General features: G+C 47.2%; 1 long non-coding RNA gene across 2 annotated transcripts; it reads left to right on the plus strand.

The window, feature by feature from the left end:
* The first annotated feature begins 231,834 nt into the window (after window positions 1-231,834).
* Window positions 231,835-236,515, plus strand: LOC120966560 (uncharacterized). Of its 2 annotated transcripts, XR_005760473.3 has the most exons (3): window positions 231,858-234,879; window positions 235,207-235,305; window positions 236,059-236,515. It is a non-coding gene; the product is annotated as an uncharacterized lncRNA (long non-coding RNA). The 2 variants fall into 2 exon arrangements; XR_005760472.3 differs by lacking the exon at window positions 236,059-236,515 and having other exon boundaries at window positions 231,835-234,879; window positions 235,207-235,861.
* Window positions 236,516-288,358: the final 51,843 nt, after the last annotated feature.

A 288,358-nucleotide genomic window follows, 5' to 3' on the forward strand; every position in this document is an offset into this window, starting at 1 on the left:
TGAGGCGCCCAAGCGGATCAAGGATGTGCGTCGGCTTACTGGCTGCGTTGCCGCCATGAGCAGATTCATCTCCAAGTCTGCCGAGCGCGCCCTCCCCTTTTTCAAGATCTTGAAAAAGGCGGGACCAATGGAATGGACCCCAAAGGCTGAAGCAGCACTGCAGGATTTGAAGAGGTACCTCTCCTCTACACCAATACTAGTTGTGCCCAAACCACAAGAGCCATTGCTGCTGTATCTAGCGGCAACAAATCAAGTGGTCAGCGCCGCGCTAGTGGCACAGAGGGAGGTCGATGAAGAGGCAGTGGCAACGGCAGGAGCGGCGGATGGAATGTCAGAATTCCCCTGGAAGGGCCTGGTGCCGGCAAGGCAAGGCCCCCGGCAGAGTCTGATGCCATCGGGACGGGGCCCGCGCAGCCAAGTGAAGTGGTGTAGAAGAAGAAGATGATGATGCACCCGGTCTACTTTGTCAGCTCCCTCTTGCAGGGGGCTAGGTCAAGGTACTTCGGTGTGCAGAAATTGCTCTTCGGCCTCCTTATGGCCTCGAGGAAACTGCGTCATTACTTCCAAGCCCACGAGATCACTGTCGTCACCCGCCTCCCGTTGCAACGGATATTGCATAATCCAGATGCGACCTGGAGGATTGTGGAGTGGGCCCTGGAGCTGTCGAGCTTTGTTCTGAAGTTTGAAAGTACTTCGATGATCCAGAGCAGAGTCCTGGCGGAGTTCATTGCGGAGTGGACCTCAAGGCTGACGAAGAAATCCAGGAGACCGCCCTCCCCGGCAAGGAGGCAAGTTGCAACTGGATCATGTACTTTGATGGGGCTTTCTCGCTGCAAGGTGCCGGTGTCGATGTGCTGCTTGTTGCACCCACCGGAGAGCGCCTCAAGTATGTAATCCAGATGCACTTTCCCAGGGAGATGTCCACAAACAACACTGCTGAGTATGAGGGGCTGCTTGCCGGTCTCAGGATCGCGGCCGACCTCGGAGTCAAGAAGCTCATCGTTAGGGGTGATTCGCAGCTTGTCGTCAGACAAGTCAACAAGGATTATCAGAGCCCATTGATGGAGGCCTATGTAGATGAGGTGAGGAAGCTGGAAGAGCGCTTTGACGGTATACAAGCAGAGCACGTTCCCCGAGCGGAGAACGACATCGCCGATTACCTGACGAAGTGCGCTGCCTTCAAACTGCCTGTGGAACCAGGTACTTTCGTGCTTCGGCTAACCCAACCATCCGTCGAACCATCAACGGGGCAGAACAAGTGGAGGAAGTCAGGTCCCAGCAAGTACTTTCCCGCCGAGCCCCCTGGGGCCACCGGCAGGGGTAATGCCGTGGGTACTGAGCCTACCGAGGGGAAGCTGGCTCCGGCAGGGCGCCAGGCCCTGGTCGTAGAGACGACCGCCCCCATGGCAGAAGAGATGCCTTTGGTCCTTGCCGTCGAGCCCCAGGCTCCGGCATGGGCACAACATACCATCCGTTTCCTCCAGACAGGGGAACTTCCTGAGGAGCAGGAAGAAGCGGAAAAAGTAGCCCGTCGGTCTGCCTCGTACTAGTTCGTCGACGATGTCCTGTACAGAAAAAGATCGAACGGTGTGAAATTAAAGTGCAGCCCCCGGGAGGAAGGACTAGAGCTGTTGGTAGAGTTACACGGAGGCATATGTGGCTCCCACATAGGGTCGAGGGCCCTTGCCGGCAAGGCATTCCGGCAAGGCTTATTTTGGCCCACCGCCCTCCAGGATGCAACGGCACTAGTAACCAGGTGTGAAGCATGCCAGTTCCATTCGAAGAAGCTTCATCAACCAGCTGAAGCCCTTCAAACAATCCCTCTCTCCTGGACATTTTCGGTCTAGGGGCTCGACATATTGGGCCCCTTCCCCCATGCTGTCGGGGGCTTTGAGTACTTGTACGTCGACAAGTTCACAAAGTGGCCGGAGGTGGAAGCAGTGAGGAAGGTGACAGCGCAGTCGGCCGTCAAGTTCTTCAAGGGATTAGTGTGCCGCTTTGGTGTGCCAAACAGAGTTATCACCGACAACGGCACGCAGTTCACAAGCCACACCTTCATGCAATACATCCAAGGCCTCGGCAGCAAGGTCTGTTTCGCTTCCGTGGCACATCCGCGGAGCAACGGCCAGGCGGAGAGGGCAAATGCTGAAGTGTTGCGAGGCCTGAGGAGAAAGACTTTCGACAGGCTGCACAAGAGTGGAAGGTGCTGGATTGATGAGCAACGCCAATTTAGCCACCGGACAGACACCCTTTGCCCTAGTATATGGGGCAGAAGCAGTTCTCCCCACGAAACTCATATACGGGTCACCTCGAGTGCTCGCTTATGACGAGCTTGAGCAAGAGCAATTGCGGCAAGATGATGCAACGTCCTTGAGGAAGATCGTCTTCGGGCGGCTGTGAGAGCAGCACGCTACCAGCAAGCCTTGCACCGCTATCATAGCCGCAAGGTTCATGCCCGAAGCTTTGAGGAAGGCGACCTTGTTCTTCGGCGCGTTCAGTCGGCCAAGAATTCCAACAAGTTGATGCCGAAGTGGGAAGGCCCTTATCGGGTAATACGAGTCACCAGGCCCGGCGCAGTCCGCCTGGAGACCGAAGATGCTGTCCCAGTGAGCAACTCCTGGAACATCGAACATCTTCGCAAGTTTTACCCATAAGGCGCGGTTGCCGGGCCTCCCGGCAAACCACCTTTTGTACAAGCCTTGCCAGCAAGGCATGTGACCCACTGTACAAAGCTAGGCGCAGACCCTGAGCATAAATAAATGAAGCATTGGCGCCCTAAGTTTTAGCATGCATGCTAGGTTGAGTCTCTCCCTCGGTTAAGGTTGATAGTGCCTAGCGGCGACTAACCCCTAGCCTAGAGGTCGAGTGTGCGTCTTTCTGTTCTCTTTGGTTTGCAGGGCACATGGGCACTTCTGTCGAGCCGCTTGGGAGAAAGAGAACGGACCGGCGCTCCGGCCCCGGCAAGCCAAGACTGCCGGGGGCTGAAGACACAAGGATCCAACCACGGCAAGCCAAGGTTGCCGGGGGCTGCGGATTCAGATAAGTCTTTCATCCCCCTATTATGCGTTTCCGTATAGAACTGGGACATGTGAAACCTCGTTTATATTCTTAAACCACCATGCTCCCCTTTTCCTGTACCCAAGAGCTATCTCCTGGGTCAGAACTTGGTCGTAGTCGCGGTGGCGAGGAAATGAACGAGGGGCCTAACTCTACTTCGCCCCTGCCTCCGCCAAGAGCGCGAGAATGGTCGACTGAAGTGGGGAGATGGCAAGGCCTGTTGCCGGGCGGCAATGTTTATCTTAAGAATAACAAGGATTCGTCCTTGGCGTGGGCCTCGCTCACACACAAAGAACCCGACAAGCACCCTTTTTCATTAAAAACATCCCATACATGTACAGTTCATATGAAATTAAAAACATGAGCAAGGGGATTACAAGTCTTAAAATTGACAAGTGCCCACAGGCTTACAAACTAAAAAGAGATAAGGTGCCCGTAATTATTTTCTTGTCCCTCTCCTCAGAAGGTGGAACAAGGCAGCAGGAGGGCAAAAAGAGCGCCTAGGCAAGGTACGAGGAGCAGAAGGCACCAAGAGAACATCTTGGTGGCGGGAAAGGAGCTGGAAGATGAGGCAGCGGGCCATCAATACGCGACGAAGGCGTCGGTGCCCGCGTACTCTGACTTGATGGCCGCCACCCGCCTTCTTCGCCTTCTCTGGCCCTCCTACACCAGCCACCCAAGGAGACGACGGGGAGCACCCCGATGGAGAGCTTGGCGAGGATGGCCCTCGGCAGGGCGCGTGGCCGAGGGACGAGCGGCGCGGTCAGTCGGAGTCGGGGTCGGCATCCCGCCGCTCAAGTCCCTCGTCGTCGCTGTCGCTGTCCTCCTCGTCACTCCCGCTCGAGGGGGAATCTTCATCGTCGGAGGAGCTCTCCACACAGCACTTCAGGCGAGTTCCAAGATCTCCCAAGACCTTGACGGAGAGCAGGCCACCCTCCATTAACTTGAAGTAGAGGACGAGCCCCGCCGTCAGGCTGTGGATACGAGCAAACGTCTTCCATCCGCGACGGAGGTACATGATGTGAGGAGCGGGGAAATCGACGTCGACCCACGTGCCGCCGTTCCCGCAGCCCCTCATGTGTAGCCTGAGGGTCTGGGGTGGATCGGGCTCCATCTCCAGGGCAAACGGGGTGGGGAGGCGGAGACGACGCCGCAGCGGCCGGCGCAGCCTGATGAAGAACTCCCGAGGCTGGTCCCCGACGTGGCTCTCCATCACAGGCGGCATCACTGGCGGAGGCACAACCATCGCGTCGCCTCGTCCTCCTCTCCCCCAACTGCCACGGCGACCTCGGCCTCACCCCTCCCCTTCCTCTCGTGGCCGGCTCCGCCGCCACGGGCTCGTGGGAAGGAGGAACGCGTTGTCGAGCGGCGACCCTCGCCGCCACCGTCGAAGGCCCAGCACCTCCTCTCGCCATGGCAGGTGGAAGAAAGGAACAAAGGTGGAAGAGGACTGATACTAAAGGAATGTGGGATGACGTCCCCCTCCCCCTCCTTATAAAGGGGCGGGGTCGAGGCTCGGCCGCCCCACTCAGCCAATCCGGCTATCAGAGGCGCAGGGATTCAGGACCGACCCGCTGCCCCAATCAGCGACGGCCCAGATTCCCGCCTCCTCCGCCTGCCACCGTTCCCCGCCCCGTGATCGTGGCGTGTTTGCGCCTTGGAGACCGCGACCCGAGTCCACTTAGTAAATGAGCCGCGCCTCCGCGCCTTCCTCTTTTTATGGGGAAGGCGCGATCTGCCTCTTTACTGCAATGTGACACATGCGTGCGGAAACCGCCCCACGCATGACCCCCACGTCACACATGACTCTCCACGTCGCGCGTTCAACACGCGTCGTGGGGAAGCGCAGCGGACGAAAAATTACTGCGGTAAAATCCCGCCCCGACTGCCCGCGCACCGTTTTGGGCCTGGCCCAACAGCGTGTCGCGGTTATGTGTGGCCCAGGCCCGGGGGCTCCTGTCGGTGTACGAAAGTAGGGGCGCTCCTTTTTACCCCTTTACTTGTGCACGGACAGTCAGAGCCGCGCCCACGGCCACACGAACCAGGGCAGAGGAGAGGAGCCGAAGGCACAAGGCGATCAGGGGCAACGCCAAGGCCAGAGACACAGAGAGCGAAGGGGCGAGATGGATCCCCCCGGCAAGACCCTTGCCGGGGCGGCCTCCACAGCCCCGGCAAGAGCCTTGCCGGGGCAACTTGCCCAACACCAATAGAGCGAGCCACCCTTGAGCCCATGGGTTCCAACCCAACCAACTACATTGGGACCAGGGCTCGGGAAGCACCTCCATGGTGGCATGCAGATCTTTGTCAAGACCATAAACATGTGAGGTCAGATGAGGACCAGAAGACGGCGACCCTCGGTGGGATCCCAGCCGAGGGAATCCATAAGACCCCCGGCAAGGGCCTTGCCGGGGAAAACTACGACGCCGCGGCTAGACCCTTGTCGGGCCCCCGGCAAGACCCTTGCCAAAGGGATCAGCAGGGCCACTGCCGGGCCCATGCCATCCAAGGCTCCGCCGCCGTTCGCATGCAGCTGCCAGCCCAACCAGCTGGGCAGGCACCTGCGTGGCAACATGCAGCTTCCAGGCCAACTCAGCAAGTACCTGCGTGGTGGCATGCAGATCTTCATGAAGGCCCTACCACCGCGCCACCTTAGCAGCCTACCTGCCTACATGGCGTTGCACGCATCGCTGGCCTGGGCGCGTGTCGAAGCGAGGCAGAGCGGCGATGGACGGGACGGGCCTCGTTCCCGCCCCCGATAAAGCTAATGGACACCTAAGTAGCGCATTTAATGCACTTTGTCCCGTAATGCCCTGCGATAAGCTCGCGCACTGTAGGCCTCTCCACCTCTTGCGTGCCACTGTGGCAACCCCTTTTTCCTATAAAAGGAGGCCCGAGGCGACCAGGAGAGGGATTCGGCTTTTTGGAACTACGCAGCCACCATAGCTAGTTCGAGAGCTCAAGAACACTCAATACATCCACCAAAGCAGGACTAGGGTTTTACGCATCCTCGGCGCCCGAACCTGGGTAAACGACTCGTGTCCTTCCTGCCAGACCTTCTCTTCGCACAACTTCGCGCCCGCCGACCATAGAAGGGATCCCAGTGACCCCATAGGTGTCGTTCTCACCGACACGCTGGAGCCCATACCATCAGCACGTAATGCAGCTGACAAACCAGACCGGCACTGCGTGGCCGGGACAGAATGGCTACTCAAGCCGAACACCATCCTGCACCACCCCGCCGTAAAGGTAGGGAGACAGCAGCCCCAGATTACACGTACGACCTACGGCAGGACCTGGATAATAGAGCAGGCCAATCTAGATCAATATATGGGTCAAGGGGATGTGCCCCAATGCGAGAAGACGGCCATCAGGCCCGGTGCAATCAACACAACCTCATCGGGGTGAAAACCGCATACGGACGTCCACCAAAATCCATTGTGACGTTGGCCGTTATAGAGGCGCCGCACACCTCCTATGCTTCACTGATGAAGTAATGGAGCACGAATTCCCAGAAGGGTTTAAACCCGTGAATATTGAATCATACGATGGAACAACAGATCCTGCAGTATGGATTGAGGACTTTCTTCTCCATATTCATATGGCCCACGGTGACGATCTTCATGCTATCAAATACCTCCCACTAAAGTTAAAAGGACCAGCTCGGCGTTGGCTAAACAGCATGCCAGAAAACTCCATTGGCAACTGGGAGGACTTGGAAGACGCCTTTCGTGACAACTTCCAAGGCACATATGTCTGGCCTCCGGACGCCGATGACCTCAGTCACATTGTCCAGCAGCCCGGAGAGTCAGCCCCGAAGCTCTGGACCAGGTTCTTAATTAAAAAGAACCAAATTGTTGACTGTCCGGACGCCGAAGCCCTCGCGGCCTTCAAACATAGCGTCCGAGATGAGTGGCTCGCCCGTCACCTCGGCCAAGAAAAGCCGAAGTCCATGGCATCCCTTACCGCACTCATGACCCGCTTTTGCGCGGGAGAAGATAGCTGGCTCGCTCGTAGAAGAAATAGCACCAGCGATCCTGGAACCTCCGAAGCCAGGGACGGCAACGGCAAGCCATGACGCAACAAACACAAGCGTCGAAATAATAATGAAGGAACCCAAGACACGGCGGTCAACGCCGGATTCAGTGGTTCCAAATCTGGTCAATGGAAGAAGCCATTCAAGGCAAACAAAGATGGTCCATCCAGTCTAGACAAGATACTGGACCGGCCCTGCCAGATCCATGGCACCCCCGACAAGCCTGCCAATCATACCAACAAAAATTGTTGGGTTTTTAAACAGGCCGGAAAACTCAACGCCGAACACAAGGGGAAAGGGCCTCCCAGTGACAGCGACGGCGAAGAGCCTCGCCAACCGAACTCCGGGGGACAGAAGCAATTTCCCCCCGAAGTAAAAACAGTAAATATGATATATGTCACAAATATCCCTAAGAGGGAGCACAAGCGCGCACTACGGGACGTCTACGCCATAGAGCCGGTCGCCCCAAAATTCAACCCATGGTCGGCTTGCCCGATCACCTTTGATCGAAAGGACCACTCAACCAGTATATGTCATGGAGGTTCGGCTGCTCTGGTCCTCGATCCAATGCTCGATGGATTCCATCTCACGCGAGTCCTTATGGACGGCGGCAGCAGTCTCAATCTACTCTATCAAGACACTCTCCGCAAAATGGGCATTGATCCTTCAAGAATCAAGCCCACCACAACTACCTTCAAGGGAGTAATACCCGGTGTAGAGGCACGCTGCATGGGCTCAATTACATTGGAAGTCGTCTTCAGTTCGCCGGACATCATCCGAAGCGAAGACTTGATCTTCGATATCGTCCCATTCTGCAGTGGCTATCATGCACTGCTCGGGCGGACCGCTTTTGCCCGTTTCAATGCGGTCCCACACTACGCCTACCTAAAACTCAAGATGCCCAGTCCATGCTGTGTCATTACAATCAACGGAAACACGGAACGCTCTCTCCGTACTGACGAGCATACCGCGGCCATCACAGCTGAAGTACAAAGCGGCCCCGTTAAGCCGCATACCTCATCGGCTATTAAGCCGCCGGACTTTACCACACACGGCCGGTCAATTCTACATGCGGACAGCCCAACAATCTAAGAGCTGGATTAGCAGTTCCGCCTCCGTCGATCGCCATGTATATCCGCAAAGTTCGTACCGCGCGTGCATAATTATGCACTTAAAATACCTTGGGCGCCGGCGGAGGCACAAAATGGATAGGCCTACAATATGGTTCGACCCTCTACGGCCTTACCTTCTGTTTAATTATTTCTTATCTTTTAACACAGGTGAATCAAAACTTGTTCATCTTACGGACTTACAAGGACTCTCTCTGAGCCCGGTTTCGTACAAGTAACCGAAGACCACTCCTCTTGAGGAATCTCTTTCACTGAGGCAAAGGCAGCGCAAATGTGCAGCAGGAGGTCCAAAAGATTTTTTGTAGACCAACAACTCTATTTAAAAAAAACTGTACAGAGCTCGTTTCCTTGGATTTCGACCCCCGGCATGTAAAATGGCCTTGGTGATGGTGTTATAATCTGTAAGACTGCGTTCGACATATCAGTCAGATTCTCGTGAACATAATCCTTATTCAGTAAAGCTGTATTTTGTTTCTTGGGTTGTCTCACGCACACACACCTCGGCACAAATTGCCTGGGGCTCTATACGGCAACATATGGGTTGCCGAACAAAAAGTCCGAACAGCTTTACAACATACTTCGGCGTCTCGAGCTTGGCATTATATGCATCAACTCCGAATCATGTCTTTGGTCAATAGTTGGGTTGCCTGGCTCTTGTGTTTGCTACCTTACGTTCCGTCTTATCGGCTAGGGTAGTAAAGGGAGAACTACTGCGATTGTGTTTCCGGTTCGCCTGGTTAAACACCTTAGTAGAGAAAGCCGAAAACTGATTGTCATGATGCAGCGAGAGCTGGTCAGCCACTCGGTGACTTATTAGAATCTTTCGCGATTTTTTCGTATTACACGAATGTCTATTTCCCGGTCACATCTGTAACGCAACCGTATTCGGGTAACCGCGTACATACCAGGGGCTACATCATAGACCCATCGTCAAACTCCTATGGTTAAGTGAAGGTGTTAAAGGCTCATAGTCTGATTGCCTAATTCGCCGCTCTGACACCTCCTTTACGGACCAAGACGTTGGGTCAAGTGTGATCATGTGCTATTCCGAGCACCCCCGTATTATTTACGAGGGGGCCGAAGCCGACGACTGGCAAACTTTCAGAATATAAAAACGTCCGCACAGGAGGAAATAACTTTTAGACAAAGGCACAAATATCACAAAGCCTTAATATATCATAATATTGTTCTCGCAATTCAGGTACATTTATTCAAACATAATGTCCTTCGAGCACTGACCCTCTATCAAGCGGGCGCCCTCTAGGACGTTCTCCAAGCAGCGCTCCGGCGTGCGATGGTCCTCGCCTCCGGGCGGGCCCTTAGCTGCAACATCGATGGCCTTCATCTTTGCCTTGTACATCTTGACGCGGGCGAAGGCCATCCGTGCACCTTCTATGCACACTGACCGCTTGACTGCGTCGATTTGCGGCACTACATCGACAAGTTTCTGCACCAAACTGAAATAGCTGTTCGGAATGGGTTCAGCTGGCCATAGCCGGACTACGACATCCTTCATGGCAGCTCCGGGCATCTTGTGAAGCTTGGCCCATTGGGCCATCTGGTCGTCCAGCAACGCCGGACGCCCTTGCGCAGTGAATTGTGTCCAGAACAGCTTCTCCGTAGCATGTCCTTCCAGAGCTTGGAAGAACTGCGCCGTGTCGGAGACACTCTTTGGAAGGTCCAATAACGCGTCTGGAGAACTCCACAGTCGATTAAGCAGGGCATATTTCAGATCACCGAACTTAGTATGTAAAAGAAAGGGCTTACCAGCCGCTATCGGCCCTGCTTGCTGGATCTCCTCCCGAGCTGCTCTAGAATTGGACCGCGCTTCTTTGGCCTCTTGTAAGGCCTTGTCGAGTTCGGATGCCTTGGCTTTGTTATCCTCCTCGAGTGATTTGCATCTGCCAATGGCATCCTTGAGCTCTTGCTCTATGGCAGATATCCTCTCCTCGCACTAGCGCCGGGTGGCCTGTTCGGCCTTCAAATCGGCAGCCGCCTTCTCGGTGGCCGCATTGCTCACCTTGGCCTGCTCCTTGGCCCAGGAAAGTTCAGCCCGAAGGGTCTCGACCGCGGCAGCACCATCTACAATCTAAAATCACAGTGTATAATTTTCAACTTCGTGTTCACACTGTTATATATGCACAAGCTGGCTGTCCGAAAATATACCTTGCGCCTCGTCGAGCCGCTTGTTAACAAGATCAATGTCCTCATCAGCCAGCTTCAGTTTCTGCTTTAGATCAGCAAATTCCGCAACTTGGGCGATCGTCGCTAATAGTGAAGCCTGTTTTCCAATCAGATAAATATGTTACTTCCTGAGAATATCTCTTTGATCGTCTGGCCGCCTCTCTTTAGGAGCCGACCAGAGTCTTAGGGGCTACTATCTATACATAGGCGTATTTCGCATACGAAAAGCAGTGAAAGACATTACATTGCATACCTCGAAGCTGTCAGCAGGTTCGTGAAGGCATCATTCAACCCGCTTTTCGCGGACTGAATCTTATCAACTACCGTACCCATTAAGGTACGGTGCTCCTCCAAAACAGACGCACTTTGCAGTGCGCCCATCAGAGTATTCGGCGCCTCCAGATTCATGGAGGCTGCCGTGGGAGTAGGCACTCCCTTTTCCTCCGAAGGGGGCTGTCGGTGTCAAAACCGGCAGATCTCGGGTAGGGGGTCCTGAACTGTGCGTCTAAGGTCGATGGTAACAGGAGACAGGGGACACAATGTGTACCTAGGTTCGGTCCCTCTCTATGGAGGTAATACCCTACTTCCTGCTTGATTGATCTTGATGAATATGAGTACAACAAGAGTTGATCTACCATGAGATCGTAATGCCTAAACCCTAGAAGTCTATCCTGTATGACTATGATAATGGATCTCCCCTCTCCGGACTAAGTCCTTCGGTTTATGTAGACACCGGGAGGATCTAGGGTTACACAAGGTCGGTTAGAAAGAAAGGTATCTACATATTTGGTAGTCAAGCTTGCCTTCCACGCCAAGGAGAGAACCATAGGGACACGGGTGCAGTCTTCGGTCTTCGTATCTTCACAGCCCATCAGTCCGGCCCATGGCTAATAGGCCGGACGCCCGAGGACCCCTTAGTCCAGGACTCCCTCAGTAGCCCCCGAACCAGTCTTCAATGATGAGGTGTTCGGCGCATAGATTGTCTTCGGCATTGCAAGGCAGGTTCCTCCACCGATGACTCCCAAGTAGTATGTTCGGCCTTCCATTTAATGTTGCTCTCCTCAGCTTCCATGTATCAAAAACTTCAGTTTCCATGAGTCGAGCGAATGCGAGAGGTCAGGATATTTTTTCACATAACACCTCAGCCACGCGAGGGACAGCGTCTACTTAACGAGATTAGATCCCAGATCCATTCAACATCTCGCGGAGAAAATCCTCAAAGGTTGCTAGGAAAGAACACTCTAGCATGTCTAGCATTCCCAGCACCTCCTCCCGTCCCTCCGGCCCAGAGAGAGGCGAGTGGGAGAAGTGCTCTGTATCCCATGGCCAGCTGGAGAAGCTGCAAACGCAGGGGTTTCTCCCCCCTGCGGATCTGGTCCCTGTTCGAGTAGTGTTGGCTTCCTTCAATGGCAAAACCTAGGCGGAGGATTTCCCCAATCCATCTGCGGGGGAACGAGTTTGCTTCGTCCCCTATCTGCTAATGGGCATGGGATTTCCAATTCACCCATTCCTCCGGGGGCTTCTAGAGTATTATGGCCTCCAGCTGCACAATTTTACCCCAGCCTCCATCCTGCACATTGCGGGTTATGTCGCTTTATGCGAACTGTTCCTGGGTTGTGAGGCCCATTTTGATCTGTGGAGAAGGTTATTTTGTCTTGTCCCGCGCAACCACGAGGGATTGATATTTGACGTGGGCGGGGCCGAAATATGGCGCATCGCTAAGACCGGATACCTATCCGGCACACCAAAGAAAGCTTCCGAAGAGTGGACCTCTAAGTGGTTTTACATCGAGGACGTAGTACTTCCAGATCTAGTCCGGAGGGGTCTCCCCGAGTTTACAAGTGTTCCTCTGAAGAAACGCCACAGCTGGCGCCCTTGGAGCCTCGAGGAGGAAGATAGCGCGGAAGTTTACCAACTCCTGAGCAAGATCAGGACGCTTGCCCAGTCCGGATATACGATAGTCGAAGTGATGGCGACCTCCATAGTGCGGGGGGTCCAGCCACTCCAATACAGAGGACTTACCATGTGGAACTATAATAGGGAAGATGACACCTCCTGCTACGGCAGGAAAGGTCAGGACACCCCTGCCGCCCTAGCCAAAATATTGGCCGAACTGTTCAAGGGTGAGGAAGAGGAGTTCCTGTGCATCATGCACAGAGAAGGATATTCCATGTACAGTACTCCTAGCTGGGTAAGCCCCCAGCTCTTCTGCTCTACTCATTCCACTCCCTGAGCTTCGTTCAATGAATATTAACCCGTCCATTTATAACAACCCTGGCGAAAGATTTCCGAGGGGCTTCACAGCCCCGCCCCGCTGCCCGAGGGCCACAATCGGGACGTTGACCCCGGATTCGAAGAGGATCCGGATATATTTGTGGTGCTTGAGAACGGGACGTTTTACCAAACGAGCTATGACGGCACAGAGGTGGCCATCATCGCCGACTATCCCAGTCTTCTCCCCGCTTCACATGTAAGTAATCAGGAGACACTTTGTCCAAGAGGGTTTTTCTCATTCTTCCTCACCCACCGCACAATCCTGTGCTCAGAAGGGGAGGCGTTCGGCGCGTCGTGCTGCCCCAGGTGCATCTCCAAAGAGAGCGGCTCCCGCGCCGGGCAGGCCTTCGAAGAGGAAGGAAAACAAAGATACCGTCGGGCCTTCCTTGAAGAGGTATGGGTTCGCAACTATGCTCTTTTTAGCAGTCGCGTCCAACTGTGACTCCTATGTTCATTTTGTATCAGGAAAAAGGTTCGACGGACTGTGTCTGGGGACCTGGCCAGTCATACTCCTAATAGCTAGGATTCGGTCCTAGTTGAGGAGACGGGGCCCGATATGGGAGCGGTGCCGGACTGTCCTTCTGCCGAGGGTTCGGAAAATATGTCCGTCACCAATTCGGAAGTGGAGAGTGCCATGAATCACCGGCGCCGGAGGGCTGTTTTACGAAATCCCCGCTTCTCAAAAGAGGCGTTCGGTACCTTCAGCTCAGCTGATGCATACATTCGGGCTGCTCGAGATGGGCTTAACAGAGCCACAGAGCAGCATTTGAAAGATGTGCAGGCAAGTTTACCTTGTCCGAATTTGATAACCATGTGCCAGTAGCCCCGAGAGTTGAAGCAGTTGGGAAAAATGTTTTAAGGATCGTTGTATAACCAGGTTCTTACGGAGAAGAACGACCTGCTAGCCCAAGAGCTAGAGCAGTGCCGGACACAGCTAACTGCTACTACCACCGAACTGGAAAAGTTCAAGAAGGCGTCCTCTGGTAATATTTCCCTCCATCGAGAAACAAAAAATGATATGCCACTGTATTGAAATTGCTGCTTGTCTGATAACAGGGTCATCGGACCAACTGGAAGAGAAACTGAAGGCCGCTGAAACGAGCAAAAAAAGAGGCGAAGAGACAACATGCCGCAGGCGAGCGTGTTCTGACCTGAGTCAGAGAGGAGAAAAACAAAATCCTGGATTCAAACACCAAACTGGGCGAAGAACTGAAAGATGTGTGAGCCTAGCTAGCCGACTCCGTGAAGGAGAACAAAAAGCTGCGAGGTGGCATATTCAGTATGTGGACGAATTTACCTTATAACAGTTTGGATGTAAAAGTAGCATATATAGCTATGATTGCAGGTATGTTGACGGGCCGTCCCGAAGAGGAGGTGTCCGGATCATCAAGTGATCTTCTGCAAGGGCTGTCGCGATTGCACGAGCAAGCTCAGCAGGCAATGCGGAGTGTAGCCAAGGCCTTATGTCCATCCGCCTCCCCTCCAGGGAGTATGGAGGAGCTTGTAGAGCTGTTCAAGGGAGCGCAGCGGCGTATCCGACTATGGAAGATATCGGCCTGCCGAGAGGGTGCGCGAGAGGCCTGGGCTAGGGTGAAAACACGGTATACCAAGCTGGATCCAAATCACATGGCCCGGGTCGGACCGCTAGGGTCAAATGGGGAAGAAATTCCTGTTAGTTTTGTATATGACCAAGTAGAGGTGGCCGCTAGATATTCCCAACAGGATTGTAAGTTAGACCGCCTGTTGGACAGTATAGAGGAGGAAGTTTTAAGTCTTAAGTGACTATGTACTTTCCTTCTAGCTGGATTGTAAAACGATTGTCATGGCCGACCTTTTCGCTTCGACCTCTCGAGAGTGTTTTCCGAATACCTAAGCGGCAAAATAAACCGGGGTATGGGTGAAAACCAGGCGTAGGGGTCATAGTTGCTTAAACAGACAAGTTGTATCCGGCTAGTTATGTTATATTACATTAAAATTGTAAGAAACATCTTGCAGAGAGAATAGTTCCATTAAGGGTTCATTTCCCTGGGTGTGCATGCACCGATGTGCATGTCCGGACTATGATGAAGAAATCACAATGTGTATAGCTTCTAGGGGTTCATGATGGAACGAATGCAAAAACACCTTTAGTTCACCGACCAAATATTCCCTTAAGAACGCTAGCTTTCGGCTTCACCTAGTCTGAGGTACACATCCGGATGACTTGGCAGTAACAATCGCAGAGGTGCTCCCTTTATGCCCTATCCGAACTAACGGGAACGTAGGGCATAAGCACAGGAGCCAGGCAACCCATCTTGGCCAAAACTTAAGTCATATCAATGCATATAATGGCGAAGAAAAGGTACATATGGGAGAAAATGCATATGTGATGAGCTTGACGCTCGGAAAATAATAATAGCAAGCTTCTGTCCAAGAAGCCCCCAGGTATAATAGACGTACATACTTGAAGATGTATGCGTCGGGTGCACGGTCTAACCGCACGAAAGCTTTTAAGGCTAAAGAGAAAAAACAAAAAGAGAGAAAAGACGACGGAAGCAATAGGGGAAAGGAAACAAACAAATAGTTCGGTGCTAGGCATAGAATCTTCGGAGTCTGGCCGCGTTCCAGGGGTTCGGCTCTAGCCGATTGTCGGACGCATCACGCAAGCGGTACGCCCCTCCGATGAGAACTTCGTCGATGATGAAGGGACCCTCCCACTTGGTCTTGAGTTAGTACTTTTTCTTCTCCGGCAGGCGTAGAACGTTCGCCGATGTTATATGTTTTGGCCCGCACTTCTCTGCTTTGGTACCTGGGAGCCTGCTGTTGATAAAATGCGGAACAGGCTTTTGCGACGTCGCACTCCTCCTCCAGGGCATCTAGGTTGTCCTGCTGATCGAGCTCGGCCTCTCTCTCTTCGTACATGCGCACTCGAGGTGAGTCATGAATAATGTCGCTGGGTAGCACTGCCTCTGCACCGTACACCATGAAGAAATGTGTGTATCCGGTAGTGCGATTGGGCGTGGTCTGCAGCCCCCAGAGTACGGAGTCGAGCTCCTCAACCCAGTGCTTGTCTGATTCTTTCAAAGACCGCACTAGTCTAGGCTTAATGCCGCTCATAATAAGACCATTGTCTCTTTCGACTTGACCATTTGTCTGTGGATGATAGACAGAGGCGTAATCGAGCTTAATGCCCAGATTAGCGCACTAGGTTTTCACTTCATTGGCTATGAAGTTGGAGCCGTTATTGGTGATGTTACTGTGTGGAACACCATAACGGTGTACGACGCCGGATATGAATTCTATCACTGGCCTGGACTCGGCGGTTTTAACTGATTTGGCCTGTATCCACTTAGTGAATTTATCCACCATGACCAGCAGATATTTTTTCTTATTGCTTCCTCCTTTTAGGGGTCCAACCATATCCAATCCCCGGACCGCAAAAGGCCAAGTGATGGGGATTGTTTGTAGGGCAGTGGGGGGCATGTGGCTTCGGTTGGCGAAGAGTTGGCATCTGACGCAACGTTGGACAAGGTCCTGTGCATCTGCTCGGGCCGTCGGCTAATAGAATCCTCTACGGAAGGCCTTGCTAACAAGGGCCCGAGCTGCGGCGTGGTGCCCGCCGAGACCGGCATGAATCTCAGCCAGGAGTTGCCGCCCCGCCTCCTCGGAGATACACCTTTGAAGGACTCCGGTAGCGCTTTTCTTATAGAGCTCTCCGTCGTGAACCTGGTAAGCCGTCGAACGCCGGACAATGCGGCGGGCCTCATTCTGATCCTCAGGAAGTGCTTTCCTATTAAGGTAGGCCAGGAAAGGTTCGGTCCATGGGGCAATGACTGCCACAATGAGATGGGCCGATGGTGTTACTTCGGTGGCTGAGCCGCCGATGATATCTGTGTGTTCGACCTCTGGGGTTGTGCTCGGATCCGGACTAGTGTTGCAGCTTTCCCCTTGCCACACCATGGATGGCTTAAAAAGCCTTTCCAGAAATATATTAGGTGGGAAATGGTCGCGCTTGGCGCCAATACGAGCGAGAACGTCCGCCGCTTGATTACTTTCACGGGCCACATGATGGAACTCGAGCCCCTCGAACCGAGCCAACATTTTTAGGACGGCCTTATGATAATCCGCCATCTTTGGGTCTTTGGCATCGAAATCTCCATTTATTTGAGATATTGCAAGGTTTGAGTCCCCGCGCACCTCTAGGCGTTGTATGCCCATGGAGACAGCCATCCGGAGACCATGCAATAAGGCCTCGTATTCAGCTGCGTTGTTGGAGTCTGTGTACAGTATTTGGAGTACGTACTGAACGACGTCTCTAGTAGGAGACGTTAAAATGACGCCCGCTCCTAGTCCTGCTAGCGTTTTGGAGCCATTGAAAGACATAACCCAATTGGAATATGTGCCGTACTCTTTAGGGAGTTCGGCCTCTGTCCATTCGGCGACAAAGTCAGCCAGTACTTGGGATTTAATAGCTCGACGTGGTTTGTATGTTATATCAAATGGAAGGAGCTCAATGGCCCATTTGGCAATCCGGCCCGTGGCATCGCGGTTGTTTATTATGTCGTTGAGTGGTACTTTGGAAGCCACCGTGATCGAACACTCCTGGAAGTAGTGACGTAGCTTTCGGGATGCCATGAATACCGCGTATGCTATCTTTTGATAATGGGGGTACCGGGATTTGCATGGTGTAAGGACAGTGGATACGTAGTATACTGGCTTGTGAAGCGCGAATTTGTATCCGTCCTGTTCTCGTTCAACTACGAGCACGGCGCTCAGCACCTGATGTGTTGCCGATATGTATAGTAACATGGGTTCGCCGACCTTTGGCGCTACCAGGATTGGGTTGCTCGCTAAAAGGGTTTTTATTTCTTCCAGTCCGGCTGTTGCTGCGTCCGTCCACTCGAAGTGATCGGTTCGCCGTAGAAGGCGATAGAGTGGCAGTGCCTTTTCTCCCAATCTGGAGATAAAGCGGCTGAGAGCTGCCACGCAACCCACGTGTTTTTGGACTTGTTTAAGGTCTGTTGGCGTAGCCAATTGTGACAGAGCTCAGATTTTGGCTGGATTTGCTTCAATTCCTCTATTGGAAACGATAAAGCCCAGCAGTTTTCCAGCGGGGTCACCGAAAACGCATTTTTCCGGATTGAGCTTAATGTCATACGCGCGGAGGTTGTTGAATGTGAGACGTAAATTGTCTATTAGTGTGTCGACGTGCCTAGTTTTGATGACGATTTGTCCACATAAGCTTCCACTGTCTTGCCGATCTGCTTCTCCAGGGATGTTTGAATCATGCGTTGGTATGTGGCGCCGGCGTTCTTGAGCCCGAAGGGCATGGTGTTGAAGCAGAATGGCCCATATGGGGTAATGAATGCTGTTGCAGCTTGATCGGACTCCTTCATTTTGATTTGATGTATCCGCAATATTATCCGCAATATGCATCAAGGAAACACAATGAGTCGTGTCCCGTGGTAGCATTAATGATTTGATCAATGCGGGGGAGGGGGAAGGGATCCTTAGGGCAAGCCTTATTGAGGTCTTTAAAATCGACGCACAGGCGCCAGGATTTGTCCTTCTTTGGTACCATCACCAGGTTTGCCAGCCAATCCGAATGTTTTATTTCTCTAATGAATCCGGCCTCAATTAGCTTGGCTAGCTCCTCCCCCATAGCTTAGCGTTTGGGTTCGGAAAAGCGCCGCAGTTCTTGTTTGACTGGTTTGTATCCCTTTAATATATTGAGGCTATGTTCGGCCAGCTTGCTTGGGATTCCAGGCATATCAGAAGGGTGCCAGGCGAATATATCCCGGTTTTCGCGAAGGAAATCCCGTAGCGCGGCATCGACCGTTGGGTCTAGTTGTGCTCCAATAGATGCTGTCTTCTTGGGGTCCGTTGGATGGACCTAGAATTTGACTATTTCTTCTGCCGGTTTGAAGGAGGTGGATTTGGGTCGTTTGTCTAAGATCACATCGTCCCTATCCACCGTGGAGCGCAGTGCGGTTAATTCTTCGGCCGCGTGGACTTCAGATAGTGCCTCAAGGTCCAGGGATGCGGTTTTGTTTTCGGCGCGGAGTGCTATGTCCGGATCACTGACAAGAGTGATTATGCCATTTGGTCCGGGCATTTTGAGCTTCATGTACCCGTAATGAGGTATAGCTTGGAAGCGTGTAAAAGCATCTCGCCCCAACAGGGCGTGGTATCCACTGCTGAAAGGAGCCACTTGGAAGGTTATTTCTTCGGACCGATAATTCTCTAGCGTGCCGAATACCACGTCAAGTGTGATTTTTCCCGCACACCACGCCTCCCGACTGGGAATGATTCCTCGGAAGGTCGTGCTGCTTTGCTCGATGCGGCTCCTGCCTATTTCCATTTTGTGGAGTGTATCCTCATGGATGGGGTTTAGTCCGCTGCCGCCGTCCATGAGGACCTTGGTGAGTCGAAAGCCGTCCACGATGGGACTGAGGACTAATGCGGCTGGCGCTCGGACTGTCCTGTATTTTGGTTCGCCACCAGCGTTAAAGGTTATAGCCGTGTCGTTCCAAGGGTTTATCGTGGCGATTTGACAGACTTCGACGAGGTCACGGAGTGCCCTTTTGTGCTTATTGTTTGAAGCGAATGTCTCGAAGACCGTCAATACTCTGGGGTCGTCGTCTTCTGGAGGGTGTTGCTCTGGGGCATTTTTGGTAAGGATGTCCTCGCCGCTCCTGGCTACCTGCCAGAGTATCCAACATGCTCTAAGGCTATGGGTTGATATGGTATCCGGTGTTGTGTGTATTTTTCATGGGCCATCGAGCCATCCCTCCAAAACGGTTCCGTGCCGCGTAATGGGTCTATATTTATTGGCTATTGGACTGGGCGTGTCACGGGGATGCGCCCTTTTTGCCTGGACGAGCGGTTGAGTTGGGACCGATGGCTCCCAACAAGCTGCCTGATCTTTCCAGGCGCTTTCCATTGCGCTGTACTTCTGTACGATAGTTGCCAAGTCTGCGAAGTGTAGTATGCGGCGGCGATTAATGGCGTTGAGGATTCCTTCGTCCGTGCAATTGTTGCAGAGCGCTGATATCGCGTCCTCGTCGCGGCAATCTTTAACCTTGTCCTTGACAAGGAGGAATCTGGCCCAGAAGTGGTGGACCGTTTCCTGAGACTTCTGTTGTATGCTCATGAGAGCGCTTATGTCTGGGTGGGTGGGTGGAATTGAATCCGGACCCTGACCCAATCGATCATCCGGAGTCTGAAGATTTTCCAAACCTAACAGTCCGGGCTCCGAAGTATCTTCTGATTGCTTATGCCCGCCGTCCGATTCTATGTTTGGAAGGCCGGTCACATCCTTTCGTTGGTGGGTATCCGGCTCCGCAGGGTCGGCGATCCGAACATAGACTGTCTTCAATATAGGGGAAGAGTCGCCATCTTGCTCCTCGAGTACCGCTATCTCGTGGGTGACCGGTGGAGATTTGATTTCTCTTTGGTCGGGTTTAAGCCCGATCCGATCGTAATCTGTGGCGATTCCCAGGGTGGCGATGCGATCAAGGAGCTCGTTTAAAGACGAAAACTCCGCCGGATCCATCTGCTTGGAGTGTTTGGAGTCGATACGAAGGGGATTTTCGATGGCCCGAGTGGTCATCGTCGGCTTAACGGCCGAACGAGCGGTCATGGTAAAGCCTCCCAGCCGAAGGGTTTGGCCTGGGGCCAGTTCTCCTCCGGCGGTGATATTGTCTTTAAGGACGAGATGAGTCATCGACCCTATCATTGACGTCACAGTGGAACTCTCAATGAAAGCACCAATGTCGGTGTCAAAACCGGCGGATCTCGGGTAGGGGGTCCCGAACTGTGCGTCTAAGGTCGATGGTAACAGGAGACAGGGGACACAATGTTTACCCAGGTTCGGGCCCTCTCTATGGAGGTAATACCCTACTTCCTGCTTGATTGATCTTCATGAATATGAGTATTACAAGAGTTGATCTACCACGAGATCGTAATGGCTAAACCCTAGAAGTCTATCCTGTATGACTATGATAATGGATCTCCCCTCTCCGGACTAAGTCCTCCGGTTTATATAGACACCGGGAGGATCTAGGGTTACACAAGGTCGGTTACAAAGAAAGGAATCTACATATTTGGTAGCCAAGCTTGCCTTCCACGCCAAGGAGAGTCACATCGGGACACGGGTGCAGTCTTCGGTCTTCGTATCTTCACAACCCATCAGTCCGGCCCATGGCTAACAGGCCGGACGCCCGAGGACCCCTTAGTCCAGGACTCCCTCAAGGGCCGCTTACTCAATTCCAGATTCACATTCTGCTGGAAACCAGACAGATCAGGGCCCCCATCATTGGTTCCCATGGGGGTTGTGCTCCCTGGACCCTTTATGGCCGAGGTCTCACCACCGGATGCCATCTTAATCGTCCCCCGCGCCTCTTGCCGGTCAGGAGAGATCCTCCGGGATGACACCTCAAAGTCGTCCGCCCTAGGGGGCGAGGAAGCTTGTGGAGGCGTCTGGCTTTCCATCATCTCCGGCGGCAAATCCCCCGATGAGGAGGATTGTTGAGGAAGATAAGGGGCCGGACTGCGAACATATGATTTAATGTTATTCTTGTAACCCGAAAGGAACTGAATGTGTCTAGAGCATCCTTATTTACTTACGATTCGGCGAGGGGCTTGTCCCAGGGGAGGTGCTTTGGGACAGCATCGGCTTTTGAACCCGAGCCATCCGACAGGGATATCTTTCCCCTCTTGGGTGCCTCCACCTCCAAGTCTTTGGAGGCAGCCCTTTTCCTCCTTTGGGGAGAAGGGATATCACCTTCTTCCTCCTCTTCGTCTTCGTCTTCGTAGGAGGGAGCCTCGGTCTCCCCGGACGCAATGCTAAGTGTACCTTTAGGGTGGAGGCCATCTTCGGCCTTCTTGCTCTTCTTCTTGTCCTTCTTCACCGACGCTTGGTACGGCGCTGGGACCAACATCTTCATTAACAGAGGATCAGCTGGGTTTTCGGGAAGTGGAGCCAGACACCTAATCCGTCCTGTCTTCTTTATCCAGCCCTAGTCAAAGCATGGATTCCTTAGTGCGTCGCCATAGATTGATGAACTAGGTTGCATTCAGAAATTGAGTGCTTACTGCGGTATCCGGATGGTTGCAGTCAAGGCCGATGTCCTCAGAGGTGTTCAGCCATGGCTTTTGAGCCTTGAAGAGTAATTTCCACGTCCCTTTGTGCATTGTGCCAAAGAATTGCTGCAGGATCTGCGGCCCTTCTGGATTAAATTCCCACAAGCAGAGAGACTATCGCTGGCACGGAAGGATTCGGTGGACGAGCATCACCTGGATCACGTTAGTAAGGCCGGTGTCCTTTTCAATGACGGTCTTGATATGATTTTGCAGCGTCAGCACTTCGTCAGTTGATCCCTAGTCTAACCCCTTATTAATCCACGACGCAAGCCGCAATTGGGGACCGGTTCTGAATGCAGGAGCGGCCGCCCATTTGGTGTCGCCGGGTTCAGTGATGTAGAACCACTCCTGCTGCCAGGGCTTGACAGTTTCCATGGAGACGCCTTTTGGCCAAATAATATTAGCCAGCTTGCTGACCATAGCACCGCCGCACTCCGCGTGCTCCCAGTCGACCACTTTCGGCTTGTTGAAAGTCTTGAGCCATAGGCTGAAGTGTGGGTGGATGCGGAGAAAAGCCTCGCACATGACGATAAACGACGAGATATGAAGGAAAGAGTTCGGGGCTAGATCATGAAAATCTAGCCCGTAATAGAACATGATACCACAAACAAAGGGGTGGAGAGTGAACCCTAACCCGTGAAGGAAGTGAGGGATAATTACAATCCTCTTGCCGGGTTGTGGTGTGGGGATAACCTGCCCTTTAGCAGAAAGCCTGTGTGGGATTTCCGTAGTCAGGTACCTCGCCTCCCGGAGCTTCGCGATATCCTCCTCGGTGACAGAGGAGGCCACCCACTTGCCTTGGTGGCAATGGAAGAAATCGAGGCTTGGGCGCTGGAGCTTGAGGTTGGAAGGGCTGAGGAAGAAAGAGGCGTGGGGAAGAAGGATGGGTCTGTATCCCTTTATAAAGGCAATGAATATTAAGCGCCTCCTCACGAGCCTTAAAACTCGCCTATTCCCAAGGGGTCATGCGAACGGCATGGTTGGATTATCCAAACCCATATCGATGAGGATCCTGTGATAAAGGGACAAGATCTCTGCTTGGATGAGACGTGTCAATATGGGCCGTGCCTCGGAATGCGAAGCGAGAGGCTAAAAACAGTTCGAAATAATAATGAGGCCAAATGTAACGTCTCGCCGAAAAAAGCTGTCGATAGACATCGCTCATTTTTTAAGTATTTTATGCTTATGGTTCGGGGTTGTAGCTGATAAACAGAGCCGGATATAGCTCTCATGAGGGAAGACTGTTTTGGAGTATTCGGTGGAGGAACCGCCTTGCAATGCCGAAGACATTCTGCGCGCCGAACACAGCATCATTGAAGCCTAGTTTAGGGGCTACTGAGGGAGTCCTGGTTTAAGGGGTCCTCGAGCATCCGGGCTATGTGACATGGGCCGGACTAATGGGCCGTGTAGATACAAGACAGAAGACTTTCTCCCGTGTCCGGATGGGACTCTTCTTTGCGTGGACGGCAAGCTTGGCGTTCGGATATGAAGATTCCCTTCTCTGTAAACCAGCTCTATATAACCCTAGGCCCCTCCGGTGTCTATATAAACCGGAGGGTTTAGTCTGTAGAGGCGATCATAATCATACATGCTAGACATCTAGGGTTTAGCCATTACGATCTCGAGGTAGATCAACTCTTGTAACCCCCATATTCATCAAAGCCAATCAAGCAGGAAGTAGGGTATTACCTCCATAAAGAGGGCCCGAACCTGGGTAAACATCATGTCCCTATCTCCTGTTACCTTCGATCCTTAGACGCACAGTTCGGGACCCCCTACCCGAGATCCGCCGGTTTTGACACCGATAGTCACCACTGCCTCCCTCGGTCCCCACCCGCTCGACTTTGTCGGACCGCGGCGGGGTGTCGTCCGCGATGACCACGACCTCCTGGTCGAGGTCCATCACGTCTGCACGGCCGCCTCGGCCGCGCTCCCCCTCTGACGACGGTACAAAGACCGTCGCCGCCGGCTCCAGCCCTGCCGGCTTCTCGGGCCACGCCGGCTCCTCGCCGGCTCGCACCCACGTCGCCGCGGCTTGGCCCATGCCTGGGCCGACGCCGCCACCAGCTCCTCCACGGCCCTGTTCCGGTCCCGCCAGGCTAGGCCTTCGGTGTCGGCCGGGTCCAGGCCGAGATCCGGGTCGGCCACCTACTCGTCCTGATAAATGACGCTGGGCCGGGTCCGCCAGAACATGGCACCCTCGGTGGACGCGGCATCCGCCACCGCCAGCGCCTGTGAGATCGGCGACCTGAAAATCAATGAAGTAAAAAAACGAGAACCAAGCAGAGCCGCTCAGCCATTCAAATTGAAACAAAAAGGGAGCTTTCCCAGGCACCACCGGAACGGCGGGCCTCGCCGGCTTCGCTTGCGAGACCCCGCGCATCCTCCTGGCGGGCGGTTTTGTGCCGGCGGCCGGGTTTGAAGGAAATATGCCCTAGAGGCAATAATAAAGTTATTATTATTTCCTTATATCATGATAAATGTTTATTATTCATGCTAGAATTGTATTAACCGGAAACTTGATACATCTGTGAATACATAGACAAACAGAGTGTCACTAGTATGCCTCAACTTGACTAGCTCGTTGATCAAAGATGGTTATGTTTCCTAGCCATAGACATGAGTTGTCATTTGATTAACGGGATCACATCATTAGGAGAATGATGTGATTGACTTGACCCATTCCGTTAGCTTAGCACTCGATCGTTTAGTATGTTGCTATTGCTTTCTTCATGACTTATACATGTTCCTATGACTATGACATTATGCAACTCCCGTTTACCGGAGGAACACTTTGTGTGCTACCAAACATCACAACATAACTGGGTGATTATAACGGTGCTCTACAGGTGTCTCCAAAGGTACTTGTTGGGTTGGCGTATTTCGAGATTAGGATTTGTCACTCCGATTGTCGGAGAGGTATCTCTGGGCCCACTCAGTAATACACATCACTATAAGCCTTACAAGCATTGTGACTAATAAGTTAGTTGCGGATGATGTATTACGGAACGAGTAAAGAGACTTGCCGGTAACGAGATTGAACTAGGTATCGAGATACCGACGATCGAATCTCGGGCAAGTAACATACCGATGACAAAGGGAACAACGTATGTTGTTATGCGGTCTGACCGATAAAGATCTTCGTAGAATATGTGGGAATCAATATGAGCATCCAGGTTCCGCTATTGGTTATTGACCGGAGAGGTGTCTCGGTCATGTCTACATAGTTCTCGAACCCGTAGGGTCCGCACGCTTAACGTTACGATGACGGTTATATTATGAGTTTATGTGTTTTGATGTACCGAAGGAGTTCGGATTCCCGGATGAGATTGGGGACATGACGAGGGGTCTCGAAATGTCCGAGACGTAAAGATCGATATATTGGACGACTATATTCGGACTTCGGAAAGGTTCCGAGTGATTCGGGTATTTTTCGGAGTACTGGAGAGTTACGGGAATTCGTATTGGGCCTTAATGGGCCATACGGGAATGGAGAGAAAGGCCCCAAAGGGTGGCCGCACCCCTCCCCATGGACTAGTCCGAATTGGACTAGGGAGGGGGGGGGCGCCCCTTCCTTCTTTCTCCTTCTCCCTTCCCTTCTCCTATTCCAACAAGGAAAGGAGGAGTCCTACTCCCGGTGGGAGTAGGACTCCCCCCTTGGCACGCCCTCCTCCTTGGCCGGCGGCCTCCCCCTTGCTCCTTTATATACGGGGGCAGGGGGGCACCCCATAGACACAACAATTGATCATTGATCTCTTATCCGTGTGCGGTGCCCCCCTCCACCACATTACACCTCGATAATATCGTAGCGGTGCTTAGGCGAAGCCCTGCGTGGGTAGAACATCATCATCGTCACCACGCCGTCGTGCTGATGAAACTCTCCCTCAACACTCGGCTGGATCGGAGTTCGAGGGACGTCATCGAGCTGAACGTGTGCTGAACTCGGAGGTGCCATGCGTTCGGTACTTGATCAGTCGGATCGTGAAGACGTACGACTACATCAACCGCGTTGTGTTAACGCTTCCGCTTACGGTCTACGAGGGTACGTGGACAACACTCTCCCCTCTCGTTGCTATGCATCACCATGATCTTGCGTGTGCGTAGGAATTTTTTTGAAATTACTACGTTACCCAACAGTGGCATCCGAGCCTGGTTTTATGCGTTGATGTTATGCACGAGTAGAACACAAGTGAGTTGTGGGCAATATAAGTCATACTGCTTACCAGCATGTCATACTTTGGTTCAGACTTATTGTGAGATGAAGCGGCCCGGACCGACATTACGCGTACGCTTACGCGAGACTGGTTTCACCGTTGCGAGCACTCATTGCTTAAAGGTGACTGGCGGGTGTCTATCTCTCTCACTTTAGTTGAACCGAGTGTGGCTACGCCAGGTCCTTGCGAAGGTTAAAACAGCACCAACTTGACAAACTATCGTTGTGGTTTTGATGCGTAGGTAAGAACGGTTCTTGCTAAGCCCGTAGCAGCCACGTAAAACCTGCAACAACAAAGTAGAGGACGTCTAACTTGTTTTTGCAGGGCATGTTGTGATGTGATATGGTCAAGACATGATGTTATATTTTATTGTATGAGATGATCATGTTTTGTAACCGAGTTATCGGCAACTGGCAGGAGCCATATGGTTGTCGCTTTATTGTATGCAATGCAATCGCCATGTAATTGTTTTACTTTATCACTAAGCGGTAGCGATAGTCGTAAAAGCAATAGTTGGCGAGACGACAACAATGCTACGATGGAGATCAAGGTGTCGCGCCGGTGACGATGGTGATCATGACGGTGCTTCGTAGATGGAGATCACAAGCACAAGATGATGATGGCCATATCATATCACTTATATTGATTGCATGTGATGTTTATCTTTTATGCATCTTATCTTGCTTTGATTGACGGTAGCATTATAAGATGATCTCTCACTAAAATTTCAAGAAAAAAAGTGTTCTCCCTGAGTATGCACCGTTGCGAAGGTTCTTCGTGCTGAGACACCACGTGATGATCGGGTGTGATAGGCTCTACGTTCAAATACAACGGGTGCAAAACAGTTTCACACGCGGAATACTCAGGTTAAACTTGATGAGCCTAGCATATGCAGATATGGCCTCGGAACACGGAGACCGAAAGGTCGAGCGTGAATCATATAGTAGATATGATCAACATAGTGATGTTCACCATTGAAACTACTCCATCTCATGTGATGATCGGACATGGTTTAGTTGATTTGGATCACGTAATCACTTAGATGATTAGAGGGATGTCTATCTAAGTGGGAGTTCTTAAGTAATATGATTAATTGAACTTAAATTTATCATGAACTTAGTCCTGATAGTATTTTGCAAATTATGTTGTAGATCAATAGCTCGCGTTGTTGCTTCCCTGTGTTTATTTTTGATATGTTCCTAGAGAAAAATTATGTTGAAAGATGTTAGTAGCAAAGATGCGGATTGGATCCGTTATCTGAGGATTATCCTCATTGCTGCGCAGAAAAATTATGTCCTTGATGCACCGCTAGGTGATAGACCTATTGCAGGAGCAGATGCAGACGTTATGAACGTTTGGCTAGCTCAATATGATGACTACTTGATAGTTTAGTGCACCATGCTTAACGGCTTAGAATCGGGACTTCAAAGACGTTTTGAACGTCATGGACCATATAAGATGTTCCAGGAGTTGAAGTTAATATTTCAAGCAAATACCTGAGTTGAGAGATATGAAGTCTCCAACAAGTTCTATAGCTAAAAGATGGAGGAGAATAGCTCAAGCAGTGAGCATGTGCTCAGATTGTCTGGGTACTACAATCGCTTGAATCAAGTGGGAGTTAATCTTCCAGATAAAATAGTGATTGACAGAATCTAGTCACCATCACCAAGTTAGTAGAACTTCGTGATGAACTATAGTATGCAAGGGATGACGAAAGTAATTCCCGAGCTCTTCGTGATGCTGAAATCGACGAAGGTAGAAATCAAGAAAAACATCAAGTGTTGATGGTTGACAAGACCACTAGTTTCAAGAAAAGGGCAAAGGGAAGAAGGGGACCTTCAAGAAGAACGGCAAGCAAGTTGCTGCTCGAGTGAAGAAGCCTAAGTCTGGTCCTAAGCCTGAGACTAAGTGCTTCTACTGCAAAGGGACTGGTCACTGGAAGCGGAACTACCCCAAGTATTTGGTGGATAAGAAGGATGGCAAAGTGAACAAAGGTATATTGGATATACATCTTATTGATGTGTACTTTACTAGTGTTTATACCAACCCCTCGGCATTTGATACTGGTTCAGTTGCTAAGAGTAGTAACTCGAAACGGGAGTTGCAGAATAAACAGAGACTAGTAAAAGGCGAGGTGACGATGTGTGTTGGAAGTAGTTCCAAGATTGATATGATTATCATCGCACACTCCATATACTTTCGGGATTAGTGTTGAAACTAAATAAGTGTTATTTGGTGTTTGCGTTGAGCATGAATATGATTTGATCATGTTTGTTGCAATACGGTTATTCATTTAAATTAGAGAATAATTGTTGTTCTGTTTACATGAATAAAACCTTCTATGGTCATACACCCAATAAAATGGTTTGTTGGATCTCGATCGTAATGATACACATATTCATAATAATGAAGCCAAAAGATGCAAAGTTAATAATGATAGTGCAACTTATTTGTGGCACTGCCGTTTAGGTCATATTGGTGTAAAGCGCATGAAAAAACTCCATACTGATGGGATTTTGGAATCACTTGATTATGAATCACTTGATGCTTGCGAACCATGCCTCATGGGCAAGATGACTAAAATGTCGTTCTCCGAAACTATGGAGAGAGCTACAGATTTGTTGGAAATCATACATACAGATGTATGTGGTCCGATGAATATTGACGCTCGTAGCAGGTATCATTATTTTCTGACCTTCACAGATGATTTGAGCAGATATGGGTATATCTACTTAATGAAACAGAAGTCTGAAACATTTGAAAAGTTCATATAATTTCAGAGTGAAGTGGAAAATCATCGTAACAAGAAAATAAAGTTTCTACGGTCTGATTGTGGAGAAGAGTATTTGAGTTACGAGTTTGGCCTTCAGTTAAAATAATGTGAAATAGTTTCACTACTCACGCCACCTGGAACACCACGGTGTAATGGTGTGTCCAAACATCGTAACCGTACTTTATTAGATATGGTGCGATATATGATGTCTCTTACCGATCTACCACTATCGTTTTGGGGTTGTGCATTAGAGACAGCTACATTCACGTTAAATAGGGTACCATCTAAATCCGTTGAGACGACATCTTATGAACTGTGGTTTGGCAAGAAACCAAAGTTGTCGTTTCTTAAAGTTTGGGGTTGCGATGCTTATGTGAAAAGGTTTCATCCTAATAAGCTCAAACCCAAATCGTAGAAATGTGTCTTCATAGGATACCCAAAGGAGACAGTTGGGTACACCTTCTATCACAGATCCGAAGGCAAGACATTCGTTGCTAAGAATGGATCCTTTCTAGAGAAGGAGTTTCTCTCGAAAGAAGTGAGTGGGAAGAAAGTAGAACTTGATACGTCACCTACACCAATTAGTGAGGAAGTTAATGATAATGATCATGAAACTTCACATCAAGTTATTACTGAACCTCATAGGTCAACCAGATTAAGATCCGCACCAGAGTGGTACGGTAATCCTGTTCTGGAGGTTATGTTACTAGACCATGACGAACCTACGAACTATGAAGAAGCAATGGTGAGCCCAAATTCCGGAAAATGGCTTGAGGCCATGAAATCCGAGATGGGATCCATGTATGAGAACAAAGTATGGACTTTGGTTGACTTGCCCGATGATCGGCAAGCCATTGAAAATAAATGGATCTTCAAGAAGAAGACTGACGCTGACGGTAATGTTACTGTCTATAAAGCTCAACTTGTTGCGAAAGGTTTTCGACAAGTTCAAGGGATTGACTACGATGAGACCTTCTCACCCGTAGCGATGCTTAAGTCTGTCCGAATCATGTTAGCAATTGCCGCATTTTATGAAATCTGGAAAATGGTTAAACAAAACTGCATTCCTTAATGGATTTATTAAAGAAGAGTTGTATATGATGCAACCAGAAGGTTTTGTCAATCCTAAAGGTGCTAACAAAATATGCAAGCTCCAGCGATCCATCTATGGACTGGTGCAAGCATCTCGGAGTTGGAATATACACTTTGATAAGTTGATCAAAGGATATAGTTCTATACAGACTTGCGGTGAAGCATGTATTTACAAGAAAGTGAGTGGGAGCACTACAACATTTCTGATAAGTATATGTGAATGACATATTGTTGATCGGAAATAATGTAGAATTATTCTGCAAAGCATAATGGATTGTTTGAAAGGAGTTTTTCAAAGAAAGACCTCGGTGAAGCTGCTTACATATTGAGCATCAAGATCTATAGAGATAGATCAAGACACTTGATAAGTTTTTTTCAATGAGTACATACCTTAACAAGATTTTGAAGTGGTTCAAAATGGAACAGTCAAAGAAAGAGTTTCTTACCTGTGTTACATGGTGTGAAATTGAGTAAGACTCAAAGCCCGACCACGGCAGAAGATAGAAAAAGAATGAAAGTCATTCCCTATGCCTCGGCCATAGGTTCTATAAAGTATGCCATGCTGTGTACCAGATGTATTGTATACCCTACACTGATTTTGGCAAGGGAGTACAATAGTGATCTAGGAGTAGATCACTGGACAGCGGTCAAAATTATCCTTAGTGGAATAAGGATATGTTTCTCGATTATGGAAGTGACAAAAGGTTCGTCGTAAAGGGTTACGTCGATGCAAGTTTTCACACTAATCTAGATGACTCTAAGTCTCGGTCTAGATACATATTGAAAGTGGGAACAATTAGCTAGAGTAGCTCCGTGCAGAGCATTGTAGACATAGAAATTTGCAAAATACTTACGGATCTGAATGTGACATACCCGTTGACTAAAATTATCTCACAAGCAAAACATGATCACACCTTAGTACTCTTTGGGTGTTAATCACATAGCGATGTGAACTAGATTACTGACTCTAGTAAACCCTTTGGGTGTTGGTGACATGACGATGTGAACTATGGGTGTTAATCACATGGTGATGTGAACTATTGATGTTAAATCACATGGCGATGTGAACTAGATTATTGACTCTAGTGCAAGTGGGAGACTGAAGTAAATATGCCCTAGAGGCAATAATAAAGTTATTATTTATTTCCTTATATCATGATAAATGTTTATTATTCATGCTAGAATTGTATTAATCGGAAACTTGATACATGTGTGAATACATAGACAAACAGAGTGTCACTAGTATGCCTCTACTTGACTAGCTCGTTGATCAAAGATGGTTATGTTTCCTAGCCATAGACATGAGTTGTCATTTGATTAACGGGATCACATCATTAGGAGAATGATGTGATTGACTTGACCCATTCCGTTAGCTTAGCACTCGATCGTTTAGTATGTTGCTATTGCTTTCTTCATGACTTATACATGTTCCTATGACTATGAGATTATGCAACTCCCGTTTTCCGGAGGAACACTTTGTGTGCTACCAAACGTCACAAGTAACTGGGTGATTATAAAGGTGCTCTACAGGTGTCTCCAAAGGTACTTGTTGGGTTGGCGTATTTCGAGATTAGGATTTGTCACTCCGATTGTCGGAGAGGTATCTCTGGGCCCACTCAGTAATACACATCACTATAAGCCTTGCAAGCATTGTGACTAATGAGTTAGTTGCGGGATGATGTATTACAGAACGAGTAAAGAGACTTGCCGGTAACGAGATTGAACTAGGTATCGAGATACCGACGATCGAATCTCGGGCAAGTAACATACCGATGACAAAGGGAACAACGCATGTTGTTATGCGGTCTGACCGATAAAGATCTTCGTAGAATATGTGGGAACCAATATGAGCATCCAGGTTCCGCTATTGGTTATTAACTGGAGAGGTGTCTCGGTCATGTCTACATAGTTCTCGAACCCGTAGGGTCCGCACGCTTAACGTTACGATGACGGTTATATTATGAGTTTATGTGTTTTGATGTACCGAAGGTGTTCGGAGTCCCGGATGAGATCGGGGACATGACGAGGAGTCTCGAAATGGCCGTGACGTAAAGATCGATATATTGTACGACTATATTCGGACTTCGGAAAGGTTCCGAGTGATTCGGGTATTTTTCGGAGTACCGGAGAGTTACGGGAATTCGTATTGGGCCTTAATGGGTCATACGGGAAAGGAGAGAAAGGCCCCAAAGGGTGGCCGCACCCCTCCCCATGGACTAGTCCGAATTGAACTAGGGAGGGGGGCGCCCCCTTCCTTCTTTCTCCTTCTCCCTTCCCTTCTCCTATTCCAACAAGGAACGGAGGAGTCCTACTCCCGGTGGGAGTAGGACTCCCCCCTAGGCATGCCCTCCTCCTTGGCCGGCGGCCTCCCCCTTGCTCCTTTATATACGGGGGCAGGGGGCACCCCATAGACACAACAATTGATCATTGATCTCTTAGCCGTGTGCGGTGCCCCCCTCCACCACATTACACCTCGATAATATCGTAGCGGTGCTTAGGCGAAGCCCTGCGTCAGAAGAACATCATCATCGTCACCACGCCGTCGTGCTGACGAAACTCTCCCTCAACACTCGGCTGGATCGGAGTTCGAGGGACGTCATCGAGCTGAACGTGTGCTGAACACGGAGGTGCCGTGCGTTCGGTACTTGATCGGTCGGATCGTGAAGACGTACGACTACATCAACCGCGTTGTGTTAACGCTTCCGCTTACGGTCTACGAGGGTACATGGACAACACTCTCCCCTCTCGTTGCTATGCATCACCATGATCTTGCGTGTGCGTAGGAATTTTTTTGAAATTACTACGTTACCCAACAGGGTTCGCCGCGCGCTTCACGGCTGGGGCTCGGGGCACGACCGCGCCCTTCCCATGCGGTCGGCCCGCCGCCGTCGCCCCCCAAGACGACCCGGCTCCGGCCGCGTGAAAGGATCGAGAAGAGGTGTCTCGAGGGGGGTGATTAGACCCTCAACAAAGAAAAGTAGCAGTTTTTAATTCCTTCAAGTTAAGGTGGAGTTTTGGCACAAGTTTAAACATTCACAATACATATCAAGCAAGCATGACAAGAGTATATGAGCAGCGGAAAGTAAAGCATGCAATTTGCAGGAATGTATAGGGATGGGATTAGAGTGTGCAAACGCAATTGGAGACACGGAGATTTTTGGCGTGGTTCCGATAGGTAGTGCTATCGTACATCCACGTTGATGGAGACTTCAAACCACGAAGGGTATCGGTTGCGCAAGTCCACGGAGGGCTCCACCCACGAAGGGTCCACAAAGAAGCAACCTTGCCTATCTCACCATGGCCATCGCCCATGAAGGACTTGCCTCACTCGGGTAAATCTTCACGAAGTAGGCGATCTCCTTGCCGTTACAAACTCCTTGGTTCAACTCCACAATCTTGACGGAGGCTCCCAAGTGACACCTAACCAATCTAGGAGACACCACTCTCCCAAAGGTAATAGATGGTGTGTTGATGATGAACTCCTTGCTCTTGTGCATCAAATGATAGTCTCCCCAACACTCAAATCTTTCTCATGGATTTGGATTTGGTGGAAAGAAGATTTGAGTGGAAAGCAACTTGGGAAGGCTAGAGATCAAGATTTATGTGGTTGGAATGGAATATCTTGGTCCCAACACATGAGTGGGTGGTTCTCTCTCAGAAAATGTACGCTGGAAGTGTAGGCACGTTCTGATGGCTCTCTCCACGAATGAAGAGTGGGTGGAGGGGTATATATAGCCTCCACACAAAATCTAACCGTTACACACAATTTACCAAACTCGGTGGGACCGAATGAGAAAACTCGGTCAGACCAATTTAGTTCAAAATGTGACCGTTAGGTGTTCGTCCACAAGCGTGGGCACGCGCTGGCGTTGACGCTGCACTTTGTCCCCCTCCGTTGGCGCCTCTCGTCGACGTTCGCCGCGAACGCTCCAGCGGCGACACGTTCCCCCCTCTGCCCGGCTATTTAAGGCCACCCCCTCCTCGCTCACTAGCCACACACCTCCACGAGCACGTAGGCAAGCTGCAGCCTGGTCGGGTAAGCCTCTGGCCGTCGCCCCGACCCGAGGACTCCAGCGATCCCCGCGGTCCAGACGCCGCACTCCGGTGCCCCTCGAGCTCAAGCAGCTGCTTGGGCAGGGCATTGGGAGTCTGCTGGTGCTGCCTGGATCCCGTGGAGCCCTCGGAACCGCCTCCCGCCGCCGTCTCCTTCCTCTCCGGCGAACCCCGTCCGCCACAGAAGCTTGCGAGCTCGAGCACGACCAACTCCGGCCACCTCTCGCCAAGCCACGGGTACGGGCAGGTGCGCCACGACCCCAGATCCATTTCTATCCCTCTAGTTTAGCCCCTAGACCCCTCGTCGCCGGCGTAAACTCCGGCAAGGCTCCGCCTTCCCTCTGGTTTTGATCCCCTCCCCTCTCTCCTGCCTGGTGGGGCCCAGTGTTAGCCTCACCACTCGTGCCTGAAGCGGTACAAGTGGAGGCGCACTCCCACTTTACGCCTTCGACGTCACCCCCCTGGAATTTCTGTTAATTCAAATTATTTCAGAAATTTGACCAAACTTTGACCAGCTATAACTCCTTAACCACATGTCCAAATGAATTGATTCTTTTTGCATTGTCTTTTTACAGAAAACTCTAGCAGCACACCAAAGGGTGGATTTTTCCTTGCTGTCTAGAATTTCTGGTGATTTTCAGAATGTGTTTTGACATTTATTTTTGTGGTTTTAAAATATTTTCAGAAGGAGGATCTTGCCTTGAAGCTAACCAGGAGGAGTGTGACCCTCCTCTGCACTAAGGCAAGCCACAACATCATTTGGATGGTGTTATTTCAGTATCTATGATTTTCTACTTGAATATGAGCTTTTATTTCCATTTAAAATTTGATAAATTAATATGGTGCATTTCTAGTTGTTTCATAATGCTTGATATGCTTGTTTTAGCTTCTGGTTGAGTGCATTGAATTGTTTGGCTAAGTAGAGTAAGATTTTGCACTAGGTATTTTGTTATGAAAAATTATGGTAGTTCTTTTGCCAGTAATATTTTCAACTAAATAATGAGCTCATAAAAATATTGTGGTAGATGCAAATGAGTTACAACCTTAGAAGTTTCTGAACTTAGTAGTGTAATATAGTTATATTGCTTGTTTGGATCCATGCTTAAGAGTTGCTTGCTCTGTGTGACGATTAGTTGCATGATTCCCGGTATATTGCTATGCTAGTAATAAAATGTTTTTCTGAAAACTAAAACTTGATTAAGTTCAACCTAAATATGATGTTGATCACATCATGGTGCCACTGAATCGGGTTTCAGTTCAGTGCGACCACATTTACCTAATGGGAAGGTCTTGATTCGGTCCTTTGTCATGGCTCTCACCGGTGCCTCCCGCGAGGGAAGGTTATGGGCGTGCATACCCTGGCCCGGTAGGCAGACATAACCTTGTGTGCTCGTTTTTGTTTTTATGGTACCTTGTCCCCGTTTGGGACCGTTTTTCCACGACGGTGGCCGTTGCATTGGTGTCTTTGGTAGACACGGGGCCACCCAAGACCTAGCCCGGTGAGGGAGATGGTCGGAGTTGCCGGGGAGAGTGCATTGCAAAGGAAGGGTTTCGTCGGAATAGTTTGGTCCACCCGAATGGGAGTGCGAGGCCAGGTATTCTATGGTGTGGGTAAAGTGCGCTACCTCTGCAGAGTGTATTTAATCTATCGATAGCCGCGCCCTCGGTTATGGGCAAGACTCGGGAGTAAGTCACACCATGGATCAACCTTTTTACAAATAATTTTGCGGACTAGTAATGGTTGTGATGCATTGTTTCGTGGTGAACCGTGAACACTCGAGGTGTTCATGAGTGATTGGTTTCAGTTGTGACCCCGGTTCGGTCACCATTTGGTTACGAGGTAACCGTCTGGTAAGCGAGTCCGTGTGACTCAGTGTGCTGTTTTGTTGCTTTCCATAGCTTTGCATTCGTAGTAATTTCTTGCATAAAATTAACTGGATTAATTATCATGATATTGTCTGTCATCCTGCTGATGTTTGTTGTGAGCTTGCAAGTACATTCAATGTACTAACCTGGCGTGTCATGCCAGCTTTCAGGCAAGTCGATTCGCACCAGAGCGCATCTCGGGTCTAGGCCGTGTCCACGTCGGTGTCCCTGTGCCATGGCATTCCGCTACGTCGTTCTTCCACTGCCGCGTAGTTTCGTGTGATCGAGGCCCCAACCATGTTCATTAAATAATGTACATACTGTCCAGCAGCACCGTGTGTGCCCCTTGGCCTCGAACCCTGAAGTAATATCAGACTCTTGTACCACGCTAGTATCGATAAAGCGGTTATTTCTGTACCATGTTGTTGTGTATTGCCAGAAGACTCAATCTCTGGGCTGGCAATGCAGGGTAAACCGGTTGCTCTGAGCCGGGGTGCCACAGCTCATTTCGTTGAGACCGAAACATTACGAAGGGGAAACAGAGAGTTCGCATTGCGAACTCGGTGGGACCGATCACTCATCTCGGTGGGACCGATCGCTCATCTCGGTTGGACCGAAACGTTACGAAGGGAAACAGAGAGTTTGCAATCCAATCTCAGTGAGACCGAGATCCCTATCGGTGAGACCGAAGTGACTAGGGTTTCTGGCAGTGGCTATGTCAAATGAACTCAGTGGCGCCGGATAGATCATATCGGTGGGGCCGAGTTTGACTTTTGGTTTGGGACATATGTGGATATGAGAAAGTGGTTGAGGGCTTTTGGAGCATATCACTAAGCATTTTGAGCAAGCAAGCTATTAAGCAACACCTCATCCCCTTTTAATAGTTTTGTCTTTTCCTATGGACTCAATGTGATCTTGGATCACTCAAAATAAAATGTAGAGTCTAGAGCTTTGGAGCTTGAGCCAATCCTTTGTCCTTAGCATCTTGAAGGGGTTCCACATCCTCTTGTGCACGCCACTCCACTATTGAACTCATCTGAAATATACTAGATAAAAGTATTAGTCCAACAAGAGATATGTTGACATTAATTACCAAAATCACCCAGGGAGCACTTGTGCTTTCAATCTCCTCCTTTTTAGTAATTGATGACAACATACACCAAAGCTTTAGATAAAGATATAGAGAAAAGCAAGTAAAGCTTTGGAAAGACATGTAACATGCATAGGCTCCCCCTACATGTATGCAATCATGTACGTATAGAATATAAGAGCATGTGAATGCATAAGCATGACAGAGCAAGCAATGAGTTACATGTATCTTGGCTATATGCATCAGAGCAAAAGAAGTGAATATAGGAAATTATACCTTCATGTTCATGAGTCCTTCTTGCAAACAATATGTACATTAGCAAGATATCTTCATGGACATGAGTGTGATGCATATACTTACCTTGTGGTCTTGAGCTGGCTTAGGAAGAGATGAACCTGAGTAAACAAGGTTAGACAACACAGGAATATCTACTAAGCAGAGCAAACTGCAACCCACAAGAGTACAAAGATTGGGATGACATGTAGAGAGTGAGTACTAAGTACTCTATTTGATATAGACATGTCCCCGAAGGTAAAAGATATGCAATGAATTCGAGAATTTCCTTCCCTTAGTAGTCTTCTTCCCCCTGAATCTTATATGGAATAATGGGAGAATATAGGGAAGAGAAAATCAGAGCAAAACAAATCAGTGCACAATAATCATAACACGATAACATGTGTTTCCCCTCTTAAAGACATGTGACTTCTCTCCTCTTAAATACCAAGCATCTGGGGTCTCTCTCCCTTTGATGTGATTATCTCTCTTTCCCCCGTTAAATGAGTACACTTTTATGTAAGCTCTCTCCCCCCCCATTGACATCAATTTCCAAGAAGGGATCTTCTAGAGTGTGAGTCGAAATGGGTTTGGTCCTTGAGCCACAGAGCAAAGCAGCTTGTAGGATGTGATGTAGGTAGAGGACAAGAATCATCGAGTTGGAGCTGGAACAAAAGTGTAGAATGCAAATGGCAAATTGTCTTTTCTGCAGTGAAATCGGTAACACCGAGTTGTTTTCTTCGGTGGCACCGAGATAATTCAGTTTGACCGAAAGTGGCAATCCGGTGTGTCCGAGTTCAACATAGAGAAGGAGCATTTTTCATCTCAGCTCACTAGGCAAATAAGATCTCACAAAGATTTGCAATGAATTAACTGAAGAATTTGCAATGAATTGGATGCAGGGAATGCAAAAGAAAAAACAGAGAAAAGAAATCTAGATGAAGTATGCAACGAACAAATGCAAGAACACAGAGTAACACTAAGGGATTTCATCTAGAATTGGGCGGTGACAAAGTCACCTATGTTAGAGTATATTGACTGAGGAGTCAAGTGACAACACTTGATCGTAGGTCATACTCATCGTTTAAACTCAAAATGGGGTTACCATTTTTCGGTTAAGCATTTTGATGTACTCGCATCTTGTTGAGCTGATTTGACCATGGCTTGGGTTAAAGCTTCTCTAAGATGGAATATCATACCTTGGGTGGTGGTGTTGATCTTGATCATGTAGTTGAACTTATGTGGGATGCTCAAGGTTGATGTAGCTCATCAATGGTTGGGAGCACCTCTTGTAATTGAAGTCCATCTTCCTACATGGGTTAGTCTTGCAAGGAGGAGCACTTGTGTATCCAAAATGACAATCATGAAACTTGATTCCAAATGAAATTTGATATATAGAATTTGTCAAATGATATGTTGAAGGGTTTCATGCTTCCTTGACTTCAACCACCACATTGTAGAGACTTGGTGATGTAGAAATTGCTTGTGATGTGAGTGATTTGCAATCTCATTGATTTAGGTTCATCCAAGTACCTACAAGGGTTAGATAGCATGCAAGGGTGCAAATATTCCAAGACAAATGAATATCATCATAAGAGAAATATTAAGGATTAGTCATGGGCTCATGCCTTGCATGTATCCAAATGGAGTATCTACTCCAAGTTTGAAGCATCAATGATGTTCAATTCTCCTCTCAAACGGCAAAATACTTTCTCATCAAGAGGTTTGGTGAATATATCTGCCAATTGCTTATCGGTACGAACATGCTTAAGATCAATATCACCTTTAGCAACATGATATCGAATGAAATGATGACGAACTTCAATATGCTTGGTTCGAGAATGTTGCACGGGATTGTGAGCAATCTTAATAGCACTCTCATTGTCATAAAGCAATGGAACATGTTTCACATAGATCCCATAATCTTTAAGAGTTTGGGTCATCCAAAGTAATTGAGCATAACATGAACCGGTGGCAATGTATTCCGCTTCGGCGGTGGATAAGGATACCGAGTTTTGTTTCTTGGAGGACCAAGACACAAGAGATCTACCAAGAAATTGACAAGTACCCGAAGTTGACTTTCTATCAACCTTGTCACCGGCATAGTCCGAGTCGGAGTAGCCAACAAGATCAAAAGAGGACCTCTTAGGATACCAAATGCCAAAATTTGGTGTATGAATTAAGTATCTCACTATCCTTTTCACAGCCTTAAGATGAGATTCTTTGGGGGCCGCTTGATATCGTGCACACATGCACACACTTAGCATAATATCGGGACGGGAGGCACATAGATATAACAATGAACCAATCATAGAACAGTAAAACTTTTGGTCAACCGATTTCCCATCCTTGGTCAAATCAAGATGTCCACTAGTAGGCATGGGTGTTTTCATACCTTTGCTTTCTTGCATGTTGAACTTCTTGAATAAGTCCTTGGTGTACTTTGTTTGAGAAACAAAGGTGCCTTCCTTAGTTTGCTTGATTTGCAAACCAAGAAAGAACTTGAGTTCACTCATCATAGACATCTCAAACTTCTTCGACATTAGCTTGCCAAACTTTTCACTAAAATGAGGGTTAGTCGAACCAAATATGATATCATCAACATAAATTTGGCACACAAATAATTCACCATTAACCCTTTTAGTAAAAAGAGTAGAATCAATCTTTCCAATCTCAAAGCCTTTTTCAATAAGAAACTTAGTCAAGCATTTATACCACGCTCTAGGAGCTTGTTTAAGACCATAAAGAGCTTTGTGAAGTTTGTAGACATGGTCGGGTTTCTTAGGATTGACAAAGCCGGGAGGTTGTTTAACATAAACTTCCTCCGCAATTTCACCATTTAGAAAAGCACTTTTAATGTCCATTTGGTACAAAGTAATATCATGGTGATTAGCATAGGCAAGTAAGATGCGGATGGACTCAAGTCTAGCGACGAGGGCATATGTCTCACCATAGTCCATACCTTCGACTTGAGTGTAGCCTTGGGCGACGAGGCGTGCTTTGTTGCGAACGACTTGTCCATCTTCGTCTTACTTCCTGCGAAACACCCATTTGGTACAGATGATGTTGTGGTTGTTGTCGGGCTTCTCGACCAATGTACACACTTGGTTTCTCTCAAAGTTGTGTAGCTCTTCTTGCGTGGCATTTATCCAATCCGGATCTTCCAAAGCTTGTTCAACCTTCATAGGTTCAATGCTAGAGATGAATGAATAATGTTCACAAAAATTAGCCAAACGAGTTTTTGAGCGAGCGATTCTCCCGGTTTGTATATCATTGTAGATTTGTTCGACGGGATGGTCTCTTGCGACTCTTCCTCGAACTCGTGAGAGTTTTTGCTTGGATCGGGGTGGAACATCTTCTTCATCATCTTGTTGTTCTTCTTGGCCTTCTTCATTGTTGACGTTGTCGTTCTCTTATCGTGGTGGAGAAGGAGGTTGATGAGGTTCATCTTGGTGGACATCCTTGTTTTCTCCATCTTGGTGTGTCCCACTTGTGGATACTTCCGTGTCAATTCTTGGTTCACCTTGTCATGAGGTAGAAGCTTCCACTTGGAGGGACGAGGTACTCTCCTTCACCTCCGTTGGACGAATCTTGCCAATAGAAAAGTCTTGGATTGCTTCCGAACGTTCTTTGTATCCTATATCAATTGGCAATTGATCTACTTGCAAGCCTTTAGATTCATCAAACTTTAGATCTACCGTCTCTTGAACCTTTCGGGTGAAATTGTTGTAGACACGGTAAGTGTGAGAGTTTGAGCCATAACCAAGTAGGAAACCTTCATGATATTTAGGAGCAATTTTAGAACGACAATTCTTATCAAGAATGTAACACTTTGAGCCGAATACTCGAAAGTATCCAACTTGGGGTTTGTTACCGGTGAGAAGCTCGTATGCCGTCTTGTCGAGTAGCTTGTGAAGATACAAGCGATTTGTTGCATGACAAGCCGTCTCAACCGCTTCCGCCCAAAAGTGTTTTGGCGTCTTGTACTCATCAAGCATCATTCTTGCCATCTCAATAAGAGTCCGGTTCTTCCTCTCAACAACTCCATTTTGTTGACGTGTGTACGTAGCTGAGAACTCGTGTGAAATCCCTTATTCGTCAAGAAAGGTATCCACATTTGCGTTCTTGAACTCCGTTCCGTTGTCGCTGCGAACCTTCTTGATCTTCACTTCAAATTGATTTTGGGCCTTCCTTGCGAAGTTTTTGAAGATCTTTTGGACCTGTGATTTATCATCAAGAAAGAACATCCACGTAAATCTTGAAAAATCATTGACTATAACTAGACCAAATGAGTTTCCACCGAGGCTTTTATAGGTATTGGGACCAAAGAGATCCATATGAAGTAGCTCGAGCGGTCTTCTCGTGGTCATGATGTTCTTCACGGGGTGGCTTCCTCCAAGTTGTTTTCCTTCTTTACAAGCACTGCACAATCTATCCTTGTCAAATATAACATATTTTACTCCAAGGATATGATTACCTTTAATAAGCTTATCAAGATTTCGCATGCCCACATGACCTAACCTTCTATGCCACGACTAACCTTTAGAGGATTTAGCAATCAAGCAAGTTCTAGGTTGAGCCTTTTTAGTGAAATCAACAATGTATAGGTCACCTCTACGTACACCGGTAAAGACCATATTATGATTATCTCTACGAAACACTTGGCAATCTACTTCAGTAAATAGGACATTGAATCCAAAGTCAGCAAGTCTAGATACGGAAAGTAAATTATAGCCAAGAGATTCAACAAGCATAACATTTTGTATGGAGCTATCATGTGAGATGGCCACCTTACATAGGCCAACCACCTTACCCTTTGAGTTGTCACCAAAAGTGACATACTTTCGAGGGTCGTCGTTTTCAGCTAGCTCACGAAACATATCCTTATCTCCGGTCATGTGATAGGTACATCCACTATCAAGGACCCATTCCTTTCCTCTAGCCATGTAGCCGTGAAGATTGGCCATAAGACCAAAGTGTCTCATAGAATCATCGAGATCGAACTCACTATCATCATCCTCATCATAGTATCCATGTTCAACATCGTCTTGTGATGGATCAATTCCTAGAGAAGGTGATTCATTAGATTTATGACCATGACAATGTGCATCTTTATGGATTCTAATGACTTCGGAAATGATATTGCTAATGATTCCAACATCACCTTTGGCATGCCTAAGGTCACAAAGCTCAAACAAACAATCACCATACTTAGGATCATTAGGACTCATCTTAGTCAAAGCAATTGACTTATGAAGAATCTCATCTAAGTTTTTCAAGGAATAGTTTGGAAATCGTTCCTCAAGAAATATCCATATGGTGTAGGCACAATCAAGAGTAGGCAAGCAAACAATCAAGTTTCTAGGCAAACCTCAAGTGATAAGATTAACAGTTCTAAGGTTGTGAATCATGTCAATAGACTCATCAAGGGTAGGATGCAAAGGATCAACATGGGGTGCACAAGGGCTAGTAATGTACTTGTTTAAATGATACTGATTGAAAATCACAAGCATCTCATTTTTCCACTCATGAAAGTATTCTCCATCAAGTATAGGCACTGTATGTCTAAGACTCCCCAACGTAGACTCATCCATCTTCCTCCAACGGTGATTAAACCAAAGCAATGGAGACCAATGCTCTGATACCAATTGAAAGGATCGAGAAGAGGTGTCTAGAGGGGGGTGATTAGACCCTCAACAAAGAAAAGTAGCAGTTTTTAATTTCTTCAAGTTAAGGTGGAGTTTTGGCACAAGTTTAAACATTCACAATACATATCAAGCAAGCATGAAAAGAGTATATGAGCAGAGGAAAGTAAAGCATGCAATTTGCAGGAATGTATAGGGATGGTATTGGAGTGTGCAAACGCAATTGGAGACACGGAGATTTTTGGCGTGGTTCCGATAGGTGGTGCTATTGTACATCCACGTTGATGGAGACTTCAACCCACGAAGGGTAACGGTTGCGCGAGTCCATGGAGGGCTCCACCCACGAAGGGTCCATGAAGAAGCAACCTTGTCTATCCCACCATGACCATCGCCCACGAAGGACTTGCCTCACTCAGGTAGATCTTCACGAAGTGGGCGATGTCCTTGCCCTTACAAACTCCTTGGTTCAACTCCACAATCTTGACGGAGGCTCCCAAGTGACACCTAACCAATCTAGGAGACACCACTCTCCCAAAGGTAATAGATGGTGTGTTGATGATGAACTCCTTGCTCTTGTGCTTCAAATGATAGTCTCCCCAACACTCAAATCTTTCTCATGGATTTGGATTTGGTGGAAAGAAGATTTGAGTGGAAAGCAACTTGGGAAGGCTAGAGATCAAGATTTATGTGGTTGGAATGGAATATCTTGGTCCCAACACATGAGTGGGTGGTTCTCTCTCAGAAAATGTATGCTGGAAGTGTAGGCACGTTCTGATGGCTCTCTCCACGAATGAAGAGTGGGTGGAGGGGTATATATCGCCTCCACACAAAATCTAACCGTTACACACAATTTACCAAACTCGGTGGGACCGAATCAGAAAACTCGGTCAGACCGATTTAGTCCAAAATGTGACCGTTAGGTGTTTTGGTGGGACCGATATGACCAACTCGGTGGGACCAATTTCATTAGGGTTAGGGCATAACGTAATCTCGGTGGGACCGATTACATAAACTCGGTGAGACCGATTTCTGTAATAGGCAAACAAAGAGTTGGTCAGGCAAACTCGGTGGGACCGAATCGCTCATTTCGGTGAGACCGAAACATTATGAAGGGCAAAAAGAGAGTTTGCACTGCGAACTCGGTGGGACCGATCGCTCATCTCGGTTGGACAGAAACGTCACGAAGGGAAACAGAGAGTTTGAAATCCCATCTCGGTGAGACCGAGATCCCTATTGGTGAGACCGAAGTGACTAGGGTTTCTGGCAGTAGCTATGTCAAATGAACTCGGTGGCGCCGGATAGATCAAATCGGTGGGGCCGAGTTTGACGTTTGGTTTGGGACATATGTGGATATGAGAAAGTGGTTGAGGGCTTTGGGAGCATATCACTAAGCATTTTGAGCAAGCAAGCCATTAAGCAACACCTCATCCCCTTTTAATAGTATTGGCTTTTCCTATGGACTCAATGTGATCTTGGATCACTCAAAATAAAATGTAGAGTCTAGAGCTTTTGGAGCTTGAGCCAATCCTTTGTCCTTAGCATCTTGAAGGGGTTCCACATCCTCTTGTACACGCCACTCCACTGTTGAACTCATCTAAAATATACTAGATAAAAGTATTAGTCCAACAAGAGATATGTTGACATTAATTACCAAAATCACCCAGGGAGCCCTTGTGCTTTCACCGTGCTGCCGCCTCCTCCGCCCAGCGCCACTACACTGACAACTCGCGTCAGCACCCCCCCCCCCATGCCACTTCGCACCCAGCAAATCAAGAGATACAGAGGACAAACTTACCCGCACGACGTCCAACGCCGACGTCGGCGGCCACCTCCTCCTCCTCCTCGCCGTGAGCCGGAGGCTCCTCCGAGCTGGCCCGCACCAAGGGAGTCCTGGACTAAGGGGTCCTCAGGCGTCCGGCATGTTAGTCGTGGGCCGGACTGATGGGCTGTGAAGATACAAAGACCGAAGACTCTTACCCGTATCCGGATGGGACTCTCCTTGGCGTGGAAGGCAAGCTTGGCGACTAAATATGAATATTCCTTTTTTCTGTAACCGACCTGATGTAACCCTAGATCCCTCTGGTGTCTATATAAACCGGAGGGCTAGGTCCGTGGAGGCCAATATTCATCATCATAGTCAGATAGGCTAGACTTCTAGGGTTTCAGCCATTATGATGTCGTGGTAGATCAACTCTTGTAATACTCATATTCATCAAGATCAATTAAGCAGGAAGTAGGGTATTACCTCCATAGAGAGGGCCCGAACTTGGGTAAACATTGTGTCCCCTGTCTCCTGTTACCATCGACCTTAGACGCACAGTTCGGGACCCCCTACCCGAGATCCGCCGGTTTTGACACCGACATTGGTGCTTTCATTGAGAGTTCCACTGTGACGTCGAGCATAAGATCAATGGCTCGCCTTGTTCTCAAGGACAATATCACCTCTAGAGGAGCATTGGCCCCAGGCCAAACCTCCAGCTGGGCGGCTTTATCATGACCGCCCGTTCGGCCGTCAAGCCGACGATGACTTCTCGGGTCATCAAAAATTTCCTCCATGTTGACCCCGAATACTCCAAGCAGATGGATCCGGCGGAGTTATCGTCTTGAAACGAGCTCCTAGATCGCATCGCCGCCTTGGGGGTCGCCATAGACTATGATCGGGTTGGGCTTAAACCCGACCAGAGAGAAATTAAAACTCCACCGATCACCCATCAGATAGCGGTAGTAGAAGAGCAAGACGACAACTCTTCCTCCATACTAAAGACGAACTATGTTCGGATCTCCAAGCTTGAAGAGCCGGACACTGGCCTGCAGGAAGACATATCCTGCCCTCCGAACATAGAATCGGACGGCGAGCCTGAAAAATTAATTGATATCCGGGAGCCTGAACTATTAAGTTCGGAAGTTCTTTTGACTCCAGATCCCAAATCGGGTCAGGGTTCAGATTTAAATCCACCAACCCACCTAGACATAAGCGCTCTCATGGGCATACGACAACAGTCGCAGGAAGTGGTCCATCACTTCTGGGCCAGATTCCTCCTTGTCAAAGATAAGATCAAAGATTGCCGTGCTGAAGAGGCGATCTCAATATTCTGCAACAATTGCACGGACAAAGGAATCCTCAACGCCATCAACCGCCGTCGCATATTACACTTTCCTGACTTGGCAACCATAGTACAGAATTACTGCGTAATGGAAAGTGCCTGGAAAACTCAGGCAACTCGCTGGGAACCATCGGTTCCCACCCAACCCCTCGTTGAGGCGAAAAGGACGCACCCTTGTGGCATGCCCGGCCCAATAGTAAATAAATATAAGCCCATTACGGGGCACAGAACCATTCTGGAGGGATGGCTCGATGGGCCATGCAAAATACACACAACACCGGATGCCATACCAACCCACAACCTTAGAGCATGTTGGATACTCCAGCAAGTGGCCAAGAGCGGCAAGGATATCCTCACCAAAAACATCCCAAAGCAACAACCCCCAGAAGACGACGACCTCAGAGTATTGACGGTCTTCGAGACATTCGCTTCAAACAATAAACGCAAAAGGGCACTCCGCGACCTCGCCGAAGTCTGCCAAATTGCAGCAATAAACCCCAGGAATGACACGGCTATAAGTTTTAATGCCGGTGACAAACCAAAATTCAGGGCAGTCCAGGCACTGATACGTCTCCGTCGTATCTATAATTTTTGATTGTTCCATGCCAATATTATTCAACTTTCATATACTTTTGGCAACTTTTTATATTATTTTTGGGACTAACATATTGATCCAGTGCCCAGTGCCAGTTCCTGTTTGTTGCATGTTTTATGTTTCGCAGAAACCTAATATCAAACGGAGTCCAAACGGGATAAAAATGGACGGAGAATTATTTTGGAATATTTATGATTTTTGGGAAGTAAAATCAACGCGATACGGTGCCCGAGGGGGCCACGAGGCAGGGGGCGCGCCCTAGGGGGGCAGGCGTGCCCTGGACCCTCGTGGGCACCCCTTAAGGCAGTTGACGCTCTTCTTCTGCCGCAAGAAAGCTAATTTTATGAGCAAAATCTGGGCGAAAGATTCAACCCAATCGGAGTAACGGATCTCCAGATATAAAAGAAACGGTGCCAGGGCATAAAAACAGAAGGCAGAAACAGAGAGAGACGGAGAGATAGATCCAATCTCGGAGGGGCTCTCGCCCCTCCCACGACATGGAGACCATGGACCAGAGGGGAAACCCTTCTCCCATCTAGGGAGAAGGTCAAGGAAGAAGAAGTAGGGGGGCTCTCTCCCCCTCGCTTCTGGTGGCGCCGGAACGCCGCCGGGGGCCATCATCATCACCGCGATCTACACCAACACCTCCGCCATCTTCACCAACATCTCCATCACCTTCTCCCCTTCTATCTACAGCGGTCCACTCTCCCGCAACCTGCTGTACCCTCTACTTGAACATGGTGCTTTATGCTTCATATTATTATCCAATGATGTGTTGCCATCCTATGATGTCTGAGTAGATTTTCGTTGTCCTATCGGTGGTTGATGAATTGCTATGATTGATTTAATTTGCTTGTGGTTATGTTGCTGTCCTTTGGTGCCCATCATATGAGCGTGCGCATGGATCACACCATAGGGTTAGTTGTATGTTGATAGGACTATGTATTGGAGGGCAAGGGTGATAGAAGCTTCAACCTAGCATAGAAATTGATGCATACGGGATTGAAGGGGGACCAATATATCTTAATGCTTGGTTGGGTTTTACCTTAATGAACGTTAGTAGTTGCGGACGCTTGCTAATAGTTCCAATCATAAGTGCATAGAATTCCAAGTCAGGGATGACATGCTAGCAGTGGCCTCTCCCACATAAAACTTGCTATTGGTCTAGTAGAGTAGTCAATTGCTTAAGGGACAATTTCGCAACTCCTACCACCACTTTTCCACACTCTCTATATTTACTTTATTGCTTCTTTACCTTAACAGCCCCTACTTTTTATTTACGCGCTCTTTATATTCTTGCAAACCTATCCAACAACACCTACAAAGTACTTCTAGTTTCATACTAGTTTCCGGTAAAGCGAACGTCAAGTGTGCGTAGAGTTGTATCGGTGGTCGATAGAACTTGAGGGAATATTTGTTCTACCTTTAGCTCCTCGTTGGGTTCGACACTCTTACTTATAGAAAGAGGCTACAATTGATCCCCTATACTTGTGGGTTATCAAGACCTTTTTCTGGTGCCGTTGCCGGGGAGTCATAGCGTGTGGTGAATATTCTCGTGTGTGCTTGTTTGCTTTATCACTAAGTAATTTTTATTTGCTGTTCTAAGTTCTTTTCTATCTTTAGTTATGGGTAGGAAAGGCAAAATACCAAAAAAATTAGTTGTACCTACTGAACCAATGGTTGAAGAACCACTCAAAATCTATCACACTGCTGAAGCTTATTACTTGGATCATCTTCGATCCCTATGTGCTCGTGCTGAAACCCCAACTAGCTTAGTTGAGGGCAACTCTTTAGATGAGCATGCTTGTTATGTGCAACACCGCATATCTGAAAGAGGGAAACTTTTACTGGGTCAAATTCATCGTTTGCAATGTTATGCTTGGAATTTATGTGAAATATATGATGTTACTTGTTGTTCTGAAAACCCTAAGAAACACCTTCCCTACCAATGTGAGTTTAGTGATAATGGAATCTTATCTTTATATGCTAAGGGTGTTTATAATTACTATGATGTTCAGCAAATTGAAGAATTTGTTGCTTTTAAGGGTGCTTATGAAATTGCTTCTTTGATTGAAAAGTATGATGCTACTCTTTACAAATCTGAAAATTTTGCCATACTTGAATATTGTTATAAGAATTATGCTTCTAATGCCTATGTTAAACCATATATCGAGGTCTCCTCCGCTGTCCAAGAAGAGACTAATATTTTGCAGGAGTCTATGGAAGAAGAAATTGATGAAACTGTGAGCTCATTGGATGAAAAAGATGAGGAGGAGAGCGAAGAACAAAAGTAGGAAGAGCGGATTAGCTACCCGTGCCCACCTTCTAATGAGAGTAACTCTTCAACTCATACATTGTTTAATTTCCCTTCGTGCTTACCGAAGGATGATTGCTATGATGATTGTTATGATCCCGTTGATTCTTTTGAAATATCCCTTTTTGATGATGCTTGTTATGCTTGTGGCCATGATGCCAATATGAATGATGCTTATGGAGATGAACTTGCTATAGTTCCTTATGTCAAACATGAAATTGTTGCTATTGCGCCCACACATGATAGTCCTATTATCTTTTTGAATTCTCCCGACTACACTATATCGGAGAAGTTTGCTTTTATTAAGGATTATATTGATGGGTTGCCTTTTACCGTTGCACATGATGATTTTGATGAATATAATATGCATGTGCTTGCTGCTCCTACCTGCAATTATTATGAGAGAGGAACTTTATCTCCACCTCTCTATGTTTCCAACACGATAAAATTGCAAGAAACTCTTTATACTATGCATTGACCTTTACTTGGTGTGCATGAATTGTTCTTTTATGACATGCCGATGCATAGGAAGAGAGTTAGACTTCGTCATTGCTTGATATATGTTGCCTTGTGCTCACTACTAAATGCCAAATCATTGCTAATTAAAATTGGTTTTGATATACCTTGGGATCCGGGTGGATTCACTACTTGAGCACTATATGCCTAGCTTAATGGCTTTAAAGAAAGCGCTGCCAGGGAGACAACCCGGAAGTTTTAGAGAGTCATTTATTTCTGTTGTGTGCTTTTATAAAGTTTAGAAATAAAAATAATGTGCCAAGATTTGTCTTTAGGATGTTTACAATGCTTGTTGGTTTGTATGGTGCAGGACAGAAACTTTGGCTGTAGTTCGCGATTTTTAATTTTTTACTGGAACGTCAAATGGTTTTGATTCTTTTTGCAATGTCTTGATGCACAAATTCTTTAGTTTTCCTAATTTTGGTAGAATTTTTCAAGTATCAGAAGTATGGTGAATGTTCAGATTATTACAGACTGTTCTGTTTTAGACAGATTCTGTTTTTGATGCATAGTTTGCTTGTTTTGATGAAACTATCGACTTATATCAATGGATTAAGCCATGAAAAAGTTATATTACAGTAGACACAATGCAAAAACAAAATATGAATTGGTTTGCAACAGTACTTAGAGTAGTGATTTGCTTTATTATACTAACGGATCTTACCGAGCTTTCTGTTGAAGTTTTGTGTGGATGAAGTGTTCGAGGTTCGAGGAGGTCTCGATATGATAAGAAGGAAGAGAGGCAAGAGCTCAAGCTTGGGGATGCCCAAGGCACCCCAAGTAAATATTCAAGGATACTCAAGTGTCTAAGCTTGGGGATGCCCCGGAAGGCATCCCCTCTTTCTTCAACAAGTATCGGTATGTTTTTGGATTCATTTCGTTCATGCGATATGTGCAATCTTGGAGCGTCTTTTGCATTTAGTTTTAAATTTTATTTTATGCACCATGCTGGTATGAGATAGTCCTTGGTTGACTTATAGAATGCTCATTGCACTTCACTTATATCTTTTGATTATGGCTTTATAGACTGCTTCATGTGCTTCATTTATATCATTTGAAGTTTGGATTGCCTGTTTCTCTTTACATAGACAACCGCCATTTGTAGAATGCTCTTTTGCTTCACTTATATTTGTTAGAGCATGGGCATATCTTTTGTAGAAAGAATTAAACTCTCTTGCTTCACTTATATCTATTTAGAGAGATGACAGGAACTGGTCATTCACATGGTTAGTCATAAAATCCTACATAAAACTTGTAGATCACTGAATCTGATATGTTTGATTCCTTGCAATAGTTTTGCGATATAAAGATGGTGATATTAGAGTCATGCTAGTGGGTAGTTGTGGATTGTAGAATACTTGTGTTGAGGTTTGTGATTCCCGTAGCATGCACGTATGGTGAACCGTTATGTAACGAAGTCGGAGCATGAGGTATTTATTGATTGTCTTCCTTATGAGTGGCGGTCGGGGACGAGCGATGGTCTTTTCCTACCAATCTATCCCCTAGGGGCATGCATAGTAGTACTTTGCTTTGAGGGCTAATAAACTTTTGCAATAAGTATATGAGTTCTTTATGACTAATGTGAGTCCATGGATTATACGCACTCTCACCCTTCCATCATTGCTAGCCTCTTCGGTACCGTGCATTGCCCTTTCTCACCTCGAGAGTTGGCGCAAACTTCTCCGGTGCATCCAAACCACGTGATATGATACGCTCTGTCACACATAAGCCTCATTATATCTTCCTCAAAACAGCCACCATACCTACCTATCATGGCATTTCCATAGCCATTCCGAGATATATTGCCATGCAACTTCCATCATCATCACATACATGACTTGAGCATTTATTGTCATATTGCTTTCCTTGATCGTAAGATAGCTAGCATGATGTTTGCATGGCTTGTCTGTTTTTTGATGTCATTGCTACGCTAGATCATTGCACATCCCGGTACACCGCCGGAGGCATTCATATAGAGTCATATCTTTGTTCTAGTATCGAGTTGTAATATTGAGTTGTAAGTAAATAAAAGTGTGATGATCATCATTATTAGAGCATTACCCCAGTGAGGAAAGGATGATGGAGACTATGATTCCCCCACAAGTCGGGATGAGACTCCGGACTTTAAAAATAAATAAAAGAGGCCAAAGAAGCCCAAATGAAAAAAGAGGCCAAAGAAGCCTACCAAAAAATAAAAATAAAATAAAAAAATGAGAGAAAAAGAGAGAAGGGGCAATGTTACTATCCTTTTTACCACACTTGTGCTTCAGAGTAGCACCATGTTCTTCATATAGAGAGTCTCTTGAGTTATCACTTTCATATACTAGTGGGAATTTTCATTATAGAACTTGGCTTGTATATTCCGATGATGGGCTTCCTCAAATGCCCGAGGTCTTCATGAGCAAGAAAGTTGGATGCACACCCACTTAGTTTCAGTTTGAGATTTCATACACTTATAGCTCTACTGCATTCGTTGCATGGCAATCCCTACTCCTCACATTGACATCAATTGATGGGCATCTCCATAGCCCGTTGATTAGCCGCGTCGATGTGAGACTTTCTCCTTTTTGTCTTCTCCACACAACCTCCATCATCATATGCTATTCCACCTATAGTGCTATATCCATGGCTTGCGCTCATGTATTGCGTGAGGGTTGAAAAGGCTGAAGCGCGTTAAAAAGTATGAACCAATTGCTCGGCTTGTCATCGGGGTTGTGCAAGATTTGAATGCTTTGTGTGGTGAAGATGGAGCATAGCCAGACTATATGATTTTGTAGGGATGAGCTTTCTTTGGCTATGTTATTTTGATAAGACATAATTGCTTGGTTGGTATGCTTGATGTATTATTGTTTTTATGTCAAATGATAGACTATTGCTTTGAATCACTCATGTCTTAATATTCATGCCATGATTAGATACATGATCAAGATTATGCTAGGTAGCATTCCACATCAAAAATTATCTTTTTTATCATTTACCTACTCGAGGACGAGCAGGAATTAAGCTTGGGGATGCTGATACATCTCCGTCGTATCTACAATTTTTGATTGTTCCATGCCAATATCATTCAACTTTCATATACTTTTGGCAACTTTTTATATTACTTTTGGGACTAACATATTGATCCAGTGCCCAGTGCCAGTTCCTGTTTGTTGCATGTTTTATGTTTCGCAGAAACCTAATATCAAACGGAGTCCAAACGGGATAAAAACGGACAGAGAATTATTTTGGAATATTTATGATTTTTTGGAAGTAAAATCAACACGAGACAGTGCCCGAGGGGGCCACGAGGAAGGGGGCGCGCCCTGGACCCTCGTGGGCACCCCGTAAGGTGGTTGACGCTCTTCTTTTGCCGCAAGAAAGCTAATTTTATGAGAAAAATCTGGGCGAAAGACTCAATCCAATCAGAGTTATGGATCTCCGGATATAAAAGAAACGGTGCCAGGGCATAAAAATAGAAGGCAGAAACAGAGAGAGACAGAGAGACAGATTCAATCTCGGAGGGGCTCTCGCCCCTCCCACGCCATGGAGACCATGGACCAGAGGGGAAACCCTTCTCCCATCTAGGGAGAAGGTCAAGGAAGAAGAAGGAGGGGGGCTCTCTCCCCCTCGCTTCCGGTGGCGCCGGAACGCCGTCGGGGGCCATCATCATCACCACGATCTACACCAACACCTCCGCCATCTTCACCAACATCTCCATCACCTTCTCCCCTTCTATCTACAGCGGTCCACTCTCCCGCAACCCGCTGTACCCTCTACTTGAACATGGTGTTTTATGCTTCATATTATTATCCAATGATGTGTTGCCATCCTATGATGTCTGAGTAGATTTTCGTTGTCCTATCGGTGGTTGATGAATTGCTATGATTGATTTAATTTGCTTGTGGTTATGTTGCTGTCCTTTGGTGCCCATCATATGAGCGCGCGCGTGGATCACACCATAGGGTTAGTTGTATGTTGATAGGACTATGTATTGGAGGGCAAGGGTGATAGAAGCTTCAACCTAGCATAGAAATTGATGCATACGGGATTGAAGGGGGACCAATATATCTTAATGCTTGGTTGGGTTTTACCTTAATGAACGTTAGTAGTTGCAGACGCTTGCTAATAGTTCCAATCATAAGTGCATAGAATTCCAAGTCAGGGATGACATGCTAGCAGTGGCCTCTCCGACATAAAACTTGCTATCGGTCTAGTAAAGTAGTCAATTGCTTAAGGGACAATTTCGCAACTCCTACCACCACTTTTCCACACTCTCTATATTTACTTTATTGCTTCTTTACCTTAACAGCCCCTACTTTTTATTTACGCGCTCTTTATATTCTTGCAAACCTATCCAACAACACCTACAAAGTACTTCTAGTTTCATACTAGTTTCCGGTAAAGCGAACGTCAAGTGTGCGTAGAGTTGTATCGGTGGTCGATAGAACTTGAGGGAATATTTGTTCTACCTTTAGCTCCTCGTTGGGTTCGACACTCTTACTTATCGAAAGAGGCTACAATTGATCCCCTATACTTGTGGGTTATCAAGACCTTTTTCTGGTGCCGTTGCCGGGGAGTCATAGCGTGTGGTGAATATTCTCGTGTGTGCTTGTTTGCTTTATCACTAAGTAATTTTTATTTGCTGTTCTAAGTTCTTTTCTATCTTTAGTTATGGGTAGGAAACGCAAAATACCAAAAAAATTAGTTGTACCTACTGAGCCAATGGTTGAAGAACCACTCAAAATCTATCACACTCCTGAAGCTTATTACTTGGATCATCTTCGATCCCTATGTGCTCGTGCTGAAACCCCAACTAGCTTAGTTGAGGGCAAATCTTTAGATGAGCATGCTTGTTATGTGCGACACCGCATATCTGAAAGAGGGAAACTTTTACTGGGTCAAATTCATCGTTTGCAATGTTATGCTTGGAATTTATGTGAAATATATGATGTTACTTGTTGTTCTGAAAACCCTAAGAAACACCTTCCCTACCAATGTGAGTTTAGTGATAATGGAATCGTATCTTTATATGCTAAGGGTGTTTATAATTACTATGATGTTCAGCAAATTGAAGAATTTGTTGCTTTTAAGGGTGCTTATGAAATTGCTTCTTTGATTGAAAAGTATGATGCTACTCTTTACAAATCTGAAAATTTTGCCATACTTGAATATTGTTATAAGAATTATGCTTCTAATGCCTATGTTAAACCATATATCGAGGTCTCCTCCGCTGTCCAAGAAGAGACTAATATTTTGCAGGAGTCTATGGAAGAAGAAATTGATGAAACTGTGAGCTCATTGGATGAAAAAGATGAGGAGGAGAGCGAAGAACAAAAGTAGGAAGAGCGGATTAGCTACCCGTGCCCACCTTCTAATGAGAGTAACTCTTCAACTCATACATTGTTTAATTTCCCTTCGTGCTTACCGAAGGATGATTGCTATGATGATTGTTATGATCCCGTTGATTCTTTTGAAATATCCCTTTTTGATGATGCTTGTTATGCTTGTGGCCATGATGCCAATATGAATGATGCTTATGGAGATGAACTTGCTATAGTTCCTTATGTCAAACATGAAATTGTTGCTATTGCGCCCACACATGATAGTCCTATTATCTTTTTGAATTCTCCCGACTACACTATATCGGAGAAGTTTGCTTTTATTAAGGATTATATTGATGGGTTGCCTTTTACCGTTGCACATGATGATTTTGATGAATATAATATGCATGTGCTTGCTGCTCCTACCTGCAATTATTATGAGAGAGGAACTTTATCTCCACCTCTCTATGTTTCCAACACGATAAAATTGCAAGAAACTCTTTATACTATGCATTGGCCTTTACTTTGTGTGCATGAATTGTTCTTTTATGACATGCCGATGCATAGGAAGAGAGTTAGACTTTGTCATTGCTTGATATATGTTGCCTTGTGCTCACTACTAAATGCCAAATCATTGCTAATTAAAATTGGCTTTGATATACCTTGGGATCCGGGTGGATTCACTACTTGAGCACTATATGCCTAGCTTAATGGCTTTAAAGAAAGCGCTGCCAGGGAGACAACCCGGAAGTTTTAGAGAGTCATTTATTTCTGTTGTGTGCTTTTATAAAGTTTAGAAATAAAAATAATGTGCCAAGATTGGCCTTTAGGATGTTTACAATGCTTGTTGGTTTGTATGGTGCAGGACAGAAACTTTGGCTGTAGTGCGCGATTTATAATTTTTTACTGGAACGTCAAATGGTTTTGATTATTTTTGCATTGTCTTTCTGCACAAAGTTTTTAGTTTTACTAATTTTGGTAGAATTTTTCAAGTATCAGAAGTATGGTGAATGTTCAGATTATTACAGACTGTTCTGTTCTAGACAGATTCTGTTTTTGATCCATAGTTTGCTTGTTTTGATGAAACTATCGACTTATATCAATGGATTAAGCCATGAAAAAGTTATATTACAGTAGACACAATGCAAAAACAAAATATGAATTGGTTTGCAACAGTACTTAGAGTAGTGATTTGCTTTATTATACTAACGGATCTTACCGAGCTTTCTGTTGAAGTTTTGTGTGGATGAAGTGTTCGAGGATCGAGGAGGTCTCGATATGATAAGAAGGAAGAGAGGCAAGAGCTAAAGCTTGGGGATGCCCAAGGCACCCCAAGTAAATATTCAAGGATACTCAAGCGTCTAAGCTTGGGGATGCCCCGGAAGGCATCCCCTCTTTCTTCAACAAGTATCGGTATGTTTTTGGATTCATTTCGTTCATGCGATATGTGCAATCTTGGAGCGTCTTTTGCATTTCGTTTTCAATTTTATTTTATGCACCATGCTGGTATGAGATAGTCCTTGGTTGACTTATAGAATTCTCATTGCACTTCACTTATATCTTTTGAGTATGGCTTTATAGAATGCTTCATGTGCTTCATTTATATCATTTGAAGTTTGGATTGCCTGTTTCTCTTTACATAGACAACCGCCATTTGTAGAATGCTCTTTTGCTTCACTTATATTTGTTAGAGCATGGGCACATCTTTTGTAGAAAGAATTAAACTCTCTTGCTTCACTTATCTCTATTTAGAGAGATGACAGGAACTGTTCATTCACATGGTTAGTCATAAAATCCTACATAAAACTTGTAGATCACTGAATCTGATATGTTTGATTCCTTGCAATAATTTTGCGATATAAAGATGGTGATATTAGAGTCATGCTAGTGGGTATTTGTGGATTGTAGAATACTTGTGTTGAGGTTTGTGATTCCCGTAGCATGCACGTATGGTGAACCGTTATGTAACGAAGTCGGAGCATGAGGTATTTATTGATTGTCTTCCTTATGAGTGGCGGTCGGGGACGAGCGATGGTCTTTTCCTACCAATCTATCCCCTAGGGGCATGCGTAGTAGTACTTTGCTTTGAGGGCTAATAAACTTTTGCAATAAGTATATGAGTTCTCTATGACTAATGTGAGTCCATGGATTATACGCACTCTCACCCTTCCATCATTGCTAGCCTCTTCGGTACCGTGCATTGCCCTTTCTCTCCTCGAGAGTTGGCGCAAACTTCGCCGGTGCATCCAAACCACGTGATATGATACGCTCTGTCACACATAAGCCTCATTATATCTTCCTCAAAACAGCCACCATACCTACCTATCATGGCATTTCCATAGCCATTCCGAGATATATTGCCATGCAACTTCCATCATCATCACATACATGACTTGAGCATTTATTGTCATATTGCTTTGCTTGATCGTAAGATAGCTAGCATGATGTTTGCATGGCTTGTCTGTTTTTTGATGTCATTGCTACGCTAGATCGTTGCACATCCCGGTACACTGCCGGAGGCATTCATATAGAGTCATATCTTTGTTCTAGTATCGAGTTGTAATATTGAGTTGTAAGTAAATAAAAGTGTGATGATCATCATTATTAGAGCATTACCCCAGTGAGGAAAGGATGATGGAGACTATGATTCCCCCACAAGTCGGGATGAGACTCCGGACTTTAAAAATAAATAAAAGAGGCCAAAGAAGCCCAAATGAAAAAAGAGGCCAAAGAAGCCTACCAAAAAATAAAAATAAAATAAAAAAATGAGAGAAAAAGAGAGAAGGGGCAATGTTACTATCCTTTTTACCACCCTTGTGCTTCAGAGTAGCACCATGTTCTTCATATAGAGAGTCTCTTGAGTTATCACTTTCATATACTAGTGGGAATTTTCATTATAGAACTTGGCTTGTATATTCCGATGATGGGCTTCCTCAAATGCCCGAGGTCTTCATGAGCAAGAAAGTTGGATGCACACCCACTTAGTTTCAGTTTGAGATTTCATACACTTATAGCTCTACTGCATCCGTTGCATGGCAATCCCTACTCCTCACATTGACATCAATTGATGGGCATCTCCATAGCCCGTTGATTAGCCGCGTCGATGTGAGACTTTCTCCTTTTTGTCTTCTCCACACAACCTCCATCATCATATGCTATTCCACCTATAGTGCTATATCCATGGCTTGCGCTCATGTATTGCGTGAGGGTTGAAAAGGCTGAAGCACGTCAAAAAGTATGAACCAATTGCTCGGCTTGTCATCGGGGTTGTGCAAGATTTGAATGCTTTGTGTGGTGAAGATGGAGCATAGCCAGACTATATGATTTTGTAGGGATGAGCTTTCTTTGGCTATGTTATTTTGATAAGACATAATTGCTTGGTTGGTATGCTTGAAGTATTATTGTTTTTATGTCAAATGATAGACTATTGCTTTGAATCACTCATGTCTTAATATTCATGCCATGATTAGGTACATGATCAAGATTATGCTAGGTAGCATTCCACATCAAAAATTATCTTTTTTATCATTTACCTACTCGAGGACGAGCAGGAATTAAGCTTGGGGATGCTGATACATCTCCATCGTATCTACAATTTTTGATTGTTCCATGCCAATATTATTTAACTTTCATATACTTTTGGCAACTTTTTATATTACTTTTGGGACTAACATATTGATCCAGTGCCCAGTGCCAGTTCCTGTTTGTTGCATGTTTTATGTTTCGCAGAAACCTAATATCAAACGGAGTCCAAACGGGATAAAAACGGACGGAGAATTATTTTGGAATATTTATGATTTTTGGGAAGTAAAATCAACACGAGACGGTGCCCGAGGGGGCCACGAGGAAGGGGGCGCGCCCTGGACCCTCGTGGGCACCCCGTAAGGTGGTTGACGCTCTTCTTTTGCCGCAAGAAAGCTAATTTTATGAGAAAAATCTGGGCGAAAGACTCAACCCAATCGGAGTTATGGATCTCCGGATATAAAAGAAACGGTGCCAGGGCATAAAAACAGAATGCAGAAACAGAGAGAGACAGAGAGACAGATCCAATCTCGAAGGGGCTCTCGCCCCTCCCACGCCATGGAGACCATGGACCAGAGGGGAAACCCTTCTCCCAGCTAGGGAGAAGGTCAAGGAAGAAGAAGGAGGGGGGCTCTCTCCCCCTCGCTTCCGGTGGCGCCGGAACGCTGTCGGGGGCCATCATCATCACCACGATCTACACCAACACCTCCGCCATCTTCACCAACATCTCCATCACCTTCTCCCCTTCTATCTACAGCGGTCCACTCTCCCGCAACCTGCTGTACCCTCTACTTGAACATGGTGTTTTATGCTTCATATTATTATCCAATGATGTGTTGCCATCATATGATGTCTGAGTAGATTTTCGTTGTCCTATCGGTGGTTGATGAATTGCTATGATTGATTTAATTTGCTTGTGGTTATGTTGCTGTCCTTTGGTGCCCATCATATGAGCGCGCGCGTGGATCACACCATAGGGTTAGTTGTATGTTGATAGGACTATGTATTGGAGGGCAAGGGTGATAGAAGCTTCAACCTAGCATAGAAATTGATGCATACGGGATTGAAGGGGGACCAATATATCTTAATGCTTGGTTGGGTTTTACCTTAATGAACGTTAGTAGTTGCGGACGCTTGCTAATAGTTCCAATCATAAGTGCATAGAATTCCAAGTCAGGGATGACATGCTAGCAGTGGCCTCTCCGACATAAAACTTGCTATCGGTCTAGTAAAGTAGTCAATTGCTTAAGGGACAATTTCGCAACTCCTACCACCACTTTTCCACACTCTCTATATTTACTTTATTGCTTCTTTACCTTAACAGCCCCTACTTTTTATTTACGCGCTCTTTATATTCTTGCAAACCTATCCAACAACACCTACAAAGTACTTCTAGTTTCATACTAGTTTCCGGTAAAGCGAACGTCAAGTGTGCGTAGAGTTGTATCGGTGGTCGATAGAACTTGAGGGAATATTTGTTCTACCTTTAGCTCCTCGTTGGGTTCGACACTCTTACTTATCGAAAGAGGCTACAATTGATCCCCTATACTTGTGGGTTATCAAGACCTTTTTCTGGTGCCGTTGCCGGGGAGTCATAGCGTGTGGTGAATATTCTCGTGTGTGCTTGTTTGCTTTATCACTAAGTAATTTTTATTTGCTGTTCTAAGTTCTTTTCTATCTTTAGTTATGGGTAGGAAACGCAAAATACCAAAAAAATTAGTTGTACCTACTGAGCCAATGGTTGAAGAACCACTCAAAATCTATCACACTCCTGAAGCTTATTACTTGGATCATCTTCGATCCCTATGTGCTCGTGCTGAAACCCCAACTAGCTTAGTTGAGGGCAAATCTTTAGATGAGCATGCTTGTTATGTGCGACACCGCATATCTGAAAGAGGGAAACTTTTACTGGGTCAAATTCATCGTTTGCAATGTTATGCTTGGAATTTATGTGAAATATATGATGTTACTTGTAGTTCTGAAAACCCTAAGAAATACCTTCCCTACCAATGTGAGTTTAGTGATAATGGAATCGTATCTTTATATGCTAAGGGTGTTTATAATTACTATGATGTTCAGCAAATTGAAGAATTTGTTGCTTTTAAGGGTGCTTATGAAATTGCTTCTTTGATTGAAAAGTATGATGCTACTCTTTACAAATCTGAAAATTTTGCCATACTTGAATATTGTTATAAGAATTATGCTTCTAATGCCTATGTTAAACCATATATCGAGGTCTCCTCCGCTGTCCAAGAAGAGACTAATATTTTGCAGGAGTCTATGGAAGAAGAAATTGATGAAACTGTGAGCTCATTGGATGAAAAAGATGAGGAGGAGAGCGAAGAACAAAAGTAGGAAGAGCGGATTAGCTACCCGTGCCCACCTTCTAATGAGAGTAACTCTTCAACTCATACATTGTTTAATTTCCCTTCGTGCTTACCGAAGGATGATTGCTATGATGATTGTTATGATCCCGTTGATTCTTTTGAAATATCCCTTTTTGATGATGCTTGTTATGCTTGTGGCCATGATGCCAATGTGAATGATGCTTATGGAGATGAACTTGCTATAGTTCCTTATGTGAAACATGAAATTGTTGCTATTGCGCCCACACATGATAGTCCTATTATCTTTTTGAATTCTCCCGACTACACTATATCGGAGAAGTTTGCTTTTATTAAGGATTATATTGATGGGTTGCCTTTTACCTTTGCACATGATGATTTTGATGAATATAATATGCATGTGCTTGCTGCTCCTACCTGCAATTATTATGAGAGAGGAACTTTATCTCCACCTCTCTATGTTTCCAACACGATAAAATTGCAAGAAACTGTTTATACTATGCATTGACCTTTACTTTGTGTGCATGAATTGTTCTTTTATGACATGCCGATGCATAGGAAGAGAGTTAGACTTCGTCATTGCTTGATATATGTTGCCTTGTGCTCACTACTAAATGCCAAATCATTGCTAATTAAAATTGGCTTTGATATACCTTGGGATCCGGGTGGATTCACTACTTGAGCACTATATGCCTAGCTTAATGGCTTTAAAGAAAGCGCTGCCAGGGAGACAACCCGGAAGTTTTAGAGAGTCATTTATTTCTGTTGTGTGCTTTTATAAAGTTTAGAAATAAAAATAATGTGCCAAGATTTGCCTTTAGGATGTTTACAATGCTTGTTGGTTTGTATGGTGCAGGACAGAAACTTTGGCTGTAGTGCGCGATTTTTAATTTTTTACTGGAAGGTCAAATGGTTTTGATTCTTTTTGCACTGTCTTTCTGCACAATTTTTGTAGTTTTCATAATTTTGGTAGAATGTTTCAAGTATTAGAAGTATGGTGAATGTTCAGATTATTACAGACTGTTCTGTTTTTGATGCATAGTTTGCTTGTTTTGATGAAACTATCGACTTATATCAATGGATTAAGCCATGAAAAAGTTATATTACAGTAGACACAATGCAAAAACAAAATATGAATTGGTTTGCAACAGTACTTAGAGTAGTGATTTGCTTTATTATACTAACGGATCTTACCGAGCTTTCTGTTGAAGTTTTGTGTGGATGAAGTGTTCGAGGATCGAGGAGGTCTCGATATGATAAGAAGGAAGAGAGGCAAGAGCTCAAGCTTGGGGATGCCCAAGGCACCCCAAGTAAATATTCAAGGATACTCAAGCGTCTAAGCTTGGGGATGCCTCGGAAGGCATCCCCTCTTTCTTCAACAAGTATCGGTATGTTTTTGGATTCATTTCGTTCATGCGATATGTGCAATCTTGGAGCGTCTTTTGCATTTAGTTTTCAATTTTCTTTTATGCACCATGCTGGTATGAGATAGTCCTTGGTTGACTTACAGAATTCTCATTGCACTTCACTTATATCTTTTGAGTATGGCTTTATAGAATGCTTCATGTGCTTCATTTATATCATTTGAAGTTTGGATTGCCCGTTTCTCTTTACATCGACAACTGCCATTTGTAGAATGCTCTTTTGCTTCACTTATATTTGTTAGAGCATGGGCATATATTTTGTAGAAAGAATTAAACTCTCTTGCTTCACTTATATCTATTTAGAGAGATGACAGGAACTGGTCATTCACATGGTTAGTCATAAAATCCTACATAAAACTTGTAGATCACTGAATCTGATATGTTTGATTCCTTGCAATAGTTTTGCGATATAAAGATGGTGATATTAGAGTCATGCTAGTGGGTAGTTGTGGATTGTAGAATACTTGTGTTGAGGTTTGTGATTCCCGTAGCATGCACGTATGGTGAACCGTTATGTAACGAAGTCGGAGCATGAGGTATTTATTGATTGTCTTCCTTATGAGTGGCGGTCGGGGACGAGCGATGGTCTTTTCCTACCAATCTATCCCCTAGGGGCATGCGTAGTAGTACTTTGCTTTGAGGGCTAATAAACTTTTGCAATAAGTATATGAGTTCTTTATGACTAATGTGAGTCCATGGATTATATGCACTCTCACCCTTCCATCATTGCTAGCCTCTTCGGTACCGTGCATTGCCCTTTCTCACCTCGAGAGTTGGCGCAAACTTCGCCGGTGCATCCAAACCACGTGATATGATACGCTCTGTCACACATAAGCCTCATTATATCTTCCTCAAAACAGCCACCATACCTACCTATCATGGCATTTCCATAGCCATTCCGAGATATATTGCCATGCAACTTCCATCATCATCACATACATGACTTGAGCATTTATTGTCATATTGCTTTGCTTGATCGTAAGATAGCTAGCATGATGTTTTCACGGCTTGTCTATTTTTTGATGTCATTGCTACGTTAGATCATTACACATCCCGGTACACCGCCGGAGGCATTCATATAGAGTCATATCTTTGTTTTTGTATCGAGTTGTAGTATTGAGTTGTAAGTAAATAAAAGTGTGATGATCATCATTATTAGAGCATTACCCCAGTGAGGAAAGGATGATGGAGACTATGATTCCCCCACAAGTCGGGATGAGACTCCGGACTTTAAAAATAAATAAAAGAGGCCAAAGAAGCCCAAATAAAAAAAAGAGGCCAAAGAAGCCTACCAAAAAAATGAGAGAAAAAGAGAGAAGGGGCAATGTTACTATCCTTTTTACCACACTTGTGCTTCAGAGTAGCACCATGTTCTTCATATAGAGAGTCTCTTGAGTTATCACTTTCATAAACTAGTGGGAATTTTCATTATAGAACTTGGCTTGTATATTCCGATGATGGGCTTCCTCAAATGCCCGAGGTCTTCATGAGCAAGAAAGTTGGATGCACACCCACTTAGTTTCAGTTTGAGATTTCATACACTTATAGCTCTACTGCATCCGTTGCATGGCAATCCCTACTCCTCACATTGACATCAATTGATGGGCATCTCCATAGCCCGTTGATTAGCCGCGTCGATGTGAGACTTTCTCCTTTTTGTCTTCTCCACACAACCTCCATCATCGTATGCTATTCCACCTATAGTGCTATATCCATGGCTTGCGCTCATGTATTGCGTGAGGGTTGAAAAGGCTGAAGCGCGTTAAAAAGTATGAACCAATTGCTCGGCTTGTCATCGGGGTTGTGCAAGATTTGAATGCTTTGTGTGGTGAAGATGGAGCATAGCCAGACTATATGATTTTGTAGGGATGAGCTTTCTTTGGCTATGTTATTTTGATAAGACATAATTGCTTGGTTGGTATGCTTGAAGTATTATTGTTTTTATGTCAAATGATAGACTATTGCTTTGAATCACTCATGTCTTAATATTCATGCCATGATTAGATACATGATCAAGATTATGCTAGGTAGCATTCCACATCAAAAATTATTTTTTTTATCATTTACCTACTCGAGGTCGAGCAGGAATTAAGCTTGGGGATGTTGATACATCTCCGTCGTATCTACAATTTTTGATTGTTCCATGCCAATATTATTCAACTTTCATATACTTTTGGCAACTTTTTATATTACTTTTGGGACTAACATATTGATCTAGTGCCCAGTGCCAGTTCCTGTTTGTTGCATGTTTTATGTTTCGCAGAAACCTAATATCAAACGGAGTCCAAACGGGATAAAAACGGACGGCGAATTATTTTGGAATATTTATGATTTTTGGGAAGTAAAATCAACACGAGACGGTGCCCGAGGGGGCCACGAGGAAGGGGGCGCGCCCTGGACCCTCGTGGGCACCCCGTAAGGTGGTTGACGCTCTTCTTTTGCCGCAAGAAAGCTAATTTTATGAGAAAAATCTGGGCGAAAGACTCAACCCAATCGGAGTTACGGATCTCCGGATATAAAAGAAACGGTGCCAGGGCATAAAAATAGAAGGCAGAAACAGAGAGAGATAGAGAGACAGATCTAATCTCGGAGGGGCTCTCGCCCCTCCCACGCCATGGAGACCATGGACCAGAGGGGAAACCCTTCTCCCATCTAGGGAGAAGGTCAAGGAAGAAGAAGGAGGGGGGCTCTCTCCCCCTCGCTTCCGGTGGCGCCGGAACGTCGTCGGGGGCCATCATCATCACCACGATCGATCTACACCAACACCTCCGCCATCTTCACCAACATCTCCATCACCTTCTCCCCTTCTATCTACAGCGGTCCACTCTCCCGCAACCCGCTGTACCCTCTACTTGAACATGGTGTTTTATGCTTCATATTATTATCCAATGATGTGTTGCCATCCTATGATGTCTGAGTAGATTTTCGTTGTCCTATTGGTGGTTGATGAATTGCTATGATTGATTTAATTTGCTTGTGGTTATGTTGCTGTCCTTTGGTGCCCATCATATGAGCGCGCGCGTGGATCACACCATAGGGTTAGTTGTATGTTGATAGGACTATGTATTGGAGGGCAAGGGTGACAGAAGCTTCAACCTAGCATAGAAATTGATGCATACGGGATTGAAGGGGGACCAATATATCTTAATGCTATGATTGGGTTTTACCTTAATGAACATTAGTAGTTGCGGACGCTTGCTAATAGTTCCAATCATAAGTGCATAGAATTCCAAGTCAGGGATGACATGCTAGCAGTGGCCTCTCCCACATAAAACTTGCTATCGGTCTAGTAAAGTAGTCAATTGCTTAAGGGACAATTTCGCAACTCCTACCACCACTTTTCCACACTCGCTATATTTACTTTATTTCTTCTTGACCTTAACAGCCCGTAATTTTTATTTACGCACTCTTTATATTCTTGCAAACCTATCCAACAACACCTACAAAGTACTTCTAGTTTCATACTTGTGTCCGGTAAACGAACGTCAAGTGTGCGTAGAGTTGTATCGGTGGTCGATAGAACTTGAGGGAATATTTGTTCTACCTTTAGCTCCTCGTTGGGTTTGACACTCTTACTTATCAAAAGAGGCTACAATTGATCCCCTATACTTGTGGGTTATCAGGCACCAGCCACCTTGGTCCTTAATCCGATCGTGGATGTTTTTCGGCTCACCAAAATGCTCATGGACGACGGCAGCGGATTAAACCTCATCTACGAGGACACACTCAACAAAATGGAAATAGACAGGAGTCGCATCGAGCAAAGCAGCATGACCTTCCGAGGAATTTTTACCAGTCGGGAGGTGCGATGCACGGGCAAAATCACGCTTGACGTGGTATTCGGCACACCGGAGAACTATCGGTCCGAAGAAATAACCTTCCAAGTTGCCCCTTTCAACAGTGGATGTCACGCCCTATTGGGGCGAGATGCATTTACACGCTTCCAAGCTATACCTCAGTACGGGTATATGAAGCTCAAGATGCCCGGGCCGAATGGCATAATCACTCTCGTTAGTGATCCTTACATAGCACTCCGTGCCGAAAACAAAACTTCTTCCCTGGCTCTCGAGGCATTGTTTGAAGCACTCGCAGCCGAAGAATTAACCGCACTGCGCTCCACGGTGGATAGGGACGATGTAATCTTGGAAAAATGACCCAAATCCACCTCCTTCAAACCAGCAAAAGAAATAGTCAAATTCCAAGTCCATCCAACGGACCCCAAGAAGACAGCATCTATCGGAGCACAACTAGACCCAACGGTTGACGCCGCGCTACGAGAGTTCCTGCGCGAGAACTGGGATATATTCGCTTGGCACCCTTCTGATATGCCAGGAATCCCACGCAAGTTGGCCGAACATAGCCTCAATATATTGAAGGGATACAAACCGGTCAAGCAAACACTGCGGCGCTTCTCCGAACCCAAACGTGTAGCTATGGGGGAAGAGCTAGCCAAGCTAATCGAGGCCGGATTCATTAGAGAAATAAAACACCCAGACTGGCTAGCAACCCTGGTGATGGTGCCAAAGAAGGATAAATCCTGGCGCCTGTGCGTCGATTTCAAAGACCTCAATAAGGCCTTCCCTAAGGATCCCTTCCCCCTCCCCCGCATTGACCAGATCATTGATGCTACCGCAGGACACGACTCACTGTGCTTCCTCGACGCATATTCTAGATACCATCAAATCAAAATGAAGGAGTCCGACCAAGCCGCAATGGCATTCATTACCCCATATGGGCCATTCTGCTTCAACACCATGCCCTTCGGGCTCAAAAACGCCGGGGCCACCTACCAACGCATGATTCAAACATGCCTGGAGAAACAGATCGGCAAGACAGTTGAAGCATATGTGAACGACGTCGTCATCAAAAGTAGGCATGTCGAGTCACTAATAGACGATTTGCGTCTCACATTCAACAATCTGCGTGCATACGACATCAAGCTCAATCCAGAAAAGTGTGTTTTCGGTGTACCCGCTGGAAAACTGCTGGGCTTCATTGTTTCCAATAGAGGAATTGAAGCTAATCCAGCCAACATCCGGGCTCTGTCACAATTGGCTACGCCAAAGGACCTTAAACAGGTCCAAAAACTCGCCGGCTGCGTGGCAGCTTTAAGCCGCTTTATCTCCAAATTGGGGGAAAAGGCATTGCCACTCTATCGCCTTCTCCGGCGCACCGATCACTTCGAGTGGACGGATGCGGCAACGGCCGGACTGGGAGAAATAAAAACCCTTCTAGCAAGCAACCCAATCCTGGCTGCGCCGAACGTCGGTGAACCCATGTTATTATACATATTGGCAACACACCAGGTGGTGAGCGCCGTACTCATCGTGGAGCGAGAGCAAGAGGGACGCAAATTCCCGCTTCAGAAGCCGGTATACTATGTATCCACTGTCCTCACACCATGCAAATCCTGGTACCCTCATTATCAAAAGATAGCATACGCGGTCTTCAAGGCATCCCGGAAGCTACGACACTATTTTCAGGAGTGTTCGATCACGGTGGCTTCCGAAGTACCACTTAATGACATAATAAACAACCGCGATGCTACGGGCCGGATTGCCAAATGGGCCATTGAGCTCCTTCCATTCGACATAACATACAAACCGCGTCGCACCATTAAATCACAAGTACTGGCTGACTTCGTCGCCGAATGGACAGAGGCCGGACTCCCTAAAGAGTACGGCACATATTCCAACTGGGTTATGTATTTCGATGGTTCAAAAATGTTGGCAGGGTTGGGAGCATGTGTCGTTTTAACGTCCCCCACTGGAGACGTAGTCCAGTACGTACTCCAAATATTATACACAGACTCCAATAACGCAGCCGAATATTAGGCCTTATTGCATGGTCTTCGGATGGCTGTCTCCATGGGCATACAACGCCTGGAAGTGCGCTGGGACTCAAAACTTGCAATATCTCAAATAAATGGAGATTTCGATGCCAAAGATCCAAAGATGGTAGCTTACCAAAATGTTGTCCTCAAAATGTCAGCTCGGTTCGAGGGGCTCGAGTTTCATCATGTGGCTCAAGAAAGCAATCAAGCAGCGGATGTCCTTGCTCGCATCGGTGCCAAGCGCGACCCCGTCCCACCTAACATCTTTCTGGAAAGGCTTTTTAAGCCATCCGTGGTGTGGCAAGGGGAGAGCGGCAACACCAGTCCGGATCCGCCCACAACCTCAGATTCCGAACACACTAACACCATCGGCAGCTCAGCCACCAAAATAACATCGTCGGCCCATCTCATCATGGCAGTCATCGCCCCATGGACCGAACCCTTCTTGGCCTACCTTAATAGGCGAGAACTCCCCGAGGACCAAAACAAGGCACGCCGCATTGTCCAGCGTTCGAAAGCCTACAAGGTTCACGACGGAGAACTGTACAAGAAAAGCGCTACCGGAGTACTTCAAAGATGTATCTCCGAGGAAGAAGGGCGGCAGCTCTTGGCTGAAATTCACGCCAGTTTCGGTGGTCACCACGCGACGGCCCGGGCCCTTGTAAGCAAGGCCTTCCGTACAGGTTTTTATTGGCCGACGGCCCGAGCAGATGCACAGGACCTTGTCCAACGTTGCGTCGGATGTTAGCTTCTCGCCAACCAGAGCCATATGGCACCCACTGCCCTACAAACGATCCCCATCACTTGGCCTTTCGCGGTCTGGGGGCTCGATATGGTCGGACCCCTTAAAGGAGGAAGCCACAAGAAAAAATATCTGCTGGTCATGGTGGATAAATTCACTAAGTGGATAGAGGCCAAACTAGTTAAAACGGCCAAAGCCGGGCCAGTGATAGAATTCATATCCAGTGTTGTGCACCGTTATGGTGTTCCACATAGCATCATCACCGATAACGGCTCCAATTTCACAGCCGATGAGGTGAAAACTTGGTGTGCTAATCTGGGCATCAAGCTCGATTACGCCTCTGTCTATCACCCACAAACAAACGGTCAAGTCGAACGGGCCAATGGTCTCATTATGAGCGGCATTAAACCCAGGCTAGTGCGGTCTTTGAGAGAATCAGACAAGCACTGGGTGGAGGAGCTCGACTCCATACTTTGGGGGCTGCGGACTACGCCCAACCGCACTACTGGATATACACCTTTCTTTATGGTGTACGGCGTAGAGGCTGTGTTGCCCTGCGATATTATTCATGACTCACCTCGAGTGCGCATGTACAAAGAGAGAGAAGCCGAGCTTGATCGGCAGGACAGCCTAGATGCCCTGGAGAAGGAGCGCGATGTTGCAAAAGCTCGTTCCGTATTTTATCAACAACAGGCCCGCAGATATCAAAGCAGAGAAGTACGGGCCAAGACTTATAATGTTGGCGAACTCGTTCTATGCTTGCCGGAGAAGAAAAAGGACAAACTCAAGCCCAAATGGGAGGGTCCCTTCATCATTGACGAAGTTCTCACCGGAGGAGCGTACCGCCTGCGTGATGCATCAAACAATCGCCTAGAGCCAAACCCCTGGAACACGGCCAGACTCCAAAGATTCTATGCCTAGTGCCGAACTCTTTGTTCGTCCCCTTCTCCCTATTGTTTTCATTATTTTTTCCCTCTTTTCGTTTTTCCTTTTCTTTTAGCCTGAAAGCTTTAGTGCGGCTAAACCGTGCGCCTCTGACATACACATCTTTAAATATGTACGTCCATTATACCTGGGGGCTTCTTGGACAGAAGCTTGTTATTATTATTTCCCAAGCATCAAGCTCATTACATATGCGTTTTCTCCATATGTACCCTTTCTTCGCCATTATATGCATCGATATGACTTAAGTTTTGGCCAAGCTGGGTTGCCTGGCTCCTGTGCTTATGCCCTACATTCCCGTTAGTTCGGCTAGGGCATAAAGGGAGCACCTCTGCGATTGTTACTGCCGGGTCATCCGGATGTGTACCTCAGACTGGCTGAAGCCGAAAGCTAGCGTTCTTAAGGGAATATTCAGTCGGCGGACTAAAGATGTTCTTCGCATTCACCACATTGTGAACCCCCAGATGATACGTATGCTGCGATTTTCTCAATCACAGTTCGGACATGCACATTAACGCATGTACACCCAGGGAAAGGAACCCTTAACGGAACTATTCTCTCTGGAAGATGTTTCTTACAATCATAATGTAATATAACATAACTACCCGGATACAACTTGTCTGTTAAAGCAACTATGACCCCTACGCCTGGTTTCCACGCATACCACGGTCTGTTTAGCCGCTCAGGTATTCGGAAACACTCCGCACCTTCGGGTCCAGAGGTCGAAGCGAAAAGGTCTACCATGAAAATCATTTTACAATTCAGCTAGAGTTACACATGTGAAGGAAAGTACATAGTCACTTGGGCTCAAAAATTTCCTCCTCTATATCGTCTAGCAGGCCGTCTAACTTACAATCCTGTTGGGAATATTTGGCGGCTATTTCTACTTGGTCATATACCAAATTTACGGGGACTTCTTTCTCATCTGACCCTAGAGGTCCGACCCGGGCCATACGATTCGGATCAAGCTTGGTATACCGTGTTTTCACCATGGCGGAGGCCTCTCGTGCGCCTTCCCGGCAGGCCGGTATCTTCCATAATCAGAAACGCCGCCGCGCTCCCTTGAATAGCTCTACAAGCTCCTCCATACTTCCTGGAGGGGAGACGGATGGCCATAAAGCCTTGGCAACACTTCGCATCGCCTGCCGAGCTTGCTCGTGCATTTGTGACAGCTCTTGCAGCAAATCGGCCGACGATCCGGACATCTCCTCTTCAGGACGGCCAGTTAGCATAGCTACAGACATAACTCTGTTAGTTCCTTTTATCTCCGAATTGCTCGGAGGAAAGTTTGACCTTGACCACATACCGAATATGCCGCCACGCAGCCTTTTATTCTCCTTCACAGAGTCGGCCAACTGGGCCCACACATCCTTTAGATCTTCACCCAGCTGGGTGATGGAATCCTGGAGCTTGTTTTTCTCATCCCTGACTTGTGTTAGCACACGTTCGCCTGCGGCATGTAGTCTTTTGGCTTCTTTTTCTCCCGCTTTCGCGGCTCTCAGTTGCTCCTCCAGTTGATCTAACGATCCTGTCATAAGATAAGCAACAGTGTTAGCATGGTGGGCATACAATCCTATTTTCTTGGGGGAAGGGAATATTACCAGGTGACGCCTTCTTGGATTTCTCCAGTTCGGCGGTAATAGCAGTTAGCTGTGTCCGACACTCTTCTAGCTCTTGATATAGTAGGTTGTTCTTCTCCGTAAGAACCTGGTTATACAACGATCCTTAAATCAGTTGTACCAACTGCTTCAAGTCTCGGGGGCCATTCGCGTATGATTATCATATTTGGACAATATAAACTTACCTGCATATCTTTTAAATGCTGAACCGTGGCTCTGTTAAGCCCATCTCGAGCAGCTCGGATGTATGCATCAGCCGAGCTGAAGGCATTGAACGCCTCTTCTGTAAAGCTGGGGTCTCATAAAATGGCCCTTCGGCGCCGATGATTCATGGCGCTCTCCACTTCCGAGTTTGTGACGGATACATCATCTGAATCCTCTGCCGAAGGACAATCCGGCCTCGCTCCCGTATCAGCCCCTGTCTTTGTGGCAGGATTTGGATCCCGACTATTGGGAGTATGACCGGCCGGATCCCCGAACATAGTCCGACGAACTCTTTTCCTAATACAAGACAAATGAAAAAGTCATAGTTGGATGCGACTGCTAAGGAGCATATTTACAAATCCATACCTCTTCGATGAAGGCTCGGCCGTGCCTTCGTTTTCCTTCCTCTTCAAAGGCTTGCCCGGTGCGGGAGCCGCTCTCTTCGGAGTCGCCCTTGGGGTTGCATGGCACGCCGAATGCCTCCCCTTTGGAGCACGAGACAGTGCGGTGGGTGAGGCAGAGCGACAGAACTCTTTCGGGGGAGATGTCTCCTGATTACTTACATGTGAGGCAGGGAGAAGACCGAGATAGTCGGCGGTGATGGCCACTTCCATGTCGTCATAGCTCGCCTGGTAAAACACCCCATCCTCGAGCACCACGAATATATCCGGATCCTCTTCGAATCCGCGGTCAAGGTCCCGGTTGTGGTCCTCTGGCTGTGGGGCGGGGTTGTGAAACCCCTCAAAAATCTTTCGCCATTTCTGTTATAAATGGACGGATTAATATTCCTTAAAAGTGACTCAGGGAGTAGAGTGAGTAGAGCAGAGGGGTTGGATCTTACCCAGCTAGGAGGATTGTACGTAGTAAATCCATCTCTGCGCTTAATACGAAGAAATTCCTCTTCCTCCCCTTTGAACAGTTCGGCCAATATTTTGGCCAATGCGGCGGGGTTGTCCGGACCCTTCCGACCGCAGCTGGAAGCGTCATCCTCCCTGTTATAGTGCCACATGGGAAGCCCTCTGTATTGGAGTGGCTGAACCCCTCGCACTATTGAGGTTGCCATTACCTCGACTATCGATAATCCGGACTGAGCAGGCGTCTTTATCTTGCTCATGAGTTGACGGACTTCCACACTGTCTTCCTCCTCAAGACTCCGAGGGCGCCAGCTGTGGCGTTTCTTCAACGGAATGCTTGCGAACTCGGGAAGACCCCTTCGGATTGGGTCGGGAAGGGCGACGTCCTCAATATAGAACCTTTCGGAAGGCCACTCTTCGGATGCCTTCTTGGCGGTGCCGGATAGGTATCCGGTCTCGGTGATGCGCCATATCTCGGCTCCGCCCACTTCAAATATCGATCCCTCATGGTTGCGCGGGACGAGGCAAAATAGCTTTCTCCACAATTCGAAATGGGCCTCACAACCCAAGAATAGCTCGCAAAGAGTGACATAACCCGCGATGTGCAGGATAGAGGCTGGGGTGAAGTTGTGCAATTGAAGGCCATAATACTCCAAAAGCCCTCGGAGGAACGGATGAATTGGAAATCCGACGCCCCTTAAGAGGTACGGAACAAAGCACACTCGTTCCCCCCAGATGGATTGGGGAAATTCTTCGCCTGGGCCCCGCCATTGAAGGAGGTCAACCCTGCCCGAACAGGGACTAGATCCGCGGGAGGAAGAAATCCCTGTGTTTGCAGCTTCACCAGCTCACTGTGGGATATGGAGCACCTCTCCCAATCACCTTTTTTTGGGCCACAGGGATGAGAGGAGGAGCTGGGAGCGTTAGCCATGTTGTAGTGGTTTTTCCTATCAAGCTCTGAGGATTCTTCTGCGTGGTGCTGAATGGATCTGAGATCCAATCTCTTTAAATAGACACTCTTCCTTGCTTAGCCGGGGTGTTATGTGCAAAAATACCCTGACCTCTCGCATTCACCTGACACGTGGAAGCTGAAGTTGTTGATACACAGAAGCCGAGGGGTATGACATTAAATGGAAGGCCGAATACATCAATTTGAAGTCATCGGAGGAGGAACCCGCCTTGCAATGCCGAAGACAATCTGCACGCCGGACACATCATCATTGAAGCCTAGTTCGGGGGCTACTAAGGGAGTCCTGGACTAAGGGGTCCTCGGGCGTCCGGCCTGTTAGCTGTGGGCCGGACTAATGGGCTGTGAAGATACAAAGACCAAAGACTCTTATCCGTATCTGAATGGGACTCTCCTTGGCGTGGAAGGCAAGCTTGGCGACTAAATATGAAGATTCCTTTTTCTATAACCGACCTTATGTAACCCTAGATCCCTCCGGTGTCTATATAAACCAGAGGGCTAGGTCCGTAGAGGCCAATATTCATCATCATAGTCAGATAGGCTAGACTTCTAGGGTTTCAGCCATTACGATCTCGTGGTAGATCAAATCTTGTAATACTCATATTCATCAAGATCAAAGCAGGAAGTAGGGTATTACCTCCATAGAGAGGGCCCGAACCTGGGTAAACATTGTGTCCCCTGTCTCCTGTTACCATCGACCTTACACGCATAGTTCGGGACCCCCTACACGAGATCCGCCGGTTTTGACACCGACACGCACCACCTGCGTCGCCGCCCGGTCATATGGATGTCGGATGGCATTCAGAAGCACCTCCCGCGTCGCGTCGGGACGAACAAGAAGATAGGAAGTGACAAAGCACGGAGACCAGGGACTCACCACGGGTGTCGGGTTCGCCTGGCTGTACGGAGCCTTCCCGAACTCCCAGTCGTCCCGCAGCCCGGCCTTGGAGATGTCGTTGACCCGACGGTCGACCTGATCCTCCCCCAGTTGCAAGTTCGACATGCGGTTGGGGTCCTGGAGTCCGGTCATCTGACCGATGATGTGGGTGCGCTGCTACAGTGGCAGTACCCGACGCCGGATGAAGGCAGTGATGAGGTCGGTGCCGGTGCGCCCTTCCCGCTCCCTCATCTCCTATAGCCGCTGGCACAAGTTCAGCACCTCCTGCGACGGGTGCTTGGGATAATAACCCCAGTTCTGTTTCGCCTGCGGCAGCGCGTCGATGAAAGGCGGCAAGTTGATGCGGTCCACGCCGAGGTTGCGGATGTAGAAGAAGGAGTTCTGCTACTTCTTGGCGGAGTCCTCCAGTGGCATCTTGGGGCAGTCAGCGCCCGTCCGCTTGTAGATGACGGCGGCCCCGCAATCGGACATCTCCCCGGCCCTTGGCCCCTGCTGCTTCAAGGAGAAGACGCGCACCTAGAGATCGATTGAGGGCTCGAGCCCCAGGTATACCTCGTAGAGGGTGACGAAGCCGAAAAGCTGCACGATGGCGCTCGCTCCAAGATGATGGGCTGGAGCCTGAAGAACTCCAGGAAGTTGCGGAAGAAGCTGCTCGCAGGAAGACCGAACCCGCGCTTGAAGTGCGGGTAGAACACCACACGCTCCATGCCCTCGGGCTCGGGCTCCCGCTCGCCCTGCGGCAGGCGCGCAGCAACCTCCGCCTCCCCCGGCAAGCGCTTGGTGGAGCGGAGATAGTCGATGTCGAACATGGCGATGGTCGAGCCCATCCACGAGCCCGAGGGGAGTGCCATCAGCAAAGACAAAGAGAGGAATGTGGAAAAATGGTGATAGAGCTCAACTCGAAGCAGTGGGCGTCGCAGCGCGCGGCAGTCGCAAGAAGCTGAGGGAGGATGAAGATGCAGGGGAGCGCGAGCGAGAATGATTTCCGCTGCTCCCCTCCCCCCAATTTATAAGCCATGGTTTGAAACGTGGGGAAGTGGGATCATCTGCACTCGCCCCTCCCACTTCCCCGCAATAAGTGTGCACGTACGCACACAATAACTGCCTCGAGAATGGCAACCGACTTGCGAACGCCGCATTAAATCCGCATGCGTGGGCCGAGGGCGCCCAGTGGCGGGCCCCAATGCGTTGCCCTGTCCCATCGCGCGCATGGCCTTTCAGGCCCCTCCAGCTTCCAGGCGCCACGTGGCGCCCATGCGAAGCCCAAAAGATTGCCCCAAGATTCGACAGACTCCTCGGTTTCTCACCCCCCGCCGGGGTGCCGCGATCTGGCTTCCGGAAGTCGGCACATAGTGGGTGTTGCCGGACCTGGCGGTCGCAAAATTCGCCTCCTCAGGGGGGGACTGCGAAGGCCCTCCCACCCAAAGACGGCGGACCTTCATAGCTTCGGGGACTACTGTCGAGGGGATGAACCCGGGGCAGGCAATGGAACCCGGATCCTTTGCAAAAACAACGGGGCTCGCAACACCCCTCAAGCCGGCCCGTGCTTGGCCGGGTTGCTCAACCCGGCCAAGCCCCTCAACCTGGCCGAACTCCTCAACCCGGCTCCAATGGCTGACACAAGGCGGCCGAACGCGGCACACCAAAGCTTCTCCAACAAGCCAGCCCCCCTTTTGGCGTGTTCCTCAACCCGGCCTCGGGTGAGCTCCCGTCCCATCCCGGCCGTACGATGGGACAAGTCTCCATTCACGGGTGAGCAAGGCCACAGTGCCCCACCTACCCGCTGACCAGGGCTGGCGTGGCTACAGTGCGCCAATCGTCACTGCTGACACCAGCAAGCGGCGACCTGACGGAGCGCCACTGTAGCGGCCTCAACCCGGCCACTCCCTGACGATCAACAAGATGGCGAACAATGCCCCTAGGCACGCGGGGCCCATGCCCAGAGAACCCGGCGAGCCCTGACACCAGGCAGGTCCCAGCATCGGCTTCCCTAACACCGACAACCCGGCCCCACGGCCTTGTAACATTACCATTGTACCCCTAGGGGGTTGACCTATAAAACCCCCCAAGAGTCCTCATGCGTACAAGACCATCAACACATTACGCACACACCCGCACAAGCAGGGGCACACACTCACCAGGAAAGGGGGCAGCCTTGGCCTGTCTTCCTTCTTCCTCCATACGGCTCAAGGAGCGACTCTGTACTACTGCTTTATCAACCACACTCGGCAAGACTAGGGGTGTTATCTCTCCGGAGAGCCCCGAACCTGGGTATGTCTTGCGTCCCGCGCTCGCTCATGCCGACCTCGCCTCTGGAGCCCACCAGTGCCCTCGAGCCTCCTCCTGTCTTTAGCCATCCCATGGCATCTGCCGTGCGCCCACCACGACAAACCCGCTTAGCATGGAAGATACCGACCACCTCCTGTCATTCCACGAACGATCCAGGCACACAAAAAGGATAATCTTTTAGAAGTTTTTTAGAGGTGGCACATGCAAATTTACTTAGGACGACAGGGTAATACCGCATATTGGTAGGTATGGTGGACTCATCTGGAATAACTTTGGGTTCAAGGTTTTTGATGTACAAGCAGAATTCCCACTTAGTACAGGCAAAGGCTAGCAATTAGATTGAGAAGCGGACAGCTAGAGAGCAACAACGATCATAACCATGCATTATGCATAAGTAACATTGGACACTAGCATGAGTAGGATATGAACACCATGAACATAAATATCATAGAGGCTATGTTGGTTTTGATTCAACTACATGCATGAACCTGTGCCAAGTCAAGCCACTCGAACATTCAGATGAGGATACCATATCATCATACTACATCACAATTATTTTAACGCTATGTTGATATCCAAGATAAATCATTATCCACTCCTAGCTACTTATGCATGGCATGAGAAACTATAATCTCTAATTGTCATTGCAAACATGTTTAATCATAATGGAATGAATCATGGATACTAGGTTAAGCATATTTACACAGACAGAACAAGTCGAGTTCATACCCGTTTCTCTCAGCCACGGCCAGTTCATCGAATATCGTCATTATTGCCTTTCACTTGCACGACCGAATAATATGAAAATAATAATAGTGCAAGAGTGCCGTGGACTAAGCTGGAATTTGCAAAACATTTTATTCAACAGGAGAAGACAAAGTAAAATGGGCTCTTTGTTAGATTGACATTTATTCATATGAGAGCCACTCAATATTTTCATCGTGGTCTTCTCCTCGATAAGATTCGAATAAAAGGAAAAGAAATTCAGATAAACACAAGGAAATATTTTTGGAGTTTTTGGTTTTCTTGAGCAAGCTGATAAAAGGGAAAAACAAAAACGGGAAAAACTATTTACATGGGAAAGCTCCCAACAAGCAAAAGAAGAACAAGGAAATCTTTTTGGTTTTTCTTTTTAATGCTACTACTAAGCATGCATAGAAAGTAAATTACTACAACTATTTCTTTTGTTTTTCTAAAGTTTTTCAAACACACAAGAAGAAAGCAAGAAAATAAATCTAAGCATGGATGATACAATGAAAAAGTGTGAACACCGACACATAGAATGATATGCGTGAACATGAATGTAATGTCGGTGAGAAACACGTACTCCCCCAAGCTTAGGCTTTTGTCCTAGCTTGGTAGTCGGTCAGTAGCCTGGATGGTAGTAGGGATCCTAAGGAGCAGGCATCCACTCACCCCACTGCTTAGGCTCCTCCTTTGCCGCTGCAGTAGCCTGAGCGTTCCGGTAGGCGATGATGTCTGCAGGCATAATCCTATATTCGCCCCTGGCAGCATGATCAAACAAAGCAGGTGCAGGCAAAGGGATAACATCACGAGTTTTAACACTAAAAACCAGGTTATATGGAATAGGGATGTTAGGAGATTCGATGTCAGTGAAATGGTGGCGATCCATGGCTACGCGGTCTAGGTAAACCTTGGTCAGAGAGTAATCATGATGGCGTATCTCAACATTAAAGTGAGTCGCCAAACGAGTAGAAAAAACCCACCATGTATTTCACCCTGAGATTTATTAAGATGGAGGCGATGAGCCACAATAGCTCCCAAGCTATGTGTGTTGTCGCCCTCCAGTGCCCGTCGTAAAACAGCAAAGTCTGGTGCACTGAGCGCACCTACTTTCTTTCTAGCAAGCAAACACTTCGTAATGAATAAAGCAAAATAATGTATAGCAGGAAAGTGTATGCTAGCGGCAGTAGTAGCTGACACCCTGAAAGTGCAACTATCCCTGGGTGGTTTTGGTAATTCCTAACAACATATAGCTCATTGAGCTAATGCTATTCCAATATAAATATTTCAGGAAAGCGCAATGTTTTGGCATGGCATGGATTAGAAAGTGGACCGTTCAAAATGCTAAGGACAAAGGATTGGCTCAAGCTCAAAGCACAAGACTCTACATTCTCTATTTTAGTGATCCAAGATCACATTGAGTCTATAGGAAAAGCCAATACTATTAAGAAGGGATGAGGTGTTGCTTAATGAGGATCTTGCTCAAAATGCTTAGTGATATGCTCCAAAACCCTCCACTACTTTCTCATATCCACATATGTACTAAACCAAAAAGTCCAACTCGGCCCCACCGATTATGTCCATCCGGAACCACCGAGTTCAGTTGACATAACCACTGCCAGAAACCCTAATCAATTCGGTCTCACCGATAGGGATCTTGGTCTCACCGGGATGGGATTGCAAATTCTCTGTTTCCCTTCATAACGTTTCGGTCAAACCGAGATGAGCGATCGGTCCCACTGAGATTGCAATGCAAACTCTCTGTTTCCTCTTCGTAATGTTTCGGTCCAACCGAGATGAGCGAATCGGTCCCACCGAGTTTGCCTGACCAACTCTCTGTTTGGCTATTACCAAAATCGGTCTCACCGTGTTTGTGTAATCGGTCTCACCGAGATTACGTTATGCCCTAACCCTAATGACATCGGTCCCACCGAGTTGACATGTCGGTCCCACCGAGAATCCTAACATTCACATTTTGAACTAAATCGGTCCGACCGAGTTCTCTGAATCGGTCCCACCGAGTTTGGTGATTTGTGTGTAACGGTTAGATTTTGTGTGGAGGCTATATATACCCCTCCACCCACTCTTCATTCGTGGAGAGAGCCATCAGAACATGCCTACACTTCCAATACATATTTTCTGAGAGAGAATCACCTACACTTGTGTTGAGGTCAAGATATTCCATTCCAAACACATAAATCTTGATCTCTAGCCTTCCCCAAGTTGCTTTCCACTCAAATCTTCTTTCTACCAAATCCAATCCTATGAGGGAGAGTTGAGTGTTGGGGAGACTATCATTTGAAGCACAAGAGCAAGGAGTTCATCATCAACACACCATTTGGTACTTCTTGGAGAGTGGTGTCTCCTAGATTGGCTAGGTGTCAATTGGGAGCCTCCGACAAGATTGTGGAGTTGAACCAAGGAGTTTGTAAGGGCAAGGAGATCGGCTACTTCGTGGAGATCTACCCTAGTGAGGCAAGTCCTTCGTGGGCGATGGCCATGGTGGATAGACAAGGATGCTTCTTCGTGGACCCTTCGTGGGTGGAGCCCTCCGTGGACTCGCGCAACCGTTACCCTTCGTGGGTTGAAGTCTCCATCAACGTGGATGTATGATAGCACCACCTATCGGAACCACGGATAAAAAATCTCCGCGTCAACATTGTGTTTGCTCTCTAAATCTCATCCCTTTACCTTCATGTGCAATTGTTTTACATTCTGTTGCTATACTCTTAGAATTGCATGTGTAGGTTGATTGCTTGACTTGTGATAAGTTGCTAAAATCTGCCAATAACTAAAATTGGGAAAAGGCTAGATTTTTATTTGGTTAAGTAGTCTAATCACCCCCCCCCTCTAGACTTACTTTCGATCCTACAAGTGGTATCAAAGCTTTGGTCTCCATTTGCTTTGATTTCCATAGCTTTTGGTGGTCATAGCCTTGGCTTTACAACCTAGGAGAGTATGGCGTCTACCGAGGGAAATTACCACCCTAGAGGTCCTTACTTTGATGGCACTAATTTTGCTAGTTGGAAGCATAAGATGAAAATGCATATTCTTGGACATAACGCCGCCGTTTGGGCTATTGTGTGTATTGGCTTGCAAGGTGAATTCTTTGATGGGAGAGAACCGAACCGTGAAGCTACCGCGGAAGAGTTGAAGATGCTACAATACAATGCTCAAGCTTGTGATATTCTCTTCAACGGATTGTGTCCCGAAGAATTCGACAAAATCAGCCGTCTTGAGAATGCAAAGGAAATTTGGGATACTTTTATTGATATGCACGAAGGTACCGACTCCGTCAAGGAATCCAAATTGGGCGTGCTTCAAAGTCAACTTGACAAGTTCAAAATGAAGGATGGTGAAGGTGTCGCTGAAATGTACTCTAGGCTTCCTCTCATCACAAATGAGATTGCCGGCTTAGGAAGTGAAGAGATGACCGATAAATTCATCATCAAGAAGATCCTAAGAGCCTTGGATGGAATATATGATACCGTGTGCACATTGATCCAAATGATGCCCAATTACAAAGATCTCAAGCCTACGGAAGTCATTGGAAGAATTGTTGCTCATGAGATGCCACTCATGGATAAGGAAGAGCTTCACAACAAGTCAAGTGGTGCTTACAAAGCCTCACGTGATACTCCCACATCTTCAAGTGAGAAACAAAACTTCAATGAAGAATTGAGCCTAATGGTAAATAACTTCAACAAGTTCTACAAGAGTCGAAGCAAAGAAAGAAGTTCCAAGTCAAGGTCCTACAATGACAAAAGATCTTCTAGTCGTGAGCGTAATCGCTACAATTGTGGAAGACCCGGACACTACTCCAATGAGTGTACGGCCCCCTACAAAAGATGAGAAGATTCTCCCAAAAGAAGAAGTAGAAGAGAAGAATCACCACCAAGAGAAAGGCGGAGTAGAAATGATCGTTATGAACGAAGACCCTCTCGGAGAAGCAAGGATTCGGAAAGAAAGGAAAAGTCATCAAGGAGCTACACAAAAAGAAGATATCAAGCTCATGTTGGTGAGTGGGTATCCGGCTCCGACTCCGACAGTCACTCCTAAAGAAGTTATCACTCTGACTCCGAATATACTCAAGATGAAGGTGTTGCCGGTCTAGCACTTGTGTCAACCAACTCCTATGACATATTTGACTCACCAAATGAAGGAATTGGAAGATGCTTCATGGCCAAAGGTCCAAAGGTAACACATCCCGAGTATGTTGATTTCAATAGTGATGAAGATGATTTGCTAGGTGATGATGATTTACTTGTTGACAACTCTAGTGATGAAAACTATGATGAAACGTCAATTAATCATGCTAATCAAGATAAAACGAATGATGATGATAAGAAGGAGATTGAGCGTCTAACCAAAGAACTAAACACTCTTAAGTTAGCTCATGAAACTACCTTGGAAAATCATCGAGAACTTTTAAAGACTCATGATAAGCTACGCTTTGAAAAGCTCAACCTTGAGCAAGAGCATGAGTTTTTAAAGGCAATCAATGATGATCTTCGCAAGAAAAGTTCTTCTTACATTGCCAAGTGTTTACTCTTGTCTACTTACATGCCACAAGTTAAATCTAGCAACAAGAACAAGAAAGATTCTTCATCTAGTAGTAAAAACAATCATGCTAAATCCAATGTTGATGCTTCTAGTAGTTCTCTTGATTCCACTAATGATTCTCTTAGCCAAGTTACACTTGAGCAAGAAAATAGCTTATTGAAGGGAATCATAGAGAAAGGTGTTTACAAGAGTCTTTCCGGAAGTAAGAAATTTGAGGAAATTGTGCGCAAGCAAGGAAGACACCGGAAGAATCAAGGTGTTGGTTTTGAACAAAAGTTCAATGCTAATGGAGTTGAGTGGGAAGAAGATCGATACCCCAAGACAAAGTTTGTTCGTCAACAAGAGAAGTATGATCCTACTTCTTTCAAAGGGACACAAGCTCAAGATGATCTTCCACCACAAGACCACAAGCAAAAAGGCAAGGATGAGCTTCAAGAGGAAATTGATGCATTTGAGGAAGCACCTACGGCCTTGGTCAAGTGGGTTCCCAAGACTACATCAAGTTCCACTTCATAAAGTACAACTACGACTCCAAGGATTCCCATCAAGATGGTGTGTATCCAGAAGAAGAAGAACTAGAGAGTTCTTTAGGGTGACTCCGCCAACATACTTCATTCCTATCATTTTGGCAAGGACAAGTGCAAACAACTTCCATATCTTGCACTAGTTCAAGGAGTCACAAACCCTCTTGTTGGTAAGACAAGGGACAAGGTAACCTAATGCTTTCATGGACATCATTTGTGTATGCATCACTCTATGTCTATGTATATCCTTGTTTGTTCCTTGTGGGACTAACCCGTGTAGGTATTGAAAGTGCAACTCACTCCAAAGGATTGCTCCAAATGATCTACATCAACATTGAGCATCTACATCTTCAACACCTACATGAAGTCATCATCGACCAAACCCAAGGTTAGTTCATTCCCTTTAGGGGGAATATCACATCTAGGGGGAGCTTTACTCAAATCAATGAGCTAAAGCAACTCTAATGGTGTGAACACAACAATGCTTTATGTAAAAGTGGTAACCCCACTTGTGCTTAAACGATGAGTATGACCTATGATCAAATGTTCTCATTTGACTCCTACGTCAATATACTCATATATAGATGACCTAGTCATCGCCAATTGCTTGATAGATGCTAGAATGTTTGTGCATGCTTTGACACATACTTCATTTGCCATTTCATTGTGTGAGCATGTAGGATGCATATTTTACTCATTCGAGGACATCCATTTGTTGCTATGATTGTTTGGCTCTTTCTCTTTTGCCAAATGGATGGACAAGAATGCCTAAGAACACCCTCTAGCTATCTATGCTTTTCTCGTCTCAAACTCTATTCATGCTACATCACAAAGTTTGATCAAGTCAGATTCGAACCACTCTGTGTGAGGAGCACTCGGAGATCCCGATTCGTCATAGACTTAAACCTCCAAAACCTCTTTGTGCATCTCGGTCTGACTGATTCATCCTTTTCGGTCCTACCGAGTCACCAAGTTGATCTAGGGTTTTCAATCTCGGTGCAACCAATTAGAACTTTTCGGTCACACCGAGTTGCAGTAACTGCTTGCAGTTTTGCATCTCGGTGCCACCGAGTCGTTCCACTCGGTCACACCGACAGGGTCAGGTTATATATACCGCTGGGTCAAAATTTGGAAATTTCTCCGAACCCCTTCGCCCGCGCGTAACCTACTCTGCCTCCTCTGGTCTCCGGGTCGTCCTCTCGTCGCCAGCGACCTCCTGCCGCTGGTCTCCGCCGCCGTCAACGGAAATCTTCTCCGCCGTTGCCGCGGTAGCAAGTTCGTCGCCGCTCTAGGGTACGGACTTGATCATTGTGCTAATTTTTAACTCCGATTCCTAGCACATTGCTTTGCCATGTTTCTTACCATAATTGAAATCATCCTGTCCAGGGAAAACGTCCCGTAGATTAGTTTTGATTTGAAAATTTAGGGTTAGGTCTCCGCCGAATTCATCTCGGACCGACCGAGTTGTAGAAATCGGTCTCACCGATTTTGGCTTAGGCCAGAGCACACACATTTTTGGTCCTACCGAAAATAGCAAATCGGTGTGACCGAGTTCGATTCTCTGTGAAACCCTAGGAGTCTCGGTACCACCAAACTGTGACTCGGTCTGACTGAGTTCACTAGTTCAGGTTCCAAAAGCTGCTTCGGTATCACTGAGTTTACAAATCGGTAGATCCGAAATGCTTTCTGTGAAGAACTAAAACTAAGTTTTTAAGTCATCTGTTTTGCAAAAACTCATGTACTTTGTGATGCTCATCTACTCTACCTCATCTATAACCTATTCACAGGGTCTGCTGACAGTTTTCTTGCAAGATGTCTGACCAAAGTGACAGCCAGAACAAGTCAGAGGAACAGGTTCAGTTGAGTGAGGGCACTAGTCCCTCTAGCAGCTATGATGATGGCAGCAGGAGCACTCCAAGCAACTTGCCAAAGGCTGCTACCAGAACAAGGAAGAAGAGAACTTCTGACTCTGAAGATGAAGACTATGTGGCTGTTGAAGATGAAGCCACTTCCAAGAAGAAGTGCTGAAGAAAGAACATGGCACAGCTGCTGCAACAAAGTCTGGTCTGAAAACTAAAATGCCAGCAAGAAGACAGCCCATGTCTAAGCCAAGGAAAGTTTCCATAGATGAAACTATGAAGTTCACTATTGAGTCTGAAGAAGAGGCAGCTCGAGAAGATAAGAAGAAGAAGAGGGCCAGAACCACTACTGCCAGAGTTCTTGGCAAGCCCTCAATGAGGAAAGATTCTGAAGAAGAGGAAGAGGAAGAGAATGCAACACCAGCACCCAAAGCTCAAAAGCTCATGGGAGATGCAATCAGATCAGGGGCTGCTCCATCTAAGCCCAAAACTGGTCCTAAGACTGCTGCTCCAGCTCCAAAGCCAAAACCCAAGAGGAGCACCAGGAACATCCCTACTGTGGAGAAAAACAAGGCCCCAGTGCCTCGGGCTGCTGAAGAAGAAGAAGATGATTCTGTTATTTTGAGGAAGCTGAAGCCAAAGATCCCTGATCACAATGATGCACACCCAGTTGCAGAGAACATGAAAATCAGGAAGGATTCAGGATTAAGGCTATGGAGAGAGTCAGATCCATATGCCACTAGGAGAAGGACTGTTGTGGACTACAGATTCCACACTAAGGAACAGCAGGACTTCTATGAGACTGTTTTACTTGACAAGAAGCCCATAGTGTGTGACATGAGATGGGTTGATTGGAAATTCATCAAGGAGAATGAGGATCACTTCCCTGGTGTATATGACAGCTTCAAGGCATGTGGAGTTGATGAGTTTGTGGCTCAGAAATTCACCAAGTGGAATGATGAGCTCATTATGCAATTCTACGGCACTGCACACTTCTTTCTAGATGGAAGGATTGTGTGGATGTCTGAGGGTACTAGGTACCAGTCTACTGTTGAAGAATGGGCAAAACTCATAAATGCTCCTAAGGAACATGAGGATGACTTGGATGTCTATGCCAAGAAGAAGAAAGACCACAACTCTATGGCAAATATGTACAAAGAGATCCCTGATGATGCTTTGGACACACATAAGTTTGGATCTGTACACTATTTGTTGTCTGGTCTGCCCAATCAATTGGATTCTGAGGCACACACTTCTTCCCAAGTCAGGTGATCACAAGATGATCAGAGGACATGCTATCAACTTGATGCACATATTTGATGTCCCACAAAAGTTCAAGGTTATGAGCCTGATTGTGGAAACAATCAAGAGGACTGCAGCTGATCAGAAGAGAAGTTGTGTATATGCCCCAACATCCAGGAGCTCATTAACTCAAAGATGGGCAAGGGCAAGTACATCTTGGACAAAGAGCATCTTCCCATCTATCCTGAATTTGAGGACAACACAGTAGTCATGACTGAGAATGAACCATCATCTGTGCAAGCACAAGAGAAGAAAGCCAAAGCTAAAGCTAAGAAGGCTGCAAAGATGCCAACTATGGAAGAGGCATCTCAGGTCTTCTTGAAGAGCAAGCTGTTGGGAATCGTAGCATAATTTAAAATTTTCCTACGCTCACCAAGATGCATCTATGGAGTCTACTAGCAACGAGGGGAAAGGAGTGCATCTACATACCCTTGTAGATCGCGAGCGGAAGCGTTCCAATGAACGTGGATGACGGAGTCGTACTCGCCGTGATCCAAATCACCGATGACCGAGTGCCGAACGGACGGCACCTCCGCGTTCAACACACATACGGTGCAGCAACGTATCCTCCTTCTTGATCCAGCAAGGGGGAAGGAGAGGTTGATGGAGATCCAGCAGCACGACGGCGTGCTGGTCGATGTAGCGGGTCTCCTGCAGGGCTTCGCCGAGCATCTGCGAGAGAGAGAGAGGTGTTGCAGGGGAGGAGGGAGGCGCCCAAGGCTGTGTGTTGCTGCCCTCCCTCCCCCCCTTTATATAGGCCCCCTGGGGGGGGGGGGGGCGCCGGCCCTAGAGATCAGATCCAAAGGGGGGGCGGCGGCCAAGTGGGGGGGAAGGGGTGCCTTGCCCCCCAAGGCAAGGGGGAAGCTCCCCCCTAGGGTTCCCAACCCTAGGCGCATGGGGGGAGGCCCAAGGGGGGCGCCCCAGCCCACTAAGGGCTGGTTCCCTTCCACTTTCAGCCCACGGGGCCCTCCGGGATAGGTGGCCCCACCCGGTGGACCCCCGGGACCCTTCCGGTGGTCCCGGTACAATACCGGTAACCCCCGAAACTTTCCCGGTGGCCGAAACTTGACTTCCTATATATAATTCTTCACCTCCGGACCATTCCGGAACCTCTCGTGATGTCCGGGATCTCACCCGGGACTCCGAACAACTTTCGGGTTTCCGCATACATATATCTCTACAACCCTAGCGTCACCGAACCTTAAGTGTGTAGACCCTACGGGTTCGGGAGACATGCAGACATGACCGAGACACCTCTCCGGTCAATAACCAACAGCGGGATCTGGATACCCATGTTGGCTCCCACATGTTCCACGATGATCTCATCGGATGAACCATGGTGTCGAGGATTCAATCAATCCCGTATGCAATTCCCTTTGTCAATCGGTATGTTACTTGCCCGAGATTCGATCGTCGGTATCCCAATACCTTGTTCAATCTCGTTACCAGCAAGTCTCTTTACTCGTACCGCAATGCATGATCCCGTGACTAACGCCTTAGTCACATTGAGCTCATTATGATGATGCATTACCGAGTGGGCCCAGAGATACCTCTCCGTCACACGGAGTGACAAATCCCAGTCTCGATCCGTGCCAACCCAACAGACACTTTCGGAGATACCCGTAGTGCACCTTTATAGTCACCCAGTTACATTGTGACGTTTGGCACACCCAAAGCACTCCTACGGTATCCAGGAGTTGCACGATCTCATGGTCTAAGGAAAAGATACTTGACATTGGAAAAGCTCTAGCAAACGAAACTACACGATCTTTTATGCTATGCTTAGGATTGGGTCTTGTCCATCACATCATTCTCCTAATGATGTGATCCCGTTATCAACGACATCCAATGTCCATGGTCAGGAAACCGTAACCATCTATTGATCAACGAGCTAGTCAACTAGAGGCTTACTAGGGACATGGTGTTGTCTATGTATCCACACATGTATCTGAGTTTCCTATCAATACAATTTTAGCATGGATAATAAACGGTTATCATGAACAAGGAAATATAATAATAACCAATTTATTATTGCCTCTAGGGCATATTTCCAACAGTCTCCCACTTGCACTAGAGTCAATAATCTAGTTCACATCACCATGTGATTAACACTGACAGGTCACATCACCATGTGACCAACATCTAAAGAGTTTACTAGAGTCAACAATCTAGTTCACATCATTATGTGATTAACACTCAATGTGTTCTGGTTTGATCATGTTATGCTTGTGAGAGAGGTTATTAGTCAACGGGTCTGAACCTTTCAGAACCGTGTGCTTTACGAATATCTATGTCATCTTGTGGATGCTACCACGCGCTATTTGGAGCCATTTCAAATAATTGCTCTACTATACGAATCCGGTTTACTGCTCAGAGTCATCCGGATTAGTGACAAAGTTCGCATCGACGTAACCCTTTACGACGAACTCCTTTTCACCTCCATAATCGAGAAAATTCCTTAATCCACTAGGTACTAAGGATAAGTTCGACCGCTGTCATGAGATCCTTTCCCGGATCACTATTGTACCCTCTTGACCAACTCATGGCAAGGCACACTACATGTGCGGTACACAACATAGCATGCTATAGAGCCTACGTCTAAAGCATAGGGGACGACCTTCGCCCTTTCTCTATCTTCTGCTGTGGTCAGGTCTTGAGTCTTACTCAATACTCACACCTTGTAACACAGCCAAGAACTCCTTCTTTGCTGATCTATTTTGAACTCTTTCAAAATTATGTCAAGGTGTGCTATCTTTTTGAAAGTATCATCAGGCGTCTTGATCTATCTCTATGGATCTTGATGCCCAATTTGTAAGTAGCTTTATCCAGGTCTTCCTTTGAAAAACTCCTTTCAAACAACCCTTTATGCTTTCCAGAATTTTTTTACATCATTTCGGATCAACAATATGTCATTTACATATACTTATCAGAAATGTTGTAGCGCTCCCACTCACTTTATTGTAAATACAAGTTTCTAACAAACTTTGTATAAACCCAAAAACTTTGATCACTCCATCAAAGCGTATATTCTGACTCCGAGATACTTGCTCTAATCCATGGAAGGATCGCTGGAGCTAGCATACCTTTTAGCATCCTTAGGATCGACAAAACCCTTCTGATTGTATCACATACAACCTTTCCTTACGAAAACTGGTAAGGAAACTTGTTTTGACATCCATCTGCCAGATTTCATAAATGCAGCTAATGCTAACATGATTCCGACGGACCTAAGCATCGTTACGGATGAGAAAAACTCATCGTAGTCAACTCCTTAAACTTGTGAAAATACTCTTTGCCACAAGTCGAGCTTCATAGACGGTAACATTACTGTCCATGTCCGTCTTCTTCTTGAAGATCCATTTATCTCAATGTCTTGCCGATCATCTTGCAAGTTCATCAAAGTCCATGCTTTGTTCTGATACATGGATTCTATCTCGGATTTCATGGCCTCGAGCCATTCGTCGGAATATGGGCCCACCATCGCTTCTCCATAGCTCATAGGTTCATTGTTGTCTAGCAACATGACTTCCAAGACAGGATCACGCATTACTCTGAAGTAGTGCGCATCCTCGTCGTCCTACGAGGTTTGGTAGTGACTTGATCCGAAGTTTCATGATCACCATCATAAGCTTCCACTTCAATTGGTGTAGGTGCCACAGGAACAACTTCCTGTGCCCTGCTACATACTAGTTGAAGCGACGGTTCAATAACCTTATCATGTCTCCACCATCCTCCCACTCAATTCTTTCGAGAGAAACTTTTCCTCGAGAAAGGACTCGTTTCTAGAAGCAATTACTTTTGCTTCCAGATCTGAAATAGGAGGTATACCCAACTGTTTTTGGGTATTCTATGAAGATGCATTTATCCGCTTTGGGTTCGAGCTTATCAGCCTGAAACTTTTTCACATAAGCATCGCAGCCCCAAACTTTTAAGAAACGACAACTTAGGTTTCTCTAAACGGTGTCGTCTCAACGGAATTGCGTGGTGCCCCTTTTAAAGTGAATGCAGTTGTCTCTAATTCCTAACCCATAAACGATAGTGGTAATTCGATAAGAAACATCATGGTATGCACCATATCCAATAGGGTGCAGTTATGATGTTCGGACACACCATCACACTATGGTGTTCTAGGCGGTATTAATTGTGAAACACTTTCCACAATGTCTCAATTGTGTGCCAAACTCGTATCTTAGATACTCATCTCTATGATCATATCACAGACATTTTATCCTCTTGTCACGACGATCTTCAACTTCACTCTGAAATTACTTGAACCTTTCAATAATTCAGACTAGTGTTTCATCAAGTAAATACACTCAGCATCTACTCAAATCATCTGTGAAGTAAGAACATAACGATATCCACTGCATGCCTCAGCACTCATTGGACTGCGTACATCAAAATGTATTACTTCCAATAAGTTGCTCTCTTGTTCCATCTTACTGAAAATGAGGACTTTCAGTCATCTTGCCCATGTGGTATGATTTGCATGTCTCAAGTGATTCAAAATCAAGTGAGTCCAAACGATCCATCTGCATGGAGTTTCTTCATGCATATATATACCAATAGACATGGTTCGCATGTCTCAATCTTTTCAAAATGAGTAAGTCCAAAGATCCATCTATATGGAGCTTCTTCATGCGTTTTATACCAATATGACTCAAGTAGCAGTGCCACAAGTATGTGGTACTATCATTACTATCTTATATCTTTTGGCACGAACATGTGTATCATGGCGATCAAGATTCATTTCAGGTGCAAGACCATTGAAGGTATTATTCAAATAAACAGAGTAACCATTATTCTCCTTAAATGAATAACCGTATTGCGATAAACATAATCCAATCATGCTTAACGCAAACACCAATTCTCGATGGTAGAGGGAGCATTCGATGCTTGATCACATCAACCTTGGAAACACCTCCAACACATATCGTCATCTCACCTTTAGCTAGTCTCCGTTTATTCCGCAGCTTTTATTTCGAGTTACTAACACTTAGCAACCGAACCGGTATCTAATACCCTGGTGCTGCTAGGAGTACTAGTAAAGTACACATTCATATAACGTATATCCAATATACTTCTGTCGACCTTGCCTGCCTTCTCATCTACCAAGTATCTAGGGTAGTACTGCTTCAGTGACCGTTCCTCTCATTACAGAAGCACTTAGTCTCGGGTTTGGGTTCAACCTTGGGATTCTTCACTAGAGCAGCAAACGACTTGCTGTTTCATGAAGTATCCCTTTTGCCCTTGCCCTTCTTAAACTAGTGGTTTTACTAACCATCAACAATTGATGCTCCTTCTTGATTTCTACTCTCGCGGTGTCAAACATCGCGAATAGCTCAAGGATCATCATAACTATCTTTGATATGTTATAGTTCATCACGAAGCTCTACTAGCTTGGTGGCAGTGACTATGGAGAACTATCACTATCTCATCTGGGAGATTAACTCCCACTCGATTCAAGCGATTGTGGCACTCAGACAATATGAGCACATCCTCAACGATTGAGCTTTTCTCCCTTAGTTTGCAGGCTTAAGAAACTTGTCAGAGGTCTCATACCTCTTGACGTGGGCACTAGTCTGAAATCCCAATTTCAGTCTTCGGAACATCTCACATGTTCTGCGACGTTTCAAAAACGTCTTTGGTGCCACAATTCTAAACCGCACTGAACTATCACGTAGTCATCAAAACGTGTATGTCAGATGTTTCGTAACATCTACAGACGACGCTGAGGTTCAACACACCGAGCGGTGCATTAAGGACATAAGCCTTCTGTGCAGCAATGAGGACAATCCTCAGTTTACGGACCCAGTCCGCATAATTGCTACTACCAACTTTCAACTAAATTTTCTCTAGGAACATATCTTAACCAGTAGAACTAAAGCGCAAGCTATGACATAATTTGCAAATACCTTTTTGACTATGTTCATGATAATGAAGTTCATCTGATTATGAACTCCCACTCAGATAGACATCCCTCTAGTCATCTAAGTGAAACATGATCCGAGTTTAACTAGGCCGTGTCCGATCATCACGTGAGACGGACTAGTCAAGATCGGTGAACATCTCCATGTTGATCATATCTTCTATACGACTCATGCTCGACCTTTCGGTCCTCCGTGTTCCGAGGCCATGTCTGTACATGCTAGGCTCGTCAAGTCAACCTAAGTGTATTGCGTGTGTTCTGAGGCCATGTCTGTACATGCTAGGCTCATCAACACCCGTTGTATTCGAACGTTAGAATCTATCACACCCGATCATCACGTGGTGCTTCGAAACAACGAACCTTCGCAACGGTGCACAGTTAGGGTGAACACTTTCTTGAAATTATTATAAGGGATCATCTTACTTCCTACTGTCATTCTAAGCAAATAAGATGCAAAAACATGATAAACATCACATGCAATCAAATAGTGACATGATATGGCCAATATCATCATGCTCCTTTGATCTCCATCTTCGGGGCACCATGATCATCTTCGTCACCGGCATGACACCATGATCTCCATCATCATGATCTCCATCATTGTGTCTTCATGAAGTCGTCACGCCAACGATTACTTCTACATCTATGGCTAACGCGTTTAGCAACAAAGTAAAGTAATTTACATGGCGTTATTCAATGACACGCAGGTCATGCAAAATAATAAAGACAACTCCTATGGCTCCTGCCGGTTGTCATACTCATCGACATGCAAGTCGTGATTCCTATTACAAGAATATGATCAATCTCATACATCACATATATCATTCATCACATCTTCTGGCCATATCACACCACATAGCACTTGCTGCAAAAACAAGTTAGACGTCCTCTAATTGTTGTTGCAAGTTTTTACGTGGTTTGTAGGTTTCTAGCAAGAACGTTTCTTACCTACGTATGACCACAACGTGATTTGCCAATTTCTATTTACCCTTCATAAGGACCCTTTTCATCGAATCCGTTCCGACTAAAGTAGGAGAGACAGACACCCGCTAGCCACCTTATGCAACTTGTGCATGTCAGTCGGTGGAACCTGTCTCACGTAAGTGTACGTGTAAGGTCGGTCCGGGCTGCTTCATCCTACAATGCCGCCGAAACAAGAAAAGACTAGTAGCGGCAAGAAGAATTGGCAAACTCAACGCCCACAACTTCTTTGTGTTCTACTCGTGCATAGTAACTACGCATAGACCTGGCTCATGATGCCACTGTTCGGAATCTTAGCATAATTTAAAATTTTCCTACGCTCACCAAGATGCATCTATGGAGTCTACTAGCAACGAGAGGAAAGGAGTGCATCTACATACCCTTGTAGATCGCGAGCGGAAGCGTTCCAATGAACGTGGATGACGGAGTCGTACTCGCCGTGATCCAAATCACCGATGACCGAGTGCCGAACGGACGGCACCTCCGCGTTCAACACACATACGGTGCAGCGACGTCTCCTCCTTCTTGATTCAGCAAGGGGGAAGGAGAGGTTGATGGAGATCCAGCAGCACGACGGCGTGGTGGTGGATGTAGCGGGTCTCCTGCAGGGCTTCGCCGAGCTTCTGCGAGAGAGAGAGAGGTGTTGCAGGGGAGGAGGGAGGCGCCCAAGGCTGTGTGTTTCTGCCCTCCCTCCCCCCCTTTATATAGGCCCCCTGGGGGGGCGCCGGACCTGGAGATCAGATCCAAAGGGGGGGTGGCGCCCAAGTGGGGGGGAAGGGGTGCCTTGCCCCCCAAGGCAAGGGGGAAGCTCCCCCCTAGGGTTCCCAACCCTATGCGCATGGGGGGAGGCCCAAGGGGGGCGCCCCAGCCCACTAAGGGCTGGTTCCCTTCCACTTTCAGCCCACGGGGCCCTCCGGGATAGGTGGCCCCACCCGGTGGACCCCCGGGACCCTTCCGGTGGTCCCGGTACAATACCGGTAACCCCCGAAACTTTCCCGGTGGCCGAAACTTGACTTCCTATATATAATTCTTCACCTCCGGACCATTCCGGAACCTCTCATGACGTCCGGGATCTCATCCGGGACTCCAAACAACTTTCGGGTTTCCGCATACATATATCTCTACAACCCTAGCGTCACCGAACCTTAAGTGCGTAGACCCTACGGGTTCGGGAGACATGCAGACATGACCGAGACACCTCTCCGGTCAATAACCAACAGAGGGATCTGGATACCCATGTTGGCTCCCACATGTTCCACGATGATCTCATCGGATGAACCACGGTGTCGAGGATTCAATCAATCCCGTATGCAATTCCCTTTGTCAATCGGTATGTTACTTGCCCGAGATTCGATCGTCGGTATCCCAATACCTTGTTCAATCTCGTTACCGGCAAGTCTCTTTACTCGTACCGCAATGCATGATCCCGTGACTAACACCTTAGTCACATTGAGCTCATTATGATGATGCATTACCGAGTGGACCCAGAGATACCTCTCCGTCACATGGAGTGACAAATCCCACTCTCGATCCGTGCCAACCCAACAGACACTTTCGGAGATACCCGTAGTGCACCTTTATAGTCACCCAGTTACGTTGTGACGTTTGGCACACCCAAAGCACTCCTACGGTATCCGGGAGTTGCACGATCTCATGGTCTAAGGAAAAGATACTTGACATTGGAAAAGCTCTAGCAAACAAAACTACACGATCTTTTATGCTATGCTTAGGATTGGGTCTTGTCCATCACATCATTCTCCTAATGATGTGATCCCGTTATCAACGACATCCAATGTCCATGGTCAGGAAACCGTAACCATCTATTGATCAACGAGCTAGTCAACTAGAGGCTTACTAGGGACATGGTGTTGTCTATGTATCCACACATGTATCTGAGTTTCCTATCAATACAATTTTAGCATGGATAATAAACAATTATCATGAACATGGAAATATAATAATAACCAATTTATTATTGCCTCTAGGGCATATTTCCAACACAAGCAAGACCAGCTTGGATATCTGATCCAATCCACTCTGAGGATTGAGCAGGGCCTGGCCACCCTGACCAAGAACCAGGAGAGCTTGGAAAGGATTGTTGAGACAAAAATCTATGACCTTGATGTCAAGATCACAGAGATCCAAACTGCAGTTGAGCAACTTCAGGAGGAAGCAGAGGAGAAGAAGGGCAAGTCTACCACAGATGCATTTGCTAGAGTGCCCAGAGGACAGAGATCTGCTGCAGTGCCAGTGACAGACACTAGAGCTATGGCATCAGCACCAGCAACTACAGCTCCAGTTCCAGCTCCAGCAGCTACTCCACTAGCTCCAGCCACTTCATCAGAAGCTTTCGTCCTTGGCGTTCTCTCAACACCACCTCCCGAAGATCAAGCCTGAGAGTCGTATAGCACTATGCATTTTTGAACTTTTTGGTAACTTGTTGCCAAAGGGGGAGAAAAATGTATAGATCATAGGCTTCGAGAGAGAGAGTGTTGGCTTTTATCTCTCTTTGCACTCTTTTTGGTTGGTTTGAAACTTCAATGTGTGCTTGTGTGATACTGATACTTATTTGGTCAAGTGTTTGATCATATGCTACCCTTAATGCTTGTTGGTTAATGCTATCTTTCATATCCTATTATGATCATTCACTTTGCTTGGTGATGAGTGCATGCTTTTAATCTCTATCATTTTGAGCGCTCCACCAAGATGTATGTGACATGGAAGAGCAACCCATGATCCTAATCGATTGCGCGTTTGCATTCAAAAGCAAATCTTAAATAATGCACAAATTTAGGGGGAGCTCTTGCTTATCACATACTTCTCAAAGAGACGATGTTTTTCAATCTTATTTATCATTTGTCGAAGCTTTGATCTAGATGTTGTCATCAATTACCAAAAGTGGGGAGATTGAAAGTGCAACTATCCCTGGGTGGTTTTGGTAATTGCTAACAACATATAGCTGTAACGCCCACGATGCGGCTATATCTCCCACGTGTCGAGGCACGACTTAGAGGCATAACCGCATAGTGGTTTTGTCGCAAGAAGGGTCATCTTCACACAATCCCATGTAATGAACAAGACTGGGATAAAGAGTTGGCTTACAATCGCCACTTCACACAATACATAAAAATAATCCATACATCATCCAGAATACACACATAGACCGACTACGGTCAAGATCCAAATGAAAATAAGATAACCCCAAATGCTAGATCCCCGATCATCCCAACTGGGCTCCACTACTGATCATCAGGAAAAGACACATAGTAACAACCACGTTCCTCATCGAACTCCCACTTGAGGTCGATCCCATCATCTGCACTGGCATCGTCGGCACCTGCAACTGTTTTGGTAGAATCTGTGAGTCACGAGGACTCAGCAATCTCACACCCGCGAGATCAAGACTATTTAAGCTTATAGGAAAAGATGGTGTAATGAGGTGGAGCTGCAGCAGGCACTAAGCATATATGGTGGCTAACATACGCAACAGAGAGCGAGAAGAGAAGCAATGGGACGGTCGTCATCTAGCAATGACCAAGAAGTGATCCTGAAATCCTAGTTACCTCATTCATAACTCAAACCGTGTTCACTTCTCGGGCTCCACCGAGAAGAGACCATCACGGCTATACACACGGTTGATGTATTTTAATTGGGTCAAGTGACAAGTTCTCTACAACCGGACATTAACAAATTCCCATCTGCCTCATAACTGCGGGCACGGCTTTCGAAAGATAATACCCTGCAGGGGTGTCCCAACTTAGCCCATCATAAGCTCTCACGGTCAACGAAGGATAACCTTCTCCCGGAAAGACCCGATCAATCTCGGAATCCCGGTTAACAAGACATTTCGACAATGGTAAAACAAGACTAGCAAAGCCGCCCGATGCGCCGACAAATCCCGATAGGAGCTGCACATATCTCGTTCTCAGGGCACACCGGATGAGACATCCTACGAGTAAAACCAGACCTCGAGTTTCCAGGAGGGGGCCCCCGCAGTCTACTCAGTTCGGACCAACACTCGAAGGAGCACTGGCCCGGGGGGGTTAAAATAAGATGACCCTCGGGCTCACGAAAACCCGGGGGAAAGGCTTAGGTAGCAAATGGTAAAACCAAGGTTGGGCCTTGCTGGAGGAGTTTTATTCAAGGCGAACTGTCAAGGGGGTCCATAAATCACCCAACCGCGTAAGGAACGCAAACTCAAGGAACATAATACCGGTATGACAGAAACTAGGGCGGCAAGAGTGGAACAAAACACCAGGCATAAGGCCGAGCCTTCCACCCTTTACCAAACATATAGATGCATTAATATAATAAGAGATATTGTGATATCCCAACATATCCATGTTCCAACATGGAACAAACTTCAACTTCACCTGCAACTAGCAACGCTATAAGAAGGGCTGAGCAAAAGCGGTAACATAGCCAAACAACGGTTTGCTAGGAAAGGATGGTTAGAGGCTGACATGGCAATATGAGAGGCATGATATAGCAAATGGTAGGTAGCGCAGCATGTCAATAGAACGAACAACTAGCAAAGCAAAGATAGAAGTGATTTCGAGGGGTGGTCATCTTGCCTGCAAGGTTCTTAGAGTTGTCGAAAGCTTGATCCTCATAAGCGTACTCAACAGGTTCCTCGTTCACGAACTCGTCTCCCGGCTCTATCCAAGACAAGAACACAACCAATGGAACCACAATCAATCACAGGAAATGCACAAGCAACATAATGCAATACATGAATGTTATGCAAGATATGATATGCGATGCATATGCGTGCTCCGGAAGGAAAATGATGAACAAGGCAGTAACTTGGCAAGCATGCCACTGGAAAGATGAGATGATTTCGGTCGAAATCAATATAAAGACCACCGGAAACGAATGCACGGTTTGCAAATGGCAAGCAAAACAAGAATGACACGAATCTGCGATTAACAGCATGATAGCACTTAAAATGCAACAACTAACAATGCTCCAGCAATCCAACGTAGCAACAAAGCATATGAAAGTAATCTACAGGCGATTCTTGACAAAAGATGAACACTGAGCTACGGTTAGTTCACAACATAACAAGCTCAAACAAGCATGTCAAAAGTGCAAAAGATAACAGGATCACAGACTTAGTGAAATTACTGGACATGTCTGAAACAGCATCAGGTAGCAATGTTCAGAGCACAAAAATAACATGCTATAGGAACTTAACATGGCAAAACAAGGCATGGCAGTATTCTACTAAATGCATATGACAAAAGTCCCTTACTGACCATAAGCCAAAAAGGAACAGAAGATATGATGGCAACCATGTAAACATAGCAAGTTTCGTTAACAGGTTTCAGACTTAGCAGAAAACAGAGCATGGCAGAAACAATAATATGAAGGCATCTTGGTGAGCTTGACGCACTCACCACAAAGTAATGCATGACAAAAAAAGCATACCTACAGCAAGATGGCATGTTTATGAAGCTATCCATGGCAAGAACAAAAGCATAGCATGTATGGATCAACTACAACAAGCTTGGCAAAATTGAATAACACTTAAACAATCTGCCAGAAATATTTTTGGCAATCCATAATTGCAAACAAGGGGAGGAATGGATCAATTACTACAATATCTACAAAACATCCTTACTGAACATCACCAAAATATGCATGGATCTCTCTGTAGAACCAAGTTTACATGGCAACAAAATAACAGCAGACAAGGACTTAGAGAAATTACTAAGTCCCTGAAATCAGAAACATTACGGGGCCTAGTTTGCATGCTTGTGCTAGTCACCACAGAGATCACAAAAATACATGGCATACACCACTGGAAAGATGGCATGGCATACAACAAAACACATGTAGAGCTCATGCCCATAAGATGCACAGATTAAATGGTACAAAAATAACAAATCTCCAAGTTCTGCTAAGAACCAGCAGACAACAGCAACTAGCACTCTTCCCCCAGAGATTTGGGCATCAAGATGGTCTCTAATGAACATGGTGCAATGGAACAAAATGAAGAGCATCATGGGACGAACAATTCAATATATTACACGCGCGAAACGGAGCTACATGCAGAGAGTTATGATGCGTTGAACATGACAAGATATTGTGTAAATCTCAGGACTTAGAGAAAAAGAGGAGAGGGAGAGAGGTCAACCCTCGTTCTTGCAGATTCAGATCGGGGCTCGGGCTCGTCGGGGCTTCGGCCGGAGCTGCCGCCGGAGGGAGCAGAGGACGGGGCGGAAAGGAAGGAGGAGGCCGCACCGAACGGGGATGGAGGCGCCGGCGCGCGGGGCGGAGCCGTGCGCGCGGGCGGCGGTGGAGGCGACGCGGTGGCGGGCGGCGACGGAGGCGGCGGACGCCGGGGAGTGGCGGGGCGGCGGAGACGGCGGCGAGCGGAGGAGGCGCGGGAGCGGGGCGCTCGCGGAGCGCGGGCGGCCTCGGGCCGCGGGGGCCGGCCCCGGGCCGCGGCGGGCGGCGGCAGCGCGGGGTACGGGCGGCGGCGCGGCTGCCACGTGGCGTGCGCTGGTTCACTGCGGGCAGCGGCGCGGATGCGTCCGGCGGCGATGGACACGTCCGGTGGCGGGGGGAGTTTTGCTAGGGTTTCATCTGCGGATTATTTCGGGAGGGGAGGTGAATATATAGGTAGAGGGAGCTAGGAGAGTCCAAATGAGGTGCGGTTTTCGCCCACACGATCGTGATCGAACGACCTACAGCATGGAAGAGAGTTTGGTGGGTTTTGGGCTGGTTTTTCGAGGGGTTTTTCTGCAACACACAAATGGACTTTGCGGTTGCCCGGTTAACCGTTGGAGTACCAAACGACCTCCGAATGGAACAAAACTTGACCGGTGGTATAACAAGGCCACTTGACAAGCCTCGGTCCATTCCGAGAACGTTTGACACCCGCTCACGAAAGAAAACAAAAGGGGTGCACCGGAGGAGATGGGAGCGCCGGATTGCAAAACGGACAGGGGGGAAAATGCTCGGATGCATGAGACGAACACGTATGCAAATGCAATGCACATGATGACATGATATGAAATGCATGACATGAACAAAATGCAAAACGAAAGACAAAACCCGACCACGGAGGGAATATCATAACACATAGCCGAAAATGGCAAGAGTTGGAGTTACAAATATGGAAAGTTACATGCGGGGTGTTACAACACTCCACCACTACGAGAGGATCTCGTCCCGAGATCTAGGACTGAAAGAACTCCAGATATTCGAAACGGAGATGGTCCTCACGTTCCCAGGTGGCTTCTCGGTCGGAATGGTGCGACCACTTCACTTTCAGGAATTTGATTGACTTGTTGCGAGTCTTGCGCTCAGTTTCTTCAAGAATAGCAACGGGGTGCTCATGATAAGACAAATCTTCTTGGAGGTCAATCTCTTCGAAGTTGATAGTGCGCTCAGGCGTCTTGAAGCACTTGCGGAGCTGTGACACGTGGAACACATCGTGCATGTTCGCGAAGTTGGAAGGAAGCTCAAGTTGATAGGCGAGGTCGCCTCTTTTGCCAATGATCTTGAAAGGACCCACGTATCTAGGGGCAAGCTTCCCTTTGATACCGAAGCGACGAGTGCCTTTCATTGGAGAGACGCGGAGGTAGACATGGTCCCCGATCTCGAAAGCCACATCAGGTTCTTACTATCATAGTAACTCTTTTGGCGCGATTGCGCGGCTTTGAGATTATCACAGATGACTTTACACATTTCTTCAGCTTCTGTGATTAAGTCATTGCCAAGAAGTTGACGTTCACCAGTCTCTGACCAATTGAGAGGAGTACGGCACTTTCTGCCATAGAGAATCTCGAATGGGGCCTTGCCCGAACTTGCTTGGAAGCTGTTGTTGTAGGAGAATTCGGCATATGGAAGACAATCTTCCCATTTGATGCCAAAGGAAATGACACAAGCCCTGAGCATATCTTCAAGAATTTGATTGACTCGCTCGACTTGGCCACTAGTTTGAGGATGGAAAGCTGTGCTGAAGCGAATGTTTGTGCCCATGGCCTTCTGGAAGGAGTCCCAGAACTTAGAAGTGAAGATGCTTCCACGATCAGAAGAAATCAATTATGGAATGCCGTGCAAGGAGACAATTCTGGAGGTGTATAGCTCTGCCAACTGAGCTGCTATGATGGATTCTTTGATTGGAAGGAAATGAGCCACTTTAGAAAGCTTGTCGATGACAACGAAGATAGCATCATTTCCGCGCTTGGACTTTGGAAATCCTGTCACGAAGTCCATTTCGATATGATCAAACTTCCATTCTGGGATAGCAAGAGGTTGGAAGAGACCAGCTGGTCGTTGGTGTTCTGCTTTCACTCTTCGACAGACATCACATTCATTCACGAATTGAGCAATTTCTCGCTTCATTCGAGTCCACCAATACGACTGCTTGAGGTCATGATACATCTTCGTACTTCCAGGATGAATGGAAAGGAGAGAATTGTGCGCCTCGTTCATAATGAATTTCCTTAGATCACCTTTAGGAACCATAATTCGGTCCTCGAAGAATAAAGTGTCTCTGTCATCAATGCGATAGCACTTGTATTTGGAAAGGCCCTTGTCGATACCGCGTTTCACCTTCTTCACCATGGCATCAAGAAGTTGTGCCTCACGAATTTGATCTTCCAAAGTAGGAGAGACTATGAGGTTGGCAACAAAGCCTTGAGGAACAACTTCGAGATTCAGCTTGCGGAAAGCTTCACAAAGATCCGGTTGGAATGGCTTGAGGATTAAGCTGTTGCAATAAGCCTTCCTGCTTAAAGCATCTGCAATGACATTGGCCTTGCCTGGAGTATATTCAATACTCGGATTGTACTCTTGAATCATTTCGACCCATCGAGTCTGCCTGAGGTTGAGGTTGGGCTGAGTGAAGATGTACTTGAGACTCTTGTGATCGGTGTATATGTCCACTTGTCTTCCCAACAAGAGATCTCTCCACGTTATTAATGCATGGACAACTGCCGCCAACTCAAGATCTTGAGTGGGGTAGTTCTTTTCATTGGGCTTCAACTGACGAGAGGTATAGGCCACAACTTTCTTCTCTTGCATTAACACAGCACCGAGACCTTGGAGAGAAGCATCACAGAAAACTTCAAATGGCTTGGATTCATCAGGAGGAGTTAAGACAGGAGCTGTGACTAGTCTCTCTTTGACAGTGTTGAAAGCAACGTCACACTCAGGAGACCAGACATACTTCACATGCTTCTGGAGGAGGTTGGAAAGAGGCTTTGCAATCTTAGAGAAATTCTCAACGAATCTTCGGCAATAGCTTGCAAGACCAAGAAAACTGCGAAGCTGCTTGACATTCTGAGGAGGTTCCCAATTCACAATTGTGGACACCTTCTCGGGGTTAACAGCGATGCCCTTGGCAGAGATGATGTGACCAAGGTAAAGAACTTCATCGAGCCAAAACTCACATTTGGAGAACTTCGCATAGAATTGATACTCTCTGAGCTTGTCGAGCAGCAATCGCAAATGTTTGGCATGGTCCTTCTTATTCTTGGAGAAGACCAAGATATCATCGAGATACACCAGGACGAATTCATTGGTATAGGGGTTGGAGATGAAATTCATCATCCGAGAGAATGTTGGAGGAGCATTGACAAGGCCGAAAGACACGACAATATATTCATAAGAACCAACGCTTGTTCTGAATGCTGTCTTGGGAATATCTTCTTCACGAATGCGAATCTGATGATAACCCATACGAAGGTCAAGCTTGGAGAATATTTTAGCACCTTTGAGTTGCTCGAATAGCTCATTGATGTTGGGAAGCGGATACTTGTTCTTGATTGTCTTCTTGTTCAATGGACGGTAGTCGACACAAAGTCGGTCCGTGCCATCCTTCTTCTTGACAAAAAGAACACCACAACCCCATGGAGATGAACTCGGTCTGATCAAACCCAGACGCTCTTGTTCATCGAGCTGTTTCTTCAATTCCTTCAGCTCGTTGGGTCCAAGCTTGTATGGACGCTTGTGTCGTGGAATTGTCACGGCAGATGTCCTCGGGTTAGGACTTAGTCATGGAGCCATCGCAATTGGGAAGCTTGAAGGGGTTAAGTGGGACAAGGAACACGAGGGTTTATACTGGTTCGGCCCCTTACGGTGAAGGTAAAAGCCTACGTCCAGTTGGCGTGGTATTAATCAGGGTTTCGATAACCAGGGAGCTAAACAGCTATGCCCGGCTCTCGATCAGATTGTTGTCGCCCCTAAACCGCTGCCGGGTCGTCCCTTTCTATAGGGAGGTTGGCACCCAGCGGCCCTTAGAGTCCCGGCCGGCTCATAAGAGTGTCCGGCTCGGACTCTAAACAATACTTGCCTTACACTACAAGTCTACTATAACAATGATGATAACTATGGGCAATAAGCCATCGCCGGGTCTCAGCCCATCTCTGGCCCATTATCTTGAAACTTAGCTCCGGGCTTCTGGCAATGACCCTTAGTGTAACCCGGCCCTCCTGGCGGGTGACTCCCAGGTCTATATCCTCAACATTAGGCCCCAGATTGACTTGAGTCGGCTTGTGTCAATCTTCAACTCTGCCGACAGAAAAATCTCCGGCTTACCGTTCATGTGAAGGCCATAACCCGGAGTGACGTCATTCTCCGGACTCCGGATAATCCGCCGTGACGTCATCCTCCATTAAGTCCGTTTTTTACTCCGCCAGATCCGCAACGGATCTCTGCTTTTACTGTCTTTGCGAAAATCGAGGCGCCGTGAGGGGGAGATAACCACGCCGTGGTCTCCTTGAATCTCGCGCCCACTTATGACTTACCTTATAAATAGGCCGGCCCGGCACTCTCTTCTCACACTCTCCTTCTTCTTCCTCGCGCTGTCGTTCCTCTGCCCGAGCTTCTGCCGCCGCCGCCGTCGCGCCCCTGATCTTCATCGACCCGGCCGCCGCATCACCCTGACCCGGACCAGATAACGGCAGCGACCTTCGCTCTTCCTCAACTCCGGTGAGTCTTCTCTGCCTTGCTAGAACAGATCTGTGGTAGGGTTCCTCCCGTTCTTCGTGTTCGTCACCTTTGCCCAGAAACTCGGCAGTCCTCGTCACCACTGTAGTCGGTTGATTTTTATCCTTGCGTAAAACCACTGCGGTAGACGTTCGGAACTCATTTCATCTGCAAGAAATCCTCTTTTTACTGCATAAGAACTTTGTTCAACCTCAAGAACTTCTCCTGCCTCTGTTTTTTAGGTCTAGAAAATTTTCTCTGCTCCGACTATTTTGATCCAAAAAAGTTACGGTAGTATGTGAAACCTGTTTACCACACTTAGTAAAAACGCAACCATTGAATCTCGGCGGCTTACATGTCCGGTTTAAAGAGAACCATGCTTTGTAAAATCCTCCGACTTAACTGCAGTAAGCCGTAGATGACCAACTTAACCTGAAAGCCCCGACAGCTTAGATAACCCACCATATCAATATATATCATTAGTCCCCTTCATAAGCCGTCACTGTAGTTTGAATGATAATCCCCGGCTTATAATTAACCCGGACACTTTTCTCTTCCTCATAGACCACCAACCGTTACCATGCCTCCCAAGGCTCCCATCACTTGCAACTGGATGAAATCCAACGTCACCGAAGAGACCCTGGCCAACTTTGTTAAGTCCGGATATCTGCCCAAGAAGGAAGTGATGTCCTACCGTGCCCCTGACCCGTCCGAAGAAAGACCTCAGCCGAGGGACGGGGAGGTAGTGATCTTTGCAGACCATATGAGCCGGGGCTTCGCACCGCCCGGCTCAAAATTCTTCCGGGACGTGCTCAACTTCTTTGACCTTCGGCCTCAGGATATAGGACCCAATTCCATATCCAACATCTGCAACTTCCAAGTTTTTTGTGAAGTATATCTTGGAGAAGAGCCGAGTCTGCTGCTCTTCAGAGAGCTGTTTTATTTGAACTGCCAAACCGAGTGCGCAAACGGTCCAAGTCTAGAGTTAGGCGGCATCTCCATCCAACGGCGCAGGGACTGTCTATTTCCTTACGCAGAACCGCCAAGTCACCCCAAGGACTGGAACATGACTTGGTTCTACTGCCAAGACACGTCCCCGGCTGATGAGAGCCCGCTGCCCGGCTTTCGCCCAACGCGCCTGGAGCCGACTCATCCGCTATCCGACAAGCTGACTGCCGCGGAACGCCAGCCTCTGCTTCCAACGATCAATAAGATCAAGGCCCTGCTAGGCAACGGTCTGAACGGAATAGACCTGGTCCGGGTCTGGATCTCATGGCGGGTGATCCCATTGAGCCGCCGCCCCGGCTTAATGTGTGAGTACACCGGGCGAAAGGATGACCCGCAGAGGCACAGTCGCAATGACCTTCCAGAAGACGTTGCCGAAGAAGAGACCAAGGCTCTATTAAACGAGAGCCTGGTAGACTGTGGAAAAACCGGGCTAGCCCCGTTCTGCAAGACCAATCCAGCCCCAGCGGTAAGCCGCTGACTTTAACCTTTCCAATTTTTTTTACATGTCATCTTACTAAGAACTCATTACTGTATTTCTCAGGCTGATGATAAATTCTGGCGGGTCAAGTATGACCATGAGGCGGCCAAGAAGGCCAGGAAGGCGAAGAAAGCCGCCAAGAGAGCCGCCCCTCGCAAAAAGGGAAACAGACCCACTGCTTCGGAGCTGCTGCAATTAAGCGATAGCTCCGAGTCAGAGGTAACCCTTAAACCTTTAAACTCTTTCCATATTTATTGTTTTGCTGCTGTCCACTTTACCATCATTTTGCTTATTGACAGGATGACACCGGCGCCAGTAACCCGGTGATTGAAGAGGTAACATTACTCCCCTCCGACTCGGAGCCTTTGCCACAGCTGAAAGTCCGAAGGGTAACCCGGAAAGTAAGCTTTTCTCATCCATTAGCTCATCAAGACCCTCAATTTCTTTTGAAGCAGCAGGTTCACGAAAACCGGCGTCTCACCCGGGCCCGCAAGGACACCGACCTCTCCGCCGGGTTACCCGACGCGACAAGGAAACGTCGCACCGAGGTCTTTTCTCACTTGTACCCTTTTCATCCGTTGGCGGGTGTTTATCCGTCAACCGCTTAATTCTTCTGACTCCAATTACCAGGAGACCTCCCCTTCTTCTGGTGACTCCATGCAGTCAAGTCTGCCGGCCTTCAAAACTGCACCCGGGTAATAACAATCACCTTACATTACCTGTCTGTATTTACTCTTTGTATGCCTAACACTTCTGTCTTTTCAGTGCCCAGGCAAAGCTCACCAAAAGAGCAAAGAAGACCAGGTCAGCCGGAGTGCCGGACTTGCCTGAGCCGGAGACGACGGCTCAAGATCCGCCAGCCGCCTCCGAGGCCACCATTCCCATGGATACGGCGCCTGAAGCCCCTGCCCCGACCATCAAGACAACGACCGAAGCGTCAGCTAATCCGGAGGCCTCCGGCTCAACCCCACCGGCTAACGACCCGGACGTGGTAATTACCCGGACGGAGTGTGTTGAGCCGGGGAGGCCGACCGCACTGGCCCAATGCTCCGCGAAGGGGGAGCTGCTGCGACCCCACCGAGCGAATCTGGATTTCTCGGGCTACCCCGATTTGAGCATTGGAGAGCTCGTTTCTGGCTACATCAGCCAGGTTCACAAGAGCCGGGACGCGGAGATCGCCATGGTCAATCAAATCCAACAAAAGTCTGAGGTAACCTTCTGCTGTCTTCTTACTTTCCGCATAGTGATCCTTGTCATGCTAGCCCCCAAGTCTATAACTTATACTTGGCATAGGTTGTAGAATTAGAGTCCGGCTTACTTAATTGAACCAGCAGTACGTAGATAGACACGTTCAATATGCATTAGCCCCCAAGTGCCAAGTGTCTTTGCTTGGAAAGTGCTTGGGACTTATACAATGACTGTTTAATAACCCGGAAATATATGCAGGCTACTGGCAAGAAATTTGAGTCGGACCTTGCGAGTCTCAAGAGCCGGTTAAAAACTCAAGAGATGGAGACCTGGAAGGCGAATGCCAAGTTTGTCTCCAGCATCGCCGCTCAGGAGAAATTGAAGACTGAATTCGACGCTGAGCGGAAGGCCTGGGCTGAGGAGAAAGCCGCACTGGTGACCCGGGCAGAACAGGCGGAGAAGGCCCTCACTGAAAAGACCGCTGAGCTCTCCGGTCTAAAGCACCAGGTTTCCCAAATGGTGGCTGCTATCTTCGGTAAGTCGCCTCACCGGCTTTCATCAAGTCTGCACATGTTACGATTCACCCTTGTCACCGGCTTACCTGACCTTTATTAAACAGGTCCCAGGAGTGCCAACCTCAACCAGAGCGTGGTCACCAAGCTAAAGGCCGTGTACACCCTGGTGGAACAACTCTACACCGGGTCACAGCGCGCCTTAGCTGTGGTGGCCCTATCCAATGAGGTGCCAACCCATCTGGCTGAAGTCCTGCGCCGGCTCGCAGTTTTGCCACAGCGAATCCAAGAGCTACGTCGAGCCTCCGCAAGATCCGGAGCAATTGCCGCGATGAGCCGGGCCAAAGCCTTCCTGCCGGAGCTAGACCCGGCAGACATCGCCCTGGGTTACCCCAGCCTAAAGGAAGACGGCTCCACCTTCGACCAGAAGGATTTCACGGCATGCGTGAAGACTGTACGCCCGGTGGCCACCATCATCGGGAACGACACCGACTTAACCAAGTATCAGCCGGGGTACAACGCGGAGAATCAGAGGATTCCAACCCCTCGCTATGAAGCTCTTAGTCTGATTCCTCCGGCTCGCCAACACACCTACGCCCCCGAGATTGACCCGGCCGGGTTAATTGACGAAGAAGCTCAGTTCGAAGCTCTCAGCGGCATCAACTGGAAGTCGTCGACCTTCGAAGCCTTGGGATCAGCCGGAGCAGAAGATGAGCCGGGGACTTCGACTCAGCAGGCGTCATAAACCGGCTAGCGGCTCACCAAACAACGCTCCACCCTTGAAACTTTGAAAGATTTTTGTAATAGAATAAGTGCAACAATTTATCTCTGCCGTGCCATCGTGCACGTAATGAATGCTGAAATCCTTTGAAGTCATTCTTTTGATGCTCCTCCGGGTCATAATTATCGTTCGTGCTTCTCAACCTTTAAAAAAGTACCTTCAAGCATCTGCATAGAAAGGTAAATCACAAGTCTCAAGACGGCTTACCACCCTCCGGATTAAATGACCCGGGTAGCATGGTTGGTATCTTAACTCTAATGGACTTGTCTTGATGACATCCAGGATGTTCAATTAACAAGATAACTCCAAAATTAAGCCGGTCAAGCGAAACCCGGCCATGCACACGTTGTCATAATCAGAGTAGACTTTGCGATAAATCGGAACTTAGGGGCTTCCAGTTCGAATACGACCAGAGACCCGGCCCGAAAGGGGTTTAAGCCAAGATTCGGATACGATCATATAGCCCCCAATGGGTGTGGCGATGCCAATCAAGAGGGTACCGACAGCTATGTTCTCTTGGGTTCGAATACGACCCATGTTTGAACAGGAAGCCCCCAAGTGATTCTGAAAATTGTTTAACGACGCTGATTCGAATACGATCCACGTCGGTTCTCAGAGGGGTTACACTATGATTCAAATATGACCAAAGGCAACCTCCCAATGAGCTCGGCACTTTGCCAATCAAATAGGTATCGACAGCTATGTTCTCTTTGGTTCGAATACGACCCATGTTTGAGCAGGAAGCCCCCAAGTGATCTTACTGCTTACGGCTAGACTCAAATGCGATCATAAGCCGGATCCTCCTTTCAAATTAGTATGACACGTATATTTGGAGGAGAAAAAAGGACAGAGGTCCTGCTTTATTGCTTATCATAATATATATATGTCTGAGATAAATATGTACACCACAAGAGCCGGTAGCTCAAGTGTAATAAGGCCGAGCTGAGTGATATTCCACGGCCGACGGGTCTCCTCCTCAGATTTACGCGAATCTTTACGCTCCCGAACATCAATGAGGTAATATGACCCGTTGTGCAAGTTCTTACTGACCACAAAGGGCCCTTCCCAAGGTGGGGATAATTTGTGTGCATCTGTTTGATCCTGGATGAGCCGGAGCACAAGGTCGCCTTCCTGGAAGACCCGGGTTTTGACCCGGCGGCTATGATAACGGCGCAGGTCTTGTTGGTAAATCGCTGAACGGGCTGCTGCCACATCACGCTGTTCATCCAACAAGTCCAGAGCTACTTGGCGCGCCTGTTCATTGTCCGTCTCAACATAAGCCGCCACACGAGGTGAATCGTGATGGATGTCGCTAGGGAGGACCGCTTCTGCCCCATAAACCATGAAGAAAGGCGTGAAGCCAGTAGACCTGTTAGGAGTAGTGTTGATGCTCCATAAGACGGAGGGCAACTCCTCCACCCAACAACCCGGCGTCCGTTGCAAAGGGACCAAAAGCCGGGGTTTGATGCCCTTCAGAATCTCCTGGTTAGCTCTCTCAGCTTGACCATTGGACTGGGGATGAGCCACTCAAGAAACATCAAGCCGAATATGCTCTCGTTGACAAAACTCCTCCATAGCACCTTTGGACAGATTAGTGCCATTGTCTATTATGATGCTGTGCGGAAAGCCGAAGCGGAAGATCACCTTTTTCATAAATTGAACCGCCGTGGCTGCATCACACTTGCTAACTGGCTCAGCTTCCACCCACTTCGTGAATTTGTCCACTGCCACCAAGAGGTGGGTCTTCTTATCCTTGGACCGTTTGAAAGGCCCGACCATATCAAGCCCCCAGACCGCAAAGGGCCAAGTGATCGGGATCATCCTCAATTCCTGAGCCGGCACATGAGCCCGTCGGGAGAACCTCTGACAACCATCACACTTACTGACCAAGTCCTCCGCATCAGCGTGAGCCGTCAACCAATAAAAACCATGACGGAATGCCTTGGCCACAAGGGATTTTGAGCCGGCATGATGGCCGCAATCCCCTTCATGGATCTCGCGCAAGATCTCTTGACCTTCCTCAGGGGAAATACAACGCTGAAATACCCCTGAAACACTGGGATGATGCAACTCGCCGTTGATAACAATCATTGACTTGGCCCGCCGGATTATTTGCCTGGCCAAAGTTTCATCCTCAGGCAACTCTCCCCGGGTTATATAAACCAAGTACGGCATTGTCCAGTCTGGTATGACATGAAGAGCCGCCACCAGTCGTGCCTCCGGGTCAGGGATAGCCAAGTCCTCCTCTGTAGGCAACTTAACCGAAGGGTTATATAGGACATCCAGGAAAGTGTTAGGCGGCACCGGCTTTCGCTGAGAGCCGAGCCGGCTTAAAGCATCAGCCGCCTCGTTCTTCCTGCGATCAATGTGCTCCACTTGATATCCCTGAAAGTGCCCAGCAATGGCATCAACCTCGCGGCGATAAGCCGCCATGAGGGGATCCTTAGAATCCCAAGTGCCTGATACTTGTTGAACCACCAAATCTGAGTCCCCAAAGCACCGTACCCGGCTTAAGCTCATCTCCTTAGCCACCCGAAGACCGTGGAGTAAGGCCTTGTATTCAGCCGCATTGTTAGTGCAAGGAAACATCAATTGTAGCACATACTGGAACTTATCACCCCTAGGGGAAGCCAATACAACACCAGCCCCCGAGCCCTCCAGCTGCCTGGACCCATCAAAGTGAATGGTCCAATAGGTGTTATCCGGCTACTGCTCAGGCACTTGCGACTCTGTCCAATCATTAATAAAATCCACCAAAGCCTGAGACTTAACAGCAGTGCGTGGCACATATTTGAGGCCATGAGGCCCAAGCTCAATAGCCCACTTAGCAATTCTCCCTGTAGCCTCTCGGTTCTGGATAATATCCCCAAGAGGGGCAGAACTGACCACAGTGATGGGATGACCCTGAAAATAATGCTTGAGTTTCCGGCTCGCCATGAACACACCATATACAAGCTTCTGCCAGTGCGGGTATCGCTGCTTGGACTCAATAAGCACCTCACTGACATAATAAAACGGCCGCTGAACCGGATGCTCCTTACCCGTCTCCTTATGCTCCACCACCATAGCCACACTGACGGCTCGTGTGTTTGCCGCCACATACAGTAGCAAGGGCTCCTTATCAACCGGAGCAGCAAGGACGGGGGGCTCTGCCAGTTGCTTTTTCAAATCCTCGAAGGCGGTATTAGCTGCATCATTCCAGACAAAGTTATCCGTTTTCTTCATCAACTGATATAAGGGCATAGCCTCCTCACCCAAGCGGCTTATGAACCAGCTCAAAGCAGCGATGCGACCTGCCAAACGCTGAACATCATTTATACATGACGGCTTAGCTAGAGAAGTGATAGCTTTGATCTTCTCCGGGTTAGCTTCAATTCCTCTGTCAGAAACCAAGAAGCCCAATAGCTTGCCCGCAGGAACACCAAAAACACATTTGGCCGGGTTAAGCATCATCTTGTAGACCCGGAGATTATCGAAGGTTTCCCTTAAGTCATCTATCAGGGTTTCCTCCTTGATGGACTTAACCACAATATCGTCCACGTAAGCGTGAACATTGCGCCCGATCTGTTTATGGAGACAATTCTGTACACAACGCTGGTAAGTCGCCTGCACACACTTGAGCCCAAAGGGCATAGAGACATAGCAGAAGGCTCCAAAGGGAGTGATGAACGCCATCTTCTCCTGGTCCTTAACTGCCATCTTAATCTGATGATACCCGGAATAGGCATCCAAGAAACTTAAGCGTGCACAACCTGCCGTAGCATCAATGATCTGATCAATACGGGGGAGAGCAAAAGGATCAGCCGGACACGCCTTGTTCAAGTCCGTGTAGTCCACACACATCCGCCAGGTGCCGTTCTTCTTAAGTACAAGCACCGGGTTAGCCAACCACTCTGGGTGAAAAACCTCAACAATGAACCCGGCCGCCAAAAGCCGGGCCACTTCTTCACCAATAGCCTTCCGCCTCTCTTCGTTAAACCGTCGAAGGAACTGTCTGACCGGCTTAAATTTTGGATCAACATTGAGAGTGTGCTCAGCGAGTTCTCTAGGTACACCTGGCATGTCAGAAGGTTTCCATGCGAAGATGTCCCTATTCTCACGGATGAACTCGATGAGCGCGCCTTCCTATTTCGGGTCCAGATTTGCACTGATGCTGAACTGCTGAGACGAGTCACCTGGAACAAAATCAACAAGTTTAGTCTCATCAGCTGATTTAAACTTCATTGCTGGTTCATTCTCCGTGGTTAGCTTTTTCAGAGAGGTCATATCTGTTGGGTCAACATTGTCTTTATAAAATTTCAACTCTTCTGTGGCACAAACAGACTCTGCATAAGCCACGTCACCTTCCTCACACTCCAGAGCCACTTTCCGGCTGCCGTGAACCGTAATGGTCTCGTTGTGACCCGGCATCTTGAGTTGTAAGTACACATAACACGGCCGTGCCATGAACTTGGCGTAAGCCGGCCGTCCAAATACGGCGTGGTAAGGACTTCTTATCTTGACCACCTCAAAGGTCAACTTCTCCACCCTGTAGTTGTTCTCATCACCGAAGGCCACTTCCAGTTCGATCTTGCCGACTGGATAAGCCGATTTACCGGGTACCACACCATGGAAGATAGTATTTGACTGGCTGAGGTTCTTATCAACTAGCCCCATACGACGGAAAGTCTCATAATAGAGGATGTTGATGCTGCTGCCTCCATCCATGAGTACCTTTGTGAACTTATAGCCTCCCACTTGAGGAGCCACCACTAAGGCCAGGTGGCCCGGGTTATCCACCCGGGGAGGGTGATCCTCCCTACTCCACACTATGGGCTGCTCCGACCACCGTAAGTAGCGTGGAACCGCCGGCTCAACAGCATTAACAGCCCTCTTGTGAAGCTTCTCGTCTCGTTTGCACAAACTAGTGGTGAACACGTGATACTGTCCACCGCTAAGCTGCTTTGGGTTGGTCTGATAGCCCCCCTGTTGCTGTTGATGACCCTGACCAGACTGTTGATTAAAGCCCCCTTGACCGTTCTGAGGACCGGAATTTGACCCGCCGCCCGGGCCATGAAAGCCGCCGGCGCCTGAGCCGCCACCCGGACCATTGTAGTTTTTAAAGGCCTTCATGATAGCACAATCCTTCCGCAGATGAGTCGCTAGCTTCTCTCTAGAACCGTGTCTCGGACAAGGTTCATTCAACAGCTGTTCCAGAGAAGGTCCTGACCCGCCGCCTCGGGGAGGGGGCCTCCCCTTGTGTCGCTGGTTATTACCTTGAGAGTTGGTGTTGGCTACAAACTCTAGGCTGCCATCGGCCTTGCGCTTGCCTCCTCCTTGGTTCCCCGGGCTAAACTGAGGACCCTTGCCGTTGTCGTTCTTCTTTCCCTTCCCTGCCCTTTCATCATCTGAAGGGGGATCCTTGGTAGCATCGGAATCGGCGTACTTGACAAGAGCTGCCATCAGTGTGCCCATATCAGTACAGTCACGCTTAAGCCGCCCGAGTTTCATCTTTAGGGGCACAAAGCGACAGTTTTGTTCCAACATTAAGACTGCAGAGCCGGCATCCATCTTATCCGATGAATGTATGATCTCCTTGACCCGGCGAACCCAATGGGTCGTGGATTCACCCTCCTGCTGCTTACAGTTAGTCAGATCCACGATTGACATAGATTGCCTGCAGGTATCTTTGAAGTTTTGAATGAACCGGGCTTTCAGCTCAGCCCAAGACCCGATGGAGTTCGGCGGTAACCCTTTCAACCACGTGCGGGCAGTTCCATCTAACATCATGGTGAAATATTTGGCCATGGCCGCCTCGCTGACTTCCAGCAATTCCATGGCCATCTCATAACTCTCGATCCCGGCTGCCGGCTGTAAGTCTGCTGTATAGTTAGGCACCTTCCTAGGTCCTTTGAAGTCCTTGGGTAGACGTTCATTACGGATAGCTGGCATCAAACACGGGACACCCCCGGTTCTAATAGGGATACCCGCATCAACGGACATCGTCGGATAAGCCGGGGGGGTCTGGTAAGCCATCACTTGAGGCGCCTGCTCCGCCTCCTGGCGTGCTTGGTCTGCTACGTAGAAGGCTCCATTATGAGCCGGGCCATGACCAGGGGGCTGGTCATGGCGTCGGACATTACTTGAGCCGGTCGCCGAGACCATGTGCCGGCTGTAACTCGGGGTCTGCCCTAGACGAGGGATTGAATGGATCCTATCCCGGCTGTAGGAGTACGCCTCTTGCTGCGCCAGCGCTGTCTGGAGGAGTTCTCTGACCCGGCGGGTCTCAATAGCCGTCGGAGAGTCGCCATCAACGGGCAGAGCCGCCAGCCGTGCCGCTGCGGCGACCATGTTCTCCAGCGGGTTATTATAATGGCCCGGGGGTATTGGCGCATACTGAGGCGGGGCGGGGGGCCCCTGGGGAGGCCCCATCACTCGTGGTTGAATAAGGGGTCCAGATCCGGGTGCTACGACCCCCGGCGGGTGACTAGACCCGGTGTGTTGAAGAGGTTGCGCGGATCGTAAACCGGCGGGAGTCGAGATTGAGCCTTTTGATGCCTCCTTCTCATGACCTCATTGGCCGCGTTCTGATCCATCGTGAGTTGGAAGGACTGCGCCTGAATCAGCTGAGTCCGGGCATCGAGAGCCGCCCGCTCCGCAGCCAGTCTGATCCCTTCCGCTGCAAGGTCCTCTTTAGCTTTTATCAGATCCAATTTTAGCTGTGCCACCGCCGCATCATGCTGAACTTGATCCGCCGGGTCGACCGTTGCGGTTAACAGGGCCGTCATCTTATCCGTGAGGTCCATCAGCACCTGAGCCGGGGAAGGCACCGGGTTTTCCGATCCGGAAGCGGGGTTCTGAACAGGCTGCGCACCAGCCATAAAAACTCCAACCTGACTTGGCGGCTCAAAAAGGTCCGGAATACTGCTGCCATCGGAATAACTCTTGAGCCTGCCATCTTGAAGTTGGTACAACGAGTTTGACTCATCAGCGGCCGACTCGCCGTCAGAGCCGGCGGCCGCCTCATCCCCAGACCCAGATGGATTAGAGGGCCCTCCGTGGATGCATCCCACAAAAGCGCGCTTTAAGGCAGGCCGGGCCCGGGCGGGTCGTGCGCGCTGAGCCGTTTCGATGAGACCGGCGCGGAGATCCGGCTCGGGGCCCGGCTCTCCAATCTTGCCGATGAAGACATGAATTCCACCGAAGGGGACCCGGTACCCGTACTCCACTGAGCCGGCGTCGGGGCCCCAGTCCGCATCGTCGATGTAGAGCTTGCCGCGACGACTCTTGGTCATCCGGCCCACAGCGTATCCCTTGAGCCCTTCGAAGCTGCCCTTCAAGAACTCAAATCCACCGTGCGCCAGCCCCACGGTGGGCGCCAACTATCGTGGAATTGTCACGGCAGATGTCCTCGGGTTAGGACTTAGTCGTGGAGCCATCGCAATTGGGAAGCTTGAAGGGGTTAAGTGGGACAAGGAACACGAGGGTTTATACTGGTTCGGCCCCTTACGGTGAAGGTAAAAGCCTACGTCCAGTTGGCGTGGTATTAATCAGGGTTTCGATAACCAGGGAGCTAAACAGCTATGCCCGGCTCTCGATCAGATTGTTGTCGCCCCTAAACCGCTGCCGGGTCGTCCCTTTCTATAGGGAGGTTGGCACCCAGCGGCCCTTAGAGTCCCGGCCGGCTCATAAGAGTGTCCGGCTCGGACTCTAAACAATACTTGCCTTACACTACAAGTCTACTATAACAATGATGATAACTATGGGCGATAAGCCATCGCCGGGTCTCAGCCCATCTCTGGCCCATTATCTTGAAACTTAGCTCCGGGCTTCTGGCAATGACCCTTAGTGTAACCCGGCCCTCCTGGCGGGTGACTCCCACGTCTATATCCTCAACAGCTTGCAAACGGGTTCAGTGCCAGGCTCAAGATCGATAACGAACTCAACTGGCCGGTGAGGAGGCATACCCGGAAGCTCTTCTGGAAAGACATCTTGGTACTCACAAACGACTGGAATTTGAGAGATGGCATTCAATTCTCCCTTCTCATTGAGAGAAAATAACCGAATGGTTTCATCACGAGCGGCATAAATGATAACATCCTCAGAAGAGTGTGTCAATTGAATTTCCCTGGCAGCACAATCAAGTTGAGCCTTGTGCTTAGAAAGCCAGTCCATCCCAAGAATTAGATCAATATCCGAGTCGCCAAGAACAACTGGAGAAGACAGAAATTTATAGTTTCCCATCTTGATGGAAACATCGGGAGCAACCAAACTAGAAGTCAAAAGCTTTCCCGGAGAAACAACTTCCATAACTTTGGATAAAATATCTGTGTCAACATTGTGCTTCGATGCAAAAGGGTATGACAAGAAAGAATGCGATGCACCAGTATCAAATAAGACTTTTGCAGGAATATCATTAACTGAGAGATTACCCATTATCACATCAGTAGATTCCTCTGCTTGAGCTGCATTCATCATGTTCACCTTTGCAGACTTTGGATTATGTTGACCACTGCATTGCTGGAAGATCTGACAGGAGGAGGAGGAGGCAGAAGACGCCTTTGGTTGAAGCACTTGTTAGCATAGTGACCTTTCTGCTGACACTTGTTGCAAGTCACCTCTGAGAGTGGATGATGATAAGGAGCATTCGACTTTGGAGCTTGATTCTGAGACTTGTTCTGATAGCCAGAGTTGGAAGAGTGGGAAGAACCATGGCCACCTTTGTTCTTCTGCTGATAAGGCTGATGAAACGGAGGAGGAGGAGGCAACCAGAACTTCTGTTGCTTAGCAGCCACAAGTGAGGAAGAAGAAGACTGAACTGCGTCTCTGACTCTCTTCTTAGAAGCCTCACACTTGAGCTGAGTAGCCTCTTGCTTCAGTGCCATATTATAGAATTGATCAAACTGAGTAGGCTCAACAAGAGCGAGAGCTAACTGCAGATCCTCTCTAAGGCCACCTCTGAAGTGATAGATCATGCTCTTTTCATCAGGAACGTCTTGTTTAGCGAAGCGAGCAAGTTTCTGAAACTGAATGTTGAATTGATACACAGACATGTTGCCTTGCTTGAGATTGCGGAACTCCTCACGCTTGAGCTCAACAACACTTTGTGGAATGTGGTGCGCTTTGAAGTCCCGACAGAAGTCAGTCCAAGTGATCACACGACCTCCTCTGGAATCTTTGTATTGCTGAAACCAATCAGCAGCTTGGTCCTTGAGCTGAAAAGAAGCGAACTTGACATAGTCCTCAGGCCTGACATTGCTACATTCAAAATGCTTGTTGATGTCCACGAGCCAATCATCGGCATCCGTGGCCTCGGCACAGTAGCTGAAAGTCTTGGGCTGATTTGCGAGAAACTGGTTGAGTGTAGCGAAGTGAGGCTGATTGTTGCCTTGACCTTGATTTCCTTGATTGCCTTACCCTTGGGTGCGTTCTTGCAAGAGTTGCAGAATCATCTGAGCATTGGCGTTGGTGGCTGCCATGATAGCTTGCCATGCCTCCGGAGGCGGAGGTGGTGGCGGAGGGTTCACTTGACTCCCTTCATTGCGATCCGGATTCTGACGCGTTGGCGGAGCCATCCTGAAGAGGGTGACATCCGTTAGCATCTTGATAGACAAATAGATAAGTAGAATCAACGGATAGAAATTGCAACATATAGTCTTCACAATAAACATTCGAACGAGGATGAACGAATGAATTCCATAGTAAATCATCACACTTCCATAAGTTGAGAAGCCTCTTAGAAAAAGATATGGAATCAACATATGCCTTCGAAGCAACTCGAATACCACAATACAAAACAAAACAAAGTATTGGCTTGCAGTATAAGCCGGAACAAACATATGATAGAGATTTCGTCCGAAGTTTTCGTGGTGGGGCCCACACGGGCTCGATCGTACATCACCATCATGTACAAGGCTGTGCACATGACATACAAAGCGTCCCCGAGTCGGCATAGCCAAGGACTCTTTAAGACACTACGAGACCACTGTAAAACCAACCGTGTACAGGCGGACCACTAGACGTCGAACCCCAATCTCATATCATGCGCCTGTCGGAAAGATATCCTAAGAGCTACTTGAATTCCCACTTATAAACTCCCGAAACTTTCTGGTTATGCAATCTGGTGTTGGGGATACAGGGGACACAAAATATATCACCCAAACTAGCAATCCCTAGATCCAGCTGTATCCATCCGTCAACACATAACCAAGAAACCTTCGGAAATCGTGTACCTCAACCTTCGAAAAACATCGTTATACAAGTTATGGCAATACTCCCGAACTCCCGCCCCAGTACTGGGTGGCGTCGAGGTGATCTCACCAACAACTGCATAAAAGAGATTTCGATGTCGGCGAAACTCAGGTATTCCAGAACTGCAACGATAAAATTGTGACGACAGCACCTCGGAGCTCAACTCCCCGGGACACTGCCACAACCCCTAAATGTCAGGAGGCACCAAGAACAATGTTCTCGTCACAAAACCATCGGAACAATTCCAAGATACCCGCGTGATCCTAAAAAATATTTAGTGAAATTTGAGGAGAGAAGAGTCAAAACTTCTACGTCAGGAGACCTCACCAGAGCGACGAAGGGACTGAGGAGTAAAAAGAATCCTACTCTCCGATATATATAATCCTAAGACTCAAAACATTTTTGTTCTAGACTCAACAACGCCAGCGATTCGATCAAGCAGGGGGCTCCTAAGTCGGGGATGGCTCTGATTACCAACTTGTAACACCCACGATGCGGCTATATCTCCCACGTGTTGAGGCACGACTTAGAGGCATAACCGCATAGTGGTTTTGTCGCAAGAAGGGTCATCTTCACACAATCCCATGTAATGAACAAGACTGGGATAAAGAGTTGGCTTACAATCGCCACTTCACACAATACATAAAAATAATCCATACATCATCCAAAATACACACATAGACCGACTACGGTCAAGATCCAAATGAAAATAAGATAACCCCAAATGCTAGATCCCCGATCGTCCCAACTGGGCTCCACTACTGATCATCAGGAAAAGACACATAGTAACAACCACGTTCCTCATCGAACTCCCACTTGAGGTCGATCCCATCATCTGCACTGGCATCATCGGCACCTGCAACTGTTTTGGTAGAATCTGTGAGTCACAAGGACTCAGCAATCTCACACCCGCGAGATCAAGACTATTTAAGCTTATAGGAAAAGATGGTGTAATGAGGTGGAGCTGCAGCAGGCACTAAGCATATATGGTGGCTAACATACGCAACAGAGAGCGAGAAGAGAAGCAACGGGACGGTCGTCATCTAGCAATGACCAAGAAGTGATCCTGATCTCCTACTTACGTCATTCATAACTCAAACCGTGTTCACTTCGCGGGTTCCACCGAGAAGAGACCATCATGGCTACACACACGGTTGATGTATTTTAATTGGGTCAAGTGACAAGTTCTCTACAACAGGACATTAACAAATTCCCATCTGCCTCATAACCGCGGGCACGGCTTTCGAAAGATAATACCCTGCAGGGGTGTCCCAACTTAGCCCATCATAAGCTCTCACGGTCAACGAAGGATAAACCTTCTCCCGAAAAGACCCGATCAGTCTCGGAATCCCGGTTTACAAGACATTTCGACAATGGTAAAACAAGACCAGCAAAGCCGCCCGATGCGCCGACAAATCCCGATAGGAGCTGCACATATCTCGTTCTCAGGGCACACCGGATGAGACATCCTACGAGTAAAACCAGACCTCGAGTTTCTAGGAGGGGGCCCCGCAGTCTACTCAGTTCGGACCAACACTCGAAGGAGCACTGGCCCGGGGGGTTAAAATAAGATGACCCTCGGGCTCGCGAAAACCCGGGGGAAAGGCTTAGGTAGCAAATGGTAAAACCAGGGTTGGGCCTTGCTGGAGGAGTTTTATTCAAAGCGAACTGTCAAGGGGGTCCCATAAATCACCCAACCGCGTAAGGAACGCAAACTCAAGGAACATAATATCGGTATGACAGAAACTAGGGCGGCAAGAGTGGAACAAAACACTAGGCATAAGGCCGAGCCTTCCACCCTTTACCAAATACATAGATGCATTAATATAATGAGAGATATTGTGATATCCCAACATATCCATGTTCCAACATGAAACAAACTTCAACTTCACCTGCAACTAGCAACGCTATAAGAAGGTCTGAGCAAAAGCGCTAACATAGCCAAACAACGGTTTGCTAGGAAAGGATGGTTAGAGGCTGACATGGCAATATGAGAGGCATGATATAGCAAATGGTAGGTAGCGCAGCATGGCAATAGAACGAACAACTAGCAAAGCAAAGATAGAAGTGATTTCGAGGGGTGGTCATCTTGCCTGCAAGGTTCTCAGAGTTGTCGAGAGCTTGATCCTCGTAAGCGTACTCAACAGGTTCCTCGTTTACGAACTCGTCTCCCAGCTCTACCCAAGACAAGAACACAACCAATGGAACCACAATCTATCACAGGAAATGCACAAGCAACATAATGCAATACATAAATGTTATGCAAGATATGATATGCGATGCATATGCGTGCTCCAGAAGGAAAATGATGAACAAGGCAGTAACTTGGCAAACCAAGCATGCCACTGGAAAGATGAGATGATTTCGGTCGAAATCGATATGAAGACCACCGGAAACGGATGCACGGTTTGCAAATGGCAAGCAAAACAAGAATGACACGAATCTGCGATTAACAGCATGATAGCACTTAAAATGCAACAAGTAACAATGCTACAGCAATCCAACGTAGCAACAAAGCATATGACAGTAATCTACAGGAGATGCTTGACAAAAGATGAACACTGAGCTACGGCTAGTTCACAACGTAACAAGCTCAAACAAGCATGGCAAAAGTGCAAAAGATAACAGGATCACAGACTTGGTGAAATTACTGGACATGTCTGAAACAGCATCAGGTAGCAATGTTCAGAGCATTAAAATAACATGCTACCGGAACTTAACATGGCAAAACAAGGCATGGAAGTATTCTACTAAATGCATATGACAAAAGTCCCTTACTGATCATAAGCCAAAAAGGACCAATAGATATGATAGCAACCATGTAAAGATAGCAAGTTTCGTTAACAGGTTTCAGACTTAGCAGAAAACAGAGCATGGCAGAAACAATAATATGAAGGCATCTTGGTGAGCTTGATGCACTCACCACAAAGCAATTCATGACAAAACAAGCACACCTACAGCAAGATGGCGTGTGTATTAAGATATCCATGGCAAGAACAAAAGCATAGCATGTATGGATCAACTACAACAAGCTTGGCAAAATTGAATAACACGTAAACAATCTGCCAGAAATATTTTATAACAAAAGTAGAGCTAGATTGAGTCATGCTATGGCACTCCATAATTGCAAACAAAGGCAGGAATTGACCAACTACAATAATATCTACAAAACATCCTTACTGAACATTACCAAAATATGCACGGATCTCTCTGTAGCATCAAGTTTACTTGGCAACAAAATAACAGCAGACAAGGACTTAGAGAAATTACTAAGTCCCTGAAATCAGAAACATTACGGGGCCTAGTTTGCATGCTTGTGCTAGTCACCACAGAGATCAAAAAAATACATGACATACACCACTGGAAAGATGGCATGGCATACAATAAAGCACATGTAGAGCTCATGCACATAAGATGCATAGATTAAATGGTACAAAAATAACAAATCTCCAAGTTCTGCCAAGAACCAGCAGACAACAGCAACTAGCACTCTTGCCCCAGAGATTTGGGCATCAATATGGCCTCTAATGAACATGGTGCAATGGAACAAAATGAAGAGCATCATGATACGAACAATTTGGTATATTACACGCGCGAAACGGAGCTACATGCAGAGAGTTATAATGCGTTGAACATGACAAGATACTGCGTAAATCTCAGGACTTGGAGAAAAAAAGGAGAGGGAGAGGTCAACCCTCGTTCTTCCAGATCCAGATCGGGGCTCGGGCTCGTCGGGGCTTCGGCCGGAGCTGCCGCCGGAGGGAGCATAGGACGGGGCGGACAGGAAGGAGGAGGCCGCGCCGGACGGGGAGGGAGGCGCCGGCGCGCGGGGCGGAGCCGTGCGCGCGGGCGGCGGTGGAGGCGACGCGGTGGCGCGGCGGCGGCGGCGGGCGGTGACGGAGGCGGCGGACGCCGGCGAGTGGCGGGGCGGCGGAGACAGCGGCGAGCGAAGGAGGTGCGGGAGCGGGGCGCTCGCAGGGCGCGGGCGGCCTCGGGCCGCTGGGGCCGGCCGCGGGCCCGCGGCGGCGCGGCTGCCACGTGGCGTGCGCTGGTTCGCTGCGGGCGGCGGCGCGGATGCGTCCGGCGGCGATGGACACGTCCGGTGGCAGCGGGGAGTTTTGCTAGGGTTTCATCTGCGGATTATTTCGGGAGGGGAGGTGAATATATAGGTAGAGGGAGCTAGGAGAGTCCAAATGAGGTGCGGTTTTCGCCCACACGATCGTGATCGAACGACCTACAGCATGGAAGAGAGTTTAGTGGGTTTTGGGCTGGTTTTTTGGGGGGGTTTGCTGCAACACACAAATGGACTTTGCGGTTGCCCGGTTAACCGTTGGAGTACCAAACGTCCTCCGAATGGAACGAAACTTGACCGGTGGTATACCAAGGCCACTTGACAAGCCTCGGTCCATTCCGAGAACGTTTGACACCCGCTCACGAAAGAAAACAAAAGGGGTGCACCGGAGGAGATGCGAGTGCCGGATTGCAAAACGGACAAGGGGGAAAATGCTCGGATGCATGAGACGAACACGTATGCAAATGCAATGCACATGATGACATGATATGAAATGCATGACATGAACAAAATGCAAAACGAAAGACAAAACCCGACCACAGAAGGAATATCATAACACATAGCCGAAAATGGCAAGAGTTGGAGTTACAAATATGGAAAGTTACATGCGGGGTGTTAGAATAGCTCATTGAGCTAATGCTATTACAAGATAGATATTTCAGGAAAGCTCAATGTTTTGGCGTGGCATGGATTAGAAAGTGGACCCTTCAAAATGCTAAGGACAAAGGATTGGCTCTAGCTCAAAGCACAAGACTCTACATTCTCTATTTTAGTGATCCAAGATCGCATTGAGTCTATAGGAAAAGCCAATACTATTAAGAAGGGATGAGGTGTTGCTTAATGAGGATCTTGCTCAAAATGCTTAGTGATATACTCCAAAACCCTCCACTACTTTCTCATATCCACATATGTCCTAAACCAAAAAGTCCAACTCGGCCCCACCGATTATGTCCATCCGGAGCCACCGAGTTCAGTTGACATAGCCACTGCCAGAAACCCTAATCAATTCGGTCTCACCGATAGGGATCTCGGTCTCACCGGGATGGGATTGCAAACTCTCTGTCTCCCTTCGTAACGTTTCGGTCAAACCAAGATGAGCGATCGGTCCTACCGAGATTGCAATGCAAACTCTCTGTTTCCTCTTCGTAATGTTTCGGTCCAACCGAGATGAGCGAATCGGTCCCACCGAGTTTGCCTGACCAACTCTCTGTTTGGCTATTACCAAAATCGGTCTCACCGAGTTTGTGTAATCGGTCTCACCGAGATTACGTTATGCCCTAACTCTAATGACATCGGTCCCACCGAGTTGACATGTCGGTCCCACTGAGAATCCTAACGTTCACATTTTGAACAAAATCGGTCCGACCGAGTTCTCTGAATTCGTCCCACCGAGTTTGGTGATTTGTGTGTAACGGTTAGATTTTGTGTGGAGGCTATATATACCCCTCCACCCACTCTTCATTCGTGGAGAGAGCCATCAGAACATGCCTACACTTCCAATACATATTTTCTGAGAGAGAATCACCTACACTTGTGTTGAGGTCAAGATATTCCATTCCAACCACATAAATTTTGATCTCTAGCCTTCCCCAAGTTGCTTTCCACTCAAATCTTCTTTCTACCAAATCCAATCCTATGAGAGAGAGTTGAGTGTTGGGGAGACTATCATTTGAAGCACAAGAGCAAGGAGTTCATCATCAACACACCATTTGTTACTTCTTGGAGAGTGGTGTCTCCTAGATTGGCTAGGTGTCACTTGGGAGCCTCCGACAAGATTGTGGAGTTGAACCAAGGAGTTTGTAAGGGCAAGGAGATCGCCTACTTCGTGAAGATCTACCATAGTGAGGCAAGTCCTTCGCGGGCGACGGCCATGGTGGGATAGACAAGGTTGCTTCTTCGTGGACCCTTCATCGGTGGAGCCCTCCGTGGACTCGCACAACCATTACCCTTCGTGGGTTGAAGTCTCCATCAACGTGGATGTACGATAGCACCACCTATCGGAACCACGGATAAAAAATCTCCGTGTCAACATCGCGTTTGCTCCCTAAATCTCATCCCTTTACCTTCATGTGCAATTGTTTTACATTCCGCTGCTATACTCTTAGAATTGCATGTGTAGGTTGATTGCTTGACTTGTGATAAGTTGCTAAAATCTACCAAGAACTAAAATTGGGAAAAGGCTAGATTTTTATTGGGTCAAGTAGTCTAATCACCCCCCTCTAGACTTACTTTCGATCCTACACACCCCTCTCTCATCTCCCACTATTAGAGTGCGATAAAAGGCCTCAAACCCAGCCGGTCTAGGCTCAGCTAATCTACCATCAGAGGGGATCAAGCAAATGTCCCAAAATTTAGTAAGTTGTATCTGATGGTTTTCAGCATATAAATCAAAGCTCAATTGAGGAGGATTATTCCTAGGCATGAAAGTAAAACTTTGAACAAAGATATTTGTGAGGATTTGATACTGTTCACAGTCATTTGCGATGAAGTCGGTGAGGCCGGCATTAGCAGCATATTGTGTGAACTCCTGAAGAATTCCAGCCTCTTCCATGAATTGAATGTGCGGCCATTCGCACGGTCGTACCTCTGCCAACCTCTGAGGGTGGAGATCACCGTCAGAAGACTCCCCAATAACACCCTTGGAGTTCTTCTTAGAAGCAAACTTCCTAAAGATATTCATGTCCGCGTACAATTTTTTGAAAAAATTTGGGTGACAAAAATTTGGCAACAAAACTTTATTAAATTGATAGCAACTACTCATAGGGATACATAGAGGCCATAGCAAGCATTCAAACTACTTAGAACTCTAAGAATTTAACATGCAAGCTCATCAACAGCAGCACCAAGAGTAGCTAATTATTCAAAATATAAACCACTAAAACAAAAACTAATTGGACAAACGGTGGAGTCACATACCAAGCAACAATCCCCCAAAACAGTTTTGGAAACGGAGCTTCGAGCAAAGAGATCGAAATACGCGGGTTTGAGAGCAAGAACACGGGAGAGAGAGCAATGGAGATTTTTTCTGGAGGTAAGCGATGATGTGGGATGAAGAGGTAAGTGAGGGGGGCACGTGGGGACCACAACCATCAGGGCGCGCCTGGGGGTCCTGGCGCGCCCAGGTGGTTTGTGCCCACCTGGTGCACCTCCCTCTGATTATATTTGCACCAGAAATTTAGAAATATTGAGAAAAAAATCGTATTAAATTTTCAGAGCATTCTGAGAACTTTTATTTTTGGGTCATTTTTTTTATTGCACGGCAAATTCAAAAAACAGACAAAACATGGAATTTTATTTTATTTAACTAATAAAAACAAAAAACAAAAAGTAGAGACAGAAGGTAGTGCTTACTAAATTCATCAACTTCATACCGCTAAAAAATTATTCATTACTAAAGTTGACCAGGTCTTATTAACAACCACTTTCGATTAGCATGAAACTGAAGAACTTCTGTAAATCACTAAGTTACCTCAATGGGGATATGAATGTCCCCAACAATAAGCATTTCATATTTCTTTTTAATAGTAGGTAGATGTATTTGAAAACTTCCAATAGTGATTGTCGGAGATTTTTCAATAACATTAATACCATTCACTTGGAATTGTTTCTTCTGAAAGTGCACCGTATGCTCATTACCATTGATATGAAAAGTGACCTTGCTTTTATTGCAATCAATAACAGCCCCTGGAATATTCAAGAAGGGTCTACCAAGGATAATTGACATGTTGTCGTCCTCGAGCATCTGAAGTATAACAAAGTCAGTCAAAATAGTAACATTAGCAACAACAGCGGGCACATCCTCACAGATACCGATAGGTATGGCAGTTGATTTGTCAGCCATTTGCAAAGATATTTCAGTAGGTGTGAGTTTATTTAAATCGAGCCTTTTATATAAAGAGAAAGGCATAACACTAACACCAGCTCCTAAATCACACAACGCAGTTTTCACATAATTCTTTTTAATGGAGCAAGGTATAGTTGGTATTCCCGGATCTCCAAGTTGTTTAGGTACTCCATCTTTGAAAGTATAATTAGCAAGCATAGTGGAGATTTTAGCTTCTCGTATTTTTCTCTTGTTGGTGATGATGTCTTTCATATACTTTGCATAAGGAGGCATTTTAAGGATATCAGTCAAGCGAGTACGCAAAAAGACTGGCCTCAGCATTTCAGCAAAGCGTTCAAATTCTTCATCATCGTTCTTTTTAGTTGACTTGGGTGGAAAAGGCATAGGTTTTTGAACCCACGGTTCTCTTTCTTTACCGTGTTTTCTAGCCATGAAGTCTCTTTTGTCATATCTTTTATTCTTAGGCTGTGGGTTATCAAGATCAACAGGTGGTTCTATCTCAACATCATTATCTGGTTCTTTTTCATTATTTGGTTGAGTGTCTTCATGAACATCAGCATTATCTTTTTCATTATCACTAGGTGGATGTTCATTACTAGACTGAGTTTCAGCATCAGAGATAGAAATTTCATTTTCATTATCAGGAGGTTTTTCTATTTCAGGTTCACTAGAAGTATGCAAAGTCCTATCATTTTTCTTCTTCTATTTCTTTTTAGAAGGACTAGGTGCAGTGGTGTTGTTCCTTTGTGAATCCTATTCAATTCTTCTTGGGTGTCCCTCAGGATAAAGTGGTTCCTGCGTCATTTTACCTCCTCTAGTTGCAACTCTAACAACAAAGTCATGCATATAATTATTTTCATTTCATCAAGCAATTCTCTTTGTGATTTAGCAACTTGTTCTAACTGGGTTTGTACCATAGAAGCATGTTTTCCAACACCTCTAACATCATTTGAGATTCTAAATAACAAGTCACTCAAGCGAGCAATCATATTAGAATTATGTTTCAATTGTTTCATAACATTTGCATTGAAGTGATCTTGTTCTCTAATATAATTCTCAAACTCATAAAGGCATTGACTGGGATGCATATTGTGAGGATTGTCATTTTCATTGAATTTCATAAGAGAATTTACCTCTACCACCTTGGGTGGTGGTGGTGTATTAAGCCCATGTATTTCTTTAATAGGAGGTAAATTTCTGACAACCTATCCTTACAAGCAAGAATATCTCTAGTTGTCTCCTCATTCATAACATAACCTTCCGGTACCTTAGGCAATTCATATCTAGGAAGGCTAGTTCTAGCTGGTGGTTCAGGAGTTTCAGTTTCAAGCTCATCATCAGACTCAACAACATCATGTTGTATAACTCTAGCAATTTGTTCATCAAGAAATTCACCAAGTGGCACATCATCATTATCAAGCAAGGTACTAGCATAATCATAAGCATCATTCATAGTTGAAGTAGAATCATCAATAACTTGCGACGTATTATAATTGATAGCATGTGGTGGTGTTGCAAGTTTACTCATAATAGAAGGTGAATCTAAAGCAGAACTGGATGGCAGTTCCTTACCTCCCCTCGTCTTTGAGGGATAAATCTAAGTCTTAGGATCCTTTAGATTCTTCATAGTGATAAATTGATAACAATCCTAAGTGACTCAACAAATATAGCTATGCTCCCCGGCAATGGCGCCAGAAAAAGGTCTTGATAACCCACAAGTATAGGGGATCGCAATAGTTTTTGAGCGTAGAGTATTCAACCCAAATTTATAGATTCGACACAAGGGGAGCCAAAGAATATTTGAAGGTATTAGCAGTCGAGTTGTCAATTCAACCACACCTGGAGATTAATTATCTGCAGCAAGTAATCAGTTGCAAAGCAATATGATAGTTTTGATAGTAGTGACAACAGCAACGGTAACAGTAACAGTGATAGCAGTAATTTTGTAGCAAGTGTAACAGTGATGATAGCAGTAGTAACTTAGCAAGAACAATATGTAGGAAATTCGTAGGCATTGGATCGGTGACTTGTTGGATGATATTCATCATGTGACAGTTATAACCTAGGGCGATACGACACTAGCTCCAGTTCGTCAATATAATGTAGGCATGTATTCCGTAAATAGTCATACGTGCTTATGGAAAGAACTTGCATGACATCTTTTGCCTACCCTCCCGTGGCAGCGGGGTCCACATTGGAAACTAAGGGATATTAAGGCCTCCTTTTAATAGAGAACCAGAACAAAGCATTAACACATAGTGAATACATGAACTCCTCAAACTACGGTCATCACCGGGAGTGGGCCCGGCTATTGTCACTCCATGGTTGCCGGATCGTAACACGTAGTAGGTGACTATAACTTGCAAGATCGGATCTAAAACATGGATTTAATTATGATAACATAAGCAATTCATATCTGAGTTCATGGCACCCGGGCCCAAAGTGACAAGCATTAAGCATGGCAAAGTCATAGCAACATCAATCTTAGAACATAGTGGATACTAGGGATCAAGCGCTAACAAAACTAAATCGATTACATGATGAATCTCATCCAACTCCTCACCGACCAGCGAGCCTACGAAGGAATTACTCACTCCCGGTGGGGAGCATCATGGAATTGGCGATGGAGAAGGGTTGGTGATGACGAAGAATGAAGATCCCCTCTCCGGAGCCCCAAACGGGCTCTAGATCTGGCCTCCCGATGAAGAACGGGAGGTGACGGTGGCTCCGTCTCGTGGAATGCGATAATTCTTTCTCCCTTATTTTTTTCTGAAAAATAGGAATTTATAGCGTCAATTTTGGGGTCTGCGGGGCCACCAGGTGGGGACAACCCACCTGGGCGTGCCAGGAGAGGGGGGCGCGCCCTGGTGGGTTGTGCCCACCCAGGTGCCCCTCTCTGGCAGGTCTTGGCTCCAGAAATTCTCCTTTATTGCATAAAAATTCCTCGCAAAGTTTCGTTCCATTCCGAGAACTTTTATTTCTGCACAAAAACAACACCATGGTAGTTCTGCTGAAAACAGCGTCAGTCCGGGGTTAGTTTCATTCAAATCATGCAAATTAGATTCCAAAAAAAAGAGGAAAAGCGTTGGGAAAAGTAGATATGTTAGAGACGTATCATGAGCCAAGACAACAGAAACAGTTCAACTAAAGAGGATGCGTGTGATATGCTGCAAACATGTCCATAATCAGAAATGTGTGCGAAGACCAAGAATAACAAAGACGATTGCTGCTAATAAGCCGTGTGATTTGCTCTGTCTACAGAAGAATAACATATATATATATATAACTGAAATAAACGTCCAATTACATAAGTGACTGTACAGATCATTCGCACACACATCAATAAACAATTGCATGCATTCTAAACTAGGAGAAACAATCATCTAGTCATCTACTTCTTGTGACGCTCCCGCCACTGCTCGGTGGCTCCATCCCTCGTCTAGGGTAGGACGAAGACACTTCCTCATGTCAACGATCCAACTGTACATCTCGTAGCTTGTGTACGCATCCTTGGCTGCGTACTTGACGTGTTCTTCATCCAGTCTCTGATGCCAGGCACTGTGCTAGGCATTCCTGTCCTTCTTGCTCTCATCCTTCATCTTCATGTAGTAGGGGTCGATGATGGCCGAGGCGAGGTCAACCAGGGAGTTCTGTTTGTTGTTGTCACTGCCCCAGACCTTGTAGTGATCGCGGATGTTGACAAGATTCTGGCAGGTCAAGCTCAAGACCTTGAGCGCTTTTAGATCGTTGGTGGTGTCCACCGTAGCAAAACTGTAGTTGGGGCTGTTGATAAACCTGGAGAAATGCTCACAAGGCCTTGTGGGCAGCTGGTAGTGGTAGACGAGGACGTCATGTCGCACCACAACTGGGCGACGACAACTTTCTGATATTGCCCTGCACAGACCACTGGTGAACTCAAGGTTGAAGCCGACCACTTGGTACTTGTCCTCGGCAAGCAACTGCTCCATAGTTTGGATGGAGCTCTCCACCGAGACCGGCTCGTCCGTGTGCACCACCGAGAGGTCCTTCCCCCTCACATGGGTGTCCACTACGTGATGCATGGTGAACTGCCCCCCGTTGTCATCGTCGGTCGCTGGGAGCACCATTGGAACCGCTGGATGTCTCTCTGTATGTGTCGTCGTGGGTGTGCTTATTGTGTCGTGTGGCGCGAGAGATGAAGGTAGATGGACGCGGGAATAAATGGGGGCCGGGTGGCCTGGATTCTCGGCACGTCCGCATGGCAGTTTTTGTAGCTGGTAACTGCATCATGGCGCCGCGCCCAGTGCAACTGCATGCATAATGTGTCAGGACCCCGATTCTAAGTCACACCGATCTAGCATGTAACACATCATATCACTTTGCGGCCTCACGCACGGTATTCCCACAGGTGCCACCTTACCTGGCCCGGGACTGTTTGCGCCTTTTGGCTCACGTATATGATAGTGTCGCTAGCATCCATATTACAGAGAACCCAAGCCGACATGACTAGTCATGAACCCAAAGTGGCACTAACTTACGGGGACAGGCATACATGACCCAGCCTCAAACGTGTCGGTCATCAGCGTATGAATCCGGGCTGTAGCAACTGGGCTAACAGGACTCCAGGAATCCGGGCTGTAGCAGGCTAGTAGGACTCCGGAAGTCACCGCGTGACATTTCCCCGAAGGGACAGACACAGGAACGAAGTGGGAAACATGCCGGCCAGTCTAGGTGTTCCGGAGCAGTAGTAACTGGGCTAGCAGGACTCCGATAAACCAGGTTGTAGCAGACTACCATGGCTCAGTGGAAGCACCAGACTACATTTCCCCATAAGAGAGGCTACCAAGGATAGACAACTAGGTTGTCGGATCCCACACATACCAAGCATTTCAATCATACACACAATATGCTCGATATGTGTAAATACAACATGGCATCACAACAAAACTCTATGACTCAAAGTATTTATTCATAAGGCTCCGAAGAGTCAGATATTACAAACATGGGTCTCATGACCCAGCATTCAAGTCATACAAGCAATAGCACATGCGGAAGCTTAACTTTTCTGAGTACAGACAACTACAAATGGAAAAGGCTGAGAAGCCTGACTATCTACAAGACCCTGCTGAGGGCACAAGATCATAGCTGAGGTAACAAGCTAAACGTCAAAGTCCACGCAGAACTACGAGCGAGACTGAAGTCTCTCTACAAAACATAAATTAAGCAAACGTGAGTACAAATGTACCCAGCAAGACTTACATCAGAACTAGCTACATATGCATCAGTATCAACAAAAGGCAGATGGTGGAGTTTAACTGCAGCAAGCTACCTTTGACTCGGTGGCTATCCTAAACTACGACTGCAAGTAACTCTTTTGAGGTGGCGCACACGAGTCCACATATTGACCAAATCAATACACCACTATGGATCCGCTCCCGTCTCCCTACGAGAAGGCCATCCATAGCACTCACGCTTATCTTGCGAGTTTTAGAGTATCCACTTCAAGTTATCTATGAACAGTACAGGCAACCCAGAAGTCCTTTACCGCGGACACGGCTATTCGAATAGATGATGTTAACCCTGCAGGGGTGTACTTCTTCACAAACGCTCTCGCCACTTACCACCATGTACACGTCGTGTATCTCGGAAACCTTCAAGCGGAAGCCTGGCGAGGGAGTCGGCCACGACCTGACTAACCACGCAAGTCTCTAGTCCAGGTTTATCGCCTATTCGGGTTCCATCCGCAAGGAGATCCGGCCGGGGTGTCGCTCACGGCCCCAAACGATGTGAGCAGGGTTCCCAAGCCCACCATCCGGGTGCCACTTGGTACACCGTGCCACTGTGCCTAGTCTGTCCCAAGCCCACCTGGCCGGGTGCCATTTGGTAGACTACTAACACTACCTACAAACACTAGAAACTAATTGCAACTCCTGGACAGAGATCGGGGTGATTAATAAGCCGAGAGGGGTCGAGTTACCGGAACCCAATGTGTGGTAGTAACTGTTCATGGATCAGAAACACATAACTCAGTTCCTGACGACGGCTTCCATGAGACAACCCACCATGTACTCCTACATGGCCTCTCACCGATACCTTTACCAAATCGTGTTCACACACTTAGCTCTCAACAGTAGGACATGTTCACACACCTCCAATTCATCCCCGATGAATCAGACATGACTCAACTCTAAGCAATAGCAGGCATGACAAACAAGCATGAATGCATAGGCACATCAGGGCTCAAACAACTCCTACTCATGCTAGTGGGTTTCATCTATTTACTGTGGCAATGACGGGTCATGCAGAGGAAAGGGGTTCAACTACCGCAGCATGTAACAGTTGAATCGTTGTTGTCCTAATGCAGTAAAAGAGAGCAGGAGTGAGAGAGTGGGATTGTATCGGAATGAACAAGGGGGGTTTGCTTACCTGACAGAGTGGTCGAGGGGTACCGACCTTCAACTGGATACTCGTGAATATCCTCGGGAGCAGAACCTACCACGGAGATTAACCGGTAACACAATCAATACAGGGCGATATGCAACTATATGATGCATGCACATGACATGTCTAAATGAGTGTGTTGGGCTAATGCAACTACAACCAGATGGGTTTGAGCCATTTTGAACCAAAGGTTCAACCCCAAACTCATCTTATGACTTTAAATAGTGCTTTATCATGTTTGGTATAAACAGAAGGGTTAAGTTTCTTTAACATGCATGAAACTAGTACAGATGGATAGATTGGATTTTTCTGATCATTTTTCATATATAAATCTTTGCATTCGGAGTTACATATTAATTTCTATGATTTTTAGAAGTTTAAAACATTTTCTGAAATAAATAAATCATCTAAGATTTATTTAAATTCCAGAAGTGGATGGGCCAGAGAGGTCAGGGCGGCGCTGAGGAGAGGCAACGCGGTGTCGCACTGGCAAGGGGGGCAGGCAGGCGAGCTGGTGGTGTGGCGTTCTGCCCGTGCGCGCGCGTCGGCCACACGCCTGGCCGACTGGCGCCAGGAGGACGACGGTGGTGGTGGGCTGGGCCGGCCAGTGGGCCGCCAGGTAAGCCAGGTGGGCGAGGCCAAGTGAGCCTCTTTCCTTTTTATTTCTGTTTTCTATTTCTTTCTCTATCTTTGTGGCTTTTCTGAAAAATACTAAAACTAACTCAAAAATCATGAAACTGCTCTTGCCCACTATTTGGAATATTTCCAACAGTAAACATTTTAGTTTATGATTATTTGGACATTTAAAATATTTTATAGCATTTAAATGCCCAAATGCAAATAGAGTATGATTTAATCTAGTGAGCCAATGATGTCCTAGAAAATTGTGCACCATTTTTTTAGAGGTTCTAGACCAAGGCAAAGATGATGAACATTTTAGAAGGGCATTTCAGGTTCATTGAAAAGGATTTTAGTAAACCCTAGTTGGTTTAAGTGGTGCTGGGGGTTTCTGTCATCCCCATTTCAAGTTTCTGAGAAATTTAAACATGATGCACACATGAAGGGCTAGCCTAGTGCATACCAGAACTAGGGATGTGACAACTCACCCCTACTAAACAAGAATTTCGTCCCGAGATTCAAGTCGTGAGGTAAGAATACAGAGGGACACAAGCTAACACAATCTTCACGATCCAGATGTCTTTCTCGAGGATGTTGATTCATTGCATCACCCTGATGTCGACGTCTTGCTTTGAGAACTACATCGAACATGACAAGGAGAAGAAAGGGAGAATTTTAGAAGAATCAATCTTCTTGAGGTTCGAGCAACTTAGGATCATCTTAATGATCACAAGATCAACTCATGGAATGAGACGTAGAAACATCTCTGGAGCTGAGAGGCAAAACATGCATCAGGAGGGACGGAAGAAACAATTTGACGAGGGTTTCAAAGTAGCGAGGAAACAATTACCATGATCCCATAACGGGGCACCTTGGGAGAGGTGACTCGTAGAATTATCCCCTTAAGTGGCAAAAAGAATTACTTTTGATGCAGAGATCATTGAATTTCTCTATACCAGCCTAAGGCAATTCCCAAACGATCATTTGAAGGAGTTTGAAGAAATGGCATACTCAGATCGGAAAGGAAACTATGGTTATAGAACAACTCGGCAAATGGGAGGCACATCCCAATTGATACCGAGGATATAACCTAGTGACTGAGTGTGCTCTTAAGAACTTGAGCATTTCCCTACTCATCAAGGTCTTACCAACATCCGTGCCGAGGATCCTGGCAACACATCTTACTACCATGATGAATAGTGATGGACAATGCAGATGCAAAGGAAGACAACACTTTCTCAGATTTCACCTTAGCGGGGCCAAGGGAACGAAATCTGGATGATCGACCGAGAGACATTTAGCACTCCGCTTCCAATGTTCCCCTTGATGTACCAGCTTAACCCAATACCATTCGGTACCTGGAACATCAAGTAAAGGTCTGACTTCGGGAGCTCAAGGAGCCCATAAGGAACAACTGATGTACAAAGTCATACCAACTCCTCATGGAAGAATGGCCAAATTGCTGACTCAAGATACTACAATAAGGGATCTCCCGGATAAGTGTGTTGGCCATGACATCCACTTAACAGTTCAAAAGACCAATATTATAATTCTTGGGAACGTCCCAACCATCATATCTGCCTGAGATTCAGATCTGGTTGGCGTCAGGATATTCCAAACTCAGCATGTCTGGAAGGAAAGTTTGCAACACAAATCAAAGAGATGACGTTGCGAGATTCTCGGGAAATGAACTACGATAGCAAGCTCCAAAACATGAGCCGGTTCTGCTACATACCTGTGAACACACTGTCCAAGACAGGCATGACCACATAGTAGTCTTACAACAAAATACTACCGAGTTCTGGTTGGGAACCATCATCGAGGATATCGGAGTATTGTGCATGATCTAGAATTAACACAACAAACTCATTTTCCTTGAGCAAATCAATCAGTGGCTTGGTGTGCTAGGAAACACATATGGAGTCGAGGCGGCCAACCTATCAAACCATAGAGTACTTCGCACATATGCGTGACTAACTTGGGATGATTCCAGAGGAAGCAAAAACAATCTTTCTCGTATTCACAGTGGCAACTTGCATAGAATGCACATGAATTCGAGGAAGTCACTTCTTCCATCCAAGCACAAGCTTCATGAACAGAACACGAAAGCATTGCTTACAAAGTTTCCAACACTAACTTAGATGTTCAACATGAATCATGGACAAGATGAAATTGTTGTCAATGGGCTCAACAACAAATCATCCAGGCTTCCATATAGATGGAATTCCACAATTAAGTGAACACGGTGATACATTGGTCAGACCAAAGGATGTAATGGTGTATGCCCGAGGGATCAACCACGAGTAAGACAACATTACGAACATCATTGGTTCTGATTTTATTTGAGGACAACCCACACTCAAATCAAAGTTTGGACAAGACAATAGATCCAATAACTGATCACGAGGACAAATTGATGAAGATATCATCTTTGTTCAACACACACACAGAAGATATCCCTTAGAGATGAACTAAGTCAGACAAGCTTTTATCTTCCAACTCTCCAAGTTGTTGTTTGGCTTAACCAACTAGCTCAGGGGTATCCAACACGGATTCCTAGAGAAAGAGTGGTTTATTGGAAAACCAACTTGATCATGAACTCAACATATCGGTCAGGGGATGGCCTGGTGCTACTTCCGTGAAGATATCCAGAAAATCACGAACCACCGATATGCTACTAAGCTCGACAACAATCTTGCTTTTCAAGGCAAGACGATGTGATCAAGAGAGTGATGGATTGACTGTCACACCCTGATTTTCATGCCACTACACTTAAGCTAATAATCATGATAAAATATTGTTTAACAAAAACTTTTCAGTGTTTTGTCTTTGCTTTGATTCAATGTTTGACTGCTGTTTGCAAGTGCGCTAAAAATCAAATATATTCTCCAACTCTTATACTCCTTCTCCTTGATACAAAAACCTTTCCCAATGATCATGCCATGTGTATAGGACATAAAAATAATTTCTTACAAAAATAATTTGGCCAAATAGTATTTTAAAAAATTAGTTTTCCAAAACCCTTGAATTGAGATTTGCACTGCAAGTACTTAATTAAGGGCAGTAAAAATCTTTCCAAAAATATATTTGACTCCTATTAGATATAGGACACCCAGAAACCACAAAAATATAATTTTTAAAGTTATGTTCCTATTTTACTTAAAGGATTTTTTTTAAGTCCAGAAATGGTCTTTAATAGGTTAAAATTATTTTAATGCTTTAAAAATATTTGGGAAAAACCTAGGGAAACTCAGTGGACATATAATGTCCATATATAAGAGTTTCAACACATGGTCATGTTCAAAATATTGGTAAAATCCCTCAAAAACCCTTTCTGGTTATTTCAAGCTTTTGAAATATTTACAAAGGAAATATTCCCCAAAAATTCCAAGAAAATTCTAGCATGTCACATATGACATGTTTGATGATCTTGCCAAGTCCCATGTCATGGAGAATAGTATAACCCCATGAAATCCTCTCAAAACCACTTCTGTCCTTTTTCAAGTTTGAACAACTTTGCACTGTCAAACATGTCCAAATGCTCTCAAACTTGGTGCACATGCTCAAATGGTGTAATAATGCATCTAGACCAAATGGCACAAGTTGGAGAGAATGTTATCTTGATCAAAGTGCCCCAAAACTCTCTCTGTCCATAACCAAGTTTGAACAACTTTACATTGGCAACTTTCTCCTTTTGATCTCAACTTTTGTGGACATGTTCAGAACCTCAAATGATGACACTACACTAAGTGGTGCATCAAGGAGAATAGATTTGCATGACTAAATCTTGGAAAGTCCATTTCTGTTGTTTTCTAGGGTTTACAAAAGTTGCATTGGCAACTTTGCCCAAATGAGCTCAAACTTGGTGGAACACCCTACTTCTATGTGCCATTTCATCCTGTTAAGTTTCATGTCAAGTGAAATTAAATTTCTTGCCCAAACCACCATCAAACACCTTCTGACAGAAACTCAAAATCCCTGTTTAGGCCCCTTCCACTAATCTCCATGAGCTGAACTTTTTCCCACGGCCTCCCCTGATCCTCCTCTAACTCCTACATGCTTTACTGCCCAAGGAGCAATGATTAAGGGGGCAGAGACCCATTTTTCTTCTCTGGACAGCCACCTTTCCCTCCCTTTCTCATCTCTCTCCCACTCTTGGCAAGTTACAGAGCATCCAAAGCCTCCCTCCCTCTTGTTTACTCTTCCTGCAGACGCCAGACACAAGTGGACGAGCGGGTGCGCGCGAAAAGCCGCGGACGCCGGCCATTTGCATGCTCTGAAGCGCGAGGCAGAGCAGGTGACCAATGACGCCGCGTCCCCCGACCACCTCGAGCCTCCCCCTTGCGCCAGTCGAGGTGCCTCGACGTTCGCAACACGCCACCGCGCTGGCCCCCTCCTTTCCCTCTCTGTCCTGCCCATGCCGCGCGTGCCCAGAGCCGCCCGAGCCCGCCAATGCGCGTGAGAGCTCGTGGCTCCACCCGGAGCTCGCCCCGCTCCCTCTCTCTCTTCTTGGCGTCCTAGTCCACCCCCACGAGCACCATAGACAACCCCTCGCTCGCTCCCCTTGCCGCCCGAGCCGTTTCCATGGCCACCCGTGTGCCGCGTCCACGGTGAGCCGCGGGTCGGCTACTTAAGGCCACCCCCGAGCCCCCTCTCTACTCCTTTGGTCCTCTCTCCCTCCCGTGCATTCCCTGGACCAACCCACTGCTCTTCCCATGCTCTCCTTGCACCTCCATGGCCGGAGCAGTGCCGCCGGCCGCCGCTTAAATTCATGGGCCTCGACCCCTCTCTCGTCCCCATGAACACTCCCGCACCCTCTCATCACAACCGCCAACTCACCCCGTGCTCCATCCCCTCCTCCTCGTGCCTTCCTCGCCTTGCTGAACCCCGCCATCGCATGTTCCCGCCGCGGCCGAAGCCTCACTCGCTCGAGCGCTCCCCGGCGGAAACTGGGTCCCTAGGTGGACTCGGCCCATCCTCCCGAGCTCGCCGGAGTCCGGGCAGTCGCCGGAGGTGGCCGGAGCCACCGGAATGGGCGCCAGCAAGCGCTCGGCCCCGCCTTCTCTACCTCCTCTATTGCGGGCGGGAGGAGGGACAACCCGGCGGGTGGACCCCGCAGGTCAGTGACGCCGCCAGCGGGCCCCTCCCATTTAAGTGGAAGCGTACCAGCCTCTCCCCCGCTTCCCCGCAGCGAATACGCCCCAGCGCGAGTTCGCCTTCGACGTGGCCCCTGCACACGTGCCGCCGAGCCGCTGGGCCAGCCCAATGGCGCCCTGGCACTAAACCTCGCCCAGTGCGCGCTGCCGCCGCCCAGATCTGGCCCATTTCGGTAAATCCTTTTTCCTTTTCTTTCTCTGTAGACTTGTAAAATCCATAGAATATTCAAATAAAATCCAAATTTGATGATTCAAATTTATAGTAGTTCCTAAAATCATGCCCTATCACATGGTGCTATTTGTACATTTTTCCAGAAGCATCTCCTTCATAAATATTTATGAAATCCCATTTTTCCATTTCTGTGATAAACTTTAGAAAATCATAGAGAGCCCATTTTTTATCCAAATGTCATTATTCAAATTCCTGTATACTTGTGAGTTCAAACCTTAGTTTTTGAACATTTTTTCCAGTTCAAACCTTAGTTTTTTCCCTTGATTCCATCATATCAAAATGTTTAGAAATATCCACTGACCCAATTCCAATGAAACCAGTGTGGTTATTTTTCATATAACTAGAGATGTCCTAGAAAAGTCAAATTAATATTTTTAGAGCACTTTTTTTTCCTGCCTTGGTGTGTTGCTTACTATGATTGTTTTCGACGTTAGTTGACGAAGTAGACGAAATACTCGGAGATGGACCAGAAGATTTGAAGACTCTGATGAACCAGGCAAGCAGCCCTTTGACCATGATGAACCTTTTTCATCTTAATAGCATTTTCGCTGCTTCACTGAGTGCATGATATACCTTGAATGGCAACCTTGCTAGGCTTGCCTCCGTTGCATACTCCATTGATACTTGCATTGTTCATGACTCTACCCTTGCTTAGAGTTGTGTTGGTGGGTTATAGAAATATGCTATAGTAAATGGCTACGCAAAGTGGATCAGGGTTATGCATGGAAAGAAACAAGTGTGGTTTGACATACTTGCAAACAGCCCCAGTGGGTGCCACTGATACCCCTGGGAGATGATGATGAACGAGGTCACTACTTGGTGGAGAAGTAGTGTACCGAGGCTTGATAAAAGTGTTGTTTACAGAGACGGATTAGATTTAAGATTTCTCGACCGTCCCAACCAAACATGTGCGACCACTCTACCCTTATATGGGAAAGGGCATTATTGATTACCTAGGCCGATACTAGCTTCGAGCCCGCTTTACTAGTGACGGGAGAGTCGTTGTTGCGCTCTCTCGGGACGGGGTCGTGCCAGGTAGGGCAGCCATGACTGTTTTCACAGGGCACCGGACACACCGTTGGTACCCCGTGCTTGTGGTATGTGATGAATATGGGAGCAAGGCTCCACAATTTTAAAATGTGAAATGTTGGGCATGGGGGTTACTACCAATCGAGTGGACTCTATGTTAGTGTCGTCTAGGGAAAGATAGTGATCGGGTGCTTACCCTGGGTACTTGAGGTACCGCGGATCGTGGATGGCACAGAAGTTCCCCGGATGTTGTGGGTAAAGTGTGTAACCTCTGCAGAGTGTAAAACTATTCGAATAGTCGTGTCCACGATCAAGGACAGTTGGGTGGTGCTGCTTAGACTATGTCCATATATTTTTGACAAACAACACGGTTTGGTAAATCTGTTGACGTGATTCGTGAGGAAGTCACGACGAGCTTGAGTATGAGTTGTTCACAACTCTATCCAGATGTTGATGTCTGTAACCTCCTGATACTTGTTGCAGACGCATTCATATCCTTGATAAAATGTTGATCATACTTGCACGAGAAAAACTAGCTTTCCGCAAAACTACCAATTTAGAAGTAGAGCCGTGCATATTTATTCTATTATCACTCTTAGGTTGCTTGCGAGTACATTCAAAGTACCCATTGGCTTGCCACTGGTTATTTAATTGGCCAGGCATGGAAGAACAGGAGTTCGAAGAAGAGTTCTTTGGAGACGAACATGCGAACTAGGATGTTTCCCAGTCAGAATGCCTGTAGGGTTAAGGCAGATGGCATGGGTTCTACTTATCGACGAAGATTTCCGCTGCTTAAGTTTATTTGGTACTCGGCCCTTATGGCTTTATCCATGTAATACTTGACCGTAATGGTCATAATTTGTGTAAGACGGTATGTATGGATGTAAGACTCTTGTTATTCAGCTTCTGTGTGTTCACTGAGCATTGATCTCTGGGATCACTGTACACGTGCATTCAGTGATCACGACTTACGACTCGGGGTCCGCACAGAGCTGGTATCAGAGCCATCCTGACTGTAGGAAGCCTTAGTTAGCATGGTCGTTAGTTAGGGTTAATACTATTTCCAAAACTATTACCAGTTTTCAAAACTATCTATACTTCTCTTCCCTTCTCAATTTTTTCGAAAACTAAGGTATACTTTCCTTATTGATCTCTTCCCCTTCAAAACTTATGGTCGCTAGAACCCTTATGCCCCTGACCACTGGATTCCTTGAAATCCTCGTTGATAATCTAGAAGGAGGATGCCTTGTCAGACATTCACCCACATCTTCCGAACACAAGATTGGCGACACCACAACAAGACGATACCAACAGAAGATACATCCTCAAGGAATGAGGACATGAATACCCAGAAGATGGTGACACCCTTGACACTGCCCCAAGATGATGCGACCTTAGCCTGCAATGATCAGGGCATAGGATATGCAAGATCATGATACACATCGCTAAATAGAGTAACCCTGCTACTACTGTTGTTGTATCGGCAACCACCGGTGGATGAGAACCTCGCCATTTGGTCCGCCTCACTATAGTGAGCAGGAAAACGGTTCTCTTCATCCCCCGCTCTCGGTGACAATATTGTCAACAATGTGTCCGATAGATTGGACCTCTATTATGCCTTGTTAATGTCATTGCATAAAGGATTGCCACCTGGAACCGCCGACACCTTAAAAAGGCAAAAGTGATCGTCATGATTAAGAAGACAAGAGAAGACCACGTCAATGCCACCTACGAGGAGCCACCTTCACCCCATCGCCTCATCAGGCGAGAAGTTGTTGAATATTCTTCAGGCTCAACCCAGATCGTTTCATCGAACAAGAGACGTAGCAACTCCTGAGGAAAACTTAGAAGACGACACGAGGCACAAGGCACGACTACTGAGTCCGAGAACCCCTAGGGTAGGATGAGTCGTGTACCCCCTATGCGCAGTCGAGTCCGTATGATGGTTCGAATAGAACCATGATTGTGTGTTGCTTGTTTTTATTGTTTGTGTTTTGATATAAGTCACACCTTTGCCCTAGGCAACAGGTACGCGACTATATCACCTTCCTTACCTTGTTTCTTTTGTTTGGCCCTTTTTGCACCTGTTTGTTTGCACTTGCACTATAGAAGCCCCTTTAGGCATCCCACCTACTCTATGCTATTTTTCCTCTCATCTCTCTCCTCAATTGAAGACTAGTAAGACAAGATACACCAAGGATTCTACCTCGGCGACCAACAAGCACTGAAGGATTTTTCTACAGCCTCCTCGACCAAGTGGAACCCCTTAGAGCTATGTTTACACCTCATGACTAGAAACCCATCCCCAGACCCTTCACGAGATACTCCAGCACGAACCCTTAATCAGGTGCCTAACCCCCAGAATTGCGAGAGAACCAGTTAAGCCTCCACAACCTTGCACAACACTGGGTTCATTATGGGACTAGTGGACATAGTGAACGAGCACGTTATCTTCTTAAGATAGCACCAAACTAACAATGCCATAGGGAAGACCAATTTGACGATATAGGAATAGAGGACAAATGACTTGATGAGTTTATATCAGTGACCTTGAGGAATTATTTGAGACTCTTCGGTGGATTATACGGCTTTCATGTTGGTAGATGAACTTGGAGGGATCGTGTTAATAGAGTAGCGTAACTTTCATCACCCTGGAGTAAACTGGAACTTTGTAGGACAATTAGGATCACAAGCTGAGATTCTTGGAGGAATACGATTTTGACTTGATCAGATGATATCAATAGGAGGTTGTTGACATTACGTAAATGACTTGGGGGAACATGTAGGAATTCTCGTTGGACAAGAGATTTGGATTTAAGTAGGTGATTCTCGTTGAATATAGATGCTGAGTATGTCTACATGGTTTGGAGTAAATTAGATTTAGACTGATGATCTCGATCATGATACCATGTTTCTCGGTGGATGATAAACTAGGAGGTTGGACTAATTGTCGGAGTTTATTTAGGGATCTTTATGAGCTTGACCTTGGAGTATTACTAGATCACAATAACGGGAATTGGTGGACTGACTATAGTAAGGCGGCCCTTTCAAGTATTGGTGATTATAGGGACTTTCGAAGATCGTGTGGAACACCATAGACATTGGATTTGTAGAATTAATGGATTATGTAGTGATTGATGGAAGTTAATGGGCTTTGGAGTTGAACCATAGGAAGGAAACAAGATCTTGGAGTGGCATGCGACGTGTTTCCTTAGGATAGAGATGCACTATCTTGGACCTTGGAAGAATAGGCTGAGCACTTGGATCGTGCTGTTTAATTCAAGCTTAGCGGCTTGTACGTTCTACCCATGGATTTTTGCATAGATATGAGTTTGGGGATAGTTCACATGTATGATCTTGTTAGACCTCTTCTCGGGAGCCATGAGGATATGAATAGCATGAGTGATGATTGGAGTTGACCTATGCGAGATGATTCTTTCGGTAATATGATGTGATTTGTTTGAAGGACTAGGTAGAACTATTGGCATCTCAGAAACTGTGCTTAAGGATAAGATGATAAACGTTCACTCGCACACTAGAATCCTTGAAGCCCTTAAGCCCTACCAAGCCACAACATGGTCGGATCATGACCATGGGCTTTGGCTCTAGGTCAAGTAGACCCTGGCCAACACTCAACCGTGACCACCACCAATCCCCCAACCTACTTTATGTACCCCGTGAAGAAAGTCTTCATGGAGTACTTAGACAAGATAGTTGTCATCATTATTTGGTGACTTAATTGTCTACCCGAAGACGGAAGAAGAGCTGTTCAGCTGGTCAAGGAACATTTAAAGACCGCCATGCCAAGGAGAAAGAACTATACCAACCACCATTGTCAAGGAGTGAACTTTCACGTCGAAGACCAGGTGTATCTACAAGCCACTTCTCTCAAAGGAACCAAGCATTTCCATGTCAAAGGGAAGCTCACACCAAGATTTATAGCCCCTCTCCAAGATCACTGCAAGACGAAGAAAAGAAGATTACCAACTGGAGTTGCCGCCTGAGTGCACAACATTTTTTTTCACACGACACAACTCCGGAAATGTTTCCAACTTCCTAACTAGCCCGGTCTCTACAAGGACATCGACCACGAGCCATCGACCTCCAGCCCAATATGACCTACGCGAGAGACCCCAATTGCAATCTGGATCAAGCAGGACGTCATACACGAAGCCACGCCATAGAGTACTTCGAGGTTCAATGGAGCACCATTCGGAAGCAGAAGTAGTATGGGGACGTGAAGACTACCCCATATCCAAGATTCCATATTCCTTTCCATGCCTAGTTTGGGAATCTCGGGGACGAGATTCTTGTAAGGGGGGTAGGTCTGTCACACCCTGATTTTCATGCCACTACACTTAAGCTAATAATCATGATAAAATATTGTTTAACAAAAACTTTTGAGTGTTTTGTCTTTGCTTTGATTGAATGTTTGACTGCTGTTTGCAAATGCTCTAAAAATCAAATAAATTCTCCAACTCTTATACTCCTTCTCCTTGATCCAAAAACCTTTCCCAATGATCATGCCATGTGTATAGGACATCAAAATAATTTCTTACAAAAATAATTTGGCCAAATAGTATTTTCAAAAATTAGTTTTCCAAAAACCCCTGAATTAAGATTTGCACTGCAAGTACTTAATTAAGGGCAGTAAAAATCTTTCCAAAAATATATTTGACTCCTATTAGATTTAGGACACCCATAAACCACAAAAATATAATTTTCAAAGTTATTTTCCTATTTTACTTAAAGGCTTTTTCTTAAGTCCAAAAATGGTCTTTAATAGGTTAAAATTATTTTAATGCTTTCAAAATATTTGCGAAAAACCTAGGGAAACTCAGTGGACATATATTGTCCATATATAAGAGTTTCAACACATGGTCATGTTCAAAATATTGGTCAAATCCCTCAAAAACCCTTTCTGGTTATTTCAAGCTTTTGAAATATTTACAAAGGAAATATTCCCCAAAAATTCCAAGAAAATTCTAGCATGTCACATATGACATGTTTGATGATCTTGCCAAGTCTCATGTCATAAAGAATAGTATAACCCCATGAAATCCTCTCAAAACCACTTCTGTCCTTTTTCAAGTTTGAACAACTTTGCACTGTCAAACATGTCCAAATGCTCTCAAACTTGGTGCACATGCTCAAATGGTGTAATAATGCATCTAGACCAAATGGCACAAGTTGGAGAGAATGTTATCTTGATCAAAGTGCCCCAAAACCCTCTCTGTCCAGAACCAAATTTGAACAACTTTACATTGGCAACGTTCTCCTTTTGATCTCAACTTTTTGGACATGTTCAGAACCTTAAATGATGACACTACACTAAGTGGTGCATCAAGGAGAATAGATTTGCATGACTTAATCTTGGAAAGTCTATTTCTGTTGATTTCTAGGGTTTACAAAAGTTGCATTGGCAACTTTGCCCAAATGAGCTCAAACTTGGTGGAACACCCTACTTCTATGTGCCATTTCATCCTGTTAAGTTTCATGTCAAGTGAAATTAAATTTCTTGCCCAAACCACCATCAAACACCTTCTGACAGAAACTCAAAATCCCTGTTTAGGCCCCTTCCACTAATCTCCATGAGCTGAACTTTTTCCCACGGCCTCCCCTGATCCTCCTCTAACTCCTACATGCTTTACTGCCCAAGGAGCAATGATTAAGGGGGCAGAGACCCATTTTTCTTCTCTGGACAGCCACCTTTCCCTCCCTTTCTCATCTCTCTCCCACTCTTGGCAAGTTACAGAGCATCCAAAGCCTCCCTCCCTCTTGTTTACTCTTCCTGCAGACGCCAGACACAAGTGGACGAGCGGGTGCGCGCGAAAAGCCGCGGACGCCGGCCATTTGCATGCTCTGAAGCGCGAGGCAGAGCAGGCGACCAATGACGCCGCGTCCCCCGACCACCTCGAGCCTCCCCCTTGCGCCAGTCGAGGTGCCTCGACGTTCGCAACACGCCACCGCGCTGGCCCCCTCCTTTCCCTCTCTGTCCTGCCCATGCCGCGCGTGCCCAGAGCCGCCCGATCCCGCCAATGCGCGTGAGAGCTCGTGGCTCCACCCGGAGCTCGCCCCGCTCCCTCTCTCTCTTCTTGGCGTCCTAGTCCACCCGCACGAGCACCATAGACAACCCCTCGCTCGCTCCCCTTGCCGCCCGAGCCGTTTCCACGGCCACCCGTGTGCCGCGTCCACGGTGAGCCGCGGGTCGGCTACTTAAGGCCACCCCCGAGCCCCCTGTCTACTCCTTTGTCCCTCTCTCCCTCCCGTGCATTCCCTGGACCAACCCACTGCTCTTCCCGTGCTCTCCTTGCACCTCCATGGCCGGAGCAGTGCCGCCGGCCGCCGCTTAAATTCATGGGCCTCGACCCCTCTCTCGTCCCCATGAACACTCCCGCACCGTCTCATTACCACCGCCAACTCACCCCGTGCTCCATCCCCTCCTCCTCGTGCCTTCCTCGCTTGCTGAACCCCGCCATCGCCTTGTCCCGCCGCGGCCGAGGCCTCGCTCGCTCGGGCGCTCCCCGGCGGAAACTGGGTCCCCAGGTGGACGCGGCCCATCCTCCCGAGCTCGTCGGAGTCCGGGCAGTCGCCGGAGGTGGCCGGAGCCACCAAAACGGGCGCCAGCAAGCGCTCGGCCCCGCCTTCTCTGCCTCCTCTGTCGCGGGCGGGAGGAGGGAGACGACTCGTCGGGTGGATCCCGCAGGTCAGTGACCCCGCCAGCGGGCCCCTCCCATTTAAGTGGAAGTGTACCAGCCTCTCCCCCGCTTCCCCGCAGCGAAGTGTGACATCCAAAAACATTTATTTGGCTTTTTAAAACTTTTATTTGATTTGAGGGAGGTTATTTAAAATTTTCTCTTCTAAAAGAACTCTCCCTCTCAAAAAATTTGTTTTATGACAAGTATTTTGTTTGGATTCACCCAAGACTTGATTTTTGGTCTGGGAGGTTTTTCCATCTTATATGGACTCAACACAAATGTTTTTCATTTGGAGAAAGTTTTTGAAAATCTTTTTAAAATAGACTATGGCATTTGGGTGATCCTTTTTCCCTTTCCAAAATCCCCTCCTGCCATGACATGAGTGGAAATCCCCTCCCAAACGCCATCTCCCATCTTTGGGTCAAGATATACTTCAAATCCAGCAAGTTGAACCTCCCCATGATTTTTCTTCCATTTATTTCTTATCAAAAATATTTTCTGCCCTCTACTTTGGCTCTTGGAGATTTACAAAGGAACTACCTTTTCTCCTTTGAGTTTTGCCTCCAAACCATTTTCCTTGGCTAGTCCTTAGAGCCCTCAACCAAGATCCATGATGATCCACTGGTCTCCAGTTCAAAAATTTCAAATTGTGCTTGCTGCAAGTTTGGACCATATTTGCCAAATTTGATGAAATTCAATTGTTTTCTCCTCCTAAAAATCTGAGAAAATTCAGGCAGCCTCTGGATGCATTGAGAGGTCACCTCACCAAGTCCCAGCTCCAGAAATTTTTTTCTTCATGCCAAATCATTTCGTCGAACACCTGAAGGGCACTGTTACTGTCATGTTCAGAAGTTCAGAGATACAGTTTCAGTGAGCCACTGTCGTTTTCTTCAGAACCCGTTCTCGATCTCGCCAGTAGCCGCGGTGGCGCCGTGCGCCCTGTGCTTCCTTCTTATCCCTGCGCCGCACGATCGCCTGGAGGTTTGCGGGCGTCGGCGACGAGCAGGAGGAGGTGCGCCACCCCGTGAGCGACGGCAGCAGCGCCCTTTGCGGCCGCCAGAGAGGCGCAGCGTTGGACGACGCCGTCCAGCGCCGCCCAAGCCACCAGAGGCCACCGCGTGGCCATCCACTCACCCGTGCACGCTGCAGTCCGTCGTCGTGAACTGGTAGGCGCGGAGCGCGCTCCCTGCCGCCGCCGTGCCCGTACAGCCGTTCCGTCGAGGACCAGCGCATTACACCTAGCCCGACCGAGGTTTAGCGGAGAAACGGCACCAGTGATCCTCCCTAATGGTGCCTAGCCTCCTAAATTCCCTGCCCAACCTCTGCCTCGCCGTAATTGCTCGCCGGAGCTATCCCGTTCACGGCCACCCCCTCGGATCGCCTATAAAAGGAGGTCCCGAGCTCGAACTCGAACCCGCACCACCTCTACACACCACCAATACCACGCCAAGCCACTGGAAGAGCCCCGAGGGAGTCTTCTTCCCCACCTCCGGCCGCCTCGACCCGCTTCGGGATCCAGCGCGATTCACTCCCGTGCGTGCACCCCCACCCCTCAAATCTTGCCAGTAGTCTCCTAATACATCCACTCTTCTGACCCGCGCATCAATTTGAAGCTTGCAGCACCCACCGGAGCATTCCACCATCGCCCGAGCCACCGTCCGCCGGAGATAGTGTCGCCATCGACGTGGTGCTCTCCGACGACCAAGTCCACCACCCACCGACGCGGAAGAACACCCTGAACCTGTTGGTACCCTCCGATCTCTCTGCCTCGCCGTGGTTCAACGCCGGCGACCACCGCAGCCTTCGGGCGCCGGCGAGCTCCGTTGGGAGTTTTTGAACCTGACGGGTGGGACCCCCCCGTCAGCCTCTCTCCTTTCTCTCTCGAACCGTTTTCTGAAAGCGCCTTCGGGCAAAACGTGTTTTCTCTCTGGGCTGGCGTATTTCATACCGAACCGTTTTCTGTTTTCTCAAACAAGTCCCTGGATCTTTTCTGTTTCATCATAGATCAGTCCTTGGACTAAAACCCTTATATCTTTTTAATAAAAGATGCTTTTTGATTGATTCTTTTTCTGTCAGTCTTATATTTTTGTCTAGTTTTTTATAGTATTTATTTGGAAAAAAATTGGAACAATTTTTATGCACGCAACGATTTTCACGTTAGTGTACGGTTTCGTTATACCGTAGGTTCCGGAGGAGGTGACGGAGCCGCGAACTTCGCCGAGCTAGACTCCGACTTCTCCGAACCAGGCAAGCATGTTTGAACCTTTGATATGATAGGTGTTTTGCATGTTTGCTTGAATGGTTTGTGCATGGCATATGAGCATCGGTGAGTATTACGTTGCATGCAAGGCAACCAACCGTGTGTTTTCAAAGTTACTGTGATCTTTGATGAGAGATGACCTGATCATGTGGTGACATGAAAGGTAGTAAGATGGTATTGTTGTAGCATGCCAGTCTTACGTCATCCGATAAACTCCGACGTTAACGTGGACTGAGTCATGTTACCGTTCTACCCCCTTTCGTGCTGCCACATGTTTTCTGCAAAGAATACGGTTTAGTAAGTTGTTAACCTCTTTCCTTGTACACACCAAATAGAGGGGCCGGGATGAGGGTTCCATGGCCCTGGATTAAAGCCAGTCATCCGGTCAGGGGGCATGGGTGTTTCCGGTTGGGACCGAGAGGGGGGCACCCCTTAGAGCGCGCGGTATAAATTTGATCCCATGCTACGTGAGGTTGTAGCCTCCCCGTCTCAAAGTTTTTCTTGAACGTTGCCGAGGGTGATTCCTGGCATCGGAATGTTGAATGGGTGTGTACTGGTTAGATGTGTTTCTCCTAAAACATCATAAACGGAACTAGTCCCTTGTGACTACTGAAATCCGTTGGCTGTGGTTAAATAGTATAAACTCTGCAGAGTCAAATCCTTCCGAGTCATCGTGTCCATGGTCACGGACCATGGCCAGTATATCCATATCCATGTCAGTCCCTACGTCAGTCTCCGTGGTAAATCCCCGGCGAACAAGCTTGAGTGATAAACCCGGTTGAACGTTATTCCTGTGGATGGACTAACCTTTTATTTATCACATACCTGAACATTCCCTTGAAATGATTTAATTTCATGAGCTGCTGAAATATCAAGTTATGAAATATAAGCCCTTTATGTGATGTCGCTTAGACGTTCGACTGTGGCACTCTTGTCTTTTACTTTTGATATAAGCCCTTTATGTGATGTCGCTCAGACGTCCGACTGTGGCACTCTTGTCTTTTACTTTTGATATAAGCCCTTTATGTGATGTCGCTTAGACGTCCGACTGTGGCACTCTTGTCATTTACTTTCAATATAAGCCCTTTATGTGACGTCGCTCAGACGTCCGACTGTGGCACGCCCGTTATTTACTTTTTGATATAAGCCCTTTACGTGATGTCGCTCAGACGTCCGACTGTGGCACACACCGTTATTTATATTCCATTATAAGCCCTTTATGTGGTGTCACCTTGACGCCCGACTGCGGCATTGTTACTTCATTTGTATCCTTTCGAGGAGTCATTCAGACACTCGATTGGCCTTCAGTACTACATTGGGATTTCGGGAGGACTACCGCCCGACTTCCCTTTTATTTCCCATGCATTGCTATCTCATTCTCTGAGTGCGCTTTGTTAATCTGTTCATATGCATCATGTTTACATTTGTTATATCTTATGTCCGAACTGTCTTGCGAGTACTTTCATAGTACTCACCTGGCTTGTTGATTTGGCCAGATGTTGGCGAAGGCGATCTCATGGATGAAGAGTTTGATAGTGAGTCCGACGCCTAGAGGAATCCCAGTCAGTCCCGTGCGATCCTGGATATTGGTCACTTGTATTATATACGCTTCCGCCACCCACAATAAGAATCCTCGAGCCTCACTCCGACGCTCGAGGAGCTGTTAGATTCAGGAGTCATGTCACCCACTTCACTGTGACATATCCACCACCGCTTTTATTGTGAGTCAGTAGTTATGCCACCCTATCCGCCTTTATGTATTATCGGCGTGTTTGTAATAAATTGTTGAGCCGTCTCTGCTCAACCTTGTATTATATTTTAGTACTCCTGGTTTTTCTTCTGTGATCAAGAAATTTTCTGCCAGTGAGGAGGATTCTTCTCTACTGGTCCGTAAAAGGGATCGGTTTCTCAATAAATATTTTTATTGGAAAAAGGTCGTGACACGAAGACGCCCCAGCGCGAGTTCGCCTTCGACGTGGCCCCTGCGCGCGTGCCGCCGAGCCGCTGGGCCGGCCCAGTGGCGCCCTGGCACTAACCCTCGCCCAGTGCGCGCTGCCGCCGCCCAGATCTGGCCCATTTTGGTAAATCCTTTTTCCTTTTCTTTTTTTGTAGACTTGTAAAATCCATAGAATATTCAAATCAAATCCAAATTTGATGATTCAAATTTCTAGTAGTTCCTAAAATCATGCCCTATCACATGGTGCTATATGTACATTTTTCCAGAAGCATCTCCTTCATAAATATTTATGAAATCCCATTTTTCCATTTCTGTGATAAACTTTAGAAAATCACAGAGAGCCCATTTTTCATCCAAATGTCATGATTCAAATTCATGTATACTTGTGAGTTCAAACCTTAGTTTTTGAACATTTTTTCCAGTACTTTTTGTGCCACATGAAATATTGGCCCATTTCTCCATATATTGCTAACTTTGCAAATTTATAGGAAATTCATTTGAACTCCAAATCCAGTGAAACCAACTCCTAAATGCTTCTAAAATCATTCCTTGATAAATGGGTGCCTTTTCTCATTTTTCAAAAATAATTTTCCTGTACACTTCTTGCAAATTCACAAATCCCTTGATTCCATCATATCAAAATGTTTAGAAATATCCACTGACCCAATTCCAATGAAACCAGTGTGGTTATTTTTCATATAACTAGAGATGTCCTAGAAAAGTCAAATTAATATTTTTAGAGCACTTTTTTTCCTGCCTTGTTGTGTTGCTTACTATGATTGTTTCCGACGTTAGTTGACGAAGTAGACGAAATACTGGGAGATGGACCAGAAGATTTGAAGACTCTAATGAACCAGGCAAGAAGCCCTTTGACCAGGATGAACCATTTTTCATCTTAATAGCATTTTCGCTGCTTCACTGAGTGCGTGATATACCTTGAATGGCAACCTTGCTAGGCTTGCCTCCGTTGCATACACCATTGATACTTGCATTGTTCATGACTCTACCCCTGCTTAGAGTTGTGTTGGTGGGTTATAGAAATATGCTATAGTAAATGGCTACGCAAAGTGGGTCAGGGTTATGCATGGAAAGAAACAAGTGTGGTTTGACATACTTGCAAACAGCCCCAGTGGGTGCCACTGATGCCCTTGGGAGATGATGATGAACGAGGTCACTACTTGGTGGAGAATTAGTGTACCGAGGCTTGATTAAAGTGTTGTTTACAGAGACGGATTAGATTTAAGATTTGTCGACAGTCCCAACCAAACATGCGCGACCACTCTACCCTTATATGGGAAAGGGCATTATTGATTACCTAGGCCGATACTAGTTTCCAGCCCGCATTACTAGTGACGGGAGAGTCGTTGTTGCGCTCTCTCGGGACGGGGTCGTGCCAGGTAGGGCAGCCATGACTGTTTTCACAGGGCACCGGACACACCGTTGGTACCCCGTGCTTGTGGTATGTGATGAATATGGGAGCAAGGCTCCACAATTTTAAAATGTGAAATGTTGGGCACGGGGGTTACTACCAATCGAGTGGACTCTATGTTAGTGTCGTCTAGGGAAAGATAGTGATCGGGTGCTTACCCCGGGTACTTGAGGTACCGCGGGTCATGGATGACACGGAAGTTCCCCGGATCTTGTGGGTAAAGTGTGCAACCTCTGCAGAGTGTAAAACTATTCGAATAGTCGTGTCCACGGTCAAGGACAGTTGGGTGGTGCTGCTTAGACTATGTCCATATGTTTCTGACAAACAACACGGTTTGGTAAATCTGTTGACGTGATTCGTGAGGAAGTCACGATGAGCTTGAGTATGAGTTGTTCACAACTCTATCCCGATGTTGATGTCTGTAACCTCCTGATACTTGTTGCAGATGCATTCATATCCTTGATAAAATGTTGATCATATTGCATGAGAAAAACTACCTTTCCGCAAAACTGCCAATTTAGCAATAGAGCCGTGCATATTTATTCTATTATCACTCTTGGGTTGCTTGCGAGTACATTCAAAGTACTCATTGGCTTGCCACTGGTTATTTAATTGGCCAGGCATGGAAGAACAGGAGTTCGAAGAAGAGTTCTTTGGAGACGAACATGCGAACTAGGACGTTTCCCAGTCAGAATGCCTATAGGGTTAAGGCAGATGGCATGGGTTCTACTTATCGACGAAGATTTCCGCTGCTTAAATTTATTTGGTACTCGGCCCTTATGGCTCTATCCATGTAAGACTTGACTGTAATGGTCATAATTTGTGTAAGACGGTATGTATGGATGTAAGACTCTTGTTATTCAGCTTCTGTGTGTTCAGTGAGCATTGATCTCTGGGATCACTGTACACATGCATTCGGTGATCACGACTTACGAGTCAGGGTCCCCACATTGACACAATCCTATCTCATTGATTGAGGAGTGCACCAGGGAAAATGGACTAGGTAGCTCAATCAGTCTTAGAATGATGGTTCAGTACCCAACACACTAAGGATGGAATTATCGTCCATTATGTACCAAGCAACACAGTTTGCTAGGGGTATTGACTTCACACATCATGATTCACTTGTCGGCATTCCGGTTACAATAACACGACAACCAATGAATGAACAATGATGGCAAGAAGTATCACTGCGTCAAGAATGCATAAGAGGTGGTGCAATTCTCATGACATTCTTGAGGTAAGACGGTAATACTTCACGGTAGAACAGAATCAAAGCTGGGTTGGCATTTTGATTTGCGGAATACAACTACTTTGACCAGTCCAAGAAATGGATAAGGTGCCGGAGTATGTTTCTCCTAGTCATTCCGGAATAGAATGGCTTGACGGACCACAAGAGTAAAAGTCATCGATGAACATGAATGCTCACATACTCTTGACTATTAGTTGATAGAGGATAGTCGGACTACGGCTAAAGAAGGACAACTCAAAGGAACATATAAGTTTCTGAGTTGTGGATGCATGGATTAGTATGTCGAGCAAGTTCAACATTTCTTCCGGGTAACCCATGCAGAATGGTAGAACTGGCAGATTGACAATATAATGGACAACTCATCAAGAGCACTTTGGTTGCGATCTTTTGATTCAAAAGAACTTCTGCCATATGTAGTTCATTGTATTTGAAAGAAGGAAATACCACAGACCTTGAGGACTATCACAAAGGTTACTAATATCCTAAAGGAACTAGCAAACACTATCAACAGGAGGTAAGTGGAGTGAATCTTGGGTTCAAGAACCCAGGAATGGAATACCTACTAACTAATAACATCACGGGATGCTTTCGAGAATGACGGCCAGAATCATCACACTGGGAACACAAAACATGGCTAGATTACTAGGTGATTTCCTAAGACACATAGGGTCATAATAATAGCTCCAACATATATATGTCGAGGTAATGGAGTACCTCAATTCAGCAATTGGTGTGGTTAATCTGGCCCAAAGGAACATCGGGAACGGGAAGGAAGATTTGCACGTGCATCAGACTATGTAGAAACCTGGGATGACTCGGACAGCATAACGGCTATAAATGCTCAAAAAATTTGAGACATCCTGCAAATTGGTGTCATAAGTCTACGGATTAGTAGGAAGTAGTAGGAACTGAACTGAGGCTTGAAACCAACAATCCTATAAGTCTACGGATTAGTAACACGTGATCCTGATAGAAAGATGAGAAGCCTAGTTCTTAATCCCCGTAGAAGAGAAAAGGTTGACTCAGATCAGAAGGGCATAAGGTATGAGGAGTAAAAAGAGCCTTACGTCCCTTCCCACAATCAATTCCCCTACATATAACTAAAGCATTTCTAGACTCAACTTCGACCAGTTTGGCTTGGTAATCCTACAGGCAGTCAGGCTCTGATACCAAAGCTGTCAGGACCCCGATTCTAAGTCACGCCGATCTAGCATGTAACACATCATATCACTTTGCGGCCTCACGCACGGTATTCCCACGGGTGCCACCTTACCTCGCCCGGGATCGTTTGCGCCTTTTGGCTCACGTATATGATAGTGTTGCTAGCATCCATATGACAGAGAACCCGGGCCGACATGACTAGTCGTGAACCCAAAGTGGCACTAACTTACGAGGACAGGCATACATGACCCAGCCTCAAACGTGTCGGTCATCAGAGTATGAATCCGGGCTGTAGCAACTGGGCTAACAGAACTCCGGGAATCCAGGCTGTAGCAGGCTAGCAGGACTCCGGAAGTCACCGCATGACATTTCCCTGAATGGACAAACACAGGAACGAAGTGGGACACATGCCGGCCAGTCTAGGTGTTCCGGAGCAGTAGTAACTGGGCTAGCAGGACTCCGGTAAAACCGAGCTGTAGCAGACTACCATGGCTCAGTGGAAGCACCAGACTACATTTCCCCATAAGAGAGGCTACCAAGGATAGACAACTAGGTTTTCGGATCCCACACATACCAAGCATTTCAATCTTACACACAATATGCTCGATATGTGTAAATACAACATGGCATCACAACAAAACTCTACGACTCAAAGTATTTATTCATAAGGCTCCTGAAAGGATCAATATAGTTGACTAGAGGGGGTGAATAGGCAACTAACAATTTTTAGCTTTTCTTTACCAAATTAAACTTTGCATCAAAGTAGGTTGTCTAGATATGTAACTAGGTGAGCAACCTATATGATGCAACAACAACAAGCACACAAGCAAGCAAGGGATATAACACAAATAGGCTTGCACAAGTAAAGGCACGAGATAACCAAGAGTGGAGCCGGTGAAGACGAGGATGTGTTACCGAAGTTCCTTCCTTTTGAGGGGAAGTACGTCTCCGTTGGAGCAGTGTGGAGGCACAATGCTCCCCAAGAAGCCACTTGGGCCACCGTATTCTCCTCACGCCCTCACACAATGCGAGATGCCATGATTCCACTATTGGTGCCCTTGGAGGCAGCGACCGGACCTTTACAAACAAGGTTGGGGCAATCTCCACAACTTAATTGGAGGCTCCCAACGACACCACGAAGCTTCACCACAATGGAATATGGCTCCGTGGTGACCTCAACCGTCTAGGGTGCTCAAACACCCAAGAGTAACAAGATCCATAAGGGATTAGTGGGGGGATCAAATTTCTCTTGGTGGAAGTGTAGATCGGGGCCTTCTCAAGCAATCCCTAGAAAATCAACAAGTTTGATTGGCTAGGGAGAGAGATCGGGCGAAAATGGAGCTTGGAGCAACAATGGAGCTTAGGGATGGAAGAGGTAGGCAACTCGGGGAAGAAGACACCCCTTATATAGTGGAGGGACAAATCCAACCGTTATTCACCAACCTAGCCTGCGCAGCACGGTACTACCGCGCCAGGGCCACGGTACTACCGCAAGGGCATGCGGTACTACCGCAGGGGCCCGCGGTACTACCGCCCGAGCAGCACAAACCTGAACAGCCCATACGCACTGAAGCGGAGGGAAGTAGAACCGCTTGCGCGGTACTACCGCACGTCCCTGTGGTACTACCGCAAGGCAGGAAAGTTCTAGATTTCGGGAAGGCACGGACATATAAAAATACATCCGTGGCAATTTCCGCTGAGTTGGAGTCAATGCAAAAATCCGACATGGTAGTACAGCACGTCAGGAGCGGTACTACCGCGCGGCGGCTGAGCCAGGCCAGAGCACACGGTACTACCGCGCACAGGGCGTTGTACTGCCGCGTAGGGCGCGGATGTAAAAAATTACATCTGCCCCTACTACTGCTGTTGCAGCAGCACTTGGCCTGGGGGCCACGGTACTACAACTCCAGAGGAGCGGTACTACCGTACCATGGTCTGGTACTACCGCAAGGGCCTGCGGTACTACCGCTCCTAGGAGCAGTACTACCGCATTCCCAAGTTCAGCAACCAAGACAAGTTGCATAGACGATAGAAGACGGAGGATGCTCCAAAGTGCCAAAGGAAAGGCGGTGCAAATGGAGAGACGTGTACGTGAAGATTCCACCCAAACCTTTCCAAAGCGGACCCCCTCTTAATAGTACGGCTTTCCTACGACTCAAATCCACCAAAAAGAAACATAGAGAACCGCTGTCTTCAATAGTCTTCGAGGGGCTCCAAACCGTCTTGTGCCTGGTGATGAAATGTCTGAAATACTCAAGGCACACGATTAGTTCGCAAAAGCATTGTCATCAATCACCAAAACACCTTAGGGACAAATATGCCCTTACAATCTCCCCCTTTTTGGTGGATTGATGACAATACGGGATTTGCACAAAGGGAGACAGCATAGAACATGAGCAAACCCGACGTCTATAAAATATCAACGGGCTCCCCCTAGATGTGTGCTATCTAGACAAGTGCTTTGGACTGCACGGCACACATACTAGGATCAACACTCCCCCTATATTTTATAGACAAGGCATCTTGCAACAACAAGGCTAACACTAAGCAAGATAGTAAATATGAGCAAAATATAAATAGCACAAGGTATCAAAGGCTCAATAAGGTACGATAGAGTGCATATGTCTTACACCATATGATAGATAAGTCTCACAAGCGCAAGCCAAACCAAAGCAAACAAGGTTCAAACGAGAAAGCAAGCAGACAAACCAAACACAACACACGACTCGCAAATCCCTACACTCTCTCCCCTTTGGCATCGAGACGCCAAAAAGGCAGAGAGGACACCTATAACACAAGTGGTGGCTCAAGCGGAGTAGTCACTCACACGCTCTTCGTCGGACTCGGCAGCGGGGATGGGCTCCTCCTCAGAATTAGTCCACTTGTATCCGTGTTTGGCCATCCACTCGGCCTTTGGAGTGATGTGCTCCTCGGAGCCCCCGGAAACTTCCTCTCCAAACACCCTCATGATCTTCTTGTTGCAGCGGCGACTCTCCTTGGAGGCAACGTTAGTCTGGTACTGCCCCTTTGCCTGCATGCAAAACAAGGCCTTCATCTTGGGCTTCAGCTTCTTGGCCAATGAGGGATCAGTGGAAGGAGGGGCATACCCAGCAGAGCGGTCCTCATCTGCATCCTCCTCCTCAATCTCTTCCCCATCGACAGCCATCTTAGCAGCCGCTACCTCAGCACGAGTAGTAGTGTTAGCCCACTGGGGCTTGATGTAGAGTCTGATGGGGTCATGACGGATCCAGTCAGGGGCCAAAAACTCATCCTGAGGGAATAGCTTCTCCCATGTCTTCGAGATCAAAAGAAACAGGTAAGGTCCATAGATGGGAACCTTACGGTTGAACACCGCAAATCGCAGCTCGCACCACATGATGTGGGAGACGTCCAAGGGTTGTGTCTGAGAAAGACGCGCCTCCTCACAGAGAAGCATCATGTCCACAAGATAAGCATGCACCTTGTCCTTGTCCCCAATGCGTGGGAAGAGAGAGTTGCAGAAGATCCGGTGCATGATGTCAAGGAAAGGGTTCAGAACCCATGTCTTCCTGCCACTTGGAAGGAGCTTCTCAACATAATATTGCATGAGCTTGTTCTTGTTAGCAGACTTGGGGTTGGCATGAGGACGAACACCAATGGGCGTGTGGAGCCCCTCATCAGGGACATTCAGCAGAGCCATGAATTCCTTCCATGTAGCAGTCAGTTGACGTCCATTGGTCATCCAGGTCATCCTCCGATCCTCCTCAGAGTGAAAGTGAACCGAAGCAAAGAACTGGGCCACAAGCTCGGGATCAAAGTCCAGGTGAAAAGAGATCACATCCTCAATGGAAAACTGCTCCACAAGATCCAAGGCCTCACCAAAGTAGGCACGGTGCTTCTCCTCCCTCATGTGATTCATATCAATCTAGTGCACATCCACATATGTGTTCTGCTTGCCCTTGATCACATCCAAATAAATGGGATTCTGCTGCAGAACAGATCATTGCCTCTGAAGTTGGCACGAGGATTCACATAAGGGTTGATCCTCCTTCGAGCGAGAAACTCTGCCTGCGGAATCTCATCCATGCCCATGGAGGGCTCCTTCTGCTTGGTGGCGGTGGTCTTGGTCCTGCGTTGGGGGGCATTGGAGCCCTCTGGGGCTTCATCTTGGTTGTGCAGACGCTTGGAACCCGTGTCACGGCTGGGATTGGAACGGCGAGCAGGAGCACCGGAGCCACCACCTAAGACACAAAACACAAAACACGCACGAGAAGCGAGAGGGATCAATGCAAAGACCACAACAAAACAGGTGAAACACGTAGAAAGTGCACTTGGTAATTGCCAAGAAGAAGATTTGACAGCAACGGTAGTACTGCTAGTTCGCGCGGTACTAAAATTTTAGTGCCGCTCCTAGTCGCGGTACTACCGCGCGGAGGAACGGTAGTACCGGGGCTCGGAGCGGCAGTAGGACTTTAGTACCACGGCTCATGCGGTAGTACCGCTCTTGAGGGGTGGTAGTACCGTACGGGCGGTAGTACCGCACCTGAGATGCGGTAGTACCACACGGTGCAGATCCGAACCAGCTGAATCTGAGAACAACCGCGACGACGAGGCGGTACTATGGTTGATCAAATCTACCACGGGACAACATATCAAGTACAATTTCTACTCATCACTACTCTCCTACATCCTACTCTTGCAAAGATTTGGCCTAAAATCTCAAGAACAACATGCATCTCCCCAAAAGCCTAGAAGCGAAAGAACAAACGAGAGAGAGAGAGGGATTTGGGGAGAAACCTTGTTCCATGGCAAGAGGAAGTGGTGGGGAATGATCGCACCGGTCGGAATCCGAGGAGAGCGGCCGGAGACGGAGATTCGGCGAGGGCCTCCGGTGCCATTCTTGAGCAAGAGAGAGAGAGAGAGGCGGCGGGGAGAGAAACAGACGAATGGGTATGGGGGAGTTGGAACTCCCCCTGCCCGCTCTTAACCCCCACGCACCCTCGGCAGCGTGGTAGTACCACACGTCATTGCGGTAGTACCGCCCCGGGTGGAAGTACCGCACCATAGCGGTAGTACCGCTCCCCCAGGCGGCAGTAAAAAATTACTGCCGCGCTGGGTGCGGAAGTACCATGCGCTCCTCACGTGGTAGTACCGCGGCAGGCCGCGGTAGTATCGTGAGCTCAAGAAGATGCATGTTTCAAGAGAGGGAAAAACGAAGTCTTTGCAAGGCAACCTTCAAGTGAACGGACACACCAAAATGCTGACACACGAGACAACTCAAACAAGATTGACATGATGAAAGGAAGATAAGATACAACAAGGACTAAGACACTCAACACAACCTCTCTAAAGAGGGCGGTGGCCGGAGCCACCTATGTTTGAGTCAATTGGTATGGCACCGCGAAGAATTATCCTTGGGCCCATGACCAAAGCTCGTCTTTGAAGCACAAGTACCATAAAAAATGGCTAATATGAAAGAGTTGATCGATTTATGCATAATGGGGGGAGGGAGAGTTCATTGATAGAACAACACTCCCCCTATGTCCATGCCTACACCTAAACAAGATAACAAGTTGAGTATGGTGGGATGTGCAAGGGTTCAAGCAACATTGCTCGAATCAATGATATTTAGCTCATGCCTTAACTCGCGAAATCTTGCTTCATCCAAGGGCTTCGTGAAAATATCTGCAAGGTTATCATGAGTGTTGACGTAGTTGAGCTTGATCTCCCCTCGCCTAATGTGATCCCGGATGAAGTGATACCGAATCTCAATATGCTTCGTCTTGAAGTGTTGCACCGGGTTGAGAGAAATCTTGATGGCACTTTCATTGTCACACCAAAGAGGCACTTTGTCACAAATGACACCGTAATCCTTTAAAGTTTGCCTCATCCATAGAAGTTGTGCACAACAACTACCGGCCGCCACATACTCCGCTTCGGTGGACGAGAGAGACACAGAACTTTGCTTCTTAGAAGATCAACTTACCAAAGAGCAACCAAGGAATTGGCACCCTCCAGAAGTGGACTTCCTATCCACTTTGTCTCCCGCCCAATCCGAGTCCGAATAGCCTACAAGCTTGATGTTCGCTCCTCTTGGATACCATAAGCCAAAGTTTGGGGTATGAGCCAAATATCGAAAGATTCGCTTGACCGCCACAAAGTGACTTTCCTTAGGTGCGGCTTGAACCCGTGCACAAATTCCCACACTCAACATGATATCCGGTCTAGATGCACAAAGGTAAAGCAAGGAGCCAATCATGGAGCGATATACCTATTGATCCACCGCTTTACCATTGGGATCAATGTCAAGTTGGCACTTGGTGGGCATTGGAGTGGAAGCCGGCTTGACATCACTTAGCTTGAATCTCTTTAGCATGTCTTGAGTGTATTTGGCTTGGTTGATGAAGGTTCCTTCTCTTCTTTGTTTGACTTCGAAACCAAGGAAGAACTTCAACTCTCCCATCGACGACATCTTGAAATTAGAGGTCATGAGAGCGGCAAGTTCCTCATTGAAAGCTTTGTTAGGGGAACCAAATATAATATCATCAACATATAGTTGGCACACAAACAACTCCCCTTTGACCTTCTTAGTAAAAGAGTGGGATCGATTTGCCCAACTTCAAATCCACGATCTTGCAACAACTTGGTAAGGTGGTCATACCATGCACGTGGGGCTTGCTTAAGGCCATAGAGTGCCTTATCGAGTTGATACACATGATCGGGGAAGTAGGGATCCTCGAACCCGGGGGGTTGCTTGACATATACCAACTCATTAATAGGACCATTAAGAAAAGCACTCTTCACATCCATTTGTTGTAACTTAAAGTTATGATGGGAAGCATAAGCAATCAACAAACGAATGGATTCAAGGCGAGCAACGGGAGCAAAAGTTTCACCGTAGTCGATACCCTCAACTTGGGAGTAGCCTTATGCTACCAATCTTACCTTGTTGCGAACTATGGTCCCATGAGCATCTTGCTTGTTCTTGAATATCCACTTGTTTCCAATCACATTGTGGTTCCCCGTTGGCCTTGGCACCAATCTCCACACCTTGTTGTACTCGAAGTTGTTGAGTTCTTCATGCATGGCATTGAGCCAATCCGGATCTTCGAGCGCCTCATAGACCTTTTGGGGTTCAACACAAGAGACAAACGCGTGATGTTCACAATAGTTTGCCATTTGTCTACGAGTGCTTACCCCCTTTTGAATGCTTCCAAGCACATTCTTCATGAGATGACCCTTGGTGGAGAGCTTGGATGCAATCTTGGCGGCACGACGCTCCAATTCCTCCTCGGGGGTGAGTCGAGGAGCGGTCACTCGATCATCTTGAGTGCCGTCAAGAGCTTGTTCTTGATCTCGAGGAAGTTCTTGATATTGAACTTGCTCGTAGGAGAGAACTTGACCTTGGGAATTACTTGATGTTTCAACACCATCTTGAGATTGATCTTGCCCTTGGTCTTGTTCTTGAGGTTGAGGGCCTTCACTTTGTTCTTCGGAAGCGTGTGGGCCTTGGGTTGGTGATGGCTCCACTTGAGTGGAGCATTGTCCTTCCCCTTCGGCCACAAGGGGTTCCTCAATGGGTAGGATAAAACCAACTCCCATTCTTCTTATGGCTTGAGGAGGAATTTCATCACCATCACAAGTGCCACTTTGCTCCACTTGGGAGCCGTTATTCTCATCAAACTCCATGTTACACATGGGACTTATTGAGGACACGGTAAGCATGAGAGTTTGTAGCATAACCAACAAATATGCCCTCATAAGCTCTAGCCTCCAATTTGGACAAATGAACACCTTTCTTGAGAATGAAACACTTACACCCGAACACCCGAAAGTACTTGAGGTTGGGCTTGTTACCAGTGAGTATCTCATATGGAGTCTTGTTCAAGCCTTTGCAGAGATAGAGCCGATTTGATGCATGACACACGGTGTTGATGGCTTCGGCCCAAAATTTGTATGGAGACTTGAACTCCGCCATCATGGTCCTTGTCGCATCCATCAACGTCAGGTTCTTCCTCTCCGCTACACCATTTTGTTGAGGGGTGTAAGGTGCAGAATATTGATGCTTGATCCCCTCATCACTAAGAAACTCATCCAAGGTGTAGTTCTTGAACTCGGTGCCGTTGTCACGTCTTATTGTCAAGATCTTTGCATTGTGTTGACGTTGGGCTTCATTTGCAAAGTCAATGACGGTTTGTTGGGTCTCGCTCTTCCTCTTGAAGAAATATACCCAAGTGTATATTGAATAGTCATCCACAATCACCAAGCAATACTTTCTACCCCCAAGACTATCAAAGGATGGAGGCCCAAAGAGATCCAAATGAAGGATCTCCAAAGGCCTCTTAGAGTAAATGATAGTCGTGGGAGGGTGAGCCTTTTCATGTAGCTTTCCTTCGATACAAGCACTGCAAGCACGATCTTTAGCAAAACTATCATTTGTTAGTCCACGGACATGGTCCCCCTTGAGAAGACTTTGCAAAGATCTCATATTGACATGGGCTAACTGGAGATGCCAAAGGCATCCCACGTCAACTTTAGCCATTAGGCATGTTGCGGTCTTAGTGGGTCGCTCCGAAAAGTTAATCACATAGAGACCGTTCTCGACATGCCCAACAAAGGCTACTTTAAGAGTCTTGCTCCACAAGAGGGCCACGGTATCAACATCAAAGAAAGTGGCAAAGCCCATGAGTGCAAGTTTTCGAACGGAAAGTAAATTGTATGCAAGGGACTCAACAAGCATGACCTTCTCGATCGTGAGATCATGAGAAATGACAACCTTGCCAAGTCCCAATACCTTAGAGGACGAGGCATCACCCCACTCGACATTGGTGGGCATAGATGGAATCTTGTGAACATCCACCACCAAGTCCTTGCTTTCGGTCATATGATTAGTTGCTCCACTATCGAGCAACCATGATCCCCCACCGGAAGCAAACACCTACAAGAAATCAATGCTTGGTTTTAGGTACCCATTTTGTAATGGGTCCTTTGATGTTAGTAACAAGGGTCTTAGGAACCCAAATAGACCATTCAATGTACTCATAAGGTGAACCAACAAATTTGGCATAAACATGTCCATCACTAGCACGACATAACACATAAGAAGGGTTAAAGTCGCCGGCTTTGTTGGGAAGGGAAGTGTTGCCCTTCTTGGCATCACCACCATTCTCGGTGTTCTTCTTCTTCTCCTTAGTATCACCCTCTCCCTCATTCACAAAGGTTTGCTTGAGAGGAAGAGGTCGTTTGGCCTTGTCATTCTTCTTCTTGTTCTTGGACTTGGGCGCGTACCGAATCCCTTCCTTGGCCACAACTTCCTTTTGATTGCTCAAAAGGTCGTTGAGGTTCTTCTCACCTTGTATGCAAGACACAAGGACTTTCTCAAGTTGCTTCTTCAACTTAGCATTCTCCTCAACAAGATGCACATGCTCACAGCACAGGTTAGTGGCATTTGCATTATCAATTAAGACCATACGAGGAAATGTGGCTTTCTCCTTGGTTAGCTTTACTTGGAGTTGATCATGAGACTCTTTGAGGCTAGCATGAGCACCCTTCAAGACCTTGTGAGCCTTGTCAAGTGAATCAAACTCCTCTTTGAGTCTAGCAAGATCAACCCCAAGCTTGGCCTTCTCGGAGGTTAGCACACGAGAGACAACAAGAGCATGATCAAGATCTTTCTTTAATTTAGCATGATCATCGTTGTGTGACTCCTCAAGAGCCAAATGAAGACCACACTCTTCCTCAAGAGCATTGGAAAGATCCGAAATCTCACCGGCATAGTTACGACTATGCCCCTCCATCTTAGAGATGGTATCTTCGTGAGCCTCGATCATGTCATTAGCTTCACCAAGTTGTTCCAAGAGAGCAACAAAGTGCTTCTTGGATTTACCCTTGAGTTTACTCATAAAAGACTCAAACTCATTCTTCTCCACATTAGAACCCTCATGTTCATCAATGCAATCCATCAAAGAAGGATTATTAATGATGGTAGTTTTGATGTTGGGGGTTACCCTGTTGGTGGCTTTAGCCATGAGGCACTTGGCGGTGATGCTCTCATTGGGTGAGTCGAAAAGAGACACCCGTGGAGTTGTCGCAATGGCAACGGAGGCCATGGCAACCGACTCGCCATCTTTATCATCATCATCATCCTCATTGTACTCTTCTTGGACTACCAACGCCTTGGGAGGAGTCTTCTTGGTGAAGTTGCTCTTGTTGGGGAAAGACTTGGCCTTGTCCTTTCGGATGAGCTTGCCACCATTGTCCTCCCTCTTCTCGTAAGGACATTCCGCAACAAAATGGCTCACATTGCCACAATTATAGCAACTCCTCACTTGTTGCTTGACCTTCGCGCCACTTGAGTTGCTCTTGTTGAAGTTGGGCCTTGTGTTCTTCTTGCTCCAAAATTGCCTTGAAACAAGAGCCATGTGTTCATGATAGGCATACTTTGTATCTTCGGGCTTGCTTTCCTCTTCTTCCTCTTCTTCTTGTTCTTCCACACTAACCTTGGCCTTCAATGCAAGGTTGGGCTTCTTTGCTCTATGAGAACGTAGCACCGCATTGTCGGCGGTCTTGTCCAAGATGCTCATTGCCACAAACTCATCCAACACTTCACTTGAGGACAAGGTGTGGAAGTCCGGCCTTTGACGAATGACGGAGGACATGGCCTTGTGGTAAGGCATCATTGCCTTGAGGAATTTACGCTTGATCCAATTGTCGTCCGTGTCCTTGCTCCCATGATCTCGGAGTGAGACCGCGAGTTTGGTTACTCTCCGATAAAGCTCATGAGGTTCTTCATCTTATTTCATTGCAAACTCATCGGCTTCATCTTGCACCACTTCATAGTTGGAGCGTTGAATGCTTGCGCTTCCCCGGTAGAGGGAAGCAACACAATGCCATGCATCTTTGGCCATGGCGAAAGGCCGAAGATGAGGGAGATCTTCGGGTGGAATTGCATCTTGGATGATGAAGAGAGCATTCTCATTGAATTGATTATCCGCGGCTTCTCTAGGGGTGAAGTTACTTCGGTCATCCGGATAGAAACCTTCTTCAATGATTCTCCAAAGATTAGTATTCACATGATTTAAATGACGCTTAAAGTGATAAACCCAAGAATCAAAGTCCTCATTTTTCACTATCTTAGGGGGAGGACCGGCATGATTCAAATGAGTGGAAGGAATCGGTCCACCATAAACAAGTGGAGGTTCCACATGGGCAAAGATGCCGGTGCCATTTTTACCACTAGAAGAAGGAGTATTTTCACTAGTAGCTTCCCCCTTGTCGGAGTTAGCATCCGTCACCTTGTTGGTGGGATCACCCACTTTCAATGGTGCGGTGGATAAATTAAGCCCTTCAATGAATTTATTAAACATGCTTTCAACCTCGGTCGTCATGGAGGTTTTCAATGTGTCCAAAGCCACATTGAATTCCTCACGAGAGACCGCGGTTCCCCCATCGCCCGTAGACGAGATCGGATTTGCACCGGAGTGCTCCTCCACACCGTCTACGGTGTCAACCATACTCTTCAGATGGCAAAGTCCTTAATAAAGAGACGAGGCTCTGATACCAATTGAAAGGATCGATATAGTTGACTAGAGGGGGGGTGAATAGGCAACTGACAATTTTTAGCTTTTCTTTACTGAATTAAACTTTGCATCAAAGTAGGTTGTCTAGATATGCAACTAGGTGAGCAACCTATATGATGCAACAACAACAAGCACACAAGCAAGCAAGGGATATAACACAAATAGGCTTGCACAAGTAAAGGCACGAGATAACCAAGAGTGGAGCCGGTGAAGACAAGGATGTGTTACCGAAGTTCCTTCCTTTTGAGGGGAAGTACGTCTCCGTTGGAGCGGTGTGGAGGCACAATGCTCCCCAAGAAGCCACTAGGGCCACCGTATTCTCCTCACGCCCTCACACAATGCGAGATGCCATGATTCCACTATTGGTGCCCTTGGAGGCGGCGACCGGACCTTTACAAACAAGGTTGGGGCAATCTCCATAACTTAATTGGAGGCTCCCAACGACACCACGAAGCTTCACCACAATGGAATATGGCTCCGCGGTGACCTCAACCGTCTAGGGTGCTCAAACACCCAAGAGTAACAAGATCCGCAAGGGATTAGTGGGGGGAATCAAATTTCTCTTGGTGGAAGTGTAGATCGGGGGCTTCTCAAGCAATCCCTAGAAAATCAATAGGTTTGATTGGCTAGGGAGAGAGATCGGGCGAAAATGGAGCTTGGAGCAACAATGGAGCTTAGGGATGGAAGAGGTAGGCAACTCGGGGAAGAAGACACCCCTTATATAGTGGAGGGACAAATCCAACCATTATTCACCAACCTAGCCTGCATAGCACGGTACTACCGCGCCAGGGCCGTGGTACTACCGCAAGGGCATGCGGTACTACCGCAGGGCCCCGCGGTACTACCGCCCGAGCAGCACAAACCTGAACAGCCCAAAGGCACTGAAGCGGAGGGCGGTAGAACCTCTTGCGCGGTACTACCGCACCTCCCTGCGGTACTACCGCAAGGCACGGAAGTTCCAGATTTCAGGAAGGCACGGACATATAAAAATACATCCGTGGCAACTTCCGCTGAGTTGGAGTCAATGCAAAAATCCGACATGGTAGTATAGCATGTGAGGAGCGGTACTACCGTGCGGTGGCTGAGCCAGGCCAGAGCGCACGGTACTACCGCGCACAGGGCGCGGTACTACCGCGTAGGGCGCGGATGTAAAAAATTACATTCACCCCTACTACTGGTGCCGCAGCAGCACTTGGCCTGGGGGGTATGATACTACAGCTCCAGAGGAGCGGTACTATCATGGGCTCTTGCGGTACTACCGTACCATGGTCCGGTACTACCGCAAGGGCCTGCGGTACTACCGCTCCTAGGAGCAGTACTACCGCATGCCCAAGTTCAGCAACCAAGACAAGTTGCGTAGATGATAGAAGACGGAGGATGCTCCAAACTGCCAAAGGAAAGGCGGTGCAAATGGAGAGACGTGTACGTGAAGATTCCACCCAAACCTTTCCAAAGCGGACCCCCTCTTAATAGTACGGCTTTCCTACGACTCAAATCCACCAAAAAGAAACATAGAGAAATGCCATCTTCAATTGTCTTCAAGGGGCTCCAAACCATCTTGTGCCTGGTGATGAAATGTTTGAAATACTCAAGGCACACGATTAGTCCGCAAAAGCATTGTCATCAATCACAAAAACACCTTAGGGATAAATATGCCCATACAGCTCCGAAGAGTCAGATATTACAAACATGGGTCTCATGACCCAGCATTCAAGTCATACAAGCAATAGCACATGCGGAAGCTTAACTTGTCTGAGTACAGACAACTACAAATGGAAAAGGCTGAGAAGCCTGACTATCTACAAGACCCTGCTGAGGGCACAAGATCATAGCTGAGGTAACAAGCTAAATGTCGAAGTCCATGCGGAACTACCAGCGAGACTGAAGTCTCTCTGCAAAACATAAATTAAGAAAACGTGAGTACAAATGTACCCAGCAAGACTTGCATCAGAACTAGCTACATATGCATCAGTATCAACAAAAGGGTGATGGTGGAGTTTAATTGCAGCAAGCCAGCTTTGACTTGGTGGCTATCCTGAACTACGAGTGCAAGTAACTCTTTTGAGGTGGCGCACACGAGTCCGCATAATCACCAAATCAATACACCACTATGGATCCGCTCCCGTCTCCCTACGAGAAGGCCATCCATAGCACTCACGCTTATCTTGCGAGTTTTAGAGTATCCACTTCAAGTTATCTATGAACAGTACAGGCAACCCAGAAGTCCTTTACCGCGGACACGGCTATTCGAATAGATGATGTTAACCCTGCAGGGGTGTACTTCTTCACAAACGCTCTCGCCACTTACCACCATGTACACGTCGTGTATCTCGGCAACCTTCAAGTGGAAGCCTGGCGAGGGAGTCGGCCATGACCTGACTAACCACGCAAGTCTCAAGTCCAGGTTTATCGCCTATTCGGGTTCCATCCGCAAGGAGATCCGGCCGGGGTGTTGCTCACGGCCCCAAACGATGTGAGCAGGGTTCCAAAGCCTACCATCCGGGTGCCACTTGGTACACCGTGCCACTGTGCCTAGTCTATCCCAAGCCCACCTGGCCGGGTGCCATTTGGTAGACTACTAACACTACCTACAAACACCAGAAACTAATTGCAACTCCTGGACAAAAATCGAGGTGATTAATAAGCCGAGAGGGGTCGAGTTACCGGAACCCAATGTGTGGTAGTAACTGTTCATGGATCACAAACACATAACTCAGTTCCTGAGGACGGCTTCAATGAGACAACCCACCATGTACTCCTACATGGCCTCTCACCGATACCTTTACCAAATCGTGTTCACACACTTAGCTCTCAACAGTAGGGCATGTTCACACACCTCCAATTCATCCCCGATGAATCAGACATGACTCAACTCTAAGCAATAGCAGGCATGACAAACAAGCATGAATGAGCAGGCACATCAGGGCTCAAACAACTCCTACTCATGCTAGTGGGTTTCATCTATTTACTGTGGCAATGACGGGTCATGCAGAGGAAAGGGGTTCAACTACCGCAGCATGTAACAGTTGAATCATTGTTGTCCTAATGCAGTAAAAGTGAGCAGGAGCAAGAGAGTGGGATTGTATCGGAATGAACAAGGGGGGTTTGCTTGCCTGACAGAGTGGTCGAGGGGTACTGCCCTTCAACGGGATACTCGTGAATATCCTCGGGAGCAGAACCTACCACGGAGATTACACCGGTAACACCATCAATACATGGTGATATGCAACAATATGATGCATGCACATGACATGGCTAAATGAGTGTGTTGGGCTAATGAAACTACAACCAGATGGGTTTGAGCCATTTTGAACCAAAGGTTCAACCCCGAACTCATCTTATGACTTTAAATAGTGCTTTATCATGTTTTGATATAAACATCAAGGTTAGGTTGCTTTAACATGCATGAAACCAGTACATATGGATAGATTGGATTTTTCTGATCATTTTTCATATAGAAATCTTTGCATTTGGAGTTACAGATTAATTTCTATGATTTTTAGAAGTTTAAAACATTTTCTGAAATAAATAAATCATCTAAGATTTATTTAAATTCCAGAAAAGAATTACTGCGTCGGCATGACATCACCGTGATGTCAGTAGGTCAACAGGGGCGGTCTAGGTCAAACATGACCTATGGGGTCCGCACGTCAGCGTGACAGGTCAGGAACAGAGGCTGACCAGTGGGGCCAGGTCAACGTTGACGTGGCATGGTCAACTGACATGTGGGGCCGGCTGGTTTAAACTAAGCTAAACAGGGAATAAATCCCAGGGTTAATTAGGGCATGGGGCATAGTAGTCAGTGAGCATGGGGTTAGTTAGTGGCGTCATTAGTCGCTAATGATGCCCACGTCGGCGGCTAAACGACGGCGCTAAGCACAGCACGGCGGTGCTCGCCGGTCGGCCGTTTCCGGCCACGGGAGCAGGCGGGGCTAGGCCCTACGGATGTAGCGCGAGGAGGCACATCGGGTGGCGAAAGCGGGAGGTGCTGAGGTCGTCGGAGTTGACGGCAACGAGCTTGGCTACGGCGGCCGGAGCTCGGGTGTGCGCGGGGATGCGGCTGCGGTGCGCGAAAGAGCGAGGCAAGGCGCTAGCGATGCTCTACGAGTCGCGGCGAGCACAACGGATGCACGCCCGTGACCAAATGGTCACCCGGCCACGTCGGCGACGAAGCCAGGCGGCGGCGCGATTCGGTCGACAAGGGGGCGACGGCTACAGGGCGCGCGCAAAGGAAAAGGTGGAGGGGAGAGGGTCAGTGACTCACGGCAAGTCGGTCGATGCAGACTGCGGGGCCGGGGAGGTGTCGGAGCGAGCGGGGCGACGGGGCGGATCTCCGGTGTCGGGAGGTTGAAGACGAGTTCGGTGAGGTCGTTCGGGGGCTTCCAGCGGCACGTGGGTCGTCGGGAGGCGTAGGCGACGATGGCGGAGCTCTGGGACACGATGGTGAGGCGAGGCGATGACGGTGGACGTGGCAGCAGCGAGCGGCGGCGACGAGCATGCTCGAGTGCGCTGCGGGGAGAGAGCAGAGGAGGGGAGAGGAGGAGTGGATGGGCCAGAGAGGTCAGGGCGGCGCCGAGGAGAGGCAATGTGGCGTCGCGCTGGAAAGGGAGGCAGGCAGGCGAGCTGGTGGCGTGGTGCTCTGCCCGTGCGTGCGCGTCGGCCACATGCCTGGCCGACTAGCGCCAAGAGGACGACGGCGGCGGTGGGCTGGGCCAGCCAGTGGGCCGCCAGGTAAGCCAGGTGGGCGAGGCCAGGTGAGCCTCTTCCTTTTTATTTCTGTTTTTTATTTCTTTCTGTATCTTTGTGGCTTTTCTAAAAAATACTAAAACTAACTTAAAAATCATGAAACTGCTCATGCCCACTGTTTGGAATATTTCCAACAGTAAACATTTTAGTTTATGATTATTTGGACATTTAAAATATTTTATAGCATTTAAATGCCCAAATGCAAATAGAGTATGATTTAATCTAGTGAGCAAATGATGTCCTAGAAAATTGTGCACCATTTTTGTCAGAGGTTCTAGACGAAGGCATAGATGATGAACATTTTAGAAGGGCATTTCAGGTTCATTGAAAAGGATTTTAGTAAACCCTAGTTGGTTTAAGTGGTGATGGGGGTTTCTGTCATCCCCATTTCAAGTTTCTGAGAAATTTAAACATGATGCACACATGAAGGGCTAGCCTAGTGCATACCAGAACTAGGGATGTGACAACTCACCCCTACTAAACAAGAATCTTGTCCCGAGATTCAAGTCGTGAGGTAAGAAGACAGAGGGACACAAGCTAACACAATCTTCACGATCCAGATATCTTTCTCGAGGATGTTGATTCATTGCATCACCCTGATCTCGATGTCTTGCTTTGAGAACTACATCGAACATGACAACGAGAAGAAAGCGAGAATTTTAGAAGAATCGATCTTCTTGAGGTTCGAGCAACTTAGGATCATCTTAATGATCACAAGATCAACTCATGAAATGAGACGTAGAAACATCTCTGGAGCTGAGAGGGAAAACATGCATCAGGAGGGATGGAAGAAACAATTTGACGAGGGTTTCAAAGTAGCAAGGAAACAATTACCATGATCCCATAACGGGGCACCTTGGGAGAGGTGACTCACAGAATTATCCCCTTAAGTGGCAAAAAGAATTACTTTTGATGTAGAGATCATTGAAATTCTCTATACCAGCCTAAGGCAATTCCCAAACGATCGTTTGAAGTAGTGGATGCTCACATACGATGGCTTGACGGACCACAAGAGTAAAAGTCATCGATGAACATGAATGCTCACATACTCTTGACTATTAGTTGATAGAGGATGGTCAGACTACGGCTGAAGAAGGACAACTCAAAGGAACATATAACTTTCTGAGTTGTGGATGCGTGGATTAGTATGTCGAGCAAGTTCAACATTTCTTCCGGATAACCCATGCAGAATGGTAGAACTGGCAGATTCACAATATAACGGAGAACTCATCAAGAGCACTTTGGTTGCGATCTTTTGGTTCAAAAGAACTTCTGCCATATGCAGTTCATGGTATTTGGAAGAAGGAAATACCACATACCTTGAGGACTATCACAAAGGTTACTAATATCCTAAAGGAACTAGCAAACACTGTCAACAGGAGGTAAGTGGAGTGAATCTTGGGTTCAAGAACCCAGGAATGGAATACCTACTTACTAATAACATCATGGGATGCTTTCGAGAATGACGGCCAGAATCATCACACTGGGAACACAAAACATGGCTAGATTACTAGGTGATTTCCTAAGACACATAGGGTCATAATAATAGCTCCAACATATATATGTCGAGGTAATGGAGTACCTCAACTCAGCAATTGGTGTGGTTAATCTGGCCCAAAGGAACATCGGGAACGGGAAGGAAGATTTGCAAGTGCATCAGACTATGTAGAAACCTGGGATGACTCGGACAGCATAACGGTTGTAAATGCTCAGAAAATTTGATACATCCTGCAAATTGGTGTCATAACCACTTAACATCACAATATAAAGGTTCTGAGGCCAGCTATGAACATATGGAAGTAGTAGGAACTGAACTGAGGCTTGAAACGAACAATCCTATAAGTCTACGGTTTAGTAACACATGATCCTAATAGAAAGATGAGAAGCCTAGTTCTTAATCCCCGTAGAAGAGAAGAGGTTGACTCAGATCAGAAGGGCATAAGGCATGAGGAGTAAAAAGAGCCTTACGTCCCTTCCCACAATCAATTCCCCTACATATAACTAAAGCATTTCTAGACTCAATTTCGACCAGTTTGGCTTGGTAATCTTACAGGCAGTCAGGCTCTGATACCAAAGCTGTCAGGACCCCGATTCTAAGTCACACCGATCTAGCATGTAACACATCATATCACTTTGCGGCCTCATGCACGGTATTCCCACGGGTGCCACCTTACCTGGCCCGGGACCGTTTGCGCCTTTTGGCTCACGTATATGATAGTGTCGCTAGCATCCATATGACAGAGAACCCGGGCCGACATGACTAGTTGTGAACCCAAAGTGGCACTAACTTACAGGGACAGGCATACATGACCCAGCGTCGAACATGTCGGTCATCAGCGTATGAATTCGGGCTGTAGCAACTGGGCTAACAGGACTCCAGGAATCCGGGCTGTAGCAACTGGGCTAACGGGACTCCGGGAACCCAGGCTATAGCAGGGTAGCAGGACTCCGGAAGTCACTGCGTGACATTTCCCCGAAGGGACAGACACAGGAACAAAGTGGGACACATGCCGGCCAGTCTAGGTGTTCGGAAGCTGTAGTAACTGGGCTAGCAGGACTCCGGTAAACCGGGCTGTAGCAGACTACCATGGCTCAGTGGAAGCACTAGACTACATTTCCCCATAAGAGAGGCTACCAAGGATTGACAACTAGGTTGTCGGATCCCACACATACCAAGCATTTCAATCATACACACAATATGCTCGATATGTGTAAATACAACATGGCATCACAACAAAACTCTATGACTCAAAGTAATTATTCATAAGGCTCCGAAGAGTCAGATATTACAAACATGGGTCTCATGACCCAGCATTCAAGTCATACAAGAAATAGCACACGCGGAAGCTTAACTTGTCTGAGTACAGACAACTACAAATGGAAAAGGCTGAGAAGCCTGACTATCTACAAGACCCTGCTGAGGGCACAAGATCGTAGCTGAGGTAACAAGCTAAACGTCGAAGTCCGCGCTGAACTACCAGCGAGACTAAAGTCTCTCTGCAAAACATAAATTAAGCAAACGTGAGTACAAATGTACCCAGCAAGACTTACATTAGAACTAGCTACATATGCATTAGTATCAACAAAATGTGGATGGTGGAATTTAACTGCAGCAAGCCATCTTTGACTCGGTGGCTATCCTGAACTACGACTGCAAGTAACTCTTTTGAGGTGGCGCACACGAGTCCACATATTCACCAAATCAATACACTACTATGGATCCACTCCCGTCCCCCTACGAGAAGGCCATCCATAGCACTCACGCTTATCTTGCGAGTTTTAGAGTATCCACTTCAAGTTATCTATGAACTGTACAGGCAATCCAGAAGTCCTTTACCGCGGACACGGCTATTCGAATAGATGATGTTAACCCTCCAGGGGTGTACTTCTTCACACACGCTCTCTCCACTTACCACCATGTACACGTCGTGTATCTCGGCAACCTTCAAGCGGAATCCTGGCGAGGGAGTTGGCCACGACCTGACTAACCACGCAAGTCTCTAGTCCAGGTTTATCGCCCATTCGAGTTCCATCCGCAAGGAGATCCGGCCGTGGTGTCGCTCACGGCCCCAAACGATGTGAGCAGGGTTCCCAAGCCCACCATCCGGGTGCCACTTGGTACACCGTGCCAGTGTGCCTAGTTTGTCCCAAGCCCACCTGTCCGGGTGCCACTTGGTAGACTACTAACACTACCTACAAACACCAGAAAGTATATGCAACTCCTGGACAGAGATCGGGGTGATTAATAAGCCAAGAGGGGTCGAGTTACCGGAACCCAATGTGTGGTAGTAACTGTTCATGGATCACAAACACAGAACTCAGTTCCTGAGGACGGCTTCAATGAGACAACCCACCATGTACTCCTACATGGCCTCTCACCGATACCTTTACCAAATCGTGCACACACTTAGCTCTCAACAGTAGGACATGTTCACACACCTCCAATTCATCCCCGATGAATCAGACATGACTCAACTCTAAGCAATAGCAGGCATGACAAACAAGCATGAATGAGTAGGCACATCAGGGCTCAAACAACTCCTACTCATGCTAGTGGGTTTCATCTGTTTACTGTGGCAATGACGGGTCATGCAGAGGAAAGGGGTTCAACTACCGCATCATGTAACAGTTGAATCGTTGTTGTTCTAGTGCAGTAAATGAGAGCAGGAGCAAGAGAGTGGGATTGTATTAGAATGAACAAGGGGGGTTTGCTTGCCTGACAGAGTGGTCGAGGGGTACTGCCCTTAAACTGAATACTCGTGAATATCCTCGGGAGCAGAATCTACCACAGAGATTACACCAGTAACACAATCAATACATGGCGATACGCAACAATATGATGAATGCACATGACATTGAAAAATGAGTGTGTTGGGCTAATGCAACTACAACCAGATGGGTTTGAGCCATTTTGAACCAAAGGTTCAACCCCAAACTCATCTTATGAATTTAAATAGTGCTTTATCATGTTTTGATATAAACAGCAGGGTTAAGTTGCTTTAACATGCATGAAACCAGTACAGATGGATAGATTGGATTTTTCTGATAATTTTTCATATATAAATCTTTGCATATGGAGTTACAGATTAATTTCTATGATTTTTAGAAGTTTAAAACATTTTTTGAAATAAATAAATCATCTAAGATTTATTTAAATTCAAGAAAAGATTTATTGCATCAGCATGACATCACTATGATGTCAGTAGGTCAACAGGGGTGGTCCAGGTCAAACCTGACCTGTGGGGCCCGCACGTCAGTGTGATAGGGCAGGAACAGAGGCTGACCAGTGGGGCCAGGTTAATGATGATGTGGCAGGGTCAACTGACATGTGGGGCCGGCTGGTTTAAACTAGGCTAAATAGGGAATAAATCCCAGGGTTAATTAGGGCATGGGGCCCAATAGTCAGTGAGCCAGGGGGTAAGTTAGTGGCGTCATTAGTCGCTAATGATGCCCAGTCGGCGGCTAAACGCCAGCGCTAAGCACGCATGGCAGCGCTCGCCAGTCGGCCGTTTCCGGCCACGGTAGCAGGCGTGGCTAGGCCCTACGGATGCAGCGCGAGGAGGCGCATCGGGCGGCGGCAGCGGGAGGTGCTGAGGTCGTCGGAGTTGATGGCAACGAGCTTGGCTGCGGCGGCCGGAGCTCGGGTGTGCGCGGGGATCCGGCTGCGGTACACGAAAGAGCGAGGCAAGGCGCTAGCGATGCTCTACGAGTCGCGACGAGCACAATGGATGCACGCCTGTGACCAAATGGTCACCCGGCCACGTCGGCAACGAAGCCAGGCGGCGGCGCGATTCGGCCGACAAGGGGGCGACGGCTACAGGGCGCGTGCGAAGGAAAAGACGGAGGGGAGAGGGTCAGTGGCTCACGGCGAGTTGGCCGGTGTAGACGGCGGGGCCGGGGAGGTGTCGGAGCGAGCAGGGTGACGGGGCGGATCTCCGGCGTCGGGAGGTTGAAGACGAGCTCGGTGAGGTCGTTCGGGGGCTTCCAGCGGCACGTGGGTCGTCGGTGAGGCATAGGCGACGATGGCGGAGCTCTAGGACACGATGGTGATGGGAGGCGATGACGGTGGCCATGGCAGCAGCGAGCGGCGGCGACGAGCGCACTCGGGTTCGCTGCAAGGAGAGAGCGGAGAGGGGAGAGGAGTGGTTGGGCCAGAGAGGTCAGGGCGGCGCCAAGGGGAGGCAACGCGGCGTCGCACTGGCAAGGGAGGCAGGCAGGCGAGCTGGTGGCGTGGCGCTCTGCCCGTGCGCACGCGTCGGCCACACGCCTGGCCGACTGGCGCCAGGAGGACGACGGCGGTGGTGCGCTGGGCCGGCCAGTGGGCGGCCAGGTAAGCCTCTTTCCTTTTTATTTCTGTTTTCTATTTCTTTCTATATCTTTGTGGCTTTTCTAAAAAATACTAAAACTAACTCAAAAATCATGAAACTGCTCATGCCCACTGTTTGGAATATTTCCAACAGTAAACATTTTAGTTTATGATTATTTGGACATTTAAAATATTTTATAGCATTTAAATGCCCAAATGCAAATAGAGTATGATTTAATCCAGTGAGCCAATGATCTCCTAGAAAATTGTGCACCATTTTTGTCAGAGGTTCTAAACCAAGGCAAAGATGATGAACATTTTAGAAGGGCATTTTAGGTTCATTGAAAAGGATTTTAGTAAACCCTAGTTGGTTTAAGTGGTCCTGGGGGTTTCTGTCATCCCCATTTCAAGTTTCTGAGAAATTTAAACATGATGCACACATGAAGGGCTTGCCTAGTGCATACCAGAACTAGGGATGTGACATAATGGCAGCACGAACATACGTGATCATGCACCGGCCCCAAACACTGGCAGCGTGCGTGGAGGGACGCCGGCAGAGCGCGCATAGGGACATGAGGAGAGCGCGCCGCGGCCGCCTCAACCCTGAGCAACCACACGCATAGAGCAGTTGAACACGCAGGGAATTGTCGTTTATAAGCCGGCCGGCAGTTGCGACGTTGCGTAGATAGCAGCCGTCTGCTACTACTTCCGTCTAGGTCTATTAGTCCTCTTTATATTCTATGCCATATTTTGACCTTAAATTTAACTAAAAAAATGTTAATGCATGTTATAAAAACTATATAATTGGAAACTATGTTCAAATACGAATCCAACGATATAATTTTGGCGACATGCATTCGTATTTTATTAGTTAAATCTCTAGTCAAAATTTGGCACAAAAATACAAAGACGACTTATAAACCAGGACGGGGGTAGTAGGTAATTAAATCGCAAACATTTTTTTATTAACCGTATGTGTATGTGTCCTTTCGTCCTCCTCTCGCACATCTTGTCACCCTGCTGCCGCAGACGGCTTCGAGCGCAAGCTTGAGCAGCGCTCGGGGGCGTTCTTTTGGTCAAACGATGGCTCAGAGTGGCGCCAATGAATTGTCGGTGAGCCCGTTCCCTCGCAACCGCACAGGTTCCCGCGCAAGCTTCCCGCCCTACTAGGTGAAATACCCCAAAATCCCAATGCTTACCCGCCTGCTATATAAACCCTCACGGCCAGCGAGTCCTGCGTCGCATTTCCCCCTCCCTCCCTGTAGCTTATCTTGTCTGCTTCTCCCACAATCTTCAATGGCACCGGTCCGTTGTTGTCGCTCAGCCACTCCGTCATCATCAGAGGACTGCTCTAGCTGAGGGGCTACACCGCGGCAGCGGCACAGTCCCCGACGTAGTGTAGTGCGCGTGGCGTCCCTGTTGGGTGTGTGCGAAACACCACCACACGCTCCGCTGCCGCTGCCCGTCGGCAGCTGTTGCCGGCCGCTGTTGCCACCACCCCATCGTCTGCCGCCGTGGACGCCACACCACCATCGAAAGCCAGGGCCATCACCCGCTCCGCCGCCGCGGCCCAAAGGTGGGAGGTGGCCGTCGTGGCCACCACCACCTCCTGCCTTCGGGGCGTGATGGTGGCCATGACGCTCACTTTTACCACTTGTTACCTTGTTGTTTTTATATTTTCAGATTACAAAAACCTATATCTACCACCCATATTGCACTTGTATCACCATCTCTTCGCCGAACTAGTGCACCTATAGAATTTACCATTGTATTGGGTGTGTTGGGGACACAAGAGACTCTTTGTTATTTGGTTGCAAGGTTGTTTGAGAGAGACCATCTTCATCCTACGCCTCCCACGGATTGATAAACCTTAGGTCATCCACTTGAGGGAAATTTGCTACTGTCCTACAAACCTCTACACTTGGAGGCCCAACACCGTCTACAAGAAGAAGGTTGCGTAGTAGACATCAAGCTCTTTTCTGGCGCCGTTACCGGGGAGGTGAGTGCTTGAAGGTATATCTTTAGATCTTGCAATCGAATCTTTTTGTTTCTTATTTTATCACTAGTTTCGTCTATAAAAGAAAACTACAAAAAAATGGAATTGAGTTTGCCTCATACGCTTCATCTTTTTAATATCTTTAGTGAGAATGATGGAAAGGATAATTGTGCTCAATTGCTAGAGGAAGAATGCATTAAAATGTTTGACACTAAATCTTTGAATGATGAGCATGATTGCAATATTGTTAGTATGAATTCTTTGAATACCCATGATGCTAATGATATGCAAAGCCACAAGCTTGGGGATGCTATGTTTGATGAATATGATATTTTTAGTCCCCCAAGTTTTGATGTGCAAATTTACTATGATCAAAGCATGCCTCCTATCTATGATGATTATTGTGATGACACGTATGCTTTAAAGAATAATGATAACCATGAAACTTGTCATCTTGATCTTAATTTTCAATCATATGATAGTTATTTTGTTGAGTTTGCTCCCACTATTATTCGTGAGAAGACATTTGCTTATGTGGAGAGTAATAAAAATTCTATGCAAGTAGATCATGAAAAGAATGCTTTAGGTGCTGGTTATATTGTTAAATTCATTCATGATGCTACTGAAAATTATTATGAGGGAGGAACATATGCTTGTAGGAATTGCAGTAATATCAAGTTTCCTCTCTATGTGCTTAAAGTTTTAAAGTTATGCTTGTTTTGCCTTCCTATGCTAGTTGATTATTGTTCCCATAAGTTGTTTGCTCACAAAATCCCTATGCATAGGAAGTGGGTTAGACTTAAATGTGCTAGTCATATTCTTCATGATGCTCTCTTTATGTTTCAATTCTTATCTTTTTGTGAGCATCATTGAAATCATCATGCCTAGCTAGGGGCGTTAAACGTTAGCGCTTGTTGGGAGGCAACCCAATTTTATTTTAGTTTCTTGATTTTTGGTTCTTTTTAGGAATAAATAATCCATCTAGATTCTGGTTAGATGTGTTTTCATGTTTTAATTAGTGTTTGTGCCAAGTAGAACCTTTGGGAAGGCTTGGGTGAAGTCTTTATGATCATGCTGTGAAAAACAGAAACTTTAGCGCTCACGAGATTAGCTAAAACGTTTTACTGGAGAGTGCTATTTAGTTGATTCTTTTTGAAGATGATTACTAGACAAATTCCTCAGGTCAACCAATTTATTTTAGAATTTTTGGAGTTCCAGAAGTTTGTGTTAGATACAGATTACTTCAGACTGTTCTGTTTTTGACAGATTCTGTTTTTCGTGTGTTGTTTGCTTATTTTGATGAATCTATGGCTAGTAAAATAGTTTACAAACCATAGAGAAGTTGGAATACAGTAGGTTTAACACCAATATGAATAAATAATGAGTTCATTACAGTACCTTGAAGTGGTGTTTTGTTTTCTTTCGCTAACGGAGCTTATGAGTTTTCTGTTAAGTTTTGTGTTGTGAAGTTTTCAAGTTTTGGGTAAAGATTCGATGGACTACGGAATAAGGAGTGGCAAGAGCCTAAGCTTGGGGATGCCCCGGATGGCATCCCCTCTTTCGTCTTCATTCATCGGTAACTTTACTTGGAGCTATATTTTTATTCACCACATGATATGTGTTTTGCTTGGAGCGTCATTTTATTTTCTTTAGCTTTGCTTGCTGTTTGAATAAAATACCAAGATCTGAAATTCTTAAATGAGAGAGAGTCTTCACATAGCTACATAATTATTTAACTACTCATTGATCTTCACTTATATCTTTTTGGAGTAGTTTGTCATTTACTCATGTGCTTCATTTATATCCTATGAGTAAATGGTTGAATGATTTGAATTTCATAAGTCTGAAATTATATATATTTCATATGCCTTTCCCATGGGGAGTAATGCCTTCACATATAATAAGTAGAGGTGGTAAATTTATTGAAGGTTATAAAACATTGTATTGGTCACTTGAACAATTCATGAAATAATATTGAAGGAAGAGAGATTTCACATATAAATATACTATCTTGGACATCTTCTATGATTGTGAGCCCCATTAATTATTTTCAAACCTGAGCAAATTAGTTGAAGTTGGACAAGGAAGAACACATAATGATTTATGCTTGGGTATATTTATATAGAAGTTATATTGTTATGGATCCTCTAACATGTGGTCCTTGCTATTTAGAATCCTTTGCTAGCCAAAATATATGTACTAAGCGGGAATACTGCTTGTGCATCCAAATTCCTTGAACCAAGTTTCTTCCATGAGTGTCCACCATATCTACCTATATGCGGTATTTACCTGCCGTTCCAAGTAAATTTGCATGTGCCAAACTCTAAACCTTCAAATAATAATCTGTTTTGTATGCCCGAATCGCTCATGTAGCGACTAGGGGCTAGCACTATCTTCCATGCTAGGTGGGTTATTCTCACGATGAGTGGACTCCGCTCATCATTCATGAGAAAATGGCTGGTAACTGGGATGCCCAGTCCCATGATCAAAAGATCGAAATCAAATCAAAAATAATTGCAAACAAAACTCCCCCAGGATTGATGTTAGTTGGAGGCACCCGTTGTTTCGGGCAAGACATGGATTGATGATTGTTGGTGGAGGGGGAGAAAAAATCTTTACCTTTCTGTTTGGGAACCGCCTATAATGTATGTAGTATGGAAGATATCAGGAACTCTTGGTCGTTATGTTGACAATGAAAGCATACCTCTCAAAATTATTTTCATCTCTGTTTTTGCTTCGAGCTCTGGCACCTCTACAAATCCCTGCTTCCCTCTGCGAAGGGCCTATCTTTTACTTTTATGCAAGAGTCAGTAGTATTCCTTCTCATTCCAACCTACTCTTTAGTTGGCAAGCATCATATGATGGAAAGATCTAAGCATATATGGCCATTCAAATATATTTGATCATGAATTATTACTGTTGACATTACCCTTGAGGTAAAAGGTTGGGAGGCGAAATATTAAGCCCCTATCTTTCTCTGTGTTCGATGAATACTATTTGTTCTAAAAAATATGCTTTGAGTGGTAGCAATCATGGAAGACTAAATGATAGTTGAGTATGTGGAGTTTGCTAAATCAAAGCTCTGACATAGACTCTTCCTGAAAATAAGATGAATTGTAATTGTTTGATGACTAATAACAAGGTTTGTTAGTTTTAAGAAAGTTTATGATCTATACTTTAACATGTGAATAGTTGTTACTTGATCATGAAAAGTTCTATGAGTTGAGCTACTGTTATGACATATAATGATGCTATAAAAGGTGATTGAAATTATCATTGATCAAACTTATGCACCTGCTAGCATTCACACTTCATAAATTCTTTCTTTTATCATTTACCTACTCGAGGACGAGCAGGAATTAAGCTTGGGGATGCTGATACATCTCCAACGTATCTATAATTTATGAAGTATTCATGCTATTATATTATCCATCTTGGATTTTTTATGGGCTTTACTATGCACTTTTATATTATTTTTGGGACTAACCTATTGACCCAGAGCCCAGTGTCAGTTCCTGTTTTTTCCCTTGTTTCAGTGTTTCGAAGAAAAGGAATATCAAACGGAGTCGAAACGGAATGAAACCTTCTAGAGAAGTTATTTTTGGAAGGAAAGACACCCGGGAGACTTGGAGTGCACGTCAGGAAAGCAACGAAGGAGGCACGAGGCAGGGGGGCGCGCCCACCCCCCTAGGCGCGCCCTCCACCCTCGTGGGCCCCTCGTGGCTCCCCTGACGTATTTCTTCCGCCTATATATATCCATATACCCTAAAACGATCGAGGAACAGAATAGATCGGGAGTTCCGCCGCCGTAAGCCTCTGTAGCCACCAAAAACCAATTGGGACCCTGTTCCGGCACCCTGCCGGATGGGGGATCCCTCACTGGTGGCCATCTTCATCATCCCGGCGCTCTCCATGACGAGGAGGGAGTAGTTCACCCTCGGGGCTGAGGGTATGTACCAGTAGCTATGTGTTTGATCTCTCTCTCTCTCTTGTGTTCTTGATTTGGCACGATCTTGATGTATCGCGAGCTTTGCTATTATAGTTGGATCTTATGTTGCTTCTCCCCCTCTGCTCTCTTGTAATGGATTGAGTTTCCCTTTGAAGTAATCTTATCGGATTGAGTCTTTAATGATTTGAGAACACTTGATGTATGTCTCGCCATGCGTATCTGTGGTGACAATGGGATATCCGCCCATGAACCTATGCATAGGGGTTGGCACACGTTTTCGTCTTGATTCTCCAGTAGAAACTTTGGGGCACTCTTTGAGGTTCTATGTGTTGGTTGAATAGATGAATCTGAGATTGTGTGATGCATATCGTATAATCATACCCACGGATACTGGAGGTGACATTGGAGTATCTGGGTGACATTAGGGTTTTGGTTGATTTGTGTCTTAAGGTGTTATTCTAGTATGAACTCTAGGGCTGTTTGTGACACTTATTGGAATAGCCCAACGGATTGATTGGAAAGAATAACTTTGAGCTGGTTTCGTACCCTACCATAATCTCTTCGTTTGTTCTCCGCTATTAGTGACTTTGGAGTGGCTCTTTGTTGCATGTTGAGGGATAGTTATATGATCCAATTATGTTATTATTGTTGAGAGAACTTGCACTAGTGAAAGTATGAACCCTAGGCCTTGTTTCCTAGCATTGCAATACTGTTTACGCTCACTTTTACCACTTGTTACCTTGTTGTTTTTATATTTTCATATTACAAAAACCTATATCTACCACCCATATTGCACTTGTGTCACCATCTCTTCGCCGAACTAGTGCACCTATACAATTTACCATTGTATTGGGTGTGTTGGGGACACAAGAGACTCTTTGTTATTTGGTTGCTGGGTTGTTTGAGAGAGACCATCTTCATCCTACGCCTCCCACGGATTGATAAACCTTACGTCATCCACTTGAGGGAAATTTGCTACTGTCCTACAAACCTCTGCACTTGGAGGCCCAACAACGTCTACAAGAAGAAGGTTGCGTAGTAGACATCATTCTGCTATATGGTGTCTTTTACCCTGGAAAAAATTATAAAGAAGCTTTCGGGACGAAGTGCCGCCATCTCGAGGCAGAACTTGGGCAGAACCTATCTAGGGCTCTGGCGGAGCTGTTCTACCGGGGAAACATTCCTCCGGGAGGGGGAAATCATCGCCATCATCATCACCATCGATCCGCTTATCGAGGGAGGGTCAATCTTCATCACAATCCTCACCAGCACCATCTCCTCTCAAACCCTAGTTCATCTCTTGTATTCGATCTTGGTCCCAGAACCTCAGATTGGTACCTGTGGGTTGCTAGTAGTGTTGATACTCCTTGTAGTTGATGCTAGTTGGTTTATCCGGTGGAAGATTATATTTTTAGATCCTTAATGATAATTAATACTCCTCTGATTATGATTATGAATATGCTTTGTGAGTAGTTACGTTTGTTCCTGAGGACATGGGAGAAGTCTTGTTATAAGTAATCATGTGAATTTGGTATTCGTTCGATATTTTGATGAGATGTATGTTGTCTTTCCTCTAGTGGTGTTATGTGAACGTCGACTACATGACACTTCACCATTATTTGGAAGGCATTGGGAAGTAATAAGTAGATGATGGGTTGCTAGAGTGACAGAAGCTTAAACCCTAGTTTATGCGTTGCTTCGTAAGGGGCTGATTTGGATCCATATGTTTCATGCTATCGTTAGGTTTACCTTAATACTTGTTTTGTAGTTGCAGATGCTTGCGAGAGGGGTTAATCATAAGTGGGAGGCTTGTCCAAGGAACGGCAGCACCCAAGCACCGGTCCACCCACATATCAAATTATCAAAGTAACGAACGCAATCATATGAGCATGGTGAAAACTAACTTGACAATAATTCCCATGTGTCCTCGGGAGCACTTTGATTCATATAAGAGTTCGTCCAGGCTTGTCCTTTGCTACAAAAAGGATTGGGCCACCTTGCTGCACTTTGTTTACTTTCATTACTTGTTACCCGTTACGATTTATCCTATCACAAAACTATCTGTTACCAATAATTTCAGTGCTTGCAGAGAATACCTTGCTGAAAACCACTTGTCATTTCCTTCTGATCATCGTTGAATTTGACACTCTTACTTATCAAAAGGACTACGATAGATCCCCTATACTTGTGGGTCATCCTCCTCCTCCTCTGCCTCTTACTGAGCGCGCTCGGCAGAGGAGAGGCTGCTGGAAGTAGTACAAAGCCCCTCCGTAGTAGTAGTATTTAGGGGCTATTTTGTTCAGTTTATCTGACTATCACTAAAAAAAGACACATCTGTGACATTTTGGGCCGAACGAATTTTTTTCCTATCATGCTTATGACACTTCTCTCGTACACGTACGCGCGTTGGTGCGAGGCGTTGGGCTCTAACTGGACCCGAGTGATTCACTGCAGGCTACGCGTTACTGAACCCGAGCGATTGATCGATGGCTGTTAACTGAACCTGATCGAGCGATTCCTTCGCTACTGCTGCTAACTGAAGCCGATCGAACCTGCTGCCTCTTGATGAACAGTGAGCGTTGTTGGGGGTTTGGATGAACAGCTCCCGGTGGGGGGTTGGATGAACAGGAACCCGTGGTAGTAGAGGCCGTTGCCGCCGGATGAACAGGACCCCGATCGATCGAGCAGGTGGATGAACAGGACCCCGTGGAGGGCTGGATGAATAGGACCCCGTGGAGGGCTGGATGAACAGGACCCCGTGGAGGGCTGGTTGAACAGTAGCCGGTGGAGGGCTGGATGAACAGTAGCCCGTGGATGGGTGGTTGAACAGGACCCCGTGGAAAGGGCTTGTTGAACAATAGCCAGTCGAGGTGCACGCGGTGGGGGCTGGATGAACAGGAGCCCGTGGATGAACAGTCACAGGTGGAGGCTGGAGGAGGTCGACGGTGGATGAACAGTAGCCCGTGGAGGATGGAGGAGGTCGATGGTGGAGATGAACAGTATCCCATGGAGTCCTGTTTTGCAGTACACCACACACCTCCCGATGAATAGGAGTTTCGACCGTAGCGCTCCAACACAAGTCCGTTTCCTCCGTTTTGTGGTATGCCACACACCTCCCGATCAACAGGACCCCGTTTCGACCATAGGAGGTCCAAGAGAAGTCCGTTTCCTCCGTTTTGCGGTACGCCAGACCCCTCCCGATGAACAGGATCCCGTTTCGACCGTGGCCGGTCGAACACAAGGCCATTTCCTCCGTTCTGCGGTACGCCAGGCCTCGTTTCCATCGGTTGTTCCGTCCAAGCCAGTTGGCTCCCGATGAACAGCACGCGTTCCATTGACTCCCGATGAACACAATGCATTCCGTTGCCTCCCCATGAACACGATGACGACGCAGTTTCTCTATTCCGACCCAGCCATGTACACGAGACCTGGCCGTACGTATGCGCGAGTAGGCATTCGAGACCCCGCCCGTATGTACGTACATGGTCGTATTTACTTTCTAGCACCCTGGACGTTGTATGTACATGTACATGCTACGTGCGCGCCTCTACTACGACACATGTGCGCCTCTACTACAACACGTGCCCTTCCTTACATGGCCACGGTTCATCGTTGCAGCCAACAGACAGACCGATCGTATGTACATACACGTTCACGACCAGAATGACAACGCTACGTACGCTTCGACCGGGTGGGTCCCAACTATCAGGCACTTCCTTGCGTGAGAAGATGTAGCTGGTGGGTCCCAGCAGTCAGGGGGAAATGTTTTTTTTCGCAAAATACGGTGGCCCGTCTGGTGGGTCCCTGCTGTTAGGTGGAGGAATAATTATTTTGCGCGTAATAAGGAGGCACTTCCTTGCTGCGGCCGTGGACCCAGCTGTCAGCCACTCCACGTACAGTACTCTTCTGATCGAAGTCGTTCGTTGACCATGTTGACCACACCACGCCGAGAGCAACAGGGCGGTGGACGATGGTGAGGCCTAGGAAGGGGACGACACGGAGCCGGGGAAGACGCGGCAGTGGATGCCAACGCGGAGGGGAGTATGTGGGTTGACTGCTTCGGCTGCGGTGTGAGGCTGCCGTCACCGGAGAATAACATGAGGTGTGGGTGAGTATAGAGGGATGGCATGGCCAGCGGTGGCAACAAAGCCGGACATGGGAGGCAGGAGCAGGCGGCACGACCGACGCTTGTTTGGGCGGCTGGAGCAAGAAGACCAGAGGTTGAAGAAGCACTACGACCATTGGATGGACATCGTACGGTCACTGGAGCTAGAATCGTTCATATTGACTAAGTTGACAAAGCCCTTCGTCCCCGTCAACTTAGTAGGCCCACAAGTCAGCCTCCCACTATGGTGGGTCCCAGCTAGCATGGGGGTATTCATTTTTTTTGTGCGTAATAAGGAGGCACTTCCTTGCGTGCGAAGATATAGCTGGTGGGTCCGACCTGTCAGCGGGGGGAACGTTTTTTCGCGAAATACAGAGGCCCTTCCGGTGGGTCCCAGCTGTTAGGTGGAGGAATCATTATTTTGCGCGTTATAAGGAGGCATTTCCTTGTGTGCGGCCATGGACCCAGCTGTCAGCCTCTCCATGCACAGTCTACTTCTGATGGATGTCATTCGTTGACAACTCCGCGCCAAGCGCGTCCAAGGTGGTGGACGACGGCGAGGCCCCAGACAGCAATGAGCCGGAGATGGGAAGATGCGGGAGTAGAGTCGCAGACGGAGAGGTGTACGAGGGTTAACTGGTTCTGGTGCGGTGTGGTTCGGCAGTCGGTGGAGAAGAACAGGAGGTGTGGAGGGGTGGAGGGATGGCCTGGCCAACGGTGGGGTAGCACTTCACAGTGAAGCGTGCTAAGCAGAGCTGCTAGCAGCAGGAGGCGGGTGTCGGTGTCAAAATCGGCGGATCTTGGGTAGGGGGTCCCAAACTATGCGTCTGAGGATCGAAGGTAACAGGAGACAAGGACACAATGTTTACCCGGGTTTGGGCCCTCTTGATGTAGGTAATACCCTACTTCCTGCTTGATTATCTTGGATGAATATGGGGGTTACAAGAGTTGATCTACCTCGAGATCATAATGGCTAAACCCTAGATGTCTAGCCTGTATGATTGTGTTCGTCTCTATGGACTAAACCCTCTGGTTTATATAGACACCGGAGGGGCCTAGGGTCGTACAGAGTCGGTTTGCAGAGAAAGGAATCTTCATATCCAAACGCCAAGCTTGCCATCCACGCAAAGGAGAATCCCATCTGAACACGGGAGAGAGTCTTCTGTCTTGTATCTTTACGGCCCATCAGTCCGACCCACGTCACATAACCCGGACAGCCGAGGACCCCCTATTCCAGGACTCCCTCAGTAGCCCCCGAACCAGGCTTCAATGATGACGGATCCGGCGCGCAGGTTGTCTTCAGCATTGCAAGGCGGGTTCCCCCTCTGAATACTCCATGCATCTAATCCGAAGAGTTGAATTCGGCTGTTCATTAAATGTCATACCCTTCGGCTTCTGCGCCTCCATTGCTTCTGCTTCCATGTGTCGAGCGAATACAAAATGTTAGAGTATTTTTTGCACCTAACACCCTGGCCATGTAAGAAAGGCGTCCATTTAAAGGGATGGGATCTCAGATGCCATCCCACACCAGACAGAGAATCCTCAGAGCTTGCTAGGAGAGACCACGCAAACATGGCTAACGCTCCCAGTTCTTCCTCCCGCCCTCATGGCTCCAAAAAAGGAGTCTGGGAGAGATGTTCAGTTTCCCATGACCAGTTGGTTAAGCTTCAAATGTTGGGATTCCTTCCACCCGCAGATCTAGTCTCCGTTCGAGCAAGATTAACCTCCTTCACCGGCGAGGCCTTGGCGGAAAATTTCCCCAATCCAACCAGGGGGGAACGAGTGTGCTTCGTTCCTTCTTATTAAGAGGCGTCGGATTTCCAATCCATCCTTTCCTCCGAGTTCTCCTGGAGTACTACGGCCTCCAACTGCATAGTTTTATGCCGGCCTCCATCCCGCACATCGCGGGTTTTGTCGCACTTTGCGAGCTATTCCTAGGCTGCGAGGCCCATTTCGAGTTATGGAGGATAATTTTCTGCCTTGTCCCTCGCACCCAAAAGGGATCTGTATTCGAGGTGGGTGGCGCCGAAGTATGGCGCATAGCCGGGACCGGATACTTATCCGGCACCCCGAAGAAGGCATCCGAAGAATGGCCCTCAGAGTGGTTTTACATTGAAGATGTTGCTCTCCCTGATCCAGTCAGAAGGGGCCTTCCGGAATTTTCCAGCGTTCCTTTGAAAAAGCGCCATAGCTGGCGTCCTCGGAGCCGCGAGGAGGAAGATAGCACGGAAGTCCAACAATTAATGGGCAAGATAAAGGCACTCGCTCAATTCAGATTGTCAATAATCGAGGTTATGGCGATTTCCATAGCGCGAGGCGTCCAGCCACTCCAATTCAAAGGGCTCCCCATGTGGGAATACAACGGGGAAGATGACGCTTCACGCTGCGGATGAAAGGGTCCGGACACCCCCGCCGCCCTGGCCGCTATGCTGGCCGATCTATATAAAGGGGAGAAACAGGAGTTCACTCGCCTTAAGCGCTGAGAGGGCTTATCTATGTACAATCCTCCAAGCTGGGTGAGTTTTAACCCTGTCACTTTGCTCAATTTTCTCCCTGGATCACGTTTTAATTGACATGAACCCATCCATCCTTAATAGGAATGGTGAAAGGTCACTGCGAGGATCCATAGCCCTGCTCCACAGCCGGAGGACCATAACCGGGACCTTGATCCCGGATTCGAAGAGGATCCGGACATATTTGTAGAGCTTGTGGAGGGAGTCTTCTACCAGGCGAGCTATGATGGCACAGAAGTGCCCATCGTGGCTGATTATCCCAGCCTCCTTCCTGCCTCCCATGTAAGTAAACAGGAGACATATCCTCCACGAGAGCTTTCTCGTCATGCCCCACCCACCGCACTATCTCGTGCTCCAAAGGGGAGGCGCTTGGCTCGTCATGCTGCACCGGAGGCGTCTCCTAAGAGGGCGATGCCTGCACTAGACGGGTCTTCGAAGAGGAAGGCAAATGACAATACGGCCAAGCCTTCATCAAAGAGGTATAGTTTTAATAATGCCCCATGGTAGTTCTATCAGATTGTAACATTATCCGCTGTGTTTTATCAGGAAGAGCGTTCGCCAAACTATGTCCGGGGACATTGCCGGCCGCACCTCCACCAATCAAGTTCCGGACCCTACTTCTAGGGCGGGAGTTGACACGGGTATGATGCCAGATTGTCCTCCTTCAGAGGATTCAGATAATATATCCGTGACGAATTCTGTAGTGGAGAGCGCAATGAATCATCGGCGCCGGAGAGCCGTACTACGCGACCCCGACTTTACTAAAGAGGCATTTGATGCCTTTAGCTCGGCTGATGCGTACATCCGAGCTGCTCGAAATGGGCTTACCAGAGCCACTGACCAGCATTTGAAAGATATGCGGGTAAGTACACTTTGCACAGATTTGGTAATCATATACCAGTAGCCCCCAAGACTTGAAACAGTTGAAACAACTGATTTAAGGATCATTGTGTAATCAGGCGCTCACGAAGAAGAACAAAATGCTATCTCAGGAGCTGGAGAAGTGTCGGATCCAGCTAGCCGGTGTTACCACTGAACTGGAGAAGTCCAAGGATGCATCGCCTGGTAATGTTTATGTCGGTGTTCTGGGAACGGGGGTCCCCAGACTTGCCTGCCTGTGGCCCGCTGTCGGTGTCAAAACCGGCGGATCTCGGGTAGGGGGTCCCGAACTGTGCGTCTAAGGCGGATGGTAACAGGAGGCGGGGGACACGATGTTTACCCAGGTTCGGGCCCTCTCGATGGAGGTAATACCCTACTTCCTGCTTGATTGATCTTGATGATATGAGTATTACAAGAGTTGATCTACCACGAGATCGTAGAGGCTAAACCCTAGAAGCTAGCCTATGGTATGATTGTTGTTGTCCTACGGACTAAACCCTCCGGTTTATATAGACACCGGAGGGGGCTAGGGTTACACACAGTCGGTTACAAGGGAGGAGATCTACATATCTGTATTGCCAAGCTTGCCTTCCACACCAAGGAGAGTCCCATCTGGACACGGGTTGAAGTCTTCAATCTTGTATCTTCATAGTCCAACAGTCCGGACAAAGGATACAGTCCGGCTATCCAGGACCCCCTAATCCAGGAGTCCCTCAGTAGCCCCTGAACCAGGCTTCAATGACGATGAGTCCGGCGCGCAGATTGTCTTCGGCATTGCAAGGCGGGTTCCTCCTCCGAATACTCCATAGAAGATTTTGAACACAAGGATAGTGTCCGGCTCTGCAAAAGAAACTCCACATACCACCGTAGAGAGAATAATATTTCCACAAATCTAATTTTCTGACACATTCTGCAGCATGACATCATACTACGGCCCGGTCATTATTCGAACCGTTTTCCATAACCAGCCACTGCACATATCGCGGGGCGGTTTTCTTGGCACGTCTTGTCAAAGCAGAGATCGTGTCCCCTTATCACGGGATTCTCATCAATACGAGTGTGGGTAACCCAACCGCGCCATCAATTACGGCGCTTGGGGAATAAGCGAGTTTACCAGGTAGGTGGGGAGGCACATAGCTTCTTCCGCCCTTATAAAGGGAGAAGGTCTTCCTCCTTGCTCATCCATTCTTGCGCACTCGAGCTCCAGCACCCAAGTTCGCGTTTTTCTCCTCAAACCACTCCAAGCATGTCCGGAGCGGGAGGCAAGTGGATGGTCTCCTCCGTTACAGAGGAGGACATCACAAAGCTGCGGGGAGCCGGATATCTGGCCGCGGATATCGCACACCGGCTGCCAGATGCGGGGCAGATCATCCCTACTCCAGAACCCCATGAGAGGGTGGTTTTTCTTACCCACTTCGTCCGCGGACTGGGATTTCCTCTCCACCTGTTTGTCCGCGGGCTCATGTTCTACTATGGGCTGGACTTTCACAATCTGGCCCCCAATTTCATCCTCAACATCTCGGCGTTTATCGTCATGTGCGAGGCCTTCCTCCGCAACAAGCCCCACTTTGGCCTATGGCTGAAGACCTTCAATGTTAAACCGAAGGTGGTGGTCGGCCAGCAAGCGGAGTGCGGAGGCGCCATGGTGGGCAAAATGCCCAACGTCACCTGGCTCGAAGGCTCCTATGTGGAGACCATAAAGGGGTGGCAATCGGGGTGGTTGTACATCACCGAGCCGCGCGACACCAACTGGGTGGCGGCCCCCGAATTTCGATCCGGAATCCCCATGCGGCTCACCTCCTGGAAAGAGAAGGGCCTGTCCTGGGGTTCCTCGGTAGAGCTTACCGGACTCCAGACATGCATCAAAACATGATGAGCAAGAAAATCAAGCTCGTCAACGTGGTCCAAGTCATGCTCTTCCGCCGGATCCTCCCGTGTCAAAGACGGGCATTCAATTTGTGGGAGTTCGACCCGGCCGAGCACCAGACGCTGCTAGAGCTCTTCGACACAACGCACAAGGACGTCTAGAAGGTGATGTTCAAGGGCGCCGAGGTACCTCCTCCCCTCACCGAGGACCGCGAACTCAGCGCAAAGCGCCCTGCCAATCCGGTAAGTCTTTTACATCTCATAAGATGTTCTTTTCCTCAGTATAACCACGCGCAGGATCTAAGCCTCCATGCCATTTAACAGGACTGGGTAGCGACAACGGAGCAAATCGATTGTCCGGCTCCCCTGCCAGAAGATCCAGCAGATGCTCTCCTAACGGAGATGCTGGTTCCGGCGCCTTATGAGGTGTCGGAGAAGAAGGCCAAGAAGAAGGCCACGGGGACTAGGAAGGGTCTCCGGCGCAAGGTTATATCGGACTCATCGTCCGAAAACACCAAGGCGCACTCCTCCCACGAAAACGAGGAGGAAGAGAAAAGTTCTCCCCCCCAGCCGGGGGAGACAAGAAAAGGAAGGCCGCCCCATCAGGGGGGCGAAGGGTCCAAGAAGGGAAGGACCCTCCTCCCGGACTGCTCCACGACGGCCGCTTTCAGCGACGAGGAGTGGTTACCCAGGGACAAGCCCCTGGCGAAGTCGTGAGTATCCGGATACCATAATAATTCTTGGTACGTCTTATTGTACTGTTTCTTATCACGCCGCGCATGATTGTGCAGCCCATCCCGAGCCCACATCGACGTATCTTCGTCGGATGATTCTTTGGGCCCGTCGGATATGAACAGCGATTCACTCCCAACCGCCTCCTCCCCCCGCCCTACGGATGACGCCGAGGTGTTGTCTCAAAGGGGACTGAACCAAGGGGAGACAGTTCCGGAGGCACTTCAAGGCGACGTTCCAGGCGCTGGGTGCACGAGCGGCAAGACTCCTCTGGGCCCTAACGCCGGGGGCAGCAAGTCTAGCCCCAAGCCGGATACGGCGCCGGAACCTCCAGTGGTTCCGGATTCTGTCAGGCAACCCCTCGCTAAGGGGGGCAAGCCGTCTGTGCCGATGGCCTCTGTCCATCCAGAGGCATCGGACAACTTGCTGGAAGCGCTTCGTGGCGCTTCCATTGACGAAGAGCACCGCACTATCATGAGTGCGGTAGTCAAGAAGGTTCAGTCCGCCAAGAGCGGACTGACTGAAGCCTGTGCCAGCCTCCTAACCGGCTTTGAGGTAAGTAACCAGATTATAAGAGAATGTTACCGCATAGACAATAGCCCCTGATGCTCTGTTTGGCGTTCGCAAAGAAAGGCCGAATAGAGGATCAAATAATAACCGCAGGAGTCTAATCGGAATATGTCTATGTGCATATGCAGGCTTCACTGCTGACCGCTGCCGCATGTACTGCGGAGGTCGCCGCACTGAAGCGGGACCTTGAGCGGTCCAAGGAAGAGCTTGGCCTTACCAAGAGGCAGCTCGAAGAGAACAAAGGTAAGTGACACCCCGTCTGAATATTGATAAAAAATTTGGTTTTAGAATAATAGGATCGTCATGAATTTTGCTAGGGGCCACGACCGAAGTGGCGGCCCTGCAGAAGGAGCTATCCGAGGCCGAAGACAAAGCGGCCAAGGAGTGCATCGAGCGAGAAAAGCAAGAAGCCCGAGTAGGCGAGGTGCAGCAAGAGCTCCGGGCTCTCGCCAAAAAACACGAGTCCTTGGAGCTTGACTCTAAGACGCAAGGGTCCGAGCTTGCGAAGGCCCTCGAAAGCGCACAACATGCCAAGGCCGAAGCCCAAAAGGCCCTCCGGGAAATTGAGGCGGTTAAGAAGATAGCGGCGGGTAAGGCATTCATTATGCAAAGCAAGCATGTGAAGGAAACTTTCTTTTTACTTACCCGAATTCGGAGCTCTCCAGGAGCGTTCGCAGATCTACCCCGCAGTGTGTCGGATGCCGCGGAGTTCTACCGGGCTGAGGAGGGGAGCTCGACGGAGAAGTTGTTCTGGTCTCAGTATACTGGGACCAAACACCCAATGCCCTTGAGCGACCAGCTGAAGCAACTGGTCGAGCTCCACAAGGCGGCCGAACAGGCCATGAAGGGTCTTATAGTCCGGATGTGGCCTGGCGAGCCCCTGCCTGATAACTACTTCGGTCTGGTGAGGCGGCTTGTGAATGCCTGCCCATGGCTTGAAGTCATAAAGCGGTCCGTCTGCATCGAGGGTGCGCGCAGGGCTTTTGCCCGGGCGAAGGTGCACTGGGCGAAGCTGGACGCCGAAAAGCTGGTGAAGGAGGGGCCGCCGGAGGGCAAGCAGCATCGCCACCCCAAAAAGTATTATGAAAGTGTCCTGAAGGGTGCTCGCCTTGTGGCGGAGGAATGTGCTAAGGATGTAATATTTGAATAAATGTACTCATGCAATCCTGTAATATGAAATGAGTTCATTTGCGCTATGCAACACTTGTGAATTTAAAATATTACCTTCTGTGCGGCCGTTTATAAAATCTGAGAGTTGGCTAGTCGTCGGCTTCTGCCCCCATGTAACTAGTACTGAGGTGTTCGGGATAAACCTGAGCACTCTTTATCCCAATTTTGGGTCCTTCGAAGGAGGTGTTCAGCACAACGAACCAGGCAATCGGACTATAAGGCTTTATCACTCTCACTTAGCCATAGAAGTCTACAATTTTAAATTTTGGCGAAGCCCCTAGTATACGGAAGGCCGAATTTGGGGCGCTATATACGCCTAAGTCGGGCGAGGCCGACTCCTCGTCCGAAGCGGAAAAAGTCTTTAAGGACTTGAGACCTCTCGAAGAGCGACCAGCTCTTGCCTTATCATGACAGTCAGTTTTCGGCTTTCTCTACTGAGGTGCTCGTTCGGAAGAACCGGGACACAATCGCAGTAGTTCTCCCAGTGCTACCTTAGCCGATATTGCGGAACGTAAGGTACCAAAACATGGGAGCCGCGCAAACCCAACTATTGACCCAAGACATGATTCGGAGCTGATGCATATAGTGCTATAAGTTCGGGGTGCCGCACTGTCAAAAGTGTTCGGACTTCTCACACCGTATTTATGGGGTATACTGAAGCCCCTGGCGTATTGGTCGTACCAGAACATACGGGTGCAATTTGTCGTAAATAAACAGACAAGAGAAAAAACAAAGGGTAATGCAATAATAGACTAATGCTATGCGTTGTTATTTGAATAATACGTTGAAGCGTACTGATACAAGTAGTGCAATAAGCAAAAAATAGGACTATTTGACATGTCCTATCCAAGGGCAAGCTGCGTATGGGTATTTAAAACAGGTATTTCAATCATTATCAGAGACCACCTGGGGATTCCCTTGTACGTCTTAGCTTTTTGCTTCCTTGGTATTTCCTTCCCATAATGCGTCCAGCAATCAGACTGCCGAAAAGGGCTTCCAGAGAGTAAGGTCCTGAAAGAGAGGAAACGATAAAAGTATACAGCCCCTGGGGCGGTTGAGCCGCATTGTGGGGCGTGTCCTGGCCGTGCCCCCGCCTATGCCCATGGTATTTTTAGTGCGTAATTATGTACGCGCGACACAGATTTTGTCGCTTGACTGGGACTAGGACGGAGGCCGAATTGCTAGGCGAGCTCTGAACGTGCCAGGCGATCCTGTTGTAGATTACTCCGGACTCGCTTGAAGGTGTCCGGGGGTTTTATCGCCGAATTGGCGGTTTGCCTTAAAAGGCTGCTTTGTGCTTCTGCTGCGAGGGCCGCAGTGTGCTCCTCCGTGCGGAGCGAGCGTTCAGTGTTTCCGTTGACTGTTATAACCCCACGAGGTCCTGGCATTTTGAGCTTGAGGTATGCATAATGCGGCACCGCATTGAATCTAGCAAATGCGTTTCGCCCGAGCAGTGCGTGATAGTCGCTGTGGAATGGGACGATATCGAAGATTAACTCCTCGCTTCGAAAGTTGTCCGGAGATCCGAAGACCACTTCTAGTGTGATTGAGCCCGTGCAGCGGGCCTCTACACCTGGGATGACACCTTTAAAGGTGGTTTTATTGGGTTTGATCCTCGAGGGGTCTATACCCATTTTGCGCACTGTATCCTGATAAAGCAGGTTCAGGCTGCTGCCACCGTCCATAAGGACTCGGGTGAGGTGAAATCCGTCAATGATGGGATCAAGGACCAATGCGGCAGAACCGCCGTGACAGATACTAGTGGGGTGGTCCCTACGATCGAAAGTGATCGGGCAAGAAGACCATGGGTTGAACTTTGGGGCGACTGGCTCCATCGCATAGACATCCCTTAGTGCACGCTTCCGTTCCCTCTTGGGAATATGGGTTGCGTATATCATGTTCACCGTTTTCACTTGGGGAGGAAATTTCTTCTGTCCTCCTGTGTTCGGTGGCCGAGACTCCTCCCCATCGTTGCTATGCAGCCCCTTTTCCTTGTTTTCAGTATTCAACTTGCCGGCCTGCTTGAACACCCAGCATTCTCTATTGGTGTGATTGGCTGGCTTATCGGGGGTGCCGTGAATTTGACACGAGCGATCGAGTATGCGGTCCAAACTAGACGGGCCCGGGTTGCTTCTTTTGAACGGCTTCTTCCGCTGACCGGATTTAGAGCCACTGAATCCGGCATTGACTGTCGTGTCTTTGGTGTTGTCACCGTTGTTGCGGTGCTTGTGTCTGTTGCGACGTGGTCTGCCGTTACTATCTTTGGCATCTGAATTGCCATGACTTCTTGATGTGTTGTTGCTGCGAGCCAGCCAGCTGTCCTCGCCCACGCAAAAGCGGGTCATGAGTGTCGTGGGGACTGCCATAGACTTCTTCTTCTCCTGGCCGAGGTGCCGGGCGAGCCACTCGTCACGGATGTTATGCTTAAATGCCGCTAAGGCCTCTGCATCTGGACAGTCGACAATTTGGTTTTTCTTAGTTAGGAACCTGGTCCAGAATTTCTTGGCCGATTCCCTTGGCTGCTGAGTTATATGGCTCAAGTCATCAGCATCCGGTGGTCGCACATAAGTGCCCTGGAAGTTGTCAAGGAATGCATCTTCCAAATCCTCCCAACTCCCAATGGAGTCTGCTGGCAAGCTATTCAGCCAATGCCGAGCTGGTCCTTTGAGTTTTAGTGGGAGGTACTTGATGGCATGTAGATCATCACCGCGAGCCATGTGGATGTGTAGGAGGAAATCCTCGATCCATACCGCGGGATCTGTTGTACCATCATATTATTCAATGTTTACGGGTTTAAAACCCTCTGGGAAAACCCTCTGGGAATTCGTGATCCATTACTTCATTAGTGAAGCATAGGGGGTGTGCGGCGCCTCTGTGCCGGGCTATATCACGATGCAGTTCATACGAGTCTTGTCTCCTGTATTCGGCCCGGCCGGATTTGCTTTTAGTGTATCCGGCGTGACGATCATCGTCACGTGTTGCGGCGCGACCCCGTGATCCGTAGATCGATCTTGCATGTTTTGCTTTGTTTTCCAATACGTCTCGCAGGTCCTGCCCCGGCCCTTGGTATTTTTGTTTGAATGGTGGCAAGGTGCGGGCTGGACTTTGGGCTGATATGCCTCTCTGTCTCGGCCACGAGGTGGCCGATCGGCCGCATCATACGCTGGTGATGTAGGTTTCAATGCTTCCTCCTCGAGTTGGGGTAGCAACCTGCGCTTTGGGTAACTCTTGGTTGGGCGCTCGAGTTCGTATTCCTCGGCCGCCAGGACTTCACTCCATCTATCCGCTAGCAGATCTTGATCAGCCCGAAGCTGTTGTTGCTTTTTCTTCAGGCTGTTTGATGTGGCTCTAAGCCAGCACTTGAAGCGCTCCTGCTCGACGGGATCCTCGGGCATGATAAATTCTTCGTCGCCGAGGCTCACGTCGTCTTCGGAGAGAGGCACGTAATTGTCATCCTCTGATTCTCCGTTTGCTGCCTGTTCCGGGGGGCTAGCTTGTTCATACTCCCGCTCGAGGTCTGGCTGGAGGGTCTTGTCGTTGTCTTCGGCACTATCCGGAGCATTATTGTCTCTTGTGCCGGTATCGCTGCTTTTGCTATGGCGGGACTTAGAGCGGCGCCGTTGACGTCAGTGCTTGGATTGCTTCTTGGAGGGATTATCCTCCGTTGTCTTATTGCCATCCCCTTCTTTGGGGGTGTCCACCATGTATATGTCATACGATGAGGTGGCAGTCCAGCGCCCTGTGGGCGGTGGTTCTTGTTCGTCTCCTGCATCGTCGTCCATACCGTCGATGTCTTCGGAGCCGAAGTCGAGCATCTCGGTTAAATCGTCGACAGTGGCTACTAAGTGGGTGGTGGGTGGGGAGCGAATTTCTTCGTCGTCCGCATCCCATTCTAGCCGGACATAGTTCGGCCAAGGGTCTCCTGACAGGGAGAGAGACCTTAACGAGTTTAGCACGACGCCAAAGGGCGAGCACTGAAAGATATCCGCGGAGGTAAACTCCATGATCGGTGCCCAATCGGATTCGATAGGCACGGACGCAGGCGGCTCGGAGCCCATGGCCGGGACGAATCCAACGGTTCGGCAACACGGGTCCCGTAGGAGGTGAAGTCAGTATTCGGCTCTATCGCCACTGAGTATGCAGCCTCCGTGGCAGGGTCCATCCCCCCGTCCTCAGATGGCACAATTTGTTCCGGATTGAGGGCCGGAGTAGTTGCAGATGTGATCTCCCGAACACTATCCGACGGCAGAGCTAAGTCATGCTCGTCGTGATTGTGCGGCGCACCTGACATGGGCTCGAATCCGTCGAAGATCAAGTCTCCGCGGATGTCGGCAGTATAGTTCAAGTTTCCAAACCTGACCTGATGGTCAGGGGCATAGCTCTCGACCTGCTCCAGATGGCCAAGCGAGTTGGCCCGCAGTACGAAGCCGCCGAATACGAAGATCTGTCTGGGGAGGAAAACCTCACCCTAGATCGCATTGTTGCCAATGATCGGAGGAGCCATCTAGCCTTATGGTGACAGCATAGTGGAACTCTCAATGAAAGCACCAATGTCGGTGTCAAAATCGGCGGATCTCCGGTAGGGGGTCCCGAACTGTGCGTCTAAGGCGGATGGTAACAGGAGGCGGGGGACACGATGTTTACCCAGGTTCGGGCCCTCTCGATGGAGGTAATACCCTACTTCCTGCTTGATTGATCTTCATGATATGAGTATTACAAGAGTTGATCTACCACGAGATCGTAGAGGCTAAACCCTAGAAGCTAGCCTATGGTATGATTGTTGTTGTCCTACGGACTAAACCCTCCGGTTTATATAGACACCGGAGGGGGCTAGGGTTACACACAGTCGGTTACAAGGGAGGAGATCTACAGATCCGTATTTCCAAGCTTGCCTTCCACGCCAAGGAGAGTCCCATCCGAACACGGGTCGAAGTCTTCAATCTTGTATCTTCATAGTACAATAGTCCGGCCAAAGGATACAGTCCGGCTGTCCGAGGATCCCCTAATCCAGGACTCCCTCACCCGCGGCGTGGCTAAGCCAGCAGGCCGTACGGCCCATCTTCATCGACAAGGCATCCAAGACCCTCGTGAGGGGCCAGGCCTGGCGAGGCGGATGACGCAAGACCACCTTAGGAGCGGCCTAGTCAGGCAGGCTCACGAGGAGCGGAGATATCAAGGCAGGGCAAACCTCACGAGGCTCTCGTGACGTGAGCCATGACGATCGGCACCAGGCGGGCGCCAGTGCGCGCAGCGTCCTTGTTTCCTCTTTGGTGCTAAGGAGGCCAGCGCAGGCGAGGAGTATCAAGGCATCAGGCAAAGGTTGCCATATCGGTGCAACGAGACCAAGACTAGAAGGACAGCAAGACGGAGGTCATCGTGGAGCCCAAGACGACGTCACCACCAGAGCTTTTCGCAGGAGAAGACCACTTTTGTCAGGATAGCTTGTAGTAGCTGTCCCCCTTCAAATTTTCCCGCCTTTGTTGCACTACTAGGGAAAAGCCTAGCAGCAGCGCGGGTTTTAGGTATATCAGTAGCGCGGGAGGCGGCGCTACTAATAAGGCGCTACAGCTAACCCGTAGCAGCAGCGCGTGCGCGCCCGCGCTACTGATATACAAGTGTAGCAACAGCGTTCTTCCGTGGAGCTCGCTACTGCTAATAGCTATAGCGCGCTTCTCCGGTGCGCGCTACTGATACTATCGCGCTGCTGCTAACTTTTCTCCACTCGCTACTACTAATTTTAATAGTTTTTGTTTTTTTTTCTACATATTTGTTTTGTATTTGAACAGGCTTTATAGAAGAATCTTTAGCACATACAAATGTCATCATGATACACATACAAATGCCTGTGAGACCACAAATATAATCATAGCATATACATACAAATAGTCTCATCATAATCATCATCCAACACAAAGTGGTATCTTGTCATCATCTCAAAAATAGCGATACATGCAAGTCTCGAATACTTGCAACTACAACGTCATCCATGTAAACAAAAGTATACGCGAGAAGAGCTATCACTATGAGTGAGAGCGGAACTATGCAGTACATGAGGCGGTGGTTACGAGTCCTCTCTCGCGCTAGCGTGAACCTCAAGTAACTAGCTTCTCCTTCTTGTCTGCTTTTGAAGACTTTATGGCTGGCGCCCGAGAACCCATTCACTTGTGCCTGACACTTAGGCCACTCGTTGTACACCCCCGGAACCTTCCCTTTGTACACGACATAGCACTTCCATCTCGCCATCAAGAAACTAGGTACCTGTTAGAGATGCATGTTCATGAAGAGGATGTACAATCATATGCAACAAAATATACTAGAGCAACACGAAAAAGAAAGGGTTAGCAACTAGATGCAACATACAGTATGCAAACTAATTAACTAGAGGTACGCAGGTCATCGTACGCAAACTAACAAAGTAGCGTTACGCAAGTTCGGCAGGGACCGTGGACATCACAAAGTTTCATCGCTACAAAAAGTATAAAAGTTCAACCGACACATATCATCATCATCGGCATCATAAATCACTAGAAGCTCCATCCTTCCATATCATCGAGGATGGACCCTAGCTTCTTGAACGGCGTGAGGTCTAGACGTTGCATGCCTATGCGAGTTCGGACGTCAGCTCGCGATATAGGGCCGTGGTGGAACATCCCCTTCTCATCGACGACTTCTTTCATGATGATCGTCGCAATGTCCCTTTGGATGCGAAAGAAGTCATCTCTAAGTTTATAATCCGCTTCTCCATGAGATTCTAGCCACTTGTGGATATGATCATCATTTCTGCTTCTCATGCGAAGCTTTTGGTGATCCGTGTTGAACTGAATCATGAGATGGACGATGTAGAATCCACCCTTCTTGCTTGGTTTTGGGACATGGATGCAGGAGAAGTTAGTTTTATGCGCGAAACCCAACTTCTTGTTCCTTTGTTTCCTGATCTGCATGTGGCCACCTCTAATGCTGAAGACTTGGAGAGCATCATCTAGAATATTCATTATGTGGGTGTAGTCCTTTTCTCGTAGTCTCTGGAAGGGTCAAAATACACGGCGTGGAAGACTTGCGGGTAAAGAACGATAAGGACGGCGCGCCCGTTGCTGCGGGGAAAAGACACCTCAAATTATTCCCCATATGAGCGAGAAGGAATGATTGAAATGTACGAAAGGGTTGTCCGGAACTGACTTACTTTGGATGATAAGGCACAAGGACAATTTCCCGGTCCTTATTCTGTACCATGAAGTTTTGGAGGTAGTCCCTAGCAGTTTCAAGCTCAAAGTCGCCGAGACTCAAGAAAGACTCGTGCATGTAGTACGGATCCGCCACACAGATTTGCGAGACTTCTTCACTCTTCATGACGGAGCTCATATGTAGCGCAAAAAGGCGGACGATTGTAAAATCGAGCCGCCTTGTTAGAAACATCTCAAAGATATGGTCAAACCGCAGGAAGAACACCTCCGCGGGCCGTGTCTCGACGTAGCACTTCCCCTCAGGCACACGAGCCAAGTATGTCGGATATCCTAGATCCTTTGAGGCTAGTAGGCTTTTCTCAGTCGACAGCACATGGTCGTGCAGTCTCCTGAGATCCCCTGATAGTGCCTCCAGCGGTTTCGGCGGTAGCATCGGCTCGCCCGTGAGATGGAACATGGCCGCACCTTTCACGAGTACACGCTCTTCAGAATGCATCGTCTAGCTGCTATGTGCTCTGGCTTGTTTGGAGGCTGTTATCTTCCCCGATCTCTTCCTCTCCTTTTTCTTGGGCACACCTTCCAGACCCTTCCTTAACCCCTGCCCCAGGGTTCCCGGGCTAAGCACTGTACGACCCCCGGCTAGTTGAGCCTGTGTTGAGGCGGCATCTTCAGGCGTGTCCTGTGAGGAATTCATGAAGAGAGACTTTTTGCAATCCTTCCAACGACCTTCCTGCCCGGGCATATCATCCATATCCTCATTAGCATGCTGACAGCCCGATTCATCATATGGTTGACTCATCATATCTATGTCACAGTCATACGCGTTTGTATTGAGGAAACCCATAGGGTCGACCTCCGTCTCATCATCCATTCTCTGTTCTACAGGACCGATTACATCAGCCAGTACTATTGCACCCCCTTCATCACGTCGTCCGCCGCTCTCACTCGGTACTACAGGAGCTGGTAATTGCGTAGGCGGGGTGGTGTTCTCTGCACATGCTTATTGATGTGTGATTATTGGTGTGCTCTCGGCCGGCTCCAGACGAATAAGATTCTTCGGCCATAGCAGCACCCAACCCTTGCAGCTTCCAATCTGCGGCGGGGTCTCGTCGTCCTCTCCCACATGCTGTACTGGAGGAGGCAAAGCCTCGTGCCCCGATTTCACACTGGACAAGCTAACCCTGAAGTGCCCAGCGGGGATCGGCTGGTTGTGGAACGTGGGTTTCAAGGGGTTCAATATCATCCCCTTTCCCACGTCGACCTTCTGGCCTTTGATCAAGTAGAGTATGGTGCACGGGGTTTCTTCGGCCTGCAAACACATATGTTTGTGGCGTAAAACATCCGAAAGGCAACAAAAATGGAATATTCTATATATATATATATATGTTGGTGCGACATGTAATTACCGTGACGGCGTCGAGCTCAGCCAAAGACGAAGGCCCACCTAGCGCGCCAGAGACTGAGGACGGGCTGCTATGAGCGGGAGCGACCGCGAGAGGAGGCCCGGTTGCGTGAGCAAGTGATGGTGCGGTGTTGTTGTTGTTCATGGAGTTGCTCCCGACGAAACTGGGCATCGGGAAATCATGTACCGTCTTGTCTGGATTTTCCTTCGTCCAGTTGATGATAGCTGGAACCAAGTTAGTAGCAAAATCATTTCTGCAGGCAGTTACAGCTGCATTGACTGCCTGCTGTAGCAACTCATTTTTCTCCTCGGCTGTTTTTTCCGCGTCCTCAGCTACTTTTTTCTCGACCGCAAGCTTCACCTTCGCGTCGATGTCCGCCTGACTAAACTTCTTTTCTGCTTCTTGGCCTCCGGGCCCTCGTTGTAAAACACCTTCCACGTGGCGCTGTCTCCAACGCCGTGCACACGACCATATTGTGGCCGCTGGCCCAAAGGGAGTCCCTTAAGTTAGTTCAAGGCCCGGTTGAGAGGGGTGTCCCACTTGGGCCTCATCGAAGAAGTAGGGCTTTCGGCTGCAAGCTGGTGATGCTTCTCTAGTAGTCTAATCAATTCCCTCGTGATATGGTCCGTGTAAAAAACCTTTTTTCCTTGTCCCACTTGTAGCGGGCCCTGATGAAGTCATGCTCCAAGGGGTTGGTGAACTTCGCGAAGGGGTCTGGGAGACCCGCGGCTTCACGTTCCGCGTCCTCCTTATCCCATATGGGCCTTTTACTGAGGTAGCCACGGCTTCCGAGGCGATGCTTCCCCGTGTTCCTTTGCTGAAGGCTCTTGAATTTCGCAGCCTTAGCCTTGGCTGCCTCGATAGCGCAAGTGTCCTTGAACTTTTCGAACTCCTCTTCCGTAAGTGTCGGATTTTCCTCCAGAATCTTGGACAGGGGTTCCTCAGCCTCAATAGCTCGTTTCACCCTCCCTTTCTAGGAGGCCAAATCATTGCTGAACATGCCCATGGCGTGATTGTTAATCTTTTTCATCTTCGGTCATCCCACGGTTGTTCTATGTTATCATCCCGGTCGGGAAACTTGAATCTCTTGTGCAACTTCGTTAGGAGCAACTGCGTCAAATGTTCTTTACTCCTTAAGTCATCGTCGTTGATGCTCACGCATTCCCGTAGGATGCATCCTACTTGGTTCCCATAGCACTTGCGAGGTTCTTCCGGCTCTAATGGCTCAAACTTGCTAGGTGCCATCTTTGTGATCACTAGTCGTCCAATCCCTAGTTTGTTAGGTTTTCGTATCCTCTTCTTCGTATGCTTCTTCTTTTCGGTAGCGGCATCGGCGCCGGTACCTTCCCCGCCGGTATCTTCCCCGCCGGTACCTTCCCCGCCGGTCTCGGCGCCGCCATCGGTGTCGGCGCCGCCATCGGTGTCGATGTCGGCGTCAGTACCATCATCGAGGCCGACCTGCAAACCTTGCTTAGTAGTGAAATAGTCGAGGTACTCTTGTTCACCCTCATAATCCATCTCGTCTGCATCTTGGTCAGAAGGCCCAGTTTCTTCGTTGTTCGACATGTTTCCTATGATTAAGTCTCCTCGTTTATTTCTAAAAGTATGAAAAGAATGAGAAATGACATAAAAAGGAAATCTATGTGCCAGCACTCGATATGCCAACTATCTAGCACAAATCATGCCAAAATTCACGGAAAATTTCGGCATGACCTTTGCTAAAAAATGGACATATCGAGCGCCTGAAATTCACCGGAACGGAAATGAATCAACATTCCGGCGTAACATAGGCCACTCGGATCATTTACCAAAATTGAACCAAAACATCACATGTCCAGATGACATGTTCAAATTCCAAACATGACATGTCCAAAACATGACATATCCACATATCACATGTCCAGTTCAAACTTGCATATAAATTCAGCCTACCTAAATTTGCTTTAACAAGGGATGTTGATTTGGACAATTGCTTAAATGCTGCCTTTTCTTTTAACTACAATTGCTTAACCATAAATTTATGTCCTATTTTAAAACCTAGCTAAATTCATAAATAAATAGATAACCTCATTAACCTACTGCCCTAACTAAAACCTAAGTAAATTAACCGAAGAACCCTAGCTAGCAGAGAGAGAGGGGGGTTTACAGAGGGTGCAGGGGCGAGGAGGCAGGCCCGACGACGGCCGAGGTTGGGAGGGGAGGAAGCAGAGGAGGGAGGCGAGGGCCGGGTCGGGGGCGAGGGCCGGGTCGGGGGCGAGCGTCGGGGTCGGGGGCGAGCGCAGGGGTCGGGGGCGAGGGCCGGGTCGGGGGCGAGCGCCGGGGCGCGTTGGTGCGACGGGGAGGAAGAGAGAGTGGGGATTTGGGGGGAAAAGAGGCGGGATGAAGCAGGGAGAGGGGGAATTTTGGGTTAAGTGGACATAGCAGTAGCGCGTTTAGACCAAACGCGTTGCTACTACCTTGACTAGCTTTAGCGGTTTTATAAGGAAATTGCTACTGCTAGCTTGACTAGCTGTAGCTCTTTTTCAGTAAACCCCTACTACTATAACCAGTTTTCCTTTTTCTTTTCCTTTATTTTCTCTCACTTTTTTCCCCAGAGCAGTGAACGAAGGGAAGGCGATATATATTGCATCATTTAACGGTTAAATATGTATACAAAATAGGAACATATATATTACATCATTGGACCCCATGCATAATAATGGCTAAGTGTGTATACAAAATAGCTAGGAACATATATATATATATATTACATCATTTGACCGATAACATACGGTTCCTCAGCATTGACGTTTTCGTTTTTGAGTCAGCTTCTTTCCCTTCTTGTTCGTCGAAGAATAATTGAGCCCCTCATTGTGACTTTGCCTTTTCCATGGAGTACGATTTTTCTTAGGTAATGTAGTATTGATTCTTCTTTTGACGTATACTTCATCATCATCGTGATCTTCCCTCATTGGGTTGCCGTACTGATGATAGTCTTCCTCGTTGGCGACTCCATCATTCCAATGATGTTCCTTTTGCCTCTCCTCACGACAACACGGCTGGGATTGCGCGGGTCGGTTATGAAGAAGCATTGTGTCACGTGCTTAGCGTGTACCCATGGCTCATTTTTTGCGATAGCGTTCAGGGTAACGCTCTTGGCGTCGGGTATAGTCATGGTAGTGAAAATCCGGTTTTCTCTTTTGACATTCTTAGCCCATCTGACACGGAACATCGTCGTGTTGTGCAGTCCAGAGTAGTCAAGCTCCCAGATCTCCTCGACCCTTCCATAAAATCGTTCAGTTGCGCCGTTGTCGCTGCCGGTCATGCATTCCATTGTCACCCCTGAGTTCTGATCATCACCGTCCATGTCTTTGGCCTCCGTGTAGAATGTGTATCCATTGATATCATATGCCTGATAGGTTACGAGGTTGGGCGAGGGGCCATGTGCTACGGCGTATATGAGCAATCCGTCCTTAGAGCCCTCCTCCGGGGGATTAACAATAATATGCTCTTTGAACCAATGCAGGAAAGTGGAGTTGTGCTCTCTAGTAACTTCGGCATCCGTCCTGCATACCCCCCGGTCACGATACTTCTTTGCGATAATTTCTTTGTGCAGTGCCACAAAAGGATCTACCTCGTCTAGGTGTTGTAGCACTACCAAGTTTGCTCTGTCAAAGTCGCTGCGTCGATCTGAGTATGCCACGTGCAGTTCCCTGCGACCGTTGGAGTGACCTTCTCCTTCGAGCCTCCCATCGTGCTTGTTAACGGGCAAACCAACACTAACACCAGGCGGCTGCTGGTCTGCGCCATATAGAAAATTCTCGCAGAAAGAGATGCACTCTTGTGTCAGATAGCCCTGGACGATGCTTCCATCTGGATGGGACATGTTACGAACGAATCCTTTGATGATCCCATTCATCCTCTCAAATGGCATCATGTTGTGCAGGAATGATGGCCCCAGGTCTATTATGTCATCCACAATATGGACACACAGATGCACCATCACGTCAAAGAACGCGGGCGGGAAGTACATCTCAAGCTCATTCAGTATCACAACAATCTCTTCCTGTAGCCTTCGGAGCTGCTTCACACTGATCGACTTTCGAGAGATGACGTCGAAAAAGTTGCAGAGACCAATAAGCGTGTCACGGACGTGCTTGTCCATTATCCCTCTAAGGGCAACAGGTAGTATGTGTGTCATCATCACATGACAATCATGGGACTTCATCCCGCTGAACCTTTTCTTGTCCGTGTCTAGATATCTGCTTATCTTGCCACAGTAACCGGAACTAACTTCGACTCTAGTAAGGCACTTAAAGAATTGATCGATCTCAGCCTGACTTAAGGTGAAGCAAGAAGGGGGGCAATAATCCTCTTTCTTTATTTTCTTGCCCTTCTTCTCCCGTGCCTCTGTCTCCGTCTCTGTCTCGTCTGACATTTTACGGGGCGGCATGTGCAGATCTTCCCTGATTTTCAAATCTTGCAAGTCTTTTCTTGCCTTCGGCCCATCCTTGGTCTTATCCGGCATGTTCATCAGTGTTGCGAGCAAGCTCTCAAGGACATTCTTACAGATATGGATTTGATCAAGGCAATGAGGTGTATCGAGTTTGTGCCAGTACTCCAAGTCCCAAAACACAGACCTCATCTTCCATACCTTCAGCAGCGGCTCCGGCGCCTTTCTCATCGTCTTTCCCGACGCGGGGCACTCCTTCCAGTTTTTCAATAGCTCATCGATTTCGGCACCGCTCCGCTTACGTGGAGGTCCTCGATGCTCAGCGTGACCATTGAATAGATCTCCATGGTTTCTCCACGGGTCGTCCTGTTCGAGCCATCTTCGATGCCCCATGTACACGATTTTCCCAGACCCGCCATCTTTCCTTGACGTTAGCTGCTGAGACGTCGTATCATCCATGCACCGCGTGCATCCACAATATCCATGGCACACCTGGCCTGCGACATATCTGTAACCGAGATAGTCATGCACCGTCGTGATCAACGCGGCTCTCATGTAGAAATACTCGCCTTTGCTGGCGTCCCATGTCTTGGCCGGTGTTTTCCATAACGTGTCTAACTCCTCTTGAAGTAGCCCCAGATACAAATTAATATTATTTCCTGGTTGTTTCGGCCCTTGAATAAGCATGTTAATGTGAATGTACTTCGACTTCATGCACAACCAGGGGGGAGGTTGTACATCCATACAAACACGGGCCATGTGCTATGGTTAGTGTTCTGGTTGCCAAACGGATTCATGCCATCGGTACACGCGCCAAGCACAATGTTCCTTGCATCACATTCGAAATACTGATAGAAGCTGTTCAACGCTCTCCACTGGCTTCCATCCTTGACGTGTCTCAGCTTCGGATCATCTCCATCGTCGGGCTTCTTCCTCTCCGCGTGCCAGCGCATTAGCTTTGCTTCCTTGGGATCTACAAAATACCTCTGGAGACGGGGAGTGATCGGTAAGTACCATACAACTTTCTGGGGACATTTCTTCCCGGCCTTCTTGTATCGAGAAGCATTGCACACCGGACAACTTGTTTTTTCCGCGTGCTCCTTCCGATAAATTATGCAATCGTTGATGCATGCATGGTATCTAACGTGTGGCAGATTAAGAGGGCACACGATCTTCTTGGCCTCATCAACACTAGTTGGACATAGATTACCCGCGGGAAGAACATCCTTTAGGTACTTGATATGCTCATCGAGGCTAGTGTCGGTCCATTTGTTTTTAGCCTTCGTCTTCAGGAGTCGGAGCATGAAACTCAAGCGGGTCACCTCAGGATTGCAACCATCATACAATGGAGTGTTCGAGTCTACCACCGGTTGCTCCAGCTTAGCCTCCGCTCTAGAAGCAGCTCTCTCAGTACTCGTCTCCTTGCGAAGCAATGCTTGAACATGAGGGTCCCGCACGATTGAACTTAGTACCGACGAACTCTGCTGCGTGGAGTCCATGTCATTCTCTTCGCCGCCATGTCCGGCCCCTTCTCCTCCGCCATGTCCGGCCCCTTCTCCGTCGCCATGTCCGGCCTCTTCCCCGCCGCCATTATCGATCATCTCTTCGTCTTGCCCCGTGTCATCATTGCCTGCCCCATCGGCATCCTCAACATCGTCATCCTCATTCTCATCTTCAATTATCCACTGAGTATAGCCATCCATGAAACCAGTCATGAGCAGGTGCGCGTCGACACGACCATCGTCATGGGGGTCGAGCCAAACTATTCCTTTGCATTTTCGACACGGACATAAAACCTCTGTCTGGTTATTTTCTTTCATGTCCTGCACCACCGACCGCAACCACCTGTCCACCATCGTTCCACTCACCATCGTCAACTCTGCACGGTAATAATAAACAAATTGATTATAAAAATGCATGCATGCATCAAAGTCATACAAAAATTCGGCATGACCTTCCTTCAAAATAGGACATATATAGATCTAGAGTTTGCCCGAAATTCGCCGAAACGGAAATAAATCGACATTTCGGCAAAACATAGGCAACTCAAAAGCACAATTTGGCGTCAACTCATGCCACACACACAATTTCCATAATATTGCCCAATTATCATATCACACACACATACACATATTTCCATTTTTCAAAAGCATGAAATTTTAATCACCTCTATCTCAAGATCGAGCACACGGTGCAGATGATGATGTAGGGAGATCAAAAGTGCACAAAGCTCTTCTTGACAAAGATAGATCTAGTTAGGGGGCAAATAGGTCACTTAACTAAATGCTACATCTACCTAGCTACCTAATTTGGGAGGAGACAACTTCAACTAGTGGAGGGGGAAGGAAAAAGAGAAAGGAGATGCATTAATGGAGGTGGTGTAGTTAGGTAGGAGTAATGAAGAGAGAGAAAGGTAGGTAGAAAAGGGAGAGTAATGGGGGAGAAGTATTGAGGAAGAAGAAGAGTGAGAGTGGGAGGATGTGGGAGGTAGGGGAAAGGGGAAGAGAGGAGGGGGGAGGGGAGGACTGGTGGGGAAAAGGTGGTGGGTAGGTGCGGATTAGCAGTAGCGCGGGACGTAAAACGCGCTGCTGATAAGAAAGTAGCAGCAGCGCGCTTTCCGCACAAGCGCTACTGCTAACCGGGACCAAAAGTGTGCCCAATTTGAAAATTAGCAGCAGCGACCTCAGAAAAACCGCGCTACTACTATAGCTTTAGTAGTAGCGCGGCTCGCCACACCGCGCTGCTGCTAAATGTAGTTTGGTGGACACTGTCGGTCGATATTTGTAGCAGCGCGTCTTGGACGCAGCGCGCTACTGCTAAACCCTTGTCAGTAGCGAGTTTTGCGCACCCGCGCTACTGCTAATTAGCAGCAACGCTCCTTTTTGAGCCGCGCTGCTGCTAAGATTCTGTGTATAGGGTTTTCCCTAGTAGTGTTGGCTCCCTTCCCGCTCAATATTTGGGAAGAGGACCAGGGCCTATATAAGTAGAGCTAGCCACCACAGTAGGGGCATCTCATCTTAGCTTGATCCAATCAGATCGAGAGCCTACCCTAGACACAAGAACACCTCAACCTCAGGAGGTTGTTCTTCCCTTTGTACTGTTCTTCATCAGCCCAAGAGGCAATCCACCACCACCACACTGGAGTAGGGTATTACACCACAACGGTGGCCCGAACCAGTATAAATCTCGTGTCTCTTTGTGTTGTGAGTTCGTCGAGTTCGTCCGCGTGATCTTAGCGAGCTAGGGCGTAGATCGGTAGGAGGGAAAGACTTCGCGCGCACCCAAGTGTTCGAACCTTAAGGGTTTGCCGGAACCCCACATCCGACATTTGGCGCGCCAGGTAGGGGTGCACCGGAGCTTCTTCCTCGACGATCGACTTCCCGACGCTCCACGGTCAAGATGTCCGGCGACCCAAGAGCTAACTCCGACCGCTGGGCAGCCTGGCCAGCCCGGGCGACGACGCCCGCTCATGAAGACCTCGACCCCGCGCTCCAGGCGGCGCGAGCGTCGTCCAATGTTGCGGGGCGTGGGCGGCGCGGCCAGGCGTCGTCCACCCCCACTCCACGGCAGGTATGAGCCGCTGCAAGGGCAGCAAGCCACGCCGCGGCAATGGCGCCGCACTCGCGGCGAGAGCAGGCGAACATGCGTGCAGCACTCACCGTGGCAAGGGAGCTGCTGCGGTGCCGGCTGATGGAGAGCGGATGAGACACGCTGCTGGACACTGCGGCCTCGGAAGCGCCACCTTTCTGCTATCGACTCCCTTCTCAGGCCGTTATAGGGACTCATGGCGGGCCTCGCCGTAACCACGCGCCGACGGGCGCGCATGGGGGCTTCGTCAACACCAGCGCGGACGGCGGCGCCAGAGGCTCCGCCGCCCCCATACCGCCCACAACAAGCACAGGCACAAGCGTCGCCCCCCATGGTCCCGGCAAGCTGCCACGCTACTATCCTCAGGACGCCACGCTGGGCCGGGCAACATGGAGTGTGGGGCACTACAACGAGGTGTTCGGGGTAACAGCCCCGGAAGCCTACGTGCCCCGCATGACGGACCAGGAGTACAAACCGGAGGACGACCCCGGCTCGTTCATTGGAGAAGATTGGTAAGAAGGGGCGCTAGGAGTCAAAGCCTTCCAGGAGCAGCCGGGGAACCACCACGACCACGTGTGCAACGACCACTACACGGTACCCCTAATCCCTCAGGAGCAAGCTTACGCTAACCATGAGTCGCAGGAGGAACAGATCACCACAACGGCCAGCGGCCCCAGCTCGGCGGCCTCCCTGCCGACGGAGGGAACGCGTTGGGGGCTGCAGGAGAGGGGTCGGGAGTCAGGCCCCTCCCCATGGCTCGTGAAGCCGGGGGACACCCGGATGTAGGCCCTCTGCCGGGGAGGCTTCGACGACCCTTCCCCCGGCAGAGGACCTGTGGTCGCCGAGGGCACCGCTGGAGTCCCCTTTCCCTCTTTTGTGTCGTCCTGGTAACCGGTCGGCTCAAAAGAGGTCAAGGGTGGCGCAAGGCGGGGCCCTCGTCTGGCGATATGAAGCAAGGCCGGTACCTGTGAACCAGGCCCAGTGCCTGTGAAGCTCGCCGCCCGTGACACTCTCACGTAATAATGAGTTGGGGCTGTACACGCCCCGGAGTCTCAGGAGCGCCGGCCTCAGGCCCTGGGGCTCCCTCCCACGCCTAGTGGCAGCACTTAGATCCGCGCTGGTGAGAAGACTTGAAGACCGGAAGACTAGACTAGGTGCCGGACGCGGCCTTTTGCTTTGGATCTCTCTTTCTGTAGCCTTGCTTTCTGGATCTGGATTTAAGTTGAAGCCGAATTTTTATCGATGCGCGCGGGGGGTGCCTTTTCTCGTTCGAGCAATTTCTTGCTTTCTGGATCTCATTTTGTCTGGGACTCATGTCCATCACCTTCCCCTCACGAGCTCCTCGCGAGCGGGGCTGCACGAAGCTCACGCTCGCCAAGCGCGCGCCAGCGCAGCGGCTGGTGCTCACCTCTTGTGGGGCCCCCTCTGACGGGGCGACAAGCTCCGCACGATTCTCAGAAACTCGTCCCTTCGTGACCCAGAGAAGCTGGCACTGACTATGGTAAACCACGACGGAAAACTCGCCCCTGGATTCACGAGTTCACAAGGACACATACTCGCATCGCATAGGAAAATAAGAACTTCAATTTGCTTACATTAGGGGCTCCCCCTCTCAAAATGCTCTTACAAGTTTTCCAAGGGCCACGCCCGAGTTTTTTGTACAGGGTGAAACGACAGGAGAACATGGGATCAGCCAGAAATGTCACTCACTACATCACCCTCGAACGCGTCACTCGCATCATCATCATCTTCGTCGGCACCGTCGCCGCCGTCGGCGACGCCCCCGTCGCCGTCGTCAACCACGTCGCCTTCGTCTGCGACGACCACCACCACGTCGTCCTCCGAAGTGAAGGCCCTGACCAACGCGTCCACATTGTCCTCAACCCAACGCTCTAGGTCACCCCGGACGGCCATGGGTACGGGGGCGATGGCGGCGTCGAAATCAAAGTTGGGGTCGGCATTCAGAAGGTGGCTGAAGACACGGGAGAAAGCGCGCTCAAGCAGGCCACGACCCCTTTCCTCCACAAGCTGGCGAGCTCTGTCAGATCGGGCCTCCAGGCGTGTCACCACCTCGGTGAAGAAGGTCAGGTCGCTGGCATAGTCGTTCGAGTGAGGGGTCGGTGCATCCTCGTCGCAAACATGGCCCAGGGCGGTATTGGCCCCGTTCCGGAGATCCTGAAGCATGGGGGCATGCTCGCGCTCCAGCGTTCGTCGTTGGAGCACTTCCTCCCTATTTTGCCGCGCGACGGCCTGAGCGTCACCAACCCGCCTCCGAAGAGAAAGCAGCTCGGCGCGGGCGGAGGCCAAGTCCGCCTGCGCTGTAACCAGGGCGGCGGCCATGGCCTCCGCACGCCTCTTGGCCTCATCCAACCTGGGCCTGAGGCAGCGGCCCTGCCCGGATCCTCCGCACCTGCGAGCTTCAGCTTCAACTCGTACCTACCCTCCAGGTCTGCGCGAACCTCGGCCACCAGTCGATCGACCTCCTCCTCGACTCTGGCCTCGCGAGCCCCGACGGCATCTTCTGCTTGAGCAACTTGACACTCCCTCGTCTCCAGTTGCTCGAGCTCGAGGCTACGCTCCACGGCTTCCAGGGCCAGCGCCTCCTCGCGTTTCCGAACCTCCTCTTCCTCCGCGGGCGTCCCCCTTAGCGATGCAAGAGCCGCCCTGCGCGCCTCCACCTGCTGCTCAAGGGACGCGCTCCAGGCCTGGAGCTCCCACGCGCGCTTCTCCGCAGCCTCGCGACGGCGGTCAGCCTCGCGAGCCTCTTCCAAGGCTCGCGAGCGGGCTTCATGGGAAACCTTGAGGGACGCCTCGGCCTTCGCGTTCTCAAGGTCACGCTGATAGCGACCGAGGTTGATGGCCACCCTCAGCTTGTGCCGCTCCTCCACCAGCCGGAGACCTTCAGCCTCAAGGCGCGAGTCGACACCCGCGAGCTCTTCACCAAGTCGACTCATCGCGCCCATCGCCTCCTGGAAGAGCTCGTGACGAACTACGCTCCACCCGCGTTCGAGCTCGAACACTCGGCCCACCTCGTCCTCCACCTCGGGGGCTGCGGGCAGGGCGCCAAGTGGCGCACCACCTCCCGGCAGGGGGCTGGCTCCGCACCTGACGTCAGCCAGTCCTCGCGAGGAGCCCGAGCAAATCGAGGCTCGCTGCTTGAAGAGGAGCCGAAGATCGAAGCCAACCAGCTACTGTCCGTGAGCAAAGGAGGATTCTTGGGCACGCCCGCCAAGTTCCACGCCAGACTGTGGTGGAGAGGTGACCAAGCCGCGGGCTCAGCGCGCCGCGAAGGCAGAAACGCTCCCTCAACCGACCCTGCTCCAGGGGCGGCAGGCGGACCAGGAACGCCCAAGGCCGATGGGGGAGTTGATGAAGGAGGAGGCCGCTTCTCAGAAGACGCAACAGCTTCAACAGGAGGAGCCCTGAAGGACCGACATCAGGATAAGAAGATTACATGCAGGAAGCCATGACAATAAGATACTTACGCGTCAATGGCGATGTACTTTCGTCGCTTCAACGGCCCGAAGATATTGCTGCCGCTAGGGGATCCTTTCCTCTTGCGGAGCTCCTCGAAGTCCACACAAAGATGGCCGAACCACTGGACGTGACGGCCGGTGCGTAGTGGGGCTGAAGAAGAGCTGGGAAGGATGGCTTCAGGGGTGCCCAGTTGTGGCAAACAGTCGGGCGCCGTCTCACCACAACCTCCCGAGGCTCCTGGAGCCTTGTCCTCGGGAGCCGCACGCCGCGTCTCCTCAGTGACCGACGCCTCAGGAGGGGGTCGCAGGCCCTCGAGGACGACGGCCCAGGATCACCACCCGGCGTGTGCTCCTCAGCCCTCGAGCCACCGGCCCCAGTCGGAGCTCGCCCTCCCGCACCTTCATCTGGGGCGAGCCCGGCACCGGCGGCGAGGAAGGGAACCGTGATGACGGGGTTCTCGCGGGACCCCCCAGGCCGATTCGGCGCAGCCCCCACTCATCAAAGGAAGGCATGCTCGCGGCAAATGCGGCTTTGTTCTCGCAGCGGTACAACAGGCAGCTATTCCTGGGCATCTCGTCCGGTAGAGGGACACTCGATAAGACCATGAGCACCGTTTGCCGCGTCGCAAGAGGAAGCCCCTTCTCCTGAAACCTCATATGGTCCTGGCTGCTGAGCAAGTCCCACATCAGGCGGGAGTGGCGCTGAAGCGGAGCGACTCGACGCTTGACGAACTCCTTCACCACCATGGGTGCAGTCACGTCCCGGTCCTTCAACCACCTCAGCCTGGCCCAGACGGGGGCAAGGCGGGGGCTCGTGAGCTTCTGATGGCCCCAGCCAGAGTTTGGAACAGCAGGCCCCGACGGAACTTGGAGCAGAGGGCTGAGCACGCCGACGTCAACAAACACCCATCGTATACGGAACTCGCTCGTGGATGAAGGAAGCTCGAAGTCAATCCCCGCGCCCGCTGTCGCGGCCACGGCTTGGAAGCCCACGCACCCCAAGCTCTGCCGGGGATTGGTCAGATGCAATGAGAAGAAATGGCGGAGGAGGGCCACGGAAGGAGCGATACCCACCATGGCCTCGCACAAGAAGGCGAAGACGGCAAGAAGGGTCACAGATTGAGGGTCGAGATGAAGCATGTGGATCTGATAATGCTCGAGCACCGCATTGAAGAAGGCGGAGAAGGGAGGAATCAGGCCAGCCCAGAGGGCATCTATGAAGATCGGGACCTCAGTGGCTGCCCGAGCCATGCGAGTGCGAGACGCGGGCCAAGCCACCGTCTCTCCCCACTCGTTGAAACTGGAGGCAAGCATGGGGCGCACCTTGTCCATGGCCTCGTCGTTGAGCACCCGAGGTCGGCCAAGCGCAGGCTCGAAGAATGGAGGCGCAGTTGGCGAAGATAGGGGTTTCTTCCCCTTTTCAGCCTGTTTCGGCGCCATGGTGATGAAGCAGGCAGAGCGCAAGTCAGATTGGAAGGGCAAAGCAGGGCCTCGAGGAAGCAGGGAGATTGGAGGAGCCAGGCGTGGGCGAAGGAGGAATAACTGTGTAGGCTGCGGGGGCCGCATAGCCAGGTGGATTCAAAGGCAGCGTGGGGAAGCGGAGACGCCCATGTCCAATCAACCGCCACGCGTCAACCGAGGCCGCAGGCTTTTGGGGCCCGCGGCGCTCCGAACTTGACCCTTGGCTTCGCCGCGAAGCCAAGCCCGAGCGCGCCTTGGGCCCGGGGGCTACTGTCGGTGTTCTGGGAACGGGGGTCCCCAGACTTGCCTGCCTGCGGCCCACGACGTGGCTAAGCCAGCAGGCCGTATGGCCCATCTTCATCGACAAGGCATCCAAGACCCTCGCGAGGGGCCAGGCCTCGCGAGGCGGACGACATAAGACCTCCTCAAGAGCGGCCTAGTCAGGCAGGCTCACGAGGAGCGGAGATATCAAGGCGGGGCAAACCTCACGAGGCTCTCGTGACGTGAGCCATGACGATCGGCACCAGGCAGGCGCCAGTGCGCGCAGCGTCCTTGTTTCGTCTTTGGTGTTAAGGAGGCCAGCGCAGGCGAGGAGTACCGAGGCATCAGACAAAGGTTGCCATATCGGTGCAACGAGACCAAGACCAGAAGGACGGCAAGACGGAGGTCATCGTGGAGCCCAAGACGGCGTCACCACCAGAGCTTTTTGCAGGCGAAGACCACTTTTGTCAGGATAGCTTGTACTAGCTGTCCCCCTTCAAATTTGCCCGCTGTTGTTGGCTCCCTTCCCGCTCAATATTTGGGAAGAGGACCAGGGCCTATATAAGTAGAGCTAGCCACCACAGTAGGGGCATCTCATCTTAGCTTGATCCAATCAGATCGAGAGCCTACCCTAGCCACAAGAACACCTCAACCTCAGGAGGTTGTTCTTCCCTTTGTACTGTTCTTCATCAGCCCAAGAGGCAATCCACCACCACCACACTGGAGTAGGGTATTACACCACAATGGTGCCCCGAACCAGTATAAATCTCGTCTCTTTGTGTTGTGAGTTCGTCGAGTTCGTCCGCAAGATCTTAGCGAGCTAGGGCGTAGATCGGTAGGAGGGAAAGACTTCGCGCGCACCCCAATGTTCGAACCTTAAGGGTTTGCCGGAACCCCACATCCGACAGTTTCCTTCCAGCCAGAAGAAATAGAATCATATACCAGTAGTGTTAAAGTTGTTTGTTTTTGTCATGACAGGATCAGCAGATCAACTTAAAGAGGAACTGAAGGTTGCACAGGCGGATAAAAAAACATGCCGAGAAGCAACTGGCTGCTGGTGAACGTGTGTTAACACGAATCAGGGATGAGAAGAACAAGCTCCAAGATTCCCACATCCTACTGGGCGATGAGTTAAAAGACGTGCGAGCCCAGCTAACGGACGCCGTAAAGGAGAACAAGCGGCTACGAGGCGACATATTCAGTAGGCTTTTGAACTTTTACCATTATGTCATGCTATAAAGCAACAAGTTAACAGATTTATGTCTGCAGGTATACTAACTGGCCTGCCCGAAGAGGAAATGTCCGGATCTCAAGGCGACCTGTTGCAGGAACTGTCCAAAGTGCACGACCGAGCTCGTAAAGCAAGGAGGAGTGTTGCCAAGGCTTTATGGCCAGCCGCATCCCCTCCAGGAAGTATGGAGGAGCTGGTGGAGCTATTCAAGGGAGCTCGGCGCCGCTTAAGGCTATGGAAGAAGTTGGCTTGCCGGGAAGGCGCACGAGAGGCCTGGGCCATGGTTAAAACATGGTATACCAGACTTGATCCAAATCATATGGCCCGGGTCGGGCCTCGTGGGCCAAATGGACAAGAAATTCCAGTGAGCTTGGTGTATGACCAAGTGAGGATGGCCGCCAAGTTTTCACAACAGGACTGTAAGCTAGACAGCCTGCTAGATGGTATAGAGGAAGAAGAAGTGTTTGAATCAAAATGGCTTATGCACTTCTATTTGACAAATTTGTCTCTAGCCGAATTGTAAAACGATTGTCATGGCAGACCTTTTTGCTTCGGCCTCCGGACCTGAAGGTGCGGAGTGTTTCCGAATACCAGATTGGTGATAAATACCAGAGTATGCGTGGAAACCAGGCATAGGGGTCATAGTTGCTTGAACAGACAAGTTGTATTCAGCCAGCTATGTTATATTACTATTAATTGTAAGAAACATCTTCTAGAGAGAATAGTTCTGCTAAAGGTTCCTCTCCCTGGGTGAACATGCGCTTAGTATGCATGCCCAGACTGTGATTCGAAAAATCACAGTGCAAGTGGTATCTGGGGTTTCATAATACGACGAGGGTAAAACAACTTTAGTCCGCCGACCGATTATTCCCTTAAGAACGCTAGCTTTCAGCTTCACCTAGTCTGAGGTACAAGTTCGGATGACCCGGTTGTAACAATCACATAGGTGCTCCCTTTATGCCCTAGCCGATCAGACGGGAACGTAGGGGATAAGCACAGGAGCCAGGCAACCCAGCTTGGCAAAAACTTAAGTCATAAAGGTGCATATAATGGCGAAGAAAAGGCATATATGAAAAAAAGACACATATGTGGTGAGCTTGATGCTCGGAGAATAATACTAAGCTTCTGTAAAAGAAGCCCCCAGGTGTTATGGGCGTATACATTTAACGATGTGTACCTCATAAGTGTGTGGTTTAGCCGCACAGGAGCTAGAAAGCTAAAACAAAAAATTGAGAGAGAGAAAATGGGAGAAAAGAGAAAAAGAAAAGGAACAATGAGTTCGGATCTAGGCGTAGAATCTTCGGAGTCTAGGCATTCCACGGGTTCGACTCCAAGCGATTATCCAATGCGTCACGGAGTCGGTACGCTCCGCCAGTGAGAACTTCACCTATAATGAAGGGACCCTCCCACTTAGGCTTGAGTTTGTCCTTTTTCTTCTCTGGCAGACGTAGAACGAGTTCACCGACATTATAAGTCTTGGCCCGCACTTCCCTGCATTGGTATCATCGAGCTTGCTGTTGATAGAATGTCGAACGGGCTTTTGCAACGTCGCGCTCCTCCTCCAGGGCGTCTAGACTGTCCTGCCGATCGAGCTCGGCTTCTCTCTCTTCATACATGCGCACCCTAGGTGAGTCATGAATGATGTCGCGGGGCAAAACAACCTCTGCACCATACACCATGAAGAACGGTGTGTATCCGGTGGTGCGATTGGGCGTGGTCCGCAGCCCCTAGAGTACGGAGTCCAGCTCCTCAACCCAGAGTTTATCAGACTCTTTTAAAGACCCTACTAATATGGGCTTAATGCCGCTCATGATAAGACCGTTAGCCCGTTCAACATTTCCGTTTGTTTGAGGGTGATAGACGGAAGCATAATCAAGCTTGATGCCCAGATTAGCACACCAGGTTTTCACTTTGTCGGTTGTAAAATTGGAGCCGTTATCAGTGATGATACTGTGTGGGACACCATAACGGTGTATGACGCCGGATATAAAGTCTATCACCGGCCCGGCCTCGGCCGTATTAACTGGCTTGGCCTCTATCCACTTAGTAAATTTATCTACCATGACCAGCAGATATTTTTTCTTATGGCTTCCCCCTTTAAGGGGTCCGACCATGTCAAGCCCCCAAACCGCAAAAGGCCAAGTGATGGGGATTGTTTGTAGGGTGGTAGGCGGCATATGGCTTTGGTTGGCGAAAAGCTGGCATCCTACACAACATTGGACGAGGTCTTGAGTATCTGCTCGGGCCGTGGGCCAGAAGAAACCAGTTTGGAAGGCTTTACTGACATGGGCCTGGGCTGCGGCATGATGACCGCCGAGTCCAGCGTGAATTTCGGCCAGGAGCTGCCATCCCTCTTCTTCGGAGATACACCTTTGAAGGACTCCAGTAGGACTTTTCTTGTAGAGTTTGCCTTCATGAACCTTGTAGGCTTTCGAACGTCTGACGATGCATCGAGCCTCATTCTGGTCCTTAGGGAGCTCGCGCCTATTAAGGTAGGCCAAGAAGGGTTCGGTCCATGGGGCGATTATTGCCATTATGTCATGGGCCGATGTTGTTATTTCAGTGGATGGACCACCGACGACAACAGCGTTGTGTTCGGAATCTGAGGGTATAATCGGATCCGGACTAGTGTTGCCGCTCTCGTCCTGCCACACTACGGATGGCTTAAAAAGCCTTTCCAAAAAGATGTTAGGCGGGACGGGGTCACGCTTAGCGCCCATGAGAGCAAGGATGTCCGCCGCCTGATTACTTTCTCGAGCCACGTGATGGAACTCGAGTCCTTCAAACCGAGCTGACATTTTGAGTACAGCGTTACGATAGGCCGCCATCCTCGGATCTTTGGCGTTGAAATCCCTGTTTATTTGGGATATTGCGAGGTTTGAATCCCCGCGTACCTCAAGGTGTTGGATGCCCATGGAGACGGCCATCTGAAGACCATGCAATAGGTCCTCGTATTCGGCTGCGTTATTGGAGTCTGTGTATAATATTTGGAGCACATACTGGACTGTATCGCCTATAGGGGATGTTAAGACAACACCCGCTCCTAGACCGGCCAGCATTTTAGAGCCCTCGAAGTACATGACCCAGTTGGAATATGTGTCGTACTCTTTTGGGAGTTCGGCCTCTGTCCATTCGGTGACGATGTCAGCCAATACTTGGGATTTAATGGCTCGGCATGGTTTATATGTTATATCGAATGGCAAGAGCTCAATGGCCTATTTAGCAGTCCGACCAGTAGCGTCCCGGTTGTTTATTATGTCATTGAGTGGTACTCCGGAAGCCACTGTGATCGAGCGCTCTTGGAAGTAGTGTCGTAGCTTCCGGGATGCCACGAAGACCGCGTACGCTATCTTTTGGTAATGACGGTACCGGGATTTGCATAGAGTGAGGACAGTGGAGACATAGTAGACTGGTTTTTGAAGTGGGAATTTATGTCCGTCCTCGTCTCGCTCGATGACGAGCACCGCACTCACCACCTAGTGTGTTGCGGAGATGTATAGTAGCATGGGTTCGCCGACGTTCGGCGCGGCCAGGATTGGGTTGCTCGCCAGAAGAGCCTTTATTTCTTTCAACCCAGCCATTGTCGCGTTCGTCCACTCAAAGTGGTTGGTGCGTCGGAGCAGGCGATATAGTGGCAATGCATTTTCTCCTAATCTAGAGATGAAGCGGCTTAAAGCTGCCACGCATCCGGCTAATTTTTGGACTTGTTTAAGGTCCGTAGGTGTAGCCAGTTGTGACAAAGCTCGGATTTTGGCTGGGTTTGCTTCAATTCCTCTATTGGAAACAATGAAGCCCAGCAGTTTTCCGACGGGGACGCAGAAAACACACTTTTCCGGATTGAGCTTAATGTCATATGTACGGAGGTTGTCAAATGTGAGACGTAGATCGTCTACGAGTGATTCGACGTGTTTAGTCTTGATGACTACGTCATCTACATATGCTTCGACCGTCTTGCCGATTTGTTTTTCCAGGCATGTTTGAATCATGTGTTGGTAGGTGGCGCCAGCATTTTTCAGCCTGAAGGGCATAGTGTTGAAGCAAAAAGGCCCATATGGGGTAATGAACGCTGTGGCGGCCTGATCAGACTCCTTCATCTTAATTTGATGGTATCCGGAGTATGCATCAAGGAAACACAGTGAGTCGTGTCCTGCGGTAGCATCAATTATCTGATCAATGCGGGGGAGGGGGAAGGGATCCTTGGGGCATGCCTTGTTAAGGTCTTTGAAGTTGGCACACAGGCGCCAGGATTTATCCTTCTTCGGTATCATCACCAAGTTTGCTAACCAGTCCGGGTGTTTGATCTCTCTAATGAACCCAGCCTTGAGAAGTTTAGCTAGCTCCTCCCCCATAGCTTGTCGTTTGGGTTCGGAACAGCGCCGCAGTGTTTGCTTGACCGGCTTGTATCCCTTTAATATATTGAGGCCGTGTTCGGCCAGCCTTCGGGGGATTCCTGGCATGTCGGAAGGATGCCAGGCGAATATGTCCCAATTCTCGCGCAAGAACGCACGTAATGTGGCGTCAACCGCCGGATCCAGCTGTGCCCCGATGGAAGCTATTTTCTTGGGGTCCGTCGGGTGGACTTGAAATTTGACTATTTCGTCCGCTGGTTTGAAAGAGGTGGATTTGGCTCTTTTATCGAGGATTACATCGTCCCTGTCCATCGTGGAGCGTAGTGCGGTTAATTCTTCGGCCGCAAGGGCCTCGGATAGTGCCTCAAGGGCCAGGGATGCGGTTTTGTTTTCGGCACGTAGTGCTATCTCCGGATCACTGGTAAGAGTGATGATACTGTTGGGCTGTAACACCCCGGATGTAACTTTCCATATTTGTAACTCCAACTCTTGCCATTTTCGGCTATGTGTTATGATATTCCCTCCGTGGTCGGGTTTTGTCTTTCGTTTTGCATTTTGTTCATGTCATGCATATCATATCATGTCATCATGTGCATTGCATTTGCATACGTGTTCGTCTCATGCATCCGAGCATTTTCCCCGTTGTCCGTTTTGCAATCCGGCGCTCCCACCTCCTCCAGCGCACCCCTCTTGTTTTCTTTCGTGAGCGGGTGTCAAATGTTCTCGGAATGGACCGAGGCTTGTCAAGTGGCCTTGGTATACCATCGGTAGACCACCGGTCAAGTTTCGTTCCATTTGGAGGTCGTTTGGTACTCCAACGGTTAACCGAGCAACCGCAAAGTCCTTTTGTGTGTTGCAGCAAAACCCCCCTCAAAACCAGCCCAAAACCCCTCTAACTCTCTTCCATGCTCTAGGTCGTTCGATCACGATCGTGTGGGCGAAAACCGCACCTCATTTGGACTCTCCTAGCTCCCTCTACCTATATATATGCCTCCCCTCCCGAAATAATACGCAGATCAAACCCTAGCATTTTTCCCCGCCGCCGCCGGACGAAGCCGCAGCCACCCCGCGTCCACCACGTGGCGCCCGCCGCCGCCCGTACCGCGCCGGCCCGCGAAGCCCATCGCGAGCCCGCCGGGCCCGTGCCTCCCCGCGCCCCCGCGGCTGCCCTCGCCGCCCCGCGCCGCCGCGGCTCCCCGCCGCCGCCGCGTCGCCTCCTCCCGCATGCCGCCGCCCGCACCGCCGCCTCTCCGGCGAGGCCGGCCCCGAGCGTCGCCTCCCCGTCCCTCCTCACTGGCGCCCCGCCATCCCCGGCCCGCCGCCCTCCATCGTCGCCGACGAGCCTGAGCTCCTTCACCTCGATCCCGATCCAATCAACGCAGGTTGACTTCTCTCCCCCCTCCCGATTCCTTCCAAGTCCTTGTAATTTTACAGTATGTGCCCATGTTCATAGCATCATAACTCTCTGCATATAGCTCCATTTCGCGCGTGTAATATATTGAAATGTTCGTCTTGTGATGCTCTACATTTTGTTCAATTTCACCAGGTTCATTATAGTCCATCTTGATGCCCAAATCTCTGGTGCAAGAGTGCTAGTTGCTGTTATCTGCTGTTACTTAGCAGAACTTGAGGATTTTTTATTTTTGTATCATTTAATCTGTGCATCTTATGGGCATGAGCTCTACATGTGTTTTGTTGTATGCCATGCCATCTTTCCAAGGGTGTATGCCATGTATTTTTGTGATCTATGTGGTGACTAGCACAAGCATGCAAACTAGGCTCCGTAATGTTTCTGACTTCTGGGACTTGGTGATTTCTCAAAGTCTGTCTGTTGTTATTTTGTTGCCATACAAACTTGATGCTACAGAGAGCTCCATGCATATTTTGGAGATGTTCAGTAAGGATGTTTTGTAGATATTATTGTAATGGATCCATTCCTGCCCTTGTTTGCAATTATGGAGTGCCATAGCATGACTCAATCTTGCTCTAATTTTGCTATAAAATATTTCTGGCAGATTGTTTACGTGTTATTCAATTTTGCCAAGCTTGTTGTATTTGTTCCATACATGCTATGTACTTGCTCTTGCCATGGATAGCTTCATAAGCTTGCCATCTTTCTGTAGGTATGCTTGTTTTGTCATGCATTGCTTTGTGGTGAGTGCATCAAGCTCACTAAGATGCCTTCATGTTATTGTTTCTGCCATGCTCTGTTTTCTGCTGTGTCTGAGATCTGTTAACGGAACTTGCTATGTTTACATGGTTGCCATCATATCTTCTGGTCCTTTTTGGCTTATAGTCAGTAAGGGACTTTTGTCATATGCATTTAGTAGAATACTGCCATGCCTTGTTTTGTTATGTTAAGTTCCTATAGCATGTTGTTTTCGTGCTCTGAACATTGCTACCTGATGCTGTTTTCTGCCATGTCCAGTAATTTCACCAGGTCTGTGAACCTGTTATCTTTTGCATTTTTGCCATGCTTGTTTGAGCTTGTTATGTTGTGATCTAGCTGTAGCTCAGTGTTAATCTTTTGTCAAGCATCTCTTGTAGACTACTGCCATATGCTTTGTTGCTATGTTGGAGTGCTGTAGCAATTTTACTTATTGCATTTTAAGTGCTATCATGCTGTTAATCGCAGATTCGTGTCATTCTTGTTTTGCTTGCCATTTGCAAACCGTGCATCCGTTTCCGGTGATCTTTATATCGATTTCGACCGAAATCATCTCGTCTTTCCAGTGGCATGCTTGGTTTGCCAAGTTACTTCCTTGTTCATCATTTTCCTTCCGGAGCACGCATACGCATCGCATATCATTTCTTGCATATCATTCATGTATTGCATCATGTTGCTTGTGCATTTCTCGTGGTTGATTGTGGTTCTGTTTGCTTGTGTTCTTGTCTTAGGTAGAGCCGGGAGATGAGTTCGTGAACGAGGAACCTGTTGAGTACGCTTACGAGGATCAAGCTTTCGACAACTCTGAGAACCTTGCAGGCAAGATGACCACCCCTCAAAATCATTTCTATCTTTGCTTTGCTAGTTGTTCGTTCTTTTGCCATGCTGCGCTACCTACCTCTTGCTATATCATGTCTCCCATATTGCCATGTCAGCCTCTAACCATCCTTTCCTAGCAAACTGTTGTTTGGCTAAGTTACCGCTTTTGCTCAGCCCTTCTTATAGCGTTGCTAGTTGCAGGTGAAGTTGAAGTTTGTTCCATGTTGGAACATGGATATGTTGGGATATCACAATATCTCTTACTTAATTAATGCATCTATATATTGGGTAAAGAGTGGGAGGCTCGGCCTTATGCCAGGTGTTTTGTTCCACTCTTGCCGCCCTAGTTTCTGTCATACCGGTATTATGTTCCTTGAGTTTGCGTTCCTTACGCGGTTGGGTGATTTATGGGACCCCCTTGACAGTTCGCCTTGAATAAAACTCCTCCAGCAAGGCCCAACCTTGGTTTTACCATTTGCCACCTAAGCCTTTTCCCCCGGGTTTTCGCGAGCCCGAGGGTCATCTTTATTTAAACCCCCGGGCCAGTGCTCCTCTGAGTATTGGTCCAACCTGTTAGTCGCCGGTGGCCACCAAGGGCAACTCTGGGCTCGCCTATCGGAAGCTTGGACAATCCGGTGTGCCCTGAGAACGAGATATGTGCAGCTCCTATCGGGATTTGTCGGCACATTCGGGCGGCTTTGCTGGTCTTGTTTTACCATTGTCGAAATGTCTTGTAAACCGGGATTCCGAGACTGATCGGGTCTTTCCGGGAGAAGGTTTATCCTTCGTTGACCGTGAGAGCTTATGATGGGCTAAGTTGGGACACCCCTGCAGGGTAATATCTTTCGAAAGCCGTGCCCGCGGTTATGAGGCAGATGGGAATTTGTTAATGTCCGGTTGTAGAGAACTTGTCACTTGACCCAATTAAAATACATCAACCGTGTGTGTAACCGTGATGGTCTCTTCTCGGCGGAGTCCGGGAAGTGAACACGGTTTGAGTTATGAATGACGTAAGTAGGAGTTCAGGATCACTTCTTGGTCACTACTAGATGACGACCGTTCCGTTGCTTCTCTTCTCGCTCTCTTTTGCGTATGTTAGCCACCATATATGCTTATTGCCTGCTGCAGCTCCACCTCATTGCACCATCCTTTCCTATAAGCTTAAATAGTCTTGATCTCGCGGGTGTGAGATTGCTGAGTCCTCGTGACTCACAGATTCTACCAAAACAGTTGTAGGTGCCGACGATGCCAGTGCAGATGATGGGATCAATCTCAAGTGGGAGTTCGATGAGGAACGTGGTCGTTACTATGTGTCTTTTCCTGATGATCAGTAGTGGAGCCCAGTTGGGACGATCGGGGATCTAGCATTTGGGGTTGTCTTAGTTTCATTTGGATTTTGACCGTAGTCGGTCTATGTGTGTATTTTGGATGATGTATGAATTATATTCATGTATTGTGTGAAGTGGCGATTGTAAGCCAACTCTTTATCCCATTCTTGTTCATTACATGGGATTGTGTGAAGATGACCCTTCTTGCGACAAAACCACAATGCGGTTATGCCTCTAAGTCGTGCCTCGACACGTGGGAGATATAGCCGCATCATGGGCGTTACATGGGCCTAGGCATCTTGAGCTTCATATACCCGTAGTGAGGTATTGCTTGAAAGCGCGTGAATGCATCTCGCTCCAACAGGGGGTGATATCCACTGTTGAAAGGGGCCACTTGGAAGGTTATTTCTTCGGACCGATAGTTCTTCGGCGTGCCGAATACCACGTCGAGTTTAATTTGTCCCACGCATCTGGCTTCCCGACTGGGAATGATTCCCCGAAAGGTCGTATTACTTTGCTTGATGCGGCTTCTGTCTATTTGCATTTTGCTGAGCGTGTCCTCGTATATGAGGTTCAATCCGCTGCCGCCGTCCATGAGCACTTTGGTGAGCCGAAAACCGTCCACAATTGGATTGAGGACCAGGGCGGCTGGTGTCCGGACTGGCCGGAATTTTGGTTCGTCATCGACATTAAAAGTTATTGCCATGTCGTTCCAGGGGTTTATTCCTGCGACTTGGCAGACTTCGGCGAGGTCACGAAGAGCCCTTTTACACCGATTGTTTGAAGCAAAAGTCTCGAAGACTGTCAATACTTTGAGTTCGTCGTCCTCTGGAGAGTATTCAGAGGTGTTTTTGGTGAGGATGTCCTCGCCGCTCTTGGCCACTTGCCGGAGTATCCAACATGCTCTAAGGCTGTGGGTTGGTTCGGTATCCGGTGTGATGTGTATCCGGCATGGCTTATCGAGCCATCCTTCAAGAACGGTTCCACGTCCCATAACGGTTTAGTTTTCTTTCCTACGGGGTCGGGTGCCCCGCGAGGGTACATCCTTTTTGCCCGAAAAGGAGGCGGCGCGAAGGCCGATGGGGCCCAGCGAGCTGTCTAAGTTTTCCAAGCTCTTTCCATTACACAGTACTTCTGTATTATGGTTGCCAAGTCGGCTAAGTGTAATACGCGACAACGTTTGAGGGCGCTGAGGATTCCTTCGTTCGTGCAATTATTGCAAAATACCGAAATCGCGTCCTCGTCGCGGCAATCTTTAATCTTGTCTCTGACAAGGAGGAATCTGGCCCAGAAGTGATGGACTGTTTCCTGAGGCTGTTGCCGTACGTACATGAGGTCGCATATGTCCGAAGGACTGGAATTTCTTGGCGAATATTGCTTGTGGTGGATGGGTGGTGTTAAATCCGAACCCTGACCCAATGCGGCGTCCGGGATTTGAGAAACTTCCGAGTTTATTAGTTCAAGCTCTGGGATGTCCAATGATTCTTTAGGCTCAACGCCCGATTTTGGTTTTGGATGACTAGGGGCGTCCTCCCGCAAAAGGGTGTCCGGTTCTTCGAGATCGGAGATCCGGACACAGCTTGTTTTCAATACTCGGGGAGAGTTGTTGTTGGCTTACTCCTCTACGACCGCTATCTGATGGGTGATCGGCGGAGATTTGATTTCCCTCTGATCGGGTTTAAGCCCGATCCGATCATAGTCTGAAGAGACCCCCCCAGGGTGGCGATGCGATCCAGGAGCTCGTTTAAAGATGACAAATACTCCGGATCCATCCGTTTGGAGTATTCAGGGCCAACACGAAGGTGAATTTTGATGACTTGGGAAGTCATCATCGGCTTAATGGCCGAACGGGCGGCCATAGTGAAACCACTGAGCCGGAGGGTTTGGCCTGAGGCCAGGGCTCCTCCGGAAGTGATGCTGTCCTTGATAACAAGGCAAGCCATCAACCCTTTTCTCGACGTCACAGAGGAACTCTCAATGAAAGCACCAATGTCGGTGTCAAAACCGGCGGATCTCGGGTAGGGGGTCCCGAACTGTGCGTCTGAGGATCAAAGGTAACAGGAGACAGGGACACAATGTTTACCCAGGTTCGGGCCCTCTTGATGGAGGTAATACCCTACTTCCTACTTGATTATATTGGATGAATATGGGGGTTACAAGAGTTGATCTACCTCGAGATCGTAATGGCTAAACCCTAGATGTCTAGCCTGTATGATTGTGTTCGTCTCTACGGACTAAACCCTCCAGTTTATATAGACACCAGAGGGGCCTAGGGTCGTACAGATTCGGTTTGCAGAGAAAGGAATCTTCATATCCGAACGCCAAGCTTGCCATCCACGCAAAGGAGAGTCCCATCCAGACACGGGCGAGAGTCTTCTGTCTTGTATCTTTACGGCCCATCAGTCCGGCCCACGTCACATAACCCGGACAGCCGAGGACCCCCTAATTTGGGACTCCCTCAGCGGGAGCAGGTGGTCCCGGCGGCGCTGGAGTAAGAAGACGAGAGGTTGAAGATGGATGCCGGTCGTTGGATGTAAATCCAACGGCTAACGATGTCAGAATCATTTGTTGACTAAGTTGACAATGACTTGCGTTGGTTTCGACCTATTGGCCCACATTTCAGCCTCCAAAAATGTGGCACGTATTCAACCCATTTTTTCAGAATTTACAGTCAATTTGATCTCTTTTTTTATAATTACAGTCCATTTGCTGGGCTGGGTGAACAAATAATGTAGCGTCCATGCGGCCCATTTAATTTTTTCCTAAAAAATTACAGGCCATTTGCACTTTCTTGAAATACACGACTTTGCTGGGATGATTCTAATTATAATGTTGGGTTGGGCGCAACAATGTTATCAAAAAAACAGGGGCTGAGCATTTTGTTATAAATATATTTAAATAATAAGTGATTTATTATTACATTGGTCCTTAAATCTTACCAAGCTTTTGTACACAATCACCAGGATTTTCGTTGCCAGAAAAATCCAGGATTTTATTGTTAAGAAATTATTTTTATAAGTTAATAAGATGTGGGATATTGTTTTCTTACATATGTAAGTATATGTTAAATATATGATGACAATAACAATAATATATAATAACCTATAAAATAATTTAAATATATATAATATAGTTAGAAGGGAAACATAAGTTGGACTAGGCGTTCCTATTCTTATATAGAAAAATAGAACAGACCTCTGCGTTTTCTTCAAAAAAATACATAAATTGGGCCGCCGATGTTTCAGGAAAATAAAACCTCGGATGGGAGGTCCATAGGCCGGTTGATACATGATGGCCCAGTGATAATAAATGATACCTGCCAGCTCCCCGGCTTCGTTGTGAATTTATCTCCTATAGTAACTACGTTGAAGCACCTAAAAAAATGTTACTATGTTGACAAACCCGTGGGCCCCAACGTCACACAGCGGCGCCGCGGCGAGCGCACAAAGGCGCAGGAGGAGATCGGACCACCTGAGGCAGTGCCTTATTTGTAACGAAAGTACTGAACTAGCCCAGTGGCCAAGTGACACTACCCAACAGCTGTTCCGCCCGGGTCCGATTCCACCTGATGCAGGGAAAATATCTCCAAATTTTTTGCCTCTGCCATTATTGACATGTGGGTCCCCATTGTCATCTATGCACACCACATCCAACACTTGCCAAAACTTCGTCCCTTGTTTTATCTGTTTTTCGCACACTCGACACTGTGTGGGCATTTTGAAAATAGCATATCTTTTTGACTGTGCATCATATGAAGATGTGCTATGCATGAATGTTGATCAGCATGATGTTAACTGGCTGGTAGTTCCATTTTCGACCATGAATAAAACTTCCAACATGATGTTAACCCTGTTTGAAAAGGCCGTGTTAATATAAATGCTCTGCCTCTGAAAGTTGCAGTTTCTTATCTGAAACTGAACTTGCAGTTTCTTATCTGAAACTGAAACTTGCAATTTCTTCTCTGAGAATCACATTGTTTGCACTTTTATACTCCTATGAAACAACATTTTTTTAAGTGCTAAAAATAGATCTCTAGAATTCATAAAATACTTCATATGCTCAATACTGCAAATCTGAAATTCAAAAGACATTCATATCTGAAAGTACTCTCAAAATACACAACACAAAACACAATTCACAACCTGCAAATACTGACAACCCTAAGCTCCTCCTGACAATTCACAACCTGCCCGACTATTGGGCTGGGGGGGGGGCAGTCCCCTCCTATTCCTCGGCGGCAGACAGCCGCCCCGTGAGACGATGTGAACGGCGAGGGAGAGGATGGCAGGGAAGCGTCGCCGGGCCAACTGCTTTTCTCCTCTTGCAATGGGTTCGGTCGACGAAGACTCCACCGACTCGCTCTGGCACGACACCCTCACAAACGGCACCCTTTAGATGCTCGATCCTTCAATCTCTGGTGGATGCTGCATATGAGATCAATACTCCCACCACCGCTCCCTCACGATCGGATTCGGTGAATCTGTTTGCTCCATGGCCCAGAGGAGCAGCTCTATGTACTCCCGCGTGACTCCCTTCGGGAGTATCGCCGCCTTTTCGCTCTGTTGCAGATATTTGGCCATGGATGTCGCCGTCGCTGCTAGTTGGTCCTTGTTGTCAAACCAAGACTGTATCTCCAACATCCTAGCTAGCTTCACAGGGTCGCCGTCTGCGATCCTCACGTATGGGTTGTACTCCTCCATCGATCTACTTCTCCACAACACCTTCACTCGCCGGCCGTGGTTTTTGAATAGAAGAGGAGAGGAGCAGCGCCGGTTTTGGATTAGAACGGGAGAGGAGTGACGCTGGTTTTGGATTGGAACAGGAGAGGGGGGGCAGTGGTTTTGAAATGGAAGAGGAGAGGAGCGGCGCTGGATTTAGATTGGAACAGGAGAGGAGCGGCGGCGGTTTAAGAGGAGAGGAGTGGCGGTGGTTTAAGAGGAAAGGAGCGGCGCTGGTCTTGGAAGTATTTTTTTGTTTTGCGTATTTTGGGTCAAAGTTTGACCACGTACTGTATTTGACAAGCAAAATGTTAATGCATGTCACCAAAATTGTATCGTTTGGTTCATATCTGAATGTACTTTCAAATTATGTTATTTTTGCAATGTATAACATATATTTTATTTGTGAAAATCATGGTCAATTATGACCCAGAATAAAAGGGAGACTAGTTAATATGGGGTTGCTTTCTTAATTGAAGGGTAAACTGATTTTGATTTTGATCTAGTCACAGCGCGTCGGCCCTCTAGTCCAATCCTAAATCGCTGCCGCACGCACCTCTCCCTCTTCTTCATTGCAAAACCACCTCCTCTCCTCTCCATCATCTCCATTTCAAAACCACTGTCTCGCCTCTCCCTCTTCTCCATTGCAATACCACCTCCTCTCCCCTCGAACAAGGATCCGCTGACGTAGCCCATCCTGCCATTGAGACACTGACACATGGGTCCCACCAAGCGCGGGGCCCACCTGTCAGCGACCGAAAGGCAGGGAAACCTCTCCTCTCCATCATCTCCATTCCAAAACTACTGTCTCGCCTCTCCCTCTTCTCCATTGCAAAACCACCCCCTCTCCTCTCCATCATCTCCATTCCAAAACCACCGTCTCGCCTCTCCCTCTTCTCTATTGCAAGACCACCGTCTCTTCTCCCATCTTCCAAAGCTAGCACCAGACCACTCAGAAGGACATCTATGGAGAGGATGCAGAAGCGAATCAGGCAGATCGCCGGCGGCGACCAGGCAAAGTTAGCCAGGTTGAAGGAGATCCTTACTTGGTTTGACAATGAGTGGGAGATTTCGAGGACAGTGAGGGCCATGTGGCAATGTATGCGAAAGAGCGAGACAGCGGCGATGAGGGCGGCAATGTACTCCTCGGCGGCAGTCACGCCGTAGTCCTTCGAGTTCATCGAGTATCTCCTCTGGGCGATGGAGCATACAGATTCGCCCGAGGCGAAAGTCAGGCGGAGGTAGTGGCTGTACAGGTCGAAGGTCGAGCACCCAGAGGATAACTAACCGATCGAGTACGGTGTGCCGTTCGTGAGGGTGCAGAGCTAGCCGGAGCCACAGGAGTATTCGTTCTCCCACCGGAAGAGGAGGCCGGATGGTGCGACATCGCTTCCCCGCCGTTCTCCACGGTTCCCTCGACGCCCGCCTCGTTTGAACGACGTCGGTAGGGTTTAAGGTAAGCTTCTTACTAACCTAATCTTCCATCTGCTCATGCTTACAATCAGTGTGACAACCAATAAAAATCATGCTTACAATCAGTCTCTGAGTACTACGCCAATCACCCTAAAATAGCTCTGGACCTTTGGGTCAAACTTGTGACACTGTGTACAAATAAAGAAAAATAGATTGGTGCTTCTTTCAGAAAAGAGTACTCCCTTGAAAACTGCCAATATAAGCTACTAGTATTTTTTTTTAGTCTAAGCTACTAGTATTTGGTTAGAGGATTTGCTGCCAAGAAAGATCCGTCCACAGTGAGCGCCACACATCCCACTGGTGGTGGTGGATGCCAATGCTTAGATGGAGCACGGTTGGTGTCAGTAATTTTTACTTGGCACCTCGCACTCTGCATATATGTCAGTTCCATCCGTACATTTGTGCAGTTCCACCAAAATGCAGTTGAATAACCTTGTTTGTACAGATAATGAAAAACCATAATTACATTATAGTGGCACTAGTTGATGAAACATACACTAATAAATAGAAGAAAATATTGCGATAGTATCATAGTATGCCATGCTGCGATGGCGAGATGGGCCCTGCGACACCTCATACGGTACGCCTCATACTGGAAATCGACCCAATTCTCCTCGATACACCTTCTGCCAGTGATGAACATCAGTGTACCGCGGTAATACAAGGAGGGGCCTTGAGACATTCCAATCTCTATTTTGTGCAGGGCAACTAAATTAAGCACCCCAGTTTGCAGAAACGCTTAAACATTAACAATGGGACTAGTTGATGAAACATATACTAATAAAGAGAAGCACTTTCTTTATCTACATTGGAAATGAAATGATAGAGACGACACTCACTCTATTTTAACTGTATTATTACTTCATCTCTCCCTAATAATAAACCACGCATTGCTTCTGGTCGTACGTTGTCGGTGCTTTTGCATAAAAGTCCCTTCGTTTTTTAGAAGTTAACCCACAGTCCTCCTAATATGTCAAACCGAACCGGTACGGGCGATGGAAAAGGAAAAAAACACGCTTACCTCCCCCATCTCCACCTCCAGCGCGCCGCCGCAGTCGGTCCTCACCCGTCCGCCGCACGCCGCCACCGCCCCTCCGCCGTGCGCCATCCCCACCCCTGCGGCTTTCCACCACAGGCGACACTCGACGCCGGCGCCGCACCTTCCCCCAACTCCTCTCTCTCCTCCTCCTTCGCCGTCACCGCTCTTCATCAGCCAGCAGACTCCGTCGAAATGGCAGGCGGCGCTGGAGTTCACCGGAACGGGTAGGCGGCCGGCGGGCGGAGCGAGGAAGATGGCGGATCCGGGCGCGGCGTCGAGGGTTCAGGCGGCTGGTGCGGCAGCTTGCTCCGATGGCGACGGTGTCCTGCTCATCCAGAGAAAGAGAGAGACATGGCGTGAGGGAGAGAGGAAAGATAGGAAGAAATGAGAAGGAGAAGGGGCGCAGGGCGAGGGAGGCAGTCGCCGGCGGTGGCGCCGCTCTGCCGCTGCATCTCTCTTCCCCCACGTCCCTACTGCTGCTCCTCTAACTCCATCTCTCTGCTGTCGATTCTCTGTCCGCTGCTACCTCTCCTCTATGCTCCTTGCTGCCTGTGGCTGTCCCATCTCTCCTAGCGCTGCTGCTGCTGCACTTCTTCTGAAGCTCTTCTCAAACCCGTTGATGCAGTTCTTCTCTGAACTCCAACCTGCTGCTGCTTCTCTCTCTCTCAATTTTTCTGTAATTCTGTGAACCATTGTTGAGCGATTATATGATTTGTGGTATTTGCTTGAGTGAACCTGTAAGGTTTGTACCTTCTGGAAAGTGCTAGCACCTACATATTATCCAATTTTTTCTAAATGTCATGAGGCATGAGCCATAATTTTTCTCAAGAACGACCCTTGGTATATGTAAGGCATGCATACAATTTGAATAACACTCTTTTTGCTCTCATTTATCTGTTGGCATAGAGCATCGTATAATATAGAAGAGTCATTCAAAATATTGGTTGCCTGATTTATTCATAAGAAGATTCTTCTATGTATTTAGTTACATGATTTTAATTTGATCGTCTTCTTTCAACTTTTTTTTGCTGAGTATGATATTTCCTTAGGTTCACCTTGACCTTCACTGCTCTTGTGTAAAAGCTTAAGTAAATTGATGTTGTATCATCAGAATCTGTACCCTTGCACAGTTTTTTTTGTCTGTACATACACTTTAATTTCTTGCTCGCACTGAAATCCCTCTTTGTCACAGGATGAATCAGAAACTGAAGATGATGATCCCATGGACACAGAAGAAGCTTCCTCTGTCCTCATCGCTGCACTGCAGTCTTTCAGCCAAGCTCTGGTGAACTTTGAAATCCAGTTTAGAGAATTGCTCATGACTTGACATAAATCATTCTTATGAGCACATCGTTTGATTCTATTACTAGGTCCGTCAACTTCAACTACCATGTGGAAGTGGAACTATTGTTGTCTGTCAGTTAAGACAGTCGGGAACTTGGTGTTGTCATTCCTGGCTATTGTATTAGGATACTAGCAGCACTTACATGCAAATATGCTTGTGATTCTAACGATAGTACACTAGGTGATTGATGTGTGGGTCGCTCAAGTCCTGTGGGGTGCTGGGCGAAAGGTGTTCCATATACATGAACCATAAACTGGAATTGAAATTATTCTCCGCACGCACAAGTAAAACCTATGCAAAGTGAACAATCTCACGGTTGCAGCTTATATTCAGTACTTCTTCATTACAACTGTCGGTTTCAAAGCATTTTCTTTCTCTAATTCTGCAACTTTATAAACTGCAACTCAGTTTTGCTCACAAATGTTTTGCTCCTCATAAAACTAATTTTCTACTAACTGATTTTCGTATTTCCATTATAGCTTATTCATTACCATGGTCAAGGAATTATCAGCGTTTTTTCTGACTTGGTCAACTTACCCTTGCAGTAATCTGCCATAAAAGATAGAATGTAAGAAAGGGTCTACTTTAGCAGTTGAGATCAAAGATGCTACTCCAAGCTATATATGAAACCAAATCAGGTGGGCTCGATGACAAAGAGGTAATAAGAGATGAACCCTTCCAGTATAAAAAGTTGATGGTCCTAATTAGTTTATGGCTTATTTCTTGATCGCTTTAATTTACACGACATCTCCAGGGCTTTTCATGTTGTGTGGTAATATATTTGATTATAGTCACAGCTTACGCAAGATGATTATTTACGTTCCTAATTTATCTTCCTCTATCATGGTGGTAGGGAAATATCGCCGTTAGTTTGCCTGAGATAGAAGGACTTCACATAATTTTGTCAATAGCATTGATCAGGATATCTTTTTTCTTATTCCTTTCTATTTGTAGACAAGGAAGAACCAATAGAGACTTCGATCCTTACACTGTAGCAGTACCTGAAGCAGAGCAAACCGCTATCTCAAATTTAATAGTAGATGGAAAGGAATGGTTGTTTTTGTTGCAGGTTACTCCAAGAACAAGTGCATTATCAAGCTAGATGGTTTATATTATCCGTCCATAATCTGGATGCTTGTGTATCCTGCGACTTGGTTCATCCAGGAGATATTTGTGTTCAAACACAAGTGTGGGCTGCTTGCAGGGTAGAGCATAATTGGATTTTAAAGCCATTTATAATGTCCTGCAAAACTATAAGTTTGAACAAAGGTACATTAAGTTGTGTCACTCACATGGACAGTGTTGCCATCTATAATGCCTTACAAGTCTGAGCTCCATCACGATAATCTGATTAGTGTGTCGCAAGTCTGCTATTTCTAACTGTACAAATTCTGCACTTATTTTGCATTTTACATGATGCGTAGATTTTTCAGAACAGAAATAAGTGAATCCTTATAACCTGATTTTGCTATATTATTTAGTTCGAAGTTACTTTGTAAATCCTAGTTTCTCCAGTATTGTAACTCTGTGTCAAATTAAACTAATATTTCTATTGTGGACAACTTCAATTTGTAATATCATGATTTTCTTTTTCAGAAACCACTTCAACTAGCCTAGGGCTATGTCTATTAGTCCTCCAGTATTTCTTGGAATGAGATAACACATGTTTCTTCAAGTGTCTACACACTACATGAAGTAAGTTTCTTATAGAAGTAGTCAAACCTGGATACCAATTTATTGGAACATTATATTTCTTATAGAAGTAGTCAAACAACGATATCAATTTATTGGAACCATCAAGGAAGAGACACTCCCGGAGGGTCAGAAGTAATGCAATATATTCTCCCTCTTATGCCTATTTGAAATACAGTTGTAGGGTTGTCCTTTGCCACTCATATTGCAGTACTCAACTGTAGCATGGATGGAGCAGGAAAGTGTGCTAAACCTTCTAACATGGACACTGCACTTGTATGAGCTACGGGCCACTATTGTTTGTCATATGGATTGTAGATGTAGTGGTAATGTACCACATTTTTCTTTTAGTAAGGATGATATGTTATACGGAGTATAACAATCTGGTTGCCGTGACCTTCCTATTGTCCGTAGAGCCAGAAGAAAAATAGAATAAAAATTTTCATTAGACAAATAATAGAATTGGTGATTGAATATCACATGGCTGTAATTTTATATCTATGTGGGAGCTTGACGTAAGAGTACATGCAGAGTATACAAGTGAAAGACATTATTTATTTACAGGCGTTATTACCAGAGTTTTTTTTAACAGGGAGGGATCCCGAAGCTTTATTATCATCGTAATAACATGATACAACACATATGACATCCAGGCCCTAGAGAAACAAGAAAATACATAACAAGTCCATGGACTTTTACAAAAAAGGACCTCAAACTGAGAGACAAAAACATGATCAGGTCCTTGCGTCAGTGTAGGTTGCATCTCGCCGCCGTCGGGGACGAGCTACTTGGGGCAACGAGGTTGCTATGGCAGTATGGCTCGAGGCCATACATAGCCCCCACATAGAAGAAACACTGCCTCCTTGTTGGCATAGCCCTAGGAGGAAGAAAGAGGTGCGCAGACAGACCCATCACCTCAGAAGGTTGCACTTCAGCCTGGAGAGTCACCAGAGCGACGAAGACCGCCCATCGATTGCCAAAGACCAGCTTCAGCGAGCAGCGTAGCTTCATAACAATTGCCGGTGAAAATAAGCTCGTATCCGATCATATATTATTATTTTGGATGAAGTTAACACAAATGCTTGTACTGGTAAAAATTAGGGCCAGTTCGAAAGTGAAAATCCTAATGAAGTCTTGTTAACCTCAAATATTGGCTTTACAAGAAAAGACTCTTTTTTCACAATAATGGATGAGCAAGAATTTTAGAAACCAATGTTTCATTGTTGTTTCCCGTGGCAACGCACGGGCATTTTACTAGTTTTATCAATAGCACTAGGGTCGAGCAGGTGGCAAACGAGGTGTACCGTGCGTCGCAAGGATGGAGGCCGGGGGTGCTTAGACTGGGATGCTGAAGATGGCTCTTTCAGTCCCTATCTTCCCCCTGATGTTTCTGTGGTGGCATTTGGGTTGTAATCCAAACTTGGTCGAGCTGGTGCTGCGTCCCCCTACCTGCCTAGCTTATGTGGCGAACTTGTCTCCTGCTAGTACTCAGTCCGTTCTAGTAGTAGTTGCATAACTGCCCATTTACACTGAGATGTTGTCGGATAATAGTTCTATGGTTGGATTTCTTTAATAAAATCGGAGGAAACCCCCTCTAACGATATATAAAAAAAATCAGTGGCACTAGCGGTGCCAAAACATTGCCTCAAATTAATAGTGCCACTAGATTAAGGTGCAAAATAATAACATTACTGATTTATCATGGTAGTGCCAAAACAGTAGCACAAGAGCAGACTCAACATGCAGGATCTTTGGCAAACGGTCAGACCAGAAAGGAACATACCTCGTGATGGGAACCATATCTGCAGTCAACGCCATCGTAGAAGGGATGACACCAGTCACCAACATGGATGATTCAATTCATGGGACCTTTTGGTGCAGTTCACCTAAAATGAAGCAATCCCATGAGCTAGCAGCTTCTTCTTCATTTTTAAGAAAAGGGCTCCAGCCCCGGTTCCATTTCCATCAGAAAACAAAACCCACAGAGCTTCTTCTTCATTAGTTGCAATAAAATTGAGCAACATCAAGGTTGGTTGTGAAGCTCCTGGAATGTTCAACTATAATTTGGATATCATTTGTGCAGTTCAACTAAGATCAAGCGTGAAATGTATGTCTCTGTTTGCACAAAAAAGGTGGAAAGGAGGGTGACAAACAAGTGATGAAACATACATCAAATGAAAAGAAGCATGTTCCTTATCTGAATGGCAATCCTACAAGGACAGTAGCAATTTCTAAAGCAGTAACATTGCTAGATATTAGTGTGGGCATTAGGATTAACTATGAAAACTGTTACATATGACATTACTTTAATGGTGCCATTGCTTCATTTTACTAGCAACATTACATTAACAGCGGCTACAGAGTCGGTATTTGGGCGCGGGAGAGTAGGTGGATAAGGACAGTTGCATTTCTAACGAAAAGAAGCAACTTACCTTAATGGGAAATTTAGCAGGACATGAAAAAAGTGCCATTGATTCATATTACTGGAGGCATTACATTGAAAACAACATTGGTTTAACGTGTCCTTACTTTTAGAAGTGCGACTGCTACATTTTACCAGTGGCATTACATAAAAGTGGCTCGGGGCAACAAACATCAGAACAGGATATCTGGGTTGGTCCCATTTTTTTCGGTATAGCCACCTTATATTGTGTGAGGCTAGCAAATCTAGTGCTGGACTTACTCTATTGACTTGTTCCCCAGTCCCCACTTTCTTTCCTTTTTCAACCAATAGATCGGGTTTATATTGAGTTTGTACTGCGTTTCCCTTTATTTCCCTATTAGACCTAGAGACCAGTTGGATAGCCAGTCTCTGCTACTTTTCGCCCCATTATTTCCTCTTTCGACCAAGTCCTAGATTCAGGTAACAAATCTTCCCCCACCCCACCCCCTTTCTTCCTTGTTTGAACCAAATATTACTAGATTCGAGTGCATGAACTAGTTTTACCTCTTAACAGTAAAAATTTAGGTGACTTTCGAACAGCTGATCGATCCTATCTATGAGGGGGCCTGAGAAATAGTAAAAGATACAAATGCAGCGACGTCAGGAGCTCGGGAAGTAGAGCAAGGCCGGTTTCTAAGGAAGTTATACCCGAGGGTCGCCAGGATGTCACTAGGTGGGCGGCGGGAGGCCGGATCTGCCCACACTACGGCAGCGAGGAAGAAGGGGTCGGAGGCCCTCCCTAGCCAGCGGTGCTTGGGAGAGAACGGCAAGGCACGCCGATCGGGATGCGCCGGCAGTGGGTAAGAGCCGTCGCCGACACTACTAGGAAAAGGATAATTAGTGGCGCACCTGTTTTGGCCATTAATATTTGTTACTAGTGGCGTGGTGATAGTAGCGCACCTATAGTGCGCCATTACTATTTCCAACGGTGCGCCATTACTATCTGAAGCCATTACTAACAATTTTTTTTAAAAAAATTCAGAACTTTTTTTTTGTTTCTTTTTTCTTAATCTCGGGTCACTATGGCTTAATTTCAAGTCAAATCGCACTTCGTGATCAAACTTCCCAGAAGGTCACCCATCCTCACACTACTCCAACCCGAGCACGCTTAACTATGGCTTAATTTCAAGTCAAATCGCACTTCGTGATCAAACTTCCCAGAAGGTCACCCATCCTCACACTACTCCAACCCGAGCACGCTTAACTTCACAGTTCTATCCAACCCCGCCACCAACTCACTTAACAGGCACTTGTTGATATATCTATCATATCAATCCTATTAAACCTTGTTGATGTCTAGGGCTTTGTTCATGTTCGTGAGTGTGATGAAATTTTGAAAAAATATTTCAAACTTCCCGGTCATATTACGTATCATATTTTTAAAAAAATTCCAAAAATAAAATAAAATTTGAAACCAATTTTTTTTCTGTTACTAGTGGCGCACCTAGCAAATGGTGCGCCACTACTAAGTTTTATTTTTTTTTCATTTCCCCCCTCTAGATCTTAAAAGCCCCGTATCTTTCGTTCTGTTAGGTTTTTGGGGATTCTGAAAATGTTCAACGGGGTTCCCCCCGGTTGAATTCGGATGTAACTTTTTGAGTAGATGATTTTTCATATAAAAAACTTTTTAATCCGAGTTCGTATGCAAAAGTTATGCCCATTTTACTAAATTCCAGAGAGATTTTGCAAATAAAGTCGAAATTCATATTTGTAAATTTTCCCAACAACTAGACCACATATCACATGGGAAACTTATTTTATTTTATTTTTTTGACATTTCCATCATTTTCTTTTATTTTTTTAAAAACTGAAAAGGCGGTCCAAGGGGGGGTGTGGTGCAAAGAAAGTTAGTAATGGCGCACCTTCACAAAGTGCGCCATTAGTATGTGTATGACTTGGTCAAACCTTGGTCAAAGTTAGTAATGGCGCACTTTGTGTAGGTGCGCCATTACTAAGTTTGACATAGTAATGGCGCACCTATGCAAAGTGCGCCATTACTAAGTTTGACCAAGGTTTGACCCAGTCATACACATAGTAATGGCGCACCTTGTACAGGTGCGCCATTACTATGTCTACTAGTAATGGCGCACTATCCCGTGGTGCGTCACTGCTAACAATTTTTTTTTAAAACTAGTAATGGCGCACCACACACGAGGTGCGCCATTAGTAATATGTCATTAATGGCGCACCTGTATCTGGTGTGCCACTGCTATATAGCAGTGGCGCACCACATACATGGTGCGCCATTAATGTCCATATTAGCTATAGCCCTTTTCCTAGTAGTGCGAGGATGACCGCGTGAACGTTGCACCTTCTCACCTTCCCCGGCGTAGAGGATCCAGCTGGATCTGTGACCAGCGGTGAGCAGAGAGAGAGTGTGGCCACCGCTGTCATGTTTAGATCTGGAGAGGACGAGACAGTGTGAAGAGAGCAACACTAGCAAGCAAGCGTGAAGGCTCCTTCCTATATAGTGGAGTACTACTAGTTTTCTTTTGTCTACCGGAGCCGGCTTGATCTCGTCAATGACTGTCGAGAAGTCTTCATGCACGTGCCTCGGAGGCGCAGTTGTCGTCATTTTGATCTGAAGCACCGGATTATAACATATAACACGAAAAAATGCCACATGACAAGAAACCATAACCTCTCTACCCAAAGGAGACAACATGAATCCCGACGGACAAACTAGACGAGGATCAAAGCTCAGATTAAAGATAAACTTGTAGAAAAGGGGTCCATCGATAGATGTCCTAATTAACATAGCCGGCTTGACCTAGATGGCAGCTGAGTAGTCTTCGTGCATGTGCCCCCCATGACTAGAGCCTTGGAGGAACTCAGTTGTCGCTGTTTAACCCTCGCTGTGATCCGAAGCACATGACACCAAATTTTGCGAGATGACAAGAAACCTTTTTTTAGATTTCTCACCAGAACTACAGCCCTATACAACACAGCCTGCACGATATGTAGACGATAGCCAATCCAGGCGTCTCTGCTGGAGTCTGGTCACATGCATGGATGAACTGATCTTCCGCGTCATGCAGGGATCGTCCAGGCACCAACGTATGTACAACACTTCTCTAGTACTATCGCTCGTCTCTCTCTTCTATTAACTCACCCGACTTGCGGGGCCGGGGAGTGTGCCTATGGTCGGTTCTCAATTGCGGTCCCACATGTGTGTGCAAATGCAATATGACGCGCATTCCATTCGGAGAGCGGCGTGCCAGACTGACCGACCGTCTGGGGTGCGATGCAAACGCGACTGGCGTGCTGTATACTCCGTACATGTGTACCGCCGTTTTCTTGAGGCTTTGCTCCATGCCGCAATACATGGATACAAAATTAGTATACTGTACTATTTAAAAGTCGAGGGCGAGGCTTTTCCCGCGCGGTAGGCGGGGCAGTTCCGCCTAGTCGGTTCGGTAGAGACGCGAGAAGATGAGGGAGTAGGCTACTGCAAACGTAGGGCCCTGTGATTTGACAGCGAGTTACTGCTGGACAGGTGGGGCCCCATGATTTGACTTGCCATTATCATTTTAACTGCGGCGCTACGACCGGCGTGAGTCTCCCGATTCCTGACCACCTCCATACAGGTGCCTCTCCCGATGCTCCACCATGTAGAGGCTGGCTCTTGCATGAGAGCCCACTCCTCTACTTTTCCTTGCCTCTTTCCCCCACATATGCAAAAATGCCATGTAAAGCGGGCTTATAGCCCACTATTGTACTTGATCCTACAGGTTCTAATCCTGCCACATAGGCATAAAGTCTGATGTGGCAAGTTAATTAAGAAGAGAGACTAGTTTGGTGACCCCAGGAAGAAACGGTGCTAAGCGCCTGTACGTAGGTGAAAAGACAATTTTGAGTCTATAGCTAATTAAATGAAGCAAACTTAGCAACAAAAAACTAAGCACCTATGCATTGGGGACTTGAGTTGCTAAGCCATTTAATGCCCACATCACCTCATCTAAGCACCATTTCATTGGAAGAGGTCACGCCTTGGCAAATGCAATAAATACTACGAAGAAAGAGATAGAGAGAAGTAAAAAAACTCTTATAGCTAACCTTATAGCTAACCTTGTTGTAGTATGAGTGACTAAGTGATGACTATGTATGACATGCCAGCATCAGATAGCCTAACGCACCGTGTTAAATCTCCAAGGGCGCGACCGCACGAGCGAGGCGACGATCGTGGTAGGCGCGACCATGATACGGGCTGCTGGCAGCCCTTGGATCTGAGATCGAACGGTCGCATGCTAAGTTGCTGAAAATTTGCAGAATAACCCTCCAGGATAGGATATTCACCCATAGGTCTAGAATCACGCCATGCAACCGTTCGATCTCATATCCAAGGGCTCTTGGAAGCCCGTATCATGGGAGAATGGAAAGCTTCATATCACCTATAATTTTCCCGACGCTTGACATGAGATCGAAAGCCATTTAATTGGGCATCGAGTAGACATGACATCTAATTGGGCCCCCATAGTACTGTGCATGAATCCATCTATCCACCAGGCAAGCCACTACCATGCCGTTCGCATGCCCCACTTAGCATTTTTACAATCGAAAAACTGCTGGCAGTTCGCTCCTACTCGTCCCCGGACGTCCTTTAACATTACGGCAGTTCGCTCCTAGTCGTCCCGTCCTTTCACAGTACGGCAGTTCCACTAATCCTAACCCTCCTCCCAAATCCATGGCGTCCCAAATCTCCATGATCAGCAGTGAGTACAAGGTTAGAACCATCACCGGCGATGAGTTCGACGTCATCTACACCCGTTCTTCCGCGACGGTGAAAGGATGCCTTGCTCGCTTTAGACGCATGTTCGAAAACTCAAATGATGAGTGGGTCGCTGGGCTAAATGTTGAGTACACCACAGTCCTGGGAAAAGAGAAGAATCTAAAGGAGGAAACGAAGAAGAAGCCCGTCGTGATCCAGGTTTGCGTGCAAGACTTATGCTTGGTCTACCACATATGCCATGCCGACGTTGAGTGCGAGGAATTTAAGAACTTCCTTAAGGGCGGCCGAGTCAAATTCGTTACTGTAGACTTTACGAACGACAGAAGAGTCCTGGATCGAATAGGCCTCGTTGTAGGCAACCTCTTCGACCTCCAGAATAATGGGCTGGTGTCCTCCTGTGATCAGCCTTCAATGCTGACCCTGGCAGGAGCCATAGTTCATCCTTCATACGGTAAACTGAAGAAACCTCTGCACACGTTTCATCGTGCATGGCAGTGGAATGTACTAGATATAGACCACATCCACTACGCTGCAATGGATGGCTACCTTTGTTTCAATATCTACAAGGGTTGGATGAAGAGCAAGAGCCAAGTGTGCGGTTCAAACAAAGAAGTATCAGCCAAGAGGAAGAGGGACAAGGACGAAGTCGAGGACGTGGATGAGGACTCCGAGTAAGGTGGCAGTGCCGTTGCTCATGGTGGTTCTAATGCAGTGTCTACCGGATTAGTTGCTTAGTTTAATTTCAGGTGTGCTTAGTTTTATTTGAGGGGTGTGTTGTGCTGAGCCCCCAGCAAAACTATGTTATGTTTCTTCTTGTTACTTTAACTCTTCAGTATGTACATACTAGTATTTCTTACAGTTCATCTTTTAGTTGGTATAGTACTACCACTCGTTTCTTCACATTATATACGTACAATATATATGGCCAACATCATATAGCCAGCAGTTTAGTTGTCAAAGAATTTCAGGGTGCTTAGTTTTGTCAAAGAATTTCAGGGTGCTTAGTTTTATTTGAGGGGTGTGTTGTGCTGTACACCATTATTGTGACTCAAATCTCTTTTGCCATGTTATAATGACATAAATACCGATGGACCAACATGCTAGCTCTCCCTCTATCTCACTACAGTAAAATAAAGTGTGCGGCCTACTTGATCCCAACAGCGTTCTTATTTTCCTGTAAAATTGTTCGCTTGGTTACTCCTGACAAGCGGGGCCACACTTATCATTGTGAGAATTGGCTTATTTTTGTCATGTAACATGGTCAACGGGTTTGACGTGAAAATCACAATGTCTAATGGCATTTTTGAGCAAACATCTAACTTAACGATGGCATTTTTGAGATATCCAATTGCATTTTAGCAGGCATCTCACGGATCGATGGCATTTTTGAGTAGTTGTAACTTCTAATGGCAAAACTGAGTAGTGATACACAACTAGTGGCATAAATAATAAGAACCCAAGAATTAAATAGGTATGCTGATTTCTTTAATAGAATTTAGCACCCCACTGCAGACTAAGGCATAGCCTAGTGGTGGGAAGGGGCTGATGCCTTCCCACTCACCCAGGTTCAAGGCATGGTACTTGCAATTTGGGTTTGTTGCATCAACTATACTGTAAGGGGTTCCCTTACAGTCTTTCTGTCAAAAAAAATTTAGCACCCCATTTAAGCACGTACTAGCTTTTTTAGTAGTACTATATGCACAATTTGGCGACGAGCGCTCTCTATATGTACCACCTTTTTTTCTTTAATTTCATCTTGTTAGTTTTGCTCCATGGCGCAATCCATCGATCCTACTACTGTACAAAAGTATACATTTTTTAAAAGGCTAGAGGGCGGGGCAGTCTAGCTAGGTCGGCTTCAAGAGAGGCGAGGGCCTTTATGATTTGACGGCTCATTACTGCTGGAAGGCGGGGCCTTGTGATTTGACTGCTCGTATAAATGAGCCGACGACCTGAGGAGGAGCAAAGAACCGTGCGGTGGACGCTGCTTTGGTGCCTTAAAGGCACCTGCCTTTGGGTCACTGACATGTGGGTCAGCCACCTGTTGGGCCCACATGTCATAGACACAAAGGCAGGTGCCTTAAGGCACCGAAGCATGGTCCCCGTGAGGTATACTCAAGTTTTCCATTGGAGTACGATGGAGGAGCATGAAACACGGCAGCCCAGTGCCCTATCTCTACTCTCTACTCTTATTATATAATACTAGCAAGAGGCCCATGCGTTGCATGGAACATCAAGATGCATTTATACGAGCTGTTTATCTCGTGGGAGACGAAGATGAACGAGGGAAGTCCTTATCTGCAAATGTGGAGAGGGGTGCGAGTATCTTTTGCAAAATTGTCATAGTTTGCTTTCTATCCATCAAATATAGATCAGACGGTCTATATTGCAGGATGGCAGGCACACCATGATCACCAACTCGGTTTTTTTATCTCTACTCTTATAAAAAACCGAGTGGCGATAAAAATGATATAATTTGCTAGTCATCTCATTGTTAGCATTGTTCTATTCATGCCTCACAGAGAACATGACACGTGCGGTGAAACACCCAAAGCAAAAGAAAAAACACAGGAGCAAAAGAAGAAGGAAGATTATCACCCCCCAAAAAGAAGGAAGATGCACACACAAGTCTGGGGCGCTGCTCTCACTACATGAAGGGTTGCTGGCCGCGGAGTCGTAACTACTTCTTCATCGCCTCCACGACCTCCATCTCCTTGCACGTCTCCTCCGCCATCTTCTTCATTCTGTCCATGACGCGGGATTTCTCGACGCGAGCCTTCATCATCTGTTCCACGGCCGCATTACGTACCTTGATAGCAGCCGGGTGCTCGATGCGGAGCTTCGCCAACTCCTCCTTCTATTCCATGACAAGGGCCTGCAGCATCTTCATCGAGGAACTACTATTCTCATGCAGCTTATTCCAGCCGGCGTTCTCCTCCTTCAGCAGGTCGAGCTCATGGCAGAGCTTCGCCTTGTCCTCCTGAAGTTGCAGGATTTCGCTGGTCGCCTTCTTCTCCGAGGCAATGCTCTTCTTCAGTAGCATCACCAAGCCGGCGGTCAACTCCCCCTGCTCATTGAGCTCAGCGGGCATGTCATCGAGGCTCTCCTTCAGCAGCTCCACCAAGCCGTGGATGAACTCCTTCTGCTTATTGAGGTGCTTATTGAGCTGATCGAGCATGCCGTCGAGGGATAACGACTCCAGCGCCGCCAGCTCGGCATGTTCGGCTCCACGGCTAGGGCGCTCCTGGGAGCCATCGCCTGCCCGTGAGAGATCTTTCGAGGTCTCTGCATGGCGGCGAGCCCTCTTTTTTTTCCGCAGCCTTGGTTGCCACTCCCTTGTTACGAGTAGTTCTCGACCTAGAGCTCTGCACACCGGCCATGGCAAGGACGGACAAAGAAGAAGGACTTATGAGGAGGAAGGTAGAGTAATTTTTGGTTAGGTAGTTCCCCTTTTTATAACCTAAGTATTATCACTAGTACTAAAACCTGCATAGTGGGAACACGTTCAGGTTTGGTACGTACTAGTAGGTGTGAGCATGCTTGCACTTAATTGTAGTAGTAGTAATTTGGAATGTGATGGGAACAAGGTAAAGATTAATTTATGGTTTTGGTTTCGAGGCCCGAAACGGCTCCCGATGAGTTTAGTGGAACATAAATTTCAAGTACTCCACTGCTCAAATGCGGTCGCACAAGTCAGTGATGTAACTGGTCGTACATGTCAGACCAAGCCAATGCGCGTCCCTTCGGTGAAACACGGGTCCGACCGACCGTTTGTTGGTGTGACCGACCGTAAAGTATTACGCAATGGAGACTTCTGGTTGTGGCTTCGGTTGATTGTCACGACCAAGCATTCTAAAACTAGTGATAAATCAATTACCATCTTTTTCCAAACGACCAAGTATTTTCACAGGAATACAATACATATAGATGGAGTGATTGTCAAGGTTGCAAACCGACATGGTGTTGCAAGTTCACTGCAGCAGCAACCGACTAGGTCATTGCATCGCTGGCGGGGAAGGAGGGCAGCTCACCTCGCCTACGATGCATGCCCAGCGCTGCCACCGCAACTGGTCCAGGGATTTGGCTTCTCCTACCGCCCATTTGAACAGTCCCACCGGCTGCTCATGCCATTGCGCAGGCATGCGCGTCTTTTCCTCCGTAGTCGACTCCGTGAATATGATCTTTGCCATTAGCCCTAGCTCAAAATCAACGGGACGCTGCCAGATGCTGACATCCCTCAGGATCTCTCCCCTGAGATCGACTTGCGCCTCCGCCTTGTGCTGCGCCAGGCGCAGCTCCTTGGAACTTCTCTCCAATCGATGCGACGCTTCCTCGATCTGATTTGCCCTTGCTGCCCACCACCTGAAACGCAGCCCTGGCATGTCCTCCGGCGCCACCGATCTGTGATTCCAGAGCAATGGATCCCCTCTAAAATACATGTGGGTTTCGCTCAAAGGCGGCAGTGCCGAGGGCCGCAGCGAGAGGGCAGCCCGCGGTATCCTGGGATCTAAGGGATTATCCATGGCGGGATCCTCCATGGCGGGATCCGGTGGGCGAGGCGGGGAGGCGAGCCTAGGCGCTGGGAGAGCCCTAGGAGGCTAAGATATAGATAGTACTACTCCACTCCATCTATATTTAAATACAAAGGCCACCAACAGTAGCCCTGGCAAAAATTGATCATGCTGCCTGCGTCCTGGTTTATTGGCCCCCTTTTTTTGTGCCACTTTTTATGACATGCATAAATATTACGTAACTTGCAAATATGGTCAAAAATTGGCACAAAATATGAAGGAGACCAATGGAAGTACTAGCAACCCATGATTTAATACTCGCATGCACGCAGTGGAGTAGTAATGTCTTTCTTCCGCCCTCACGTCCACTCAATTTGCATGCGCTGTATTAATTGACCATCAATGAAGTGAAGGACTTTACACACGTCAAATAATCACATGGGGTGGATCCTCGTACAAAAATGCGTCCCCCCCCCCGTGTACCCGCGTGTGCGTGAGAGGGAATGAGTGCGTGTGTGGCGTGCGTGCACATCTTCACTTCGTGCATGTACCGCCAGTGTGGCTCGGAGAGGAAGAAAGGATCGAGAAGAGGTGTCTAGAGGGGGGGGGGTGAATGGACTCTTAGCAAGAAAAGTTGCACTTTTTAAATTCTTTAAGTTGAAGTGGAGTTTTAGCACAAATTCAAACATTCACAATACATATCAAGCAAGCATGATAAGAGTATATGAGCAGCGGAAAGTAAATCATGCAAGTTGCAAGAATGTAAAGGGATGCGATTGGAGTGTGCAAACGCAATTGGAGACACGGAGATTTTTTATCCGTGGTTCCGATAGGTGGTGCTATCGTACATCCATGTTGATGGAGACTTCAACCCATGAAGGGTAACGGTTGGGCGAGTCCACGGAGGGCTCCACCCACGAAGGGTCCACGAGGAAGCAACCTTGTCTATCCCACCATGGCCATCGCCCACGAAGGACTTGCCTCACTAGGGTAGATCTTCACAAAGTAGGCGATCTCCTTGCCCGTACAAACTCCTTGGTTCAACTCCTCAATCTTGACGGAGGCTCCCAAGTGACACCTAACCAATCTAGGAGACACCACTCTCCAAGAGGTAATAGATGGTGTGTTGATGATGAACTCCTTGCTCTTGTGGTTCAAGTGATAGTCTCCCCAACACTCAACTCTCTCTCATAGTATTGGATTTGGGAGAAAGATGATTTGAGTGGAAAGCAACTTGGGGAGGGCTAGAGATCAAGATTTATGTGGTTGGAATGGAATATCTTGACCTCAACACAAGTGTAGGTGGTTCTCTCTCAGAAAATGTATGTTGGAAGTGTAGGCATGTTCTGATGGCTCTCTCCACGAGTGAAGAGTGGGTGGAGGGGTATATATAGCCTCGACACAAAATCTAACCGTTACACACATTATACCAAACTCGGTGGGACCGAATCAGAAAACTCGGTCAGACCGATCCAGTACATATGTGACCGTTAGGCCATTTCGGTGGGGCCGACATGATCAACTCGGTGGGACCGATGTGCTAGGGTTAGGGTAAAGCCTTATCTCGGTCGGACTGATTACACAAACTTAGTGGGACCGATTTGGGTAATAAGCACAACAGAGAGTTGGCCAAGCAAACTCAGTGGTACCGATTTCATATTTCGGTGAGACCGAAATTAATGCAATAGGCAATAGAGAGTTTGCAAGCCCATCTTGGTGAGACCGAGATCCCATTGGTGTGACCGAATTGATTAGGGTTTCTGGCAGTGGCTATGTCAAGAGAACTCGGTGCCGCCGGATGAAAAGTTTCGGTGGGGCCGAGTTTGACTTTTGGCTTGGGACATATGTGGATGTGAAAAAGTGTTTGAGGGCTTTGGAGCATATCACTAAGCACTTTGAGCAAGCAAGCCATTAAGCAACACCTCATCCCCTCTTAATAGTATTGGCTTTCCTATGGACTCAATGTGATCTTGGATCACTAAAGTGAAAAATGTAGAGTCCTGAGCTTTGAGCTTGAGCCAATCCTTTGTCCTTATCATCTTGAGGGGGTTCCACATCCTCTTGTCCATGCCACTCCACTGTTGGACTTATCTGAAATATACTAGATGAAAATATTAGTCCAACAAGAGATATGTTGACATTAATTACCAAAATCACCCAGGGAGCACTTGTGCTTTCAATCTCCCCCTTTTTGGTAATTGATACAACATACATCAAAGCTTTAGATAAAGATATAGAGAATAACAAGTAAAGCTTTGGAAGGACATGTAACATGCATAGGCTCCCCCTATATGTATGCAATCATGTGAAGATGGAACATAAGAACATATGAGTGCATAAACATGAAAGAGCAAGCAATGAGTTACATGTATCTTGGCTATATGCATCAGAGAAAAAGATGTGAATATAGGAAATGTACCTTCATGCTCATGAGTCCTTGCAAATAGTATGTACATCAGCAAGAAATCCTCATGCACATGGGTGTGATGCATATACTTACCTTGTGGTCTTGAGTTGGCTTAGAAAGGGATGAACCTGAGTAAACAAGGTTAGATAACACAGATACATCTACTTAGCCAGAGCAAACAAAGGAACCACAAGAGTACCAAGATTGGGATGACATGTAGAGTGTGAGCACTAGATACTCTATTAGATATAGACATGTCCCCAAAAGGTAAAGATATGCAATAAATTCGAAGATTTTCTTCCTTGAGATGTCTTGCTCCCCCTGAATCTTATATGGGATACTGGGAGAAGATAGGGAACAGAAAATCAGAGCAAAGAAAATACACAAACAACATGAACATGTCTTTCCCCTCTAAAAACATGTGACTCCTCTCCTCTTGAACACCAAGCATCTGGGGTATGTGATCCTTCTCTCCCCCTATTGGAAGGATTAAGCTTTGATGTGAACTCTCTCTCCCCCTTTGACATCAATTTCCAAGAAGGGATCCTCTGGAGGGTGAGTTAAAATAGGTTTGGTCCTAGAGTCACAGAGCAAAGCAGCGTATAAAATGTGATGCTGGTAGAGGACAAGAATCATTGAGTGGAGCTGGAGCAAAAGAGAATGCAGGATCAAGTGGCAAGTTGTTTTATCTGCAGTGAAATCGGTGGCACCGAGGTGTGTGCTTCGGTTGCACCGAAATGATTCGGTTGGACCGAAAGCAACCGATCGGTGTGGCCGAGTTCATCACAGAGACAACACTTGTCACCTCAGCTCACTAGGTAAGAAAGATCTCACAAGGATTTGCAATGAATTAACTGAAGAATTTGCAAGGAATTGGATGCAGGGAATGCAGAAAAAAACAGAGAAAAAGAAAATCTAGATGGAGTAGGGGAAAAAATATGCAAGGGACAAATGCAAAGAACAAATGCAAGAACTCAGAGAAACACAAGAGAACTTCACCTAGAATTGGGCGGTGACAAAGTCACCTATGTTAGAGTATTGACTAAGGAGTCAAGTGAGAACACTTGATCATAAGTCATACTCATCATTTAAGCTCAAAATGGGGTTACCATTTTTCGTTTAAGAATTTGATGTATTCACATCTTGTTGAGTTGCTTTGGCCCATGACTTGGAGTAAAGCTTCTCTAAGATGGAACAACATACCTTGGGTGGTGGTGTTGATCTTGATCATGTAGTTGAACTTGTGCGGGATGCTCAAGGTTGATGTAGCTCATCAAGAGTTGGGAGCACCACTTGTAATTTGAGTTCATCTACCTACATGTGTTAGTCTTGCAAGGAATAGCACTTGTGTATCCAAAATGACAATCATGAAACTTGATACCAAATGAAATTTGATATATAGAATTTGTCAAAGGATATGTTGAAGGGTTTCGTGCTTCCTTGTCATCAACCAACGTATTGTTGCAATCTCATAGATTTAGATTCATCCAAGTACCTACAGGGGTTAGATAGCATGCAAGGGTGCAAGTATATCCAAGACATATGAATATCAACATACGAGAAATATCAAGGATTAGTCATAGATTCATGCCTTGCATGTATCCAAATGGAGTTCCTACTCCAAGTTTGAAGCATCAATGATGTTCAATTCTCCTCTCAACCGGCAAAAGACTTTCTCATCAAGCGGTTTGGTGAATATATCCGCCAATTGCTTATCGGTACGAACATGCTTAAGATCAATATCCCCTTTAGCAACATGATCTCGAATGAAATGATGACGAACTTCAATATGCTTAGTCCGGGAATGTTGCACGGGATTATGAGCAATCTAATGGCACTTTCATTGTCACAAAGCAAAGGAACATGTTTCACATATATCCCATAATCTTTAAGAGTTTGGGTCATCCAAAGTAATTGAGCACAACATGAACCAGCGGCAATGTATTCCACTTCGGCGGTGGATAAGGATACTGAGTTTTGTTTCTTGGAGGACCAAGACACAAGAGATCTACCAAGAAATTGACAAGTACCCGAAGTGGACTTTCTATCAACCTTGTCTCCGGCATAGTCCGAGTCGGAATAGCCAACAAGATCAAAAGAGGACCTCTTAGGATACCAAACACCAGAATTTGGTGTATGTATTAAGTATCTCACTATCCTTTTCACAGCCTTAAGATGACATTCTTTGGGGGCCGCTTGATATCGTGCACACATGCACACGCTTAGCATAATATCGGGACAAGAGGCACATAGATATAACAATGATCCAATCATAGAGCGATAAACCTTTTGATCGACCAGTTTTCCATCCTTAGTCAAGTCAAGATGTCCACTAGTAGGCATGGGAGTTTTCATACCTTTGCTTTCTTGCATGTTGAAGTTCTTGAATAAGTCCTTGGTGTACTTTGTTTGAGAAACAAAGGTACCTTCCTTAGTTTGCTTGATTTGCAAACCAAGAAAGAACTTGAGTTCACTCATCATAGACATCTCAAACTTCTCCTACATTAGCTTTCCAAACTTTTCACTAAAATGAGGGTTAGTAGAACCAAATATAATATCATCAACATAAATTTGGCATACAAATAATTCACCATTGACCCTTTTAGTGAAAAGAGTAGAATCTATCTTTCCAATTTCAAAGCCTTTTTCAATAAGGAACTTGGTCAAGCATTTATACCACGCTCTAGGAGCTTGCTTCAGACCATAAAGAGCTTTGTGAAGTTTGTAAACATGATTGGGTTTCTTAGGATTGACAAAGCCGGGAGGTTGTTTAACATAAACTTCCTCCTCAATTTCACCATTTAGAAAAGCACTTTTAATGTCCATTTGGTATAAAGTGATATCATGGTGATTAGCATAGGCAAGTAAGATGCAGATGGACTCAACTCTAGCAACGGGGGCATATGTCTCACCGTAGTCCATACCTTCAACTTGAGTGTAGCCTTGGGCGACGAGACGTGCTTTGTCGCGAACTACTTGTCCATCTTCATCTTGCTTGTTGCAAAACACCCATTTGGTACCGATGATGTTGTGGTTGTTGTCGGGCTTCTCGACCAATGTCCACACTTGGTTTCTCTCAAAGTTGTGTAGCTCTTCATGCATAGCATTTATCCAATCCGGATCTTCCAATGCTTCTTCAACCTTCATAGGTTCAATGCTAGAGATGAATGAATAGTGTTCACAAACGAGATTTAGAGCGAGTGATTCTCCCAGTTTGAATGTCATTGTAGATTTGCTCGACGGGATGGTCTCTGGCGACTCTTGCTCCAACTCATGAGAGCTTTTGCTTGGGTCGGGGTGGAACATCTTCTTCATCTTGTCCTTCTTCTTGGCCTTCTTCATTGTTGACGTTGTCGCTCTCTTGTCGTGGTGTAGAGGGAGGTTGATGAGGTTCATCTTGGTGTATTTCCTCGTTCTCTTCATCTTGGTGTGTCCCACTTGTGGATGCTTCCGTATCAACTCTTCGTTCACCTTGTCGTGAGGTGGAAGCTTCCACTTGGACAGACGAGGTACTCTTCTTCACCTCCGTTGGACGAATCTTGCCAATAGACAAGTCTTGGATTGTTTCTGAAGGATCTTTATCTCCTACATCAATTGGCAATTGCTCTAATTGCGAGCCATTAGATTCATCAAACTTCACATCTACCGTCTCTTCAACCTTTTGGGTGAAATTGTTGTAGACACGGTAAGTGTGAGAGTTTGAGCCATAACCAAGTAGGAAACCTTCATGAGATTTAGGAGCAAATTTAGAGCGACGATGCTTATCAAGAATGTAGCATTTTGAGCCAAATACCCGAAAGTATCCAACTTGGGGTTTGTTACCGGTGAGAAGCTCGTATGCCGTCTTGCCGAGTAGCTTGTGAAGATACAAGCGATTTGTTGCATGACAAGCCGTCTCAACCGCTTCCGCCCAAAAATGTTTTGGAGTCTTGTATTCATCAGGCATCATTCTTGCCATCTCAATAAGAGTCCGGTTCTTCCTCTCAACAACTCCATTTTGTTGAGGCGTGTACGTAGCCGACAACTCGTGTGAAATCCCTTCTTCGTCAATAAAGGTATCCACATTTGCGTTCTTGAACTCCGTTCCATTGTCGCTCCGAACCTTTTTGATCTTCACTTCAAATTGGTTTTGGGCCTTCCTAGCGAAATTTTTGAAGATCTTTTGGACATGCGATTTATCATCAAGAAAGAACACCCACATAAATCTTGAAAAATCATCGACTATGACTAGACCAAATGAGTTACCACCGAGACTCTTGTAGGCATTGGGACCAAAGAGATCCATATGAAGTAGCTCGAGCGGTCTTCTCGTGGTCATAATGTTCTTCACGGGGTGACTTTCTCCAACCTGTTTTCCTGCTTGACAAGCACTACAAAGTCTATCCTTGTCAAATATAACATCTTTCACTCCAAGGATATGATCACCCTTAATAAGCTTGTCAAGATTTCGCATGCCCACATGACCCAACCTTCTATGCCACAACCAGCCTTTTGAGGATTTAGCAATTAAGCAAGTTCTAGGTTGAGCCTTTTTAGTGAAGTCAACAATGTAAAGATCACCTCTACGGATACCGGTAAAGACCATTTTATGATTATCTCTACGAAACACTTGGCAATCTACTTCAGTAAATAGGACGTTGAAACCAAAGTCAGCAAGTCTAGATACGAAAAGTAAATTGTAGCCAAGAGATTCAACGAGCATAACATTTTGTATGGAGCTATCATGTGAGATGGCCACCTTACCGAGGCCAACCACCTCACCCTTTGAGTTATCACCAAAAGTGACATACTTTCGAGGGCCGTCGTTTTCACTAAACTCACGAAACATATCCTTGTCTCCGGTCATATGATCAGTACATCCACTATCAAGGACCCATTCCTTTCCTCCAGCCATGTAGCCGCGAAGATTTGCCATAAGACAAAAGTGTCTCATCGCATCATCAAGATCATAGTCACTATCATCATCCTCATCATAGTATCCATGTTCAACACCGTCTTGTGATTGATCAATTCCTAGAGAGGGTAATTCATTAGAGGTATGACCGTAACAATGTTCATCTCTATGAATTCTAATGACTTCGGAAATGATATTGCTAATAATTCCAACATCTCCTTTGGCACGCATGAGATCACGAAGCTCAAATAGACAATCATCAAACTTAGGATCACTAGTACTCATCCTATTCAAGGCAATAGATTTAGAATCTCATCTAGATTTTTCAAGGAATAATTTGGGAATCGTTCCTCTAGAAATCTCCATATGGTAAAAGCACAATCTAGAGTAGGTAAGCTAGCAATCAAATTTTTAGGCAATCCTTTTACAATAAGATAGATAGTTCTAAGATTGCAAATCATGTCAAGATCCTCATCAGGTGTGGGATGCAAAGAATCAACAATGCAAGCACAAGGAGTAGTAATATACTTGGTCAAATGATATTCATTGAAAATCTCAAGCATCTCATTTTTCCACTCATGAAAGTACTCTCCATCAAGTATAGGCACTCTATGTCTAAGACTCCCCAACATAGACTCATCCATCTTCCTCCAAAGGTGTTTAAACCAAAGCAATGGAGACCAATGCTCTGATACCAATTGAAAGGATCGAGAAGAGGTTTCTAGAGAGGGGTGAATAGACTCTTAGCAAGAAAAGTTGCAGTTTTTAAATTCTTTAAGTTGAAGTGGAGTTTTAGCACAAATTCAAACATTCACAATACATATCAAGCAAGCATGATAAGAGTATATGAGCAGCGGAAAGTAAATCATGCAAGTAGCAAGAATGTAAAGAGATGGGATTGGAGTGTGCAAGCGCAATTGGAGAAACGGAGATTTTTGATCCGCGGATCCGATAGGTGGTGCTATTGTACATCCACGTTGATGGAGACTTCAACCCACGAAGGGTAACGGTTGCGCGAGTCCACGGAGGGCTCCACCCACGAAGGGTCCATGAAGAAGCAACCTTGTCTATCCCACCATGGCCATCGCCCACGAAGGACTTGCCTCACTAGGGTAGATCTTCACGAAGTAGGCAATCTCCTTGCCCGTACAAACTCCTTGGTTCAACTCCACAATCTTGACAGAGGCTCCCAAGTGACACCTAACCAATCTAGGAGACACCACTCTCCAAGAGGTAAAAGATGGTGTGTTGATGATGAACTCCTTGCTCTTGTGCTTCAAGTGATAGTCTCCCCAACACTCAACTCTCTCTCATAGGATTGGATTTCTTAGAAAGATGATTTGAGTGGAAAGCAACTTGGGGAGGGCTAGAGATCAAGATTTATGTGGTAGTTGTTGGGGAATGTAGTAATTTCAAAAAATTTCCTACGCACACGCAATATCATGGTGATGCATAGCAACGAGAGGGGAGAGTGTTGTCTACGTACCCTCGTAGACCGAAAGCGGAAGCGTTAAGACAACGCGGTTGATGTAGTCGTACGTCTTCACGATCCGACAAATCAAGTACCGAACGCACGGCACCTCCGAGTTCAGCACGATGACGTCCCTCGAACTCCGATCCAGCCGAGTGTTGAGGAAGAGTTTCGTCAGCACGACGGCGTGGTGACGATGATGATGTTCTACCGACGCAGGGCTTCGCCTAAGCACCGCTACGATATTATCGAGGTGTAATATGGTGGAGGGGGGCACCGCACACGGCTAAAAGATCGTAGATCAATTGTGTGTCGAGAGGTGCCCCCTGCCCCCGTATATAAAGGAGCAAGGGGGAGGCCGCCGCCCAAGGAGGAGAGGCGCGCCTAGGAGGAGTCCTACTCCTACCGGGAGTAGGACTCCCCCCTTTCCATGTTGGAATAGGAGAGGAAGGGGGAAGAGGTGGAGGGGAGGAAGGAAGGGGGGGGCGCCGCCCCCCTCTCCTTGTCCTATTCGGACTGGGGGGGGAAGGGGCGTGCGGCCCTGCCCTGGCCTCCTCTCCTCTCTTCCACCTAGGCCCAATAAGGCCCATTAAGTTACCGGGGGGTTCCGGTAACCTCCCGGTACTCCGGAAAAATCCCGATTTCACCCGGAACACTTCCGATGTCCAAACATAGGCTTCCAATATATCAATCTTTATGTCTCGACCATTTCGAGACTCCTCGTCATGTCCGTGATCACATCCGGGACTCCGAACAACCTTTGGTACATCAAAACATATAAACTCATAATATAACTGTCATCATAACGTTAAGCGTGCGGACCCTACGGGTTCGAGAACTATGTAGACATGACCGAGACACCTCTCCGGTCAATAACCAATAGCGGAACCTGGATGCTCATATTGGTTCCCACATATTCTACGAAGATCTTTATCGGTCAGACCGCATAACAACATACGTTGTTCCCTTTGTCATCGGTATGTTAATTGCTCAAGATTCGATCGTCGGTATCTCGATACCTAGTTCAATCTCGTTACCGGCAAGTCTCTTTACTCGTTCCGTAATACATCATCCTGCAACTAACTCATTGGTCACAATGCTTGCAAGGCTTATAGTGATGTGTATTACTGAGTGGGCCCAGAGATACCTCTCCGACAATCGGAGTGACAAATCCTAATCTCGAAATACGCCAACCCAACAAGTACCTTTGGAGACACCTGTAGAGCACCTTTATAATCACCCAGTTACGTTGTGACGTTTGGTAGCACACAAAGTGTTCCTCCGGTAAACGGGAGTTGCATAATCTCATAGTCATAGGAACATGTATAAGTCATGAAGAAAGCAATAGCAACATACTAAACGATCGAATGCTAAGCTAACGGAATGGGTCAAGTCAATCACATCATTCTCCTAATGATGTGATCTCGTTAATCAAATGACAACTCATGTCTATGGCTAGGAAACATAACCATCTTTGATCAACGAGCTAGTCAAGTAGAGGCATACTAGTGACACTCTGTTTGTTTATGTATTCACACATGTATTATGTTTCCGGTTAATACAATTCTAGCATGAACAATAAACATTTATCATGATATAAGGAAATAAATAATAACTTTATTATTGCCTCTAGGGCATATTTCCTTCGGTCTCCCACTTGCACTTGAGTCAATAATCTAGATTACACAGTAATGATTCTTACACCCATGGAGTCTTGGTGCTGATCATGTTTTGCTCGTGGAAGAGGCTTAGTCAACAGGTCTGCAACATTCAGATCCGTATGTATCTTGCAAATTTCTATGTCTCCCACCTGGACTAAAACCCGGATGGAATTGAAGCGTCTTTTGATGTGCTTGGTTCTCTTGTGAAATCTGGATTCCTTTGCTAAGGCAATTGCACCAGTATTGTCACAAAAGATTTTCATTGGTCCCGATGCACTAGGTATGACACCTAGATCGGATATGAACTCCTTCATCCAGACTCCTTCATTTGCTGCTTCCGAAGCAGCTATGTACTCCGCTTCACACGTAGATCCCGCCACGACACTTTGCTTAGAACTGCACCAACTGACAGCTCCACCGTTCAATGTAAATACGTATCCGGTTTGCGATTTAGAATCGTCTGGATCAGTGTCAAAGCTTGCATCAACGTAACCATTTACGATGAGCTCTTTGTCACCTCCATAAACGAGAAACGTATCCTTAGTCCTTTTCAGGTATTTCAAGATGTTCTTGACCGCTGTCCAGTGATCCACTCCTGGATTACTTTGGTACCTCCCTGCTAAACTTATAGCAAGGCACACATCAGGTCTGGTACACAGCATTGCATACATGATAGAGCCTATGGCTGAAGCATAGGGAACATCTTTCATCTTCTCTCTATCTTCTGCAGTGGTCGGGCATTGAGTCTTACTCAATCTCACACCTTGTAGTACATGCAAGAACCCTTTCTTTGCTTGATCCATTTTGAACTTCTTCAAAACTTTGTCAAGGTATGTGCTTTGTGAAAGTCCAATTAAGCGTCTTGATCTATCTCTATAGATCTTGATGCCCAATATATATGCAGCTTCACCGAGGTCTTTCATTGAAAAACTCTTATTCAAGTATCCCTTTATGCTATCCAGAAATTCTATATCATTTCCAATCAGCAATATGTCAGCCACATATAATATCAGAAATGCTACTGAGCTCCCACTCACTTTCTTGTAAATACAGGCTTCTCCAAAAGTCCGTATAAAACCAAATGCTTTGATCACACTATCAAAGCGTTTATTCCAACTCCGAGAGGCTTGCACCAGTCCATAAATGGATCGCTGGAGCTTGCACACTTTGTTAGCTCCCTTTGGATCGACAAAACCTTCCGGTTGCATCATATACAACTCTTCTTCCAGAAATCCATTCAGGAATGCAGTTTTGACATCCATTTGCCAAATTTCATAATCATAAAATGCAGCAATTGCTAACATGATTCGGACAGACTTAAGCATCGCTACGGGTGAGAAGGTCTCATCGTAGTCAATCCCTTGAACTTGTCGAAAACCTTTTGCAACAAGTCGAGCTTTATAGACAGTAACATTACCGTCAGCGTCAGTCTTCTTCTTAAAGATCCATTTATTTTCAATGGCTTGCCGATCATCGGGCAAGTCAACCAAAGTCCATACTTTGTTCTCATACATGGATCCCATCTCGGATTTCATGGCCTCAAGCCATTTTGCGGAATCTGGGCTCACCATCGCTTTTTCATAGTTCGTAGGTTCGTCATGGTCTAGTAACATAACCTCCAGAATAGGATTACCGTACCACTCTGGTGCGGATCTTAATCTGGTTGACCTACGAGGTTCAGTAATAACTTGATCTGAAGTTTCATGATCATTATCATTAACTTCCTCACTAATTGGTGTAGGTGTCGCAGAAACTGATTTCTGTGATGATCTACTTTCCAATAAGGGAGCAGGTACAGTTACCTCATCAAGTTCTACTTTCCTCCCACTCACTTCTTTCGAGAGAAACTCCTCCTCTAGAAAGGATCCATTCTTAGCAACAAATGTCTTGCCTTCGGATCTGTGATAGAAGGTGTACCCAACAGTCTCCTTTGGGTATCCTATGAAGACACATTTCTCCGATTTAGGTTCGAGCTTATCAGGTTGAAGTTTCTTCACATAAGCATCACAACCCCAAACTTTAAGATACGACAACTTTGGTTTCTTGCCAAACCATAGTTCATAAGGTGTCGTTTCAACGGATTTTGATGGTGCCCTATTTAGAGTGAATGCAGCCGTCTCTAAAGCATAACCCCAAAACGATAGCGGTAAATCAGTAAGAGACATCATAGATCGCACCATATCTAGTAAAGTACGATTACGATGTTCGGACACACCATTACGCTGTGGTGTTCCGGGTGGCGTGAGTTGCGAAACTATTCTGCATTGTTTCAAATGAAGACCAAACTCATAACTCAAATATTCTCCTCCAAGATCAGATCGTAGAAATTTTATTTTCTTGTTACGATGATTTTCAACTTCACTCTGAAATTCTTTGAACTTTTCAAATGTTTCAGACTTATGTTTCATTAAGTAGATATACCCATATCTGCTCAAATCATCTGTGAAGGTGAGAAAATAACGATATCCGCCACGAGCCTCAATATTCATCGGACCACATACATCTGTATGTATGATTTCCAATAAATCTGTTGCTCTCTCCATAGTTCTGGAGAACGGTGTTTTAGTCATCTTGCCCATGAGGCACGGTTCGCAAGTACCAAGTGATTCATAATCAAGTGATTCCAAAAGTCCATCATTATGGAGTTTCTTCATGCGCTTTACACCGACATGACCTAAACGGCAGTGCCACAAATAAGTTGCACTATCATTATCAACTCTGCATCTTTTGGCTTCGACATTATGAGTATGTGTGTCACTACTATCGAGATTCAACAAAAATAGACCACTCTTCAAGGGTGCATGACCATAAAAGATATTATTCATATAAATAGAACAACCATTATTCTCTGATTCAAATGAATAACCGTATCGCATCAAACAAGATCCAGATATAATGTTCATGCTTAACGCTGGCACCAAATTACAATTATTTAGGTCTAAAACTAATCCCGAAGGTAGATGTAGAGGTAGCGTGCCGACCGCGATCACATCGACTTTGGAACCATTTCCCACGCGCATCGTCACCTCATCCTTAGCCAATCTTCGCTTAATCCGTAGCCCCTGTTTCGAGTTGCAAATATTAGCAACAGAACCAGTATCAAATACCCAGGTGCTACTGCGAGCATTAGTAAGGTACACATCAATAACATGTATATCACATATACCTTTGTTAACCTTGCCATCCTTCTTATCCGCCAAATACTTGGGGCAGTTCCGCTTCCAGTGACCAGTCTCCTTGCAGTAGAAGCACTCAGTTTCAGGCTTAGGCCAGACTTGGGTTTCTTCTCCTGAACAGCAACTTGCTTGTTGTTCTTCTTGAAGTTCCCCTTCTTCTTCCCTTTGCCCTTTTTCTTGAAACTAGTGGTCTTATTGACCATCAACACTTGATGCTCCTTTTTGATTTCTACCTCCGCTGCCTTTAGCATTGCGAAGAGCTCGGGAATTGTCTTATTCATCCCTTGCATGTTATAGTTCATCACGAAGCTCTTGTAGCTTGGTGGCAGTGATTGAAGAATTCTGTCAATGACGCTATCATCCGGAAGATTAACTCCCAGTTGAATCAAGTGATTATTATACCCAGACATTTTGAGTATATGCTCACTGACAGAACTATTCTCTTCCATCTTGCAGCTGTAGAACTTATTGGAGACTTCATATCTCTCAATCCGGGCATTTGCTTGAAATATTAACTTCAACTCCTGGAACACCTCATATGCTCCATGACGTTCAAAACGTCGTTGAAGACCCGGTTCTAAGCCGTAAAGCATGGCACACTGAACTATCGAGTAGTCATCAGCTTTGCTCTGCCAGACGTTCATAACTTCTGGTGTTGCTCTTGCAGGAGGCCTGGCACCCAGCGGTGCTTCTAGGACGTAATTCTTCTGTGCAGCCATGAGGATAATCCTCAAGTTACGGACCCAGTCCGTGTAATTGCTACCATCATCTTTCAACTTTGCTTTCTCAAGGAACGCATTAAAATTTAACGGAACAACAGCACGGGCCATTTATCTACAATTAACATAGACAAGCAAGATACTGCCAGGTACTAAGTTCATGATAAATTTAAGTTCTATTAATCATATTACTTAAGAACTCCCACTTAGATAGACATCCCTCGAATCCTCTAAGTGATCACGTGATCCATATCAACTAAACCATGTCCGATCATCACGTGAGATGGAGTAGTTTCAATGGTGAACATCACTATGTTGATCATATCTACTATATGATTCACGCTCGACCTTTTGGTCTCCGTGTTCCGAGGCCATATCTGCATATGCTAGGCTCGTCAAGTTTAACCTGAGTATTCCGCGTGTGCAACTGTTTTGCACCCGTTGTATTTGAACGTAGAGCCTATCACACCCGATCATCACGTGGTGTCTCAGCACGAAGAACTTTCGCAACAGTGCATACTCAGGGAGAACACTTTTATCTTGAAATTTTAGTGAGAGATCATCTTATAATGCTCGGGTGTGATAGGCATAAAAGATTAACATCACATGCAATCAATATAAGTGATATGATATGGCCATCATCATCTTGTGCTTGTGATCTCCATCTCCGAAGCACCGTCATGATCACCATCGTCACTGGCACGACACCTTGATCTCCATCGTAGTATCGTTGTCCTCTCGCCAACTATTGCTTTTACGACTATCGCTACCGCTTAGTGATAAAGTAAAACAATTACATGGCGATTGCATTGCATACAATAAAGCGACAATCATATGGCTCCTGCCAGTTGCCGATAACTCGGTTACAAAACATGATCATCTCATACAATAAAATATAGCATCATGTCTTGACCATATCACATCACAACATGCCCTGCAAAAACAAGTTAGACGTCCTCTACTTTGTTGTTGCAAGTTTTACGTGGCAGCTACGGGCTTAGCAAGAACCGTTCTTACCTACGCATCAAAACCACAACGATAGTTTGTCAAGTTGGTGTTGTTTTAACCTTCGCAAGGACCGGGCGTAGCCACACTCGGTTCAACTAAAGTGAGAGAGACAGACACCCGCCAGTCACCTTTAAGCAACGAGTGCTCGCAACGGTGAAACCACTCTCGCGTAAGCGTACGCGTAATGTCGGTCCGGGCCGCTTCATCTCACAATACCGCCGAACCAAAGTATGACATGCTGGTAAGCAGTGTGTTCTACTCGTGCATAACATCAATGCATAAAACCTGGCTCGGATGCCACTGTTGTGGAACGTAGTAATTTCAAAAAAATTCCTACGCACACGCAAGATCATGGTGATGCATAGCAACGAGAGGGGAGCGTGTTGTCTATGTACCCTCGTAGACCGAAAGCGGAAGCGTTAACACAACGCGGTTGATGTAGTCGTACGTCTTCACGATCCGACCGATCAAGTACCGAACGCACGGCACCTCCGAGTTCAGCACACGTTCAGCTCGATGACGTCCCTCGAACTCTGATCCAGCCGAGTGTTGAGGGAGAGTTTCGTCAGCACGACGGCGTGGTGACGATGATGATGTTCTACCGACGCAGGGCTTCGCCTAAGCACCGCTACGATATTATCGAGGTGTAATATGGTGGAGGGGGGCACCGCACACGGCTAAAAGATCGTAGATCAATTGTGTGTCGAGAGGTGCCCCCGTATATAAAGGAGCAAGGGGGAGGCCGCCGGCCAAGGAGGAGAGGCACGCCTAGGAGGAGTCCTACTCCTACCGGGAGTAGGACTCCCCCCTTTCCATGTTGGAATAGGAGAGGAAGGGGGAAGAGGTGGAGGGGAGGAAGGAAGGGGGGCGCCGCCCCCCCTCTCCTTGTCCTATTCGAACTGGGGGGGGGGAAGGGGCAAGTGGCCCTGCCCTGGCCTCCTCTCCTCTCTTCCACCTAGGCCCAATAAGGCCCATTAAGTTACCGGGGGGTTCCGGTAACCTCCCGGTACTCCGGAAAAATCCCGATTTCACCCGGAACACTTCCGATGTCCAAACATAGGCTTCCAATATATCAATCTTTATGTCTCGACCATTTCAAGACTCCTCGTCATGTCCGTGATCACATCCGGGACTCCGAAAAACCTTCGGTACATCAAAACATATAAGCTCATAATATAACTGTCATCATAACGTTAAGCGTGCGGACCCTACGGGTTCGAGAACTATGTAGACATGACCGAGACACCTCTCCGGTCAATAACCAATAGTGGAACCTGGATGCTCATATTGGTTCCCACATATTCTACGAAGATCTTTATTGGTCAGACCGCATAACAACATACGTTGTTCCCTTTGTCATCGGTATGTTACTTGCTCGAGATTCGATCGTCGGTATCACGATACCTAGTTCAATCTCGTTACCGGCAAGTCTCTTTACTCGTTCCGTAATACATCATCCCGCAACTAACTCATTAGTCACAATGCTTGCAAGGCTTATAGTGATGTGTATTATTGAGTGGGCCCAGAGATACCTCTCCGACAATCGGAGTGACAAATCCTAATCTCGAAATACGCCAACCCAACAAGTACCTTTGGAGACACCTGTAGAGCACCTTTATAATCACCCAGTTACATTGTGACGTTTGGTAGCACACAAAGTGTTCCTCCGGTAAATGGGAGTTGCATAATCTCATAGTCATAGGAACATGTATAAGTCATGAAGAAAGCAATAGCAACATACTAAACGATCGAGTGCTAAGCTAACGGAATGGGTCAAGTCAATCACATCATTCTCCTAATGATGTGATCCCGTTAATCAAATGACAACTCATGTCTATGGCTAGGAAACATAACCATCTTTGATCAACGAGCTAGTCAAGTAGAGGCATACTAGTGACACTCTGTTTGTTTATGTATTCACACATGTATTATGTTTCCGGTTAATACAATTCTAGCATGAACAATAAACATTTATCATGATATAAGGAAATAAATAATAACTTTATTATTGCCTCTAGGGCATATTTCCTTCAGTTGTAATGGAATATCTTGACCTCAACACAATTGTAGGTGGTTCTCTCTCAGAAAATGTATGTTGGAAGTGTAGGCATGTTCTGATGGCTCTCTCCACGAGTGAAGAGTGGGTGGAGGGGTATATATAGCCTCCACACAAAATCTACCATTACACACATTATACCAAACTCGGTGGGACCGAATCAGAAAACTCGGTCAGACCGATCCAGTACATATGTGACCGTTAGGCCATTTCGGTGGGGCCGACATGATCAACTCGGTGGGACCGATGTGCTAGGGTTAGGGTAAAGCCTTATCTCGGTCGGACTGATTACACAAACTTGGTGGGACCGATTTGGGTAATAAGCACAACAGAAAGTTGGCCAAGAAAACTCGGTGGTACCGATTTCATATTTCGGTGAGACCGAAATTAATGCAATAGGCAACAGTGAGTTTGCAAGCCCATCTCGGTGAGACCGAGATCCCATCAGTGTGAACGAATTGATTAGGGTTTCTGGTAGTGGCTATGTCAAGAGAACTCGGTGGCGTCGGATGAAAAGTTTCGGTGGGCCGAGTTTGACTTTTGGTTTGGGACATATGTGGATGTGAAAAAGTGGTTGAGGGCTTTGGAGCATATCACTAAGCACTCTAAGCAAGCAAGCCATTAAGCAACACCTCATCCCCTCTTAATAGTATTGGCTTTCCTATGGACTCAATGTGATCTTGGATCACTAAAATAAAAAATGTAGAGTCCTGAGCTTTGAGCTTGAGCCAATCCTTTGTCCTTATCATCTTGAGGGGGTTCCACATCCTCTTGTCCATGCCACTCCACTGTTGGACTTATCTAAAATATACTAGATGAAAATATTAGTCCAACAAGAGATATGTTGACATTAATTACCAAAATCACCCAGGGAGCACTTGTGCTTTCAGAGGATGAGTACATTCTTCTGGAACCAGCAGCACGTCACTGTGATCAATCCACACAAGGAGGTCGCGACAACGGCTCCACATGTGCCATGTGGCTTCATGATCTGTAAGAGAGACACTATGTAGCGTGCCATTGGAATTCTAATTTACGTGTTTTGCACATACTCGAAGTACTAGTAAGGTACACGTGCATTGCACGCATCAGATTTGGCAACCAAATTATGAATAAATACCACACTATAGCATGTAAGCTCTGAGTCATATATGCCTGATGTAGACCTTTGTTTAATTCTTATAGTTCATCTCATTCAAAATAAATTAGTTTTTATAAAAAATCTAGGGCCTCTTTGATTCGTAGGATTTCCAAAACGCGGGAATAGGAAAAACATGGGATTAGTGTGGAATGTCGTCTTGAATCCTACAGGATTGTACGAGTGTTTGATTGTGCATAGAAAAAACGCAGGATTCTTTCAAAGAGGTTTGAGTGGATGGGATGTTTCCTATGAAATCTAGTGCAAATGAATCCTATGGAAAAATCCCTATGGTTTACAATCCTACGAATCAAACAACCAAGATAGGAAAAATTCCTAAGGATTAGAATCCTTTGAATCAAAGAAGCCCTTAATCTATTTTATGATTCATGGAATTGTGCGTTGTAAAGCATAAAGTAAAAAAAAATGAAAATTCAACTAGAAAAAAAGTTTGGGCAGTTATGATACGGAAGATTCTAGAACAAAGGAGAAGCACTTGTGTTTTGAGGTTTGTGCATTATGCTTAAGTTTAACCATGGAGTTTGCCAGATTGTACATGTGGCAAAATCCGGTGGGGGCTAGAAGATGGTGCGAGGGGCCATGTGAAGGGAGACTATCAAGGAGTGCAAAAGTGCGAGATCGATATTTAAAGAGAGGGGGAGAGAACGTGCGCTGTTGCGCGCAGTGGCGGAGCCATGAAAAATAAATGAGCTAGGGGGACAAGCATTGCTAATCCTTTACGAGGAGGGCCAATTCATCAATTTAAACCATTTTACCAGCAATTGTCTAATGATCACATTCATATTAGCCTCGATATATAGTGATGTTAGGGGGGCAGGGCCCTTGCTGCCCCCTGTCTTCGCCATTGTGCGTGCGTCTGAGAGATGAAGCGGAACGCATGGATGATGAGAGGGGGACGTTGGATATATAATTAATGTGTGTATGAGCTATGCAATCCTATATAGAGAGGTATAGATTGATCGATGTGGACGTGGGAAAGAGGGTGAGACCTCACTAGGTACATAGATTGATCGGTTTGTGTGGAAAACTGTGAAAGACCTAGCTATATATACACACACATAGAGGAACATCGATCGTTGCACATGCACGTGAGAGATAAACAATGCCTGATATGATGGAGAGGGGGAGGTGTGTGTGTGTGTGTGTGTGTGTGTGCATGCATGGGAGACCGACCTGAAGAAAAAGATTGCATGTGCGCGATGGATAATGTCGACTCGTACTGTGTGTGCATGCATGCACGAGAGAAAGTTAGTGGTACAATTATAAAGAGAAGACGGCTGTGTGGGTGTAAAAGACTAGGTGAGGTCATAATCAATGTAAAGTTGAATTCAAATATTTGAATAAGAGATCATGTGTAAGTGCATCTAGTGCCCCTTAGTGATTTTGGTGGATTGAAGACTTATAGGTTAAGGGACTAATGTGTTTATGAGTGTACACATGTCTATAACTCTATGAGGAGTTTGATATTTATAGAGAAAGTCGACCCCTAAAAATGAAGTTCTTCAACTGAAGACTTTGGATTTCTGAAGACTTTCTAAAGACTTTGAAAGTGAAGAAATTGGTGTGACCTTGAAGACTAGGTATTCATTCGAGGAACATGAAGCGTGAAGACTTTTGTTTTCGTAGTTTCATTTTCCCTTTCTTGAGTCATAGGAAACACCGTACTGTTAAAGGGGGTCGAGGAAATACTAAGGAAAAATTTCCATGTGATGCTCAACTCAAAATCCTACACCTACCAATCCCTTCGAGTGAAGCCATTGGAAATCTCATATAGTTCAGTCATATTCTTTAGTGACAGAGATGAAGTTCTTCTGGTCTCTGAGGAATTTGTTCTGACTGAGGAGTTAGGAATTCGCCAGTGCGGATTGCCTACACAGTGAGGAACATGATAGCCCTGAGGAATTTGATACTCAAATTTCCGACCGTTGCTGTGCCTTGTGCCAGCTCCCAAAATATCTACCCACCTAACGGTCATATTATTGAAGAGCATTTATGTCTTATCATGTCGGGCTACTCCCTAGGCTATAAATAGCCGCCCCCTACAACCACTAGCTAGTCGGCTGCTCCGAGAGAAACTGACACTTGTCATTTGAGAGCATCCCATCCTCCGAGGACTTTGAGCGAAAATCATCAAGTGAGGAAAACCCAAACCCAAACACCTACAAACCCAAAGTGATTGAGCATCACTGAAGAGATTGCTCCTGCATGGATCCGACGCTTGTTACCTTTGAAGACTGTGCTTCTTCCAGACGGTTAGGCGTCATGGTCTAGAGCATCCAAGAGGAATTGTGGATCGCCGAGTGACCGAGTTTGTGAAGGTTTGGAAGTCACCTGAAGACTTACCACGAGTGATTGGGCGAGGTCTGTGTGACCTTAGCTCAAGGAGAATACGGTGAGGAATGTGTGTCCTCAGGTTTAAATACCTAGCCGCTCCAACCAGACGTACAACTGAGACAGCAGTTGGAACTGGTCTACCAAATCATTGTCTTCACCAGCTTATTGGTTCTATTTCCTCAGCTCTTCCATTTCCTCATTACTATGTTGTGTGCTTGTTCATACTGTGTTTGAAGACTTTGACTGAAGACTTTCTCAATTTCCTCAGTTCAATTTCTTCAGTCTGTTTGTCTTCATCCTGTGTTATCCCGTGTTTACGCTTTCTGTACTCTGTGCTTGTCTTCATCTCATCATGATGACCATGCTTGTGTTTTGTTATGTTCACTTCTGAGTACTTATTCCGCTGCAAGTAGTTCTTCACAAAGGAATTTCCTCACCCGCAAATTCCTCAGTGAAGATTTCGTAAAAATCGCCTATTCACTCCCCTCTAGTCGATATAACGCACTTCCACCATGATGTTTGAAACCCATGCATGCATGAATATAACTGAGATATGCGCCTTGTGGTTTGGAAACGAGCATGTTGTACTGTATACACATTGAACAAGGTTAGACTGATTTGAATTTGAGATATCGATGGCAGACATCGTTTGGCCACATTGCATATGTGCATGGACACACTATTCTAATTGGAGATGATGGGTGGCTTTCACATCACATAGCTATATCTATACCCCTATATATATTATATATTTTTTATATAGTGTGCGGATAACTTTAACTTTGAAAGATGGTCATTGGATGAGGCCAATCCGATGGTGCAGAGATGGAAAATTTGAGCACTACTGGCCGTCGGATATCATCTAGATTCCACCAGATTTTGCCACATGTACAATTTAGAAGACTCCATGGTTGAACTTAGGCATAATGCACAAACCTCAAAAAAACACTTCTTCTTTGTTCTAGAATCTTCCGTATCAGAATTTCCCAAATGTTTTTCTACATGATTTGCCATTATTTGGTTTTTACTTTATGCCTTACAACGCACAATTCCATGAATCTTAAAATAGATTAGCTTTCTTATAAACACTAGATGATTTTGAATGAAATGAACTATAAGGATTAAACAAACATCTACATCATGCATATATGACTCAAAGCTTACATGCTATAATGTGGTATTTATTCATAATTTGGTTGCCAAATCTCATGCATGCAATGCATGTGTACCTTACTAGTCTAAATGGTGTTTGTGTGTGTGTTGTGCTTGTTAAACACATTGTACGTAGTTCATAATTTGGTTGCCAAATCTCATGCATGCAATGCATGTGTACCTTACTAGTCTAAATGGTGTTTGTGTGTGTGTTGTGCTTGTTAAACACATCGTACGTAGTATATCATACATGGTTTAGAGTCCGAACATCTAGCTAGAGCATACATGTACTATGATTTGAATTCAACATAAAATGGATACATATATTTGAATTTGAGATCGTATGTACATGTAGTTCGTATTTATATAGGAATTTACTTCACCTATATTCATGTCATGTGTTGTGAAGATAATATTTAGATGGTTGTATGACTAACCCGAGTACAATCCCATTCAAACAGGGAAAATGTAATCAAATTTAGTCCATATGCTAGAAAACACACATTGTTTTTTTATTATTGAGGGAAGTGCAAATTGTTTTGGTACTGTACACGTTATGCTTGTTGTCCCGATTTTTTAAGTTTCTTTCTTGTATTTGAATGCATTTCTAGTAATATAGTAAAATGGGACATGGCTCTCTCTAGTGATGAGGTGCGAATTGTCTTTTTTTGGGTACATGTTAAGCTTGTTCTCCCAAAATTTCAAGCCGCGCCTTGTTATGCCAAAATTTCAAGCTAGCGTCTCTGTCTATCGTGCTGCGAAACTCCCGCCTCTTCAACCCGCGCCTTGTTACCCCGAAATATTTAAGATATATATTTGTTTCATTGTGCTCCGACAACTCCCTCCATCTCAACACACGCCTTGCTATTCCAAAATTACAACGCGCGAAAACTCCCACCTCCTGTGAAATCCCGACACGCGAAATGCCCGTGATACCCCTGAGCTGAAAGAACCGCCTAGGTTAAATCGGTGGGGGTACTTTTGTAACTTACCCCATATTTCGGACAAGCGCGTCCCTAAGCCATGGTTCCCCACTCCCATCCTATCTGCCCACCCATTCGTACACCGAGGCCGCGAAAACCCACGAAGCCCCACACCCTCCTCCATCCGCCACCTAGCCGGAGCCTCTTCCCCGACGACGTCGTTGAAAGTGCAAGTATCCCTGGGTGGTTTTGGTAATTCCTAACAACATATAGCTCATTGAGCTAATGCTACTTCAAGATAAACATTTCAGGAAAGCTCAATGATTGGCATGGCATGGATGAGAAAAGTGGACCCCTTAAAATGCTAAGGACAAAGGATTGGCTCAAGCTCAAAGCTCAGGACTCTACATTTTTCATTTGAAGTGATCCAAGATCACATTGAGTCCATAGGAAAAGCCAATAATATTAAGAGGGGGTGAGGTGTTGCTTAATGATATGCTCCAAAAACCCTCAACTACTTTCTCACATTCACATATGTCCCAAACCAAAAGTCAAACTCGGCCCCACCGAAACTGTCTATCCGGCGCCACCGAGTTCAGTTGACATAGCCACTGCCAGAAACCCTAGTCTTTTCGGTCTCACCGAGATGGGATTGTAATCTCTCTGTTTCCCTTCATAACATTTCGGTCAAACCGAGATGAGCGATCGGTCCCACCGAGATTGCAATGCAAACTCTCTGTTTCCCTTTCGTAACGTTTCGGTCTAACCGAGATGAGCGAATCAGTCCCACCGAGTTTGCCTGACCAACTCTCTGTTTGTCTATTACCAAAATCGGTCTCACCGAGTTTGTGTAATCGGTCTCACCGAGATTACATTATGCCCTAACCCTAACGAAATCGGTCTCACTGAGTTGACGTGTCGGTCCCACCGAAAATCCTAACGGTCACATTATGAACTAAATCGGTCTGACCGAGTTTCACGATTCGGTCCCACCGAGTTTGGTAAATTGTGTGTAACGGTTAGATTTTGTGTGGAGGCTATATATACCCCTCCACCACTCTTCATTCATCGAGAAAGCCATCAGAACATGCCTACACTTCCAACATATATTTTCTGAGAGAGAACCACCTACATTTGTGTTGAGGTCAAGATATTCCATTCCAACCACATAAATCTTGATCTCTAGCCTTCCCCTAGTTGCTTTCCACTCAAATCATCTTTCTACCAAATCCAATCCTATGAGAGAGAGTTGAGTGTTGGGGAGACTATCATTTGAAGCACAAGAGCAAGGAGTTCATCATCAACACACCATTTGTTACCTCTTGGAGAGTGGTGTCTCCTAGATTGGCTAGGTGTCACTTGGGAGCCTCCGTCAAGATTGTGGAGTTGAACCAAGGAGTTTGTAAGGGCAAGGAGATCGCCTACTTCGTGAAGATCTACCCTAGTGAGGCAAGTCCTTCGTGGGCGACGGCCATGGTGGGATAGACAAGGTTGCTTCTTCGTGGACCCTTCGTGGGTGGAGCCCTCCGTGGACTCGTGCAACCGTCACCTTCATGGGTTGAAGTCTCCATGAATGTGGATGTACGATAGCACCACCTATCAGAACCACGGATAAAAAATCTCCGTGTCAACATTGCATTTGCTCCCTCAAACTCCTCCCTTTACCTTCATATGCAATTGTGTTACATTCCGCTGCTCTACTCTTAGAATTGCATGTGTAGGTTGATTGCTTGACTTGTGCTATGTTGGTAAAATCTGCCAAGAACTAAAATTGGGAAAAGGCTAGATTTTTATTTGGTCAAGTAGTCTAATCACCCCCCCCTCTAGACATACTTTCGATCCTACAAGTGGTATCAGAGCTTTGGTCTCCATTTGCTTTGATTTCCATAGCTCTTGGTGGTCATAGCCTTGGTTTCACAACCTAGGAGAGTATGGCGTCTAGCAAGGGAAATTATCATCGTAGAGGTCCTTACTTTGATGGTACAAATTTTGCTAGTTGGAACCATAAGATGAAAATGTATATTCTTGGACATAACCCGGCCGTTTGGGCTATTGTGTGTATTGGCTTGCAAGGTGAATTCTTTGATGAGAGAGAACCAAACCGTGACGCTACCGCGGAAGATGCTGCAATATAATGCTCAAGCTTGTGATATTCTCTTCAACGGATTGTGCCCCGAAGAATTCAACAAAATCAGCCGTCTTGAGAATGCAAAGGAAATTTGGGATACTTTGATTGATATGCACGAAGGTACCGACTCTGTCAAGGAATCCAAAATGGATGTGCTTCAAAGTCAACTTGACAAGTTCAAAATGAAGGATGATGAAGGCGTCGCTGAAATGTACTCTAGGCTTGCTCTCATCATAAATGGGATTGCCGGCTTAGGAAGTGAAGAGATGACCGATAAATTCATCATCAAGAAGATCCTAAGAGCCTTGGATGGAAAATATGATACCGTGTGCACATTGATCCAAATGATGCCCAATTACAAAGATCTCAAGCCAACGGAAGTCATTGGAAGAATTGTTGCTCATGAGATGTCACTCAAGGATAAGGAAGAGCTTCACAACAAGTCAAGGGGTGCTTACAAAGCCTCATGTGAAGCTCCCACATCATCAAGTGAGAAACAAACCTTCAATGAAGAATTGAGCCTAATGGTTAAGAACTTCAACAAGTTCTACAAAAGTAGAAGCAAGGAAAGAAGTTCCAAGTCAAGGTCTTACAATGACAAAAGATCTTCTAGTCGTGAGCGTAATTGCTACAATTGTGGAAGACCCAGACACTATTCCAATGAGTGTACGGCTCCTTACAAAAGAAGAGAAGATTCTCCCAAAAGAAGGAGTAGAAGAGAAGAATCAGCACCAAGAGAAAGAAGGAGTAGAGATGATCGTTATGAATGAAGACCCTCTCGGAGAAGCAAGGATTCGGAAAGGAAGGATAAGTCATCAAGGAGATACACAAAAAGAAGACATCAAGCTCATGTTGGTGAATGGGTATCCGGCTCCGACTCCGACAATCACTCTGAAAGAAGTTATCACTACAAAAAAATACACTTCCGTGATGATACGTGTTTGTCACAGTAGGTCGCATTTTTTGTCATGCATGTACATCCATGACAATTTTATGACAGAATCAAGATAGTCATACCTGTGTTGTCGTAGAAGTGTTCCATGACATTACCAAAATTATCATCACGGAAGTGTCCACTTCCATGACGATAAATCGCGCGTCACAGAAGTGCTTTCGTCAAGGGTGACCGACACGTGGTATCCACCGTAACGGAACGCCGTTAGGCTATCGGGTCCGGTTTTGGATCCGATAACCCGTTAATAGCCCCGACCAATGGGGATTTTCCACGTGTAAAATCATCATTGGCTGGAGGAAACACGTGTCGGCTCCGCGTTGGCACAGGTGTCACTCATCCAATGGGCGAGATGCGCCTATGATATGCTGACACATGGACCGGCCCAAAAGTGGCCCATAAAGTTTAAATGGGCCGGCCCAACTAAAGGCCCACAAGATTTTGCGGTCCATAATGGGCCAGCCCAGCAAAAGGCCCATGAGATTTTTCGTATCATAATGGGTCGGCCCAGCTAAAGGCCCACGAGATTTTGCGAGCCATAATGGGCCGGCCCAGCTAAAGGCCCGCAAGATTTTGCGGGCCATAATGGGCCGGCCCAGATAAAGGCCCAACATTCTCAGTTAAGGCCCGTACGGCTAGTGTCAAATCGGCCCGTCAACGGCCTATCCTAAACTTGTCATCATCGCGGCCCATGATCACTTCTGGCCCATTAACAGTCCGCTAAGTATATGGGCCGAATTACGGCCCGGTGTATTTCCGGCCTGTTAAAGGTCCTGCTTCATTTGGGCCCATTTACAGGCCATTAAAACTTTCAGCCCATAAACGACCGTGAAGGATTTGGGTCATATTCGGCCATGTCTGACATTCGTCCTGTTAGCAGCCCACCATAGATTTGGGCCACTTTCGGCATGTTAACGTCGGACGAAATCCATGGGCCATATGTGACCCAACGTCACATCGGGCCCATTAACGGCCCATATAAAAATGACGATAATCTAGCCCGACCGAACTTCCGGCCTGTTAAAGGCCCGTGTATTAGGTCGGCGCATTTACGGTCCGTCCGAATTTCGGCCTGTGAAAGATCCGCATCGTAAATGGGCCCAATCTCACTTTCGGTCTTTTAAAGGCCCATGTTTTTATGGGCTCGAGATATTTACTCCTGTAAACGGCCTATTGTTACTGAGGGCCCAAATTATGTTTAGGCCTGTTAAAGGCCCACTATGGGCACAGGCCTACCAGAAAAATATGAAATCTTATGCTGATTTAGGCCCAGATATTTTTAGTGGGCTACATGCAAATTTCGGCCCATAATCGTTTTTAGCCCAATTGGAATGGGCCCATTGAATGTTGGCATGTTGGGCTCCTACGATGCTTTCGGCCGAATACATTACTAAGATAAACCTACACTACACAAAAATAGCGTCGTAATTATTGCAGCCTTTGGCGGCAGCATAAATGCTGTATCACAACAAAAGTCCTGTTGGCATAAAGTTTACGGTCCTTGCAGATAAAAGCACCATCAGATGTATAGAAGCATAGATCATTTGACCTGAGTGCTAATGTCTCAGGCTATATAATCTGATGGAGCAGCACGATCTTCACCTTTTTTCCGCCATTGCTCTTGAACAACGAAGCGAATGTCTGATAGTCTGGTTTCAAAACCATTCATATCTTGACGACATTTGTCAACCACTATTCTTGTTTCCAAAACGACGTCCATTAGGGATTGGACTTGTGTCTGGAGCACAGATATATCACTCTGTCTAGCAGGAAGATTTTGTTCAGTAGGCGATTTGGTTGAGGTTACCTTGACAACCAACCCAGAATTATGCAGGAAGGTGCTTTTTGCACTGTTAGTGGAGAGATACTGACACATTGCAGCAAGAGGTGACATTGTGCCTGTGGTAGCCTCGTCACCTTCAGGTGGTTGTGGCTGTTCAATCATTTTTTCCATAGCTTCCTGAAAGTTTGAACTTGTAGATTAGTGTACCAAATAAGTTACTAATGAGACAAAAACAAACAAAGTAGGTTACACGTTTATACATAACTTATTTTGGTGAACTACTGTAATACATTAGCATGTATTGTAGTGGCAACTACATAATAAAATCACTTTTGGAACATATGTCCATGTAGCATGCCTACTGTATTGTCTATTTCCTCACATTCGTTGACATCTAAGGGTAAAGAGACATGGTTTAAAGTAGGATGAACATAGTATGACATCATTCATATCATGGGCAAACAGATATAAAACAAACAGGCTATTTTATCATTGTGTGCGCACGTGAACATAACAACTAGAATACAGATCAAGACCAAAAGAATATCCTTCATCTCTTTTAAACCATGTAAGGTGAAATGATACGTTAAGACAACTGTGTATAAAAGTGAACAGAGTAACTGACATTGGCTGCAAACCAAGTAGTTAAATGAACACATCACAGTACCAATCAGTTCAAAGGCAGGAGGAGTAAGGACTTACAACAGCGGCTTGAACTGGTGTGCTCATGCCCTTCATCTTGCTGGTGTGGCAACCCTTGAAGATTTGCACTGCATTCGGTTCAGGTTCTTTTTGGTCCGCACAGGCTTTCCTCTGTATTTGGAACAAGTCAATATAGATACGATAATATGGCACAGAAAAAAGAAGGAAGTAGCAGCTATTTACAAGAGCCTCGCAGTGTGCAATATAGCTACGTGATCCTGTTGTCTGTTGGTATTTCACTTTAGAACGGTTGGTCTTGTTCTTCAAACAGTTAGCCTAGAAGAAGGTACACTTGTAAGGCACATACATAAATACAAGTTCAATATGTGGTCTGATCAAATACATATAGCCTACCTGATACTTTGGATCAGACCAGTGTTTAACGAGGGCTGTCCAGTCTTCATCTGTAATATATTCCATTGGAGATGTTTGGGCGATTTCATTGTTAGCCTTGCCTTCAAAGTGAGATTTTCTAAGGTGGTACCGATACTGTCGCAGAGCAGACTGAAAAACATGAGTGCATGCTTGTTTTGTTGCATCATCTTTCGGATCCAACTTGAACCTCATCTGTTGAAAAAAGAATGTGAGTCTTATTAGGAGGAAGCTAGAAAGTATGGGACAGAGCAAGACAATATTACTAATTGCGATGAATAACATTACTTACGGATAAATGGTCAAGGAAGGTGTTAAACTGGGTATTGTCTTTCTCATTCCTGTACTGGATCCACGTTGGGAGGATACGTGCATGACACCTAACGCCAACGGCTGCCTCTGATACTAACTTGGCTGACTCTGTAGCATCACGTGGCCTTTTCAAACCTGCCTCAAAATGGATCTCTATTATTCCTCCTTTAGATTTTGTTAATCTGTCAAGCATTATCCCTGATGTCTGTTTCCGCTTGCGTCGTGGTGCTAGTTCAACAACGAATATGGAAAGTGTTAGTGTACATCAAACTATGAGAGTACATATAAAGGAGCATGCAACTGCAACTTGACTCGGTCAGGTACCGTCTTGGTGTTGATGCTCATGAGGTTCATTTGATCTTGCCAAGTCCTGTTGTGTCAGCAGTGCTTCGGAAGTAGTGTTAGGTGTGAAGGCAGCTTGGGAACTGGCCAGTTCTAGAGCAAACGAACGAGTAACTCGTTGAGATGCTGGTATAGTTGAAGCGGATGCTGCAGCTGGTGGACCAGGTGATACTGTGTTTGTAGATTTAGCCGGTGGACTTGGACCTTCTACTGCACTATAAGTACCAGCAGAATCTGGACGACCGATCCTTTTCCGTTTCACCCGACGAGTAACACCACTCCCTACTATATTATTTTCCTTGCTCTTTTTTGACTTTGCCATGTCAAGCCGTACCCACAACACAAAAGAATAAAATCGCTCTTCAGAACTCATTGATGCATGATACAGACAAGCAATACTTTTATGTAAGACAACCGTATGAGGATGGAATATGTAAGGAAAACAGGACGGCATGACATATTCACAGCTACGATGTGTAAACTAAGCAGAAGGATTTTCAAGAAAATAGAAGTGATGCAAGCTAGACACCATATGAAAGATGCAACCAATATTACTCTACCAAGTTAAAAGTGTCTTGTCATAAGTGGCAATTCGAAAAATTAGAAGCAGTACAACATAGAAATCAATGCAAGATGCAACCACTATCAAACTGCCATGTTAAAAGTGTCCAATCATGAGTGACTGATGCGGGATACACAACAGTAGTACTTTGATGTAAGAACATGGTATGATAGATAGATGCAGTGTATTCTAGACACAGAACGCCATGTCATATGCACATGTATAACGTATGAACTCAGCAGGTGCAATTTAATCAAAATAGAAGAAATACAGGCTAGACAACATATGCAACATGAAACCAATTATCACACAGTCAACTTAGAGCAAGCACCTGCGATGGAGTACGGGAGATGAACTCATCATGTAGACTTGGGACTTCAACTTCATTAGCAGTAGCAGTGGCAAATCTAGAGAGTCTCTGTTTGCGTCGGTGCGGACGACCACAAACATCCCCTAACTTACTCTTTTCCTTCCTATTTTCTGATATTGCCTTATGAAGTCAAAACCTCAAGAAGATGAATAAAATTAGCTCTGCATAACTGGTTGATGCATGATACAGACGAACACTACTTTGATGTAAGGCAAGTGCAGGATAGGAGGATGGAATATATACAAAAAGACAGCGTTTCATATTCACACGTACGATGGGAGGGTGGAATATGTATGAAAAAACAGTAAGCGGAAGGCATTTCAACAAAATTAGAAGAAATGAAAGCTAGGCACCATATGAACATGCAACCAATATCACTCTATCAGGTAAAAAGTGTCTCGTCGTAAGTGCCATTTCAAGAAATTAGAAGCAGTACAAGCTAGAAGACAATGCAAGATGCAACCTACATCACAGTCCCAAGTAAAATGTGTCTTATGGGTAAGTGATCGTTGCAGGTATAAGTTGTAAGCTACGTAGATGCAATTCAACATAATCAGAAGCAATACAAATTAGACATCATACGGAAAACGCAACCACATATAACAGTTCCAAGTTAGAGCAAGCACCTGTGATGGTGGAGTAGGGGAGATGTGCTCATCATGTACATGTATGTTCTAGAAACAGGAACACGTGTCATATTCACAGGCATTATGTGTAAAGTAAGCAGATGCAATTCAACAAAGTTAGAAGCAATACAAGCTAGACATCATACGCAACATGCAACCACATATAATAGTGCCAAGTTAGAGCAAGCACCTGTGATGGTGGAGTAGGGGAGATGTGCTCATCATCTACACAGCTACGTTGACTGTCTAGCCTTGTGTTGTCTTGTGAATCTTGTTGGGAGGATGGCGGAGTAGAATCTGTAGAGAACCTCCGTTTCAGTTGCTCGGAAGGACCACCATCATCCAATGCCTTGACAATTTCCTTCAGCTTTATTGATTTTGGATTGTGAGGTCAAACCGACAAGAAAAAGGAATATAATTCGCTCTTTAGAACTCATTCATGCATGATACTGACAAACACTACTCTGATGAAAGGCAAAGTCATGATACGAGGATGGAATATGTACGAAAAAATGGACGGCTTGACATATTCACACCTATGATGTGGTAACTAAGCAGAAGGCACTTCAACAAATTAGAAGCACTGCAAACTAGACACCATATGAAAGGTGCAATCAATATCACTCTGCCAAGTTAAATCTGTCTTGTCATAGGTGGCGTTCATCAAACTAGAAGCAATACATGCTAGAAATCATATTCAAGACGCAAACCAATATCACACTGCCAACTTAAAGTGTTCCATCATAAGTGACTGATGAAGGATACACAATAAGAGTAGTTTCATGTAAGAACATGGTGTGATAGACAGATATAGTATGTACCAAAAACAGGAAAGCGTGTCATATTCACACGTATCATGTGTAAGCTAAGCAGATGCAGTTTACACTAATTAGGAGCAATACAAGCTAGACACCATATGCAACATGCAACCAGATATCACACTGCCAAGTTAGAGCAAGCACCTTGGATGGTGGAGTAGGGGAGCGGAGACTTGGACCTTGTAATGCACTATCAGTACAAGGAGAATCGGTACAGATGCTCCGTTTATGTTGCTACAGAGGACCACCATCATCGCCTTCCTTACTCTTTTCCTTCCTCTTTCTTGATTTTGCCTTGTCAAGTCAAACCCACAAGAAAAAGGAATAAAATTTGCTCTTCAGAACTCATTGATGCATGATACTGACGAACACTACTTTCATGTAAGGCAGCCGCATGATAGGAGGATGGAATATGTATGAAAAACAGGACGACGTGGCATATTGACATGTATGATGTATAAAGTGTAGCTAAGCATAAGGTGCTTGAACTTGTTAGAATCAATGCAAGCTAGAAACCATATGAAAGATGAAACCAATATCACTCTGCCAAATTAAAAGGGTGCCCTAACAAATATATTTGACCAAATTAGAAGCAATACATGGCAATAGGCTAGAAATAATATGCAATATGCAACGAATAAACGTGACTCATCGTAAGTGATTAATGCAGGATACAGAAGAGAGGTAGTTTCATGTAAGAACAAGGTTAACACATAGATGTAGTGTGTACCAAAAATAGGAAGGCATGTCATATTCATAGGTATAATGTGTAAACTAAGCAGATGCAATTTACCCTAATTAGAAGCATTACAAGCTAGACACCATATGCAACATGCAACCACATATCACACTGCGAAGTTAGAGCAAGCACCTGTGATGGTGGTGTGGGGGAATTGCGGTCATCAACTAGAGAGCTATGTTGACTATCTTCATTTAGCCTTGCTGTTTCTTGAGAATCATGTGGGGAGGATGACACTGCACTCTTTAAACGAGTATGGCGTCTCACAGTAACCCACCCGGGTGACTGTCTCATCATAAGTGATTGACGAGGGATACAAAAGAGCATTAGTTTGATGTACGAGCATGGTTAATGGACATATGTAGTATGTATCAAAAACAGGAAGGCATGTCATTATCAAAGGTATAATGTGTAAAGTAAGCAGATGCAATTTAACCAAATTGGAAGCAATACAAGCTAGACACCATATGCAACATGCAACCACATTTGACAGCGCGAAGTTAAAGCAAGCACCTGGGATGGTTGTGTGTGCCAATTGAGATCATCAACTGCAGAGCTACGTTTACTGTCTCCAACTGCTGACACTGCATCCTTTAGAGCGCTGAAACGCTTAGTGCTTATCTTCGAATTACACTGGAGCGACTTCTGTCTTTTCTTTTCAGCATTCATCAACACTGCGTCAGAGTCTGAAATACCCATGCATAAAAAAAACAATAGTGTGAGTATGGGTGAAGTGTGTGCACAATTAGTACAGTGTAAAGGTAGCAGATAGCAGGTCGGTGAGAAATAAATGACGGGAGACATATGATAGCTCTACAACATGCATGGCACACTAAATTACTACAGGATTATATGAAAATAACATTCGACTGAAAACAAATAGGTCAGTCCATTTTTTCTGCACCGTCTGATGTACAAAGAACGGGCAGATCGCCTTCATCTACCTCCAGCCAGTCAGTGTTGACGATCTTCCTCGAAACGGCAGCGACCACCGGCCCAGTCCCCTGCTTGCGCCCTCCCCTCGACCTCACCGCACCGCCATGCTTGGCACCGCCCCCCAGCAATCCATTCAAGCCCCGCTGACCACCAGATCGGGCGCAAGCATCTCGTGCGCCCCACACCCCTATGATAGACACCGATGCGCCGCTTCCCCGGCGAACAGGCGGACTAGGTGCTCCGCGCGCCTAAGCGGGTGCTGCTTCTTTTAATTGCGGTTCGACTGACCCTGAATTGAAATCCAGGCGGGCTACTGACCTCTAGCAAAGGTGAAATAGTAAAGGGAGGAAACCTTGTGCATTTAGTATCACGAAGAAGATGCAGTAAGAAGCGCTCAACTAGTTTTTTTCGTGGGATGAATACGATGTGAGCAAAGAGGTAAGGTTTGCACGAATAAGGGAAGAGGAGTACCTCTTTCTGCTGGCAGTGCTGTGTCCTCCTTCTGTTTTTTCAACGATCTTCTTGTGGTTCGCTAGAAACGAGAAGTTGTGGAGGACGGTGCATCCTTGGACGAACCCATGGCCAAGTTGTTGAGTGTGGTGTGGTGGCCGTCTGTCAGCGGCGGGGAAGCAGATCCGAGGCGGCGAACGACGGCGTAGCGGGAACAGCTCCGGTGCGGCGGATGGTTGCGATAGTGGAGCGACAGCAGTGAGGCGCAGGACGGCGTGGTCGGAGTAGTTCTGGTACGGCGCATGTCGGCGTCGGCGTCGTGGAGGCAGCTCTACATCGGCTTCAGCTGCTAAGTCCTTGAGGGTGTTGCGGTTGCGGTTGCGTTGGACGACGACGTCGTGGTACCGGCTCCAGCGTGATGGAGGAGGGCGGCGGTGGATTGGGCACTATGGGGTGGAGTACGGAGAAGGCTGGGGTTTCGCGGCTGGTGGATAGGGCGTTTTGGCGCCCACGGAGTATGAATGGGGAAATGGAGGGAGGCGGGGAACTAAGGGGGAACAATGTTTCGGTTTGGGACGTGCTTGTTTGAAATTTGGGGAAAGTTACAAACTTTGCCCCCATCTAAAATTTCGGACATATTGCGGGTTGGGGGTAGAACAGTAATCTTAGGTGTCCCAAATGTGGGCGGGATAGATTTCGGCCGAGCGCATGGGTGTTTAGGCGCCCATGGCGTATGAATGCTTCTCGGAGGCGGTTGAGACTGGCGTCTTGGTGAAGTTACAAACCTACCCCGGTTTAGACCTTTGGACATCGGGCCGATAGGCTACACGGGCCAGAGTCAGGACAGTAATTTCCTACCACCAAACATTAGTCTCGCACGGTTTTGGGTGACCAGAGGCCAATTTGGCGCTTCGTTCAATATTTGGGAGCAGAAGCATTAACGTTTTCGGTTCTCTTGAATTGAACATTCAGGATTTGTCAAACTTCACAAATCTTTACTCTTGAAAATCCTAAAGCTACGATTAATTTGGAATGGAGGTAGTACATTTGAATATACATTGTACACGAGTATATATTAAAAAATATGCAACTTACCTCAGTTCATGCATGGTTCCAGATATAATCTCCTTGGTTGCAAAAAAAAGTTAGACATGCGTATGAATATATATAGCATGTTCAAACGCACAACAAAGATTGATGCCCCCTTTTACATCTGATTTACAAATGCCATTATCTCAGGTTCAAATAGATGAATGCACTTCCTATGAATTCGAATCTTCGAAACCCCCTTTATGTTGAATTCGACATGTATTCTATTTCGTAGCTAGCAATGTGGAATGTATCCATGCAAGTGACAAATGTATAAAGTGCTTCACAGTAACAACATGGAGTGCACTAATTAATGTTTATATATGAATTGCAAAAGCATCCATTGCCTGTATTTCAAACAGCTCTCACTCTATGGATCGATAATATGAAATAAACACATGCACATGCTAGAATTCAATAGAGTATGGGTGTCTGATAGACCGATTTTCATCCATACACAATTTGCAAAATTCATGATCTCAACCAATAATAATAATGCCATTTATATTTTAATTTAATGTGTAGAACCGCCTTTTACACGTAGATGCACTATGCCTCGGCCCGTTCTCACAAACGCGCTATATATCTCTCTATCTACCGCATAAGTGCACACACTTTATATGCATCGGCATTTCTCTTTCACACATGCTCACAATGTCTCTCGGGGTGTCGGGGAGTCTCACGCACATGCTCTCTCTGTATCTCTCTCTCTTTTTCTGACTACTATGTACCACTCTTTTCACTAATCTCAGTTGGAAAACACTATTTCTCTCACATGCATATATACACACGCACGGTCTCTACTAGCCCTCTATACGCACATATATGTGCCTACGTGTCTCCCGCACGCACATTATCTTTAGGCCTCTCTCGCACACATTGCCCCCCCCCCCCAGACACACCTCTCTCTTAGTAGTTAGCAGATATGATTCCATCATATCATTCGGTAGGATATCCTAACTGTTAGGCTGGATGGTAATACGAGGCAAAGTTTTACCCTAGTTCGGACCCTTGCAGTTGAGGAAAAAGCCTACTCCTGGTACTGTATATTAGTGATAGGGGTGTGTACAAAGTACACGTGAATACCAGGCATTGTGCGTGTGTGTATACTATCGACGAACTAGCCCCCAAGCTTCTATAACATACTGGGGGCCTAGGGTTACAAATCATATATAGTCGGCTTATCACCAGTGGGGATAGAGTCCTCCACGACTCTGGTAGCTAGCTTCGTGTTGTACGCCGAGTCCTCCACATGGGTCTTCGTATAACGCGTCTCGATCCAACCTATGTGGCGCAGGATGGAACCGACCCATGAGTCCTCATGTTGACCCACCACAACTAGAAATGATGTGCCCACCACAGCACACGCAATCGGCCACTAATAAAATAAGCACATACAATAGTACAATTTTGTTATACATGAAAGCTAATTGCATGGTGCATCCAAAAATATTTGTTCTGCATTGTGAATGTTTATATATTCTCCTAAAATATTAGTCACGGGAAAGAGAACCGAAGGGCATATCTCTCCTTGTCTCCACCGGACATCCCCTCTTTCTACACCACTTTCACGTACGCACACAAACTATCTCTCGGCCCTCTAAAAGTATGCATGCCCACGACACATTCACGCATGACGGTCACTGTATTTCAAGCTAAAGCACTATACGGTCACTGGAGTTCAGAATATGCTCATTACGGTCATCGTATACATTCTCGTGGTGATCGTACGGTATCTAGCTCACGATACGTCTCCGTATTTTCTTGATGACACTGACGGACTTTGCATTTGATGCATGCTCCGTATTTTGTTGACGACACTTACAGTCATTGTATTTGAAGCGAAAGCACGATATGGTCACTGGACTTCAGAATAAGCTCATCACGGTCACCACATACATTTTGTCGTGCTAACCAACATGTGGTTGGATGGTTAGGAGGACAGTGGTTTCTCGAGCCCACCAGGGTTAAACTCCAGGTGCTCACATTTATCCTGGGTTAATTTCAGTATTTTCTGGCGATGTGCGTTCAGTGGGAGGAGACGTTCCACTCGACTACGAGGCACCTATGGTGATTTCGTAAAATCTCAAGATCATATGCTGGCCCACTCTCTGAAAGGTGCTCATAGGGGTAGGGTTTGCGTGTGTGCGCTTATAGCGGTGAGTGCTTGCGCGTATATATGAGCCCTTGCATCTGTACCGTGTTAAAAAATACATGTCATGATTATACGGTCACTGGCTCACCCGTACAACTCCGTATTTTGTTGATGACACAATCAATTGACCAGTCAAACATTCCACGTGGCGCAACTAGTGTTGCACCATCGGGGCGCGTAACCGTGGGGCCCACATGTCAGCCTGTATATGAAAGAAAGAAATGGTAGTTTGAGTCTGTACTGTGTTAATAAAATACGGAGTACATTTTAGGGTGATCATACGGTCACTGGCTCACCATACAGCTCCGTAATTTGTTGATGACACGATCAATTGACCAGTCAAATAGTCCACACTCTGCAGCGCACATTACCGTAAGGCCCACCCATCAGCGCGTATATGAAGGACAGAAATGGTAATAAATTAGTGGTCGGTGGGTACTCGAAGTCGTGAGACCTCTGGTTAGCAGTCACCGGCGGTGGGGTGGGGATCGCCGGAGAAAAAGCTCGACGCGGGGGGGCCTAGAGGGATGGCCGGTGCGGCGGCGGACCAGCGGTGAGGAGTGTTTCGGGGCGGGCAGGGCGGCGTGGCGGCGCAGGCCGGCCGCGGGGGGCGGGGGCCGGCGGTTCGGCCGGTGGTGGCTGGCGGCTCAGGGGGGTGGAGTTTGATGATAAACTGCAGGCCCTTGATTTCGTATCCAACGGCTGGAAAATCTAATGACCAGAGATGAAAAAGCCAGTTGACTGACGTGTAGCCTCACCCCGCACATACACATGCACGCACGCAAGACACGCACGCATGCAGGCATGCAACACTGACACATACACTTAACGAACACAACCACGCATGCAGGCGTGCAACACTGACGTGTACACATGCACTCATGAACACACGCACGTACACACACATGCATGCAACACTGAAACGTACCCTTGCACGGTTGCAACACTCGCACTCCTGCATGCACACAGCACACGACGCAAGACACACACTCAACCTATACGTGCATGCACCCTTTGTTAAGGACATGGATTGTTACGGGTATTAATCAATCTTATCTGCGATAAGCAGAACATTGATGTTTGTAGCGGTCTTTATGTCTAGGTTTGTATCTCTATAGTCCCTCTCACACAAACCCACGTAGGTGGGGGACATGCACGTAGAGAAGAGGTGCATGCATGGCGCACATACTCCTGTCTCTTTCCCAACCACACCCGCGCGGGTACACGGTGGAGCTCATTTCTGTACGAAAAGGCAGCCGACGTGGTAACTTGACACATGTACTAGTTGTCTACTAGATGGAGGGAGGATCGTCTACCACGGGTGAACAAACAAATTGCGACTTGACGCGTTATGTTAAAAAAGAGGCAACCCATGTGGGGCCTACCTTAGAGGCAAGGCTCTATACACTGGAGTACTTTTGATGTGTCCCGTCAACTCGCAGAACAAGGAGAAGCTTGCTTAGTACGCCGTCTCCCCCGCCCACGGGCGCGGTGGCTCGCAGGATGAGGTGAAGCTTTCTTACTACGCCTTACGCCCGCTCCCTTGCCCACGCGCGCGGTGGCTTGCAGGACGAGGAGAAAATTTTACTAGTACTCCCTCCGTTTACTCCTCGTCCGTACTACCTTGGTTAGAGAGATTATCATATTGTTTGGAATATATATGTCCTTTAGTACTCCCTCCATTTACTTATACAAGGCCACTATAAAAAAATACATTTTGCATCTATACAAGGCCACAAATAGTAATCGAGACAAAAGTTACTACTCCCTCCTTTCCAGTTTATGGCTCAATTTCAAAATCTCTCCAACCAAGGTAGACGGTGAGTGGTCGAATTTATTTCGTACTCCTAGTTTGCACAAGTAATTAGTACGCTCGTTTTTCTCAAGAAGTTATGTTTACCGAGGCATTAATTAGAACGAATGCATGAATGACCACTAAATTTCCATAAACTTCTACATGCATTGGTGAGTTTTCTCTTGACACTGCTTGCATCGGGTGATCTAATGCACCTCGAAATCCAACATGTGATGGTACTACTACTAGTAGTAGAATTGAGACTTATAAAACGGAAAAACGAATGTTTTGTAGATGAGCCCTACAAACCCTAGTGGGTACGTACTCCGTAAAATCAGATTTTCCCAAAACTAAGTCGCTCAACCTTTATTTGCTTGTTTCCCTTCCTGCCTCCTTGCCTCGAACGTACTATGCCAAACTCCCTTGCCTGCCGCGCGGGAAAAGACCCGCCCTCGCCTTTTTTTAGTCCGGGTTTGTATCGATGGATCGCGCGAAGCAGCAAAAACCCAAGCCGTGTCTTGTACTCCTCCGTCGACGCTCGCTTTCATGAATTCTGTACTTCATGTCGCCGACATGTGGGACATATAGCAACCGGGTCGACGTGTCAAGCACCAAATAACAGTGCAGAACAGCAGGGGGACGCACCCCAGTCGTACCGCCCCAGTAGTAGTAGTAATGAGCAATGAGACGTCAAATCACAATGCCGCACCTTCCCAGACGGACGAAGCAACCATTATTTCACACTTCAATTCACCATCATCTCAAACCATGTAGTATTGCTTCTGCCTCAAGAGGGACACGCGCATCGCCTTGGTACATCATGACACGTGGGACCGCATGACAGGCCATGCTCCCCCGCCGATCGCTCGGTAAAATCACCTCACTTTTACTACTATACTTCCTCCGTATCGGTTTACATGGCATGCACGTCGTTCTAGGTTGAGAATTTAACTGGCTATATATGTGATGAAAAGTATATGTTTAGAAACTACATCCGCTTAATAATCCAATGATATACTTTTTGTGACATAGTAACTCAGATTTAGTTAGTCAAATGGATGACCTAGAACTACGTGCATGCCCTATAAACCGAGACGTCTAAAAAAACGAGAGGGAGAGGGTAGTTCAGTATGTATCTTTTTAGATCAATATAGTCGGGATTCACCAAGGAGCAAAACCAAGTGGTAGGCTGCACCTGTGGTGTTGGCGTAGCGACTCAAGCAGGGTCAGTCCGCACACGAAATGGCGACACACTTAACAGGACCCCTTTGGCCGACATGTGGCTCATCCACTGTCTTGTTCCATGTGCGATGCACCAAATTACAGTTCGGAGCAGCGGTTGGAATTGGAGGCACCCCGGTCGTAGCGCCGCAGTAGTAGAAAATGAGCGATGAGGGGTCAAATCACAAAGCCCCACCTTTCCCGCATTAAGCTGGACGGACGAAGCAACCATCATTTCACTCTAGGGCGCAAGAGCATAAAGAAAAGAGAAAACCAATGATGCGTGCGGCAGCTACCTAGGGCACCCTAGGGTAGGGGTCTCCACTACAGATCATTTTTTTGAAAGCGACTCCACTACAAATCGGCTTCTCCCTCGTCCTCTTGAAGAAAACCGATGATGCGTGCGGCGGTAGGGTTTGTAGGAGTACTACTAGGGCGTGTGGGGCCACATCGTAGTAAACGGGAGAGGGATTGAGTTTGAGTCGATGCCTTAAATATGTGTGGGCCTCTTGGTTTTAGGGGAACGAGGCAACATTTTGGGTTCGGGGACCAGTGGAGATATAGTACGTACAAAAAATTGTGGACGTAGGTTCGACCGAAAGGCAATGATGCATGGGCCCTGCATTTTGATATACCCGGGGCACGTGAAATTTGCTACTCTACTCAAAACTAGTAAGGTACATATGCATTGAACGCATGAGATTTCGAAACCAAATTATGAATAAATACACACTATAGCATGTAAAGCTTTGAGTCATATATGCATGATGTAGATGTTCGTTTAGTTCTTATAGTTCATCTCATTCAAAATCAAATAGTTTTATAAAAATGTTAAGATTCATGGGGTTGTGCATTGTAAAGCATAAAGTAAAAAACAAATAATGGCATTTCATTTAAAAAAATCAATTATGATACGGAAGATTCTAGAACAAAGGAGAAGTGCATGTGTTTTGAGGTTTGTGCATTATGCTTAAGTTCAACCATGGACACTTCAAAATTGTACATGTGGCAGATCTGGTGGAATGTTGGTGATATCCAACGGCCAGTAGTGCTCGGATTTG

Source organism: Aegilops tauschii, chromosome 6 (genome assembly GCF_002575655.3).
Source record: "Aegilops tauschii subsp. strangulata cultivar AL8/78 chromosome 6, Aet v6.0, whole genome shotgun sequence".
Classification (NCBI taxonomy): domain Eukaryota; kingdom Viridiplantae; phylum Streptophyta; class Magnoliopsida; order Poales; family Poaceae; genus Aegilops; species Aegilops tauschii.